Consider the following 288,358-nt stretch of genomic DNA (forward strand, 5'->3'; position numbering starts at 1 on the left):
GCGATCAGGATTCGATCCCGTCGTACCTGAACATTTTTCCTTGGAGTTAAGGCTACTAGACAAAGCGAAAATATAGTTTTCTTGAACATTTAACGTCTCGCAAACCTTTTCTATTAAGTGTATGTTGAGTAACTCATTAGGCACAGTAATAAATCAAACAGGAGGGAGTTTTATGATCTATTCACAACTGAAAGCTTACTCCAGCATATCAAAATGCTACTACATTATATGTGTTGTTTCTCATGTTTAATCCTTTTTATAACTGTTAACGAGTATAATCTTGAGATTTTGAAATGACTATACTTGTCATCAAATCAGTCTCACAGAGAACTACTGTACTCGTTTTAGCACTTGCATTTCTTGACACTAGATGGCCACACTTTTCCGAATTGGGCCACTTGTGGGTCACCATTCATTTTATTGCCATTTCTCATTGTAATGTGATGCAGTGGAGCCACCTTCAAGTTACAAATAGCACACACTTTTCAATGTGCTCTACCTTAAAGTTCATTCACTAAAGAAGTTACCCGTACTTGTTGGATATTCCCTTCAAGTTGAGTGTGGGTGTGCACACACGTATGCATGCACGCATGCGATTAGTGAAATAAAGGAGCCCTATTGAATTCAACAATGATGCCGTTTCATTCAGAAAAAAAAAAAAGCTCTACAAAATGAGGAAAAAAAATTTTTCCAGGTAATTTGGGCATGCTTTTCTTCTTTCCTTTCAGTCACAAGTGGGTTAAATCAGAACTTTGAGATATCAGAACAGCATAGCATATATGTTTGGTATTACATAATGGGCACACATACCACAAAGTTTGATTTGGTACCATGAACTACAGCTAGTTCTGTCGTTAAAAGCTAACTCAAATCCTAAATTGCAATACCCTTGCTCAATGTTAACCTGTCAGGTCGTAGTCTGTGTAACTAATTCTAGGCTCCTGATTCCCACACTTTCTTCTTCCTAATTGCAATGAATGCTTACTACAGAGAAAAGCAAATAACTTTTAGCCAAGCCAGCAGCATTCACATTTAGTTCATGTCAAGAGAAGAACATTGAAAAGCATTGATGCTCACAGACAAGTGTAACTGTTCAAAGCAATGCTGACAGGTGATGTCACTGCTTTCTACACTGTTCGAAAAGCAGCACAGCTAAATCTTCGCATAGTGGACCAAAATGACCAAATTCAGTTTTATCCAAGTTTGCATTGAACAAAATTTCAATTATGGCACACTGCAAATTGTATCAGATGCAGTTTCTGGTGCGAGTGAGTAGGGCAGAACTGTGTAGTTTAGGCTTGGGGGATGATGGATTTAAGGTTCGAAGCGAATAGTAATTTTGGCTGGATAATTTTGAATTAAATTTGAATAGTAATATAACATATAAAAAAAAATCATCATATTTATCATTGCCTAATTAACCTGCACAATATTTTTTCCAAAATTTTAAATAAGGCCTCTATGCAAATGCTTTTTTTTTGTTCAAAGAAAGTCTAAATAACTTTTTGAGTAGTAGTAGTATTTCACTTTCAGTAGGATGTAAGTGATAACCTGTAAAATAGATAACATTTTAAAATTTATGATACTTAGAGCATATAAGCCATCATAACAAGCTTTTTAGCTCAAAAATGATAAATCTATTTGAGGGTAATACATTCATTTAAAGGGGCCCTACAACGCTTTTTCAAATAGCTGTGGAATGGGTATGCTAAAGAAGCTTATTGCCTTACGAATTCGCCACAAAAATTATTTAAATCTGTTTAGTTCGAGTGGAGACGAAAAGATTTGTAGTACGCAACAATTGCATTCTCTCTTCTCGTCCCAATGAAAGTGCTGGAGGCTAAGCAGGGAGGGATGGCAGGGGCAAAGAAAATACATCACGCGCGCCTCGTGACCTTGAGCACTCTCCTTTGTTTTTCTTCGAATACAAGGCTTTTCAGTGCAATCGCGCACGTATGTGGGGACAAGTGGCGGTCACTTGCGACGGTCCCAGTAAGGACTGAGGGCGTCATGCTCAAAAAGCTATTGGCTGATACATTGGCTGCGACGAGTGCTTTTTGAGATCGGCGTCATTTGCCAAGAGAAGAGAGCGATTTTTAGCTGACTTCGAGAATGTGTTGAAAGTTGCAGGCCGAGTGCTGCGCTATACTATTTGGCTCGCGTGTTGTCGGGAGCCTCGACTATCGATCGCAGTGTTTTCTGACAACACTCAAAAAGCATTGCAGAGCCCCTTTAAATTTGAAGTGGGGCTTCGCAGCAGAGCAGACTTCCTCTGGATAAGTGCTTTCATGGCTTAACACTTCTACACTGCAGTGAAACCATTTTTGCAGGCAGTTACATGCGGATTAATATACACCTATTCGTTCATTGCGAATACTTCGAAATTCTCAATAATTTAAATATGAATTGAAGCTAATTTGAATAGTCCACTATTCGTTCAAATATTCAAAGCACTCGAATATTCGCACAAGCCTAGTGTAGTTGTCGTGTTTGTGGATGCTAAGTGACATTTTTCACACTGTGCAGCAGTCTGCTTGGTAATGCCCTTGCTGGCCACTTGTGGTGCATGAGCTGCCTGTTGCCACCCCTTGTTTGTAGCTCATTCACACACACACTCATAAAATGTAACAAAACAATTTATTCAGCTGAAATGTCCAGCATGGCTGTACCATAATTTCTTGTGCCCTTTGACATACTAAATAAAACCAAGAAGTACAAAGCAGGTGCAAATACTAGAAACAAGCTAATGCACAAAGTTGTACTAGCACAGCACTAAATCTATTTTATGTCTAAGCTTAGGAAAACAAAACCAAAGATAAATAAATGCAAAATATGTCAATGCAGCAAAATAGCAAAAACACTTGAATATCAAGTACAGTACTATTCTTTTGCCGCAGCATGACTCTGCATCAATTTCTCACCGGGAACACAAAAAGTGTGCCACATAATGTTGAACAAAGAAATCAAAAGTACTTACACTTTGCATAGACTAGCTTACAAAACATTCCACCAAATGCAGGCATAGTAAGTAGTAAGCAATATAGTATATCCTTCAGTGAACTTAGGTGACCACATCAAATTCAAACTTGCAGTGTGATTTATTTTAAATGTTCAACAAAATTTTTATATATATAACAATGGAACAAACAGATGACCAATGTTGTGAGCACAGCATATAATAATGTTCATTTTTATTACAAAATGTATCTGGTAAGTGTGCACAGAAAATTCTAAAACTATCATTGAGCGACCTCCATGGCACAAAGAAAATTTGTATATATGCAAAAATGACTGGAGTAGTAATGCAGTCATGAGAGTAAATGCTGAAGTCTAAGCTGTAAAATAATTTGAACCTTTAACATTTAAAAGCTAAAAACTTCTTGTTACTAAAGGGCTGTCCCACAATCTTATTGCTTTGGTCTTCATAACCATCACATTAAGAACTTACAACCTACCCTGGCTAACCTCCCTGTCATTCTTCCTTCCTTACTTCCTACAACCTACCAACTGTTGATCACACCTGAAGGAGTCCCAAGTGCCCTAAAGGATGGTTGCACCTCTGGCAGCATCTAAAAAAAACTGTGCAAGATACCTTCTTACCTAAACATTACTTTACTCACTGTACATGCTGCCTAAATGATAGACAGTGACCAGTTAAATAGTTCCAGCAGCAGCTCATCATCACATCTATAAGCGCTTTCTGGCATATTGCCACAAGCAGAACTAGGAAATCCAACAAAAAAAGGATGCAGCCTACATAGAAGCCGCAACGAAAGGGACTAAGTGAGACAAGGGAGATGCTGGCTGTATCTATGTTAATGCTAAGTTGGCGTTACATGTCTGTAATATTATCGAAAATTTTGCCTGCCATTAAACAGTCTCGAAGTGCCGCCATAAGCATAGATCGGCAAAACAAACGGAACTCACGCAAACTCACTCTCAAATCATAATTTTTGCTTAGGTCTTACTCCCACTCAAACTTGCTAAAATTATACTCAATGTGGCTCACATGAACTTACCCTCACCAAATTTATACTTGTGATTCAAACTCACCAAAATTCTACTCAGCTGTGCTCATTTGGACTCAACAACACCAATGTTCTAACCAACCAGTCTCACTCAGACTCAAGCTCGCCAATATCCGACTCAGTCAGGCTCACGCAGACTCATACTACAGGTCTGTCCAAGTCTGAGTAAGTCTACTTTTGAGCGAGTTTGCCGATCTATGGTCATGAATAAGACATACATGATTCTCAGCTCGTCTAGGAATGCAAGTGGAGATGAAGAGTTTGAAGGCAAATACTGATACCCCTTAAAGACATCTTTGTGGCTTCATTACTGGTTTCACTGTAGCAGTAGATTACTGATTGAATGGCACAGTCAACCAGATTCTGGACTGACTTGATTGTATCCATGTTCACAGTAAATTTTCATCACCAGCCTGACTACACACCCACTGCCGAGCAAAAGCCTCTCCCATGTTCCACCAATCAACCAAGTCTTGTGCTTTCTGCTGCCCCATTATACCTGCAAACTTTTTAATCTCATCAGCCCGCCTAACTTTCTGTCTCCCGCTTGTGCATTTGCCTTCTCTGGAAACCAATCAGTTACCCTTAATGACCAATGATTATCCTGTCTACCTGCTACATACCCAGTCCATGTCCATTTCTTCTTGATTTCAACTATGATATCCTTAACACCCCATTTATTCCCTGACCCACTCTGCTCTCTTCCAGTCTAAAGGTCCTCAATTAGTTAAACCCTTTTTGTAAGCCTCCAGGTTTCCGCTCTGTAGGTAGATACTAGCAAGATGCAGCTATTAAACTGTATACCTTCCTCTTGAACGATAGCGGAGGGATGATTTGAGAATGCTTGCCAAATGTGTTCCACCCCATTCATATTTTTCTGGTTATTTCGCTCTATTGGTGTTCTATTCTACTCTACATTTTAGTTCCATGGTAAATGGTATGCCTGTATCACCTCTCTATTTTTATAGCCATTAGTGGAAGAAGCAGCCAGCACTTGCACAGCAAGTTGCAATGCTCAGACAAATATATAACAAAGTATTGCTAGTTAATTCATCACTGCTATACATTAGGGCAACAGTTGCCATTGACGACAGGTAATAGTGATGCATCCATTCATAAAAAATACTGGTACAAGCCAGTTTTGAGATATACATCTCTGGAATGTGCTGATGAATGCAATGGCACTCCGATTAGTTTACTCCTGCAGACCACAAGTGGCTTTTAAGGAAATTATCAACAGGAATTAAAGTGCACCTCACAGTATATCTTTTAGACTGGCACTTTAAAATGGGAGGTAGTTAAAGAATCTCTGTTCATAATTTCATTACTGGCCATATACAAACTAATGGTAGCAACATGGGTTGGGAAAGGAACAAGCTAAAATTTGATTAGTGGTAGTACCTCTAAAAATAAGTGCTGCCTTTTCACCCTTATTGTTGTCGTCTCAAAGTATTCCACATAAAGAAGCTGAACAATACTATTTGTCACAAGTAATTCAAAGAAAAGAAGGAAATAGCATACAATTGTGTACATGTCTAATGATAGCTCTACCTGAAAACACTAGTGCATTACCTATAAGCACAATGGTTCTCAAGCAACATAAAAATGCAACCAGTAGCCACAATTTATTCAGAGTAAAAATCACTGGGAAAATAGCTAATGTCTCATAAAAATAAATAATTAATATACTAGGCAGCCACCCATGTGACCAAGACATTGAATGAAATGAAATATTTCTCGGGTTTTACACATCAAATCATCATCATAGACTGTAGGGCAAAGGCCTCTCCCACATTCTGCCAATCAACCCGGTCACGTGCTTGCCGCTGCCACGTTATACCAGCAAACTTCTTAATCTCATCTGCCCATCTAACTTTCTGTCTCACCCTCATGTATTTAGCTTCTATTGTAATCCAGTCAGTTTCCCTTAATGACCAGCAGTTATCCTGTGCTTTCTGCTGTGCTGCCACGTTATACCTGCAAATTTCTCAATATCTGCCCGCCTAATTTTCTGTCTTCCTATCACATGCTTGCCTTCTCTTGGAATCAACCCAGTTACCCTTAATGACCACCAGTTATCCTGTCTGCGTGCTAGGCGCCCGACCCATGTCTATTTATTCTCCCAGATTTCAACTAAGATGTCTTTATTCCTCGTTTGTTCCCTGACCTACTCTGCCCTCTTCTTATCTCTTAAGGTTACACCTATCATTTTTCTTTCTATCCCTCGCTGTGTCGTCATCAACTTAAGTTGAACCCTCTTTGTAAGCCTCCAGGTTTCTGCTTTGTAGGTAAGTATCGGTATTATGTAGCTGCAATATATTTTCCTCTTGAGGGATAGAGATGCCACTTAACCTTCGGCTTTCAGTCCCCAGCGGCTGCACATTAATACCACAATTCAGTTATGGGGCATATCATAGTCAGAGATTTTGGATTAATTTTGGCCACCTGGGGCTTTTAAAGTATATTGTCACGTGTGTCCCGCGAAAAACCCGAAGCCGACAGCGCATACGCGCATCTGCACGCTTTTATGCAGAACGAAAACACGAGAAAGACGAGGAACTCTCTGGCGTGCGCGGTTAATAAAAAGACCGACCCGCTGCTGTTTTCTCCGCGTCTTCAAATACGACCTCTGTCTTCACGTCGCGACACTGGTGGAGGTGCTGGAGCCTGCAACCTGATGCAAGAAAGCGTTGTTCGGGACAGTACACCCAGTCTGGAACCTCAACATCTTGTTACGACTCCAGTACACCGATTCAGCCGGCGCCTATAGGCCTAAGTCCAGAACTCTTGACGGCATCTCCTGTTACCAACATGGCAGCCCCTTCAACGTCTGCGAATCTCCCTCCGGCCCAGACGGCTCATCCTTACCAGGTAACTTTTGAGACTCCTCGTGTTCCCGAAGTCTTCCGTGGAGAACCCTATGAAGATGTCGAGGACTGGCTCAACCAGTTCGAGCAGACCGCTGTGGTGAATCGTTGGAGCGTGCAAGAAAAACTTGGCCGTGCCTACTTCGCAATGGAAAATAGCGCTCGCACATGGTACGAGAACAGGGAGCCTACTTTCCAAACCTGGGACAATTGCCGCCAAAAGCTTCTCGAGACGTTCCTGAGTGCGGACCGACGGGATGTCGCACAACAGATGATTGAAGCCTGCATGCAAAAGCCGAACGAAAGCGTCGCCATGTTCGCTGAGGATATGGCCCGTCTATTTCGCCGCGCTGACCCTGACATGCCCGAGGCAAGGAAAGTTCGTCACCTGATGCGGGGAGTTAAGGAACCGCTTTTCGCCGGCCTTGTACGAAATCCGCCAACAACAGTGAATGAATTCATCAAAGAGGCGACTGTCATCGAGCGGGCGCTCCGGCAACGATGCCGCCACTTTGACCGCCTGCCGGACCAAACGCCTGTTGGTGCCGCCGCTCAAAACGCTGCTGTTTCCGAAAACTCTTTGCGCCAAATGATTAGGCAAATCCTGCGGGAAGAGCTGCGGGCCCTCGGCTCTCCGTCTACCGAGCCCCCAGTTGCTTCTGTTGCGGAAATCGTGTGCCAAAAACTACGGCAAGCCTTTCCATCACCGGCGCCACCACTCGAACCACGTCCACTGACCTATGCTGATGCCGTCCGCCGTCATCCGCCTGCCCCAGAAGAAGCACCCTTTCAGCCACGGCCCGTTACCTTGCCGTGGTGGCAGCGGGAACCTGTGCGGCGACCACCAGTACGTCGCACTGACTTGTGGCGCACTGCCGACCGTCGACCCCTTTGTTTCCACTGCGGAGAACCAGGCCACATCTCGCGCTACTGCCGTCATCGAGAAGCCCGGTTTGGAAACTTTTCTCGGCCTGCTTCATCTTATTTTGAAGACCCTCATGACCATGGTGCTGATCACCTGCCGGCGAACCAAGCGTCTTCACCAAGTCGTCGCTGGCGGTTTCCCTCACCTGCACGAGGTCACACTTCCCCGAATCGCCAAAGCTACGCTGACGCCGTCGGAAACCGCTCCGCAAGCCCGTCTCAGAGAAACTAACTGCCGCGACCTCCGGGGGCAAGGTTGCCAATCGCCGAGACGCCAAAAAGACACCCTTGCCTCTACACAAAGACGACGTGACAACGGTGGTGACGAAGACGACGACAACCACGAGTACTAATGCCAATGAATTTGTACGTGCCGACCTCAGCGTTATTATAGACGGACACCACGTAACAGCATTGGTTGACACTGGTGCTGACTTCTCTATTATGATACAAGAGCTCGCCGACCGCCTTAAGAAGGTCAAGACGCCGTGCAGTGGGCCGAGCATAAGGAGTGCTGGTGGACAGCTAATGACGCCAACCGGTAAATGCACCGCTCGGCAATCGGTGATTCGAGCTTTGTCGCCACCTTTGTCATTTTACCGGACTGTTGTAAAGAGTTGATTTTGGGTATGGATTTTCTGCGAGAGTACGATGCCGTCATCAATATTCCAGAACGTATCGTCACCTTTTCCGCCCATCCTTATGTCGACGCCACCACTGAAGAACAACTGCAATGTTTACGTGTAGCCAATGATATGATGCTCCTGCCGAGATCTTGCTGCCTTGTGTCGGTGTTATGTGAACGGCCGTGCCGTAATGATGTGGTAGCGGAGCGAATAGACACGCTATTGCTTATGCAAAGTGTTTCAATAGCGAGGGGCGTTCTGGCACTAATTGATGGGCGGGCAGAAGTGCTCATCACCAACTTCAGCAACGAGCGTCGTCACATCCAGAAGGGCACCGCGATTGCCTACTACGACGACGTGGACCAAGCCAGTGATTGCTTCTCTTTGCAACCGGACGACGCGACTATCCCAGCCTCGACACCTTTGTCTGTCAACATTTGCTCAACCCTGTCACCCTCGGATAAACAGCGCCTACTAGAGCTGATACACCAGTTCAAAAATTGTTTTTCGTGCACGTCAAAAGTCAAGCAAACACCACTGACCCGGCACCGAATCATCGTTGAGGAAAATACGAGACCGATCCGTCAAAATCCATACCGTGTGGCTCCGAAAGAACGTGAGGAGATCCAAAAGCAAGTTCAGAAGATGCTCCAAGATGACATAATACAACCTTCCAAAAGTCCCTGGGCATCTCCTGTGACATTGGTTAAAAAGAAAGACGGCAGCTTGCGTTTCTGTATAGATTACCGCAAGTTAAACCAAGTAACGAAGAAAGACGTTTACCCCCTGCCACGCATAGATGACTCTCTTAATCGGCTGCGGCATGCACGCTATTTCTTATCGATGGGCCTGCGAATTGGCTATTGGAAAATAGAGGTCGACGAGAGAGACCGTGAGAAAACTGCTTTCGTGACGCTGGACGGTCTTTATGAATTTAAAGTGCTTCCATTCGGGTTAAGCTCTGCGCCAGCCACTTTTCAGCGTTTAATGGACACTGTGCTATCAGGACTGAAGTGGCAGACATGCTTGGTCTATCTAGACGACGTTATCGTCTTCTCAGCTACATTCGAGGAACACCTAAGTCGATTATTCGCAGTTCTACAAGCTATACGTTCGGCTGGCCTGACTTTAAAACCAGAGAAGTGCCATTTCGGTTTCAGCGAACTTTGCTTCTTAGGCCATGTGGTCAGCCACGAAGGTGTTCGACCTGACCCGGCAAAATTGACGCTGTCGCAAAGTTTCCCGCACCGCATGACAAAAGAGCAGTGAGACGCTTCTTAGGCCTCTGCGCTTATTACCGACGATTCATCGCCAACTTTTCGTCTATTGCGGCGCCTTTGACGCGGCTCACACGAGAGAATGTCCCCTTCCTTTGGAGTGAAAAGGAACAAACAGCGTTCAACGAATTACGCCAACGCCTCCAAACACCTCCGGTTCTTGCGCACTTCAACCAGGAAGCGCCAACAGCACTTCACACCGACGCAAGCAATGTAGGCCTGGGCGCCGTACTGATACAATGGCAAGATAACTGCGAGAAACTGATAGCCTATGCCAGCAGAGCTCTCTCTCGCACGGAAGAGAACTACTCGACTACCGAGAAAGAGTGCCTCGCCGTGGTTTGGGCAGTTCTCAAATTTCGACCATATCTGTACCGCCGCTCATTCAAGGTTGTCAGTGATCACCATTCGCTTTGCTTGCTCGCTAACTTGAAAGACCCATCCGGCAGTTTAGCACGCTGGAGCCTTCGGCTTCAGAAGTTTGATATGACCATTATTTATAAATCAGGGAAGAAGCACACCGACGCAGACTGTCTCTCGTGGTCACCCGTCGAGCCTGCCGCTATTAATGACGAGTCTATGGACGCCGCATTCTTGGGAGTCATCAACGCGGCCACTATTTCACAAGAGCAGCGCAGTGACCCTGACCTGCTTCCACTTATCGACTTCTTAGAAGGACGACGTGAAGACGTGCCGCGAGTTTTTGCGAGAGGAGTGCCATCTTTTTGTTTAAGGAACGACGTCCCAAACAAGAAAAACTTTTTTCCCACCGGCAGCCCATACTTGCTCGTCGTCCCTGCATCGCTGCGAAAAGAAATTCTAGAAGCCTGCCATGACGAAGTCACCTCCGGACATCTCAGTTACACTAGAACATTGTCCCGTCTGCAAAACAGTTACTACTGGCCGAACCTACCTGCTGCTGCGAAACATCACGTCCAAACATGTGCCGACTGTCAAAGACGCAAAGCACTACCCGGTAGGCCGGCAGGCTTATTACATTCCGTCCAAGTACCAGCAAAGCCATTCGCCCAAATCGGAATGGATTTCCTGGGCCCATTCCCAACTTCTACCACAGGAAACAGATGGATCATTGTCGCCACCGATTACTTGTCTCGCTACGCAGAAACTAAAGCCATGCCGAGGGCCACAGCAGCAGAAGCAGCTCATTTCTTCATAGAAAATGTCGTCCTTCGGCACGATGCTCCAACAGTTCTCATCACGGATAGAGGAACTGCGTTCGTGGCAGAACTTTTGGAGTCAGTTCTCAGGCTCAGCGGTACAGCTCACCGGAGAACAACGGCATACCACCCACAATTGAACGGACTAACAGAGTGGCTTAATAAGACCCTCGCAGACATGCTCTGCATGTATGTCGACACAGAACACAAGAACTGGGACGAAATCTTGCCTTACGTGACCTTCGCCTATAATACCGCCCGGCAGGAAACTACCGGAATGACGCCGTTCAGTTTAATACACGGGCGCGAAGTCACTACAACGTTGGACGCTATGTGGCCGCACGAGTGTGACGACACTCACGCTGACGCCGAAGAATTTGGTCAGCGCGCCAAAGAAGCCTGACAGCTAGCCCGCGTGCGTATTTGTCACCAGCAACACAAAGATGCGAAACGATACGACCTACGACATAAATTGGTAACCTACAAACCAGGTGACAAGGTATGGGTCTGGATCCCAATACGTCGACGCGAATTTTCAGAGAAGCTATTACGACGATACTTCGACCCCTATCGAGTCACCCGACGATTGAATGACATCAATTACGAAGTTATTCCCGACGGCGATTGCAGTTCCAGTCGCCGACACCGCTCACCCGAAATTGTGCATGTCATCCGGATGAAACCCTACTTGTCCAGCTAACTCTCGTTTGTCCAGTGGGTGCCGGTGCATATGTGCGTTTTTATAAGTAGAGCGCCTTGGCTGCGCATTGGGACGATGCCATTTTTGGAGGAAGGCAAATGTCACGTGTGTCCCGCGAAAAGACGAAGACGACAGCGCATACGCGCATCTGCACGCTTTTATGCAGAACGCAAACACGAAAAAGACGAGGAACTCTCTGGCGCGCGCGGTTAATAAAAAGACCGGCCCGCTGCTGTTTTCTCAGCGTCTTTAAATACGACCTCTGTCTTCACGTCGCGACAATATCTAAACCTTAGGAATGGGCAATTTGCATTTCACTCTCACTGAAATGCAGCTGCTGTGACCAATGAACCCCCACTTTTGAGCTCAGCAGTGCAACACCTTAGCCGCTAAAATACCGCAGCAAGTCAAACCATTCACCTGTGGACACTGCTTTCATAAGAGTGCTGATGGGGTAAAAAGAAAGAAAAATTAAAAAAACATAGATGCATGAAAATATGTAGATGCACGAATTCGTTTAGTTAAACATATTGCAAATTCTTGCTTGAGGAAAAAAATAATCGGTTAGTATTTGTGTCCAGTTTAATAAAGAAAACCTAGGCACAGAACAAAATAGCAATCCTGTTTATCATTTTAGGTTTTAACGGCAGCTACTAGTGAACACCGCATCAATAATTTTCTATTCTCAATGTTCTTGGCTACACATGCAATATAGGTTCCATGGATAATATACGGAGCAGAACCAAAAAGGCAGCTCATAGATACCAACAAAATGCCCGCTATAATTTAAGATGACCACACTTTCATAATGACGGCACACTGCCACCTTATGATATTGAAATGCTAGACTAGAAAAATACAATGTGGCCTTTTATACAAAACTTATTGAAGGCCTGATCATCTTTGTTCCCCATGAACTATATGTATACGAAGAGCTTTCACTCACACTAGCTCTGAAAGTGAAACAGCAGGTCAAAGAAATGCACCGAACAAAACAATACTTCACCAGGATTTGTCAGTCTAGATAACAGTCTCAGAGCTTGAGAAGAGATGCTTCGCATCAGTCGCCTTACCAGCAATGACAACAGTGTCTGATGACGTTGCCACACATGACGCCTGGCCAGCTTGACTTTTCTGTTCTTGATCTGTCAACTGCCGCAAAAAGGTGCGGCTTGACAACTCTGGAAGCTTAAAAGGTGTACTCTGTGAAGGCACCACGCCACCTTCTGGGCTTTTTTGCTCATCAGGCTGCGCTGAAGGGACAGAGCTGCGATGCACTTTTGGATCTCCCTCGGGGGACCTCCCTGACGAAGATGATAGAGGAGTAAGTGCTGTGGCTGGGCTCGATGTCTCTGTCGCCCCATCCGCGTTATTCCTGAGCATTGTGAGCGACGCCGTTGACGTGGATTTTGCCCCATCTAACCTGTGCTCCTCTGGGTCAATGTCGGACCGCTCGTCCACAGAGAACTGGCGTTCAATGTTGAACCTTCTAGCTCCACGGGAAAGCTTAAAAGGTTGAATGAACTCCCTTTCTCTGCGCGTTGAGCTTTCCACATCCCTTGATGCCATCGTTGCAAGAAACATAGGCCTCGCAACTTCAATGAGTGGAGCATTCTCATCATCTGCTGTGTCATTGGGGTGTGATAAGGTCTCCAGCCGGTGACCCTCCTGGTGTGAGTCAGAACCACCCAAACCTTTCCAATGGTCAATCAAGCTGCTCTCAGCTGCATCTCGTGATAGGCTGCCCCGACGAGACATGCCTTCCTGTGCCACAACTGAGTCAAGATGCTTGTTGCGTGGCTTCTGGCTGGTTGCATCCAATTTTCCCATGAAAGAGGCAGTGTCAAATGACCCTGGTGGTGGAGCATTCGGACTGGAAGCAATTGAAGGTGGTGCTGACACACCATAGCTCTCAAGTGGAAGATCAGCGCTACAGTACACTGTGGGGCTTGGTCCTTGCACACCCCATTCATAGTCCGGAACAGAGGCCGACAGTGGTGAGTAGCTGGAATGGCAAAAGTTTTCTTTACAACTCAGTTAGCTTACGTCTTGAGAATCTTTCGTCAACAGCCTGGATGCTTATATGCAAATCAACATGGGCACATTCAACAGCCTGTAGCTGAAGCTCAGTTGCATCAGTAGGAGGGCTCTTTAGGCCGTACCAAATTCTGAGGTCAGCTACCAATTAAATACATAAAATATTCTAATGTGATAAACCTGCTCATTTGGTATTATTTAGTATGCAGGTTTCTAAAACTGTAACACAGCTTTCATTTGACAGTGACTACAGGTAGCCAAAGCAAGTCACATAGACTGGGAATCAGAAGGCAATACAGAAATGTCGAAGTTACCACATTTAATAGAGCCTAATGAAAGGAAAACGAAATTGAAAACAGCAAACACACTGGGTCAGTTGGTACTGGTTCATTTAGGAAAAGGCACTTGACACAAATTAGCATGTTATCGCAGACTCCTCAAAATGTGGCCAAGGCTTGGCACCAAAACTCCAGTTTATTCAAGGTCCTGCTTTTCAAAAGTAAACACAGGACATTTTAACTGAGCCCTTTACTTTCAATCGAATAACGCCCAGCTCTTGTCCCTTTACATAAATTATTTTAGATTACTTTACAATTCCCAGTTAAAATTACCATAACTCTTCCAGCGTCAGAACCAAGTTTTCAGTATGATGCACAAACCCTTCAGCAATAAAAAATAACCAGGGTATATATGAAATTAGAATTAAGAACTGGCTTGATTCATTCAGCATGTTTTCAAGCAAAAAAAGCAAAGGCAACAAAGCACATAAGCGAAGTACACCAACAAATTCATTCTAAGAAACCGACACTATTTATCCACAGGGTGCTTTCCCAGTTCATCAGCACGCAGTTTCCCTCAAGTAAAGTAGCTCTGTGGGTCATAATGACACAGATGCCATACTCACACAACATTCCCCTGCTTTAATTATTCCTTTTGCCTAAATTACAAATCGTACTCACTCGTCATAACTTCTGGCAACAAAAGAGTGTGTGTCAAAATTTAGTAAGCACTTAAAAATGAGACACTGAATTGTAATGTCCCTCTCTGCCGTTTCTGACCGTGTTATGATGTTGATGCAGCACATTGTCTAGATATTGCTCTATTTAGCCTATACATTTTTTATCAAGTGAAAAAGGTATTTCATAGACCACTACTCCCTTGCACCAAATGTATTATCGTGAGCAATATGAGCAGGAACATGCAAGCACTTGGCAAGTAGCCTCACACCTGAATTTAAGTTATAATCTAATGGGGCTATTAAAAATATAAATAGGAAAGGGCAACACTTTTCTGTGAGCCGTTGTAACTCCCCCACGCAACTGTTTTTACGACATGCAGTACATATGATAGACAACAGCTGGGTACTGCAGTACCTGTTCTGGCAATAGTGCTCAGCAAACAGCCGTACTGTTTTTTTTATTTTTAAGTTTTAATTTTGCTGTATCTTAATTTTCTGCATGATACCTACAAACACAAAAAAAGAAGAAAGAGGAATCTCTTTTACATACATATTCTTCATGGTCTTAATTAAAGGATTACTGACAAAAAGAAACATTGGACTCGCATTTTTTTGCTGCAAAGTGTTGCAGGGGGCCTGTTTGTCATGATACGGCAGGTTTGCTGCAGCTTAACATAGATAAATAATTACAGTTTCCTCAATAGTAACCAATTTCAGTTTCTGTTTGAGACTCCAAAAATGACAAGCTGCCAGGTGCAACTATCACCACCTAGCGTGTGGAGTGCTCCACCCCATCAGCACACAGAACTGTGACACACTTCCCCAAGGCATGCATCAAAGAGTTTTTTGGAACAGGAAAGGGGAAAGCAATGTCGCCAAACACAACTTTCATCATGCACACCGCAGCCACGGGCTCACGAGCAGCCACTGAGAAGTAGTCTGCTGAAGCTAATGTGGCAAAAGAAAAATAAAGGCTATGACATCATATAACTTGTTGCCTAACTTCTTGTTGTTGTACATGAAAGAAGTAAGGGGGTCACTGTGGGGTCACTTTTGAGGGTGTCAATACCATGAGGTGCGATGTATAGTGATCGATCGTGCACACAAACTCCAAATTTCAAGCAAAATACTATACAATTTATATTCATTCTTGATATTTTGCAGATGGTATACGCATGTTCACAATAATCAACCCCGCAAGCTATCTCGACTGCGAAATTTTGTGCCAGTAACCCTTTAACACCATATTGAAGAAAATGTCACTGTGATGTGCTTATTTAAGTTTGTGTCATGGGGTTGTAGAAACATTTATATTGTACAACTTGACAGAGTGAATTACAATTGATTCTTGCTTTTTGAGGTACTTCAACGGACATATTTTTTCAGGATTTCTCACAATGTGGACGAATCTACACATTGCATGGCAGACACTTCAAAATCACAAAAATGAACTGCACAAAAAAAAGAGAGAGAGAGAAAAAAAAAGAAAAACCAAGAGAAAAAAAGGCATAAAAGCAACCTCTATACCTTCTCCACCTTTTTACACACATGCACACTCAAACACCCACACAAATGCAGAAAAAAGAATAAATAAATCATGAGTCAGACTTCTACAAATACATGAAAAGTGCTACATGTTATGTTACACCTTGAGCAGTAACCTGATAGTGTACATATACAGGGTGCCCCAGCTATCTCTAGCCAGAGTTAAAAAATAGAAAATATGCTTACACACTCAATGACAACGTGACTAAATGCATGTTGCTGAAGGTTGCCTGGAGTGAGACTATATTCTGTGCTTTGGTTGATTGCTTAATTATACCACTTTAGTTAGCTAACTTTTAAAGCAATGAAGCTGGACCAAAAATTCCACTGAGAAAGTTCTAGATCGGTTTGCAAACATCCGATCTGGCAGTTTTGAACAATAAATCTGTTAATCATTAGTGTTTTGCTTCTTACAACAGATGCCCACGAAAAAAAAAAAAAAAAAAAGTCGCGCATTTGTGTGCTTCGCAGCAAATGTTGTCGAAAGACAATAGTCTTCTGTCGGCCATACTACAGGAGTCCTGGTCTCATCCGCAGCCACTTGTGATGCTGTTCTCGTATCATTTCTGTCCTGAGAGGTGGCAGCACTACCTATATTGTCGACAGAGGGCTTTTCATGCATAGCATCGCATTTTCAGTGCAGCATAAGAAACACTAGGACCCTTAAAACTATGTATCGGTGTATTTTCTAGTAAAGAAATACTCCACCTAATACTTGGGTATTGATGTTGCGCCTTGGATATGCGTAATATTTGATTTTTGACTGACAATGTGACAAGTATGAAAGCACCCACCAGTTCAAGATGGCTGGCCATTTAGGAAGTGCTTTAACTTTGGCCAGGCGGCTGAATTGTGTGACACAGACAGACAGACAGACGGACGGACGGACGGACGGACGGACGGACGGACAGACAGACAGACAGACAGACAGACAGACAGACAGACAGACAGACAGACAGACCAAAATTTCTACAGACAAGTACACCAACAAAGACTATTGTCTTTATACCCCGTGACAAGCCCACTTACATGGCTAAGCCCGCTGGTATTCCAATGCTTTCTAACGTTCCACATACAAATGACACGCTTCCCCCATGCCGGTTGATAGCAATAAGCGGATGATATGGTTATCACTTTTGTGGCCGCTTGCAAGACATGCTCATCACACAGTCATCACCATCGTTGCAGCCCTGTTGAGACAGCTTAACCGGGCAAACGCTGTGGTCATTCGAATGCAGCACATTAGGGAGCACTAGATTCATTGCGCACACTGGTGCACAAGCGGACATGCATGTAGTATTTTTTTTACTCCGCGGACATTTGTAGTAAGCAGAAAAACAATAATAACTAATTATTAATGTATATACACATAAAAACTGTATAATCAGATGTTTTGCAAACCAATCTACAACTTTCTCATTGAAATTTTTGGTCCAGCTTCATCACTTCAAAATTCAGTTAAAGAAAGCGGCATAATTAAACAATTAATCATAACACAAAAAATAGCCAGACTCACTCCAGGCGATAATCAGCATCATGTATTTGGTTGCATCATCATCGAGTGCATTGGCATATTTTTAAACTATGGCTAGAGATAGATAACTGCAACACCCTTTATAAGGCAGCTTCTACAAGTGTCATTATAATAATGATCTCTCTTCCCCCCTTGACTAAGGTTAAATAAACGCATAGATGTGGAATGAAGTTTTTCTCGTTCTTAAGCTGCAGTTATTAAAATTGCTTTGCAAAGACTGTGACTTAGCATATGCTTTATGGCTGCACACTGGTGTCTATAAAAAGATGTATAGAGGATAGAAAATACACAGTACATTTATTTTACAAGCATCCATATCTATAAAGGTACTAAAATGTATAATCTATTAAAACGGTAATTTTCTGTGTAAAAAATTCAGAAAAAAAAACTGAGGAATTTAACCGTTCCCCACATTTTGTGATTATAGCCTTAAACTGTATATATTTTCAAGCAACCAGTTTAAAAGTTCATATCAATGCCATAAAATTACAGTGCACATCTTACAGAGTCCTACATTAATAAGACTCCTAACATGACTCTCCCCTCCTCCACAGTCCGTCCGTGCTGGAAAAGTGGGAGTGACGTTAACTAAAGTAACTGAAACTTCGCAAAGTAGAGACGCATGTAGAGACACAAAGTAGAGACGTCTGTGGTTATTTGCACACCTCCCCTCTTTTCGCTCTCCTCCGACCTTTTCGAGGCCAGAGCCACGTCAGTATTGGCCAGATGCCGTAATGTGGGTCCGCTCGCAGTGTTCCGTTTGTTTAGTCACTCACGACTACCATCCTTGCTCTTGAGACGCAAACTCCCTGGGGTACAGCGCATCCATTTTGATGGGTATGAACTTGTCCTTTCTTGCGCGTTGTGCTGTGAAATACTTTTAACCCAAGATTGACGTTGCTGTTAGTTGCTGTGGGCGGTTTTTGCACCTTCTGATGCCAGAACAAGTCTAGTGATGGCCGAAAACTATTTATGACACCACCCGTGAAGCACGAGTTGCAACAAAGGACATGGTTGTATAGAATAGGAAGTGTGAACTTCAAATCGACATTTTAAAATCTACTTTCCCAAGTAAGCTGCGCATCTCTCACTATGAGTATGGTTAGATGTTTGCTCAATTCAATGCCTGCTCTAACCCCGTACACAAGTCGCAGTTAATTGTGCAGAACGTCACGATTTCTCACTTACATTTTAATAACCCTTCTGCGGAGGCTGTGTTCAGATAGCAATTATATGGACACTCTCGGCTGGATTTTGCTGCTGGCGTCGCCGTCCCTCACCATACATGCATACGTATCTATCTATCTATCTAATCTATATATATATATATATATATATATATATATATATATATATATATATATATATGTAAACGTAAGAAAGAAAAATAATTCAGAAAAAGACTCCGGTGCACGAAATCGAACGTGAGACCTTGAAATTGTGAGTGCGAGGTGTTAACCACTGAGCCACGAAGGAACACGTCCTTTACGTTCAAACGGCAAGCTATTTATACCTACCACTTACTGGTGACGAACATCTCGGAGGGAATTACTATCATCGTGTTTTCCACATTACCAGCGAGATGGTGCAATGAGCATGCATTGCCATATTGTCCCGATGCAGCGGCGCGCGCTTTCATCTCCCACGCGTACTTTGCTCCGCTAAGAGGGGACGCTCTCGCGAGCGCTCATTTATCTCGCGATGGGGACAATCGTACGCTTAGAGCTATCACTGGACCGATTTTGTTGTAGTTACCGGGTGCACAATGGTCACTGCACTTGAAGCAGTCTCCGTTTGTGAAAAGGGCGCGCTTTTCAGACACAGCGAAGTAACAACTGAGAAGCTTATTCGCGTTCATCTATACATGTGAGTATGTTTCGTGCATCATTTGCACATGAGAAACCCGCGGCATGTTTTGATCTGCTTGCCATTCTGCGTGTGAGCTTCTAATTTATTGCTATCGCATTCATTGCTTTGCCTTTTTGGCAAAGCTGTGACTTTTTTTGTCAACATTACATGCTTACGTGTTCTGCTTGTCGCTTTGTGCAGACTGGTTTGAGCTCATGGTATTGGTTTGTGCGCTTAGCATGCACGCAGAAAGGCGCTCAAAATTGTGATTGTGAAACTTTAAAAATTCCACACTATTGTTTTCAATAAACGAAACTGGAGTGCAGCAACTCACATTAATATTGGTACTCTCTGTTGGTATTTGTTGCGTGCTCGTGTATTTCAAAGCAAACTGCTTTCTGTGGCTCCTTCACATTGATTGATCAGCCGGGGCAATCACGATGAGAGGGCAGCTATGCAAAGCGTGCATGCTTTCGAGTCATTGGGTGCGTGCATCCTTCAGGAACCTCACACATACGTGCCATTTTGCGTGATACTTCATTTGGTATTTTATGTGAAGGTTTATATCCGCGACTGGAGCTCTTGCGAAGTAATCGCGTATGGTGGCATGCTAGTTCATTCATACGTTAGCTTGTTCTTTCAGCGATATAGTTCGTATGTGAGATACGTCCACAAGACACGCTTATGAAATATGTTTAGTGTGTCTAACCATTTCACGAAACAACCACAGCTGTCCGAATGTCCCCACTATAAATGATGTATGCCTTCTGACACATTATTAAGGTGAAAGCCTTAGATGGCTCACCAAAAGCTAAAATTGGCCATCGGCGACATCACCGTCCTACGTCGACAGCCTCAATGTGAGCTGTTGCTTCCACTACATGACGGTCACTATGAATTCCCTCTGCACATATCGTACACCCTATTCACCTTTTCAAAAACGCCTCCCTGGGCGCCGCCATAGCCCTCCTTGGGCTGTGAAAATTGGCGCGTCCCCTCGAATATGCACTGGCAACGCTGCGCCCTTAGCCTTTGTACTCCCGCACACAGCCCATCATGGCGGTGTTTTTTTCATTTCTGTGAAAAGATGTATACAAAGCGAAGCTTGCACTACCTGTGCGCTGAGTAAGGAAAGACAGTCGCAATGTCCTTTCGGGCGCTATTGCGCCAGCCAATCGAAAGGTAAGTTGTAGCAGCCGCACTTGAATGTTTGAGCAAAGTTATTTACAGTATAAAACTTATTCGGAGATGCACTAAAGAATGGGCCTAGAAAAGACGGCGTTTCGCTAGCAATCACATTTTTACAAATGATAACATCCATACTAAAGGAGTAGCGTGCACAAAGTTAACATCCAGTCAATGCGACACCGAGTGACTCCATCAAGGCCAGGTCAGACATGTGTTGCACGTGGCACTAAACATTGATTTCATGGGCCAACATTACGATAATTTTAGGATGAGTTAGACGGCTAGTGCGAATACTCTCAGCGTGCTGCCTGCCAAACAAGCGCTCTTTTTGCGACAGGGCGTCTGCTACACAAGAGCAAGGCAGGAGGCACCACGTTCGAAAGGTGAGTGCAAAGGCGAGGAGATTGAAGATAAACACGATCGGAGGTGTCGCTATATTGTGAAGTTTGAGGGGCTTTTACGTTAATTCTTCTCACCCGGTAGCAGATGTCGAAGGTAGCGCTGCACTTGAGTCTCCCAAGACATTTCCCATGCGCGCCAGGTAGGAGTGGTAGATCCTCTCTGGACATCGAAAAATGAGCACGCCTTCTCTTTCCATCCGTCGGCTCCCTTTGTTCTTGGAGCTCGCTCGGACTTGCCAATGGTGCCTTGCGCCCGCGGCGAACGCTTACCTTTCATTGCCCCTTCCGAACGCTAGGCCGAAGAGCAGTGCAACGTGTTCACACGTGGTCGTACTACTCCACCTGTACCTCTCAAAGTCAACGCGAGCAGAGCAAGTTTGCCTTCGCTCGAGCAATCGGGCCCTGTTGTCACTCACGTTGAGACCGCGCATAGTCGCGAGGGCCCATTTGCCTCAGCGGCGTGTCACCGTGAACCCTTTTGCCCACAGAGACGTGCTCACGGCACCCTTTGTGTTGCACTTTCGCCCATGGCATGAATAAGCCTCTTTTGCTTTCCCGCCGCCTTTTGCAACGGGCGCTGAACTGCGTTTTTGTGTTGCCGCAGACAATAAAGTGTTGTGACTTGTTTGAGAGCAGTACTGTTTACTTGCCACACTGCGCTTGGCGCCTTGGCTCTCCAAACGCGCGTGTGCAGCGACCTTAGTCATGGGAGGCAATGGTAAACGCGGCCCTGTTGCTCGTTTTGACCGAACCTACTCCTGTGGGATACGCGTACACTACAAGTATGCAGACATAATTTAGTTTGCCAACTTATCTTCAATAAGAAAAGTAATATTTGCTATAAAAATAAAAGGCCTAATGAATCTAAGTGATTAGAGATAAGCTTGAAGAAAGAACACCAATACTGCTTTGTTTTGTTTTTTTATATAGCATGCCACATAAGAAGCACATATGTTTATATGTACTTGCACATAAAGTTAAACCTGCTTATAACAAACCTCCATATAACAAATTTCTCGATGTAACAAAGTTTTTCTATTCCCGCCGAAGTTTTTGTATTCCCCGCCGTTGCTCCAGAGAAGCACATATATTTGTAACCTCTATGTAACAAAGTAGCAGAAGAAGACAACCTTGATATAACGAATTTTTCCAACGGACAATGTAGGAATTTCACCCCGGATTTTGGTACGAGCATGCATCTTCTGTGGATGCCCCGCCGCTGACCAAGCGGGAAGCGGCGACGGCGCGCACGGGGCAGCAGGGGAGAGCGAGCGCTCGTGATCGCGCAAGTGTGAGCGCCAGGCGGGCAGGCGGGCCTGTGTTCTATGAGCCAGCGTTGCTGCCGTTTTGCCGCCGTGTGCGCATGTGTGGATGTGCACTTTCTCCCTCCAAACCAAAAACAAAAAAAAAAGAAAAACTGCTTTTGCATTGGCAGTGCCACGCTTTTAGCTATAGCGTCACATATGGAGGGCTGCAAATGGAGGGCTGCACATGGAGGGCGCTTTAATGAATAGTTTTCCGCGGTATCCATGTCTGTGTCATTCGCTCTTCGTTTTCGATGCCGTGCGTGCATGCATAGTTTCACTGTACGGGCATGGTTTCACTGCGCGGGCATAGTGTGGCCCCCAACAACGTTCAGCTTTGCTTTTAAGTGCGAATGCATTTCTTAGTCAGGCTATGTCAGGCATCCGGCGTTGTCTGTGACGGCCACGACGCCGCTCTGACTACCTCTGCCATAGCAACTGCTGCGGGTGCGGGCGCTTATCCTCGTCCCTAGCAACCGGAGAATGTGGTGCGAGAGTGTAGGAGAGAGTAGTTGCAGTGCTTCACCACTCCTTCTCTCAAAGTTCACTCTCTTTCTTCACCATGCCCCACTTTCCCGTCCACTTTTGCCTCACTCTCGAATGTTCGCTGGCTGGGTGCCTCTCAAGAGCATCTGCAAATGTGTGCTCGAGATGCCTCTGTGGAACGCCAACGCTGAGCCGAGAACGCTGTTTGCTTCGTTCACTTCATAGTATTTCTTAAGCGTGCGCGCTAGCTAATGGAGCTGGAAACACATACCGAGTTTTTTGCGACAGAAAAATTCCATGTGCGGCGAAGGGCACTATTGGCTGCACGGTGTAAGAAAAAAAAACATTATTCTTCAAACACTAGGTTCTCACGTGCAAATAGCCGTTATGAATGCCACCCAATGCATTCGCATTTCCTCATAATTCCTTTCGGGCAGATGAGGGTATATTCGTTTGCTTTTTTTTTAATGCGCACAATCCATACCGTCACCACCGAGGGGATGCCAGATTAGGCGCTGATAGACACTCTCTGAGACCACGGTGACGACGGATCTTCGGAGGTCGACTCATCCCGCGCATCCGTTTTGTGAAGCGCCATGAATTCGCAGGCTCGTACGTAGCTTTCGCAATTAGCCAATTGGTTCTGGCAACAACACGACAACGCATTGAATTCAATGCAGTGAACGTGATAGCAACAAATTGTAATATTATACGAAGTAAGGCAGGCAGCCAACTCTTTTTGATCTGATATCGCAAAGCTCCTACTAGACACTGGTGATATGGTCGCTCCAGTGGGAAGTGCTCTATTCACACAGTCTCTTCACGTTGAAAGCACACTAATACTTGCTGAGATAGCAAGCGCACCAGCGATTGCAACCGCCCTCATAATCGAAATTCATTGCTGATACTCAAGCAATTCCCCCCCCCCCCCCTATCCGTGTTTTTTCATGCCTGTTCAAGGGCGATTTTCGTTCTGTTTGAGCTTTCGGCGGCAGTTTTAACATGCGGGGACTTTATCTTATGCGCCTTCCAGGCGAAAGAGATAGGCCGATTCATTTGATCTTTGCTTCAGCAGTGATCGCGCGCTTTTAGCCGCTCGTGAAAGGTACGGTTTGCGGGGGCATGTTATCAATTTAGACTTATTACAGAACATGGTGTTGAAAGCAAAAACCCGCCAAGAGTGTCCATATAATTGCTGTGACAATAATAACACGTTTTTTTTACCGCTAGATAAGTGTTCTGGGTGACCTTTGCCTTCAGTTCCCATTTTGCTTAATTTGTGCACTTATTTTTTCAGTTCTTGTACCCAACCTGCATATAACAAAATGCTCTTTATAACCAATTTTTCCAAGAATTTCTCAATTTCGTTATATCCAGGTTTACCTATACATTATTTGCAAATACATTGTAGAAAACAACCATACTCACTTGTACTTTGGGGACCCATGAGGCATTTTGAGGTAAACAACATCAATCTCATTATCCCCCGTTGTACGCACTGTTGTCCCACTTGTTTCCTCTCCCTCGCCGGGATCAGACAAGATTGGGCTCAACACCTGTCAAAACCAAAAAGCTAGTATTATTTTCCCTTTTTTGATAATAAAGGTTCTACATTACAGTATGTTTTTCTGCAACCACTCAAATTTTGTTCTTTTTAAAGCATTCAAACAACATTAGAATTGGAACGGGTAACCTAAAACAGAAGCCCACCTGGTCATTAAATACAGTTCCATGCAGCTAAACCATTCAGTACTATCTGTTAAGATATTCATTTTGATTACATAAATAAACAGAAGCTACAATTCACTGACAAAAGACCAGACTGCTGATAAAGTTCTTGTTTTAATGATAGAGTTATCTTAAAGAAAGACCATCATTCACGAAAAAACGCATAGATATCAATGCAAGGAATACCTGCGAATGATGAAATCCAGCATGTGGGGCTACACTTTCATCAAGCGTATCCTCCATGGCTTCTTCACTAAGGGTCTCCAAGGCACCAACAATCAAGCTCTCCTCCATTGTCACCTACAGGTGTGCAAGTCACAGCAACACACACAACTGTGAAGGCATCTGACCACATCATTTGCAATAATCTGTGCTATGATTATTCTATTGTGTGTCAGTATGATTGCAGATAAAAAGAAGAGTAAGTACTTCTTACCAATACAAAAGCTTTACACCAATATAAAGCATGAAATAGAACTTTCACATTTTTACACTCTGCATCGCAGATATGAAAGGCCACCAAATTGTGAAATGTGCTCGCAATAGCAGGTGACCTGCACAGATACGATGGGACTAACAGTGTACAAAAACATTGACAGTACAAGGTCTCAAAATAAAACTACTGTTGTGCACAAGCTGTACTTATGCTTGGGTCCCTACAAGTGAACATAAAAATGAACCACCTAAATCATGACAGTCTGCACTAGGGCTACCATTTGTGAGTGCGATCACAATTACGGACTGCACCATTGTTGTTGGCCTTGTAAAACTTTAAAGCAACATGTTGAAGAAAATAAAAGAGAGAGAAATCTTTTACTGCATTGACAAGACAATTCAAGATAAGTTTTATGAAAGGCTGTCAGACTGGTATTCTTGCACAACTTGCACATATGCACACACATGAACACGTACACCTCATGTTATAGTACTCATGAAAACTTGGCTGCTGTTTTATATCTGACAAGTAAAGCATAGCTGAAAAATCTGATATAGAGCCGTCTGTTCACAGAAAAAAAACACGCATAAACAAGGACAGGAAGTTAACAAAAATTTAAAGCAACAAAGACTTGCCTGTTTTTCGAGTGATGAGTTCGGTCGTCTTGAAGTTGACTGAGAGTGTGAAGAGGACATCTTTTCCGACTTATCTGAACATTCACTTGTTTTATCTTTTGTTTTGGAATCAGCATGGTCACCTACGAGAAAACTTTTCTGTGAGCAGCTAAAACAATAGCTTGCCTTCTGTACTATCTGCTCGCAGAGTATATAATAATTATTCATGAATTTCCTTCATTATTATTCTATAAATATTACAACAAAATTGCAACGCTATTTTTTCTTCTCTTCAATGCAAGCAACGCTATTGCAGCATACCAAGAAGAACATCAATATTTCTGTGGACTTAGTTTTCAAGCATGAAAGGAATGAGCATTTAGCACAATGGGCATGGTACTGAAGTATCAGCAGACACACAACATTTAAGATGGTTTAGGATTCAATAATTTAAATGGAGCTCTTCACACAATTGCTTGAGACAGCTATTGAATAATATTGTTACATCCGTAACTGCGTAAAAGGAATCACAAGCATTTTGAATACTTAAAGTAGGCATGGTAACATAAATGAGTCATCTTTGTTTAGGCTTAATATCTTTAAAATTGCTTCATTTTTTGTTGTACAATTTTGTGTTCTGATCAAGAACGCTTTTTGCCTCTATATCGTACCACCTTTCCTGCAGTCCTTTTTATTTATTTTTTAGAAGGACTTGTGTAAAATTTAATGTATCTTATCTCGTAAACAAATAACAGCATGACCATGAAAACTTGTGCACTAGTGCTCCATGATAGTCATTTCAATCCCTAACAAAAAGAATGGGTTTATATATTTATCTTATGAGAAAAAAATATTGCCCTTACTTATCACGTACCATATGAGTGACTTTCCTATTAATCTTTCTGTTTTTATGAATTACAGCTGAAACATATTTTTTCAAAACGTTCGATTCAGGCTATTTGGAAGGGATTTCGGTATAATCTCAGAAAGCTTCAGCCTAAGTGGTTGAATAGTCTTTGAAAAAAGTGTGTATAGTTTCAACATTAAATAAAAATAGTGACGCTGAGAAAGAGATCATTTTGCGTTTGAAAGATTAAAAAAGTGCTCACAACAAAAGCCATAGACTACACTACCAAAGCACCCTTGGTGGGAGAATTTGCAATCACGACTCTGCAATCACAGTTCTGAGAAAAAGACAAAGTATGAATATCTCACCATACTTATTATGAAGAAAACACACGTAATGAAATTATGATGAAAAACTACATGACAATAACCCCTTTTTATTATCAGAAAATTCAGTTTTCAGTGCCATTTCAGAATGACATTGATAGCTTCTATGCGCTAGTCATTGCATGGTTGTACTCCTCACAAGGTTTATTATTTTTTAGTAACAAGATAAGTAAAATTGAGCTTTTGCTCGATTTACCCCACCATACCCCCTTGAAGAGAGAGCAAGATTTTATTCATCATTAGAAAATAAAGAGCTTTAAGCAAATTATTTGCTTTTCTTTGTAAGAAAGGTTCCAGACAATGGATGCCCAGTACTTTCCTGTCAAGAGCAGTATGACAGTATGCATGTGTTAATATGCTGTAATGTTCTTAGGATGAAAGTACTAGCAAGCGCAGTGTTTTAAATAAGAGGAATGTACACTTGGCTAAGATTATTGCTGTGGGACAAAACTGTGAAGGCCATGAAGTTAATTTTGAGTGCCACCCAGAGTACTTTGAAATCACTCCCTGCTTTCATGTATTAACATACCAAACATAACTTAAACATAGTTAATGTAGAGGCCATGTACAAATTAAAAGGAATTTACAGATGTTTTGATCCCCATCTGTAAGTTTGAGTATGGAGTGCCATACAGCATATGGGACGTGACAGACTCATGAAGTCTTTTTTTTTTTTCATATTAGATGGAAGTAAATTTATTATTATTACTGTTGTTGATTGAAAGCCACCTTGCAATTATCATCATGCTCAATCACCATCTTAACTCTTTCGTTACCATGTGAAAATGGTTCTTTTTTATAAGTCTCGGGAAGATGGTTTTTGCCAGTTGGAAAAGTACTCCATCCAGCACGCATTGCAGCATTCCAAAGTTTGCACAAAGAAATACTCTTTCCAAAAAAATGTATGTTGTAGAGCAACAAAAATATTTTAGAATGAATAAAAAAGTGAAAAGTGTAAAATTTTCGGTCACAAGCTGGTAAACAGTGCAATAAAAAACACTATATAGGCAAAAATATTCAGAACAAAAAAAAATTCTGTATATAAATTTTGAAGATAAATGTCAAAGGAACAGTATAAAAAATAATGAATGTTGTACAAAAATGTTTCTGTTCACATAGACAAAGAAAATCCGAACCGAGGTGCTGCTTCGTTGCTCGTGCTTTGCGATGAAGCATTGCATGTTTTTTTTTTGTATGTATGTATGTGTGTGTGTGTGTGTGTGTGTGTGTGTGTGTGGGAGACACAAGTGTACTTGTACACTTTTTCTGAGTAAATTTTTGTTGTGTTGCGATAAGAGCCTCCTGGTGTTCCAATTGAGGTACATAGATGCCCGTGATGTGAATAATCCCTCTATAAATGAGATGCCAAATGAACTTCGCTATTTCATCTAGCCTCATCTCTTTCCATGAGCCACCTTACAACGCATAGGTTGGCATTCCAATCTATGCATCCAAGCATACTTTTTTGGATTTTCGCGCATATCGTATTAAAAGAAGGACAATATTGCCGCAGTTGTAAAACGTTTTGCACTGCTTCGCAGTCAAGGCCAAGATGTGTTCTGGGGGCTTTCTAGTGGTTGGGAGAAGCTTTGCAGCCAGCGCCAGCACACTGCGCCCCAGCAAAGTGTAGAACACGCACATAACCAGAATAGCTATAAGATTGTGCACAAAGGTCAGAAACTATACGCACTTGCTACAGAGGAAACTACTTAAGGATGTAAACAAAATAAACCCATGAACGGTTGTGGATGTATCAGGATGTAGATGCAAAACATCGTCGTCATAAAACTTGAAGCTGAGGTGTTGTCATCCTCGAATGCTAAGCTCGTCGTCACTCAATTCAGGTGAGGTTGCAAGACAGTATCGAGTAGCGCATGTGTTTTTCAGCGCTGATACGCAACCATGCGTGTGTGACGACGACATCATAGGAGTGACTAGTGACACTAGATGCGAATCTGTGTCTGATACAGTCGAATCTCATTTATTCGAACACGCTTAATTCGAACTTCCGGTTCATTCAAACTCGCAATGAGGTTCCGTCAAAGCTATGTGTATTCCAATAAGCGAAAACGCCCGGTAATTCGAACGCCCAAGCACTTCCGACAGTTAATTCGAAAATACCGCACTCCGAAAATGCTCTCAGCACCCCGCCAAATCCCGCGGCGGCACCTGCGACACCTTAACGCTGCCCACGAAGGAAAGAAAAGGCTGCGGTGGAATGTTTGCTCTCTCTCAAATGGCGATCTGCGACGCACCCATGTCACACTTTTCCCTTTTGCATCCCTGCCACGTAAAGACCCTTTTCCTTTCAAAGCCGCGTGCGAACAGAGAGAGGAAAAAAAAAAAAGTTGTCGCTAGGTTAAATAAATGTGTGGTTGAAGGAAAGGAAAAAGGCACTATCTTCTGCAGCCCTTGCCCCTTGTGGGAGCACGGCTCTGCGCCTTGAGGGTGGAGTCTCTCACTCGCCCGTGTCACACTTCTCTCTTTCCCGTCCCTGCCACGTAACCCTTTTCCTTTCAACGATGCGTGCGAAGAGAGAGAGAGAAAAAAAAAAAGCTGTCGTGGAGTGTTGGTTTTCTCTCAAATGCCGATCTGCTTCTCTGCGCGTGGAGATGCTCCTCTTTTCTCGTCACATGCTGGCCATGCTGAGGCTGCGTAGCGGAGAGCGGGAGGCTCCGCTACGCAGTCGTTGTTGTCATTGTCTTTAGAAAGTGTCGGCACTGGACATTTCCGCGCGCAACTTCTCTTGCCAGGAGAATGCTGAAGCGGAAGCATTTCTACTTCCGCTTCAGCATTTTCCTGGCTGCATACAAAATTGATTAAATCGCTGCAAGGCAAGCGTGTGCAGACGCACATCACCGATTACTTCAATTAATAAAGGATGCCCTGGGATTTGTGAGCAAATGTAAGTGTTCTGAAACTTCTCCCTTGTGTGTTAGCTCAATGCACATGCGCCACCGCATGGAGAGCCCTCCGTTTATTTAGCGTTCATTAATTCGAACTTCTTTTAATTTGAACAAATTTTTGGGCCCCATCGAGTTCGAATTATCGAGATTCGATTGTATAACGATACAAGTAAAACCGAAGCTGCTGGAAACTGTCAAAGAAGGCCATCTCAACACTTTAAACACGTGGCGGACCTTTGCAAATATTTTTTGCAGAACAAATTTTTCTTTACTCCTAGGAACAGCTTTCTATTGAATATATGGCATAAATTTCTGGCTATCACTACTACTCAACATAGTCGAATTGCGAAGCTGACACTTTAATTCGATATTTGGCTTACAAAAGTTCTTTTCATTACAGGACTTCGACGTTACTGTACCATAATCACGAGGTGCACACACTTTTGTCAAGCTTGCCAGCCTAATGCACTTTTCCAACAATACACACACATTGGTTCGCGCAAATGTCTGTCAAAAAACACTATGCTGCCGAAACGGGCAAATTCAAATTGATTCTGAAAGTTCAGCGCCTGGGCTAACTACTAGAAAGTGCTGGGTGCACGAGAAACTAATTTAGCATGCCAAAATCGATGATCCAAAAGCGTCGATCACTGGTGATCGATTTGGATAGACATGGTAACGAAAGAGTTAAAAGTCAGACCCCCCCCCCCCCCCTCACACACAAACAGTGACTAAAAACACTTAGATCAATGAGTGGCATATTTCATTACACAAATGAAATAAAAATGTGACGCAGTACTAGTCATAACACATTACTCATAGCAGGGAGGCTCACCTGGAGCTGCTGAAGATACTGAGTGTGTACGGTCTCGTGTAAACGGTATAGGAGGCAAGTCTTCAGCTGAAGCACTAGGCTGTGCACGTTGAAACTCTTGCTCACGTAACGACAAGATAGCCATCTTGAAGATTTCCCAGTCACCAAAAGTCATACTGAGCACATCTCGCAGTTCAGGTATATTGCATGTCAACAGAACTTGGCCGTGAATGTTGTGCCGCGTCAGTGTGCTTTGATAGTCTGGTACTCGTGACTTGTCAATACCTTCAAGGCCCTCAAGAAAGTTTGACACGCCCTCTACAGTAAGAGAGCTTAGCTTGCTCGTAAAAGGTTCCTAGAAGGAAAACGAAAGAGAACGCTTATCCTCACAATGCAATAGTGAGAGATCAACTTCCATAAACTTTTACACCAACCTTTATCAAATTTTACATGGTTATATATGATACACTGTGTATTAAGAGATTACTTGTATTATTAAGTACAAAAATGATTAAAGTAGGTTACCTGCTGCACATTAAAATTACAGTAAAGCCTCGTTAATTCAAAGTCACCAGAACCATGAGAAATCTTCAAATTAAGTGGATTTTTGAATTATAGGAAAATACAAAAAGTGGGATGCAAGGAATGAAATTGTTCAAAGTAACCAGGGCTGGTCATTTGCTGTGCCGGCTACTTTGCGGCTCCAAGGGTTATGTTTTCTAGAAATACCAGGTCACGATTTCCCCACAAAAAAAGGGGGAATGCTGAACCTCGCTGCTGCCACTGAAAAAAAAAAAATAACGTCATCCTGATCAATTGAAATTCGCGCCTGCGAAAAACAACACATATTCTCTGCAACACAATAGTGACATGTTGGCAGCAGGCTGCCTGCCCCTCGCTGCGTCAGCACGTCATGATGCGACTAATCCCCCATTCTTTCTATTAAAATAAAGAATTTAATAATCGACAGTGTGAAAAAATTCGCGATGTGTTTTGGCTGGAAAACATGATCATTGAAACTTTCCAACCGAGTTTTCGAAGTAGGCGTTGCAGGCAAGAACTCCACCAGCAGTGCAGGTGCGAAAATTGATGGAGCAACCGGCATTGGGAGATTTGCATACATCGCGAATTACACCAGACTTTGCTTTATTATTATTTTTTATATTCCCAGAAAGACTGGGTGAATCATGACGCGCTGACGCTGCGAGAAGCATGCGACATGTTGCCCGCACGTCCCCGCTGTGACACAATGAAGCACGTCTTGTTTTTCGCAGGTGCATATTTCAGTTGATGATGCTCCTGTTTTTTTTTATAACTTTATTTTTCGAGCTGGAAGTATCAAGGTTGGCCTAGTTCAAGTGCTACTCATTATTATCACTGCAGTACATTGCCTAGCGGCTCTTAAGGGCTGTTGTTCTCGCGGTTTTTCAGCGAAATTGGGATCCGGAATTGGCACACTGCACCCAAAGTGGACTGGTGCTGACTGCCGCTTGAAATTATCCAATCAAACTTGCATTGCACAATACGGGACTGCGGAAATGCTACAAATTAAGCAGGGTTTCGAAATAACCAAGTTCGAATTAATAAGGTTTTACTGTAATGCATACAAAAAACGTCAGTGCTCATGTGTTGACACTGTTGCACTATGGCGAATGACACTCACCACAATGGCAACAGGTGGTAATGACTGACGCTCCCACGTTTAAATGCACATATATAATGCACATAAAGTGGATGGAGGGACGACCGCCACTGTAGCTTAGTGGTTGAGCATTGGACATGTTATTCGAAAGTCACAGGTTTGTATCCTGCCAGTGGCAAGTTATCTTTTCACCCACTGCTCTTTCTTTGCATTTGCATTACAGTTACTTCTAATAACATCCCCTGTACTTTTCTTGGCATCATTGATTGTTGGTTCTCATTAATACAATCAAAACATCTATTTATACAGATGTTTCCTGAAAGAAAATGATGCTCTTCAATTTGACACTGCCTAATGGCTTGATTAATGAATGAGAAGATGAGCATGTTGAGAATGGTTTATTAGTAATAGTAAAAGAATTGTTGGGGCTTTGCGTGCCAAAACCATCACCTGATTATAAGGGTCACTGTAGTGGAAGGCATTGAGAAATTTTGGCCACATGGTGTTCTTTAATGTGCACCTATATCCAAGCACACGGCCCCTAGCATTTACATCTTCATCAAAATGCGGCTGTGGCAGCTGGGATTAGGGTCAACAGTTAAGCACCACAACCACTAGCCCAGCATGGCGTGTCAAGAATGGTTTTATTTCTGGAAGATAAAGCCGCACTTTGGAAAACAATTGCACCTCGCCACCAAGTTTCACAACCAAATACTGATATACTGCGAGCTTTGGAACAAGGAAAAGGAGAAAGAGTAAGGGTAGACAACATACATTCCAAACACGGACTAAAGGTGCCACTGGTGCTACAGGCATTGTGCTTGAAGTTCCTGGAGAGCCAACTGACCACCATAAGTGGTATGGTTGCTGCTGGTAAGGTTCTGTAGACATGACAGGTGTCGATGGAGCTTGGGGGTACAACAGCTCAGCCTTCAATGGGGTCCACGGTGTCCCGGCTGGGCCCATCATGCCTACTGAACCCAGTGGTGGGGCTGGCGGCACAAATGGCCCAGATCCACACTTCTGAATGAGCCGATCACTTTCAGGCTGGGACTGATACCGCTCTGTATGGATACGAATGTATATAAAAAACAAACAAACAAAGGCATGAAACAGTACAATAAGATTCATAACACATAACTAAATTCTAGAGGAGCAGTGTTCTTGATCGACACTATATCTTCACGCACAGCTAATATGCCGAATTAAAGTGTTCTTCAACAAATGGCGCTGATAAGGGTTGGAAAATTATTGTATGGTGCTGTACTCTAATAGATAACTAAGTGTCTCACATCAGAATTTATAAGGTACCTAAAAAACAAACTGTTCTCCAGCAAATGATGCTGACACAGGCTGGGGGATTTGCGAGTGGGGCTTTAAGTGCACTCTAAAGTTTAATTGACAATTTACTGGAGTTTAAGCATCTGACATTAGCCCACAAAGGGCAATTACAAAAGCCATAAGTACACACTGTTAAGCCTCACATACTGTATAACGGACTTGAACAAGATACTTTGAAAAAGTATTGTTCATTTCAGCAACAATTGAAATACAAGCAAAAGTGTTCCTTTTTTTCCCCACTCTTATTGCAATTATAGTTATTTGATAAGTAACAGCCAATCACTAGAAGCTAATCTTTGCCTTCCAAGTTCAAAAATTACTTCTTATCAATAAAACAGCTGTTCTGACATCAAATTTGCTTTGGCCCATTGTGTGAACCTTTTAGAAGAACCAAGTAGCTCTGAAAAGTTAAATTTGATATTGCCAGTTGCCAAAACCCATAACAAACTGTCTCATTGCAATGTCAAAATTTGTCGTTACTTCTTTTCTAAATGACTTACTTAAAATTTGCTTGCTGATTTGAAATCTACATTCTGCCAATTTTCGCTATGATAGAATAAACCTTTTTTCAAGACTCTCATTTCCCCTTTAAGGTAAGTCAACGATTGCTGCACGAAATAGGTGCTTCAGTGGAATACAATATGTATAAGAGTAGTGAACAAATGACTTTGGGAAACTATTTTGTTACATTGTAGGTACTCTTAAATTAAATTTTCTTGTGAAACAAAAAAAAAAGGCAAGTGCATTTAGTAGAGGGCCATGAGAGAAAGATGGAGGTTGACGAATGTGGGTGGGAGGCTGCTGGGCCCGTTTCCTCACGTTTCGTCTGAAATTTTCAGAGGGGCAGTGAACTTTTACAGTTCAGCGCTTTGTCAGAAAGCCATGTCGTTTACACTGACTGGAGCCCATAAAGTGAATTTCATCTGGCAAGATATGACTGACCGAAGCACTTACGAGTGATAGGCTCCCTACAAAGGATAAAAGCAGAGTGTTCTTAAAACAATCAGATGATATATTTTGTGAGGAGAAAACACAATCACGAACTCAGACAGAAACACAGCAAAAGGCCCGTCCTCTCTCTGTGTTTGTGTCTTATTTTGCACTCTGGTCGACTCCTCAGTACGTACCAACATGCCAAGCTAAAAATATTGCTAGGATATATGTTGCCTTGCTGCAACAAATTAAAATGCATGTGTCTTTTTTTTTGCAAGCACATGAGTTGCTTTAAATGTTGTACCACTGTGTCTATCATTTGGCAAGGCCTCTTTAGGTTGCGTGTATGAAAACCCAGGTAAGCCTGTGTGTCCTTAAAGACACCCTATGTAGAACAAATGAAATGTGCCTCTGCGGCCAAGTGGGTTTTTTTTTTTTCAGTAATTGGATTTTTCTTTCAAACATTTGAAATACTGACTACAACATACTCCGATATTCATGCATTTTAGTTACCGTAAAAATACTCTTCTCTCAGAGTATTTCCAATATGTCAAACACTTTGATATTTTGGTGTGAATTTGAGTAGTGTATTTAAGATGTGTATAAATCTGTCATAGAACCAAGCAGCTGCTAAAATGCTCACACATCTCACCATGTAATCTCTCAACCTATAGAGTAAATATACATGCACATGCTGAAAGACAGAACTGTGTTAATAATATACAAATTTTCTGACAGCTCATGCTGGTATACTGCAGAAGTGTTGCTGATTACGTCTCAAGTCTGTCCAGACCTGAGATTCGTAAAAAATATTAAACATATCTTAACGGTGTCCAGCATGCACAAGTAGACCGATAAATGGGCTGCTATATTCAGATTCAAGAGCACTTCAAAGCATAAGCTTCTTGGATAGTTTAAAGTAATGTGAAAGTTTACTGTAAAACATTTCATGTGCGATGCTGCAGGAGTGCAAAATTTATCAATAGCTACTACAATAAATAAATCATGGCAGTAACTTCACACAGCACAGTTATGGCCTGATTGCTTACTTTGTATTAAAAAAAGTGATTAGTAATGTTTGTTCAATCAAAGAACTAAAGTTAGCCTAGAAGCTTAGCTACTGCTTACCTTTTAAACAATTTACATGTTCATCCCTTAAGTTAACCAACAATAATTTATACCACCACATCTGTTACGGCAAAAAAAGATTAATACTATGCTGAAATTCTCGAAGTTTCTTACATTTCTCTTGCTTCTCCCCAACTGCTTTCATGAAAATTTTTTTAGGCGTACGAGAATGAAGGTTCAGGCACAAGGAAAAAAAATGTTTCATAACCTGTCAAAGTACGATTCCAGTCTATCTTATTTCGCAGCTACAACCACAAAGCTGTGAGTCATGCGGGATGCCTCATCACATTTTATTAAATCATATCTTTCATGTTCCAACCACCTAGGCATGGCTTACACTGCGAAGCCCAGCAAGGGCATCATTATTTACAAATAGTACAGGTTTAGCGTATCACCTCGTTTTGGCATCTCCCTAGCTTTCCCATGGACATTACGAGTACCTACCTATTTCCACGATTTAAGGAAATCAAAGTAGCCATTCCACGCTATATCTACTACCAACTGATTACTTGATCATTTAAGATATGACATCTCCCCAGAAAATTATGGCTCTTTCATGTCTTTCTTGATGGAAGATGTAATGAGAAGCAACAAAATTACTCTGGAAAAATCATTGCATAGTAGCTTTACAATTTCAGCTCTTCACATTTAGCTAAAGCTATTCAACACCCACGGGTCAGTGACCATACTAACGCAGACAAATCATACCAACAAACTCCGTTCATTCACACTTGATAAAGTCACATGTGAATGAGTCATGTGACACAGTCAACATTGGTTGATTCGCTAAGAGCTTTAAATTATGGACTGAAATAGGAAAAAATTAAGATTAGGTCTTAAGAAATCACCATATTTCTGCTAGTGAAGCAGCATACATTGGTGACCTTTTGCTAAAACCTTCAGATTGCCCTTTTCTTACAGTTGACAATGCAGTAATCTGACATGGAGTTCACCACAGTAGTGCTCTGCATAGTGTGCATACGGTGTTCAGCAAGTTTTCAGGGCAAAATTACAAACTGAATGAAGGCTAAAGCTGTGCACAGTGAAAAGTATACTGCCATATAGGCCAAGTGGTGGCTGTTAGAGCGCTGGAAGTGAGTTGCAATACTTTGCATACCCATCCTTATAAAAGATGTGGTAACATGCCTCCATGCATAGATATTCTGACAGTTACACAATTATTTGCAATTACCGTATAATGCGGAATATAGGTCGAGGCGGAATATAGGTCGACCCCCTTACCTTGACCAGCAAAAAAAAAAAAGAAAAACGCGGAATCGTTCACTGCTTCACTTTAGTCAGTCCTCACAGTCCTCCGAGCTGTCGGAGCTCTCCGACGACGACGACTGCTTGTCACTAGCCGCCTCCCACAGCATGTCGTCCTCGGTGCCGTCGAGAGCGTTGCTGATGCAGCACTTCTTGAATGCGCGCACCACCATCTCTTCAGGCAGAGACCTCCATGCCTCGGAGACCCAACCACAAACTGTCGCGAGAGGTGGCCTGCGCAGCCGGCCTGTCGGGGTCCGCGGGTTGTCGCCAGCCATCCATTCGGTGTACAGCGCACGCACACGGTCTTTAAAAGGTTTATTGAGGACGACGTCCAACGGTTGAAGTGTTGATGTCATTCCTCCCGGAATGACGACAAGATCCGTCCTTCCGTCGCGAAGGCTCTCCTTCACCGATGCTGTCAAATGCCCGCGAAATGCATCCAACACGAGCATGTTCCGGCGCTGCAGGAGGGCTCCGGGCCGCCGGTTCCACACTGTGCGGATCCATTCGCGCATTAGGGCCTCGTCCATATACCCCTTCTCGTTGACGCGGACGACGACATCCCGCGGGAAGGCCTCCTTCGGCATCGTCTTCCGCTTGAAGATTATGAAGGGGGGCAACTTTCTGCCGTCGGCCGTGCAGCAAAGCATAACGGTGAAGCGCGAATGCTCGCTACCGGTCGACAAAAGCCTCACCTCTTTTGCCCCGCGTTCACAAACAGTCGTGGACGACGGCATGTCAAACCACACCGGCGTTTCGTCGGCGTTGCCGATCTGGCCTAGCATGTAGCCATGCTGCCGCCGGAGGTTGTTCACATAGAGTTGAAACTCTATCAATTTGTCCTCGTACATCTCCGGCAGCTTCTGGCATATCGACGTGCGCCGTCGAAGCGCAAATCCTTTGCGTCGCATAAAGCGACGGACCCAATAAATGGATCCCTTGAAGTCTTTCTTTGACAGGCCGGCTTCACGGGCGAGCTCGACGGCTTTTGAGCGAATGAGCTCCGCATTCACGGGAAGGGATTTGGCACGGTACTCGCGGACGAAATCCGCCACTTTGTCCTCGAGTTCCGGGTGCACAGCTCGGCGACCGCGAAACGACGTCTTCCTCGCGTTACACACTGACAGTTTGGATTTTTGGTTGCGCCAGTATCTGACGCTTTTCTCGGACACTCCAAACTGCCGCTGTGCCGCCATGTTGCCATTCACTTCCGCGAATTCTATAACTTTTCTTTTAAACGCGGCGGTGAACTGGCGCCGCGTCCCGGTATTCATAGCTGGTCGCAGAGTAAAAGTCGCCACTCTCTACGAACACGAAATGAACAAGAAAAGAAAAATGGCGTCGGCAGAGGCGTCGGCCCATGGAGGCGATGTCGATGCTGATGCCCAAAAAACATGCGACACTCCCTGTTGCCAGACGATCACTTTGTTTATGCCAAGGGCCGGTATATAGGTCGAGGGGTGACTTTTTAGCGAAATTTTTTGGAAAAAATCTCGACCTATATTCCGCACTATACGGTACTAAGGACTGTTTGCACCAATATGAGCGAGCTTAACACTAATAGCTCTACTATATCTGATAGCAAAAAAAAAATAATTATGTCAGTCAATGCAAACCAAAGTTTTATCATGTAGCGTACCTTGAATCACTCTTCGTATGTATGGGTCAAGATTTATAGTGAAGGGCACAAAGATCTTGAGGTCACTAATTAACAACGATGCCGAGTGGAAGCTTAGAAATATTTCAAACTTCCTGACATCATGGTCAACATCAAAAAGTGGCTGCAGATCTTTTCCTGTGGGCACCTTTCCTTTGATCCTGAAATGAGAGACTTGTTAACTCACTTTTATTTTTTACCACAACTGCTGAGACTCTTTTGCCATCGAAAAGTAAAATAAAGATAACAAGTTTCTTTGTTTAAAATATACAATTATTTGCTTTGCAGAAACGTGGGATATACCTCATGGGACTTACTTAAAATTGGCACTTACTTTTCAAAGATTGACCTCAGTGATGTGGAATCATCAATTTCATTTTCATGCAATTCATAATACAAAATGATCCATGAAGTGTGGTAAGGCCACTGTTCTGTAATGTTCACCCATGAAGCCAAATGGTACCAGTTGAAATCTATGTTAAATGCTTTCAACAAACGACCTGGAAATAAGAAAGAATGCAACAGTTCGTTCAAATTAACGGGTGCCATTTACAGTGGTAACCAAGAATGACACAAAAATTTTAAATACTATTCGTACCTGTTACGTAAACAATGTTCATGAGCCGGCGCATGGAACGTGGATTGATGTCGCTAAAGTAATCATCGGTCAAAAGTACTTTAGTCAGATCTTGGGCTCCCGTCACTCCTCGATGAAGGTTACTCATGCTTGAAGCCACACTTTCACTTGCCTTCAGTTTCTGATTGCCTTTACGCTGCTGCGAGGGCTTTCGGAATGACTCCGGGATTGACATGCTCGAGTTTGACACACGACGATTCCCTGGCTGTGAGGTTTCAAAAAATTAGACAAATAATTTAAGGTTAGACACAAACCAACAAGTCACAACAGACACGTTAACCATTAGAGAGAAGTGAAAAAGCGAAAATCTACTGAAATATATATGAGAGCTATGGCGAGAAGCACTTAAGGAATAAATTTTCTTCGGTGACAGTGCTGGCCCAAGCAAAAAAAAAACGAAAAAGTTACAACCATCACAACTAAATCACAGTAACATAAACAGCAGAAGCATCACTGCAGAGGACAATTTCTTGTCAGCAGCTGATGAAGCAGCAAAAAGAGGAGTAAAAAAAATAACCAGGCCTGGCCAGAACATTGCAGCAAGGTCACAGCGAAAGCTGAAAGAGCGGCCTTGCAGAGCTTTTTTTAAACACTCTTTGGGTAACTCCTACAAGCACAGATGCAGGGTACCCACTGCATCATAAATCATCATAATTTCTGCGCAATAGGCAGGCATTCACTATGCCATCCTCTGCCATTATTCGGAGAAGCATGCTACCCGCTACACACTTGCAAGAAATTTTGTGCAATTTTTTTCTGATGTGACGGACGACGAAGAAAAAAATGAGTTGGAGCATTTAAAGACCCACTTGAAACTCAATTTGAATTGTGTGATGCCTGGTTGCTCCTTTGCTGTTCTAAAACGCTTTATACCTCAAATTAACTCAATTGCTTTCACAACAATAAGCCTGCCCAAGAACAGTTTGCAACTGAGTTTCAAGGCACCAGCGTGGCTCTGCGGTAGAATACTGGGCTGGCATGCGGGGGACCCAGGTTCGAATCCCAGTGTGTCCTTGGTATTTTTTATTTACTTGGTTTTTTTATTATTTCATGCAATAGTGGTTACGAACACCGGCGGGCGGCGGCGGCAGACAGCTACATCACACGCGACCGTTGTTGTGATCTTATAACAACTTTGCTGTAAAAAAAGCAATTAGGAAGTCCCATGCAGTCTTTGACTTTGGGACCCTTGCCTGTACATTATTTGATCAATTTATGTATGGGGGTTAACATCCCAGAACCACCATATGGCTTCTACATTATTTGGATCTCATTCATTAACTTCCAAAGATGCAATCATGTAAAATCATTGGAAAGGTATTCACAAAATCAGAAACATGCAACAGTAACCTAGTGACTGCAGCGTTACACTTTCAAGCTCAAGGTGGCAAGTCCAATCTCGGTTGCAGCAAGATGTATTTTGATTGGGATGAAATGTAAGCACGCTTGTATGCTTTGATTTAGACACAAATCAAAACACCCCCAGTGATCAAGATGAATCCATGGCCCCTCACTACAAAGGTGTCATGATTATGGTTATGACATATAAAACCCTGGGATTCAATTTTTAATTTTAAAAACCAGGTGTGAAAAATCAATTTTTCTGAAAGACCACGTGAAAAAAAATCTGAACCACCTTTGGGCATCAGGTAAACACTAATAACTAAACTTTGTGTGACATCAGGTTTATTTTTAGTTTGTTTTCTTCTTTAATTCCTAATGCACAATGTTTGTGACATATAAAATGTACTATGAGAGCTGTGTGTACGCATTAAAGCACATACAAGTGTTTTCTAAATACTTCAGTCATGACAACCATGGAAATTTTTGCAAAAGCTCCTGCTGTGACTGTCAATGTGGTAACACAGACTGCCTACTCACAACATATAATCTCAAAACCTACACCTATAAATGCTATGGCTGTGAGCCTGCCCACAGGACTGTGTGGGCAAAGTTGCATTCCACACAGTTTTTATAGAGCACAGATACTTTATTACAGATGGATATGAACAGACGAATCACTCATGTGTGTGCCTTCCTTATTCAAGGGTTTTTGAACTAAACAACCTTAAAAAATTTGTTGCATCAACAAAACTCAAAAGTCAACTATGCATTCTACCTTGTCAAAAGGCAAAGGCCAGCAAAAGACACTTAAATATGGCAAGACACAATGATGTCATCATATAACAGGACCAGAGCTCAGAAAAATCAGAATGTGTTCTGAATAGTCGCCTAAGTCAAAGAGCTATTGCAAATGTTTTTGTGTAGTATGGTGCCGGCTGATAGCCATAACACTGCTTTCCTCAAATGTTCCACAACCAATTGTGACCCACAGCTAGATCCATTCACAGCTCAATCAAGAAGATCTTAAGACAGTGAAGTCATTCTATGAATATCTTGCACAAATTTACACAAGGTGGGTGAATAGCACTTGCAAAATCAAACGCTACCTGACACTGCCGTAAGCGTCTTTATATGCATTTGCCATGAAAGTTACTAATGAACTAACAGTGAGAGAATAGAGTGAAGCTGCAAAGGTGCAAATAATGTCAATAATCATTCCTTCTCGCAGAAGAAACACATCACACCGTGAAATATGAGAGAAAACCCTTACTCGGTCAGGACCTGTGCTAACAATGGTCTGAGCAGCTTTCTCCACTTCCTCTTTCTCGCACCAGTGGCTGCCACTTCTTTTCAGCCCTACAGCCGTCTGTTGTGCTGCCCTGACTTTTCGGAGTCCACTATTTTGCAAGTAGAAGGGCAGGTGCACAATGTTGCGTAGGTAGTCATATCCACGAACAGTTGTGTTCTGGAAAGCCCTGTGTAGATTGGCCTCAATCGCCTGTGTTTTAAGAAAAAAGAAAAGTAATAAAGAAAAAGTACAATATGGCAAAAAAAAATTATGATGCAAAAGCCAACATTTGTGTTTAAAAAAACATGCTCACATTCGTCTGCTTTTCTCACAATAACACATTTTATGAAATAAGCCATAAAGTAGGACGTTGATCATTTGATAATTAAAGAAATACATTAAAATATAGGAAAATTTAATGCAAGTGAAATACAGATGGCAAGTGAAAATAATTCACTATTATCTTGCCAAAGTTTGAAGTAACCTTTAGTAACTATAGGCTCCTACTAACAATAACCTGGGAAAACAGTTACTAGCGGCTGGTTGGAACTTTTCTAGAAAATATACTGCACACAACCTGCACACAACCTAGCTTAATGCGAGAAGATGCACCACTTTTACATGATGACGAAATTCAAACATAATTCCTGAACACACACCTTAATAATTATATGAGGATCCAAAGCCAAAATTGTGACAAAGGGATGTCCAGCGTCAGAGAAAAGCATATAAACAGCATCCAGAACACGTAAAACCTTGTCCTGTTCACAGCTATCCAGACCATCCACAATTAAAACCAGACGGGTTTGCTTACGAACAAAGGCATCCAGACAGTGAACCTAGGAAAAAAACAAAAAGTTACCAAGGCAGTGAAAAAAGTAGCACCAAAATATAGGCACACAATTAATAAAAGGAGGTAGAAAATCTCCAAAATGTTAGCAGAGCTTCACTTGACAAGCTAAGCGAATGTATCAAAAGTGTCAGGATAAAAATGCATGTACACCGATGGACAATGATCTCCTTCAAACTAATCCAAAGAAAAGGTGCACAAAATTTTTGATAACCTATAGCGCTACAGACAACAAGTTTCAATAAGCACAAAGAATACTGATGCCAGAACCAAAGGATGCAGTAAAGAAATATTACTCAATGGGCAAAATCTAGAGTTTTTAAAAGCTAATAGTAAAGTGAACATAAATCAGTTCATCTCTTCCAGCATATACACATATGCAAGTCAGTCTACGTCTTCCAGCATATAAGTCACCTGATAAATTTCTTGCAACAGCTGCGCTTTCCCGTCTGAATAGCTACATATACAGTCGACTCTCAATGATTCAAACTTGAAGGGACCTCTGAACTTTGTTTGAATTACCAAGAAGTTTGAATTATCAGAAGTTCCCATATAGATGACTCTGGGTGAAGTAACACCGCACATTATGATTAGGCATTGATTTTATCACATTTAAAATTTTTGCAAGTATTTTTAAACCCTAACTGCACACTCAAGTATTTTTAAACCCTAACTGCACACAATTAACAGAAAGTATAGATGTAAGGTCCACAAGTTTATTGGCCATTTACTGCTTATCACACCTTTTAAAAAAATTATGAATTGCCAACTGCTTCTTTGCTATAGGTACGTGCCTCCAACACAAAGCTCTTTGTACCAGTTGAGATGCATCACGGTTTACCGTGCGTGTGCTTTGTTTCAAACATTTGTTTACTAGCAAATCCTTTTTTTGAAGGCCTGAGGTGCTTACTTTTTATTTTTAGATTGTTAGGATTATATAGGCAAGCAAACTTTTAAACAGTCGTGGGAAAGCAGCAGATATTTTCTGGTATGAAACTGCAAAAAGTATGAATTAATCGAATGATGGAGCTTGAATGAAGAGGCTTTTAAATACATTGAAAGAATAGAGGGCCAATAAAGAAATTGAATTTTGTTTGAATAAACCGAAAGTATGAATTATCATAGTCTACTGTACAAATACGGAGAGTCTACTGTACATATACTGGTTTCCTTATGGTTGCCTGCCAATGCTTTATTTTCAGTTATAAGTGGAGTATATCTAGCATTACACAAAACTAGTTTTGGCTCCTATGGAAATATTCACACTAGCTACGCTTACAAGTACATATTATATGGTGGCAACTTTGCATTTGACATCTTTTCTCCCCAATTTTGCCTCTAGACTCTATGTAGCCATGCATCATCATGCTATACCAGTGATATTCCATGCAGGGAATTTTCCCTTTTTGGGGGAATTTTCACTTGTCATCTTGAGCCAAAAGGAAAAAGGGAATCTTGGTGATATTGCAGGGAATTTCAGGAATAGTTAAATTCTCGTATGACGACCAATAATTAGCAGTAACAGTGCACCTTCACGTGCTGTAGACGGTTCTAGCACATGCACCACGCAAGCATAGGCTTTAAGATTTGTTTCTGATATTTACGCCAAGCGATGTCTAGTTCACTATTGGTGTTAGACTTGAAGCCCACAATGTGCAGTGTACTAACAGTATATTGAATTTAAATGAGTTTATCATTTCATCACAATACAGTGTGATAGGAGAAGAAGAAAAAGGTCAATTGAATGGCTTGAGGGAGTCTTTCGCCCCGTAAAAAGACAGCACCTCAGTTTCAGGCATGTTCTTGATATTGTGACAATTTCACACTGACATTAACACTTATATAAATTAATAAAGTCATGCTTTTGTTGTGCAGCAGTGGAGGGGCTATAGCCATGATTTCAAAAGTCGCTAGTACATGAGAGAAGTGTAATTATAGTACATGTGTGAATGAATGGGGGCAGAAATTATTACTTTTGTGTCGGGAAACATTCTGGAAATTCTGTCAACCTCTGCAGGCAATAATCCCCAAAATAAGGAATTTTTATGTCTCTGAATGGGAATTCTTTGGCGTAGTACGGAACATCACTGTGTTATACTTGGCAGCGGGGATGATGCTGGCTGAACTACTTGTTATCGTAAGCAATTTTTAAGTAATTTCCTAGCAAAAAAGGCATACATTAGCAGCAGGTAAATGCCATAAAAAATCACCATGGGCTACTTTTCTTGCTCCAAGACCTCCCTGGGGCAGTCCAAAAATAAGCATTTCAGATGGGATATTATGTGTGTTCGACCCAGTCAATGTATCTTAAGACTTAGCCCTGGCATATTAGAATAATTCAGAAAAGACGAATTTTTCAGCTAATTAAGCAAGTTCACTCTCACATATCAAATTCACAGCTTGAGAACACTGGTCATGAATTAAATTTTAAAAAGTCTAATTAACAAAGGTTTGTTTTTCTGGGTAAAAAGTCTTCAATTATTAGAAATAGAAGAAGAATTATGGCACAAATTATATTCATCAATTATTCACTCTCTCTCTCTCTCACACACATGCACATGTGCTCACACACACACACACACACACACACAGTCGCCCATTAGGTTTATGGTGGGTGTAGGCATACATGTAAGTAGGAACAAGGCAGGAACATGTAAAAAAACTATACATCAGCAATAGCAATTAAAAAGTGAGAAATGGGTAGCAAACTAACTTAAGCAGGTAACCAATTCCAATGTTTAATCATGCAGGGGAAAAAATTGCATTTGAAGGTATTAGTGTGCAGATGGAATGGTCTAATATTTGAAGCATGATAAGCTCTAGTTAATGTTAGGCAAGCAGGCATTAAAAAGAAGGAATCAGAGTGGTAACAAAGAGAGTTTTTACTCGAGTACAAAAGCGTTATAGATCCTGTGAGCCACCATCTTCAAAGAAGATGAAGGTTTGAAGGAAGATAGAATGTGCAAAATAGAACAGTATAGAAGTACAGTAGTAAGTATCTATCTGCTTGCACTAATAAACTTGAAATTCTATTAGCACTGAAATTGAAAAGTGACACGTAGAAAACAACAGAATGGCTGCAATAGCAGCCATTTTATTTTTAAATGTATTCATACAAATTAACCTGTTACTGCACATCACTGGCACATCAATGCAGAGATGTGTTGAGGTTAGGTTATGAGACATGTTGCTCCTAAAGACTATTCATGACACCTTTCTAATGAGGCTACCTGGACTGACATAATGCAACAATTTCATTCTAATGACCTTGCTCATTGTGCTTTCTCAGTGGTAGAAGTAGTGCTCTACTCGCATCATCAACTGAAGGAGTAGGGAAATGAATAACAGACAAGTAGCAGTTTAGAATAAAGCAGCAGGAATTGCTACAACAATCTTTGTGTCGCTTGTTCCCAGCTTTAAAATAGTCCTTCAGCACAACATATGTACCATTTCTGTACAAAGTCCCAATCGAGCCGGACTTCGCAAATCCTTCAAAATAGCACGGCTTGGCACTAAAGTGCAGCCTTTCCATCCACCACTGCCTTCCAACTTTTGTTTCCTCAACAGGTATGGATAAAATATGATGCGCAATATGCTACATTTGGCCTGTGATGCCGAATTCTTACATACAGAGATACACATACACACGAGCAAAAAAGAAAGGTGTTCCTGTCCAAAAAACTGACAACAGCACGAACAGTAATAACAAGAGGGTGGCGAAAAATGCAAATGAAAGAGAACCAAAAAGATACACACCATGGAACTCATAAGCTCGATTTCTCCCTTAAGTGCTTCCATGTAGCCACCCGAAGTGGCATCCACGTGGGCCAAGTAGCTGTGGATACGGCGATGATGGGAGCGAAAGAGTGATAGTAAGATGCGCACCCAGGTGTAAAGGTTGGTCAGCATAACAACAGCTACCACACTGGCCAGTGAAATAAGAATTGGCTGTGTGTGGCTGCCACCATCTTGCTCATCCTCGGACAGCATCTCCACCAGCATACCAACAGCACCCAGGAGGCACACAAGGGTCCCCAGGAAGATGACGAAGTTTGGTATACAACACAGCCGTCGCCACGTCCAGCTGGAAGAGGCCACTGGCCATTTCCCAGCCATTTAGGAAGAAATGCACACTGTTAATGCTGTTGACTACACTAAAGGCTTATATATGAATACCAATAAACCAGGCCTGCATGACAGGACTTTTTCAGGTGCAGCTGGCAACTAGAATAAATACAACAAAATATGAAATGAAGCTGTTTGAAATCTCAGTACTTTTAAATATAACAATGTATCCTGAGACTGGCTGTCTTCAGCATGGTTTAATAGTTTTCTACATCATTCTGGCTAAACGTGCTGCCAAATAGTACAATATGAGGTGTTTTACTTGAGCTCCAATTTCAGCAAAATGAAAAGTTGTTTTATCATTATTTATATACCAGACCAGAGGCAAAACCCCAATTAGTCACAGTTTCTAATGATAATCACATTTATCTGTCCATAATGTAAGACTTCTTAAAGGGGCCCTGCAACACTTCTTGAACATAGCCAGAAAACACTGCCAAACTGCACTCAATGTTCCTGTGAACGCCTGTACCAAATGTAATCGCACTAAATAAAGCAAGCAATATACTATTTCATTTCCAAGACAATAAAAAAAATGCTCGCTCTCCCTTCAGCAAACTATGCAGCAGATGAGATAGACATGGTCATTGGCTAATATTATGATTGAGACAACATAATACTTGTAAAGTCTGTTTTGAATTTAATAAATAAAATAATATGCATGATTCTTGTCACTCTCCTCAAAAATACCGAAGATGTAACTCATATTAGTACTTCTAGTTTCAATTGACAGTCATCGGCTCAATGCTTTGTTTTCTCCCATGCATACATGAAGCAGCACCCGGCACACCACACTCGTGTAGTTTCAAACACTATTCGCCTGATTTGGTGACTTGCCTTGTGCTGTGGCCACTATGACAGCCTTTACCATTGCATCCCGTTATTTTCATAACAACCAGTATACTTTCCAGTGTACGCTAGCTCTATTTATGCATCCTGCGAGCTATATGTCGTGGCGAACATCATTTGGTGTTTAGCTGATGGAAACCCTTTCGAAATACACTATCGGAATTTGACTACCATCCATTGGTCATGTTGACACACGACAAAGCTGGTGCACACCAGGTGCTCATGGAGCTTGGCCAGACTTTAGCAGAACAGTTTGACGTCATTTATTTTGTTGTGTCGTGTATATTGTGTCATAGTAGGTACCGCAGTTGCCTCAGGGTATTACCACATGCCAGGTCCATGCTAATCTGAATCAAAAGTAGTAACCAATAAGGTCAAAAAAAAAAAATGCTCCAGGTCATCACGTGCGTTGATGCAACTTCTTGCCCACTTGTCATGCCCTCGTGTACAACTTATAGTGCTTTTGACAGAATGCAGGGAAGGAAAAAGCATTCAAAGTGCGTGATAAATCATTATACTCCACTTACATTTGACAGATACAAAAAATTTTTGCAACAAGACATTTGTTAGCGCATAAACTTCTAGGGTGTGTTCGTTCAATGATTACTTGGAAAGGTGTTGCAGGGGCCCTTTAACAGCACATTATTACCATGTATGATTAATTAATTGAAAGTACCTACATCAGACATCCACACTTATTTTTACAAAGAAATACATTTCGTACACCTCCCTTTTTCACAAAATGATATGTCAGATATGTGCACGAAAATTCCTCTACAGAGCCAAATTAAATATGCATGGTTCTGTTTGTGCGATGTATCGATCTGTTTGAAGTTAGCCAAACCAGAAGATGTGCCTCTCCCTACAAAGGATGCACACTGATGTGAGTGAAACTGTAGAGTTAGCTGCACAATGAATTGTATTACATTACATAGTTAAATTGTTTATTTATTGACTCATTCAAATATTCAAGTATTCTAAGCTGCTATACAGAGAAGTGCGTTAAACAACAAAAATAAATTCTGGTGTTTTTCACGTTCCAAAAGTGCAATATTATTATGAGGCATGTCATAGCGCAGAACTCCTGGCCCAGGAAAATGCTGTACACAAGAGGTGCTTTAACATGCACCTAAATGAAAGTACATGAGTGTTTCCACAATTAGCCAGAATCGAAATGCAACCGCAGTGTCCAGGAATTCGTACCCTCGTGCTCAGCAGCACAGCACCATAGCTCCTAAGCAACCAAGGTAAGTGAGGTGTAGCTTAGCCCTTACACAATGCAACAATGGCTGCCTTAAATGAGATATGTTGTCTCATTTAATAAAATATTAAACATAAATATGGCTTAGAACATATAAAAATTAATCTTAAAATGAATACCGCACAAATAAGTGCAAGACAAAGCACTTCATGACATCAACATAAACTTGGACATAAACTTGAATTAAGTGTAAACCACCTACAATCCCCTAAGCCACAAGTTTGTGGCCGCTGCTACGCTCCTTGTGTGTTCCCTCTGTTGCAATTGTTAAAGTGGTGCTCATTCATATGCACACAAGCTACTTTGTGCATATCATTGTTTTGTACGGTGGCTAGCTGTATTTACAATAACCTCACTAGTGCCAACCTGCTCTCTGAAACTAGTGGGAATCGAAAGCCCCCTCCCCTTTAGTGCCTTGCTCCTCAGATAACACGTGTGCTGGCCCAGTGCGGCTCCAGTGCATGGCATGCTAGAGAATGCCACTGTGCACACCCCTCCTCATGGGCTGCCAATGACAGGCTTCTCTCCTTTTTGAGCTTTCTGCTGTGTAGTGTTTGGTTGCTGTAAGTGATATGCTCCAAGCCTGCATCGAGGAAGGCATGCGCTGCAATTGCAGGTAACTTGTTAGCCTGCTTTGGTGGTTCCCCTTTGTGTGGTAGTCGTAGCGCTGCAGGCAAGTGTACTTGACAGGTCTTGCGGAATTACAGTAATGATCCATTATCTCATGCCTGTCGCACTGTGCTGCATCTTGGGTTAATAACCTGTATTCGTTGACAACCTGTATCAAGTGCCTTTTCTGCACTATGTCAGAGAGTCGGCTGCAGAGTCTTTGTGCGCTATGACGGATAAGAATGTCGTGTCCTTCATGGTCACACTCATTAAGTAAGCTTCTCGCAAACCTGTATATTCACAAACTGAAACGGTGACTTTGTGCTATAAAACATGTCCAAATAATTGAGCAATGCACGCTTAAGTAAATTAGGTTTGGAGTTGTGATAAGCGAGTCACTAGCCATATTATGAATCATAAAAAAACTATGATGCCAACAAACACTTAAGCCAAGGAAAGCGTGGGGGACATTTTTTGTTGTTTCTTTTTTCGTAGTGTAATGATTTTGGCCTAAATTGAAAGGAATTAAGGTGGACCAAAAATCTCCCTTTCCATCGGTGAGATTCAAGAACCTTCAACCTTCAAATACATAAAACATTAAAAACAAGATAAAAACATTTTTACTATCATACTCGATTGAGAAACTAGTGGGTACATTTAACATACCTCCTATAAATTTCAGAGGACATTTATATGTACCTTTACCTACACCCAAAATTATCAGAATTCAACATGGTGCATAACAGGTAGCACCATTCAAGTATAAAGACATGCCATAAATTTAGTATTCATACGTGACACCAGAATGCAAACACTTTTTCAGTGCAGAAAAGTCCTGTTCACGATAAAAGCACTATAGTTGCAAATATTATAAATTAAATGAGGTATATCTTAGTAGACGTGATAACATAAAACTTCAGGAAAAACATGTCAAACAAAAATCGGCAAAACTTAAGCTAAGTGCCAGCACCAGGAGAGAGTATATGCTTCTCTACATTTTTTTTTTTCACAAACCTGGTTTGGGTTGAAAAACCCTGTAGAATCTCGTTGTAAAGAAGCCAAACTCGTCTTCAATGGCACAAAACAATGAAATGATAATATATGCAATTGAAGCATCCCCAACACCAGAGCTGCTCACTTTGTTTTGCTCTGTAAATATGAATCTGAAAAAAGAAGAGTACATGTATGTAACAGGTACTTAGACATTTTTTGAACTAGTACTTTAATAACATTTATTGAATATACAGTTTGCTTTATTGCTCGTATATAATTGTTTGCTCATCATTCAGACAAGCAACATTTTTAAATGGGGTATCAGTTTATCATGAAAAAATGAACAGGCCCATTCCTCTCTCACCATCAACATTTTCATCATATCATAAAAAAGCAAGAGACAGAATAAAGCAAAAAAATTACAATGATTCCTAAAATAAATGTGTATAGCCAAACTTTTGTTGTTGGAGACTGCATACCGCCTGTCGAGCTATCATGTAACTAATAGAAGAATAAAAAGTGGGCCTGCTGAGCCCATGAAAGTGAGGCAACATGCTAAAGTCAATGCGAAATAAGATCTGAGGGAGCAGACATGAATATGAAGTAATAATTTTTAGCATGACAGAGCGCTAAGCTAGATGGTGGGTATTCATGTTAAAGAGACAAGCCATGCAAACATGGTAGCGCACGTGTGAGCCAACTGTCGATTAACCTGCGTAAGGAAGGCACCAGGTGTCTAAATAATTATCTCTCACGTAGACCACAGTGCGTGCTGGGTCGATAGGTTTGTCTATTGCATGGGTATGCACAGATAAGTTCTCGTGCCTTCTTCCTTTCAACAGCTGTGCGCATTCGCAGTTGTTAGTTGGTATATGTGGTGTCTTTATCATTCTCTTGTGTCCATGTGTGCACACCTGTTTTTTTACCATAAATTTACCTTGCTGTGAATGCACATGACTGAGCTTTTGCTCTACCATCAAAATAACTGAGAGGACACGTAGCCCAGTCAATGCATTAAATCCATTACTTTTCAAGTCATTAACTTGCAAATTCACAGTATAGCAGTTGCTTGTTTCAAATCTTGCATCTGCTCCTTTACTATTCACAGTTCTTTTGGAACAAATAGTTTTGGATGCTTTTAAAGCAGACGAAACTTGTGGCATGTTATGCCATCCATGAAGTCATTGAAACCGTATATTGTCACAGAGTCGTGATGGGGATGAAGGGAGCAGGCCGTAGGCCCAAGATTAAAACTGTTTATTAGGCTGAACTTGTGGCTATCGAACGGAAGATCAGATTACAGCGATACACACTGGCACTGACATCGGCGAACAGAACGTCGGCCGTCGACCAACTGGCAAGTGGTGGAGCACGTCGGCATTTATACATGCGCCGCTGAATATTCCAGTGCTATCACAAGCGGCCCCGTAACTTCCAGAATAATCTGCAATGTTCATGTTGTGCACGTAATCTTAACAAACTACAGCCCTGTAGCTTCTCTTCTCAAACACTGCAGACGCAGTTCGCGCTGAGAATTACATTGTAACTGGGCAATAACAAAACTTGAGGAAGGAATGTGGCAATATATACTAGTAAAATAAAATAGCAACAGAAGCAGCCCACCTCGTTTCAATCTTGTAACCATGATAGGCTATTCAGCATAAACCATTTATTACTATGGTACTCTGCTTTTTAGCATAACTGCATATATTTGGAGAAATTGAAAACTTGGTACATACTGTAAATACAGAGACTAAATCAACGTCAGGAGATGCCAGCCAACAGTTTTCAAGCTATTACAGTTAAACCTGCTTATAACGAACCTCCATATAACGGAGTTTTTCAATTCCCCGCCGTCGCTCCATAGAAGCAGATGTATTTGCGACCTCTATGTAACAAAGTAACAGCAGGAGACAACCTCTCTCTCTCTCTCTCTCTCTCTCTCTATATATATATATATATATATATATGAAAACTCGTGAAAGAAAAAAAAAACGCCCGCGCTTGGCGCCCTGCAGCTCGTCACGATGCGCTGAAGCGTGCTTATCTTCAACGCGTACCCCACGAGTTTAGATACTCGTGAGCGGGCGCGCTTATCCTTTGGTGGGGAAAATCGCGCGCCTTCGACTTTGACCAGAACGATTGCGTTTACTTGCTGGGCGCACAAAGATCCCTTCGCTCGCTGGGCAGGCGCTGTTTGCGAAAAGAGTGCACTTTTCAAACACAGCACAGTAACAAAATTAACTGGGGCACTTAATTCGCATTCATATCTGCACCTGTGATTAAGTTTCGTGCCTCATTTTCGTTTAATAGTGCATTAAGTGTAGAGCGATAAACGTTGTTAGTTTTGTAGTTCGTTTTCGTCCTGTGTATGTTGTTTTCGTGCGTCATTCGTGCGTGAGCCGCACGTTTCGATCTGCTTGCTGTTCTCAGCGTTACATTCCAAGTTGTTGCTATCGCATTCATTCCTTCGCGTTTGCGGTGAAACTGGCTTTTCTTAATTTCGGACAACCGTGTCCTCACCACTGCGGGGAGGTCTGATTAGGCGCTGATGGAAACTCTTCGTGACCACGGTGACGACAGATCTTCGGAGGTCGGCTTGTAACGTGCTTCCGTCTTGCGCCGCGCCGCGATTTCGCAGTTTGGTAGCTTTCGAGATTAGCCGATTAGTTCTGGTAACATGACGGCACCTTGAATGCAATGCTATGAATGTGATAGCAAAACATAGTAATGTTATAAGAAGTAAGGCTGGCAGCCAACTCTTTTGAATCCGATATCGCGGAACTCATACAAAACGCTGGTGTGAACAAATACGACCACTCCAGGGAAAAGTGCTTGTTCAAGACAGATGGTTTACTTTCTGTTTGAGCATTCGACGGCAGTTCTAACACGCGCGAGATGTTATCTTCTGCAGTTTTCAGGCGATATGGGATGTGCTGACTCTTTTGATCTCTGCTTCAGCAACGCTCGCGCGCTTTTACCCGCTCGTGAAAGTTGCGATGCGTGAGGGCATGTTACGGAACATGGCGGCGACGGCAAAAACCCGCCGAGAGTGTCCATACAATCGCTATCGCAATAATAACGCAGTTCTTTACTGTAAAATAAGTGTTTTTGGTTAGCTCTGCCTTCAGTCCCCCTTTTGTTTATTAGCACGTTTACTTCTCGAATTTTCGGGCCGAACCTGCATATAACGAAATCTTTTTTATAACGAATTTTCCCGGAAATTTAGCAATTTCGTTATATCCAGGTTTAACTGTAGTGCACTAAGTGATATGCTTCAAGGCATGTGCCACCATTCCCTTCATATATACACAACAGGGGCAGCTCACGTACAAGAATAATCCTTGCTAAGTCTAGATGTACAAAAAGCTATTTCCTAGCATAAAAAAAAACAAGAGAAAAGCAGTAAAGATGTGACTTTCCTTACTGGCCATCACTTTAGTGCAAACTTCCATGATGCAAAGGAAAATGTGGTCGCTAAACGGTCTCTCCATATTCCAATCAGTATTATTTCAGACACTGGCTGCAACGCCAAGTTAGTATTAAGCCAAGTTGAAACATTACATAGAAAACAAATATAGTAGAAAATAAGCTTTCTATTCTAGAATAGAAATCTCACTATAAATAAGTTTCTTACTGCATTAAATTTGTGCTTATGCATGCTACAATGAGGAATGTGAGTAACATGGCTCGCAATTCCGTGCACAATATAATGATGTGTAGCTAAATGAAATCATGAAAGGCACAAAGGTACACAACATATAGAAAACAGTAAACAAGCATGTTGTACTGCATTGTATTTGTGCACATGTTTTGCACCTTACAAGACATTAAATTTAACAAGCACGAACGAATCCAGTAACATATCCTAATGCAGGATGTAATGCTCCGACAGTTCAAACATTTATGTCTTTAATATATTATACAAATATTTCAATACACAGTACAAGGATACTAGTATCTCTGAATTCTTAGTCTGAAAATGAACAAAAAAAAAAGAATACTCTTTATCAGCACAGAGTTACCTCACAGGACTTGAACCAAAGTCCTTGTTTGTTGCTGGAGGGTGGCAAAAGATAACTTGAAGAACAGTCTTGAAAGAACTGAGCATGTGCTCCATTTTGATGCAGAATTTATAAGCCCAATTCCAATCATGATGACTGTTGCCATACCTTATGAAATCTGTAAATAGATTGCACTAAATTATTTTTTTTTTCACTTGAAACTTGAGAGTCATTTATTTATATACCATCAAAATTTAAGGTACTACAGCTTTTTGATATCAGGCTGAAGACACATAAACGGTACCAAGTTACACAATATGTGACACCCTAGTGCGTGTAACATGTTAGAAAGTCAAGTGCTCATCGAGCCCTAGCACAGCGAACCACACCAGAATATATACCAATAAATTATATCAGCAGTTGAATTGAAATCCTCTGAAATCATACTCTTGGAAGCTTTTCCTCTTCTTTCAGTATATGCCACTGATGCTTCTCAAGGATTTTTGTCATAATATGCAATTATACTTTTTTTTTATCATAAGACCAAGGCAAAGTTCAGGCAACCTAATTAAGCCACATTGCTGTTAGGTGCATGGTGGGCTCACAAAGAATGCAGTAGGTAAACAGGAAGGCTCCAGTTCCCAAGCTGAGCCCCAGCAGCCATTGTCCTGTTGCCAGAAGGACGCAGTAGCCTAGCATGCTTGAACAGAACGATACCAGGCAAAACAGGATCCAGGTGAAGGAAAATGTTGGTTCCAGCCATTGCACTGCAAAGCTTCGCATGTCCTCTGCCAAAGACAGTCAGAACACCACCGTGTTAACGTGCTCTGATACACGTGTTCCATTTCAGGTGGACAAAGAACAACATAAATAAAATCATATATTCAAAAATTTCTTTCCATTAAATAGTGGTAACAAACTCATTTTTAACATAAAAACTTCCAGTGAAGGCTACTGGGAGACACCCAGTAATTAACCATCCGTGTCCTGTCTCAGGTGAACTACTCAACATGAAAAAAAGCTTGTCAAATGGTCAGAAAACTATCTGCACTTTGAATTTTTTGTTATAACTTGACGTTTTCTTTGTTCTTCTTCAGATTAACCTTCTCATGTCGCTGTAGGTCTGTGATATGTATGTGGATGCAATCATGTAGAATTACATTGTTAATACAAATGCTTGATCATCAACATTGTCCTATGCCTCATCTTTTCTTTTATCCCAATATTTACGACATTTAATACCATGTGACATCCTAGTAACATACTGGAAATTGTTTTCTCAGCCAAGGTCTTTTCCCGTACATTTTCAATAATCATCTGAGGTCCTTCCTTCAAATAAAGAAAGCTTCTTTCTTGGTGAACTGGTACCCTATTGCACCCGTGCCTCATTATCAATCTTGTACTGCAAGAAAGATTGTAGAGTGCTGATAATGACTGTAATTGTACATAGCTGTCTTTGACGAAGAAATGAAGCTCTCTAGCTGGCCTCTTTTCAGATAATTCAGCCATTCTCCATTAATCCAGCATTCATCCTGTCTGTTGTTTTATGGAGTACTTTTCATTTATTTTCACCTATTAATTTATTTACAATGATAATGTTGCGGAAGACGTGGAGGGTGTCCAGGCCACCCTACACGTATGTAAGCATAAGCGGTGACTACAAACAAAAATACACACATAATATATTGCACACGACCCATCCCCATCCAAAAAACAAGCATGCTTATATAGACAACAAAAAAAAAAATTTTTAAATGTTTCCTTTGAGAAAGAACGAAAACGAAAACAAATTGATGATAATGTTATGAAGGCAAGTGCATAGTAAGTATATTGTGATAAACAGTCTTCGTAGTTATGATGAAATTAATATGCAGTATGAGGGTCCCGTCGCAGTCGTGTACTTTGGGACCCTCGTCTGTATATTTTACTCCCTGTAACATCCTTTTATGATATGATAATAAACTGATTGGTTGATAAACTGATTGATTGAAATTTCAGTAATGTTAGAAAGCTGTTTTTTATGAATTCTATTTAGCAATGCTAGCAGCATGAATCAAAGCATTTATTGACTGTAATTAGTGTGACATTTTTTAATTCACCATGATTATGGTTTGCATATATTGTATTTTATTAAGGTGGCCTGTAATCTTGCTATACCTTATAGACAATTTTTTTCATCAAACTAGATTTATACTGGTGACATAGGTTATAGTTATTATGCTGAACAGAGGCCCTATGCTGTCCCAAGGTTGAGGAAAGCTTTCAGCTCTTACGACAACCACCACACCTTTGTGTACAATCACACATATGAACATGCACAGGGCCATGTCAACTACAAAGCAGTAAGGTACTGACTCTGGTCATCCGACCTAATACTTTTATTGAACGGCCAGTCAAGAATGGAGGATTCAGTTTGTTCCCTTATTGAAGGTCATTGGTAAAAGGTAATAGAGCAGATGCTTAATGTCCACACATAATCTGTGGCCATCACAGTGAAATGCTATTCGCTCACTGCAGCAGGATTTATGAAGTTAAGGGGGAAGAAAATTTAGACATTTTTATGAACCTGGACAGAATGCTCTGACTGATCCTGTATCAATGATTGATTTGTTGGGTTTAACATCCCAAAACCACCATATGATTATGAGAGACGGCGTAGTGGATGGCTCCAGAAATTTCAACCACTTGGGGTTCTTTAACGTGCACCCAAATCTGAGCACACGGGCCTACAGCATTTTCGCCTCCATCGAAAATGCAGCCGCCGCAGCCAGTATTCGATCCTGTGACCTGCGGGTCAGCAGCCGCAGGTCACCTTAGCCACTAGACCACCGCGGCGGGGCAGATGCTGTATCATCGTCTAAAGCGTTCTAGCAGTGTGCTGTGAAGATAACCCAGTCCGGTAGAGCCACTATACTACATCACTTTGGAATATGATACATACTCAAGCACATATTTCTTTGTCATGCAGTAGCTTAATCATGAGCCTTGCAGAAAAATGTGTTTTGGTTGACATGAACAAGAATTATGGAAACATATTTTATCAGATTTTGTTTTTCATAACTTCAAAAATGTAAATACTGTGCATAAATAAAAGTTACTGAGATTGCCACAAGAAGCAACAGGTAAGATATTAGTTTCCAAACAATGCAAATTCCTTTAGAAAATTAACAATGGCTTTCCGCCTGCACTTAACTCAGCTTGAGCTAGGAAGGCATTTCCAAACCAAATTGTATAAGCACCTTTCCTTCACATTTCAAGCGAAAAACAACGCAAGTACAACTAAACAACTTGAGAAAACACCATGGAAACCGCGACTTGAGCACTCACATTCGATATATTTTTTTTTTTTTCCCACGACTTACCTTCAAGCTTGCCAAGAAGAAAAGATTTGCCGCTTCCCCATCTGGCATAGAGGCCCACTGAAATGGGCATGGACAAAGATGGTTCACTCAAGATGTCTGCCAATGCGCTACTGTACAAGTCGTAACCCAGCATATTTTCGTTGTCCTCATTGGTGTTCAAACGACCTGCAAGAAGAAGTCAGATGCTGTGGGTGGCATGAAATAAAAGCGTAAAGAAATATCTTAGCTAGAAAAAGGCCGTACATTTTGCGTGCATAAAAACTGTAGAATTCATAGCAGTAAAGGAAAGCTTCTTCTATTTGGAAAATTACAACTAGCACTCCATCAACAAATACATCTTTTATACAAATGTCATCCTTCAGGCCTATTTCAAGGTGGGTAGGAGAAGTCCAGATGTAACTAAAGCTTTGTAAATGCTACGAGCAGGTTGGCTATGAGTGGGCAAGTGAACAAAATATATAGTACTTTAAAGCTCGGTGCACTATCACTAACTTCAAACTAAAACAACATAGAAACACTTATGCAGAAAACTAGCTAATCAATTAGTCACTAAAAAAAATACGGAGTACTGTAAGCTAAAACTACAAGTATCCTGACAGGTGTCATAACATGATAAGAGTAAAATGATTATTTGAGCTAGTTGGGCTTGCATATTAGGAAAATAAAATGGCCGTTAAACAAGTACTGACTACAGAAATTTATGCCCCGTGCATCAATGCGGTCATCTCTGGCCTACTCTGCTGTGACTTCCCCACTGGGAAACACAACGTATTGAAAATAAGTTCAAACACTTACGAGCACCAAAAATTTGGGCAAGAATGCTTTTTTGATGGCTTGTGTCAATGTTGTAGGGTGTCTCATTGCTCCGGTTTGGCCTGTACAAGAGCTGACTGTTCTTTGGATTGCGCAAGAGTATCTCCACAATACCCTTGCTACGAGCTCTCATTGCTATATGAAGTGCTGTGTCTCCTCTCTGTTGAACAAAAAATAATCATGTCAACACAGTACACTGATAATAAAAAAAGAGCAAGCCTTGCACTGTTTATTGAGGTCAAACAAGTGACGCTCACAGTAAAGGTACAATACTTTTTGTTATTGCTAGCATACACATATGTAGTATTACTTTAATTAATTAAGAAATATGTAAGAAATGAAAAAGCACTAAAGAAAAACAATGCTGCAATATCAGTTCTGAAATGAGACATGCTCCAAAACAATGTTACATTCTGTTTTTAACAAATAAATATACTACTGGTGATTGCGACCAACAATGCTACTGTTTAATGAAACCAATTGCATCACTCCTCAAGTATCGTACTTTTCAGTGCCACACCATCACAAAAAATATTCATGCATATATATGGTCACATGACAATCAAGTGTAGAGTATGTATCAAGACAAGCACTTTCAATACCTACAAGCCGAGAGAATAAAGCAAATGAGCAGCAATAGATAATAAGTAATTTTCAGTACACCCACAAGGATAACAAAAAAATAAAGGAATAAAGTGCACACTACAGCACAATTTTAACACAGCTGTAACATACAACAATATGGAAAGTTCAAGTTGCCTGCAGCCAGCTTAGTGGTGCTCTAACATGCAAGATAATGACACACTAAGCTCAGGCAAGTCTATAGAGCCTAATCTCTTCCAGTGGTATAAATTCAGGAAAATCACATAGTGGGACACACATCTTTTCACAGTGGCTATTCTGTTTTTCCCAATACGTTTTTTTATATATATATAAAATTAAAATCATGATTTGAAATAAAATTTAAAGAATGTACACGGGCCTCAGTGCCAGGTCAGGGTGTCCCTAGTGATTATTTTTAAATTAAAACAACCACAGCTATCACAATCGCACTTTATCTGCAATGGGTTTCACCAAACCATTTACATAAATTATGTCAGATGATCGGGCATTATTTATTTCATTTCTTATTTAAGTCAAGGCATTATAAATATTTGCAGCATATCGTTCGTTACCTGTAACATTTCAGAAAGCTCATACTTTTTGAAACAGAAAGCAGCTTTGACTTTTGTACTTCATTTCTGCTCTGTGAAACAGCTTTAGATTTTAGAGTTGGTTTTACGATGAGCGCATTATATTTAACTGCCAAGCAATTCAAATACAGTGTTCGGAAGCCAAATCTCAATGGGAAGGGAGACGCTTGCAAGGGGTGTTACCCCCTGAATGCAAGAGGGGGTCAGGACTCCTCTGACCCCCCTCCCCCTGATCTAAGCTATTTTACTCTTCATTTCTCTGAATTAAGCATACCATAAGATTAATTCACATGTCACTCTTTAAAGAACTTTTCATTAGGCATAATTAGAAATTTGGCAATACATTGGAAATTGTGAAGTACGTTGCAGGGTGTATTCTACAACAAGGATATTTTCTTCAAAACAAGTGAGCAATAGTAGAGACAGAAGTAAATTAATGCAATGATATGAGGACTGCTAATCTCCTTGCAGCAGACGTCTTCTTTCTTCCTCTACTAGCATCCACAGGCAGCTGATGGTCCACATGAAATTTATAATGGTCACATCATGTCCATTATCAACTGTTTCTTTTTTCTCTCCATTCTGAAATAAATTCTAAAGCTTTAAACTCTAAAACCACAGTATGATTATGATAAAACAGACCAAAGTGAAACAGTCTGGGTTAATTTTGATCATCCGGGGTTCTTTATTGTGAATCCAAATCTAAGTACATTGGTGTTTTTGCATTTTAATACTCTCAAAATGTGGCTGCCTGGTGCTTCTTTTCATTGTTGTTTGCAACATAGTGAATTCGTGGAGGTGACTTCATACACTCTGCATTTCAATGGAATCACAACAAGGAAAAAACGGCATTTATACAAGGAGGACAGGAAAGCAATGACAAATAGTCTGCTGTTCTTTCACGATCCTTGTTGTATAAATGCCGTTTTTACCTTTCACTATGCAACACCAACTGCCCAACATCGTTCACTCCTGCAGTTCATTGGAATCACTAAGTTGTTAACACAGGTGCTCACTATTTCTGCCTTGCAAGTAGTAAATGTGTGATTCAGAGGAGACAACTATGACAGCTCTGCTGGCGGGAAATAGCAGCCCATGAAGAAGGGCACGTAAAATTCATATAAATTTTCAGTTATTTATGCGGCATGCATTATTTCTACACTTTACAGACACAGTCATGGCGGAATGTGTATACTACGCAAGTCTTACTCTACTTCCAAAAAAAATAAAAAAACAGCAACCCTTGAAACACTAAATCACTGCCTTGAGGAGAACATTCTCACCTTGTCTGTGGCAGACACTTTCGCTTTCTTATCAATCAACATCTGTACTATATCTGTGTTACGAATCCTTGTTGCTTTCATCAATGGAGTGTCCCCATCCTAGAGAGAAAAAAAAAAGTGAAAGGGGGGGGGGCAACTGAGGACTAAAGATTCATAGTAGAACATCTAGTAATAAACTAGGCAAACAAAAAAAAGTCTTACTTTTGTTGCTAGTTCAAGATTTGGATTGGCGTGCAGAATCACGCGTACAATGTCTGTGTACCCTTTCTCCACAGCCCAATAAAGAGCAGTTTTTCTGTCCTAAAAAAGAACATGTGGAAGACATATGATAACGGCAGAAAGTATAAGTACACATAAACAGCAAGTAGCAATCATACAAAAAGAAACTGACATGTGACCAAAATGTCTTGGAGAAAAATATCAATATGAATTAAAATATTCCATTTAAGAGGTATCCATCATGATATTGGTAACCTATTTGTGCGACTGGTAGAAAACTCCAAATGCTTAGCAACTGTATTTTCATTTCTCTCTAGAATACAGGGTGCTTAAATTTTGTATGCGTGTGCACATAAAGAAAGAAGTGCTTACCATGCCCTGTACATCGATATCGGCATACTTTTTTAGCAGGACATCCACAATAGAAAAATTTCCAGCTTTCGCCGCATGGATCAGATTAGTGTCTCCACTGCGATCGTGCATGTTGACATAAGCACCAGCATTCAACAATGAGACAGCAATATCCGTGAACCCTTCCTTGCAGGCAATGGCCAACGCTGTGTAACCGTCCTGAAAGAAATGAGCAAATTTATACAAAAATTTAGCCCAATTTCTTGGTTGTTGCTCTGGTCAGTTATAAAAAATAAAATCAAGAAAACTTCTCAGTTTTACCTATTAAACCCTTTCAAGCTCTCGAAGGAATCAGGTTTTTCTGTGTACCCATTACTGCCTGAAGTACATACATCTTTAGAGGCTGCATGGCATGTCGTACTATATAGCATGCACTTCTTTATATAAAGGTAAACTTGTCATGCAACCTTGAGCTATATACGTATACAGCAAAAGATTGTTCATTCAATTATGGGTAAACCAATTGCTCGCTCTGAATGCTCTAGAGAAAGGGTCAGCAACCTTCTGAGGAAGAGGGCCGAGTTGCACGAACCCGACACAGCGGGGGCTGCACAGCAAAGAGAGGGGCAAAGGAAAAACTTCAGCGAATCGACAAAACTTTAAAAAACTAAAATAGAAATATAGAAATATTGTTTAGTTTCCCCACACATGGCTCAATGTTACAATTTACAAGCATTATTTACAAGATAACGCCTCATTTGAAGTCAAAACTGCCATGTCGGCCTTCAGATAAGAAACGACAAGGGAAGGGAGGGGGCTCATGCCAGGGGCTACATACTATTACTGTATTTGGACCGCGGGTAGCCGACCCTGCTCTAGAGAGTCCCAACAACACACCATACATCGCTATGAAAAGAAAACTTACTTAGTTTGAATGTGAGAGCACGTAACCTTTGTGCCAAGGTAGTAGAATAGGAGATGTGTTGAAAAAAGATGGCCAGGCGAGTGCCACAAGCATGTCGCTGAACCTCTCAAGCTTCTACAGCAGCCACCAAGTAATGTGAGGGATTTACAGGTTCAAGAATGTGCTTTCACTGTACTGTAAACGTCTGAGTATTATTGCACTGTTTCTAGCTTTAAAATGTTTTTTTTTATACTTGCAATAGCTTGTAGAGGCTGTCTGCCAGCCTTGCTGACAAAAATAAATGAACAAGGCTCTACACCGTGAACTGAAAAATTTCTCATCAGCACAGTAATCTTGACAAGACTGACAGAGCGCCGACTGCAAGGGACGTGCATGTATTTTTCTGGAAGTGTGAAAATTCTTAACGGCAAGTGTACAGCATAAAAAAAATATTTGGTTTTCACATAACTGTAAGCAGCATTTGGTTTACGGACATAGTTAACATATGATCTCCTCGTGGCTGCAACTTAATTTCATTGTTGTGCGGTCATCAATTGCTTAATTATTTTTCAGCTCTTAGAAGAAAAGTCCGCAACATAGAAGAAATAAAACAATTTTATTGGCCATTAACTTGGGAATAAATTATGCTATACAGAAAGCAAATGCTTATTCAATGTTCTAGTGTACAATTAAATAATTACACACTGCAATCCCACTCAACCATACATTTACTTGCACTCAATTGTACTCGGCTGTCCACGTAGGACAACATTACACTCAACTGAAGCAAATTAATATGAAATCTTCTAAGAATTTTACTGCAAAGCACTATAGATCAAACCAGGAACATCAAGGTGTTGCAGAAAGCATCAATGAATTTTGCTTTCTAGATCAGCCTGTCCTTCCAGTGATTTAGTCTTTTCGTAACGTGTTTGGAGAATAAAATGACAATTTCTCAACTCAATATTTCACATTAATAATATTATTATTAATATGTGTATATGTAAACATATGCAACAGCAGCTTTTGAAAAAAAAACTGATGTTTTCATATAGTAGTACATGTTAAAAGATTTTTTTAAATATTTTAATGAGAAAGTAACAGATGTACATGAATATGAACATACCAAAATGATATTCATTACAAACGTGATTCATCTGATAACGATGCATTAGTTATCGTACAGTTCTCAGAACGAATCTGTATCAAGCAATATAAATAAATAAAACGATGTATAAAATAAGAAGTGAACCACATGTCTGAAATCACATTGTAGGGGTAAATACATGCAGAAGTCTGTTTTAACTAAACAGTAACTATTCAATATTACTGAAGACCTCTCTGTTACGTATTACAATGCGAAGCTCTTCAGCAAAATTCAGAGACAAAAATAAAGTTTGAATGCTTGCAACAACTACCGGCTACATACTTACAAGCACGGCAAAGTGAGCAAATGAGCCCCAAGTACCCCTGCTGCCTCGTGAAAAGTCACGGTAACTCAAGATAGGTAATGCACGGTGCATCGGCGAAGCAGCACTATTTAACCACATCTCCTAATCTACCACAATGGTTAGTGCGACCCTAACCGGTGCTTTTAAATGTATAGCAATCACGAAAACCTGGAAAACAAGAAATATGCAAGATGGCACTACTGCTTCCCTAGGCAACTACAGTGGCTGCAACAACCTGCCTACTTTCTTGGTGCACTAAACAATGTCTTTCTTGAGAATTGGCCTACAGCAACGACAGTGTTGAGGACTGAGGGCCACTGATAGACAATGGTCTACATAGTTATTGCAAGATTATATGTAAGTGTTCTGTCAATGACAATAGATTATTTCAAGCAATAAAAAGGACTTTAATTAATTCGATTTGTCGCTATGGCTTGATTGAAAGAAATCTTGCAATACACAAAAGTTGAGTAAGTAGCAGTTTAGCGTGTAATGTTCAAACACAACGAAGAAAAGTGCAGGGCGCTAATGTCACTTATGGCAGTCAATATGAGTGTGAAGACTCATTGAGGAAAACAAGCAGTAAAATAAGACTATGGGCAAGGGCTTAAGAAATTTCTTCCTACAAGAGATTGATTCATGAGCTCTTATGTCCCAAGAAAACACTTGGACATGTGGTAGTAGAGGGCAATGAATTCATATTTCATAATGAACAATATTTATCAGCCTGGCAATCCATAGTGCTCTAAACAGTTTTTTCCCATTCTACTCCCATTAGAAGTTTGCAGCCCCAGCTGGCAATGAAACGAACAGCCTTGTTATCAGTGGAAGTATACAAACGCCTGCCGAGTCACTGCCAAGGTGACACCAGAGGTAGAACAAAATTGACAGGAAACAGTCAAATAGCAAAAAAGAAAGAGCCATATGGCTACTTACAGCATCAACAGCATTAACATTTGGCTTGTACTCCAGTAGCATGCTGACGATGTCAGAGTAGTTTCCTTTTGCCGCGATTATTAAAGCCGTCCATGAGTACTGCAAATAATAAATGTAATGCAGTTATTGTTGCACAAAAAAAAATGACTGCCTGCACTTGCCTTTTGGTAATACATAATAAATCTCAAAGAGCACGGTGCTTTTAAGGTTTATGCATATAAATGAAGAATCATCAAGAGATATAAAATAGACTCTCATCAAACGGAACCTGAAGGGACCGAGAAAATGTGTTCCATTTAACAGTTCTGTATACAGCGGGACGAGCAAAGGTTGAGAATCCAAATATGAAGCCAATTGTGCTGGAGGCAGTTGTTTCATTTAAGCAGCAGTTTCGTTTAACAGATTGACATTTACTGAGAGTCTACTATATATAGAGTTGAACTCCAAAAAATGCTGCTAACACTTTCATGAAGAAGAAGTTACCTGCTTTTATAAATAACAAAACAATAGTAACACCATATCAGCACTTTACAGTAGAGTATATGCAAGAGAAAGTAAAAAAAGAGAGGCTTTTATGCAGCTCCTGCAGCTTGAAAATGTTAAAAGTGAAACTCAGCTACTGTTCTGTAATCAAGTTGACACAAATATAGATTTAATGCTTTACTGTGGAATACAGCAGAATTACTATGCAACAACCAACACACGAAAATTATAAGGCCTTCTCCTATTGCGAAAATAGAGCCAAGCGAACCAAGCGAAGCTTAACACGAGTTTTCCTGACCAACCTACTATTTCTTTCTTTTATTTTATTAATTATTTTTTATGGGATTGCCCAATGCTTCCTACCAAATTTTTCCTTCTTCCGTGCTGGGAACTGAACCTTAATATATGCGCTTAGCACCACAAAACTTCAGTTTCTACAGGCAATGGCGACAGTTATGCACGAAACAATAAAATGCAAAAAAGAACAACAAGTGGCCTCAACAAAGGTCAGACGAATCAGACATGGTTGATTGCTGTAAAGTCTACGCTCGAGAGAGCGTCACTTACTGAGTGAAAAATAGCGCATATAAATAGTCTCTGACCGATGCACAGTGTTGTACGAAACAGCGTTCCAAAGAACGACATTCAAGGAACAAGTTCTTTTCGGGAGGAAGGGAGGGAGGTCACCGTTCCTCCAATCGGTGAAATTGTAACGGTAACGCATTACGTTTACGGTGGAACGGTAGGGGGACTACGCTCCTTCTGTAAACGTTCCACGACAGTCAACAGGCGCATGCTTGAATGCAGTATGTCATGCGAATAGGCTGGACGGCCGACTTCGTCAGGCACGTGACTATGCTGCATCCTGATTTTCAGTTCAACATGCCTACCAGAGGCCATAGGAAGTGTGTGACGCTGAGACCGACCACATGTGAAAGAGAAAGTTAATTCTTTACAGCAGAGCTGCTATGCTCAGGTTTGCCATCTGTTGTAGAAAGAAAATTATCATCACAAACCAGCATATGCTCTGTTCACTCTGTTCTGCTTCGCTCAAAGAACATTCACTGATTTGTCCTCCGTGGGATGCAATAACTCCAATGGGTGAGAGAATGAGTGAAGAGAGAGCAAAACAGATACGGAGAAAGAGAAAGGACAAAATTCTTGACAAAAAAAATCTTGTCAAGGCGACATTTGAAACCGTCTATTCATGATAAAAAAGCTAGTGCCAAAACCACTCAGTTATTCAGTTTCATTTTTAGATGCAAAGCAGCTTTTGTTTGTGGCTGTCTTCATCCTTCCCTCATGCATCTGCTCCCCCACTGCACATGTGCGTCCCCTCCTCTTCTCTCATTTCTTACGATCCCCAAAGGCGAAGCCGACGTTTCCGTGAGACATGGCGCGTCAGCTTTGGTTAGCATGGGATCACGTTCGACGTCTCTGGCATGTGCGTTGAGGGACCGGCTGCTAAACAGTAATATAGTCACGGTCACCGGCAGCGTTCATGGCAGCGGTCACCAGCATCAAGCGATGGTCACCAGCAGCATTAGTCAGATACAGGTTCTGAATGTTGGTGCGCCTGCTCAAGGCAATGTAGACGAGTTTCTGTGGGTGCCGTTCACCTTCTCCTCGCTGCTTTGCCTTCACACATGGTCCCCTTTAGTGGGAGATGGTGTCATTTTTCTTTCATGGTATTAATTTACCATAGGCATACACTTTGAACTGATTTGTTTATTCGGCTGGAATCGCGGCCCAATGACGAACACATAGCACTGAAAAATCGCCACATATCTGTCGCGTGAGTATATCAAGTAATGGCATTTTCCATGATACATTACAATGGTAGTATAAATGTATAAGCACCTAACCAATGCAAATACCACTCTAACTGACTTTCTATCTGCTCATATTTATCTCTTAGCTAAGTGACCATCCCAATGAAGTGGGATGTTGAGGAAATTTTCGCTACGCGTTTCTCTGCAACAGAGCGCATAATAGCAGAGCGTAACATAGCTTCGTATAGTGTAGTAGAGAGAAGTAGGGAATAGGTAGTGAGGGTGAGGAGGAGGGAAAAAAGGAAAGAACGAGTATAGAAAGAGAGTGAGAAAGAAGGACAGAAAGGTAGAAAGTGAGAAAACAACTGCAGAGAGAGAGAGATATAAGCAAAAATGTATAAAAAAGAGAAAAAAATTTGTATTTTGTATTGGACTATATCTTGTATTCACACAGGAATATGATTTGATTCTGCGCTGATTAAATGCTGAAGTACTGTCCCTTTTTATGTGGTTTCTTGTGCAAGACATTTAATTATATTGGAGCATGGGTGGAGATTTTTGTTTGGTTATCCGAAGCACAGAATATATCATCACTACACCTTTGAAGAACTACTTGGAACGTGTGACATGTGTGGGACTTATAACTCACGAGCACGGGAGCTACAATTAGACATGCTTGTGGTATGGCCGGTGGTTTCTAAAAAAATGGCTCATAGTGTTTATATAGATCCTTTCACCAACGTGTAATCTACCATGGGTGATGATAATTCTTATAATATATGTAGCTTTGTGTTAGCTTTAGGTTGCTTACTTTATTTTGTTTCAGGATTATCTGACTATATATTTTTAACTAAAAAAGTAAAATGCAATGCTAATGTATTGACACGTTCCAAATTTTAAAAAAATTTAACTGCAATGAGTTTTTTTTATAATTAGAGGAACTTATAATGGGAACTCGTTTGAAAATTGAGAAAAAACGAGGAACGAGCTTTCGTTCCTGTGATATAGGAACATGTACAAAACTGCTGATGCACCTTCGAGGACTTATTCATGTACACCCGTATTTCTGTACACTCACCAGCACTAGGTTTTTTGCACAATAAGCTACCGCTCCAACCGAAATCTGCAGCTCATAGAAGCTGTATGTAACAAAGAAGTCACTCATCTGGTATGGTTTAGTTACATTCATCAAGCCATTCATGTGACCACCAATATTTACTGGTCATTAAAAGTAACATAATTATCCTCCTGCTATATAACATACAGAATACTGAAATACTATCAATAATGACATTTACTTCATTTAGAAATACACTCAAACCTCGATATAAAAACATATTGGTTATAAATAAATAAATAAATAAATAATAGTCTACCAATAGTTATAGTGTTAGGAGTATACCTTTATAATAAATTTTTGAATATAACGAAGTTATACTCGTGTAAGATGGAACTTCATTACAATGAGGTTTGAGTGCAGGTTTAAATAACTCTTAGGCATATTTATGCACAAAGAACCTGAGTTATTCCATCTTAATCAATTCACAGAGAAGGCATGTCACCATAGCTCACGTATACTTCTTGAATAATGCACAATTACACACAATCGCACAATCAAGCTTGTCTCCCTGTTATTCTAAATTAGATTTTTTTCAGCCTCTTTCTGTGCTGTTTTTTTATCTGCCCCTCTTGCCCCCCCCCCCCCCCCCGTTCACTTAGTGATACAAACACAGCTGAATAAAGAAAACTCACCATCCCAGCGGTGTCAACGTTTGCCCCTGCTTCCAGCAGCATCTCAACAATGCCTGTAAACCCTCGACGACATGCCCAGACCAATGGAGTAGTTCCATACTGTATCAAAGAAGAAAGAAACATCATGTTAACATGTTATCAGAATTGATAATGACAAGTAACAAATGCTAGTGCAAGATGCTTATAACATTGAGCGCAGTGTCTGCAGCTTTGCCACAATCAATTTTACAATAAAGCAAATGATTCTATTCTAATGAGATCAGCAGTAAAGATTGACAAGTTTACGAAACAGTACCGGCGAACAATACTATTTATCTAATGCTTCATGAATTAAAGCTTGCCAGAAACTCTAACCTTATCAATAGAATAAAAGGCACTAGCCCTTGTTGTAGAGGTACCATAAAAAGCAAATATTCACAAATATTCAATTCAGAGTGAGCCTACAGCTAGCAGCCACCAATCAGATGGCACCACACATGCATGCATATTGCCATTACAGCCTCTGGTACTAGGCTGCCTTATTTGTTTTTCTCAAAGAGTACTGTGAGTTATAAAAAAAATGTATAACTGTAACAGTGTGTGGGCGTACATGTATGTATGTAAGTGCACGCACATATATATCTGCATGCTTTATCTGGTCCCCTGTGTTTGGGCATTTGTAATTAAAGTTAAACAATGGAAGCACTTTTGTTACAATTCACACTTGGTTAAATAAAGTTTTTGTCGCATCTCACAAACGTTGAGCATTCTCGATCACGCGCCCCTTCGACGAAGGGAGGGCGCGCCTTAGAATCGGGAAGACTTACGGAAACTAACGACTCTGCAATGACGCCGCCGCGTCTTCCCTACACCTGCAGCGAAGGAGGCATGTATGTGTTCGGGAAAAATGACCTCAAGAGGGATGCGTACGCCCCAAAGAGAATTTGACTGCTTTGGCAGTTGACGTTCAACAAGCTAGACGCGCAGTCGTCGGTATCACGAGTCTCACATAGGTGGCGAGCATGGAGTGTCCAACGCAACGTATTGAAACGGCTGCCACACCGGGCACCCTCGTCGTTTACCTAAGCGTTTACCTTCAGCGGCATCTTGTCAACTCCCTTGCACGAAACACAAGCTAGACTGGTCTGTATACAACTTTTTATTGTGATTATTTTTTCGACAGCTATTTTATTATACCAAGTTTAAATTATTGTAGTAGTGTGTGCTGCGTTGCAAGTACAAGCTCAGATTCGAGAGTCTGACTTTTCTTGTAATTTTTCTTTGTATCTCTTTTAGTTCTATCATGTTGTTATTTTATTAACATACCTATTGTCTGTTTGTACCCGTTGTAGTGTTTTTTTAAAACATAGTTTGTTTTGTAGCTGTTTTTTTTATCGCATTTTTGTTGTCCTCTTTCAGTTCATTTTTGTTAGCTCTTGCATTAAGCTTGTTTTAATTAAATGCTTCTCTGTTTTTAATCAAATGTCCGTGTCTGCTCGATGAGTCCATCAGTCTGACCCAAACATCACCACACGTGCAAAACTGCACGGGTCACACGCCACACGCCGCTGTTGGATCGGTGGGGCCTCACAAGAAGTGTGTTACATCACATCATATCTTTTGAGGGATATAGAGAAAATCTGTCCAGTAGTAAACTATATTTATGCCATCTAGACCATGATTACTGATTACAGTAAAAGCTTGTTAATTCAAAATCGTGGGGGACTATGAAATTGTTCAAACTAAACAGAGTTCGAATTAGTGGGCAGGCGCTAAAATGTACAAACATTCCACCACACTGTACAGGCAGAACCCAAAGAAGCCACTTTTGAACTAGTAATCACGAATTAGGTGCTACTACAGGTTTGTGGCAGATGATTTCGTAAATTAACCCTTTCAGTCAATGTATGTACAAATGGAGACGCCAACTTCAATGGCAGGTCAGCACTGCGTGTTTCATCAAATGGCTTGAAACTAGTGTGCAAATTCATGCAGGCCTCTTGAGTGAACAACTAGTGATCATTTAACTTGATTATGCTGCGTGTTTCTGCAGAGGATCACTTTGCTGGATACACACCACAGTGAACAATTGTTCGACATGACGCGTTCCAGGACCAATGTTTATTTTTTGTTCGCTCGAAACAAGTACAACTAAAAAACAAACTTTTCATGCATTTTAGGCCTAATAGTGGATTCTTTTTATGCAAGTACTGAAGCTGACTGGTGGCCGAATGATTAGATATTTAGTTACACACTCATTACTGTTAATTACTAAATCTTGCACAAAACAACTCTTTCCTTTGTTTTATTACTAGGAATGTAATACTGAATGCCTTTAATTATGCCACGTGAATTTGACATGTTTCTTCCAACACATTATTCGTGACTGAAGGGGCTAAGTTCATGGAGCCTTTAATCAAACATAATTCATCAGTCAATGATACCCCAGAAACAAACACTGTAATGCATTCATGTGAGCAGTATGTAGTACGTATATATTCATGTGAACAAATACATGACACTATTTATGCTCTAAAACATGTTTATTGCCATGGTAGAGTTAACACAATCAAAATTATTGTTTTGGGGCCCCAAAGAAATAGCGTCGAGACCACTGCGCATGCGCCATACTCAAACCACGTTTAGCTTTTCTGTTGGGGACACTATTTTTCGAATTTAGCGGGCGCCCCAAAACCTGCCCCAAATGCTTTAGGACAAACAAACGTGACGTACCCCCTGAAGTGATGGCTGACTTAGAATAGGGCGTTGATGTGCAAAGCGTTGCAGACCCTACTCGAAAACTCTTCCCTCCTACTTGACCCAAAGCGTGCATATGCAAAGGGCTTTGGGGCCCCAATTCAAAAACTCCCTAATAGGCGCACTCGCATAATCGGCGCACGCCCAGTTTGGTCGCGAAAAATGAAATTTCTTTATTTCCACGCGTAATAGGCGCACCCTGAACTTGGCCGTGATCAGTACTTCTGTACCATATTTGCATGGTTGCCATTCGATGCCCTCTTACATTAACTAGAGCGAGAAAAGAGAAAAAAAAAAACTGCAGCAGGGTTAAGCCAGCTCCGCAAGCTCGCCTAAAGCCCCTTCATCGCGTCTACTGCCCTAACCAGCGGAAAGCCCATAAAGGGGCTTTAGGCTTGCCGAGTGAGGAGAAAAGGCAGTTGCCTGGGCACTGGAGTGACCTTTGCACCAACATGCAGACGTAGCGTAGCTCCGGCCACTAGCCAGCTGCGTGCGCTCCGTATGGAATGCGCGATTGCCTTCTTGTTGAGTGTGTATTAAGTTTCCTTTCGGAAAAAATGTCATGCTTATCGCGTTTGCTACGTCGTCCACAAATATAAAACCTTTTCGGCTTTCCGATGCAAGCTTTCGCCTTTGCTACCACTACGCGAACTTTTACAAGCTTAACAGTCACCATTGATTTCCTGGTCGCAAACCAAAACATCGTTACACGCACTGCTCTTGGATCAGTGCTTGAGCGGAATCTTTTCGACACACAATATTCATGTTGTCTTGTACAAATTTCAGGCGACAGCATGCCGAACCGAAGGCTAGGCCTAATCACTGTTCGTGTTTTCGGTGGCGGTCGCAAGCGATGATGTTGCGGTTTTATACGGAATCAACCTAACTCTTTCGGGTGGCTCTACTTGAGGAATAGGGGGCTTGGGTGGTGCTTGTAACACTCGAATGGTGGTTCGCAATTCGATTGCAATGTCTTCGAATATCGGGTGCGAGCCCGTGAAATCAAACGATCGGTACAGTTGAGCGTATTATCTATGTGGTGGTTTAGACTGTAGCACGGATGTTTGTGAGTTTCAGGACGTATACCTAATTAGAGGTCTATGGTGTTATTGAAAATAAAATTTTTGGAAACTTTACCTCGAATAATACATGCATAGCCAAATGGCACGTCGTCTGCTACCGTACTTCCGGTTCAAGGCCTATCATTTCGTTGCTTCAAGGTGCCTACAGTGCAGTGTAATCGGGGAGGAAACACGTGAAATTCTGTGATGCGTTTGTTGCTACTTGTTCAAAGATTATGTTCTTCCTTTTTTTTTAGAAGGGATAGACAATTTTCGTGCATTTCAGAGAACGAAGCGAGAAGTGAAAAGGGACAAACGTGAAGAACGGTAAGAGGGGGGTTTTGAAGGCAGCATGCGATTATGCTTTGATACATGCAGCTATTTTTTCCAGAACCCCCTCGATTTAGTATTTTCGAGCACAAACGGTGACCACTTGAAAATCACTCACACTTATCGGCACATACTGTCAAATGTCAACATACGTTCGATGACAACAGAAGTACGCATACTCTGTCAGATTTATGAAAAACACTGAGCACATAAAAGGCCCACGGAACAAAACGGCCGCTCTATTAATGGCATTGTGGGACGTAAAATCACCGAAGTAGATTTTGATACAACGAGTTGCATGGTATGGCATTTCTATTGCGTCAGACTTGCAAGCGTGAAGTGCCGATAGGCTGCGTTATGTGTGTTGTGTGTAGAGAATTGCGCATATATTGAAACATAATGCTCAAGTACGTGAGGGAATGATATCTCACGTTAGGAAGATGGAAAGGTGTAAAAAAGCCAGAAAACTATGAGCGCATTTCATTTTCAGAGTAAGAAACAGTTGACTATTGCCATTCACTATATCAAACCTGAGATGGTGTCATTGTAACACAAAAGCAAATAAATAATAAATTTACAGGTAAGCAGTATAAAAACAAATGAATGGATATTTCGTGATGCTATGATGTCCAGAAAATCATTGTATGTGACAAAAAATTAGTGATAACACCCTTTGCAGCAAAACAACAAGCATGCATGCGAAGGTGCATGCCGCTTGAATTAAGAAATGACTGCTCGCACGATTAAAACTATCTCATACTGACTGCATTTGTTATTCAACTACACTGCATAGCTCTCCAAAGCATTATGCAGCAATTTGTCAGAGAAGGGCACCGCAAGTGCTGGGTGGAACAAGTAGAAAGCCATGGCACTGGCAAGAATGCCTGTATGGTGGTACGGCATCTCTAACCGGAAGTCGGTGCAGACGGGCGCCATAGCCCACAATCCTTTGCGTCAGCCACGCTTTTGCTATCCACCTATAGGCTTACCCCGAACTTAGAGCCGGAACAACAATCAGTAATTTTCATTTGCTTGCATTTCTTACGTTGCGAACGCATGAGCACCATTTGTAGCTTGCCCAAGAATTCAGCGCAGCATCTGAAATCTCAAATGCTGAGAAATACTTCTGTTTCGTTGTTTTGCATCCCTAGTAAATTTAGTTTGGTTTGGTTATGCAACACATTGTGATCACTCTAGACTAACATCTGCATGGCGCTATGAGAAACGGGGCTCCCATTTCGAACTAACCGTCGTGGATACCGACCTGTTCGAACTATCGGGAATTTTCTCCCATAGAAGTACACAGAGCTGTGCCGGGACCAGGTCGTCAATTCGAATGAACTGAGTTGGAATTAACAAGCTTTTACTGCAATGAGTTAAGGAAACATGATGCATAGTTAATTAGAATCCAGCCAAAGCTAAAAGCATGACAACATAACAGGAATATTGAAATAACCAACAATTTAAAATTTATCTTTCACCCGAAAGGTGACACTTTGATAGCAATAGCATTGCATTAGACAATACACAGCAAGGTTGATATCTTCATTGGCCCTATATATTGCAGTGAACATCAGAATACTAATTTATATAATAAACATAATGTTACACAAACTCACAAAAATATGAACACACAACACTTCAAGACTGCGACACTGCCTTTAAACAATGGAATGATGAACAACACAAACAGATTTAACTAAGTACATTGCATTGTCTCCCACTTTCCTAGAATAATGTGACCTCAAATATAGGGGGCATGGAGACCGATCACACAAAATGGCCAGCCTCTCAGCTCGCTCAATCAACCTTTGCAACAATCGTCGCCTTTTATGATCCAAGCTGCATAAAGTAACGGCACGGATGCTCATGCTGCCTGGACTAGAAGAGGAGATGCGTGCACACTTCTCCTGCACCCAACTTCCCTTGCCCCTTTCCACTGCAAAATCCCCCATTATAGTTATTTCTCCCCTCCCCATGCTAATCATGTCCTTTTTAGCACTGCACAGCACTCACATTAATCCTACCCCTGCTCTAGCTAGGTGCATTGTAGACCACGATGTTGGAAGTATAGGTGGAACGACAGAGCGCCACAGCCGTGAGCTCGCAGCACTCAACTTTGATTCCTCTGCTCCACCGCGCCGCGAGATGGCAGGAGTAGTCATGTGGCTTACAGCCTTGCGAGTGGCGAGCGGGCACCGTTCAGACGGTGTTGTCCAGACAAAGGAGCTGTCGTCCGTTGCACTCTTGTTTTCATTGTTGTTTTTTTGTGCATGCGCAATGAGAGTCCATGCTGTTCGTGTGAGCAAGTCGTGAAATGGGAAAGAAGTGTTTTGTGCCACAGTGCAAATCTGGCCACAACACATGCATGGAAAAAGACGATTTCACAGTGCGAATTAACAACATTTTTGATGCCATGAATTGCAGACAGCCCAAGAAAGGTCTAAGATTAGCGGAAAGGATTTTGAAGTGCTAGAGTCCTTTCTACAATGGCTCAATAATTGGGAAGAAGTAGTGAAGACAGGACGAATTGATCTGTTTTTTTTTTTTCACAAACCACTGCTGAGGACTTGCGAGTGACTATTCTGTCAACAATTCAGATGTAAAATTACTTGTTAGAGAAATGCGACTTCAAATATGTGTTAACTGCAAAGTTTAATGAAGATGTTTTGGAAAAGTTTTTAGAAATGAACATCTCTGCTTGCCAACGTTTTTGCAATTATACAGCATGCTATTCATTTACAGTCTCGTAAAGTCACCCAAGTACGGGAATTGCCAGTTACTTTCTAGTGAAGAGCGACGACTCCTTAGCTTGCGTGATTTAACATCAGCTTTCAAAGAGGATCTGGCCAGCCAGTCACACTTGAATGAGCTTAAGAACAGGCTTGACGAATTGGCGCAGGATAAGATAGAGTGCGACGATGTATTTAACTCAATGCCTGCATCAGACAGCGTTACCGACTGCATAATTTATTATGTATGTGGGTTTCTTTGCCAAAAACTCCTAAAAAATACAAATTGTTCCAAGTGCAAGCTTGGACTGACTGGGACATCTGATATGTCAAGAGCTGCATCAGCTCTTGTAGTTTTGAAGACAAAAGGAGGACTTATGCACCCTAATGCCATGCTATTTGATCTTTTGAAAGGAGCAGAGCGAAAATTTCAGAAGCAACTTCAGAAGCAATTTCAGAAGCAAAATTTCAGAAAGAAGTGTATGATTTGACTATTGACTTTGTGTTAGATAACTACAACCTCTCATTTCCATGTATGAAACATAGAATAGACATGATGGCACAAGTGCTCCACTATTATGTAGGAGTGCTTATGTGCCAATATTGCAAACGAATTAAAAAGAATGAGGCAAACAAGTCTCAAAGGTTGTGCAAGCTTTCGAAACTAGTCCAGTAAGTTGCTAACTCGAAGTCACAATGCATAGCTTTCGTTTTTCACATGTGTCTTCAACACTGCTTTCCTTTTCAGTTGAAGTGCTGTACTATTCTGTTTGTGGCCATTTAGGTATGAATGCATCTCTATATCACTGTAATAAATTTGCCGTTTTTGAGTTAAGAGCTGCTCCTTTGCTTTGAAAAATCTCTATAGACCTACATGTGCTATTCTCCTCTCCCCAAGCGAGAACTACGCTTGTTAACTATGAAAATATCTGCGCTTTTATGTGCTGAAACCACGACATGAATATGAGGCATGCCGTAGCGAAAGGCTTAGGAATTTTCAACAATGTGGTGTTCTGTAACGTGCACTGGCATCGCAGAATGGTGTTTCGTCTGTGACTTCTTTCGTTTTTTCGCGTTTTTGTTTTCTTTAAATATGTACCAAGAAGCTCAACTTCACACACTTCTCATTACACAGCACTCAGGCCTGCTTCATCAAAATGCGACCGCACCGGCGAAAATTCAAATTACTGCAAGACTTCGACTAACAAGTTATTTTTGTCTAACTACTATGTAAACATTACTTCAATCAAGAACTAGCTTTTGTCATAATTACATGAGATTTTACCGTCACATGTCTGGATTCACGATCTGATGTTTGTGAATGCAAAAACATGTGCTCCTTCGCGAACCTTCGATGTGCTAAATCAAACATTTTCCACAGCTATCTACACTGTATCGTCAAAATGTAGTAATTCTTTGCTGCTTTTAATAATTTATTTACTTTTGCACTCATTATTAAACAGGGGCAGAAGTTTTTTTCTTTTTTTTTGGAGTTGCTTCCACGACACCGAAGCGACCTACGCTTAAGCCACGGTCATCGTGGCACCATCTCGGGCCCTCTTCACAAAATGGAACAGAAGTTATTCGCTTCCGGAGGCGCCGTCGGTCCACCTAAAATACTTCTAACATCGTGTTGTAGACTGCACGCTACCTTGGAGTGTCCCTATAATTACTATTGTAGTAAATATATTCACCACTGACATCTGTTACGAGTCACTGTTGTTGCCCATAATTAATTCTATTGCATAGAACATAAGGAACATGTGGAAAAGTATAATTATAGTAATTGCAACACATTTTGCCGTAACTCTTCGTGGATGCTGTTATCGCCAGACAACCTGAGCAGAGGGAACCGAGTCAGCAATATTTAGGGACTTGAAAAACCACATTATTTATCTTTGCCGAGATGTGCTTCTAATGAAGACTATGTATCTGTATCTATTTAAAAAGCTCTACAGCTGATCGAATAATATTGTTAACTTTATTATAGACCAGAAAAAAATTAACAGAATATGCATACTATACTCAAATACAACTCAAGAAAAAAGCGGCTTTTTGCCATCGAAGCACTCCCCTCCAGTATATGGTGTTGCGGCCACTTTATAACCCGCTCTGACACGCTACTTTGAGATTTCTGTTGTGAGTGCAGTGCAAAGGCAGTCCGCCGCATGGTCACAATAACATGAGGACGCCAATGGCTGGAGGGAGCTCAATTGACAGCGAATAGCCACTTTTTTTTTTTTTTTACCTGTATAGCATGAACACTGTGCTCAGTCTGCAGCCCTGCGATAGTGGTAACTTCTGGTTCTGCCACCCTTCCCCCATTTGACAGAGGAACTGTTTAGGGAAGTTTTGCAATAACTTTTGTGCAGCAAAAAAAGGCCAGCGTACGACAGTGTGGTCAGCACCAAATCTAAATGCGCTAGTATTTGTGCTGGAGTCCGAAATTTGATTTAAAATATTATGATCAATGACTATAAAATATCTATAAGTTACCTAGCACATATCTCATTCATACAGACCCCCAACTAATATACATGTAACATGATACTGGCAAACAAGACATGGTCGAGCAGAAAGACACCAACAGCTTTTCTTAACCAGTAATCAGTCATTCTCCCCTCCACCCAGTCTTTTTCTACCAGTTTCCTGTTGTCAGTCAGCAAGGTGTTTTTATGGCTGCATTGATGAAAGCTGATTATGTGGTGCTGGGTCTTCACAGGAGTGATCATGATCAGTTGTGACTGTGCTCATATACAGCAGCAACTGTTGATATCTTCAAACAAGGACATGAGCTGGCAAACAGAATCATAGTGCTTTAGAAGAAGTACTTCCAAGAGTGTGAGAACTCACTAACACAACTTCGATATCTTTGACGCATCAGTTGTCAGGCCAAGAATACACCTGTTGAGGGTTTTTTTTTTAAGTATATTTCTGGCCTAAGAATTTCTGCTCAGAGATGAAATAACATAGAAAGTAAGCAGATTCACACCTCTGGCAGAATACAATGAACTTAATTACTAGTATTGCAGTTGAAAAAAAAGTGCACCGAAAAGAATAATGGTTTGTTTATTTAGGTGACTGATAGATTAAACAAAATGGTCCACAGAAACCTCTATTTCCATGAAACCCAGTTAGAAAACTCCTACAGTTGTATATCATAATATATGCTCCACCTTGTCACCAGAGTTGACTTTCGCACCGTAGCTGAGTAGGTCACCCACAATACTCTGGTGCCCCCGGCCTGCTGCCCAGATGAGGCAGGACATGTGGTTCAGGTCATGCACATTTGGAAAGGCCCCCTGCTCCAGCAAATACCGAGCAGTCTCCGTGTGACCCTTGTAGCATGCCCACATAAGGGCAGTCCATCCACCCTAGAATGAGCAAAATTGCAAGCAGTAAATTATTCCTGCACAGGTAATGATAATATATATGCACTTTCTCCAGGACAGAATATTAGAACTGAGGTAAAGTACACAGAAAATGAAGGAATTGCAACTACAAAACAGCAGTGTTGTCCCATAGCACTTAAATGGTAACATATGAATTATAATGAATGATAAACATTCCCAATTTTGTCATGCCAAATTGAGTACACATATTACATACAGTGCTGACTTAGGATTCATTGTAACTTTTGATAATTTGGAGAGCTTTCACTGCCACCAGAAGAAATAGAAATGTACAAGCTTTGTCTTATCTGTGACCCCAAATCATGTCTACCACACTTTCTCCTTGGTGCATATTTATTTCTAAGCAACATACCAATAAGCAGTTCCATTTCAAAGTGAGACTATGATGTGAGGTCTCACACCATTAAGTTAAAAAGATTCAAATAAGTAATGTTAATTAAATATTAGTCAATAACGAAATTAAAGGAGATGTAAACTGTCCACCTTTATTATTTTTTAACTTTTTTTTTCATGAATAAATAACAATTTTCATACAATGAAACTACCGATATTTTGGCATCACTCTGCATGACTTTTTATAGTCATGAGGCACCATCTGTATCCAGCCATTAACTCACAGAGAGGCAACACATGACTTCAGTAATGAGCAATGAGATGCAGGACTTCCACAGAACATTGAGGCCACCAGACCCCATGAGGGTGACATGCAATAACACACTCTTTCTTATTTATGAATAATTTATAATTTATTATGAAGGAAAAGGTGCACATTGATAAACTGATATAACTAGGTGAATGAGTTATTCTAATTCACAAAAACATTCAGAGTAAGCTTGTGCAAATATTTGAACGAATATTACAGTATTCAAATTGGTTTCCATTCTATTCAAATTTAAACTATTGGAAATTTCCAAATATTCGAAATGAACAAATAAACATACATTAGTACGCATGCAACTTTGTGAAGGTGGTTTCATTGCAGTAAAGAGGTGCTAAGTAGTGAAAACACCTATAAAAAAAAATCCACACTGTCGTGAAGCCTTACTTCAAGGTTAAATGATCATATTGCCCTAGCATCAATTCATCATTTCTTAAGTTGAAATAAAAGCTTGCTATACTGGCTTATATGCTCTAAGTATAGTAAACTTTGAAATGTAACATATTTTACAGGTTTTCGCTTGCATTCTACAAAAAGTCAAATGCTGCTACTACTAATGACAGAGTTTCTTCCACTTCCTTTGAACTAAATATAATGGCATTTGCACAGGCCTTATTTCATTATATATATATATATATATATATATATATATATATATTGTGCAGGTTAGTTGGGTAATGACAAATGTGCCCATTTTTTGATAATATGCAATACAGACTATTTGAATGCAATTCAAAATTATTTGACCAAATAATTTTTTCACTTCAAATTTATACATCTGGTAAAGTCCCCGTAGTACTGCAATACTGAGCCAACACGTAGTTCTGCAATGCGCAATACATTCATTATAATTGTTGTTATAAATAGAAAATTCCAAGCTTGATGATAAAAGTGAAAGGCAAGACTCATGGTGCTAGTGCTATCAAAAACACTTTTATTCCAGAACACTTTTTGAGTACATAAAGTGAGATCTGGGTAATCTACAGAGAATATATTCATGAGCACCTGAGACAATAAACACTCTTATGTATACAGCAGAAGGCCACCAATATTACAATAAACCCTAACCCTACTCCCACTTTTTTTTATTGTCTAAAATTCCTACCAATTATAACATTGATGTATACGTATTGAGAGACATGGCAACTATTGGCCCCATGGCATATGTTACGACTTCCACAAATTTCTGCATGGTAACTTTAACATGAAGTTTACTTCACTCTACTTCGAAAAGAAAACAAACCATGAAACTCAAGTCTCAATATGTTGCTCATACTGACCAAGGCATGCCTTCCCAAATAATTTTTTTTTTAAATTAAACACTGACAGCTCAAAAGCATATATCAATGACAAAAGTAATGTTACAATAGTGATGTGCACACATTAAAAAATTTTCAAGAAGTACACATCAAAAAAAGACAAGACACAAAAACTATTTTTATATATTTGAGTGTACAGAAACAATATCTGCAGTACAAAGTTAAATTGTTATACTGTTAGGGGACAATAAATAGAATGCTCATAATGTGCAAGCAGATGCCATTAGATGTGCAATCAAATAGTCTGTGATACATGTTAAAAAAAAGATGTGTATTCAATGAGCGAAAAAAGGACAGATGTCATTACTATTGGAGCAGAGGATTCACTTGGCAGTGAACAACAACACTAATGGCTTTCAACACTTGAGCAAGACAATGAAGCCATTTAGGAGGCCATGCCAGTATCAAAGCTCCACACAAGTGCGGATGGTGAGTAGTATTGTTTCATGTTGGCATAGATACGGGTAGTAGGTAGGAAAAATAAAAAAAAATGCCATGCCTGCATGGAAGGCACAGCACAAACGCAGCGAAAGCTAGAAGAGCGGGCTTTCAGAGCCTTTTCTAAACACTCATTGGGTAACTGCTGCAAGAACACTTACTGAGTACCTACTATGGCATTAATAATAATAATTTATGGGTAGTAGGCCACCATTTTCTATGCTATTCTTTGTCATTTTTCTGAGAAGCACGGTATCCGTTGAACACTAGCAAGGAATTTTGTGCCAATTGTTGATGCAGTGGCCGAAGACAATGAGGAATTATGCCTGAAGTGGGTATGTGCCACAGTTAATAGGTGATCAAGAACAAGCTTTTGTAATAGATTGGAGCATTGGACGACCAACTCGTTACGTTATTCGCATTGTGCGACACTTGGTTTTTTTCTTGCTGTTCTAAAACGCTTTATTATGCATAATAACGCGATTCCTTTCCCGACATCAAGCCTGCCTAAAGCAAGTTTGGGAACAAGTCCCAAGCACCAGCGTAGCTCAGTGGTAAAATACTAGGCTGGCACACAGCGGACCCGAATTCGAGTCCCACTGTGTCCTTGGTACCAGGATTTTTTTTTCTTATTTCGTGCGAAGTGGTTACGGACACCGGTGGCGGACAACTGCAGTGTCGCGCGTGACCGGAGCTGTGATCTCATAACAGCTTTTGCTGTAAAAATGCCATGCCTGTACGGAAAGCGCAGCACAATTACAGCTAAAGCTGGAAGAGCAGCATTTCTAGAGCCCGTGATAAACCATCTTGGGGCTACCAATACGACTACACTTGCAACGTACCCACTACAACATAAATCATTTCTGTCAAGTTGGAAAGCACCCATTTTAACGTTATTCCTCATTTTGTGGAGATGTGAGGCACTTTCTACACATCTGTGAGGCACCTGCTACACACTTGCAAGGCATTATGTGCACTTTTGCTGATGCAGTGGCTGATGACGAAGTATTATGGCTGAGATTTTTGTAATGTGTTGGAAGCATTCAACAACCCCCTTGTTATTCTATTTTCACTATGTGAAGCCTGGTTGTTATTTTACTCTTCTACCATGCAATGATACATATGTTAAGTGCTTCCTACTCGACTTGAAGCTTGTATAGCGTCTTTGTGCGAAGGAGTTTCAAGCACCGGCATGGCTCAGTGATAGAATACTGGACTGCTATGGAGAGGGCCCATATTTCAACTTTGTTTCATGCAGCATATTTTTCTCATTAAGTTTTTTTTGTTGTTGTTGCTGTTGTTGTTTCTGCAAAATAGTGGCTAAGGACACTGGCGGCAGACAACTGCAGTGCCAAAAACGACCGTGTTGTGATCTCATAACACCTTTCATTGTAAAAAAACAAGGAAAGGGAAATACAGGAAGTAATTGTGCTGTGAGCATTTTGATTACCAACAACATTTCTGATACAAGGTAAAATTTAAAAGATTTTTGTCAGACAGGGTTTCCAAGAAAATATACCCTTTAAGCACAAACATATTAAGCATGTTCTGTACAGGAAGCACTGCAGGACCCCTCCAACTAATAAAAGCAATAAAACTGTGGAGAAGCAGCTCACCACGTCTCGATGCTCAATATCTGCATTGTGCATAACAAGTTCTGAAACAATGTCTGTATATCCTTCTTTTGCAGCATTTAGTAGTGCTGTCCAATTGTCCTGCAGAAGTGGGTAAAAAAAGTGATTGAGCATACTGCCATGATAAAATTACATAAAAGGCAAGGAATCACCCAGCATGAAAAACAAGCGAAAGCTGGGAACGTAAATGTTCGGGCCACCCAGTACTGCACTAAAAAAAATCGCCAGGCCTGCGCGGAACGTGCAGCACAGTCGCAGTGAAAGCACCATGAGCGGCCTTTCAGAGCCTTTTCAAAACACTCTTTGGGTGAATGCTAGAACCACACTAGCTGTGTACCCACTACACCATAAATAATCATAATTTCTGAGTAGTAGGCCGGCAATCACTAAACTATCCTTCGTCATTCTTCGGAGAAGCGTGGTATCAACTAAACACTAGCAACGAATTTTGTGCGAATTTTGTGTTGTATTCAGCAGCTGACGACGATGAAGAATTAAGCCTGAAGTGGGCATGTGCCACAGTTCCTAGCTGACGAAGAACAAGCTTTTGTAATGTGTTGGACTCGTTATGCGATTTGCATTGTGCAACACCTGGTTTGCTAGAACGCTTTATTACTAATATTAACGCGATTCCTTTGCTGAAATCAAGCCTGCCTAAGGCAAGTTTCCGAACGAGACCCGAGCACCGGCGTGGCTCAGCGGTGCAATACTGGGCTGTATTGAAAACTGGGCAAGTTGGTAACAATTCATTGTAAGAGGTTTCACGCTGTTTACCTCTTACAATAATACTGGGCTAGTACGTACTGGACCTGGGTTTTAATCCCACTATGCCACCACACGTCTTTGGTGTTTTTTGTTTGAGTTTCTTTTTTCTTATTTCGTGCGACAGCGGTTACAGAAACCGGCAGCGGCACCGGGCGTGACCCGTGCTGTGATTTTATAATAGCTTTTGCTGTAAAAGCTAGACCCTAGAACAGCAGTGATACACAGAATTGAAAGAGCAGAATGTGACAGCCATGAGTACTGTTTTCAAAGCATGTTTCAATTGACGTGACAAGTTGTTTACATTCTATAATACACCAGATCATTTAATGGTCACTAAAAACTGCAGCCAATTAAGCCTTCTTAAAAAGCTAAAAAAGCAACGAAACACAGAACTCAAAGAACAGAATGGGACGGTTGCATGTGCTGGTCTTAAGTAATGTTGGAATTGGTGTGACAAGTCATTTTATATTATACAAGGCCCTTCAATGGCAAAAAAGTATTGCTTACAAGGTCCTCTAGATGAATGTCAGCTCCTTGTCGTATCAGTTCTTCAACAATTGGAAGTTGTCCGTACTGTGCAGCTATCATCAGCAATGTTTGACCATTCTACGAACATGCAAACCAAATGAATTTATTACAGTGCCAATACACCAAAAGAAGCAAAAAACAGCACACTTCATTCGACAAAGAAAAAAATAAAGGCCAGGAGTTACATACCTCGTCTCGTTCATCAGGGCTCACATGCTTGTTATTAAGAGACCTTTCAAGAGAATGAAGGTCTCCAGCAGTTATTAGAGCTACAGCACTCGAAAATGTAGATGCCATTTCACCTATCCTGGAGAGCAAAAGATAATGAATGTCAGAATAAATTTCTTTTTCTATTTAAGTAGTGTAACAAACTCTTCCATTCTGGCAGAAGCTTTCTATCTGGTAAGTTGGAGCAAGATGAACAACACAATTGATATAAATATCTTTCAGGCAGGAATGGTGAAAACTGATGACTAAATTGTTTGTCCTGTTTCTGTTCTCTCTTTCTTAAAAGAGAAGCAATTAAAGACATTTTTGAGGTCAATGACAGCTCACAAATGTTAATCTAATTTCAGGAAGACAACAACAAAAAATACACTAAAGATTCTGTTCTACAGCTCGGTGTGTTTCCTTTGGTTATTAAGAAAACTTAGTTTCATTAAATATTGGTTTGAACATATAACAATAATTGTAGGCCAGTGCATAATACAGCCCTTAATCAAAACACAATGTCTCGGTACTTAGTTTTACATCCATTATCTGATTAAGGAAAGTAATCGCTGACTACCCAGAAAGCGTCATTCATGATACGGGTGTCGCACACTGTATTCTCGATCGCGATTGAGCCAGATCAGGATCCAATTTCTCAGTTGAGATTGCCTTATTTGCACAAGCTGCGGAAAAGATTCAATCACCGTCGAGAAATTCAATGCGTGTCGGGCTCGATCTTAAGATTCACGCTCGCGCGTAAGTGTACTACAGCGCAACACAGGAGACAAGGGTGGTTTCTTGCGTTTGGATTAATAGGCATGAACATCTGAAGCTTACCGCAGCGCATATGAAGAGTATGTTGAACCAACAGAACTGTAAGTGAAGGAGTTGCATTCCGCGTACTAAAATCAAGATAAAGAAAGGAAGAAAAAAAAAAGACACAGAAGAGCCCGCAAAGTGGTACGGTAGTCACATCATACAATACGCGCAGCTCCAGCACCTACAACCGTCACAATAAGCAGCAGCCGTGTTTTGACTGAGCACAAAGTCAGTCAGTTTCGGTTTCGAGCTGCAGTATCAAAACAGTCATCGAAGTTACCTTTGTGATTTTTTTTTTAATTTTGCACATGTGTCGGTTAACTTGGTTCAAGCAGTAAGGCATAGCGATTGATTGCAACATACCTTTCGTTCATGAATCCACTTGCCGTCGTCAGCCCCGGATCAGGAGTCGTGTTACCTGTACCCTCCTCAGCCCATCGAATTTTTATGCCTCAACCTAAGCCCACAAGTGTCCACGCTACCCTCGTTCTGTGCATTGTATTTTTCTCCAAACTTCAGTGGCTAGAATTCTATTCAAACTGTGAATTTGTGCTTAGATCATCACTGGCGCACTGCGCGATGATTTGCCAGTATTGAGCGATGACTTATTTTGTGCAGTGAGAAGAAAGTGATGTTACCTACTGTGTTTGCACCTGTTGCTTTTCTGACCTGTTTGCTTAGATGCGTCAATTGAACGTTAAACGACTCACAAGAGAAACCATTGAATGTAGCGTGACTCGAGGCTGTGGCGGCATTGCTCCTGGTCGGAGAAGTGCACTGCGCGATGCTTCAAATGCGACACCGAAACATTGGATCATTGTGGAATAGGATACCCAGAGCTTTGCGTACTACGAACAACCATGCTATATTTGGAAAGTAGTGTGCGTGATCAAACGTTCCTCGAGGCTCATTTGCGTTGATCTCGCAAACCAAACGAACTCGAGGCCTGGGTACCTCTAAATCTCGCTATTTGCGTTACCGCCATGCAAGGTGCCATGAAATGGTTCCTAAATCTAGAGTTCCTGTATACTCGTTCACATTTTATCAGCTTGCTTCGGCAGGCATGGAAGCGATAAAAGTGCTTCACTTGCTCGCTAGTCTGCCGCGTATTGTCGTTGCTGATCAACGGTGTTTGCGAAAGGTCGAGGTATTATCTCCGCTCCCCTCTTGTCGAACCAAGCTTGATTTACCGCCAGGACTAGTGCACTGACCAGCATGTTGCTGCTTTCTTGTGTTGCAGTATTGCTACTAGCGCAATCGTCAATGTGTATGCTCAATTTTACTAGTTCTGAGACGAAGATTCAGCTTTACGAACCCGTCAATCTAACTTTTCATTTTACTCGGAAGTTGAGCAGGGCAACCATTGTACTGCACTCTAGTGATCCATCTGTGGTCCATCTGAATGAAGACGGAATCGCATTAACACTGGAAAGCATCTCACCGAGTGACAACTTTTCAACGCTTCTAGATCCACTGAAGATTGGTTATGCCAACCTGTTATGGCAAATTGAAGACAGCATTACAAATGAGACCTCAAAAGGCAGTCACAAAATGCTTGTTGTGCGACAGTTGACCGTATTTTCGATGGGATTCGGAGCCGTTATAGGAGTTTTGGTCGCCTTGAACAATGTCAATGTTGGATGCCAGCTGGATATGCATGTGGTACTCTCACAAATCAAGAGGCCGGTTGCTCCAGCTATTGGCATGTTTTGCCAATTCATCTTTATGCCACTGGTGAGTTATGTTGCCATACTAGGATTAAATCAGTACACTGGAAGATCATCAACGGCTAATAACTCCCTTCTGAAAATAACAAGCTGTATATTTGTGTGTTGATGGTTTCCAGACCAAAAAAATGAAATAAAAGAGTTTTAGTTTTGCAGATGTAAGGGGCTTGCGTATCTAAAAAACCACTATGTGCTTGGCTTTTGCTGGGATCCAAGCACCTTGTGCTCACAAGCATGACGTAAACCTCTTGTGTCCCCTAACCTAAAATGCTGAATTGAAATTTCTGCTTGCCTCACTCGATCCAACAAGTTTGTCAAAATATTCAATAAAAGAAAAATGCCTATGCTGATATACACACACTTAATGCAGTACCCTTAATGCCCATTGTATCCATTTGTGCAATTCTTATCTCACATGCTTTGCATATGCAAATAAATTTTGGTCACAGTAGGCGGGAGTAGTACCAGTGGTTAAATGCAAATAGTTCCTATGGTGCATTTTTATCAACAAAAATTTGTGTATGTTACTCCTCAATGATAATACAAATAGCGTGGAGGCCTTATATCTAAAGCCAGAAGTCAGTATTATCATCATAAGTTGTGTACTTTACATATGTAGTCTCTTCTAAATGGGACCAATTATCTATATTTTGCTCCTCTATAATAATATTGATAGCATGGGGCCTTATATCTAAAGCCTGAAGTCAGTATTAATATCATTAAGTTGTGGACTCTACTTATCAAGTCTCTTTTTAATAGGACCAATTAAAAATTCAAGCCCCATTCTAGATCATTACCATTTACTTTCTGTTCAAATTCTAAAGTGCATGTATGACAATGTTATACTTACAAGGCCATAAAGCTTTATAATCGATAGTGGGCCCAATATAAATCAATTGACTGACATGCACTCAAAGCAAATTCCTGTTGGTATAAGCTCTTCTGTTTAATAAATATCTTGTACGTAAAGTACAACAATATATTAAAACTTTTGCAAGCCATTCGCATGCATTCTGGTATGTAACAGTTGTGTCCATTTATGCTTACCCATATTTGTGCACAGGTATTCTTACACCTGAAAAGTGTACATAAGATAGTATTCATGGCTGTAGTAAATTGAGTCAGAAATAAATCAGTTATATTGTGCCTTGCTGGAGAAAAATAAATATGGCTATAGTCCTTCTTGCATACGAGAGAAAAACTTTAAACCACCTGTTTTATTGCATCTTTCTAGCCAGCAGAAATACGGTAAGGCATTATGTCTGGAATGAGAAATAAGCTTGAGATGCCTCTTGCCACACATGGGAGATGATGCAGAAATCTGTCTAGTCTGTGCCTGCTTTCCTGTGCCACTGAAGTGGGGTAGTTTCAAACATTGAATATTTGAAAAGAAAAAAAAACGACACATATATCAAATTGGATATTTGATATTTTAACATATTTGAAGTAATATTACACCTGAAGCTTGTGTACAATCCATTCGATACAACAAGAAATCAGGCTTAGATATATTGATGCATCTATGAGTATTACAGCTGACAGTTGGACATCTGAATAACTGAATTTGTAAATGATAAGGAACTGTTTTAAATAATTTGGGGCAACATAGCAGTGACCTTGTCTGAACATATTGCCAGATGTTGCCTGTCAAACATGTTGTCAGAGATTCAATGAAAGAAAAAAGTGTGATACAATGTCCATTATTATTAAGGAATGCAAACATGGTGAGACTGGTCAAATAGTGAGTTGGAATACATTTGCATATTGGACATGTACCACAAAGCAAGACATTTTTAATTAGCATAAATTTTTTAGGAGAATATAATGTGAACTATGACATCTTTATAATAACTGCAGCTACCCTGCTTGAAAATTCATTTGAAACAGCCCTTGCATCAACATAGAGGTTTTGTACAGCCTATAGGACCAGCACATGAAACTATATGCTGCATAGGAAATGGGAACTTTAAGTTAACATTGTAATGCACATTTCCTATTTATACTTTGATGCTCTTTCAGATTTCCTATGGAAGTTCAACACTGCTTCTGCAGAATCCAGTAACAAGGCTTGGGCTCTTTACTATTGGCTCATGTCCTGGTGGAATTTACAGCAACTTCTACACTCTGCTCTTTGAGGGAGACTTGGACCTCAGTGTTACCATGACCTTTATGAGCAGTGTAGGAGCACTTGGTATGTACAGTTGTTCAGTACCTAGTATCATTGGTACTGTATAAACTCATTGATACATTTGTGTCATGCTTTTCCAGTTCTTATACTCTGAAGCACTGGTCCAATTTAGTTTCACAGAGTCATGTGTATTATCTGCCTTTTTGTTACCTTTGTTTTGCTGGCTGTTGCATCGGAAAACTGCAAGGTGATCAACGTGCTAGTCACGGCACCTGTGTTGATCGCTACGTTTTGCCTCTGAAAATGGTAATTCTGCAAAACTCGCTAAGTTATGCAACTGAGTTTATTGGACAGACACATGATGCTTTTATGCTATCGTGTTTGATGGTTACAAAAAAAATTTTTGTGATTCATTTTTATAAAGAGATTGTGATTTGTCTATTAAGATCATTGGTAATTTCAAGTTAACTGCCACGCAGTGATAACAAGCCTACCTTAAACAGGTTTTCTATATTTTGTCGGCCTCCTATTCAAGTTCGTGAAAGAATTCACCTAAAAGTAGCTTTTTGACTTAGCAATAATGCTACCACAAGCATTGAAGGATGTTACATTTTTTTTTCTCCAGATCATGGTCCCCAGAAAAGTGTATCAGCAAGGTTATAGTGTAGTTGAAGCTGATATAGTTAACATTCAAACGAAACATGACAAAAATGATCAGCCACATAGGTACAAGAACTAGCTGGCAATGGATTGTTAAAGGGGCCCTGAAAGACTTTTTCAAGTAACCATAATGTGAATTCACTGAAAGAGCTTATTGCGTCGCGAATTCAACGCCGCAAAAATTTTAAGAATCCGTCCAGTGCGAGTGGAGTTACAAAGGTTTGTCGCATGCTGCAATTGCGTTCTCTCTTCTCTTGTCCCGACGAAAGCGCTGGAAGCTTAGCAGGAAGGGATGGCACAGAAAAACGTCACATGCGCTTCATGACCTTGAGCACTTTCTTTTTCTTCAAATGCGCGGCTTTTTCAGTGTGATCACGCACGCACGCGTGGACAAGTAGCGGCCTTCCGCGGCGATCTCTGTAATGAGTAAGCGCGCCTTGTTCAAATCAGCCAATGGTTAATAGATGGGTCGTTGATGTGTGAGTTTTGGGCATATAATGTGATTTTTAGAGAGAAGAGAAAGCAATTTTCAGCTGACCTTTATAATTTATTGTGAATTCCAGGCCGTGTGCTGTGCTATATTTGGCTCGCATGTTGTCGGGAGCCTCTACTACCGGTCAGCAGCGTTTTCTGGTCATGCTCAAAAAGTGTTGTAGGGCCCCTTTAATGATGAGAAAGAAATGGAATTGAGCTAAAGGAATCTAGTGTTACACATACCGGCCCTTGACAAAAATTTATAGTGAGGAATCAAGCCAAACAAAGTTGATTATGAAATGAGCCACTGAAGAATGCTAGTAGATAGCAGCATGGAAGCAACTTTTTCAACATTTTGAAGTATTGGAAAGCTGGAAAAACATTACTAAAAGATATGTGAAAATCCACATGGCAAAAAAAAATATTTTTCATGATAAAAATGAGTGTTGCCCAATCCTAGCAGCTTGCCACAAAAACAGCTAGCATAAACCTTTAAAAGTAAACTTATTGAAAAGTTAGCTCCAGCTGAGAGAGTGAATTGAAGACCATCATATGACTAGCATAGTTGTCTTCTTGAGTGATGATCAACAGATTGTAGCACGAAGTTCAATTTGTGAAGTATATATTCCACGTTTTTTCTAAAGGCTGATCAAGCCTCTCAATTTTGGGGGCTGAAATTGCGAACACTCTCACCACGAACATACACTTGCACATTTTTTTGCACACTTTTGAACAATATGCTTAACGGGCAGTAGCTTGCCTTTGTAAGTTAGATTTCGATTTATATATGCTGTGATGATTCTACAACTACATCTGAAAATTATTGCAATGAGACAAGCTATGGATAGGAGACGTTAATCGTGCGCGGTACGACTATGTGCGCCTGGAACATTAGATAGGTTTCTGCATCAGCCGTGCATAGGACGGACCCCCTACAGTTTATAAAGTCTTGGCAAACACAACCAACAAAAGTATGAAATGCTAATGGCAGAAATGACTTTTTTTTATAATCAGGCTCTAATTAAGTGCTTTGATTTGCAGTTAAACTTTATAGGTCCCATGGGTTTCAGTTTTTCTGTACTATAATAGTGCTGTTTGTTTAGTTTATTACCACAGTTAATACACTGGGCTTTTCTGGCACGGACAAGTCACCTACTTGTGTGGAGAGGAGAAAGGTGGTTTGTCAGATTTGCAGCTGACGACATATATGGAAGCTAAATTTTGTGATGTGTTTTCCAATTTTGTCACTAGTTCTTTGTTCCATGAGTAAAAATTAGGTGCATCGCTGGGGAAGGGTCCAATTAGTTTTGGAGGGTGTGAGGATCGCTCCTGTCCTGATGTGCCAATGGTTTTGCTTTGCAATGTCGTCTTCATGTCAATCATCTGTTGGCTACAAAGTCATATAAAATGATGCACTGGATTACTAAGATGCACCAACAGAAGGAAGATAGTTCAGCAATTTAACATTTCACTTAAACAACTAATACGTTCCATAGTAGCTTATTTGGTGTTTCCTTTTGTAGTGTTTTAAGCAAAAGCTTTAGCTTTCGTGCAACTCCAGTTGTCATATATTCAAATAGCACTAATCTAACTAAAATATTGTGTCGTTAGAGAACTATTCAGCCACTAGATAATTATTAGAAAGCATAGGAGACATTAAGTATTTTTTTATCTTCAGTGTCATAACTATGACATAAATGGGAATGAATTAATGTGGACAACAAAACCGCTTTTCCGGTGGTTGGTTGGGGCCCTACCGACAAAAAATGTTTTTTCATCCACTTTAATTCCTGTCCAGTTATATTGTAATTATGACACCACTGATAAAAAATAATTAATGTCTCTAATAATTTTCTTGGTGTCTGGTGCTTGTACCTTATAAAAAAAAAACTAGCCCCTCGGAACAATTGCCCTTCTTTTGTAAGTTCAATTCATCAATTTGGATATTTTAATCATGATTATTGGATATTAAATCGCATCAATTATTATATTATTATTATTATTATTATTATTATTATTATTATTATTATTATTGTTATTATTATTATTATTATTATTATTATTATTATTATTATTATTATTATTATTATTATTATTATTATTATTATTATTGATTTTAATATTTAGCACAAATTGTTCAAAATGGGCAAGCGTGAACAACAAATCAAGGATGAAGTTCGCCCTTCTGTAAACATTGTTTACAGATAACTTGAAGTGGATGAATATTATGTCCTAACTTCCCAGGGGGCTAACATAAAATCATTACAATGCTGATGCAAAGCTTGAAAAGTTTATATTCACAGTTTATTGGTACGATTTTTAGCTCCTCACTTCAAATGTATCAATAAACTCAGTATGCTAGTGCTATTGAGGGTTTTTATTAATTTCTTTATTTTAGTTGTAGAGCTGCTTTATTTGTTAGAATCGTAGAGGTGTGTGAATATTTGAAGATCTCGAATAGCAAATCAAATACAATTCTATTCGATTTGGTACTTGAATGAAATAGGGCTCATTCAAAATACTGAATATTATTCTAACAAAAGCAGTGACTAAAAATGCTCAGAGGAATGAGACATTAGAAGAACGATGGCTAACTTTTCATGTTTTTATCATAGAATTACCCAGATGCACGCAAGTTGCCCTCAAAGCCTTTGTAACTTGTATGGAGTCAAGGTCACAATGGCCTTTCTCTTCTCATGGGTTTTCTTAGCGCGGACTCGTCCATTGACACCCTTGTTCACACTTGGCAGAGAGGTAATCAACCCGTTTTAACTGCACACCCTTGCTTGGAATGCGTCGAGAGCGCTTCGTCAGATTCACAGCCACCGGATGAATTCCAGTGCTGATGACGATGATAATAACATCTATCAGTTCAAAAACCTTTTTGTTTAACAGCTTATGTAACCGAAGTAGTGCTGAAGAAAATAGTTTCTGCCCGATGTAATTTTCCTTTTAAAAGGACACTAAAAAGCTGTACAAACTTATCTATTATAGGACATGAAAAAAAAAAACATTAGTCTTATTAATATTACCATATTACGTTTATTATTAGAAAACAAAATGATGGTAACAGTTCTGTGTCTGAATTTTGTGCCACCACCACAATACACTAATATGTTGATTAACATCGCAAATTGCAAAGGTTTTTTTTTTCCGCATTAGGGGCATGCTGGCTTAGCTAAAGTACCAAAAACTTACGAAATTCTTTGTTTGGTTCCTTAAGAACACAATGTAGTCTGTTTCTACTTATACACAACAAATCACTTTGTTATGTGTGCATATTTTTGTGCTTTATAGATTAGTTGCACTAGACAATCTATTGTGATGCTGATAAAATCTATAGTGATGTAATCTTCAGTGATGCAATCTACAGTGACCAACATGCCTAGTGTAGAACTTCAGCAAGTGTGCCAGTCTTTTTTTTTTTAATTCACTCTAGATCTAGGATACTCAAATTGCTACTGCTGCTGGTTATTTGTGTACAGAAGGCTCAACTGTGACATAAATGTGCCATATCTATGATATCATATGAGCTCATCTTAAAGAAGACACATGGGCTTTTGTTTTATCTTCCAGCTCTTCTCGTGCCATTAGACACTGGCATAGTAATTAGCTGACAGTAGAAGCGTGCTTTTCTTTTAGCAGTACTCAAACCTAGTAACAGGCTTTTGGGGTAGCTCTATCTCAAGTGAAATGAATTGTGGGGCCATTGATAGGTAATTACACAGAGTTGTCAAATTGAGTCTAAGTCCCTTGAATTAACCATGGCAGCTTTATGCCACCCTTTTGTTTTGTTTTTGTAAATTTCGAAAGGGGGGCAAAAATAATGGTGTTTCTGACCCCCTTCTGCTCAGGCTGAGGGGGGGGGGGAAGCCATTGCAAGCATCTCTCTTTGAAGTTTTCTCTTTCAGATGCAATATATTTGAATCGCTTGACTGTTAAGTGTGCATCAAACTTTTTTCTAGTTAATGCATGTTCATTTTGTTGTGTGTAAGCTTGCTGTTTAGTAAATCTCAGCTATATGAAACTTGAAACAGCAACCGCCGCTCGACCGCTTTCAAAGATTACTCAATAGAGCAATGCAATTATGTGCTGGGAAGCAAGCCATGCAGTTTTTTTTTTTTTTTTTCAGAGCATGATTTTAATTTTTACATAAATGAAAATAAAAACAAGTTCGGTGCCATGGCCAGATGTGTGTGTCCCCTTGCAATTTTACCAGATTTAAGCCACTGGTCTTCATTACCAGATAAATAGCTGTTTCAGTCCTGATGTGTCGTGAACTCACTCCATGTAGGCTTTCTTCTTTTTTTTTTATTATGCGCTTGAAAATTTTCATTTAATATTCCACCACTGCAATGTTAAATGAGGTTTAATTTCATGTTACTTGACTTGGCAATGACCCTTTTCATGTAGTGAATTGGGCTAGTTAGAACTTAGAACACGTGTTTTGCGTCTTGTTTGCCCTGGCAGTCATGACTATCATTATGTCCTGTTCTTAGAATAATGAGAAGTTATTTACCATGAAGTTTTATTTTACCCTGATTAAATTTAAAGTGTGCATTGGGAATTACACATATGTGATACTCACCTATATAAGGACTTTTATGCGTCTTTTTGTGTAGTAACGTCTGTCAGCAGTCATCTGTGCCAGGAAGTCTGTCAGAAAAAGGGGCACACAAGAAGCAGATATGCTGCCCAACATTACATGAACATTAGTTAGATGTCACCCTTTGAGGCTCATTCCAAGTGTCTATAAAAACTTGCAGGGTAAGGATTTTATATCACAATGCAGTGATTTCTGACTGTTCAGGTTTTCTCGCTGCATTGGTGTCGGTCTTCACTAGTAATTTTACTTGTATGGTTAAAAACCCACTACTAAATGGTGAAGTATGGTGTTTTGGGATCATTAGCATCTTGTATTGCCTGTAAAAGCAACATTATCATATACTGATGTCCCCAACGCACAGTGAATCTAGGTGGTTCCATGCATACAATACCTGTTTGCCTTCGCTATTCTTCCAAGTCACTTAGCTTTGAGGAAATTTGAGTAAAGTTCTAAGCCTAACCTTACTTGATGAATTGGCAATGACGTAACCCACAAATCTCAAAGCTGTGTTAAAGTGCTTTAGCCATTATTTGCCTTCATTTGGGCAAAAGAACCACTCCTCTTAACCACAAGTCTGCTTTTTAAAAAGACTTCAGTCTGCTTTAATCAAGAATTCCATTACTTAGAAACAATTTGTCCAGAAATTTTATCATAGCTAATATACCATAGTTAATATTGCATGAATCTTCTTCTGTTTTGCTCACATTTGGCACAGAAAACATGAAGCTGCTTAGATCGCATTAATAGGATGTGAAGACTGCAAATCAAATGAGGGGGCACACATTCAGTGTGCTACAAAATCTTTGGAACATGAACTTGCTATTTCAATGCAGTTCTCTTGCTTTAATTCTGCACGTAGCCTCTGTGAACGTAATGCTGCCCCTTTAAAGGGTGGCCATTGGCACTGCCGATTGTCAACACCAAGCCAGTGGCAGTGATGGAAGTGCTGCTCCAATTGCTCCAAAAGGGAAATGCTGCTCCACGCTGCTCCAAACAACATATTTTGTTACTAATTGCTCCAAACCTGCTCCGAAATGGCACTGAGAGAACATTAATGACAAAATTTTACTGTTCACATGTCATAAACTGAAAAGAATTTGAATATTAATACCTCAGTATGCTACTAGTGTGCTGCATTATCGGCTCTGGTCTCATTATATAATGCAACAAGAACTGGCATGTTAGGCATATGGCACATTCATCAGGGTTTTTTTTTTTTTTTTTTTTTCAGCTAGACTTGCACGCTAGTATGGTGAACTGTTAAAATGATCAAGATGAATTTTATTTCATACTGATTATCTACTGCAATGATGGAAGTGCTACTCCAATTGCTCCAAACTGCTCCAAAGGGAAATGCTGCTCCATGCTGCTCCAAAGTGCTATATTTGTTAGCAACTGCTCCAAACCTGTTCCAAAAGGATGTTGGCAAACTAACACGAATGAAGTTGAACCATTAGACCTTCCCATCAGCCTAAGCTAAAACGAAAGCAAGCTGTATACACTATCATCCTAATATGCTACTAAGTGGCATAAATCCAGAAAAATCTCAAGGGGTCACACATATTAGGCCATGGTGTCCAATTCATATTTTTAATATGGGTTGTATTCATATTTATATAGAAATTAAATCATGTTTTCAAATAAAATGCAAAAAACGAGCATAGGGTTTGAGCTCGAGCAATTGAATTGTTCTATTCAGTCTCTTTTTTATCACCTTTTTTTGATTTCCATAGTTCACAGCTGAGGGGCATTTAACACAGGTATGCAGTAAAATATAAAAAGCCTTTTTAAAAGTTGATCGTGCTATACTTAATTATTAACTCAATTATAAGCTGAATCTTAAGTGAGATATTCGCAAAAAGTTGTCCTCCCCAGCCTGAACACCAGAAAAGTCCGAACTCCCTTGACCCCCCCTCCCTCTCCCCGCTTATGATTTTTCGCAAACTACACTGCTTTTATACTAGCTGCATACTAGCGTATGACGTGTTTAATAATAAATATAAGTATTTATTAAATGCTAAAGTGATGTTTTAGACTTCAGGAGTCATTAGAAACATGCATCTGCTCCGAAAACACCAATAGCAACCCTAAGCTATAGCATTATTTTCTGCTCCAAAGACACTTAAGGTTGCTTGAAAGCACCATTTTTTCTGCTCCAAAAAGCAAAATGTTACTGCTACTGCTTATTTAGCAACAGTTATGTGGGAGTCTGGTTACTTCTAAAATGTGGCATTCAGCTTTTGCTGTTTGATTTCTGTCACAAATACCAGTATTTTAAATTGTAGCCCATTTCACAGCACATTTTTCACAGCCTGCCATTGTTTGCTTCATCAAACTCACATTGATCGTTGTGTATAAGTATATTAGTATTTACAAGATGCTTTGACAATGGTCTAAACTCTCATTATTGTGAGGCAAATTTAATATCTGCTCCTAAAACACCAGTAGCTGCTCTAAACTAGCATTTTTTTGTGCTCCAAAAACACCAATGGCTGCTCCAAAGCAGTACTTTTTCTTGCTCCAAAGTATACTCCAAAAAGTAAAAAGTCACTTCCATCACTGCAGTGGCCATGGAGACCTTTTTTTTAATTGGCATGCTTGGACAGTCGTTCAAATAAACCTGGCTGTAGCCAAGTATATCCCAAGTTAACAATATGTTGATGTCTGTAAATAATGCAAATGCTTGCCAGAACCATAGATGAGCTCTTACTGTATTGTTGAAAGCTTGTCATCTTATCTTGAATAGTTGATGTTGAGCAAGTTGGTTGCATGCTCAGATAAGGTCTTGTCTGTTCCTTTTTTTCCCTCTTTTTTTTACAGCCTTTCAAATTGTCAAATAGCATTTATTATGTGTTTTGCGGGTGTACTTACCTGTGTTGCCTGGTCCCTGCAGCCCTGATGCCACTGTGGATGCACACGCTAGGCCGGCGAATAGCTGGTACTGCCACACCAGCAGTGCCATTCAGCAACCTGATTGTGTCTTTGGTGGCGTTAACTCTGCCACTGGGGCTGGGCCTCCTCATCCAATACAAGCGGCCAAAATGGGCTCAAGTGGCCGAGAAAATCGTGAAACCCTTCTCTGTGGCCATATTACTTGTTGCATTAGTCATTGGAACATACAGCTATTGGTATATAGTTACACTGATCACTCTAATGGATGTAGTTGCTGCGTCTGTAGTTGTAGTTGCAGGGTTTTTATTTGGTGCAACCATGGCGTGGTTGTTTCGACTCACAAGTAAACAGATTATAGCAGTTTCCTTAGAAACGGCAATTCAAAATGGCCCACTAGCCATTATTATCCTTACTTTTTCACTGCCAGAACCTAGCGGAGACCTTGCTGTGGTGCCAGTGGTAGTGCTGGTCACATTAGCAAGTGCCATACTGTTAACTGTTTTTGCAGTATTGACGCTGCACCGTAGGTGTTCTTCATATGCATATACCAGCCAGGACGGCACTAAGTCAGAAATGCCCGTCAACTGAGGCTCAATAGTGCAGCAGTGTAGCGCAAACTTGTGCCATACATACAGTCGCATTTAGTGCGAGCTGCAACACAGTGCTCATGCTCGGGCAGCAACCTACGAAAAATTAAATTAAACACTACTCTCCATTATTCATTTTGTCCAACATATTTTAAATTTGTTGAGACCACTGTGCGGTTTAGGGGCCTTTTCAACCACAGGCACTGAGTTGCATTTCACACTGAATATGATTGTACCAATGCTCATGACCTAGGTGCTCATTGATCTATGAAGTTACCGGGCACATTGTAGGCCAAACATATTCCTAGAGCCAAAGCATAATTTAGCCAAATTTATTATGCATACATATATAAACTCCAGGTGCCAAACCTTTTTTACCAGAGCATAATGGAATGCTTTTTTCTTTTGATTGATTGACATGTGTGGTTTAAGGTCCGAAAACCACCATATCATTACGAGACGTCGTAGTGGAGGGCTCTTTAACGTGCACCAAATCCGAGCACACAGGCATACAACATTTCCACCTCCATCGTAAAATGCAGCCGGGATTTGATCCCGTGACCTGCGGGTCAGCAGAATACCTTAGCCACTAGACCACCACGGTGGGGCAATGTTTTTTCTTTTGAGTACTACGGAAATGCATGGGCGTCGGCAAGATTTTGTCTCGGGCTGGGGGTGGCCATGCAAAGTCTTATTGCATGGTAGCCGAGAGGGGTGAGCACTGGTGTGGCTTGGGTGGGGGGCCAAGTGCCCCTACTGCACCTCTCTACAGACACCCATGACTGTGTGGTATAGTTCCTGTACTCCCAAAATGTTTTAAATGGGGCATACAGAATAAAGAAAGGAGACCAAAGCTCTATGTGTATGATTTTGCTTTATTTGTACCATGTGCATGTACCTGCATAGATGTAAAACAAATGCATTCATTGTACATGCAGTTGTAAGGAACAAACTATAATAAAAATACATTTCTTCGGCTGAATCTTTAAGAGCAGCACACACAACATACAATGCAACATATGCCCATAGTCAAAGTAAAAGTACGTCGCTTATACATCTTGTATAGTAGGCTTCACTCATGTATACACAGTGTACAGTACACCTTCTCAACCACCATCTACAATGTAAGCCCTTCAAAACAAGGCCTCACTAGAAAAAAAAATACATGCCCAAACCTCTCCATTTTGCAATGTTTACAGCACGTAGCGCACTTTCAGTTTGCCAGAATCCACAACAGACATAGGTGGGCGAGTCAGAGCAAAACAAGCAATTTCAACAAAGCCCAACATCCCTGCCTTCTCTTTTCAGCAAGCAATGACAGAAGACTGGACAGTTAAAGCAACAACCATTCTTAGTGGGAGAAAGTTTTATATGCACAACACTGTTCTTGCATAACGTGACCATGAGCCCTGGTGCATGCAGCGAGCCTACACACACAAACTCGGGACGTCTTAAAAATGCTCCAGCCTGCGAGGAACACAGCTGCACCCTTGTCAACTTAATGCACCATTACAAAAAGCATCAACAAGCAATGCATTGGTCCTCCTCTGCAGTCTCCATAACTAACCGTTCAAAGCTGGCTGGAGCAGCCTCAGTGGCAAGCACCGTCGCTGAAGGCCTTTCGTTGTACTATTCGTAGCCAAACAAACTTTATATTCTACAGCTTCTGCGGCAGCTGCTGCAAGTCGGATGTAGCCTGGTCACACGCACAAAAGTAGGTGCACACGTGCAGCTTTTGCCCCCCCCCCCCCCCCCCGTTTTTTTTTTTTGCTTTCTTAAGGTGCTCTCTGAAAGAATCCAGGATTGCCTGATCAATGCATACTTGAGAATAGGGCAAGTTGACAAAAAACATGCATGCAGGTCTGACGGCAGGGTCATAGCCTTTTGAGCTTAGAAGACTGAACGAAGCTTTGTACTACCACCAGGCACGAGTGTGCAAGCTTCAATGTACGTGTGGGTACACCAACAAGCATCTGTAACGTGATAACATGCAATTCTAGCAGCAGCTTTGTCATTTAAGCCTAGCTGACTTTTTTTTTTTTTGCTCATGTCCCTTTGCTTTTGCATCTGTGACGACCCCTTCTCCCCTCCTCCAACGAACAAAACAGTCTTTGCACACCAACGCTACAGCTGGAGTGCTGCCACAAAAAAGCTCTCTCGTGTGGGCCCCCCATGTTGCTGGAGTTTTTCCACATCTGCTTAGCAGTTCACCTGATGCTGGTTTATGGGGTTTTCAACAATGTGTACTTCCTGCTTGGCGTTGGCCTCCTCTTCGAGCGAAGTCTGACGCACTGAGCTCAACTTTTGACCAGCAAGACTAGGGACTACAAAGAGGAGGGTGGGGGAAAAAGAAAGAACGGGAGAGGGAGAGGGGAAAAAGAAATGGAATCAAAAACAATTTAGATCTACAAAATCAACTTAAAACATAAGAGAAAAATGAAAAGAATTGTCATCTCACACACACACAATCATACACACACGCCACACATACACTAGTCTGGGACAACGCTGTCAGAGGCGCCTACTAAGGTGCTGCAACTACAAAACAAAGTAAAACAAATGGGTCAAAACAGGAGGTATATGAACGAAACAAAGATAAGGTTCCAGTCACACAAATTTTCAAACAAAAAAAGAAAAAAGAAAGGAAGCAAAGGCTGCAACACAACACACAGAAGAGGGGCTCAGTAAAACTATGATGCACCCCCCCCCCCCCACTCCTCTCCTTGCTAACACGCAATCCAGTTGGGTTTATCAGACTACAAATGCAGAATGGGCATGACAAAAAAAAAAAAAGATGCATGTACATGGTACAAATACTTTGGAGCTTGGGAGACACTGCATTAGAACTACCTTCTACTTATACATGTGTGCACAAGAAGGCTATGCTACTTGACTTTTATGGCATTTTATTATTACTCTTCAGAACGCAGTTTCCCGATTGCAAAGTTTAGTCTGCTATGCTACCAGCAGCCTAATTTTTTTTGTTGTTTCAAGGTAAATGGAAGACCACCTCTGTGTGCTTTCACTAAAAATATCATTAAAAGTTCCAATAAGTAACATAATGAAGACCACCCCATGTTGTCTTGACACAACTTAAAGTTGAGACAAATATAAATACTTCGCACATTTACAGTGCCCTAAGCTAAATGCCACACAGCCCGCTGCAATGTGACTGAACTGGTTATAAAAGGATCACCAGTGCTATTGCTGTTGCTAGCACAGCTGTAGTGCCGTTGAAAATTCTAGTTCCTTGCTCCTACTTTTGGTTGGTATTCTTGTACTGATAAAGCAGTCATAAACCAGCTATAGCATACATTACTATGACTTCAGAAAAAAATGCATTCTTTCAAAATCATTGTCTGACATAGAAACAAAGATGAGGCATGCAAAATTTTTGCCACAAGACTTTGCTTAAGTGTGCCATGGTATGAGATGCAGAAAGAGACTAGCCTACATGCAAATATCTCGCACAGGTGCCTACCCAAGTATAAAGAAACTTTATGACAAGTTCCATCCTTGATGCTGACAGTTAATATTATGCCACTTGGAAAGCTTGTGGGACATAAAATTGCACAAAATATAGATCAAACCTAAGACAAACACTTAAAATGAAAGTTACAGCATTAAGTTTGTTGATCAGCATGCATGGGATGCTGTATTTCATTCATCAAGCAGTATCATGGCACTGAAGGAAACAGATTGGCAATACCAGTACTGGAGGCCAAAGTTATGGACATTCCTGGAAAGCATCAAGATGAGCTTAGAACAGGATGAACCGATGGAGAACATTGGGACGAGAACACACGAGTGCATACTTTCTACACTCATGTCGTCCTTCATCTGTTCATGCTGTTTGATGTTCATTATGATCCAGAATAAACTAGCCCACCAAAAGCCATAACGCTTAAAAGGTACATGCTGTAGATCTGGCCTCCTCCTTTATCCACACAATTCATTGTTCATGCGAATGCTGCTGCTTGTATAATCCATACAGCACAAACGTATGGTGGCATCAGAATTATATCAAGTACACGTAGCAGCCATTAGCATGGAGTAGGCATATAGAACAGAATATGAAAAAAAAGTCGCAAAGATTACCTGAAGTATGTAATACAAAAGAACAAAAATCAGGATTACTCAAAGGTAATACATTTCTTGTGTATCTAATGGCTTTTACTCCAGTGCCAGCATTAGGATGTATGAAGTGATTCTAAATATCAGTCTTCCCTAATGCAAAATGCTTAATTTTGCACTCAGTAAAAGGCAGCAAGTGATCTACGTGGGTAGAGGTGTGCGTGTCAACAAGCTGGTGAACCTTCTTACAAACACTTCACAGAGGCACACTTGTTTATATTGTTCACGCAAGTATGCACACCGAAATAAAATAAAAACATCTATTGAAGTTTAGTCTCGAATGCAATTTATTTTAACCTACAGCCTACGTTGGTACCATAAGGGTCCTATCTGAAAGCATTGCGGGCCAACCAATAGCACATTAGAAACTTAGAAACAACAAAGAGGCAGCTAATGCTTTGAAGAAACGTCTTCAACATAACCAAGCTGTACAAAAGTAAGCATCACAACATATATTAGATAAAGCTCACATGCACAAGCAAAGTATCATTCTCAATGAAATACTAAGCACAAAGGTATAGAAAGAAGGAAAAGAAGGTAAGACCATACATTTACACACAGAACCAGCCTGCCAGCCAATGTCAATACAAGTCAAAATGAAAAAAAATTAAAAAAGCATTGGTGCATAGCACGTGTGTTGACGGACGTTATTACATGAAAGCCATGGCCACAACTAGCCCCAGGGTTGACCTTTCTCTACCGTATTACTCCACCACTAGCACACCCACACAGAAGGCAACAGGCAACCGTCAAACATGTTACTTCTCACACTCGCCATAAACTAAGTAAACAGACACCTGTCGAGTCATTATGATAGTATTACAAATACTTCCCAAGTTCCCCCTGTGCATAACCCAGCTTTAGCACCACAAGATTTCATGATCATAAATGCTGCTTGCTATAGCTGGAAAAAAACTTTTCCATACCAACACTAAAGCCAGCAGGACACGAAATATCCACATCAAATCTGTTTAGACAGCTGGTGCAAATACTACCACCTGCATACGTGTGCCTGCCAAACTGCAACTAAAGCTACCAACATGCATACATACATAAGGGGCACAAGACAGCAGACTAGAAAAATGGGGGGAGAAATGCCTAGGAAAAACTGTGCTTTAAGTATAGCTCACACAGAGCCACTCAGAGCTGTGACACAGAAGTACAGGCATCCTAGTATGCAGGGCTGCTAGGTGCCAGTGCTAAATGGTGAAAATAGAGCAATGCTGCTAAGTCTAGTGATGTTCTAAACTTTGAGTGCAAAACTGCCAGCTGATCACTGTAGAGCAACACCAAAAAGCAAGTGTGCCTTATGCCACACTATTCATAAATGCTTGACTAATGCCTACTAAACAAATGATGCTTCACGTGCACACACACGCACACACGCTCACAAACATACAAGAAGTGTCAAAGAGACTACCAAAGCCAACGTACGAAAGTAGCAACGCTGAATATGCCAGTGTTTGTTTAGTTCTTTTTTTCTCTCTTTCCAAATGAAAAGTATGACCTGTCCACAGTGGCAAGAAAGCAAAGGTATCCATCACAGTGACCATCCAAGGCTGATGCACAAGCTTTTGCAATGTGCGAACTGGTAGTGACCAGTCAGCAAAAGAAATGTAGCACATGTGCTGTCATGTGCCACCAGGCCTTGGCTTTCCTACTGGACCAGATGCATATATCTGTGGGTGTCGCTGCCACGCATCCAGCAGCTTGTGCTGACGGGTTCTCCTCGTACTCCTCAGGCCTCGTCTGTTTTGGGCAAGGGCGCAAAAGCTCTTTCTGGCTCAAACAAAAAGGAACACTAGCGCAAGGCTCTAACCTGCATTGTGAGCTGAAGCAGTGAGGGAGGATCGACGACGCATCTCCAGGGCTGGCGAATGCAAGCAAAAGAAGAAAAAGAAAAAGAACCAAATGAACAAAGCGGCCATGATGCAAATGCTGTGTGCTCAAAGCAGTACTGCTAAACCGATTATAGTGATAAATGTACATAAACCGAGACAACCTTGTTTTAAGGAGGGAAATTGCCAGTGCCTTGATAATTTTAACAGTATTTAATACTGCGCTAAGATTGCAAGTCAGCCGAGCCCCCCATTTGACTAGAAAGAAGTCATGCGAACAGCTGTGACCAAAAAAACAATGCGTGAAGCAGAAAGCATTCTTACGTGTGTGTGCTAAATGTAACTGAAGCATTTAAGACAAGTGAAATCATCAAATATATGTACTACCAATTACAGAGCAGTCATTACGGTGCATTGGTTAGAAATAAGCCCAAGGAATGCCTAACCATGGCCTCCCAGATGGTAAAAACGCGGCGTGTCTCTCTCCGGCCGTCCAGATGGCCGCGCTCCCCAGCAAAACCAACGAGTATCGCCTCGCGCGCCCGGCTACCATGAGAGGGCGCATTGAGCGAGGGTTCCGGAGGTGGCTGAGAACATGGCATATAGAAGGCACACGGGATTCCAGCGTGCGCAAGGGTTTTTATTTATTTATTTTTTTTCTCCTACGAGCAAGAATCATCGCCAGGACCCTCTAGCTGAACAGAAGGAAAGTAATTTTTTTTTGTTACTGCATTTATTCTGGTCCAATTCGCGAAGAAAAGCATGGTAAATGCTGCATTTTCCCGATAGGGAATTTGTAAGGAGGTACCAATTTGTCTGTGGCAGTATTACTTTTTTTTCATTACTGTCCGTTTTGTCTTTGTGCTAAATACCTCGAGTTGAGAAATATAGAGGCATTCTAGTATTCCTCCTTTCTACTTGAGACTTGTATAGGCAAAAACTGGACTACTTATCGTCGAATCGTATTGCTCTCCTATCCCGACTCAATAATTTTACTATTATATCACGTACCGATGTTTATGAGGTGGTCAACCGAAGCGCAGTTACGCTCTTGATAGCTGGGTGCCCTAGTCGTGACATTGAAATAAGGTACGTGTTAAGTAATTCTACTGGAATAATGTATAAGGCTTCGATTAGCCGACCTACATTTAGTCCCCTCATCTTTCACAGTGAAAGTGCCAGAATTTTCATTGTCTCTTTTTACATGATCTGAATTTTGATTATGTTTTGGTAGCACAATAGCAATATTATTGTCATGTTCTCTTACTGTACTCTCGACTCGATCCAAACCAAAGGGTCGCACATGTATCATAACATAGTCTTTCTAATGAAAACCAAGTATTTGCCAAGGTAGGCTACTAAAGAAAGAAAAAGTGCAAATTGTCACTGCTATGTAATACCACGGTGTTTCATACCAGGTACATCACACTCAGAACGCGTGTTGCGTACTTGTTGAACAAGTGAAACATTTCGATGTTCGTTCTTAGATTGTCCAACGTATCCACTGAATACCGTAAAATTCGCAGTGCGAATGGGCGACCATAAGCGACAAAAACATGCCTGTGACCAGCTCCTGGTCGTCACAGAACCGGCGACGTTCGGTCTAGACATAGTCTAGATGCACGGCCACCACCTGCACCCTCCTCCCTGTATCCAGCTTTTGCGGCTCGATGGGAGGATTCTTAAACGGCGTTACAATGAAAAGCAGCGCTAGTTCCATGAAAGAAAAAAAAAAAAGCAACCCTTTTATTCGAATGAAACCTGTGAGCGTAGAACGCGGCATTCTTTTGACTTCGCTTGTTGATCGGGGGCTGTCATTTTTTTTTTTTTTCTTCGCCAGTGCTTTTCATACTATACAGCCTGCAAACTTCGAAGTGCAGCAAGTTTCCAGCGCATGCGGATCTCTTGCTGAGGCACCGCAATTATAAGTTCTCTAATATGGGTGACACATATCTACAGCAAAAAAAAAAAACATTTCAGAATATATACGCACAAACGTTGATTTTGCCTATCGTACACCTAGGCCCGACATTCCTAAATGAGTGCGAAGTTGTATAAAAGTGCAAAACCATTTTTTTTTCGCCATGTGCAAGTTTTGCCAACAGCGCGGCAGCCTTTTCGACCATACGAAGCAGCACCGCGGTGGGGAGAAAAAAGCGGGCCACGCCCACCTCTGGAAACACGCTCTCTCTGTGCGACTGGGACGACCAGAAAGAAACGCGCCATCTCTGAGGCCATGGCCTAAGATTTAGGCCTACAGGGTGGCTAAATTTATGACTAGGCAAAGATTAGACCGATTTAATGCCACATCAGTTAACCAAAGTTTCAGGGACAAGAACCAACATGATCTACATGTGTATCTACACCAAACACAATCAGCACATATCAATGCCTATAGTATAGGCCACCATGGTCAACCCACTATGATAAACTGAAACGAGAAATAAAAATGACTAAATTACCTTCATTGAGTGAAGCTGCAGAAGACCGCCTTTGGGAGGAGTTCAGTGCTTTATGGAAAAAAAAAAATTCAGTTTAAGAGACCTTCAATGTATCAAGTTTACTTTGAAAGATTATGCACTAGATCATACTTCAATGACAAAATAACATACAAGTCAGTGCTGCTTAGATCATGTCACCATAAAAGTAATACAGATATGCACAAGATGCGCCTGTTGCTTGCAACAGCTTGAAAACTGAGTCAGAGTTCACCAGAGCTCACATTCAAAACATTTTTGCACTAAAAAAAGGTACACAGTTAAAACCTACAAGAACGAAATTGTGTTACAAAGAAATTCTCACAATAACGTAGTACTTTTCTATCCCAAGCCAACACCCACACGATTCAATGCATCTAGCATTTTTCAACCTTGAAACTGCAAAACTGCAGTCCCAAAATGATGAAAATTAACAGGACCTTTCCTCAAACATTATCTGCTTGAACAAGGTCAGCCTATTCAAAATGCGTTCTGACGTCCTTACTTCTGCATTACCACCGCATTGTGGTTGGCTAGGAGGCACCATCGTTCTTTACTAAATCGGCCCAGCTCCAGAAGCAGTTGCACACACTGTATTTCACCATTTCCACACTGTTGCTTATTTTCACTTTTTGTGCGTGTGTGTGCAGCGACACCACCGCTCACGCTAACTGCATGGTGGCTCTCTCTTCTCAGGCCGATATGTGCAAGAGGTTTGGCTTTTGCATGTCGTTTTACTTGCGTTACGAAAATTGGTACAGCACCAATTTCAGACACACTGTGGTAGCTGCACAAGAGCAGATTCTATTCAGTAAGGGAGCGATGTGAGCAGGGGCGGCGCCAGGGGGGGGCAAGGGTGGGCTGGAGCCCCCCCAAAATTCTCGCCTGCCCCCCCTATGCCCACCCAAGTGCCCGGAAGCATATATTGAAAACCTAGTAGGAGCAGCAGAGCTAGCTTGCCCCCCCCCCGGAGGAACTCACTTTGCGTGGTTGCCCCCCCAGTAAAAACATCCTGGCGCCGCCCCTGGATGTGAGCTTGCGGTCATGCCATCTTTGTAATATTTAGGCAATGAACAACAACACACTGAGGTGATATCTGATGACACACAGTGCTAACGAGCATTGTTTGTCATTAGATGTCTCCTTTTCTGTGTGTCCTCGTTCATTACTGTGCTATTACAAAGTGGTTGCCATACCTGCATCAGCATCTCGGGATACAAGAAAGCGTCCCGTGGGTTTACCAACCCACCAGACACCTTCGACACCATTACAGAATTCCTCAGAATGCACAATGGCAAAATTTCAAAGGACAACTTCCTACACTGCACAGAAAGATTTCTTCATTTTGCACGTGGAGAATATCGGCAAGGCATGCCAAGTGAATTTGTGCAAGAAGCTTTTCCTTCGCAGACAGTTTCCCTATTTGTACTATATTGTATTTCCAATTATGAAATTCTCTCGCTAGTGAAATTTTCCGGCTTCCCCACCAATTTTGCTATGGCAGGGTACAGCTGTATGTCGTACATTTAATATGTGAAAGATCATACAGCAGAACTCAGATTATGTCGTTCAGTTTGACAGTTCTTAGTAGAAGCAGTAAAACTGACAGAGTGAAGTGCAAGATATTACAAATAGAATACAGAGGGTCATCAATGCATCTACAAAGCTGCCACCACATTTTTCCTGGAAACACTTGTAGGTATTATCACTGCTCTGTTAGTCCTGTCATTTTGCAAGTTCTAAATTTTTTTTATTAGCACTGCAAGATAAGATATCTGTCTTTGATACTTATTTGGTTCTCTTGAAAAAAAAAAAGAATAATGTCACAGCTAACTATAACACATAGCCACTAAACAACAGCATACACGTGTTGCTATGAGCCATCACATATACTGTGCGATATGAGTGCACTTCAAAGCACCCCAGGTGGACATAATTATCCAGACACCTCTTTTACAGTCTCTCCAATAGCCTGGGTCACATTGGAACATTAAACACCACAAACCAACCAACCACATACAAAACAAGTGACATGGATAGCAGTTAATGTGTCTGGAAACTATCCAATGTCCGGTGAAGCTTACTTTTCAAATGGTGAAGCGCACGCGTGGTGGGCTTCGATTTCTTCTGCGCAAACCTGTCAAAGTATCACTAATGTACTTTGTCTTACAATTCAAACAAAAATAAATAAGCATTGTATGCAACAATCTTGAGGTAAAAAAATAGCAGTAATAAGATTTTATTATTATTATTATTATTATTATTATTATTATTATTATTGTTATTATTGTTATTATTATTATTATTATTACACTCTACAACACACTAATTTGTGGATTTGCTGTCGGAGGACCCTCCATAACCTTTTGACGACACTGCAAAGAGAGACAAACTGGAGCAGAAGACCCGGGTCATGGTATATTCAGCGATCATTCAATCCTTCCCTTGGAAACCTTCCCCCAGTGTATGCGCACAGACTACGCTCCGTGGCAAAACATGAGGTCATTGACCACCGTGAAAGTGTTTATAAGATGCCATTTCTATGGTTCGAGACAAAATACTCTCAAGACTGTTTGCACAACTTTTTTCATGAGCTTGCCATTTCGCTTCTTGGTCTATGCCTCAAACGTGCCGTGAGAGGAGCAACATGAGTGCACATGACATTGGCTGTTGTGAACTCTCGTAGTGTACAGTTGTGAAGTACCCACTTGCTGCAATTTACCATTTTGCGAAGTAATGAAATAGCCACTACGCGTCTAAGCCAAAATGCATACCTACATAGCTGTACGTTTTAATGTGACTTATGATAAAGGTAATGCCTTATGGCCGACCCCTTAGCGATGGGTGGGCAGCTTTAAACTATCCACTCAATGCGATATTAATGGTTGCGATGCTCGGGGTGATTCGACATTTCTGCCATACGATACGACATCGTTCGTGTGACTCATCGCCTGACGTGACACCTGTATAGGGTCTTTTTCCGTAGCAGTTTCAAGCACAGGCGTAGCTATGAGGCAGAATGATTAACTTCCAAGTAGAATGCCTGGCTTCAATTCCAGCTGAAACTCAGATTTTTAAAGATCCATTGGGATTTTTTCAATCACGGACAATGCAAACATCATGTTTTGCGCAACCCAGGCTATTTAACGTTATCAAGTTCAAACTGTCTCCTTACCATATCCCAGTCCCTGGAGGAACAGTCTCAATGCCTCGCTGACCTTCCCTGGCTGCTCTTCCAGCACCATTCCACAGTCAGACACCTGGACACCAATAACATTGTCAATCATTAACACAGCCAAGTAGACCCGACAATAAGTTTCTAATGACAGTGCAAAAAAATTGCGGAAGGGACAGAAAGGCAGACAGAGTTCTGAACTTCTCCATCCACTCTGTTTTCTGGGCTGTCAGTAGTAACTTATTCGATTATGCTTCATCAAGAAGCCTAACCATTCACTGCGTAAGATAGAGGGCCGACTAGAAATACCTTCATCCAAGATGATGTGGTTGGGTCCATGCGGCTGTTCATATTCACCGTGTCATCAAGATGTGGGGAAAAAGCTCCTGCAACCAGCATCACGGAGCACCTAGGAATAATATTTGGCCAACTGTGAGACTATAAAAAAACACCGTGTCTAATGCAGAGCATGGTTTTATATACAGGTAAGTGGCACAACACAATGGCACTATTTCAATGCATAATAGGCAGCTGTTTGCTGAACCGTCAATACTCACTTGAAGTTCTTCACCATCTTTTTCTTTGCAGGATCTATTTCACGAGTGATGTTGAGGTCAGACCTCCTGCAAAAAGTTCACAAGTTCGTCAATCGCACAAATGTACTCTGGCAGAAGAAGGTGAAAACTCTCTAGACTGAAAATTCAACGACCAGTCTTTATCAGTCTCAACATAATACAATGCTTCTACGGCCTCATTTAGCCTAAAAATGCAGATTAAGGCAAGACCTTTCCAGAACTATAGATTAAAACAGCTGATTTATAAGTGTAAAAATAACAGCCAGTTTATAAATGTAAAGATAATAAAAGGCTGCAGAATAACTATTTTTACTTTAATTCTTTCAGCTGTCATAATAAGCCTTCTGAATGAAAATGAGGTTCACAACAAGAATGCCCGAAATGATCAACAGTAGTTGAAGATAAGTTGCTAGAGCTGAAGTTCTGGTGAAGGTATAGCTGCCAGTGTGAAAACCCAAAAGGGGCCCTGAACCACCTTTCCAAGAAGCCTCAAAATTGTCTTGGAATCAGAACAATGCTTTCACGGGAACATATTACCAAAATAATTTTTCAAGCTGTCATAGCTTGTTTTTAAATATACTTGTTTTTCACAAGTAAATTATAGAGTATGCATGAGCATTTACTGCTGTATCCAGCTTTGTCCTTGCCTGTTTTAGCGCAGATCTGTCAAGAACGATCTCTTGTTCAGGCAGTGCCGATATGAAGCTATCTCTTCCATAGACAAAACTTCATAGTGACAAACATAATTCCCAAAGCAAGAAAGAGACATCTGTAATCGCTTCATTTCACACCTCTGAACAATTTTCCCCCTAGTTCTAGTTTGTGTTAAGATGTAAAAAAGCCACTTCGGTGCTCTCAATTTTCAGTCATATGTTTCAATCATAAGCTGCCAATCATCTCTAAAACACAAGAAATGCTGCATAGTTCACCAAATATAATAATTCCAATATAAAAGCAAGTTAAAATGTTATACATTCTTTTTTTTTCTAACTGCATCCAGTGTCCTAGCCCGGACATTTTTGACAGAAACTTATCTTTTAATTTGTAGCCCACGAACTTGAAGGCATGTTTAGGGTACTTCAAGAAGTTTGCGAGAACCCCATTATAGATGGTGCACCATAAAGTGCATTGTCTACCGAAAGAGCAAGCTGCGGGTCTCAAATAGAACGAAATGACTCACTTGCATGAAGTTGCTAACTAGATTAAAAAAAAGGGGGTTGGGAGGAGGGTGGGTCAATGAACTCATAATTTCAAGAAAGTAGAAGCTTAGGAACATTGGTAATTTATAGCAAATTAAGCTCAGCTAATACTGCAATACAGAAATAAAGACAAACATAATTGTCCTTCTCCTTGAGTCGAGGTTAGTTTTGCCAATTGTTTGAGGTTTAAAGTGAAAACATGGAATTTGAACTGAATATGAAATTTGCAAAAGTCAACAGAGTTTCCTCATTGAAAGTAATTTTTGAGCAACATACAAAGCATTCAAAACTTAATACTGGCAGTAGCATATTAGTGATCCAATGTAGCTTTTTTTTTTATAAAGAAAATTCCTCACAAAGAATAAAAAAAAATTCAGGGGAGGGCTTGAGATTCCAGATGGCACATCATAGTCCACAAAAGTGCAATCAAGGAGTGTCATACAGGCTCTCATTATCAAATAATACACGTTTCAAATAATTGATTTTATGCAGTCTGAATGAATTTTTTTTATTTTAAACAGAAGCCACTGGCTACTTATTGCCCCATTACTTAGCACGCTTGGTTTGCATTGATCAGCATTTCACATAAGTAACTGCCTGCTCAGAGTGTCTTGCCAACATAATTTAACCCTGAACAAGTGTATACGCTCCCCACGCACCTACGGCCTATGTCTATACGAGGAAGAACCAGGAACACTCTACAGTGTCAAACTAGCACCTGGCAGCCACATCGTGGCATTTTCTGGGGTGTAATGCCATTACTTTTCGAGCAGTTTTAAAATGGCAGTTTTAAATCTGGGGTGTAATGTCAAACATAAATCTGGGGTGTAATGTCATTGGCATTACACCCCAGATTTGAAATGGCCATTTTAAAACTGCTCGAAAAGCAACACTATATTACGTAAACAAAGTTGCACTACATCTCTCTAATACACACAAAACAATACAAATTAACCCTTGAAGTTTAAATTCATGAAATTTCAACATAGAGGCCTTCCACAAATTTGCAACAAAGTGACTTGCTAAATGTTATTGTTCCTTTTTTTTTTTTCTTGCCACAGCCATGTGTGCCATAGGAATAATAATTTAACACAAGAAGTGTCAGGAAAACAGGCTGACAATTCTACTTTTAGTTAGGCTTCCTGCATAGGAGCTTCTTTGAATATCTCACTTTCACTTACTTTATGAAGGAGTCAATGAAAAATCCAAGGTTTTGGGCATTAATTGTCTTGTTAAAATACTGGCGAAACACTTGCACCAAGTCATGGTTCCGTTCTTCATTCAGCTGCGAAAACCATGAAAAATAATTAAATGTTACAGGCCCCAAAGTAACAAGTTTCAATGCTCACCAAATTGGTAAATGCCTCACACCAGTCAATTATGCTTACTGAAGTTTAATGAACAGTAAATTTATTCAGACACTGATTATAAGTTGTTTGCAAAATTGTTTGACAGCTGATTTGATCAAACACAGCAGGCAGTGGCTAACTTTTACTACATGCATAGGATATTCTAAGCAAGGAGATTATTTAGTTTAAAACAATTATAATAACACATAGAAAAGTCAAACAGTTTAACATAAGTGCAACAGAGCATGCAGGAAAAAGCAACGATACATTGAGTTCACTAGTGATAAATAGAGATGTGAACAGTGAGGCACTTGCATACCTCACTTTCCAAATGTATCTTCAAGAGCCTGTAACCTGGCTGATAACAAAAAAGATGCTAGTCATCTTTGGTTGCAAGTGCTTGCAAAAAAAATTGGAACACTGGAGCTTGTAGGTGCCCCTCTGTTCACATTTCGCCCTATCATTATGGTACATTATGGAAAATCAAAAGGGCTCGTGAAATCTGGACCAAATGATATAAAACAGCATGAAAAATCAATTTGTACTATTCCAAAAAATCACAATGCAGCTATTACAAATCAATTACAAAAGGGATAATAACATGGCAAGACCTGTAATTAATATAAATTTTAACACGACTCTCAAATACATTGGCGTTTTCCAATTTCTTTCACAAGATTATGGTATTGTAGCTTGTTATACAAGCAAATATACAACAGGAGAAGATAAAATCAAGAAGAGAACTTGCAAACCAAGAAAAAAGTTCTAACAGCAAGCCTCATTTTTTTTACAAATTTATAATAAAGCATCAAAAAACATGACACCAATTAATGAGTTGTGTGCTGAGCAGTGAAAATTGCATACAATCAAGAATCTTTTGAATGGAAGAAGGGTGCTCTAAGACTCCAGACACTTAATGTGCTTGTTTTTTCTAAATACCAATACTTTCTAAATATATTTGCACGTGTTAAAAGTGACCTTTACACAAATGTAAAAGTTTTATTTAACAAATAATATTAGGAGTCAAATTATAGGTCATAGCTGGTCACAATAAGTCATTTTCAATATGCAACAAAAGTCATTTGAATTATGCTGCACAGCAAGAATGCACAAAAATGTTTTGCAACTGCTCAATGCTAAAAGGATGGATTTTGAAGATAACTGCATACATTCAATGAACTTCTACCTAAAGAAAGGTATGCAAGTACATTCTGGACCTCTACTGCGTCCTTTTTTTTCCCCTCCAGAATGTAAATAACTTCAGAAAGAGAAATTATGCTAATACAATGAAACAATTTATATCTGAGTTGATGGCTCCCAACCTTGCCAAAGTGGTGCCACATCAGGTAATCCAGAGTTGAAGCAGTCATGCCAGAGCTTCGAAGGTGCATGGCATTCAGCTTCTGGTAGCCCCACTCTGTCCAACTTGACTTGGTCGCAGTACAGTTGATCAAGAATAAGGCATCCACGAGTTCCGGGCGGTCAAGCTGCAGAATGTATGCATATTACAAGAGCGCGTTTGGTTCAACACGAACCTACTGCACTTGCTGTACTATTCAAAATTCCGATTAGTCACCAAGGCATCAAAAGTACAGCATGTTAAAAGAAGACTAATAAATAGTCACATTACAAAAATGACTTGTTACATTTGAAAGCCTATTCTAGAAAAAATGAACTATGCAGCAAAATCGGGTCATACTTCATTAAACAACAAACCCGAATCGAAAAACAAATGTAATATACTCAACCTACTCTCATTTTTATCTTCTTCATCATCATCATCATCAGCCTGACTACGTCCACTGCAGGACAAAGGCCTCTCCCATGTTCCGCCAGTTAACCCGGTCCTGTGCTTGCTGCTGCCAATTTATACCCGCAAACTTCTTAATCTCATCTGCCCACCTAACCTTCTGTCTCCCCCTAACCCGCTTGCCTTCTCTGGGAATCCAGTTTGTTACATTTAATGACCATTGGTTATCCTGTCTACGCGCTATATGCCCGGCCCATGTCCATTTCCTCTTCTTTATTTCAACTATGATATCCTTAACCCCCGTTTGTCCCCTAATCCACTCCGCTCTCTTCTTGTCTCTTAAGGTTGCACCTACCATTTTTCTTCCCCTTGCTCGCTGTGTCGTCCTCAATTTAAGCTGAACCCTCTTTGTAAGCCTCCAGGTTTCTGCTCCGTAGCTAAGTGCCGGCAAGATACAGCTGTTGTATACCTTCCTCTTGAGGGATAGTGGCAATCTACCTGTCATAATTTGAGAGTGCTTGCCGAATGTGCTCCACCCCATTCTTATTCTTCTAGTTACTTCAATCTCCTGGTTCGGCTCTGCGGTTATTACCTGCCCTAAGTAGACAGTCTTTTACAACTTGAAGTGCACTATTACCTATCTCGAAGCGCTGCTCTTTTCCGAGGTCGTTGTACATTACTTTCGTTTTCTGCAGATTAACTTTAAGACCCACCTTTCTGCTCTCCTAGTCTAACTCCGTAATCATGAGTTGCAATTCGTCCCCTGAGTTACTCAGTAATGCAATGTCATCGGCGAAGCGCAGGTTACTAAAGTACTCTTCATTAACTCTTATCCCTAACTGTTCCCCTTCTAGGCTTCTGAAAACCTCCTGTAAGCACGCGGTAAATAGCATTGGGGAGATTGTGCCCCCCTGCCTTACACCCTTCTTGATTGGTATTCTGTTGCTTTCTTTATGAAGCACTATGGTAGCAGTTAATCCCCTGTAGATTTTTTCCAGAATGTTTATATATACTTCATCTACGCCCTGATTTTGCAGTGTCTGCATGACGGCTGATATTTCTACTGAATCAAACGCCTTCTCGTAATCTATAAAGGCTATGTATAGTGGTTGGTTATATTCTGAGCATTTCTCTATTACCTGATTGATAGTATGAATGTGGTCAATTGTTGAGTAGGCTGTTCGAAATCCTGCTTGTTCCTTTGGTTGTTGAATTCTAATGTTTTCTTTACTCTGTTAGCAATTACCTTTGTAAATAGCTTGTCTACTACAGAGAGCAAGCTGATCGGCCTGTAATTCTTAAAGTCCTTGTTATCTCCTTTCTTATGTATTAAGATGATGTTAGCGTTCTTCCAAGACTCTCGTACTCTTCCCGTCAGGAGACACCTCGTAAACAGGGTGGCTAGTTTTTCTAACACAATCTGTCCTCCATCTTTCAGCAGATATGATGTTACCTGGTCCTCACCCGCAGCTTTGCCTCTTTGCATGTTCTCCAAAGCTTTTCTGACTTCTTCTATCATTACTGGTGGGGTGTCATCTGGGTTACTGCTAGTTCTTATAGTATTAGGGTCGTGGTTGTCTCGGCTACTGCACAGATCTCTGTAAAACTCTTCCGCTATTTTAACTATCCTATCCATATCGGTAGTTATTTTGCCTTGTTTGTCCCTTAGTGCATACATCCGATTTTGCCTATCCCAAGTTTCCTCTTCACTGCTTTGACGCTTCCTCCGTTTTTCAGAGCGTGTTCAATTCTCTCCATGTTATACCTTCTTACATCGCATACCTTACGCCTATTAATCAACTTCGAAAGTTCTGCCGGTTCTATGTTGCCTGTTGTACTTGAGAATTTTATTTTTATCTTAGCTCCACTCGAAACCAAGCGCCCTTCTTAACAAAGGTAATTTTATTCCAATACTTTTAATTTAACAACACCTGCATGTGCTGGTTGCATGCATGTAGATTTAAAGGCCCTCTAAAACTTTTCAAACCCCTTACATTTAATTTGTGGATTATATCACTGAAGGATTGACAAATTATTACTGTGACAACAGCACCGACAGGGGTATGCAGTCCGAAGTTATATGCTGAAAATTCAATATACATGAAAAAAAAATTTGGCTGCCCTCAGCTCTATTTTTGCTGGGCCATGTGTTCTAGCTTCTCTTGCTCACTACATAACACGGCACTGCCAATGACAGAGCTTGAACCGCCTGCATAGTGGAAGTTAGGGCCGCATGGTTGCCAGTTCAATACGGTGCACTGCCTGTGCCGTTGCCAAATAAACAAAAAATGTGGCCCCACACTTCAAATAAAGGCGAGACGAAAGCAATACACTAAAGTACAAAACATTGATTTCTTAAATAACACTCCCCAGTGTACAGCACATATGAAAAAAGTTGTTTACAAGAGCATAAAAGCGAGAAGATAAGCTTTTGCATAGAGACAAACCTCACATGCACATGATTGATATGTGGGGTTTAACGTCCCAAAACGACCATATGATTATGAGAGACGCCGTAGTGGAGGGATCCGGAAATTTCGACCACCTGGGGTTTTTTAACGTGCACCCAAATCCGAGCACACAAGTCTACACCATTTCCGCCTCCATCGGAAATGTAGCCGCTGCAGCCAGGATTCGATCCCGTGACCTGCAGGTCAGCAGCCGAGTACCTTAGCCACTAGACCACCGCGGCGGGGCACCTCACATGCACATGTCTCCATGCTCGGAGTGTGTGGCGATCATAACACAAAGACATACCAATGTGAATACTGTGAAAGTGGGACAGACAGGTATTAGTATGTCAGACCGACAGGCATCAGCAAATTAGGCATTGTATGTCTTTGTGCCAAAAAGCTTAGTTACCTAGCATTTTTTACTTAACAAAAGGTTTCTGATGGTTTTGAACTAAGTATACTGCCTGCCTTAATTGGACACTAAGGTGCAAAACGGTTTTTTTCGTACTAGTAAATTGCTCTTTCACAGCACCAAAAACACCATGCTTGTAGCAGGAAGACACTTGGTAAGCGAGAAAATGCCCAAAAATTAAATGCGGGGGGGGGGGGGGGGGGCATACAAGTTACCGCACTATTTCTTCCGATGTCGCTTATTTTGACGGCACCCCCTACAAGGGCCTACGTAATTCATAATTGGTAAAAATGAAGTGAAGCGTCCTCTGAGGGGGCCATAGACTTACGATACCAAGATTGAGAAAATTTTAGTGAGCCAATAGTGCCAAAATACGATAAATACATTGTGTAATCAGTGACGCCACATATGGAGATTTCAGTGCGACATTGAAAACTTGAACTTTATTTTTTACTCTATTACTAAACCTATAATGGTGAAATTAACATTATATTTCTCAGGCAGTATTTTATCAATTTAAACCAATTCACTATTTCGCTTTGAAGTCCCTTTAAGGGCGTTAAAGGGACACTAAAGAGCAATACAATTTTTCGCATAGTAGTAAAGTACAACTTCACCATCCCGAAAACACCACTCTTACCATGACACGACGCTTGGTAAGCGAGAAAACGGGCGAAAATAAAATGGCGGTGGAGACGCCACCACTAGATTCCCGCACCAAATTCCATGACTTAGTCAATTTCAAAGGAGTCTACTAGGTTCCACATAGCTTCTACTCAATAAAAATGAAGTAAATTGTCATCTGTGGGTGCCATAGACCTAGCAAATGAAGTTAATCAAGCCAATGTAGCAAAAATCCTAAAAATACATTTTGAAATTTGTTACGTCATGCGTGGAGATTTTGGCGGGATATTTAAAATGAAACTTCACCCTTGATTTTCTCCACTAATAATGAACTCATGACAGTGAAACTTATGGCATTGGAGTTCTCAGAGTGCAGTTTATCAATTTTAAACAAAGTCACCATTTCTCTTTAATGTCCCTTTAATGCATGCAAGAGATGCTTAAGTGAGAAGCAGTACCTAGTGAACTCAACCAATGAAGTAGCTTGTTGGACAAGCTGACGCATAATGAAGGTATGACGACTCCAGTACAATGAAATTATGTGAATATGATAGAAAGTGTACTCCAGTGTTCAACCATTGCACTACTTTAGCTGCACGCGAAGTTTTTGCCCCGATGGAATCGTCACACCCTCACTACCGAGCTTGTCTCGTATACCAAGGCCTGCATACTTATATGTAAAGCCTAAGTAATGCAACTACGTAATAAGTCCAATGTACCTTCGATAGAATAAAATGCAACAAAGGCATAAGGCCGGTTGAAATTACAGGGCCCCCCCCCCCCCCCTTCCCACCCCTTATGGCCAAATCATGAAATCCTGGAATAAAGTGAGGAAAGAAGGTGACAAGAAATGAAACCTTACAGCAAACTTGGCCAAGACGTAAGCACCAGCTCCTACACCGAATCCAATGAAGTGTTTGATTCTGAAAGCAGACATCAAGTAACAATTTTAATGGGACAGAGCAACAACAAAATAACAAAAAGAAGGAATATCGTATTAAAAAGAAACATACTTGTAGAACTTCATCACCAGCAGCAACATGTCAGCAAGAGTCTCCATTGAAGGGTAGGCATACCTGATTAAATAAATGATAAATTATAAAACATCCATCACATAGTTTTGTGTATGTAGCATTCACTTTATTTACAATGATGGTAGAAGGAGCACAATTGGCTACTGCTTTAAAAAGAAAAAAAAAAAATTACATTTCTTTAAAGCAATCTTTGTGAGTAGTGTACCAGCCAGGCTACAAATAATGTACTGAATTCTAATTCATTCACAGGGATCCATATTATATAAAAAGTTGTTGCCACCCCCCCCCACATGCCCCCCAATTTTTTCCTTTGCTGCGTTTGCCTTGATGTGGCCAATTCTAAGAAACCAAAGCCTACAAGCTTATTTGGCACTAGTGCCTTCAAAGAGCATGAATTGATGCAGAGCTTTTATTGACCTCCCTATGCTCTCTCTATTGAACCTCCCTACAAATCTCCCATCTAAAAGCAGATGTTTCCTGAGCAATACACAGTGTAGAAGCAAAAAACAGGACAAGAAAAATTACGAAACAAGCATGGTTAGTTTCAATCAGGCAGCCTATAAAAGCTTAATCAAAAAATCATATCAATCAAAACAAGATAAAAATTATTATACCCTTCAGGAAGAGGTGCTGCTCCTTCTTCCTGGCCAGGAGCGTTAACATGGTAGATGCAGAAGTTTTGCATCATGTCTCGAACGTCAGTGTAGTTGAAGAAGGCTTGGAAGTTGGAGACATCTTTTAAAAAATGAAGTCGCAAATTAGTCTTGTGCAAACAAATAGCCATTGCACAAGTATTTTGACAATGAGGGCTTTTTTACATGGCCTTTGCAAGAGGAAAGCACATAACTAAGAAAATAGTGCGACATGCCTTTATTTTTTTTCTTTCATGACCAAATAGAGGTGCGTAACATCATCCTGCCAGTCTTAAACTTATTAAAACACACTTTTCATTCTGTATACAATTATTGCCACATTGTAAAATGCAACATATTCAAAGGGACACTAAAAGCAACTATTAAGTGGATGTTGTTGAAATGACGGTTCAGAAACTTCGTAGTGTTACTTTTGTGCCAAGGAAAGACCCATTTTGAAATAAAACCACATTTTAGTGGTCTGCATTGGCTTATCACCCTTCAAATTACCCGACTCAAAAAGCGGACCGACTCGCGTTACTGTTGCCGTGCACAATGTTGCCCGGCTTTACTGCGCTAGTAGCAGCAGACCGAAAGTAGCGGGAGCCACAGCAGCAACGGCCATTGATCAATTCCCGCCTTTGGCTTCGATTGATTGATTGATTTGTGGGGTTTAATGTCCCAAAACCACCATATGATTATAAGAGTCGCCGTAGTGGAGGACTCTGGAAATTTTGACCACCTGGGGTTCTTTAACGTGCACCCAAATCTGAGCACACGGGCCTACGACATTTCCGCCTCCATCGGAAATGCACCCGCCGCAGCCAGGATTTGAACCCGCGACCTGCGTGTCAGCAGCTGAGTACCTTAGCCACTAGATCACCGCGGCGGGGCGCCATTGGCTTCGAGATTGCAGACGTTTTTGTTTCAATTGCACCCCGCTAGATTGCACCACCTGTCCCGTGTAACCACGCGAAAATTGAATTTTAGAGCCACTCGCGCCATTCCCCATAGTGACGACAGGCAGTTATTTTTTCTATGAATCGAACATGAACGAACAGGCAGCATTTTATTGCACCTCTGAATGCACGGAATGATGATGATATATGGTGTTTTTTGGCGCAAGGGCCATGTGATGGCCAAAGAGCGCCAGTTCATGGGACAAAGAATGTGGACAATGATTGTGATTAGCGGCTGTATAAGGGCCATAAAACTGGATGCACGGAAGGTTCTTTATTTAGTGCAGTTAGGTCGATTACTAGTGATTAATAGTAGGTGGTTCGTCTGATGTCATCAGGATCATTTTGAAAATCTCCTACTGCGGGGCTTGTGTTTTTGTGCATTTACCTTAATTTCTCGGCAAGTAGGGCACTGTTGTTGATAATATTGTCATTTTAGATGTTGTCATACATTGAGCTTTCACTCTGACGTAAATCGTTATTTGACTTTAGTGTCCCTTTAACTCTACCTATTGGCATGCCTCATATGCACAGCCATTCATTTTTATAATAAATCTCTGCATACTAATATAGGAAATTTTAATACATACTTTCATTTTCAAGCCTGCAAGCAAGTCTGATCACATCAAATATTCCCAACTTATTTCATGAAAATTTTACTCGCACTTACAAAACTGAAAAGGTAAACAGGAATATTTCTGCCCTATAGCACTCAGTTTAGCCTTAATCAGTTACATAGAAGCAGTGCTCGCTGCCTGCATGACATCTGGGGCCTGTTCATTTCCTTCGGAACTACTTTGTGCTTGGGATGTACCTTGGAAGCAACATATATAAGGTCCACAGACAGATTCAGTCAGTATCACTAGAAGGAGCTTTCCATGGTCCAGAGTGCTTTTTTTTTTTTTTTCATCCAATTGATCAGCACTGACAAGTTCACATTACTTGTCTAGCGAATGGTAGAAACTGGCACACTGTTTGATGTTATCGCACAACAAAAGTTACACTCTCAACAAAGAATAGCCACACAATCTACAAGCTGCCCAATATGTTTGCATATTTAATAAGCAATTTTTTAGCTGGTAGCCATTGACAATAGAATAATTGAGTGATTGATTGATTTGTGGGGTTTAGTGTCTCAAAACCACCATATGATTATGAGAGACGCCGTAGTGGAGGGCTCCGGAAATTTTGACCACCTGGGGTTCTTTAACGTGCACCCAAATCTGAGCACACGGGCCTACGACATTTCCGCCTCCATCGGAAATGCAGCCGCCACAGCCGGGATTTGAGCCCGCGACCTGCGGGTCAGCAGCCGAGTACCTTAGCCACTAGAGACAATAGAATAAGAAACTTTGAATTGCCTAAATGAAGAAATTTTCATTAAGCTGAAGCTTATTTGAATAGATTGAGCAATTTAGCTGACAAGCTGGACATATTATATGCAAAAAAGAAAAAAAAGTCAGCTTTAGTCAGCAACACAAAATTAAACTTTATTGCACAAATAGGACTGTTTGAACATGCTGCCATTTTTATCTTGTGCCACTTTATAGCCCTAACCACTTAATTTGGATGATGAATATTTTGAAGTTTTCTTCCTACATGAATATGCATACATCAGCTTTGGTCAAGGACAAGGTAGACTAAACCAGATTGTGCACATTTTTCTTGTAAACCTAAAAAATATCTAAATCTTAAAAAAAAAAGAGAAATCGAAAGCGAAAGATGCTCACGATTCAACCCAATGTCATGGTAGGTGAAAATAGCTGGCTTGTTGCGGTCACCCTGAACTGCAACAACCATGGTCCCAAAGTCTGTTTCAATGCGGTCCTCCTAAAGCAAAAAAAAAAATATAAAAATCAGTCACTGAAGCGTGTGCAAAAGTTAACAGCAAAAGTACAATTGATGTCTACCTGAGTGTAGGAATCACTCCTCGAGAGAGACCTCATCAGAGGATACTGCAACTCAACATTCTTAAGCTCGATGTCGTCCATCGTGTCCGTAGGCATTCCCCTGCACATACAGTAGATTCAGCTCTTAGAAGTACATCCAGAAAAGCCCCACCAAGAATGGTTTTATGTGACAATCATGACAATCATTAGAGGAAAACAATCAGCTGGGAACGCACAAGTTTCTGCAACTATTTTATTGAGGAAAAAACAATTTAGACTTCCTTGCAATACATGTCTCTGGACAATTTCTAACCATTTTTAATAAGTTGGCCATGTCTGTTAATGTCACAACTTACTATATGTACTTTTCAAGACAAGACACCAGAATGCACCGTCAAAAAAAATTTCTGCTGTATTAAAGCATGATACATTAATTTATAGGATAAATGTGTAGAGAGCAAAAAATAGCATGAGATTAAAGCTTCAATTAGCTTAATTCTAAGGCTAAGTAAGATTTCAACCTTTTCACAAATCTCCCTTTTTGTACCTCACGTTTACGATAATACACGATACAGATGTCGATAGATATCAATGAGAGTTGAGTGCACACTACATACCAAACGGTTGAGGAGAAGAAAAAAAAATTCGCAATTCCTTAACAAATTTCAATTTTTCTTAATGTTTATTCTGAAACGATTACTTGAAAATATTAACCCCAAATGCAAGATCAGGAATACAAAGTCATGCAGAAATGTATAAAAGTGACTTAGCTAAATATACGCAACACATGATGTTAGCGTTTGAAAAACATTTAGGTGCACTTAAGGAACCTTAGGTGGGGAAAAATAATACAAAGTCTCCAGCTTCGACGCACCTCCCGGTTATATCAGGGTTTAGCACTTACAACTCCATACAGCTTTTGACTAATTTGAAGGTATTTGCTTAACCACAGGCATGAAAATACAACCATAAATTATGCTCAAATTAACAAGACCCATAAATTATGCTCTGAATACCATGAGATCACGTGAATTCAGGGTGCAGTGTTAACACAACATGCTGGATCACATGGAAGCTTAATTTGAGTGTTTATGAAAAAAAAAAGTTAGTTTTGCTATATCAAACATGAGGAGGTAGTCGCCTCGTCCTTGTACATGCAGGTCCTGCTCCCGGCATTTAACAGTGATGGTTAAACGAAAGATCAGTCTTAAACTGTCATAACATTAGAAAGAGACTATGCTCTTGAGCTTCCTTAGGTCTCGAGAAAATATCGCAAAAGGTGCATGCCTTAAAGGCCCCTTGGACTTGGATAAAATCTGAATCGCAAAAAAAGCAAGAACCCCTGTCCCTTTACCTATAACCCATTTCTTTGCACAGAATTCCTGCAACACTGAGCACACTGCCCTTGTTCTCAATACAGACACAATGCATAGCATGCATTTTGTAATGACCAACAGAATGGCTTAGCCTGCAATATATGCACACTGAGGGAAACTAGTGTTCAATATTACTTTGACTAGCGCATTTATAGGATTGCAGAGCAAGACTTTCAAATGTCAAAAAAGCCCAGATCAATTATTTGCAGTCAACATTACATGAACAGTACCATATGAACCTCATGAAGCCCTATCAACCGGATTGCAAATCTAGTCACTTTTTGTCACACTCCTGCACTTTCCACATAGAAGAATTTGCCAATTAGGAGATGACAAAATTACATACCGAGGTCTAGAAAAGATGCAGGTCATGTTCTTAGAAAGAATGTGTCATTGATGAGGTTAAAGAAAGATAAGTTTTGCTTCATATAAAGTAACAATGGTCGTTGAAAGCATAGAGTTTCCTAAATATCCACTGGAACTCTGGTGCTAGTGTCTATGGGAGCTGCAACGCATGGCGCTTCAGCGAGCATAGGAATGATAGTACACGGCTTTGTCTAATCTTCGTACTTCAGGCTCCGTGTGTGTTCATATAGCTTGGAGCTGTTCTCTCACGAAACAAAAAATCAGCGAATGTTCAGCTGTTGCACTTCACATCTTTTACGCTTACCATTTCAAATCGGGTCACAAAGTTCAAAATTGTTTGTTCTTTTCTTCAAAACAAAACCGAAACGCAGCAATAAACGAAGCCACAAGTCTGATTCGTCGTCCGCAAGTACAAAGACTAGGAAAATCCGTGTATTACCCATCAATACCATGGTCCCTGAACGATTGCATAGCCAGAATCCCCTCTAGTTAATTTTAGGAAACTCTATGGTTGAAAGTGTCTGTGGCAAGATTCTCCCCTTTGTACAGTTTATAAAGACGAGCGTAAATGGCATACTTGGAATTTCATGTCTATGAAGAGACAAAGTATAGGTTTCAACTAAAATTTCGACAGTGGCACGTTCACTGCATGCATACCAACATAAAATGCGCCATACCAACACGAACGCATACCAACACTAACGCAGTGCACGAATGTTTCAAGTTAACTGCAATTACTAGAGTTCTAGCATATCGACAACCCTTTTTTTTTTTTTCCTTTCTCATTCTGCATATTCCCCTCATCCAGAACGTTTCCACTCTTAGTTGCAACAAAAGCAGAAGCAAGCATCAAACTGTCCATTGACAGTGCACATATGGTAACAGCTGTGTCCCCAACCCTCATGTCGGTGCACATGCTGCATAGATGATGCCAGACCACCCAGATTATCAAAGCTCAGTAGCACTGTGTTTGGAAAGCGCATGGGAAGAGAACACCTGGGAAAAACAAAGCATTCCCAGCAGCCTTCCGACCATGAAATTAACTCTCCCAAGGATCTAGAGTAAATTGTTATGGTATTCAAGGCAGGATACACCTCCCTCTTTGCAAAATATTTCTTTTTCATTAATGATGCCCTTACAAAAGAAGTTATGAAATCTCTCAATCAACACTGAAAAAATTTTACAATTTAAAATTATATTCAATTTAATGGCACGAGAAATATAGCTCCCATGGCATGTTTATTGCTAATATTAATATATCACTAGGCAAAAAATATGCATAATCATTGTTAACCAAGTTTCACACAACAGAAAACTTCCTTCTAGGAATTTATACTCCAGAAAAAACGCTAGGCCTGGGCGGAAGGCGCAGCACAGTCACAGCGAAAGCTAGAAGAGCAGCCTTTCAGAGCTTTTCAAAACACTCCTTGAGTAACTACTGCAAGTATGCTTGCTTGATATCTACTAAGGCATTAATAATGAAAATTTTTTGGGTGGTACGGCATTCGCTATGCTATCTTTCGTCATTCTTCCGAGAAGTGTAGTATCAGCTAAACATTTGCGAGAAATTTTGAGCCAATTATTCATGCAATGGCTGATGACTATAAGGAATTATGCCCAAAGTGGGTATGCACCAGTTAATAGGGGACCAAGAACAAGCTTTTTGTAATGAGTTGGAGCATTGAACGACCCAGTCATTACATCTATTCGCATTGTGCAACGACTGGTTCTTCTTTCGCTGTTTTAAAATGCTTTATTTGTTTATTTAGATACCCTAAGGGCCCGGAGGGCATTACATAGGGGGGGGAGGGATTTATAAGGAATGAAATACAATCACATTTATAAGTCGTATTAACATGATTGCTTTCCTGACATCCAGCCCGCCTAAGGCAAGTTGATAAGTCCCAAGCACCGGTGTGGATTGGTTATAGAATACTGGGCTCACACCCAGCGGACCCGGGTTCGAGCCCCCCTGTGTCATTGGTGCTAGGTTTCTTTTTCTACTTTCGTGCAATGTGGTTACAGACACCGATGGCAGACAACTGCGCGTGACCAGAGTTGTGATCTCATAATAGCTTTCACTGTAGCAATTTGTTGAGACGTTACGATACTGTTACGTCATTACATGCAGAACAGCTATTGCATGAAGGCAAAAGAAAGAGGTTATACTCTAATGTAGCAAATACTGTCGAACCCCTTTATAAGAGGCCTACAGTAAAATGCAGGTTAAATAAGAAAATGCATACAAGGTACCTTGCTTATAAAAGACAAGAATTGCTGCCCGGAGATTGGCTCTTATAAATGGGTTTAACTGTACATAATGTTGCCCAGAAAGCCAAGTAAAATGTCTGAAGTACTAGAAGAGATTTTACCAAATCCGGATGAAAAGTGCAAAGAGCTCCAAAGTACTATCAACGTTACTTAAATCGAAACACGGCATTATGCGAGAAAAATTGGTAGAGAATAAATGAGCTGCCTATTACCACAATGCTTATACAGTACTTACGAGCTGCCCTACTGTCTCAGACGCCAGAGGTAGGGTAGCTCTTGTACTGTAAAACTACATGCCTAACACAACAGCAGTGTCTTCCTAGCGGCTAACCTCCCAGTCCTTCCATTTTTCTCAGCCTCCACCTAGCGGCTCAAATACTGCACTTCCCAATGACTGTCTCCTTGAATGTTCAAATGCAAGCGAGCAGACACTAATGTATTTTATAATTAAGGTATTTCCTGCAAATTAATCTACCATGTCATGAGTCCTAATTTAGAAAACAGTTCCTGGAACCAGTTTGCACAAGGTGATATCTCTACAAATAAACACGCTTAACATTCTTCTCGCAGCCAAATACATGCTCTTAACACTTTTATTTGCCATGATATCAGTGTTTTACTACTCATCGAAGAATTTTATCATTGCAAGACATTGTTTCTAACCTGGCCGTATGTTCAAAGCAAATCTGCGTTGCAGCTGCTTCTCGTCTGCCTATCCTGCTAAGTTTAATCAAAACTTTCTAACATGATGCAAATTTATTTTGCCCTTATGTGCACTTTTTTTAGTACAGCCACCGAAGTAGTCCGCCGCAACAAATGCGAGTTGTTGCATGCTTCTTTCAAACATTTTAAAATTAGGAATCATGTTATTTTCCCTCACAGTCCTTTTCTGTATAGTAAACTGCCCCCCCCCCCTCCTCTGTATAAAGTCTGTTAAAAAAGAGGGCAAAAGAGTGCAACCGGCTTATCTTTGCAGAATAGATTACAAAAATAAATCTTGTAGTAGACAACGCAGCTCTATCTATTAAGGTTAAAAAGTGAGTCTGCCATTTCTTGCTCAATTGCCCATTTAATTACTTACCAATTAACTTATACCACTGCTCACTTTAGGACACCGGCTGAAACTGCAGCAATGAAAAATATGGCAGTGCTGCCATATTTTCTTGACAACTACCTTGAGACCTCTCCTCGGTGACATTTTCACGATAGAAAACAAACTGGTCTCATTCTTGAAACAGCAATGACTTCCCCAACCAATGTAGTAAAAATTAGTTTTTTTTATCACCTTGCTAAGCATTGAATCTGTTGCACCAAGCAATGAATCTTCATTTATACACCAAAATAAAAAAAAAGCTTCAATTGTATTACATGCTTTGGGCAACTAAAACCAAAAACGTGGAACAGTTTTACTAAATGAGTATGTATGACAACAGAGGTCGACCACCAGGCTGTTTTGCCAGATTATATGCCAGTAATGTAAAATATAAACAAAGAAGCATCATACTAACGAAATAAACTGCAGACTATTTGTACTGCACAGCAATAACATTATTACGCATGCAAGAGCAGACTCCCAAAGGCAGTTACCTCATCCACTAGATATGCACTGATTTGCGAGAACGGGGGTGCCACAAGGCACGTAGGTTGGGACAAGGCCACAGCCAGGGTTTAGTGCTTGAACTTGCTAAACAACTTTACAGACGCGCAGGTTTTTCCAAGGCCGACAGCTAAATGGGAAAGGGACGAAAATACACTTGTACGGAAAAACGGCTGACCCACATATCTGCAGGTGATCCGCACCTGCGGATGCAAAATCGGCCAGTATTGGCAATTCGGCAAGTATTGGCGTAGCGCTCACAGTACTACATTTCAGCAAGAAGCATGCCTTTGTCAGTGGAGGCATGCGTCGAGCAAAAACATAGTAGATCTAACGTAGGTTTCGCAGCAATTTTAACATTCTGCTCTCGACTAATCGGTCGCTACGTCCCGCGATTCATCATTTGGATTGCGTCACATGCCTATCCCTGAGTGGAACCCTATCACGTCCTACCCTATCGCTGACCTCAATATTCGGTAAATTCAAGGTGGTGGCGGTAGCTAGCACGTACGCCACTTGAAATGGTCAAAAGGTCACGCCTGATAGAGAATAGCACGTCTGGCAGTACGAATGTGGTCCTAACGAACAATCCCCGACGAAAACACTTTCAATCTGCTGCATGTGGGCCACGTTACTGCCGGCGATCAATACGGCATCGCGCTGCAGAGCTACCCAGCTGCTTCAAGCGCATCGTTTAACATCACAGGAACGGTTACATCAAAACGACCGCAATTCTTCTGCGTAACGACCGAAAGCTATTCGAAAAAGGAACAAACGAAAGCTCCCGACAGATCTGAGCAACTACACACGCCAGCCTCTGCACGAGCTCGGCAGAAACGGCGCGGCCGTTTTCGAGTGAGGTCACCCACCTCTCGTCTTGCGCTTCCACAAACTCGCTCTTGTCGCTATCCTTTTGAACAGGAATCATTTTTGCGTAGGGAACATCCTTTTTGGCCAGTTTCGACAAGGCAGCATCCATCGCAGTCTCCAAACGCACAACCGTCAAGGCACAAGATAGCAGGCGCGATCAAGCACGTGCAATGTAACTTTGTCGTCTTCGGATGCGATCGCAGCTTGAGCGAGAAACGGTGCGCCAGAGTTGGGCTCTTGGGATTGAACGGAGACAATGCCGTCGACCAACAGACTTCGGCGCGGCGCACGCTGAGAAAAGGACGGCCTCCGTTTCACTCGACGCCAGTGGCTAGTCACACTTCCTGAAAATCCGGTTTTCAAAGAGTCACCTCCCACCGCGATGACAGCTCACCTAGGCCTGGAACTACGTGGCTAGGCAGCCAGCGGCTGCGTCCTAAAGCGCGTTAACGTAGAGAGTAACGGCCCCAGTCGAGTCCGCAATCGTGGGCGCTCGTCGCACCGCGCAGGCCGACTCGGCGACGCATCAGAGAAGGGACTTACCTGGAGGGCACGGCAGATGGGAAATCACAACGTGCAGATTACTCTTAGCGCAGGCACCTTGCTCGCTAGCTTCTCGCTCACCTTCTGTCGTGCAGCTCCGTGCGCCTTTGTGCGTTCTTTAAAGGGCGGGGTTCCTCCTCGCACGCGATTGGCCAGAGTACGTCACGTGGCACAACAAACGGAGACACCACGTGCGCGTTTCTCCCGCACACGTACATCGGCGCTCGCTAAAAATAAAAGCTAACCGCCGCCGCTGCCTCCTCCTCGACCGTCTCTTCGTGCTCCTCATGCATGACCGCCTCTCTCTCCGTGTACGAGTCCAAGTAGACTCATCGATTTATGTCGCCGAGGGTACGTGACACGGAAAGCAGGCCTCTGAGCGGACTCGGGCTGAAGAGTTAATGCGCAATGCCTATTATTGCGTACTGCAGGTCGCTTTTGTTTGAAATTAGTCGCGGAGCTCAGTGACGCAATAAAAGGCGACCTAGCTAGCGCGAGATAACGCGGTCGCTCAGTGAAAGTCACAAAGAGCGAGCTGTCGTGCGCCTAGCCAAGCAAGGTCCTGGCAGTGCGTATTGATCTGTCTGGTGTTCGTTACAGCGCAGTCTCGGTCATTAGCAAGCCCAGAAAGTTTGGAAAAGCCGAATAGACACCTCTTGTTCGGAACTGTCGATTGTTGCATGCCGTGGTGTAGAAAGCTGGAAAGAGAACATAACGAAGACGGTGATTTTTATTTTATACCTATTTAATCCACGACAAGCTGCAGAAACCCGGGAGTTGAGCAGAGAGCGTGTTATGACAATGCACACTACATCACATACAGTGCATGCATACACAAAAGAATCGCAGGAAAAAGAGGAACCTTATGAGGAGGAGGCTAACGTCGAATTCGTTACGGAGATGTGGAATGGTAGCCAAAGGGGGCGGGGGTTAAACCCACCCGAAGGTCTTCAATTTTGCTCGCGCATATGTACAAATGCACGTACGGACATACATAAAGTATGGTTGAGCTTCTCCCGAATTTTTTTTTTTTTTTTGCTTCGCCCCTGTTCCACACTTGCAGCTTGGCTGCTAGAAATATTCCACGCAAAAACAATATTCTGGCAGGAGATGAAGCACTTCATTTCTCGTTCTTTCTTTCCTTTTTCTTGGTATTTTAATTCATATTTTGCAGCATTTTCTCGTTCTACGTTTATCGTAAATCAGAAGGCCGACGAGCAAAGTTAATAAATATTTTTTAAAAAATGAGCCCTTCAGTATAACGTACGACATGCTCATCTGGGCCAGTTAGTGTCAACCGTGAATGCAAAGCATGTAACCTTGGACTCCACTTATACAGTAAGCGGAGATCAAGACATGTGACATGCTTATCTGAATAAGTGACACGCAAGTGAATAGAACATGCGTATCACGACGTACCAGTTCTTCTTCAGCAACGATATCTGAAGTTTAGAAGCAAAGTGTTTAATAAAGAATAATCATTACTGTACACAAGCGTATGCAGGGTTCCGCTTCGGGGGTGGGGCGAAGTTCGTCGAAGCCCCCCCTCCCCCCTCTTCCCAATCATGTCCATGTATGGGGCTATAGCTTTGCGCCCCCCTCTCGCCCCTTGCGCACGCCTATGTTACTACAGACAAAGAATAACCAGCAGCGGTGGATGACATCTAAATCTGCGCGATAATTGACGATATATAAATAAGCAACATTTAAAGAGTAATTCATTACTTAAGCGCACTGTCTTCGTATGTGCAGCTTTTATGAAGCTCGATACTTTTTGCACCATGCAGTTTCGAGATGGCAGTCTAAAACATCACAGTGTACCATTTTGACAAAACTGCACGTGAAACACCGATGTATTTGATCATCGAGTTTTGGGACGGATAACGTTCACCTGCGCTACCACATGGCCTCCATGAAGTAATACCTCGCGCACTCATCGTATTCATCTCTCTACTTGTGCTAAAGTTACTAACGCGAAAGCTAAATTACTCGCACGTGTAGTAATCGTGGCCCGCGTGTTTGCATTGGACTAATTATACACCCAATTTCCCATGCCCACCGCTGCTTTGACCTAAATTCACAAATAATATTATTGCAGCTTGAAATGATAATAAAATCTTTCATCATCAACCATATTTGGAAGAGCCCGCGCAGTTCTCGTAGCTGGAGTTTCGCCAAACCGCAGCGGTTCACGACGGGCCTGGTTGAACTCTGTAACACAGCTGTCAATCCTACCCTTTCAGGTCGCGGGATCGAATCCCGGCTGCCGCGGCTGCATTTCCGATGGAGGCGGAAATGTTGTAGGCCCGTGTGCTCAGATTTGGGAGCACGTTAATAGATCCCCAGGTGGTCGAATTTCCCGGAGCCCTCCACCATGGCGTCTCTGATAATCGTATGGTGGTTTTGGGACGTTAAACCCCACATATCAATCAATCAATCCTTCCCATTATCTTCTAACTGATTGTGGATGTGTTAACGATAACTAAGGTTGCTATAATTCATGATGCCACTCCCAGCAACTAGAGGATGCGCAAGTGGCTGTTCCCCTCTTTTTCCGAAACCCCCCTCTGACCCGGGCTCTTGACGCTCCTTCTCGCAGCATTACTGCTACACGCGCTCGAAATCGTTTTTGGGCTTGTTTAACCTTGTACTGTAAAGGTCATGTTTTGTGCTTTCATAATGACTTCGGAGGAGCGAAGTCGCCAACCACGCCGCCGAGTTTAAATTTGCATGGAATGCCGCTGTGCTGACCTGCGGGCAAAGTCATTACTAGAAAGAATAATTTAAAAACGACTGATTTAAGCCCTCGTTAGCAACAGCTTCGTTAAAAACTAGGCTGTGAATCTGTGCAAGGTCGCCGAGCTAAAAGTTTGTATTTAAACTTTCCTCTTGCCCCCCCCCCCCCACACTCTTGAAAGACGCGGTCGCAATCTTGAATAAACGTGCAACCTATAAAAACTGTCACTACTCCTCCCCCCTCCTCCTCCCGGGTTCTCTCAGAAATAAAAAAAAAAGAAGCGAACGAAAGCATTTTGCTTTGGGCTTGTTTAACCTTGTATATACTGTAAAGGTCATGTCTTGGGTGTATTTACACATTCACGAGCATCTGTTGTGGAAAAATAATTATGCGCTACATCTGTTTAGGTAAATGTTATAAGAAGTAATGTTTACTTGAATTTCTTCAAATAGATCTTTAGAAATAATATGCATGATTGGGAACAGCTCTTCGAAATCGCTGTTTATTCGCGTAACTCTATGTATACCAACCAACCCATGTTTGCACGCGGTTTACACGAAAGGGCCAACGATTCGGAGTCCTTTCAAGTCATCGTAATTGTTTCTTTTTAAAAAACAGATAAAAAACATGTTGTTCTTTAGAATATAACAAAGGATGCCTGGCTGTAACAGTGTACAATGAGGAGACCTGTCACAAAGTCAAGCTTGGAACGTTGCTTCTTGAAAGCTCGTAATTACGGTCCGCAGATGCAAGCCTATTGTCTGCCTGGTATATACACGCTCATTAGGGGGTCAACCTTCCTCCCTCGAAAGTTGCCTTCCATGTTGAAAGCATCGTAACAGAAGTGAAACTTGTCGCGTTTAACGCCTTCACTTACTCGTCGACCTGTTCGATCCTGGTTTGCATGCGATCGAGGTCTCGTGATGCGTTCCACACCGTTCAGAGCGGGCGCGCGCTCTCCGTGCAGATTGGCATCGCGGTAGATGACGTTGGTTAGCTTCCCCAAGGGTCCCTAAAAAGCGGCATTCATTCATTCATTCATTCATTCATTCATTCATTCATTCATTCATTCATTGACTGCCTTCACCTTCCAACAGCCACGCGAGGCCTATGAGAGATTCCAAGGACCAGAATGCAGGACTCCGAATTAATTTTGATCATGAAGTGCTGAGGTTCCGCAGAGCTGACCTGACCATATATAAATAAAAAGCCTTCTTGCATTCTATCGTCGCTGCAGGAATGCGGCCGCCGGGAATGCAGGTATAATAGATGCGATGGAACGCGTAAACGGGGGTTCTGCAGAGTCGCTTTTTTGCTGCACGTTTTCGATGCCCTGTTTCGATCGCTACGGGAATCGAAATGTTGGCGGAGCAGACTGGGCGTTTCGTGATTCGTCAGAACGGCATGCAGCTCAAGAAACTTGTTGACAGATCCGGCACCGAGCTTTATCCACGGAGACGCACCTCACCCAACGGACGCAAAGGTGGAATAGTATGACAGAAGGACGACGCCAATAAAAGGCCGTCGGGTACGTGTGCTACCGGCCACAGCTTCCTTTCGTGTTCGTCATGGCCATATAGCATACACGAGAACAGCAGCTGAATATACTAATTGATGTGAAAAGGCCGCAACAAGATAAAGCGGAATCAGAGCAGCTGGCACTCCATCATGCTACGCGAGTTTCTTATGTCGGCGAGTGATTTTTTATATTGTCGGGAGGCGACGTCCATATGATAGCGAACATCGGAGGGGTAAGACCGCTTTTTTGTTATGAGTCATGACATCTTATTAAGTGGCCTAAGTGACTGCGTTCACCAAAGGAATTGTACATTGATTGATTGATTGATTGATTGATTGATTGATTATTGATTGCAAGTAGCTTCGTCAGATAAAAGAAGAACTATAGACAGCGGTTCTTACATATAGCATTTTTTTTTTGTTTCGTGAGGTCACCAAGAGAGATTTTCACCTGAATGACAATTCCATGCGTACTTCTCGATGTGTGCGTTACATAATAAGAGCACTCTGTCCATCTAAAACGTCATATCGAAAAAAAAAGTAAGTTAGTTAGTCATAGACTTTTCAGAAATACGAAAGGCGATAGATAGCAGATCTTACTAAGCTATATATGATGCTGGCAGATGGTTTCTAGAATGCCATAGACTCTCGAACTATCACTAATCTCTGTCATAAGACAGTTGAATCTTGAATACTATTCCGAAGCAAAGTTACTGACTAAGCTAAATCTTCCTTATTTTAGTCCTGTTATGCTACACATAATGCAGTTCGATGGTCGTTGCCCAAAGTGAAAATCATGCAGACAGTGAGGCCACGCCGATGCATGAGATTGTTAGATGGTATATTCTCGAGGGCCCATGGAAACACCTGGATAAGATTAAATTGCTTGTGTAGAACAGGTGTAACCGGCGATTTCATGGTGTCGAACTTACGGGGTCACCGTGGTGTATAACCATGACGATGAAAACATTTTATTGCGCAAATTCAAAGAAAAACGGGGAGGCCCTATTCCATGGCACTTATGGCAACCTCTGCGACAGCGCAGGCCCGCAGAACGAGCGCCCGGCAAACCTCGGTGGCACCGTCACGAAGTGTACCTTCCCACTGCTCCGGGGTTTGGAGGGAGGGGAGGGAAGTAGGCGGCGGTGCACTCTACGGTAACGTGAAAAGTTGAGGGGATAGCGCCACAGCTTGGACAGGCATCAGTATAACGAGTCAGGTATATTTTTTTGGAAGTTAGGGTCTGCAGTCGGCGAAGTGCGACAGCCTCCTCGCGTGTGGAAGGAGTCTGGCGGCAGTTGGTATTGCTGTCGTTCGCGTATGTAATGTTGTGTGACTTCGTGATATGTGAGAAGGGGGAAACCTGGCTCGGTGTTGGCCACCTCGCTGCGGGGCTGCTTGGCATCGCCACCTTCTCGACGGTTTGCTTGACAACTACGGGATAATGTTTTGGATGAGACAGGGATGGTCTTCAGTCATCAGACGCGTATATAGCGCGCAGCTTACGACGACGCTATATCGATGTGCTCTTTAGGAGTGAATGAATGAGGTCCAACGTGATACGTCTTTCGTCCTCTCACCGATACGCAGCAGTGTTATCGGCGGCTCTGTCGGGGCACTATGCTACTGGCCACTCGTATATAGAGTGCGTTTGTAGTGTATCTCACTGCGACACGCGGCGCTCCACTGTAGCAATCATAACCGGTGGGCACGCAAGTCGATGCAGCTCGCACGGAAGAAGGAAGGCGGGGACTGTTCTCGTGACGCCGAAGAGCATCGGTCGTCCTAGCAGACGCCGAGGTCATATCGTGTGCACGAGGGGGGGGGGGGGGGGGGGCAGGGGGGGGGCCTAGGAGGGGGGGGGGGGGCGTAAAAATATGCTGCCCCGTACACATTGACTTAGTAGGGAGGAGGGAATTATGATAAACCTTCGCTTCCCCCCCCCCCCTCCACCCCGAAGGACAACCCCTGCGCACAATCTCTTCTTATCTGTGCTTTTCCCAGCAGAAATGAACAACGTGAAGGCGATCTGCATGCTTGCAGCGTGGTCTCAGAAACATTTTTTTTTCATCGTACCATGCAGGTCGATGACTTCTTACGGCCACGAACCGAAGACGAATGCTTTCAACGATATCTCCTGTTGACACCCTGAGAGCTCTGGCGTCTTGCGGCACCCAGACTCGATCATGTCCACGAGCGTATTCCCAGAAGCAAAGTGTGTCTTAATTGCGGCCGAGAATCGTCACGATCAGCGTATACATACACATAACTCAGTAGGCCATCTCTGATTACCCTACAACTCCAACCCATGTCTATAAATACCCGATTCACATCCCGTTTCAAACATCTGCCGTCATCGTGCGTGTTTTCCCTTCACTATTATGGCGCTTCCAATTATCCCGTTATAAGAAATGTGTAGCTCTCAACACATCTATACATGTTAGTTAATGCGCATTCCCAAATGCCTACTCTCTTGAACACATTCCCTTCAAAAATTATCAGAGAGAATACGGAAGATGTGTCGATAGTGTGTCGAGTTGACTGCGAGCGTATATCCCTGAGGCCTCCCATTGAGGTCTCTATATTGATGCTGTACTGGCGTCACGGACACGCTTTCGATCGCGATTTACACTGCACTGTGTGCTATGCGCAATATCTATGGTAATAATATTAATTGTAGGCGGGGTTTAACGTCCCAAAACCACGATATGATTACGAGAGACACTGTGGTAGAGGGCTCCGAAGATTTCGATCACCTGTGGTTCTTTAACGAGCACCTAAATCGGACATTTTCACCTTCATCAAATTCTATATCCACCGCGGCGGCCGCATATCGACGGTAATATCGATGGCTGCGATGGCCCGTGCACACGGTAACTTGTAGCTGGTACATTCAGAAACCTCCAGAATTTGTTTCCCAGTACTCTGAACATGTTCGCGCCTCAAAACTTCACATATTCTACAATTACAACAATGCGTGTTTAAACGGCTTCACAAGTAATGGTCGAACACAATCTATTTAGGCGCTCTTGATGCAGTGACCTGTTCGGATTAAATTCGTTCAGCGGATTCTGGTATAATCTGCAAATACTCTCGACGTTCGCGCTTGCTTCTCTACTTGCTGACACTGCGCCGACGCTTGTGCTCACGCATATTGTTCCGATATCGTGGGCACTCGATTTCGCAGGCTCTTCCTCAGCAATTTCATAATGGAATAATTGGAAGCGCAAACCGACGGGACACAAGAGGAGAGACAAACAAGCGCAGACTGAAACTCAGTTTATTCAGAGAAGAAGTTATATAGCAGAAAGATGAGAAAGGTATAAACAACTGGGGAGAAGGTTCCACCTTGATCAGGTGTCGTCCAGAAACGATATTTCACAATCTAACAGTGATATAGATGGTGAACTAACGCAACTATCAATATTATTATTATTATTATTTATTTTTATTATTTATTATTTATATAATATAATAATATTTATCAATATTATTATTATTTATTTATTTATTCATATTTTTAATAAAAAGAATAGATTATAAAAAAACTAATAAACATCCGTATTTCTCACTGTGAGCCACATTCGCCGAGCAGTTCTTAACAGCTTGCTCAGATTTGACAAAAATCAGACGCTGTAATAAAAAGGTTCATATCATTCAATAAAGCTGAAAGCATACACAACACGACGAGAAACTCTTCATGCGGTTGAAGTATAAATTATGGTAAAATTTAGCTCAAATAAGGCCCTAGTCAATGTTATGTTATATTCAGCCAACTAATGCCGGAGAGCACTTGGGAACAGAAGGCTTCCCGAATCCGACCGCAATCACTGTTTTTTTTTTTTCGTTTTTGTAAATAGGTGTCCAATTTGCAAAGCTTCTGCAGTGTTACACAAAAAAAAAAAGAAGAGGGAAAAAACGCGGGCGAAAGAGAAGAGAAAGAGAGAAGATTTTTGCGCAATCGCATCGAGTAATAGATAACCAACCTGCATAGAATGAGGCTCCCAGTTCACAGAGCTTTTCTTTCGTTAGTGATATCTGACATTGTATTCTGTCCTTCGTTAAGTAGGCGTACAGAGTGAGCAGTGAATAAATTTGCACAATCACAATTCTTTCGTAAGAAGGTATGAACACCGGCTCGTGACATGCGTATAGATAACGCTGTACAATATCTTGAAGTCATCAGCGCAGCAAAGCACACTCATATATACGTATACTGTGTAGTATGTTGAGCACGTTCGCTCACTATACCTTCCGCGCTGGTTATAGCAGCTACAGTTATAGCAGCTACAGTGCTCGACGCTGGCGAGATGCTATAGAGGCCCTTGCACTGTGCGGTGTCAGCGCGCGTTCGAACACCAGATAATCCAAACTTCTGGAGCCCCCTCTATACGGCGGGCCTAATAATGGTTTTGGCACTTGAAACTCCAGATATCAACATACGCTTCTTGCCGCCGTGAGGTGGTCGATCAACTTTGGCGCGACATTACTAAGAATGCGGGAGGCTGTACATCTTTGCATATACGGCGAAAGCTTTGCGATTCCTTCCTCCTGCAGGGGAGAATCTAACATTCCAGCGGGCTTGCCCTTGCAGGTAGCCCATTTGGGCTGCTCAAACTAAGCATCCGAACACCCTTTCATGCTCACCGTAAGTCACCCAACGAGAGAGTGCCCGGGCGAAGAGCGGGAAATTTTTCCGACAAGCGGCCTCCGCCGCACTCGCACAAGTGCCAGTTAGCCGGAACCTCAGTTTTTCGAGGAGGATTGCTCTGGACGTGTATATATAGCGCACCTGGGGCTTGGCCGTCATCACCTGCGCTCCTGGTAACATGCGCGGCGATCGATGCGTCCCCCGAAGGCCCCGCTGCTGAGAGGTGAACGGGGGCTAAAAAGACTTACACGTCTGCCGCTTCAACGGGCTCTTCGCCTTATCTCGCTCGCTGGTCAATTAGCCAGAAAAACACAGCCAGCGCACGCGCGCGGAAAAAGTGTCCTCGCGCCTGTTGCGCGGGAGGGACGTCAAGGCGGTGATAGCGAGCCCGACGGAAAGAACGACGGGAAGGCGTGACAAGCTAAAGATGACGAATACGCGAAGCGAAGCCGGCACCGAGGACCTTGGCCTGCAACGCTGTCTGGTCCACTTTACGAGAAAGAAAAAAAAGCCCCCTTTTCCGTTTCATTTTTGATCTCCTTCGTTACAGCCTCGCTGAACTTTGCGAGAAGGTGTCCAGTTTTCTGAAGACGTATACTCGCTTGTTGAAGTGAATTACAGCGTCAACCTGACGAGCGTTAACGCATATGTGGCTGCGACCGTACGCATGCCCCGGATGAGGAAGGAAGTTGCACTTTCCGGTTATATTACACGGCTTCGTCGAGACGACGTTCCGGACTGCGATCACCGAGCTCATCGCTGGAAAGAACCTTTGCGGAAGGCACAACAACCTTATAACTCTGCCGTCCAGAAACCTTGATTTTGAGTTATGCCAATAGGAACGTCGTGGCCAAGGGCTAGGACGATGGCGTTGCTTAGCGAGCTCACGCAACAGCAAAACAAAATGCACGCGAACTTGTCCGCTTGATACCCGCACAGTTCGTGAAGATTCTCTCAGCGTGCAATATTTTGTGCTTATTTTACATCGAAAATGGTTTCGTTCCTTCGACGGTTGGTTCACGGAGCTGAAAGTCCCGAAGCGACTCAGTCTACGACGCTGTAGTTGCAAGGCTCCAGATAATTTCGACCACAGTCTTGAACGTGCACTGGAATCGTGAAGTACACGCGCCTCTAGTATTTCACCTACATTGAAAAGCGACCACCCGGATGTGACATTACAGGGTCAGCAGCCCGCTGGGCTACCGCGATGGCTGTTTCTGTTCTTTAAGAAAATGTGTTGATTTTTTTTTCATGCTCTCTTAAGTTATTTGTTTTTCTTTTCCGGGAACATTCCGCACTGGAGACAGGTCAAGTACTTTCCATTGTGCGTGCATTGTATATTTTAAGTGCTTACGAAGGCGTTCGACAAGGCTTCTGATTCTCTTATTTTACTTAACATTTATACATTAGGTTTAAATAGCGATATATTGAAACGGCTCGAGCATTTTCTTACAACCGGTCGACAACTCGTTTCAGTGAGCAAGTCAAACTCTGCCCTACATGCAGCTGCAGTATACCCGATACTGAGAATTCATCCGAGCTTAAGCTGAATTCAATGTGTTATCGTTACCTTGTTATCCGTAGTCACAAAACAACCGCTCTTTTATGTTGAGTAAACTGAAACTGAGGTCAGGCTGGTTGGGAAGAATTGAAATTAAACTAAAGTAAGCGAGTGCAGATTAGGTGAAGTTATTAGAATGAACTTTGGAGCATTTCCCGACTACTTTGTCGCAACCGACTGATTCTGCGGGATCGGGAAAAAGCTGTATAGTATACTGCTGTTTCCGGTGTTTTAAACAGGGTTGAAATTGGGTTTAAATTCGGGCTAGTTGATGACTGATTGTTATACAGTATAGTGAAGGAGTGCACTTTTGACGAGGCAAAGGAGGCACTGAGAGGACACCGAAAAGTTCAAGTTTAATAAACCTTCATGGTAGATGCTAATTTAATTTACAGTGTTGGCATTCGCACGATGCCGAAATATTCCGACCAACAGTTCTGCGTTATGCACCCAATGCAATGCCCTAGCGCAGTTCAGGTTCAATAAATAATAGCAGTATTTGATCACTCTAGTCTCAAGTTATGGAAATCATGCTTGCAGAATTAACAATGAAATGACATCTGAGTTAAAAACATAATGAGTATACAATGATATTTAATTGGCCACGGGTTTGTTGAACTGTAGACAGCTTTGATTGATTGATTGATATGTGGGGTTTAACGTCCCAAAACCACCATTTGATTATGAGAGACGCCGCAGTGGAGGGCTCCGGAAATTTCGACCACCTGGGGTTCTTTAACGTGCACCCAAATCCGAGCACACGGGCCTACGACATTTCCGCCTCCATCGGAAATGCAGCCGCCGCAGCCGGGATTCGATCCCGCGACCTGTGGGTCAGCAGCCGAGTACCTTAGCCACTAGACCACCGCGGTGGGGCAACTGTACACAGCTAAACGGTCATTCCAGTATATTAAGATCAAATCAAAACTATAAGATTTTTAAGTTTTTTTGTGCTTAAGTCCCTACATTGAGTCTGCAAACTGAGCACGCTGGACATTTAAGGGACATGCATATGTGCTGCTGGACAGTTTTTCAACTCAGTCATATACCAACCTATTATGGTTACTCTACGCGAAACCAGCTTTCCTGGAGAGTATAGAAAAAAAAAAGAGAGATGACATAACACGCACCCGAATAATTGAAGGGGTTTTACATCCCAAGACGACCGAATGATTATGAGGGGCGCCGCAGTGCAGGACTAGCAATTTCGATTACCCGGGGCTGGGGTGCTTTAACGTGCGCCTAAATCTAAGTACACGGGCTCCAGGCATTTTAACCTCCATCTAAATGCGACTGCCGCGACCGCCATTCGGTCCCGCGATCGTCAGGTCGGTAGTCAAGCAATGTAGCCACTATATACTACCGCGGCGGAAACGTGCCTATTGTTGCATCTATTAAAAACAGAAACATGTGCCTCATATACTCTAGCTTCCTACTCGCGCCGCTACATACGCTCATGCGATGCCGTTGTGTTTACGTACCTACAAGATAACAACAGTTTTGCGCATACTGTCCGTTACTGTGTCACGAACAGTAATTTGGGCGAGTTGGTAAGCCGTGAAGTCGTGTGAGATCGGGTTAAGTATAGCGTTCACAGCTCCCTCAGTCGCGATTTCCAAGAACCGCTACTTCATCGATCGTCATCGGGCATGCAAAGCCAGCTCGTTCACGCCTTCCACGAAAGCGACGATATTGGAAGTCGACTCTCCGTCACGGCCTGTCTCCCTCCGGAGGGTGATCGCCAGAGACGCGCCAGTTGCACCGCGCGGATGTCCGGGAACCGAGGGGCCGGAGGGAGCGGTCAGTCGGTCTGAGAGATGCGGGGAGGAGTTGACTCGAGGCCGAGTCTCGTCTCGCCCGATGGAGCGTTCATCGGGGCTGACCACAGGGTCGAAGACGGCGAGCTCGGCGCTTTCAGTCGAGAAGTTCAGCGGAACGGACGGAAGGCACGAAGGACCTTCTAATCAACGCGACCACTGGTCCGTAAACGGTGGCAGCACGTGAGGCTCTCCGCGACATACACATATACGTAACTCGATACTTGTATATGCGAATGCAAGCGCCTCTCGACGCCGTCCAACGAGCGGTATACTGCGACAGAGAGCGCTGAGGTCACAGTGGCCATGAGCAGTTCCTGATAACGGAAACACAATAGTCCCAGGGGGACATGTAATCCCTCTGCCAGTATATCTCCCCATACGGACGATGATAGTCATCGTCTCAGTAGGCGGGAGTGACTGTGAGGGCTGCGCGAATTAATTTCGTTCGTCGATAAAGAACTCCGCCATCAACATGTCGCAGCTTCGGCTTGGACGTGCGTCTCTAAGAACAATATTCGAGCTATGCTGGTAAGATGTTGAAATGGTATTCCGAGGCGCCTATGCGGCGTGGCACTACATGTATACGCGTTGCCAATAAAAACAATTTCGATCGGTGAGGCTGTAGCTGTAGCCAGCTAACAAAGATACGCGATTGCGACTGCACGACAAGAGAGAACAAGCTAGGGGAGTGCTTATCGACAGGCCAGCACCTGTTCTTTTTCCACGAGTAATCTCTTTGCTTACCTTACCACCACCCCCCACCCGCTTTAAATGCCTCCCTGCCTTCTCTCTAGCTGTGCTCGTATACCATGCGTCCGTAAATATTTAAAAACTTCGGACTTTAGAGGAGAAGGAGAAGGGAGGGGAGAGTTGAAACGTCCCAGTCACCCTTCCAATGACTGCTCAGGTACACCTGGCCTCTCTATCCATGCCGCTGTGTGTGCTGATTGACTGACTCTCTTAACGGAAAAAGATAAAGGGCGAACACTTCTTCCGCCCTGACAATGCAGACGCTGGGCACCCATACACTTCCTACACTGTGGTGTAGAATCGATACATGGGTATATACGTGCTTGAACTGCGCAATGGCACACTTTGACACAAGCATATCCCAAATTGCAACTCGCATATAGGCCTCCACACTTGTTGGCAGTCTATATGCAAGCAGTCGGAGCGAGAGATGCAAGCGCCTTTATGCATGATCTGTGCAGTGCGTGGCCTTCTCTAATAAGTGCCAGCCTTTTTACTTTGGGACCGATTCCTGTAATTGAACTGCGGTGCACCTTCGTTTTACGTTGTCACCGCAAATAAAAAAAAAAGGGGGGGGGGACAGAGAGCACTTTTGTTCTCCCGTAACGGACGCCTCTGATTCAGTGCTGTATACCAGTATTCATTGCTTGCGGCTGCACCTTCTATATTTATCATGCATTATCCTTCCATATAGAATGCTTCTTTCTTTTGCTCTTTTTCCAAATTCATGATCACATATCTCTTCTATTATGACAACGTGTGTTTTCAAGCGTGAATATTTTTGTTATAGTTCTCTGTGTGTGCGGAGTGGTCTAGAAGCTCTCAGAGCAGTCGGAGCAGCACATGCGGCTTTGAAGCGTAATGTAATCTGTTCTCCTTTTCTCCTCCTTTCTTCACATGTCTTTAGAACTGAACTTAATGTTGTGATACAGAAAATACAATTGAGGTTTAGAAGAAAGAAAGCAACAAAAAGTGAGATTCCCTTTACTCGTTGTATATCCTTTAAATTTACCTATTTTTCAATATTATTTTTTATTTTTACCTGTCATCGTGGCCGCGGACGCACATTCCAAAGTTCACATTCCTCCTCGTGATGTCTTGTCACGACAAGCGATGAAACGAAGGAAGGATCGATATTAATTATGATGGGACGTTGACGGCATGACTGTTATATGACACTATTTTTTTACCCTGCCAGCAACTCATCATTCTGTGCCGCCTCACCTATGCACATGTAGTAACGCGCGAATTCCCTCGAGCTTACGCGTGTCGAAATCTCCGTATAGTGCGAGGTTCCCACATATATATGCTATATCACTGATGAATAACAAAAACAAAAACAAACGGCTTCAGTGACTGTTGAGACGTCCATATCACTAATACAAGAATTTGCTGTTCTTGACTAGACTACTTACTGCGATCACACCAAAGAGATACCGCGCAGGGCTGGTGGCTCAAAACGTTGCGGAAGCGTTGCTTGCAAGCCACGGTTACTGTTTATGGTGTTCGCCTATATTTGGCAACTGATTTGCAAGGCTATTTCTCTATATATCTGAGCGCCTAAGTCTCCAGTAGTGTGTCATCACACACCTTAAAGCAAATCTCCCTTGCTGTATAGGGAAAGACAGCGTGTTCACGGCTACGGCAGGGCCTTCTGGAAAAACAAGGCGCTGCGCAGGTGAGAATACATGTATCGAACGCCACTCTCCCACACGCTTCATAGCTTGGGCATGACTGCATAAACGGCTCTATGCTTCGTGATCCACTTGATGAGAAACAAGCTGCAGATCAAGCCCCCCCCCCCCCCTCCCCCCGAGTTAAGTAATCATGGTCCCGTAGTTTCAGATCAAACTTCTGCATCATGCACAGGTTATTCAGGGTTATTCAATGATGAGATTTTCATTCCTTGCATATGATTTCAATTTTTCCTATTCATTATTACTTACCAAATAAACAAACGCAATTATAATTTTTCGATGATCGGCCTTAACGCCATGGTCTATTGGTTCCTTACGGTTCTTACTAACAACAAGACTATTCTTTAGATTCTTTTCTTTCACACTGGAGTATAAGATAATAACTGTATTGTGTCAGGTGTTACATCAAAAAGCAACGATATCAGGAGGCACGCGTTAGTGAAGGATTCCGGAAATTTCGACAGGGTTCTTTAACGTGCACTCGCACCGCACATTACATCTGCCGTTTCACCTCCACCAAAAATGCGAACCTCGGGGTCGGGGTTCGAAAGAGCGACCCTTGGGTCAGCAGCCGAGCACCGAAACCACTGATCCACCGTGTTTGACTCTGGATTGTAAAAAAAAAAAAAAAAACAGAGCCCAGCGATCGAAAGAAGGAGCTCTCGGGAGCACATGCTGCGATTTCATGCCAGCGAATAGACCGCCTCACACATATATCTATTTGACCTTTACCTCCTGATCTTCTGTACTTCCACATCAACGGTAATGTTCGCACAAGTGCCCTTCCTTTCGAATGCCGGTCTCGTGTACTCGCTCCTTTAGCCTCCATTGCTCTCTGCGATGGGCCCGGCAATGGTGGCCCACTTAACCGCGTCACCGTAACGGAAATCGAGCGGAACCCGCGGCCCTGCCTATACAGTGAGGCGAGGGCTAGGATCCAACCTGTCCACCTCTTTTTCTTTCTCTCTCTTCACTGTCTAAAGCTGGGGCACTGGGACAGAGTCCGCTTACGAAATGATTGACCTGCGTGTGGCCCAAGGTTGAGAGATTGGATAAACTATCACTGACCCAGTGCAAATTTCACTTTACCCTTGATACGATCCTCTCGATTCTTTCTGTCTGCTTTGGCAACCAGTACACGATCGACTACGCTTTTTATTCGGCATTTTCGTAATCTTTCACGGTTTTCGTATACCTAAATTGCACTTTTACATAATCAATCACGTGTAACCATTACTTTATTAGCGAGACGAGAACTAACATGGTCAAAACAAGACACATAAATGCCCTTCCTCTTTGCCACTGTAAGGGACCTCACTTACCTTGAGTGCATGACTCCCACCCCATTCCCCAGCACAAAAACCCTGTCGCCGCCCCTGCTCTATTCGACATCTCCCCATGGTTTCGCTTTTCCACTTTCATTCGATAACTGCCGAACTTTGCTGAGGTAATAGTAATCATATTTGGTGGGGTTTAATGTCTCGAAACCACGATTACGATTATGAAAGACGCCATAGTGGAGGGCTCCGGAAATTTAGACCACCTGGAGTTCTTTAGCTTGCTCCTGAATCTGAGACCTTTGTTGACAGGCTGTGCTCTTGGGCGCCACTACTCTGGTACTAAACGCGGCACTGCTCGCATAGCGGGATTCTTCCCAATTGCAGCAGTTTCCTTTGGGCAAGATCGTGTCCTAAACAGCTTTTCTGGTGAAAAGCCATTTACGACAGAGAACAAAATGTATGGTAAATAAAGCTTGGAGTCATGAGGCAATAATTAATAATTGTAATCAATTACATATTTGGCTGTTGTAATTGTAATTGGTTACCCTTTTCTTCTGTGACGTGTACGATTCTGTAAGACAATAAAGTGCGTATTCCAAGATTGCGGACGTTGCCGTCCAATCGACTGTTTCTGACAGACAAACGTCGTTGTGTAACATGCATGGGCAACTACGAGCAAAATATGACACCCTTTCGCTACAGCAAAACATTTCTGTCCAAAGCCATCAGCGATACATGATGACTAGCAATTAAAATGCCTCAACGCCGTAATTTTTTCTCGTTCCATCCGGCGTTCCGCATTCCGTGAACTGTACCAGTCTTTCCCTCCATTGTCCCTATAAAGTTCAAGCTGGGCAAGACAAGTCTTAAAGCGTCGGCGTGCGAGGAAAAATTGTCGATGAAGTGCCAGTCCGTCAAGTGTATCGCGTGTACCGAGACGACCGTCTCGTCACTTCTCGCGAGTCCCCCCCCCCCCCCCCCCTATATTTTTTTTAAGTATGCAAAACGTGTGGCACTTTTGCCTCGGGCGACGACAGGCTGGACACGTTGCAGCCGTCGTATACATTCGCAGCAGCTGTAACATCGGCATTCTGATTCCAACCACCGTACCAGGCCGCTATTGCACGCACGCATTGAAGCCAACAGATGGACGTCGTATATCGAGGCACCTCATGGCATTCATGCTCTGTAACAGTTTATGTTTTTTTTTTTTTCGAGAGTGGCACCCGTCCAGCTCCTTCTAGAGTGGAAAACACTACGGAAGTTTACCTAGAAATTACTTTATTTCGTTCTGCTTCAGTGCTATAGGGATATGTGATAGGCTCCGACAGGTCGGCGCGGGAGATTGCTACGAGAGATGATGCGAGGAGCGCCGAATTTTGTCACATGGCCGAGACACTCGGTCATGACGATGTTGCCCGGAACGGGAGTTCATCAGCGCCTGTCTTTCCCAGGCATATAGTCACAGGCATGGCCGGTGCCCGTGTCTGAAAAAAAGAAAAGAAAGAAAAAGTCCATCCCTGTTACGTGCCCAGAGGCAGGTCGAACCGCAATGCTGTCTACAGCTCTACAGCGAAGAAAGGCGCTCTGCTGCACGCAGCTGGCGACGGCGGCCCGACGGTTGTTTGCGCCTCTCCGACGGCAGCGCAGGCGAAGGCGGGGAACGCGGCTGCCAAGCACACAGGTGCGTCAGAGCTCGCCGCCACACGCTCCACAGCGGCAGCATCAGCCATTCTGCCGCTCCAGGAATGTGTCGAGAGGAGAAAAAAAAAAGCTGTTTTCTTCCGACCAGTCGACTCAAGTCACGCGCCAGCCTTCTGCGCGCCAAAGCCGCCGCAATGAGCTCCCGAGGGTGTTCGCAATATGTCGATTCACCAGTTTTTTTTGTTTTTTTTAATCGTGTGACTACACCGTGGAAGGAAAGAAATATCTTTTTTCGCAGAGAGTAGATGGCTCTTCGGAGTGGTGTTACAGAAGGGGGTCACCTGCTACGGTGGACGTGCAAACTCCGACAGGGGACGGATCAGACGTCGTTACTTGAGGTGACCCAGTATCGGACAAGTGCGCACGCTACCCGTAAGGCACTTGACAGATACTCGCGTGTGGTGCTGCCACGAGAGCCACACGGGAATCTCCAAGTGCTAGGAAATGTTATGGGGTGCACATTGACAATAAGGACTGGCCCCTATGCTCTAAAATGTTCTTCAAGCTAGAACTGTTGCCAGCCAATGTGATGGAATGGCTATTAGAGAAACCTTAGCGACTGCGTGTCAGCGGCTGCAAATGGTACATTCTTCCGTGAATTCGGGCCGTATTTCGCATGTACCGGCCTACTGCGTTTGTTCATCACCCAGGCGCATAGGTCGGTATGAAAAGTGCACCTCACTCAGACTCGCTCAATATATTTCTCTCTCAGGATTCACTCAGACTCACTAAACTTTTTCCTCAACCAGACTCACTCGCGCTCACACTCGATAAACTTTTTCTCAAGCAGACTCACTCGGACTCAAACTCACCAACATATTACTCAGACGGACTTAATCAGACTCACGGCTTGACCTTAGTCCGAGTGAGCCTGAGTAAGTCAACTCATGAGCCCGCTAGGGTAAAATTAGCTCTTTCAATCCTGCTGTCAGCGCCCTTCAACACCAATATCTCACATAACTGGTGCTCTACAATATGCCTTTAGATCTTTTTGCCTGCAAATACGAGTTATCAGTGGTTTTGCTCCAGTGAGAATTTTTTAATCAAAATTGGCACACAAAACTACACTAAATATTTTATCAATAAATTCCAATGAAAGAGCTTGTGGGGGTGGGTGGGTGAGGGGGAACATCTAACTCGCAGCTTCGTCGATGAATATTAAAGTGGTCATGAAAGTTAGTGCATTGAAGTATGTTTGAATAGACGTAAGTTTAAACGTAAGCCGATAAAAGGCTGATATTAATGTTGAAGATGGACCAGGCAGTCCCGTAAACACCGATAACTGAGCTGATTAAGTCATTGGCGCAGATGCAACAGTAGCCTGCCACAAATTTCTGCGCGAGTATTATCGGACACAGATGTTGCTCATCCATGCTGTGATATAACTGTGTTAGCATAGAAACAGTGGAGCCCATACCACTTGAATACCCCGCGTACCGCGACAAGAGAGAGAGAGAGAGAGAGAAACGAGAAAAAAGGAAGGCAGGGAGGTTAACCAGATGCTAGTATCCGGTATGCTACCCTACACTGGGGTTGGGGAATAGGGGGTTGAAAGAGAAAGAGAGAGTTCAAAAATAAATAAGTTGTTTGAACGACAAATGGGCATGGTTTACCACGACCAGTTAATGTTGCGCAACGCCTTAGGCCCAGTGCCAGGACCTTCAAAACAGCGTTGCGTTGTACAGTCATTAGTAAATTACCTGTCCGAAATTGGCCTTGTTGAAAGGCTGATACAGAACAATCCACACCGGAAAATCTTAACTTACCTGACGCCCTAATTGTAAATACTTTTGTCAGGTTCACTTGCACATTTAGTATTTGTTTATATCTTTGTCGTTCTTTTTTTTCTCTCTTCTGCAACCTTTTAGTCCACTTCTCCACCCCTATATCTGTTTTTCTAATAGTCTCTCTCTCTACACCCAGCGCAGGACAAATAAGACAACAAAAAAATCCTGTCGAGAGGGAACATCGCCTCATGAAACGGTTCGTACTATATGCTCATCAGTGCTAGAACATTGCAGGCACCTGGCCTCCTTGATGGGGACTTAAAATAGCCCTAGCAGATTATCCTTTCTACTACACTGTATCACGACCAATGTGGACGCAGCAGCGTATTTTCCCAGACTATTTTTATTGATTGATTGATTTGTGGGATTTAACGTCCCAAAATCACTATTTGATTATGAGAGACGTTGTAGTGGAGGGTTCCGGAAATTTTGATCACCTGGGGTTTTTTAACGTGCACACAAATCTGAGTACACGGGCCTACATTTCCGCCTCCATCGGAAATGCAGCCGCCACAGCCGGGATTCGATCCCGCGACCTGCGGGTCAGCAGCCGAGTACCTTAGCCACTAGACCACCGCGGCTGGGCAGACTACTTTTATTGCACATAATACGAGAGTTTATGTGGGCACGACGAGCTTGTCGGGTCACGTGCGATGCTTTTAACAAACGGGCATGCGCAGTATATGGAGTATTGAATCAATTAATTATGTTATCACATATACTAGCTTTGCCCCCAAGGGAATTGATGAAGCGTCCTCTCAAAGCTTTGTGACCATGGCTTGCATAAGGCGAAATGTTTCTTATCAAATAAGCACAAGACCACCGACTTCTCACACCTGCTCGCGTTCATCTAAGAATAAAAATAATAATTGTTGGGGTTTAACGATCCAAAACCACCATATGATTATGAGAGACGCCGTAGTGGAGGGCTCCGGAAATTTCGACCACCTGGGGTTCTTCAACGTGCACCTAAATCTAAGCACACGGACCTCAAGAATTTTCGCCTCCATATAAAATGCGGCCAGGATTCGATCCCGCATTCTGTGGGTCTGCAGCCGAATGCCTTATCCACTATTTTGAGCAACTGTTTTATTCGGCATCAGCGACGCAGCGAGCGTGATTCAAGGCGAGTCGGTTGACTATATACCTGCTTACCGGGAGAATAAATATATTCCGAAAAGGCTCGTGTCACTGACGCACGCCCGGCTGGCGACCGGAGACCACTGCCGTTCTTGACCTTGCGCGTAATGCGTCCAACGCGTACGCGCGGGAATCCGTCGACCTCGACGAGCGCAACGAAAGAGCAGCGCGAGGCTTGTGGTAGCCTGAAGTTGAGAGGGGCGGGGGGGTCGTGCTTTAATAGCCAGCATAATGGTCGTCGTATACTGGGGTATTCAGTCGCTCGCGGCCAATGGATCTCTGCTCTCCTGTCGGTTCTCGGAACGCGGCAGCGAGAGTTCGTCGACGGGTCAAATCCGTCACTCCCTTCTCTCCGTTTCGCGCCGGGGCGTTCATCTCGTTCCGACCGTTGGTTTCAACGGCGGCGTGCACATGCCACACGCGAAGGGGGTGGGGGTGGGGGAGGAGGTATTCCGGCTGCATTTTACGAAGCGCACATGGAAAATACTCGCCGCGGGGACAAAGAAAGGCCGCCAGCTCAAGGGTGGTGGCACGAAAACGCGAGCGATGGTTCCGTTTTACCCGCAGGCGGAAAGGGCGAGAGAATGGACGCGATGAAAAACTCTCCGCGCTCCCGAGAACGGCATCCGGTGAAAGTGCGAGGAGGCCACCGAGGACGAATACCGAGCGCGGGCAGTCGACAGAGGGAGAGGGCACAGAGAGAGGGTGCAATCTGGGCAGAACGCCCCTCACCCGCCAACTCTGGTACTCCGGAGGCGGCGGCGATTTGACATTTGCTCGTAGTTGTGTGACTCGGACGTCCGGCGTTACTTTTCTAAAAAAAAAAAAAAAGTGCTAAGGAGGACGAGAAACATCACAAACTTCAACAAGGAGAGAGAAAGAGACGAAGCAGGTCGATATGAAAACAACGGTGAATTCCAGAAAAAGGGTCACCGAGGCTGCATTCTTCGCAGTACTCCACGAACACGGAGAATCCGTGAGCGAGGCGATGGGAGATTGTTTAGGACGAATCTGCAATGCAAATCTGCATCTTGGCCGCGCAGCAGATCTTTCATTAGAGACGGGTACCCCCAACGATCGCCGCTCACCTCTTTCCTGATCGCGACGACCACAACAATAAGAGAGAGAGAGAGAGAAAATGATTTCTCGGCCGGATGACGCTGGAGACGGGTGAAGCGGCTAATAACGCGCCGGGTGCTTCCTGCAGAAAAAAAAAAAAAAGAAACGTATACGTGACAGGCAGCGCGCAGCTGTTATCGCGTATCAGCAGTGTGAGCTGCAACTGCTTGTGCCTTTCGAAAAACCGTTTCGATGAAATCCTCGCGAAACGGTGGTCTCTTCTAGGATACACAGCACCGTGTAGCCGCAAAGCTTGTGATGAGCATGACGTATAATTTCGTCAGCCAACTCCGCCTCCTCCTTTTACGATTGGACATTGCATCATGCATTCCGTTATAGGCATTGAACAAAAGCCAATTTTGACAACTATGTCCTTTTCTAGCTATTTAATGTTATTTCTCTATTGCTTTTTTTTCCTGCATAAAGAGGCAGTGAACTAAGAATTTGGTTGGGAACAACTAAGGAAACCTGGGGAATATATAAGTAGAAAACTTTTTCATAGCATATTGAACCTGATTCCGTTTCCCTATAGCTGGACCATCAAAAGAAGACAAAGCAAACAACCACAGTAAAACTGAAACGTCTCAAATGCCATTATTTTTCAGAACTATAACTCTATGGAAAAGGCTACCATCAGATGTTTCAATAATTGCTTCTAATTTGATATTTTCAAGCTCGTCGAACGAAATAAATTGGTGATTTTATGGGTTTGTGTGAGAGCGGCAGGGTTCCGGTAATTCGTTGTTCATGTCCGCTTGATGCTTTTTCCGCACAAACACCCATGCATGGACGCTGGTGGTATTGCGATGAATAAATAAAATAATAAACTAAAGGTTACAGTTTTCAATTAAACATTGCCATCGGTCTCTGCGGAATTAAATTCTTCTCGTTTATTTATTGGGTGTGATTTTGTCGTTTTTTTTTCTCGAGTAAATGAGCGGTGTAAGGGTTCTTGGTCACTCGTCCCGCGCACTTGTTTGCGTCATTGCATCATACGTCTTATACTTGTCGCATAGACGAAAACGCGTTCAGCAGTCTTCCTTCTGTACGTGTGCGAACACACGGAGGCATACGCGGAAGAGGAGGAGAAAGAAAACAGGCGCAGCACAAAAAGAAGATGACCTTCTAAATGTCGCCCTACAAAAACTTCCGCAACAATATCTGATAAGCCGCTCATCGTGTAGTTGTTCCTCTTTGTATTTTCTCTTTCGCTTCCAATGTCAACTTCGCCGTTCCTGCCGACTAAGTCGATGGCAATCGTCGCGGTTATTGTGGGGTGACAGGGCACGTCCAAATCGCTTGCCACATTGGTGAAGCGCCGCTTCGGTCGCAGTGTTTTTATTACCCCGCCGCAGCGGCTCGAAGTGCGATGGAAGCGACAGCACTATCTTCCTGCATCGCAGCGTGCGCCGACTATTTACTTTTCTCTATCGCGTTCTACCTTCCCGCGAAACAATTCAAGCGGGATTTAAAGAAAGCCCATCCATGCGGCGATAATCTTTCACATAACAGGTTGCCACTACAAAACAACAGGAGAATCGAAGCTATCATTGGATTTTTTTAACACCCCACAGAAGCAGGCAATCAGCTGGCCGTTCAACGTTAAAGAACGGGCCCGTTTATACTTCGCATTTCTCATTGCCAACTGCGCTTTTGGACACCGTTTCTCTTCGGCACGGGTGAATGCAGCAGCTACACCCCAACTATCAAGTGGCTTCTAACCGCGAAGTTCATCGTAAATCGCGAAGCTATATACCATCGAAGCAGAGTCCTCACTCCGTCCGTGCCTATCGTGATTCTAGCCCTGCTGGCATCCACATCATCGCATTAAAATCGGGCCTCCTCTGTAAACCGACTATTACGGCGAATGTCAAGGTAATGCTTACACCTTGCGGAAGGTGTCTCACATCACGCTCGTTTGCGAGATATACGGTGTTCTATACTGCCATTAGCTCAAAGGGGGCGAGGTGGGGATGGGGTACTTGGCTACTTATACGTATGCATATGTTATGTGGGCATCTCTGTTACGTCGTTCCTCACAAGGAGCCTCATATACCGTGCATCAGGTGAGTGGGCGACCCGGAGTTTTGAGAGCCTACTTGATCCCGCGTGATCGAATTTATTACGCGTCAGTACGTCACATTACAGTAATCTTGAAAACGAAACTAAAACTGGTTATATAAAAGCTATTGCGGTAAATTATCTGGAACATTCTTAGTCTCGCCAGTATTTTCGGCGGCCTACAGGTATACAGCACCTTAGTTTACACCATCATCGTCGGCATTAACAACTAAAACGTAAATAAAAAAATCACAGCATATCTCCGAGGTGAATATTGACGAGTGGGCGAGGCTCCGAGGGTCATTAACCACCGTACATTGCCCCCTCGATCATGCGAAGACGTGACAACATGTTTGTGCAATATATACAAAGTTGTTTATTAATTACAATGCGCATATGGCGTTGAGATGTCCACATGGATATTCATACGGGTATTCATAGTCATATAGATATCCATATCAGTATCAATATGGGTATTCATAGCATGTCACGCCGACGGACGCCGATGGCTCGACTGTAAGGAGCTTCGCCGCTAAAATTTCCAACGCATATTCTCCCTCGGGTGGATAGCATTAATTGTATGCAAAGCTAGGAATAATTGCTGTAACCCTTTCTTACGCTGTTGTTTTCACCCGAATATCTTTCCGTAGGGCAAGCCGAATATACGCGTTTATGGTGGACATGGCGCATGTTATCAACGCAACCACTGTCTTCTAGCGTCGCCAAGACAAAGCCGCAACGGTCATTGAGCTCATTATTGGGGTCGGACGCGTTCGTGTCAATCGGTCACTCACCTTGGTGACCAGCAAAACAAAAAGGACTACATTTAAGATGACTGCCAGTTGGGCGTGTTGGTAAAGGTTCATGATGAAACAAGCGCAAAATACACACACTCAGTGAGGACTTGTCTCTCAGACAAGTCCTCTCTCAGAAACAGTTCTCCCTCAGAGTTCTCAGAGAGGACTGTTGAGTAGCGCTTGTCTGTGTCCTCTCTGAGTGTGTGTATTTTTGCGCTTGTTTCACCATGAAAAAGGACTATTTGATGCAGGCCAATTTCAGGGTCAAAATAACGAGAATTCGAGCCCCTATATATGTATGCGCTCCGTGGAATTGTGACCTTCGGTTGGGATCGAATTAACAGTAAAGTCGAATTACATGGAACCAAATTAACGAAACTCGATGTACACGTGTGTTTTCATCGAGCACGTTTCACGCGCGGTTTTCTCGGGACAACGACACCCCTGACTTCGCAGTTACGTTCCCACCATTAAACAGTGACTGAGCGGGTTGCCGAGCAAGCCTATTATCCCCGGCGGTGCGATTGGATTCAATCCACCTCTGCTTCTATATCCGCATGTACTATGGGTATGCGCTTAGAGCATGCGCTGAACCCCGTGTCGTGGTTCACAGCAACGTTGTAGATAACGGCAGGGTAAATATGTGAAAGAGTCCGCGTTGGTGGAACAGTGGCTAGGGTGTTCACCTGAAGGTCGCGGGTTCGATTCCAGCAGTGGCGGTCGTAATTTGAAGGAGGCCAAATGGTGGAGGCACGTGTCCTGTGTGATGCTAGTGCACATTAAAAAAACATAAGGTGGTCAAAATTTCCGGAGCTCTCCACTACGACGTATCTCATAGTCATATCTTAGTTTTGGGACGTAAAACCCCAAATATTATTACTAAAATTTCGGCAGATCCCACGTACCTTGGAAATCGACGTTATGCAAAGCATGCGGGGGAAAGGTGACCGTGTTGTAAACTTTTGTAATTGAGCGACACGTTACGAAATGACACTAAATATATGAAAAAAAAAAACGTTGTGCGCACAAACATACGTTGAACAGTCGCACATGTTTTATATAACTGGTTGTTTACACTTGCGCAACGATGCCAAAAGCAACACGAGTACTGGTAACACGAGAAGCGGAAAGCTGATATGTAACGCTTGTGATCGCGAGAATGGTAGCTCTCGACACCGCTGCACACAACAGACGTTATTGGCACGATCAGGGTGATGGGGACGGTAGAAAAAAACAAACTGTGGCGGAGTCGATCCCACACAGTAACTCTTAAACAAACGTGGTCGCTTGCGGGTAATTGTTGGCGCTGGCAAAGAAAGGCGAGCGCTTGACGAGAGACACGCGGGGCCCCGCGTTCGGCCTTTGCGCGAGTGCAGCTGGGAGGCGCCGCCCGCTGCGATGCCTTTCGCGGCTCACTGCAGGGCTCGCCGAAGTTGTTTACTTGTCCAGACGGCCGCCGGCGCCGCCTGTGTCGCGACAAGTGCGAACGCTTAGATATACAAGTGGCCCGCCGAAGAGAGACGGAGAGCCATTTACGCCCATCGATTGCGCGAAAAAAGAAAGAGGCCTACCTATAAAGATTGAATAAGCGGAAGCGAGATAACGAGGCGTGGCCAAAGAGAGGCGCGTAACCAGAATTTCGTTGTGAATTGACTCCGTATTCAATGCACACGCTGTCTGGCGCTGCGAAGAGGTCGTGCCGAACGACCAGCCGGAAGTAAAAAAAAAAAACATGTCCGCTAAATGTTCACCCCGTCTTCTTCGGTGAGGCAGACGATATGGCGAAAATTAAACGAAACGCTCGTAAATGGTTTTGCCTCGTGGTGGAGTGGTGTGAGCGATATATTTTCCTATCTGTCCGACGCTATAGATCTTTCCGGCAATGACAGAGCTGCGGAGCAGTGCTCTTGCGGAAACGCGAAAAATAGCATGTTAATTAAAACACCACTCAGGTGGCCAGCTTCTAAAGCCTATACTGTGAGCGATCTCGAATTGACGGGGGCGACGAACCGAACCAGCACGGAAGAGTTTTTCCGAGGAAGGTTGAGCACGATGAACTACTAAGTTGAGACACATCATAGAACAATATGAGAGAAGGAAATATAAAATGCAAATGAAATGAAACATAAATGGGAACGAAATGAAACATAAATGAGAGAACGAAACATAAACATAAACCAACATGCATATTGTAGGCTTTAAAACCATTGTGGCGACTTTTAAGACACAACCAGATTATCTAATGCCTCTCCCAATCTTTCTTGCTTGCTTTTAATGCACTCTTTGTGTTAATATTTTTGTTTCGTTCATCACTTAATCTTGTATGTATAAATGAAAGCGCCGCAAACGATCACTATACAGTAGCCGTGCCATTTTTGTTGTACTGTATCTCTGAGAGTCTGGCCAAGCTCTTATTAGTGGCCTGCAGAAGTTATCTTAATCTTAAAAAGACAAAAAAACGAGACTGCATGCCTGAGAGTAGAAGAATCGGTTAATGAAGCTTGTCGCACATTTATCAACCCTGGAATCCACTCACCACGCCCCTTACTATGAACGAGTCGCTCAAAAGCTGCAGTCGATAATTATGTGTACGGGTTCGTTTGTGCGCGCGTGCGTGTATATATACAGTCAACATATTATATAGTATAATGTAACCGCTATACTGCTATTGCGAGAGTGCTCTAAATTGTACATACGGAGTCATGCTACTCGGTCTTGTAGCAACTAATAAACTAATTGACATATAAATCGCGTCACTGCGGCCGGGCTCTTTTTTATGCTGTTTGTTATATAGTGGCAGCATTTTCGTCCCATGCAGCTGCAGAAAAGCGGCGTAAGCAGGAGGTAACAAGCCGTCGCTTCCGTTCTTTAGTGACACATTCTCGATACAGAGCTTCCAAACGTGTGTCAACAAAAAAACACGTTGGAGCCAGTGAACTCGTCACATGTTTACCGAGTGCCTCGAGTGCATGTCCAAGCACGAGACCCACGTGGTGACACGTGTCCAGGAATCGAACTCGCGACATCGACAGCCGCCGAACGACCGCCGGGATGTGGCGTGTATCAGGCAAGCGGCATGTCCTCAAGAGTGATCGATCGCGCAAACGGCCCCGTCGTGAAATTGTTTGTCAACATGGCTGCACGTCTCCGTGGCCTTCTGACGAATTTGTATATGCCTATACACGATTGGCTGCTCACCGACGTGTTTTGCAAACAACGCCGCACAAACTATTAAAAAAAACTGTTTATATAGAAGCCCCGGAAGAGGCATATTGCATAGAGTTTGTTTGTATGTATGTATGTATGTATGTATGTATGTATGTATGTATGTATGTATGTATGTATGTATGTATGTATGTATGTATGTATGTATGTATGTATGTATGTGTGTGTGTGTGTGTGTATGTATGTATGTATGTATGTGTGTGTATGTATGTATGTATGTGTGTGTGTGTGTATGTATGTGTGTGTGTGTGTGTGTGTGTGTGTGTGTGTATGTATGTATGTATGTGCCGTAGACATTACACCCGTATGATAAAAAGGTGTAAATAAGTTCAAATTACTCAAAAAACGAGTACTTTTAAAGAGATGGATAGGTTACCCTGAATCCTGTGCATACAAGGAAAACGAACTGTCTCACTACGCAGTTGCGTTTCGGAGAGCGCAGAGAGTCAATGATGCAGCAGCCGTTCACAAGCCTTGTGACACATAAAACAGACCAGGGACGACTGATATGCAGTTAGTGCATGCTAGGTATATATAGATGCATACGCATTCATAAACACGTAGTGTGAGCACATATATGTAGTGTGCACGTGGATGTCCACTTCGTTCCATCCAATGCGACTAGCGAACTTCTTGGCGTTATGACGTTTCGGTATTACACGTCCAGTGCAGTGGCGCCCGATGGAAATTTCGCGTGGCTCGATCTGTTGGTGATGCAGATTTGGTTAACCGGCGAATCGTTATGCCTCCGAGGGGCGGCTGGGCAGAGTGCAGTTCGATGACATGTATATGGGCAGCTGTCGAGAGCGGCTCACGTCAATGCCATTGTCACTGTGGCATCGGCCGAGTGGTTCAGACAAATGGAGTGATGCCATCGCGAGCTCTCCAAGGCCGAGCTTCGTTCCGTCAGCGCATATGTAATGCACGTTCACTAAAGCCTTGTTTGCTCATTACAATCACCGGAAGTGGAGATCGTAGTCGCAGAAATAAGTTTCGACGTCTTGAATGGTTAGACGGGGGAGAGATTGGTACTGGCCTCGCGTATGGTGTTCTGGCGCCGATCTCAGACAGCGGGCCACTGTGACGCCATTTCATCCCGCAAGGGCCCGGGCAGCGAGCTAAGTAAGAGCGGAGGGGGTGTTGCTACAAACTACCAGCAAACGTGAAAGAAAGCCATTTTTTATGTCATATACGGGTGCTTCCTTTCTGAAGGTTTGGCTCCAAGATTCCAACACCATGTCAACGCCAATCTCCAAAGTGTTCAAAATCTAAAGAATGATTTTGGAATACGGTTTTCGTTTCATGGTTCTGTATCAATATGTGGTGACCCAATGGTGTCGATCCTCCCGAAAACAATACTTTAAACCACTGTTCTTCATAAAACAGCTCGCAAAAAGAAATATAAGTGAGGGGTTTTCTCCTAACCGCTTTAGATCACTCATGCCTGTGTAGCTCACAAACATTATTGAGAGAATAAACAAAATGACTGGCTAAGACAGTCACACGTGGGCCGCAGGCCACGTGTTTGAGACCCCTGCTATGACGCACGCTCACAATGATAGGTTTCAGTCCAAGAGAACATGTTCAACCCGCAACGGAACTTCTTCAAAATGCAGCTAAACGATGAGGTGAGCCGTTTCTCAAAGGAGTTTTCCTAACTCTTGTGCTTTAAGAGCGGCGTCAGTTTCCGGTCTGAGTGCGCAAGTCAAGGATTTCAGTACGACGACGACGACGACGACGACGACGACGACGACGACGATGATGATGATGATGATGATGATGATGATGATGGTGGTGGTGGTGGTGGTGGTGGTGGTGATTATGATAATAAAATATGGATGTGCCTTTTGCACCGGGTAGGGAAATATAACGGTATATTCAAGTGGTCGTTTTCGAGCACTGGGCAGGGAATGAAAAAATTTTGTTAAATAGCAACTACAACCATTACTACTAACATTGTCAGTCCAAGTACGACCGGGAAGGATAAACATGCCTTGCGTACCTGCTTGTCCTCGTGGAAGAGATTTAAGACTGTTATACTCGACACTTTCAAACACACTCATAGTCGGAGCGTTCTCGAAGCAACCAGTCGATTGTACCATTATATGCACAGAAACTAAACATGCCGGGGAAAATTCGGTGCTACATCGCTCGCCACCAGTTTTACGTGTGGATACGAATTATAAACTCGCACATTGATAATCAATGTTCTGAAAGTGCCTATAGCTGCGTGTTTATTTTAATGCCCCACTCCACCCTCACCCCTTAACAGAGTGCAGGAACGCTACAAGTAAATTTTACATGCGCTTCGCGGGACCCAGCTGAAATGGAAGTTGCATAACCATCCGTGCGCGTTTATATACTTCATAGCAGTACATCGTACGAGAAAAAAATTTCCTCATCACAAACACATATTAATTAACATGCCGGTGCACTTCTCCATCGTGGTCATCACTCTGATTCGCCCCTTCCTTTAACGTCACGAACCAAAACTAAAGTGAGATGCATGTAAAGCTGCACGATAAAAGAGAAGTAATACCAATAAACAACACTGTGAGCCTGCGTGTCGCCACTTGAGCCTTACGCTGTTCCAAGCTGTTCCAAGGACGTCGCGCCATACGATCGATGCGTGGGACACCAGCAGGCTCAGACGACTTCACTTGTTTTTAACTCGCCTGGTGTGAGAGTCAAAGGAAACGAGAGCGCCAGCAACAACAGATATGGAAATCACTTTCCCTTCCTCTTCGAGGTCTCCCCTGGTGAAACGAACACATGCTGAGCAAAGCCATTGATTTACCCGGGCCGTACTTTGCGATTTCTTTAAAGGCTAGATAGACATCAAGTCGAGGCCCCGTTGCGCATATAGCCCGTGTGGCACGCTCTCAAACTGCCGAACACAGGGGCAGTCCTTTGTTCGAACCCTTTTCTAAACACACCAGTCGACTTTGTTTCCCCGATTGTTGGCTCGTGGTCCACCGATGCGGCAAAGCGCGTCGCACTGATCGCGTCATCGACGAAAGTGCGCGATGCAATGTCGGCACGGTGCAAGATACACGAGCTCTGTTCCGCGTATGCCACATGCGAAGGCCGTTCCGCCTCTGGCACACGCGAAAGGAGTCACGGCAGCGACACAACGCCACGCGACTTGCCTCGAGCCTTGCGCATCTCATATACCTGCTGCCGCTTGTTTGGACTTCGTAACCAGACAGCGTCTGCGACAACGCCGTAGCCTTGGGCCGCGGTTTCCGCTGCCGGTTTTTCAGATTATCGCGTCGCACAGGCGGAAAAGAAGATGAAGGCGGCAGGAAAGGAAGCCAAACGCGCACGGAGAGTGAGGAGGAGGCACCAGAGGTGCCGTTTCGTAAACACGGCCACGCTCTTTCCCCTTTTCTGTTATTATCCCCACTATTCGCATCTCGACGCGCAAGCTGGTCCTTCGGCACGCCGGCTGTGCTTATGCAAATGAGCCTCGTATTATGTCAACAACTGCACAGCTCCTCGGTCGAGGTGGAGTACAACTCCGTGCGTGGGTTGTCTCAACGCCGTCGCGTTTGCTGACGGGGCCCGTTACAACGAGGATATAGAAGAATTATTCGAGGACGTAGATAGCGTTTCAGCTATCTGCGTATGCACGCGTATTTAGGCCCGTGAAAACCACGTCAGCGCTACCGGAGTAGCAAAAGCGGACGGCGTTTTCATATACATATACCTTAACCGTCATGTGCACGCATAATGAATGTGCTTCCATGACATGGTTTAGCACACTGTATACAGTTTGAAATAGGAATCAGGCTGGCTGAATGGCGTGTGATCGTTACTATAGTTACCACTGCGCAGGCGTTCTTCTACATCCGCATGAAGCCGTGGGTTCGATTCCAGGCTGCAGTCGCAATCCGGTGGCGGCGGAAAGCAAAAATCGCTCGCGCTGTCGACTCCTGAATGTGGGATCACTATTGAAGAAAAGTATTTGCGCCTTCTCTCTCCCTACATCTCTCGAATGGCCCCTCCACGGTGGTCTATAGTGGCTAAAGTACTCGGCTGCTGTCCCGCAGGTCGCGGGATCGAATCCCGGCTGTGGCGGCTGCATTTTCGGTGGAGGCGAAAATGTTGTAGCCCCGTGTGCTCATATTAGGGAGCACGTTAGAGAACCCCAGGTGCTAGAAATCACCGGAGCCCTTTCCAACGGCGTCACTCCTAATCATATGCTGGTTTTGGGACGTTAAACCCCGGATATCATTATTTATATCTCTCGAATGCAGTTCAATTTGCGATTCCCGCACGCCAGCACTTTCTTGGCTCCTATATACAGTGCCCTCCAAAACAAGTCTTTGTAAGCGCTGTCGATGCGCGAAAACAACACTGTTTCCCTCTCTCACTGCGGAAGCAGAGCTGGCGGAAGATTGCGGTGCCGCCGGCGCATGGCGGCAGCTTGGCAACGACGAACGTGCCCCACCGACGGGGCTCCGACAGGGGCGGATGTGCACGCTGCGCAGCAGGCTCGGGAAACGTCAGCAGCGCGCTCACGCTTTAGCGATGCGCTGCTGACGCGTGCAGCGTACATGTAGCTGGCGAACATTACGCGGTCCCTCATTTGCGTCAGCACTCATAACAACGAGGAAGGGAGGGCCTCTCGCCGCTAATGTGCCGCTTTCCACCGTGACCTGGATGTTGCGTGTCACTCAGCATACCAACGGTGTCGCCGGAGGAAAACAGGACCTAATGACTTAATGACCACGTCACACCTCTTATCTCAACATCTTGCTTTACTCAATTGTGCTGTTTCAAAACTAGCGCACCCGACGTCTCCAGTGGGATGGAGAAGTCATTTACGTGTGTCTCGAGACGTTTCGAGAAGATGACGAAGGGGACCAATTTGAACAGTGTGGAATAATCGGCAACTATGATGTAAGCTTTCGCCAACTTGCCTTCTCATGCGGGGCTAATCATTCGGGTTCGGCTTAAAGAAGCACACGCGACAGTTCGCAGTGCACGCACGCGAGGACGCTTAGTGACGTAACACCAGCGAGGTGACCTTCCTCACACCCGCCACGCTCCTTTCCACCCTGAGAAAAACGAAGGGGTGACCGACGGTATACTTTCTCAGACGTTCTCTCGCGAAAGACATCGAGTGGTCGACGTGGTAGAAAACAAAGTCCGCGCATCAAAGGCGCGAGCGAACTTGGGCGATGGCCAAGGAGTTTTCGGTGTGCGTGCAGCAGATAAGCATGCGAGCGGCCCAACGAGAAGAGTTGCCGCCGATTGCCAGCTTGCTCCACATTCCGAACGCCAGGTCAAGATACCTGCTATCGCAACTTGAGTCAGCGCTCAAGGTTGATCCGCACTTCACTGCAGCTCATTTCCGCAAGCGGCGATAGCCTCGAACACTGCGCTCTCGTATAGTGGATAGCAGACAGCGCGAACGGTAACACTCTTCGCGCGCGATGCCGCATAAAATGTGGGAGCAGTTTTGGCTCGCTGGTGGCAGTGATCTATTTACTTATAACCTGTATCCAGGCGCTTCACACTTACACTGAAATATAAAGCCCTTCTTGTATGGGTCTCCGAGTCCTGAAGTTGTCCTACGCTGCACAACGCACACTTGGAGAAATGGAGAAAGATGTATACTGTGTCTTTTGAAGGACTATTCTATGTTGTGCATTCTTTTCAATGGTATTACAGATGCACGCACGCACGCGCACACATACACACAGCACCGATCACTATACTCGTATGTGGGGAGGGGGAAGGAACCAAGGAACCAAGGCGGGGAGGGGGAAGGAACCAAGCCACAATAGACCACCGCGGCGGGGCAGAAGAAAAATTGAAATGCAAGAGACACCTCTGAGCGGTCTTGTCGCGCGCCTCCGGACTGTGTGTTTCGCGGTGGTTTAACCAAGTCCCGAACCTCCAACTGTCTCACACCTATGTTCGCCTTAATAATGATCACAGGGGTTTGAGGTTGTAGGAAATATTCTGCAAACAAATAAGAAAACACGCAACGCGTGCCCCTCCATCAAGGGTTATCGGGATGGGGAAACGGACAAGTTCACGGAACGTGCATCGGGGCAACCTTCACCTTGGTCACAGTCGGTTCACACGGCTACAGTAGCTCATTCACGTACTGATCGGTTGAAGAAGAAACGAGTTCTATACTGTGCAGAATGTTCAAAACGCCTTTTTTGCTTTTTTTTTTGTTAAACGTATGCACGGTCAACAACGCCTATGTTGATTGCCGCGGCAAGCTTCGAGTGTATCCTATCATAACAATAACAATGAAAAGTGAGACAAACTCGGTGTTCATTAAGGAGCGCCAGCATTGGTACTGAACTTGCCCTTTGGTAACAATGACGCCGGCCGTGCTGTCGCAGAGAAAATGCGAAAAGTGCAACTGGTTGGTTCGTTGGCTCATGGGTTTAAAGCCACAAAGGGACTCAGGCTGTGAGAGTGTCCGTGTATATTAGTGAGCTCCGGCTGATTTCTACAACCTTCGATTCCTTAACGTGCGCTGACATCGCGCAGTGAACAGGCCTCTGGCTTTTATGGGCCAAGCTCCTTAAGGTGAGGTCTGTCTATCCTTGTATGTATGTATGTAGCATTACGTAGCCACCGGGGGCACATACCCGCTCTAGAGTGGGTATGTGCCGCAGTGGATGCGAGATGGAAGATGGCGGTACTTGGAGTGTTCACTAGATAGACGCACGGACGGACGGACAGAAAGACTAGCAGACGGACGGACGGGTGGATAGACGCGCGGACGTAAGGACGGATGGACGCGTGAACAGACAGACAGACAGACAGACAGACAGACAGACAGACAGACAGACAGACAGACAGACAGACAGACAGATGGATGGACGGACTCACGGACGGATGCATGGACAGACGGACGGACGCATGGATGGACGCACGGATGGTCGCGCGGACGGATGGAAGCAAGAACGAACGGACGGACAGAAGCACGGACGGGCTGACGGACGCTTCGCCCCACTCATCATCATTCACTCCGTAGATAAGCTGTGATTATCTGCCTCCATTGAAATGTGAATGGCACGTCCGCGATCGAAACCACGTCGTTAGGGTAAGCACCGTATAACAAGCACGGCCACCGTTCGCGTTGTGAAATATACAGCTGTACTCTGTTCTATGGTCTGCGATTCTTCCCTTTTGTACGGTGATTGTTTTCACCGACTTACAATGAAAGAAACTGAACTGCGTAAATGCTACTCCAAGGAAGCGATCACGAGAAACAGACATGGTTGGCCCTGCACAAAAAGCGACAAAATGGTAACTCCGACAGGAGGACAGCGATGACGACCCGCAGTTGATACGATGGCTCACACCTCGACGGGTCCTGGGATCGACACCCAAGAGTTTTCTTCTTCTTTTTTTTTTGCCGACCTTCTTGGGCCAGAGAAAGGTCATCGTCGAACAAGGCGATAACTGTATACGGCAGGCATCGCGAACACTGAATAAACTGCACACATCTGTGGGGGCTGTAAAATGGCCCACACCACACCACACTGCCTTTGCTTTCCTGTGAGCCAACGAATCGTTCGGTCATATCAATCACTCGTCGAATTCGCTCGATACGAGACGCAGCCGCGGAAGCCCAGCCCGCGCGACAAGTGGGCTCTTCAAGCAGCTTGTTTACTACGGCCCGGAGCGACAAGCGCAGACGGAAAGGGACCATTGTCTGAGTGCGCGGCTGTAATTATTGGCTTCGCGGCGGTGTCGCTCACCGAGCACAAGGCTACATGCGCGGCCATGTCCCATTTGAACCCTCCGCCGGCCTATACGCGTGTGCGGAGCTTCTGTTTGTAGACGAACTCACGTCGCAGGAGCGTTGCCTCCGTCATTAGCGCCAACAGTTCGAGGTCACGCGTGCGTGCCTCTCAAGGAACACGCCGAATTTTCGTATTGAGGACGCGTTGCGCAATCCCGATGCTTTAACACCGGTACAGCTGCTCCGGCTGCCATGAGGGCGCAGTTTGCCGTATTGACGAGCACTTTACAGCGCGCGATCAGTGAGAACGTCCGGTACATAGACTTGCACTCACGCGGAGGACGATATCTACACGTATCATACTCCTGCGAAGCGCGGGTGTTAGCGTGCGCGGGTGGGGCACACTGCCGACAAGAACGCGAAACTATATGGTGGCGGCGTATAGCTTAGAAGCTCACAAGACAAGGCGGTGTCCCTTTGCCATGACGTAACATAATGTACAAGTTGCACGCAAGAGCGTTTTTATATAGTTAAGAATCAGTTTATATGGTTTCCCAACGCACAGGTCCCTCTATGCGTAAGCGGATTCCAGAGCAGCTCGGCGCAGCCCCCCCCCCCCCCCCCCCCGCGCAAGTTTGTCCTTGTCTCTGTGCAACTTGCATCGCACGATGATGAAACGCGCGCTCTTCCTTGAGCAGCTGCATGATGCAATTGACGGTTAATTCAGCAGGCGAGTAAAAATGCTCCGGTGCTTTTCATTCGACGGACGCATTATGCAGAACTTCCCCAAATCAGTAAAAGCGGCGCAAGCGAGTTATTCCACGCAGATAACTATCCCGCGCACGCGCGGTCTAACTATAGTATGCGGGATTACCGCCGCGTGACGACAGATCGTACGGAGTCATATATGTCCTTCAATGCTTTTTGGAAGTTGTCGAGACGTCAAACACAAAATTTAGTATGGCCGACGTCTCTGTGGACATAATGGCAGTCGACGCCCCGCGTCATTTATTCCTTTCTATGATAGCTCGGCTACCATCACTCTTCTGTCAAACGAGAGCGTTGTTCCACGAGCTTCCTCATCACCCAAGCACTTCCTGGCCTGTTTATACAGGAACTATATTGGCAGCCGTCTCTGCATATGGTCGCCTCTATAGCTTATCTGCCCGCTTTCTGGCGCCTCCGCTATATGCAGCAGTGTGAATGTCACTTCCTGGTATCTCACAGCGCGCGTGATCGAGGGCGCAGCTCCGCGTGCTTCGAGAGGAAAATGGAGTGCATAGACGAATGGCGCAAGTATTATATCCATATCGATGTTTCATGCTTTGCCCTTTTTCTCGAATTCGGTGATTTATACAGTTTGCAAGGATTCATCTGGAATTCATATACTCTCCATTGGTATACTTAATTTTTTTTCGGTGGCTCACATGTGTATGTATGCCCCTTTCCCTTTTCAGACGTCGATTAACCTAAATTTGACTGCTATTGTTATATCACAGTTGTTCTTGTGAGTCATTGTTTTATGTCGAGTATATATATCCTACGAAATTCTTTAGACAAGAAGAAGAAGCGATGTCAGCGCAACGAATGCGTGCGTGTAGTCGTGTGACGTGGTTTACGACAGACTGGTAGGGGTGTTAATGACCGCTTGCACGAGTACTGGTACAACGTAAAAAACAAGATTTCTTCTTGTGGTTTCCTGGCTATGCATCGTAAGACGTGTGCATGCGCTGCATTTTTTTACCACTGTGTCATTTCGGGCCGCAGTCATAACCAGTTGACGCGAGAAGTAATTGAAGCGAACGCTATCGCAAAATGTGCGAAGCTGTGTGTGAGTACGCCATCTGTGGCCCTATCTGAAAAAGAGCTTCATTTTCTGGAGCGTCTGCTCTGAAGTGTTGTTATCGGATTGTTAGTTTGAAATCAGATTACAACTAGTTTTTTTTGTAATGTTTGTTGCGCCACGTTTACGGGTTTGTCATGTGTGCGGCACCACATGGGGTGAATTGAGCTTATAATATGCTGTAAGGTCACACAATAAACAAAATTTGGAAGTTAGCGCTCACACTGTCGTCTGTTTTTTTTTTCTTTCTTGACCTTATAGCATCTTTTCTTCACGCTCGAACTGAGCTACGCTAAAGCAATATCATTTTATCATGCACCCACTCGCCCAGTCAGCAGTACTTGTTGAATACGTGAGCTCCACTGTCGATGTGGACTAAGTCATGACGCTCAGTCACTACAGTCAATCGATTATGCTTAAGTGATAAGGGCGTTGCATTCAGTAATTGTTCAGTAATGCAGGTTAATAATAATTACTGGGGTTTAACCACCCGAAACTACCATATGAATATGAACGACGCCGTATAGTGAAGGGCTCCGGTAATTTCGACGACTAGTGCTTCTTTAACGTGCGCCAAAATTTGAGCACACGGGCCTACAGCATTTTCGCCTCCATCGAAAATGCGGCCGCCTTGGCCGACACTTGATCCCGCGACCTGCAAGTCAGCAGTCCAGTGCCTTAGCCACCAGACCACCGTGGCAGGTAGGAATGCAGGTTACAGCTTAACAAAAAAGCAAGGGAAGTAAAGATAAGCAGTTTAGAACACCGTTGAACAGAAATTGTCGAAGATCCGAGATAGGTTTACGCAGAGTCTCCCAGTCCTTCGTACTGATACTGCAGCATCAGACTGAACTTTAAACACGACTGAGCTGCGAAGTACACTTGAACGCAACGTAGTTGCATAGAAGCTCATAAAAGCCCCGCCGCGGTGGTCTAGTGGCTAAGGTATTCGGCTGATGACCTGCAGGTCGCAGGATCGAATCCCGGCTGCGGCGGCTGCATTTCCGATGGAGACGGAAATCTTGTAGGCCCGTGTGCTCAGATTTGGGTGCACGTTAAAGAACCCCAGGTGGTCGAAATTTGCGGAGCCCTCCACTACGGCATCTCTCATAATCATATGGTGGTTTTGGGACGTTAAACCCCACATATCAATCAATTAAGAAGCTTATAAAAGTACTTGCAACAGCCTTGCGAAGTTTACGAGATCACGTAATACATGCGCCGAAACTTTGTCGCGAAATGTTGCGCTTCCTATAGCGAAAAAAGCTTGCCCACGGTATTCAAACTTGAATGCGTTTTCGTTGCGACTTCGATGAAAACGCACCTCATGCGCCCATATATCGATGGAAATCTCAATTGACGCCGGCCTCCAGCCGCCATTTGGAGCGCGCGCCAACATTTGTTGCGTCGGCACAACTTTGTACGCATATATATGCGCAGCGCCAGCGCGGCAGAACAGCACTCCACGTTTTACGATGCGTATATAGGCTCGACATAACGGCAAAACAACAACAAAAAACACGTGACAGGACTACGCAAAGCAAAACAGAGTGTCCCTAAAATTGTTTAGACTAACCTCTTAAATAACAGCCCTCTGTCGTCTGCCATCCGTCATATGAATGATCTATGCCACACGACGTTGGGACAATAATAAACCACGGCGCATTTGTACAAACGTTACACAAATGTTACATTGTTCGATTAATAGCGCTTAATAATTTTGTTTTAATCTGTATGTCTAAACGTTCTCATATCTTTTGTATTCATTAGCGTTGTTTATTGTTCATTTCATTTAGTAAAACAGGAAGAGCAAGGAATAAATGTCAAGGTCCGAAACGCAGCCAGCGGAATGAAGCTTCTTTACTGCTGTTGAACACCTGACCAACATGTTCTTCCTCAGCTGAGCGCAAGTGTGCTGATGACAAACCCGATAGTGGGGGTATTTCATTCTTTTTTTTTTTTTGCTCTTTCTGTGACGTTACGTATGTTTTCGTTTCCATTGTTTCTCAAGCGATATGGCGCAGTTGCCAGTTAGCTATAGAGCTTTGTTTGTATGCTTGTTCTTGTCCAACGCGCTGTTTTTCATGCTCAGTATATGCACCAACTGGCCCTCTAACCAACGGTGTTGCCCTTTCAAAAGTTCTACAAAATGAAAGAAAGAATGCTTCGCATTTGAAAACGCTCTTGTTTTTTTTTCTTTCTTCGCGACTTTCACCGGAAGCCGAAGTCGTTCACCGTATAATAACGCCATGCATAACCACTTGAGCATTATAGTTTATTCCCGGTAAACTGCCTCATATCATTCTTTTTGGAGCATTTCCTCTCATTAGCCTTTAATGTATACACGGTTATTGAAAGTACGAACTTTCAGCCTAAGGATGTCGAGCTCGCTTCTACCACTATTTTTTTATTGATTCATGAAGTTTAAACTATACAAGTCTTTCAGTGATGCCGCAGCGGATTGTTTTGGACTGCAATTCTGACCTTCTCAGTATCTTTACCATGTACCCATACGCAAGGAAGTTAATTCGCGTATTTCTCTTCCATCACCCGCCGACATATAGCCGCGGCCGGGAATCAAACCTGCAGTGACAAACGGCACAGAGCGATTCGCTTACGCACGCAGTCGCTCATAAGCGTCAAGCATGTTTAATTTCTAACAATCATGCCAAGGTAAATAAGGGGATATAGAAGTAATGGTAATGTAAATGTCAAGAAAGAAAAACGGAGGAAAAGATAACTTGCCGTGGGCAGGGACTGAACTTTCGACCTTCGAATAACGCGCGTACGATGCTACTACCACCCCCGTCCTACATGTACCTTAAAAGTGGGATATAGTTTGTCTTAGAAATACTGAACGAGAAAAAATTAAACGTGGAAATATTGTGTCTAACAAAGAAAAAAAAACGAGCCCTTAAATGTGCACTTCTTTCTTTCATTCGAGGCCGTGTTACGACCGCCATCGGTAGGCGCCATGCTGTCGCTGAGAAGCGTAGCCGGGCCGCGTTCCCACGCCTGGAACCCAGGTTTTCTTGGAACCAGCGTCGAGATCTGACGGGGGAGCGGCGCTCTTTTGACCCTCAAACAAGTAGCCGACTCGCCGAATGCTTATGCCCGCCAGGTATTGTCACTGTTAGCCGGCGGATGAGACGTCACGTCGCCACGAAGCGGTAAGCCGTTCCAGAGGGGACAACAAAGACAGCGTCTTCCTTTGTAGAAACGGCGACCGCCGCCACAAAATGCCCTGCTAATTGAGCAGAGAGGTTGGCGGACCGTTTGATCTCTGCTGTCCGAAGCTTGGGATCCCTCGACCAGTGACACACACGACGAGCAAGAGCCCCTCTGGCGCCACCTTTAAGTGCAGTGATCTTGACTCGAAATTGGCTGTTCACGTGCGCCGTGCCTGCTCGTACCCCTCACCTGTTGTGTGTATGTGATTGGTGTTCGACTGAAGAAGGAGGAGCCCGACAGGGCTTATAACGGCGCCGCAGAGTGCAGGACGTCGCTCTGGACCAAGAAAAGGTTCAACCACCACGTTCGTAGTTTGTGAAGGCTCTGAACCCAGTAAAGGTTCAACCACCACGTTCGTAGTTTGTGATGGCTCTGGACCAAGTAAAGGTTCAACCACCACGTTCGTAGTTTGTGATGGCTCTGAACCAACTAAAGGTTTAACCACCACGCTCGTGGTTTGTGAACTCTTAACCTCATGCTGTAAATATTTGTAAATAGTGCCATAAACCTTGTTTGTTTTTCGTATCCCCATCTTGTAAGCGGTCGTTTCCTCAACCCGAAGCTACACCACGCTACCACAGCACCCCGGGATCACAACAACTGGTTGGCATCGGTGGGATCCGAAGCGACTACAAGGAACAGCACCCCGAGCCGCGACAACTGGTGGCAGCGGTGGGATTCCCGACAACTGGTGAACAGCGGTCGGATTCGAAGCTACAAGTGACAACAACAGTCGGCCCAGGAGAAGCAGCTGGCTCGAGACATGGATCACGTATGGGTGAGTGCTTGGCTTTTCCTTTGAGTGAACCAGGTTCTAAAAGAGGATTAAATTTTAGAACTGGTAGTTAACTTTGCCGAAAGACTCAGTTTCGCCGTTTCGGAAAGTTATTTTGGAAGTAGCGAGCACTCAGTACGATCATGGACTTACGGGAGCTGCAGATGTCAGACTTGTTGCTGTTGTGTGAGGAATTGGGGATCGATACAAAGGGTTTGGCACGAAAACCCATAATCATTCAAGCGATTAATGATTTGGGGGCTGATGATGAGGAACTAAGTGAAGAATGGGACCTCATCATCGAAAGAAAACTAAGAGCAGCTAAGATGGAGGGAAAGAGTGAACACGAAAAACTAGGCCTCAAGAGAAAGTTTTTCAATCAAGATTATGAGTTGAGTATGAGGTTGGGACCCCAGCGAGGAGTACTTCTTCTCGACAATGAGGCAGAGTTCGAGATGTCTAGGTACATGCAGCCATATGAGGTATCATGGGATATGGGCCTGTATCTTAGACTCTTTGAACGAAAGTGTAGTCAACTTAAGTGTGAGCGAGACACCTGGTCTCAGAGGCTACGCACGGTTCTGCCCTGCGAGGCAGCGGATGTTGTTGCGCGACTCAGTGAGCAGCACGCGAACAACTACGAAGTTGTGAAAGCAGAGCTAATCAGAAGATTTGGAACTTCTATTAGCAAAAAGAAAGAAAGACTCGCACCGGAGTCTGAAAGCGAGGCGCGTCGCAAAGCGCCGGAAGTTGAGGCGCCTGGTAAAGCGCTTGAAACAGATATCGCGCCAGAGAAAGGCCCGCGTATTCTCGAATGCATCGATGTAGAGCATGCAGAGAACGAGGCCTTGGCCGGTCTCGAGGTAGGGACGATGTCGAAAGACGCTCCTTGCGTGGATGAGGAGGGTGCCAGCAGCCCTGATGGGCCCAGTAAGAGGCTGGAAACCTTCTTCATGCCTCAAGAGGACCTTTGGACATTGTCAAAAGTAGGCATGGTTAGCGCAGTGGCTGATGAGAGCAAGAACGCCATGCTTCAGCAGTGCAGCCCTATTATCGAGGTGATTTGCGAACATCGCAGAAAAAGGAAGAAGCGGAGGCGTTCGTCACTGCGCAAGCCTAGGTCGGGCCCCACTCCGTCCCAACAAAGAAAGGGTAGGCCACTAATCCGTTTAAGGAAACGTCAATGGTGGCGTTCAGGAAGACCGAAGCGGCGAGCCAGATTTGGAGGGGGAAAAGAAGGTGCGTCACCCCAAGGAAAGGCGCGGTTCAGTTCGACAACTTCGGGAAAGCGGCCTTGCCCGAATGATCAAAGACGAAAGCGCAGAGTGGCTAAAAACCGCGTCGGGGCGAGCACAAAGAGACAATGTCCCCTGCCTCAACCCTGTTTCTGGCGTCCCTTTCAAATTCCTGAGGGGAACAGGCCGAAATGGAAAATGAGGTGTGACGGCCGTGCACGGCTTAGTGTTTGTGCATTTTGTAGTCTCTGTCGTGCTCGAAAACCGCCGGGACCGCGACCCCATCGTGTACGATTAAAGGAACCAAGAGAAAAGGGGGTGGTCAGATTGAGTAACACATGCTTATTTCGTATGGTTACTTAGTTTTACTTTGTAGGTGTAATTTCAGTACTTTTAATTTTGTAAGTAACGTAATGCGGTGTAAATTTTTCAGAAGGGAAACCGCCGAACCGAAGGCTGAAAGTTAACATCGATTTGCTTTAATCATTTGTACGAATATACCAAGAAGGTAAAAACATAAAAGTGTTATTTTCGAGTGTTTTTAAGGTTTAGTGTTATATCGTATGCCTTCACTGTCAAGTGGATTTGGAGTGAACGAGCATTTGAAGGAAGATGTTAACACAGACCAAGTGATTCGTAAGATGATTAAGTTTGGCGCGACACGGTAGAGTTTCCGTTGCGCGCATTGAGAATATTATTGCACGGTTTTGGCATAAAACCTATGCAATTGCTTTTTAGGTGTTTTTACCTAGAATTACTTTTGTGTTGTACACGTTGTGTTACAACGTAACGTTTGAAAGAATTTAAACAAACTGTGATGGATTAAGCGTTTAGGTACCATGTAATTTGCAACGCCGTAAAAATGAGAGTAATTGAAAACGCTCAAGAGAACTCAGTGTTTTGTTTTTTAATCAAGGGTGTTAGCAAAGGCAGGTAACTAACCGAACTAACCTGCTAGAAGGCAGTGTTTGTTACTTTTGTTGAAGAAGGATTGATCTAGTGATCATGAGCAGATCCTCAAGCTTTCCCTAACCGTGAGGTAGACCATTTGGTCACAGCTTAGGTTAAGGTTGCGGGAGGCTGGTGAGTTTAATGTCTCAGTGGTAGACAATTATGGGCGGCCGTAAACAAAGACGGACGTTCGGACAATATTAGCGCTCACTGAATCCGAGTTCCTGACTGATGCTCTCAGCGGGACAGAACCGATGAAAGTAGTCAGCAATGAAAAAGAGCCTGCTGTTTTATATCAGGACGACAATGGTATCAAGCAAAGCTGCGCTTTGCTTGCGCCAGAATTTGGGCTCTCGTGAGATAACGTACTGCGCTTCAGGAAATGAATGCGCTTGCCTTGTGTAGGCCATTCATCAGTTGCAGTGTTATCTCAGAGGAGCTAAATTTAAAGTAGGGACAGACCATTTTCCCCTTACTTGGCTGCAAACCATGACCTCGAAGAACGGTCGCCTTGTGAGGCGGAGCTTGATTCTTAAGGGGAAAAAATATCATTTTGACATTAGGTAAAAAAAGGGCGATTGGAATGGAAACGCTGACGCGCTCAGCCGCTCTTTCTAAACCATTCTGGGGTGCTCTTGGTGTAACAAAATTGATATTTTAGTTTTTTCGTGCATCGTATGCAAATTTTTAAGGTAGCACGTTTGATTTCTCAGCACAAGTGAATCCTGAGAGTTCTGAGTGTGAGCTTTTGTTAAAGCTAGTAATTAAAATTGGTTTGCTATCCCTCTTTTGGCTTGGTTTGTTCGAAGGGGGCCGAGTGCTTACTTGTACATGTGGTCGAGTATCAGAGATGCTGTCGAAGATTCGGCGATCACACAGACCATGCCACAAGCGAAGGCCAGTTCTTGGCATTCAACTACTGACCCTTTCGTCGTCCCTGCGAGCAGCAGTGTTGACCGCTGCCCTCCGTGACTCATCTGGCGAGGGGGAAGCTGTTACGACCGCCATCGGTAGGCGCCATGCTGTCGCTGAGAAGCGTAGCCGGGCCGCGTTCCCACGCCTGGAACCCAGGTTTTCTTGGAACCAGCGTCGAGATCTGACGGGGGAGCGGCGCTCTTTTGACCCTCAAACAAGTAGCCGACTCGCCGAATGCTTATGCCCGCCAGGTATTGTCACTGTTAGCCGGCGGATGAGACGTCACGTCGCCACGAAGCGGTAAGCCGTTCCAGAGGGGACAACAAAGACAGCGTCTTCCTTTGTAGAAACGGCGACCGCCGCCACAAAATGCCCTGCTAATTGAGCAGAGAGGTTGGCGGACCGTTTGATCTCTGCTGTCCGAAGCTTGGGATCCCTCGACCAGTGACACACACGACGAGCAAGAGCCCCTCTGGCGCCACCTTTAAGTGCAGTGATCTTGACTCGAAATTGGCTGTTCACGTGCGCCGTGCCTGCTCGTACCCCTCACCTGTTGTGTGTATGTGATTGGTGTTCGACTGAAGAAGGAGGAGCCCGACAGGGCTTATAACGGCGCCGCAGAGTGCAGGACGTCGCTCTGGACCAAGAAAAGGTTCAACCACCACGTTCGTAGTTTGTGAAGGCTCTGAACCCAGTAAAGGTTCAACCACCACGTTCGTAGTTTGTGATGGCTCTGGACCAAGTAAAGGTTCAACCACCACGTTCGTAGTTTGTGATGGCTCTGAACCAACTAAAGGTTTAACCACCACGCTCGTGGTTTGTGAACTCTTAACCTCATGCTGTAAATATTTGTAAATAGTGCCATAAACCTTGTTTGTTTTTCGTATCCCCATCTTGTAAGCGGTCGTTTCCTCAACCCGAAGCTACACCACGCTACCACAGCACCCCGAGTTACAACAGCCGCATAAGATGATTCAGGCTGCCCCGCCGCGGTGGTCTAGTGGCTGAGGTACACGGCTGCTGATCTGCAGGTTGCGGGATCGAATCCCGGCTGCAGCGGCTGCATTTCCGATGGAGGCGGAAATGCTGTAGGCCCGTGTGCTCAGATTTGGGTGCACGTTAAAGAACCCCAGGTGGTCGAAATTTCCGGAGCCCTCCACTACGGCGTCTCTCATATAATCATATGGTAGTTTTGGGAAATTCAACACCACATATCAATCAATCAATCAATCAATCAATCAATAAATGTGATTCAGGCAACTTTTACATTGATCTCAACAAAAGCCGAGAGAGTTTATAGCTTCTAGCGGGCGCTCCTTTCCATATAGCGCTGACAGCGTTAGCGCGCATTTTCGCGAGCTGACCGCAGCCGAGGTTCGTGTCCCTCCGTCCCGTCTCGGCAACTGTCTTTTTTTTTTCTTATCTCCTCGAAAACCGCTAGCACACGCTCTTGGGGAGGGAGCGCGCAGCCCGGACGAATGGGTGCCCCGTTGGCGGCGCTGGCACGCGCGATGCGGCTTTCGCTAGCAGGGAAATATTTGCGCGACGTCTTGATATGGCACGCGACACGAGGCCGCCGCTGCCCATCTGGCCAGCGCAGAGAATAATCTCCGCGGCACGCCTTCGACAGCACTCGGTCACGCGAGCGCGCGTCACGTGCCGCGTGCGCCGTATATCTCCGCAGCCATTGTCACGGGACTCCTGATTTGGCCCATTTCTGTTTCTGCGTGCCTTTTATGTTTGTGCCTCTGCTTCCACTCAAAATAGCGACAGTGCTTGAAGGACGGGGCGAAGGACAATACACAATGGAGGGCTGTTGGGAGTCATCTTTACCGCATCTCTAGGAATCGCGCTCCGCAAAATTATTGGAATGCACCCACAAGAAAAAAAACGTGCGATTGTAATCCTTTCACAGTGGAGTCAGTCGACGAGCGGCGCTCATCCCGTTGTCTCCATGCGTGTCGTGTCCGGACCATTTTACAATATGCGCCTCACTTGCAGAGCAAAACAAACAAGACTGGGCCAACAGCTTGCAGCAATTACTGCAGCCTCCTGTGGCACAGTCCGGGCCGCCTTCCAGAGTTCAGAGCTCGCGTGCCGGACAGGAGGAGGGCAGTTATGCTCCGTTTTTCCGCGGAGGCCATGATACCTCTCGCGATTAGATAGCGCTCGCGGAGAGCTGAGAGAACGCACCCCCCTCTCCGGGCCGGCAACCCTCTTGGGAGAAAGCCGCAGGTGAGCAAGGGCTGCACGTGACAAGATGCGTCGGGGAAACGTGCACACGCCAAAATAGCGCCCGCGGCATCCGATAGCCGCCGACCTCGGCGCCGATAGCGCCGGCCAGGCGCCCTCCCCACTCAAGCCCCGCGAACCGAGGGCCCGGTCGCCACCCAGTGCAGCGAACTGCGCGCGCCCTTGGACGCATGCGGCAAACGCAAGGGCGACTCAGTCGGGACACCAATGCAGTGACCGACTGCAGTGGGCGATGCCATGTGTGCCGACGTCCATGTGACTCGTGTGGAGTACTGTAATCAAAATAATCCGGAAGCTACTCCCTAGCGGCCACACAAAAGATAAATTCTTATTCGAGTAATGCTGCGCAACGCAGTGGGGGCAATGTCGCTGGTGCCGAGGTTACGGCTTAAACTAAAATTTGCCCGTCACCCTATCAATTGTGTGGGAGGGGGGGGGGGGTCTCTTTTTCTCCGAAAAATTTTGATCGATATGCGGGTTTAACGTCCCCAAACCACCATATGATTATGAAAGACACCGTAGTGGAGGGCTCCGGAAATTTCGACCACCTGGGGTTCTTTAACGTGCACCAAAATCTGAGCACACGGACCTACAACATTCCCGCCTCCATCGGAAATGCAGCGCCGCAGCCGGGATTCGAGCCTGCGACCTCCGGGTCAGCAGCCGAGTACCTCAGCCACTAGACCACCGCGGCGGGGCTTCCCGGAAAATTTTCAATTTTGCATGTGTGTGCACGTACGTACAAGCACACGCATAGACTTCTATGAAAAGTGGTTGAACACCCACGTACATAGGATGCATAGCCATCTGTAGCATATTGACGGCGCGCTCGCGCCAAGAAGTCTTCTTCCCCTTGTTCATCAGGCACATCAATAATGATGCACCTGCCTAAACTGCCCCAGCACCTAAGGTCACGTGTCAATCTGCGTGTAGAAGCCGCGCTGAAGTCCCCTGTAAGGGTGAAAGCTGACTTATTGAAGTCGGTGTACGGGTATCACCTATGTCATACATAGACGCGACATAGACGCGTGTGGGTGACCACCCCCATGCACCTCAGTATAGGCCAGCTAACTTGCGAGCGCATCGTTGATGCAGGTGTCTTTGCTCAGCGTTGGAACACTACAGTGCTAACAAAATACACACGTAAACAGCTGCATTCCCCGGGGTGTCTCTCACAAAGACGTCTGCCACGATTTTATATATACTTTAAGGAAACCAAGCTCGCACCCAGATGGCCATTCGCGCCTTGGCCGTATCTGCGTGCACAAGAAAATGCAGACGGCGCGCTTGGCTAAACATCACACGAAAGCGTACACGCATAATCTGCGGGCTGCTGTACCGTACAGAAATCTTGTTCAGCACCGGCGATAAACGGGCCGCTACTTACTCCTGCGGTCAGCGCCTCGACAGAGTGCGCAAACAGAAACGGCGTTGAGCAAAATTATTTTTATTTTGCGTGCCGTCGCAAAGATGGTTCACATAAAAAAAAAAGCAATGCAGCGGCGCGTCCCTGACTGTCTACCGCAGCGAAATTTTGCAGTTGCGCACTCGGTTTCACTCGCAGCTTTGCGCCAAAAGAGAGAGAGAGAGAGAAGGCTCACGGGCGATGGAGGATGGCAGAAATATGCTGCGATCGCTCAATTACGAAGCATGGCATCCTGTTGCTCCTGGAGATTTTCGCTGATCGCTCGAATTTTCTCTCTCTCTCTCTCTCTCTCTCTCCTTTTTTTTGTTGCCTCAGATATCCGAGGTTTGCGAGGACGAGAATTAAGAAACAGGACGTGGCGAACGAAGCGCATATAAATAAAGCGGGCTGAAAATAACTGTGGGAAGATTATGATTGTTTTTTTTTTAAACCACATTCCCACTCGTGTTTACGGATGAGTGCCCCCCCCCCCCACCCTCCTTGTAAAGAAACTCGGCTCTCGAGAAGTGGTCGCATTATCGTATATAAGCTGGATCACACACACGCACGACTCTCGTGGATGTCACGAGCAAATCGTAGAGTGGAACCATTTGCTCTGTCTTCACCTCGCAACCGGTGCCACGGCTCTCGTCGTATTCATCTAAGCGGGTCCTCGCACTGAACCGTTCGCTTGCTGAACCACCACCAGAGGGATCCTGACTACTCAGAAATGCGACAAGTGCATTCTTCTCTCGGGTGTTGCACGTAACTGTTTCTCTCCTCTATGCAGGGATGCACGTGTGTGAGTAAACATGGCGTTCAACGTGTATATTTATAACGACAGCGAAGGCCTCGTAACGAGTGAACGGTCAATCCCTTCCTAATAGGTTTAACCTCTTCTCGCTATCTGTGACAATTGTGCAAGGAAAAAATTAATAATAGTTTTAGCCTTAGCTACACTGATACTCAAAAGCTAGTGCTGCTTTTTAACTGACTTTTTTTTTCCTGTGCGTCAAAATGACTCCCCTAAACTTATAACCCTAAATATGATAGCAGCAAGATGGGAAGTTTGATTTTTCTTGTGGCTTACGTAAACATTTTCTGCGAAGTTCGACGTTTCCGTAAGAAGTTAGTTGGTTTTGGTTGGTTTTAACTTTGTTGTACTGTCCTGCAAGGTTTTACGCGAATATCTTACTTTTGACACTTGAAGCTCGGCCTGTGAAGCGGCAAGCCTACCGGGACGAAAAGTGAAAATGAGAACAAAATGTACAGGGAGAAAGAGTGGCGACATGTCTTCCTTATATAGCCACCTCTTGCTCAGAAAAGTGCACAGACTCACGTCTATCTTTGGCTTGGTTACATTAAACCTACTCCGCTTACTTAATGTCTTACCCGGTACTGAGCACATTAAGTTATGTACATTGCGCGTTCAACATGTATACGCGTACGACGTCTCTACCCCATTATGTCTGCGGTGCGGACCTGCGAAGCTAGATGGCCCGGCGTGCTGCACGCAACTAAGCGCACATACATGCCCAACCACTGGACCGATGGTCGTTGCCTCCCACTGTCTTATCACTGCACCAGGCTTTCGCCCATGGTATCGAGTGCGCACTCGGATTCGTCTTGTTTATATTTATGTGCGTGCGCGCGTTCTATATTTACCCTTCCGGGCCTGGGACGAAGAGGCCTTTCGCCCTTTGACGCGGAAAGTAACAAGCCACCTACACGTTGTCGACACTTTCTTTCTTTCTTTCTTTCTTTCTTTCTTTCTTTCTTTCTTTCTTTCTTTCTTTCTTTCTTTCTTTCTTTCTTTCTTTCTTTCTTTCTTTCTTTCTTTCTTTCTTTCTTTTATTTTGTTACAAGGTCTTTCTTAGCCCCCTGTTTCAAAAAATTGCTGCGGACGACTCACCTGTGCCAGCGAATGCGTGCACAATGCGGCTTTGTATGAACTATGTAAAGGTTGCGATATATACGGAGTGTACGAACTACTGAGCAACGGTGGTTTGTGCTGCTTTGTGCTTTTGGCCGGTCACTATGTAAGCAAACACGAAGGTCCCCTTGTTCCGAGAAGTCGAGGTACGCCCGTGATGTGTATTTTCGTCTCTGTTGTAGCTGGCCGCCAGGGTGCACCGGTAAAATAAATGCGACCTCAGCTCGTTTTCGCCCACGCCCCACAAGGCAGCCCTCTTAGTAACCTCCACCGCTTATATGAGTACCGCGTATGGCAAACAATAAACAGTCCAACATGACCCGAAGACATGCTATATTATACGAACAGTTTAACAGCTGTAATATATTCCTTTACCTAAGGTGAGTCCCACCAAATGTAGTAGTCTGCTATGGTTAACGTTCCTTTTCCTTCTACCTTTCCCCCCTCCCTTTCTTCGTTTATTTATTCCCGCGATGAAGGCTTATTTTATTTGCATAAAGGGTAGTTAGTTATGTACTAATTCATATTATATGGTACTGTCTCGAACTGCAACGCTCGTCAGACGACCCCAAACCTGTCTTAGGGTGGTGTTGCATTCATGACTATATACCGATGGTTTACGATTGGTGACATTATGGTGGGCGCTATAGGCGCCCCTGGTGTGAAGGACCACTTATATAAATTACAGTAAAGCCAGAACCCTGCTTCACACCACAAGGGAAAGTTATGGCACTAACTAACTAACTAACTAACTAACTAACTAACTAACTAACTAACTAACTAACTAACTAACTAACTAACTAACTAACTAACTAACTAACTAACTAACTAACTAACTAACTAACTAACTAACGAAAGAAAGAAAGAAAAAAGAAAGAAAAAAATGGAAACCGTACCTGCATGTACAGAAGCGGCCAACGGCTTGGACAATAAAAGCGCATTCTGTCGTTTCTCAATTGGTATTGCACCATCAGACACGTATTCCAAAGGTTGTGTATTCGGATCACATCGACAGAAAGGGTACTTTTCGGAAACTTTGATTCGTTTCAATTTACACCATGATTACTACGCTGGAGTTAAAGGACAACCATCAATGGCTTCTATGCCTTCCCTGGCCTGTCTGTTAGATTCATTTGGTTGCGTCCAACGAAGAAACGGGCCTCTGAAATAAAATTCGCATTCTTTTGGTCATGCAACCTGCCGTGTCACGTTTGAGTAAGATTAGTTGCGTCATAGGAAAACTACATGCTCGCTAGTTCAGTGTAAACGATCGCATGTCAAGGCGTCCATAAATGAAGTAAAACAAGAATAATATTAATGTGGTTGCTCTAAGAAGTTGAAAAGTAAGGAAAATGGTGCATGCATAAACGCGTCCGTATTACCACCGATGAATAGAGATAGATAGATAGATAGATAGATAGATAGATAGATAGATAGATAGATAGATAGATAGATAGATAGATAGATAGATAGATAGATAGATAGATAGATAGATAGATAGAAACATGTGACACTGGGCGATCCAGTGACGTCCATCATTGCCAGGTGATCACTCACATTTCATTCAGTACTATAGGTCATGAAAAATATAAAACTCTGCCAAGGTAGTGGACAGTTGACAGTTTATTGATCTTAAATGGTCGCCACCTTATTCTTCATCTCATTCTCTTGTGTCCGTGAATTCACGTTTTTACAGTACATTGTCTTCATCTTTTTCGTCATTTGGAATTGGCTTGGCTTGGCCAGATGTTGGCGAAGTCGTTTGCAAAAAGTCAGTGCATACAAGCTAGTCGCAATGTCTCAGACCCTCGGAGTATATATTATATGCGTGCGCTATAGTTGCCTCCCTGCATAGTATATGAAAACATTTCATGCCACTGGTGAGCTTTACAAAACGAACCAAAGTAAGAGTCGGTCGAGGTTGGTCCCCGGCACTGTGCGAAGCCACTGCCATCGAGTAGATATCCAGTATATGAATGGTAGATCACATCTTAAACATTCGCGTATACCACCTGGGCGTTATTATGCTCCAGACTGTATACAGTATGAGCTTTTTTTTCTTTTTTTTTTCCTTGGGCGGCATCCGTCATGCGCGGGGGGCCTTCAATATCACGCCATTACAATGGCATGTGAGCGATATATATATATATATATATATATATATATATATATATATATATATAGGACATGAATCACGATTCCGTGAATGTTTTCAACCCCGCCGTTGGTCAACAAAAACGAGGCTACCATTAGGTTGGCATCAAGGCTTTGTCTCTGTCTCCTTTTTTGTCTCCGTGGGCCGCCTCGCTGTGCGCGCCCACGGATCGAAGATGCCAGGTCTGTGGTGCGTATACACTTTGCGTGCAATGACAAACAAAGACCTTGTCCGCAGCACGGCTTCGCAGAGGACACCACGACGTAATTTCGCGTGCACGCAAAGTATACGGTGACGGTGCGACCTTGTCCATAAACCCTGGACTGCGCAGCATCATTTTGGCTTTTCTTGTTATGCCTTTAGAAACTGGCCGTATACATCCGGTGGCATTGCCAGTACGCGAAGTCGTGATAGATTGACAGTTTGTTCTGAACAAGCGGACGCTCGAATTGAGGTATGAGTCGAGTCACGTACTTACAAATAAATACACTTGCGTTGCTCCTACAGCGCCTCAACATTAATATACACTAAAGAAGGAAGGACGTGTAGGTCGGCAAGTTCCTTCATGAGTGAACTCCTTCAGACTAATATCTACCCCGGAGTCTGAGCCCGAGTGTGAAATGAAGCAGATGTGAGCACGTATACACTTTCGCCGTTTGTGAAGGTTGCTGACGTAAATATGGTACAGCGAAATGGTAGAGGCCCGTGTGCTGTGCGATGTCATTGCTCGTTAAAGAACACCAGCTGGTCGAAAAGTTCCGGAGCCCTCCACCACGGCATCCCCCTCATAATCATATCCGGCTTTCGGAACGCAAAACCAGAGTTATTATTATTATTATTATTATTATTATTATTATTATTATTATTATTATTATTATTATTATTATTATTATTATTATTATTATTATTATTATTATTAAACATGGTACACAACGTAAACAAGAAAAAGAAAGAAAGGCTTCCGTGGGCGCATGACGACGGGCATGGACGCGCTGCACTGCACGGAGTGTTTTCGGTGCTGGGTTGCCTAAATACAAAATGCCTGCTCGTGATTCCGTGAGCATATAACAAATATGCTGTGGCATGCGCATAATGGGAAGCATTGAGCTTAGATAGCTGAGTCATCTTTCTCTCTCTCTTTTCTTCACAGGTTGGTGTAGCGGCGCCTGCTGGATTGATTGATATGTGGGGTTTAACGTCCCAAAACCACTATATGATTATGAGAGACGCCGTAGTGGAGGGCTCCGGAAATTTCGACCACCTGGGGTTCTTTAACGTGCACCCAAATCTGAGCACACGGGCCTACAACATTTCCGCCTCCATCGGAAATGCAGCCGCCGCAGCCGGGATTCGAACCCGCGCCCTGCGGGTCAGCAGCCGAGTATCTTAGCCACTAGACCACCGCGGCGGGGCGCGCCTGCTGGAAGCCGACGGTCGATTGACGCTGTCCAGGCACGCTGGATGCCTCGTGTCGCCCGCGCTGGGTTGCGCGCAGAAAAAAAAAAAAAAAAAGTCCTGAATGCGTGCATGCCTTTTTATAGGCTTTTGTACGCTCACCTCTTGCGGATAAGTTGCAGAGATGACATGACTGAATGCAGCGCCCCACTGGCATAATGGCAAAGACCGACTCGTCTGCATGCAAGCACGAACCCGTAAGACGCGAAGGGTCATGGGATCATAACGCAATTCGAGTAATAAGTGATTTCGTATATCGATTGCATATGCGGTGGCGTAAAAATTCAGATGTTTGGCGTGCATACTCAGCGCCTTGTGGTCACAACATAACGGACTCGGCCAAGCTCTCCTACTATATACCGAATGCGTGCAGTCAGGGGGCAAATGGACACAGGAAGTAAGTCCACCAGACTCGCCGGTGGGTGGACCAGTAAGAGCATAGTGGTGATGAGACCATAGCGGCCATTCAAATTAGTCAGGCTATCGCCGCTGATGGCCATTGGTGACAGCCTCTCTTGAAACCATCACAATCTTGTGAAGAAAGAAAAAAAAACAAATCGAAATGACAACAATGGCCCATGCTTGTGTATTATCGTTCTACGCACAGCTCACTTGTTCGCACAAGGTCGAACACTGAATATCAGGAACACAAGCGATGCGCTACAAATGAAATATTTATTTCTGCACAAGAAGCATTTATGTTCAACGTAAATCCATGGCATGGATGAACATGGCACACGTGGATTAACTGCTGTGGTTTTACGCTTTAAAGCCACGATGTGATTGTGAGTAACGCCGTAGTGGAGGGCTCCGGAAGTTTTGACCATCCTTAACGTGCACCTAAATCTAAGCACACAGGCCTCTATAGCATTTCGCCTTCATCAGAATGCGGCGCAGCCGGGAGTCGATCATTCGGGTTAGAGGTCGAGCACCTTAAAACCACTTGAACACCGCGATCAGCCCCACCCGTGGTTTGGGATTATAAATAGAGAGGGAGTGTCCAACAGGCACACCGTATGGGGAAAGCCACGTGGGTGGCATCTTTCGTCAAGCTGTGGTATGTACACACACACCTGTGCTCTGGCAGTCTCGTGTTGAAGAATCTGCCGACTCTTGTAAACATATCCTCCTGGGGAAGTTGCATCGACTCCGTATACTTCCTTGTGCTTAATTTTACACTCATTATACTTCGAACCACGCTCGTGTTTGCGCACACCAAGCATAACACACTTGAGCCTTAAAACAGAGCTCAGCTGATTGAAATGTCAAACGAGACATATACGCTATACAGTTGACGAAACACTGACGCAGTCTAGAAATTCAGCAATTGGACACTGCAAACTGTTGGCCCGAAGTTACAGCAAAATAAATTGACAGTACAAAAAATGACACAAAATAAACAGCGCATTTCATGATATGCGTCTAGTAAAATATAATAACTAATCCTCCAAAAGAGAAACACTCACTTTTGATAAATTAGCACGCGAGAACGAATGTATTGACTGAACGTTTTGAGTGTACTTTGCAATAAAGAATAAAATTAATCCTGCATGATTACACATTAAAAACATATAGACACCTTAGCTTGTATACGTTTGAGTGAAAAAACAATCTAACGCATACGCACTTTATAAAGCTACCTGTCTTCCAGAGTGTTAGTGGGCAATACAACCTTCGAAGTCTCACACCTTCGAGGTATCTTTGCACAGAAAAACACATCATCGAGCATGTGTGTGCAATCTTTTGAGAAAGCACTTCCCAAACGGCGAGACGATTTGCATTTCTTGGTCGTTTCTTTTGCTTTCTTTCCTTTTTTCTTTTCTTTACGCAAGTGCGGAGACTTGCAGTCTCCATTTACCAAACCAATACTTTTATTTATCGGCGGCAGCCCATAGAGAAGGGTTTCCGAAGCTGTCACATAAAAGCTGTACGTGGCGCGCTTTCCGATAAAGACAGCGATCGTGTACTTTCGGGTAAAGTGCCGAGTCGACAGCTGCACGTATTAGGGAGCGTGTGCCAGCGCGCAAGACGAAAACTGAAGTCGCGCGTTGTCGTTGCAGCGTTGTACGAGCCCTAATGGTACCGTGAATTTTCTTGAAAATGCTCGTCAGGCGTACTTCGTCAGTAATCACCGAAAAGCACGCAAGTTGGTCACTGTAACTGCGCAAGCCTACAAAAACCTCGCCAACGAGAAACGATACTCTACTGGGCGTGAAGATTCCTATGGAGGCCGGATGGTTGCCAGATCGCAGCGCCGGCATGAGGAGTTACTAACAAAAAGACTCACGACAGACAGCCCAATAGACAAGTTGCGCCAAAAATGCCGCTGATTGTTTCCCGCGCTTCCGGTTTCATAGCATTGAGAGAACAGTAGACAGACATCTGCAGCGATCGCCATAAGGGCGGTTCACGCTCGGCGATCGAGCTTTGCAAGAGCTTCAAGTGCCCATTCTCCGCACTTCAGCAGCTGCTTCTTCGGCATACTTTAGCTATGAAATCAAACGAACCTGTTTGCGTGTTTTAGTGCCCCAAGGAGGTCGCCATGAAAACGTGTAAACAGTCGCACACGCAAGCAAGCGTGACGGCTCGCCTCTCCGCAGTTTTCGGCCACCTTGGCGTTGCGATAAGCGGCGCCACGGAGATGCTCCCCCTCTTTGGAAACGTTTTCGCGCTTTTCTGCCCTCCTTATCCGCGGCTGTTGAGCTTTGAAACGGGCTTTCGGCGAAAAAGGGAGGAGGCTAAATTTTCCACGCGCAGATTAGGAAGCGTGCCCACTGCCACCGAACGATAAGTGGCGCGAGCTGCGCGCCGCCCGCGTAGCACATAAAGCGTGCGAGCACTCCGCCGCAGAGATGCGGCAACCGCGCGGGCCTCTTCAGGAGGGGCCTACTGGGCATAATCGTTCCCGTCCGAGCAGCGCTCTTCGAAAAACAAGAGAAGGAAAAAGAAGACCGCGAAATACGGCGAACAGATGCAGAAAACAGGACCTGTACGGCTCTACGCGCGAGCGATACTGCTGTCTGAGGAGGGCGATAACGCTTTTTGCAACAACACGCTCAGTGACGCGTGGCAGCGCACGCTTCCCAAGCGGGTGCTGTCGCTGAAGAAGCGTGGAATTGCTCTTGACCGGATCGCGCGTATATGGAGGTTGATACTTTCTCGCGTTGCAGTATAGCTTGAGAAAATAGCAGTCCTGGAGTTTGAGGCTGTTATCCCCCACGCACACGAGATAACCCAAGGTTATAGTAAAGAATGGGAGGAGAGGCCCTGAGCTTTACTTGGAGAGCGGAACTTAAGTCTGTGCTCACGTGCAGCGCATGATTCTGCAGTTTCTTGAGTAGGCTATGCTGCCATTGAGTTTTACCGTTCACTTCCGACGGTGTAATCCTCCCCTCATTAGCGCAATGGAAATGCGCACTAGGGCTATCAAGGCCGCCACGTGTAGTCAATAAAACCTTACTTGCCTTTCCTGGTGGCATAAGCGAAAACAAGGGTGTCTAGCTTATAATTATTTCAGATGGTATGCCGGTGACCGCCATCACAAACACGGCCATGTGCAGGCATGAAGGCGTACACTGCATACATGTAGAATAAATTTGATGAGCCGGAAACAAAGTATGACGTGCCTCATTGTGTTACAGCGCGACAAAAAAACGAGAGAAAAAACCTAAGGCACACCTGTCATATCGTACGTGTGCCTTACAACAAGTGTACGTTAGTTTATTTTTCTCTTGTTATTGTCGTGCTGTAATATAATAATGAAACAGTACGAACTAGCCCAGTTCAGTGCACTCCTAAAAGCATGACACGCACTCACGCCTCCATGCTCGAGAATACTGAAGTGCGGCAATGGCTTTATTGTCTTTCTGTCGTACTTTCAGGAATTAAAGAAAGCTTAGGGAGATGTGTGGCACAAGGTTTATTTCGATCGTTAGGCAGACGGGTCTGAGAATTATTCTCGCAGGCGTAATCACGAAACTTGCAGCCACAAGAGCCGTGCACGTCCTCAATCTTCGCAGGCCGATTGTGACCACTCCACGTACAATTGCAGAATGATGATCTTCGTGTTACTCCTTTCGTAATCTTCAGCATAGGCGTGCGTCAGTGGCGGCGGGGGGCACTGGGGAAGGAAACGCCCTTTTTAACCATCTCTGGAGAACGCCAAGTCCGCCCATATCTTTAATAAGTCGGTTCTGTCCTGCAATTGTTTAAAGGGCCAGGGTTTGCAGGATTTGACGACAGCGGCGGCAAAGAGCCCCTAATGTTGCGTTCCGCGAGGCTTTCCCATCCGGAACTTACATTTCGCACCCATTAGGAAGCTTATTGTCTTTTATTTCTGCTCGGTTATCTCTCGATTCAGGAAGGCGGAAAGGAAGGGCTGCGATGATTCTTTGAATGTAATTGTACAATGAATGAATCAAAACATACATGAAAGAAAAAATGAATTATTATTAATTAATTAATAATTAATAATAAGTCATTTGTGGTTTCATAGGGCAGAAACATCAAGACATCATTCAAGTCCTTTGCTCGAAACGTAAGGGGGAAGACTCCCGTGTTCCGATTTGGGAGATAATCAACGCGATGATGAATTCAAAGCGCTCAATCCAACTTCAATTACCCCATGAACGCGAGATCCTCATAAAAAAAAAGAACATTGATAGCATTGTATTGTAAATCCAGCCAATAAAACTTCACGCTAATTCACAGATTATGTAGTCCTAAAAATCTTGGTTGACCCCGATTGGTCGATCCCCTTGGCCGCACAGACTAAAGAATTGTGCTCCGTTCTGGTCCAACAGATAAGTCACCCGAAAACGCATGTTTCCTGGACTTGAAAGTTGGGAAGCCAATTGGTGACCCTAGACCCAGCAAGCCGCAATAGCCAGTGGTATCCTGAACGAAGGGTTCCACCCGCGGTAAGAAGGGATCCGTATATTTACTGCAGTTGTTTCTCTCTCTCTCTCTCTTTCACGTGCACGTGATCTCACAGATTGTAAGGATGTCCAATTCTCTACACTGAGGGGGAGGGGGGGAGCAGGGGAAGAGCAAGGCGTGCGCCCGGGTGGGGCACAGAGGGATGCTCCCACCTCCTCTACTTATCTAAAGCCGGCTGCCAAATATTTCCTCCTACCTATACGCACTCGGACCTTTCACGGCATGTTTAATGCACATGGTTGAAATAGTTAATAATGTACATAGTTACTAATGTACATGGTGAATAATGGCAGTCAAGGACCCTAATGTTGCACGCAGAGATCTGTGCCCTTCAGGGGCGCAGTCAGGGGTGAGCAAGGGGTTCAAACCACAGCAACGCCCTCCTCCGACAATTCCTGCATTTGTATACGCGCACATATGCAAACGTACACACAAACACAGATTAAGTATGGTTTAACTCCCTGCCCCCACGAAAAAAAATTCTGGTTATGCTGGTTCATAACGCGCATTTATCCCTGGAAGCGGGGTGCTCATGGCACGTCTTTATGAGAAGTCCGAAGTCGCTTCATTTTTACACTCATTGCGGAGCTCGGTTTAACTTATGGGGTGGGCGGGGGGGGGGGGGGCTGTGAAATTTGGCCACCCATAATGGATAGAGACCTGCTTGTCTGAGAGACCTGCTGATTGTTATCATCATTCACTATTATTATTATATGGATCCACGCATTTCTCCCGCGTATAGAATGTACGTAAACGAGCGCACCGACTGACGTTAACCGACGCGTGTTGTTGACCTGACGACAGCCATTGTTGGTGACGTCTTCCTGTTCCTGACAGCACGCGCCATGACTTTTCGAAAATTTTCTTCTTGTTTGCTCGTGTTTGTGTTGTCGCCTCTCATCTGCAGTGTTACGGTGGTCACAGCACTCGGCTACAGACCCCAAAGTGGCGGGTTTGATCGCAGCCATGGTGGCCGGCATTCCGATGAAGGCGAAATGCCGGAGGGCCGTGAACTTAAATTTAGGTGTACATTCAAAAATACCAGTTGGTTGAAGTTTCCGGAGCCATCACGAGATCACAACAGCTGCCGATTTCGGTGTATCGTTAGTTGCCCGCTGCCGCCACCGGAGTCCGCAACCATTGCGAAAACACACACACACACACACTGGAGGACGACGACTACTGGATAGCCCCGCTGGTGCTTGAAAATACTTTGCAAAAAATTTCCTATAAATAAAATCATCATACAAGGCAAGAAATTGCGTTAAAATATGTAATGTACAGCGTCGTAAAAGAGTAAAATGACAGCTAGACAACATTGATTGCTAATTGCGCAACGAGTGCTTGACTTAAAGCTTCTCGTCCTCTACAAAGTGTTCGGCCATAATTTCTCATTGTAATCAGCACGAGGAACAACATTGTGCACTATAACGCCTTGCAAACGTGTAGCGCGCATTTCGCTCCTCCGTAGAATGAATGAATATTGGCACAGTGGGTGTACTTCACAAAAATTACGATTTACCTTGCAGGTGTACTCGTATTAGTTGCTCCAAGAGAGTTTAGAAAGGCCGCTCTTACAGCTTTCTCTGCGGCTGTACTGAGGGTGTACTGTGCAGGCCTGGCGTTATTTATTATTATTATTATTATTATTATTATTATTATTATTATTATTATTATTATTATTATTATTATTATTATTATTATTATTGTTGTTGTTGTTGTTGTTGTTGTTGTTGTTGTTGTTGTTGTTGTTGTTGTTGTTGTTGTTGTTGTTGTTGTTGTTGTTGTTGCAAATTATTCTATCAGCGCATCGGTGACACCTATAGACGCTCAACACAAACAAACGTCGGCTGAGTTTATTCTTGCCCCGCATAAGGCACATTGAGTTGCTCCTTATAGGAAAACGAATAGCACTGATAAATTTTGCCATATGGAACCAATGGGTTCGATTCCTGTTAATAAAAATCATAATGACGCCAAGAGACCACGAAAAACCCAGAAAATCATTGAAGCATTTATTTTTACTAATAAAGAAATTATAGACAAGGGAAATGGAAGTGGGTGAAGAAGCAATGAAATTCCCAGGAATAATTAGTTCCGGCATGAGTTAATACCGAGCAAGGTGGTCGGGAAGAGAGCGCCGTGGTGTAGCTCAAAGGTGACAGCATCGCACGTGGTATGCGGAGACGCTGGTTGGTCTCCTACGAGCGGTCAGTTATATTTTCGGCCGCCCCACCCAACCATTAAACTCAGTCAAAACTAAGCAATTTCTTCAGTGCATTTAGTATATGCATGCGTGGGTGTGTCAACGCCCCTCTTATGCGAAGCGCTCGGGGCCACGGAATAAGCAACAATAAATTTTACAAGTGACGTGAAGCGACAGGGGACGGCGACGTACAAGGACATTTTCTTGTGATGAGTGTGGCCAATGTATCATTCGTCGATGATTCCAAAAACGCGTGCAAGACACGGCGCCACTGCACCTAACTATCTTAGTTGCGTGTATAGGCACCCATCGTAGTCGTCGCATTCTCGCATGCCTCGCATAGCTAGATTGCAACGCGACCCCCATGCCATACGACCCGGTGATCTACATGCGCAATCCGTGCCTATAAGGTACAATGTAGCGACCATGGAGGATCTTGTTGGTGGGCTGTGTAGCCGAGGCCGCCTGGGAGGCTCGGGTTGCCTCGCGATCGTCCTCCTCTGAGAGATATCATGCTCCGCGTGCGGTAGCGGCCCTTCGAAACAAAGGAGCCCTGGCGCAAGGTAGGTATACACTATATACCTCGCGCCGTATTATATGCGCAATGGAGTGGAGGCATTCGGCACGGCCGCCGGTTGACACGTTTCTTTTTTTTTTCTTTGCATTTTTACACTTCTTCTTGACCTTTCTTTTTTTGTGCTAGTTTTATGAGCGAATGGCAGTTCTGTCACAATCTCATCAGAATGCGGCTATTAAATGCGAAGCATTTCTTAGAGAACTTCGGCGACTTTGAGCGTATCTATCTATCTATCTATCTATCTATCTATCTATCTATCTATCTATCTATCTATCTATCTATCTATCTATCTATCTATCTATCTATCTATCTATCTATCTATCTATCTATCTATCTATCTATCTATCTATCTATCTATCTATCTATCTATCTATCTATCTATCTATCTATCTATCTATCTATCTATCTATCTATCTATCTATCTATCTATCTATCTATCTATCTATCTATCTATCCGCCTACGACTTTTAGCTGTTCTGACCATTTCGTTAATCGTATCGATACCAAAATTGGTATGACATAACATGACTGTATCACGAGCATAAGTGAGTCGTCATAACATGAAAATCATGGCATGTATGTCATGAGTGTCATGATTTACATTTCATGGTCTTGCTGTTTTTGTGGTGGTTTCGTTCACATGGCATATTGCAAAACTGGTATGGTAAGACGTGACTGCATGGCGAACATAACTGACAGACCTTATAATGTGTAAATCATGAAATGCATGTCATGTAAGTCATGACTACACGCCACACTCATGGTGCGCTCGCGGTCGTTTCGCTAGCTTCACACATACCAAAATTTGTATTACGGGACGTGAATAGATGACGAAGGTATATGAATGGTGCAAATATGATAACCATGAGATGCGTGTCATCTATGAACATGACTACATGCCACACTCATGATGCGCTCGCGGCCATTTCGCTAGCTTCACATACACCAAATTTGGTATTACGAGACGTGAATGGACGACGAAGGCAAATGACAGGTCTAAACAGGATAACCATGACATGAATGTCATGTATGGCATAATTTACGTCCGCCTCGTAACGTTGTGGTGATAATAAAGTGGCATATGAACCTTCCTTATTCGTGCTTCCCATATCATCGATTCCTATACTGTACGTGTGATCTGCCAATTTTCAACATTAGATTATAAAAATTTCTAGCGAATTACAATGTCATAACTGACGCCCAATTTGGCTTTCAAAATGTAAATCTACCGAGATTGCATCACTTATAATATAAAAAACTAGATCCTAAGCAATTATGAGAAAGAGCTATATACACTCGGTCGGACGTTTTGTTGATTTTCGCAAAGCATTAGACACCGTGCACAGTAGTGTTGCCTATATATATATATATATATATATATATATATATATATATATATATATATATATATATATATATATATATATATATATATATATATATATATATATATATATATATATATATATATATATATATATATAGGCAGGAAAGAGACGCCGCAACTTTCGTGGAAGCGTCTTTACTAAACGTTTTCAGCTGGTGGACCAGCCTTCGTCAGAGTAATGTGACAAAGTTCATACAAGGCTTTAAAAGCTCCTTTCAATAACAGGTCAGCGCCATCTGCTCTGGTTACCATTACAATGCGCATCATAAAATGTCAAGTGCTTCAGAAAAAAAAAGAAAGAAAGACAAAAAATACGAAAACCAGAAGGGTACATACATACTAAAGACATAGTTAAAGATTCCCTTACATGTACTGTGACGTGATACCATGCTTATACATAGTTAAGAGATGTAGAAATGCAGTGTGTAATGACATTGCTTGGCAGCATACGAACAATCTTAGTGATATGTGAACGTATAATGGAAGCCACTGTGAAATGATTGAAGATAAATAAAAAAATAAGGGAAAAGAAAGAGGAAAAAGACAGAATATATATATATATATATATATATATATATATATATATATATATATATATATATATATATATATATATACTTGAAAGCACTGTAAACACATATCTAAGTAAGCTGTCTTGCTGGCTTAAACTAAACAAGTTGCGGCTAAATGCGAGTAATACTAAGTTTGTGTTGTTTGCGCCAATCATTAAGCTACAAAACATAAGTCCAAGTGTCCCCATTTGAGGGTCAGCTTTTAGAACAAGTAAAGGTACAAAAATTCTTGGGCGTGTGGTTCCAGGAAGAACTGTAATGAACAGACAAATAGACTATCAGCAGATCTAAGTAGAAGCTTTGGATGTATGTGAAAACTATGTCCTTTATTACCTCTTTGGCTCAAGAAAGCGTTGCACTGTTTTACTCCAGGCTAAGTTATTGGGTCTTGGGTTGGGGAACAACGACAGCACAAAACTGTATAAAACATTACTTACGTCACAAAAAAAAGTTGAACTATGGCTATTCGAAGGATAGTGTGGTCACCCATAAAATACTTGCACACATCCGTTATCTTCCAAACATTTTATATTGATATATGAAATTCTTATAATATTACTATATTATTACTATTATTATAAGTTACTTTTGCACATTCGAAGTAACAAACTATATCCCGCGTATGATTCTTCTGGATGTGTTAAGTGCTGTCTCCGTACACCTGACATAAGAACGCCGAGAACTATAGGACCACTTATGGTCAGCAACATACTATCAAATACCCAGTCTCCTCAACCGTGCACGTAGTTGACCTAAACAAAAGAAAACTTCGAAAATAGGTTTAACGAAACTATCCTTCATATTTGCATTGAATACGTTTAATACAGATATTTGTATTAGTTATTACTTTGTGTACAAAGTGTTTCCAGTACAGCTTCAATCATGTCCGTTTTTTTTCTGTTTTCTTGCTTTAGAAATGTATATGTCTGCAGATTCGTTCTTGACCTCATCTATTCTACATATTGGGATAATGATGTTTCTCTTTAATGGTATTTTTTTTTTGGCTGCATACTGTCCTGTTCGTTTTTCATATTTTAGCGTTTGTTTACCCGATTATAATTTGCTGATTGTTAGTCATTGTAAAAACGTTGTTTTTTTATTGCGTTTAAGTTGTGTAGATATCTTTTTCTCTCTGTATTTCGGAGCGAATTCCCTCCGTCAGGCTACATATAGCCCTTTGCTTTCGCTTCGCTTTTTCTATCTACAAAAATAAAATAAATAAATTAAAATAAGAAATAGCGTTATTGTTTTTTTTTTGCTGCGGTAACAGTTTTAATCGTACACCGGAGGCCGACTTCCTTCGGGGCGCCGAGCCGCGCCTAACGCGATGGGATGAGAAACAGCGAACCTCTACCGACACTCCTTTCTTTCTGCGAGCCGCAGCACGTCTCTGCGGCGGACCTCGTGGAAGCAAACGAGCGATGGGAAAAACAATTCCGAAACAAAAACGCGCCGAGCAGAACAAACACTGCGGAACGCGGCTCTGGCGAGGTAGCAGCTAATTAAGTAACAGGTAGTACGTCGCACTAGGGCTTTGCTTTTTTTTTTTCTACTTGTGCTGACGCCACTCGAGCGGTGAACGGCGAAAGGATCGGAGCAAGGCGCCACTGCACGGCCGCCAGCGTTGCGCACACCGAAGGAGTGCGTATATAATCCAATCACCGGGCCAATCGCGAGACATCACGTCTTATAGCGCAAGAGCGACTTGACGTACGCAGCGTTTGATGATGAACAGGACGCGCGAAGGAGCCTGGACCGGCGAAAGAAAAACAAAAACAAAAAAAGGGATAAAGTTCGGAAAATAAGCGCTAGAGCTTCGCTCCCTATGCTCCTCCTATTTCTGTTTGTTCTACCGAAGCGCTACGAAACTTTGATCGCCCGCTCCGCGTTTCGACTGTGCACCTCGCGTATATGCCACACACCATAAGACTTGATTAGGCCGTGCGTTGTTATTGTCGATGCTTATGTGGTCGTTATATGGGGGAATGGTCAGCCATACCACAAGGGCTATCGCAATATAACAAAAGAAGAAAGCCTAGGAAACGTCGAAGCGACTTACGTGAAAGGAACGAAACGATTACAGAGGGTTCGCGTGTAAAAGGACGCGATTCGCTGTTGATAGCTCGAGGGAAACGGCGTCTGCACATTCGACTGACTCTGCCAGAATCGTGCTAAAACGGGATCCCGTATCGCCGGCGTCACAACACGAGCTTTGCTCAGGTGCATACTGGACTCGCTGACAAAACGCGAAATCCGTGACAAACGATTCAAAAATCATTATTCACACCCTCCGAGCTTGTATATACATATGTGGCATGTGATTGGGAGATCCCTGCCTATGTTTTCGACCGCTTGTTTAGGCTCAGCGTGCAAGACGCATTGAGTGGAGATACTGCCACGAGCAAATTATTTGTTTCTCTTTTTTTTCTGTTATTCAATGAAACAGCAAACTCCAGGAGGTGCATTTTTATAGAGTGTCGCTATTGTGTTCAGAATAAAGTCCAAATCGACCATTCCGGCCCACGCGTAGTGTGCTTAATTCGCGAGTGCAAGGGCACGCGGCTGAGATGAAACGAGCCAGCCGTTTTCTCCGCCATCGCGCGAAAGTCGCATGAAGCCGGAAACAGGCGGGGGGGGGGTGGAAGGGGGCTGCGCGCGTTAGGCACGATATGCGTACTTGGACAGACCAGGTGTGATCGTCCCTAGTCTCGCGCACAGTATCTTTAGAGGGTATCGCTAGACGGCTCATACATTTGCACATATCGCGCTGGCATGGATGGCTAAGTTTGCGTTGAAGCCACAGACAGCACGAGGGTCGCGTAGCTTGCTGCAGCGGCCGCGTTTCCTTAGGCCACCGCTTTGTTTGAATTATTTGTTTTATGAAATTATGCCGATTCCTAAGCGCATCAATGAGGCGAAGTGGAGTGAAAATAAGTATGATGAACACGACCAGCGCATTGTAAAGTGCCATTGTTCTTTAGCACTCGCAGCCAGTGCTGGACCCCCGCGGTCACCGGCCCCGGACACTGTGGAAGTATTGGTACACGAGAATGCGTTTCTAACACGATTAGCGGTGGGGAGCACATGCACCCTTTTCGGGGAGAACTGGGTCGGCCCGGGGTTATCGTGCGCGCGGCCATCGATCGCGCCAAATGACCCCGATCTCGACGGGTGCGCGATGATTCCGGCCGACCAGTGGGCGCTGCCGAGGAGGGGCTCCCTTTGTTTGCGACCACCCTCTCGGACAGCGCTCTCGGCGCCGCACAAAACGCTGCCATGAAGCCTGACGATGACGTGAATGGAGGACGAGAGTGCGCCTAAGCATCGCTCGAATATGATGGTGGTGAAATGAAAAACGAAAGAGGCGTGGCTCAACCAAGCGCAAGGACAAAGACATGAAAAAAGAAACGTGAGCGCCTGCAGCGCTGATCGCGAAGACCTTGATGAGACTTTGGCATTGATTGGTGGTCTCAGAGTTGGAGGTTTATGGAAGAATCGTGGTATAGCACACATCGTGGAAGCTGTTATGACATTCTGCTGCTACGATGGCTGTCGCGGGTTGGGTTCTAGGGTGTGGCCATCGCATTTCAGATCGGAGCCCAATACAAAAACGCTCGTGCACCGTGCTTTAAGATGCGCCTTTCAAGAAACGCCGTCAGTGTTAACATTCAGGCCCTCTGTAGCCTGATGTCCCCATGTGTTATAATCTACTACACTGTTGAGAGTCGTTAAGCTTTTGTTTTTTAAGTAAATTATGGGCATAGAAACAGTAAAAAAAATATAAGCAATTGTCCGCATTTGTAGGTTCAGTTCGAGGTTTTCCCTGCATTTTTTCACGAGCAGTCTTATAGATCATACAAGCAATCGCGACGTATTGTGTGTGCTGGGTATGGGTGCCTCAATATGCATGCGGCTAATTTTGGCGCACCATGTGTCTGCGCAATGATTGATCCTGCTTATTCGCACCTTCATTTCTTTCCCGAATAAACAAATGAAGATAAATTGTTAGCCCCCCCCCCCCCCCCCGTCTCCATTTTACGTGTGATCATGTGAAGGTATTTGCAGGAGCATGAACCACATTCTGGATATCGTCAGATGTTCTCCAACTGCGGCACTATAGATGTCATCAGAAAAGCCGCAGCAGTCCCGTGAGTCAATTAAAGCAGACAAAATACGACGGATTCGACAATCTCCGGCACAGCGCCTAACGTTTGGGCTAGTCGTGATTTCAGAACGTGTGAATAGGAAAGATAGTATAATATAGCGTCTAGAGGTTTACGTCTCAAAACCATCATATGATTATGAGAGGCGCGTAGTGGAGGGCTCCGGAAATTTCGACCACCTGGAGTTCTGTAACGTGCCCTGACATGGCAGAGAATATGGAACCGTTCCATTTCGCATCCATCGAAGTGCGACCGCCGCGGCCGGGGTCAAGTCCGTGACCTTTGGGTCAGCAGCATAGCACATAACCATGCACAGCTGCACGGCGGATTTAATAGTGAAGAATGTCGGGCAATGTGGAACAACTCTCCCGATATTGGGTGTGTGTGTGTGCGTGTGTGTGCGCGTGTGCGTGTGTGTGCGCGTGTGTGTGTGTGTGCGCGCGTGTGTGTGCGCGTGTGTGTTTGTGTGTGTGTGTGCATGCGTGTGTGTGTGTTTGTGTATGTGCGTGTGGGTGCGTGCTTGCGTTCGTGTGTGTGTGCGTGTGTGTCTGTGTGTGCGTGCGTGCGTGTGTGTGTGTGTGTGTGTGTGTGTGTGTGTGCGTGCGTGTGTGTGTGTGTTCAGCATCAAGGGCTTGAAACAGGCCCGTAGCCAGGGAGGGGGGTGCCCTAGCCTCCCAGCAAATTCAGATAGAGGAGGTGATTTAACAAGAATAAATAATAAGAAGAGTTTTTCAGGGCCTTCAATAAATACCCCCCCCCCCCCTGAAAAAAATATTAAATCCTGTTTCTAGCAACGGGCCTGGTTTGAGCTCAAAACACGGCGTGCTTAGACTGATTTAACGAAGACCTTCGTTCGCAACAGCCTTTGGTCGACCACCCAGCCTTTCCTCATAATGCATTCGCGTTACTAGTCAGTATTCAAACGTTTTCACGAAGTGATAATGGGATACCCGAACCATATCGTACCTTCCATCTATTTGGCGTCCGTATTCCCAAAGAAGTTCCTATACCCATAAACACACTGCAAGAACGAGCAACGGCTACCGTTGCGAATGTTTTCTCAGTCGTCCATCAGTCGATGGCAAACGGTACATCCGATGAAAAACTATGTATGCACTGGTTCATGTCTGGCCGTGGTGTGCCGCTGAAACAACAGTACGTCTCCGCTGAGTGCAGCCAGGCATGCGAGCACAGCGAAGGGCTCTCTGCATGCTTCCAATGTTAGAATATAAAAGCTGGGCTGTCCGGATCAATATAGTTTTTTTTTTCGTACTTATACACTTTTATGGGGTCGGGTGGTCGTGTTGCTCGTGTCATGCGTACCCATGTTCACGCTAGGGTGTTTCCGGGTCACAATCCCGGGTCACCGGCAGCAATCGCAAACAGTGTCGCCGGGTGAGAGGTCTGAACACACGAATGAACCTGCTCCGTTGTGAAGGGTAGAACCAGCCATGAATTTCTCTACCATACGCATATCGAATCACTGCAATAAATTTCAAGCTACTATATAGCGATTGGCGTAGAGGGGACCCGATCAGTAGAAAAACTCAATTTTCGCTCCAGAAAACTCACCAGCGCAAACATGCGCACACAATAACCAAAAAGAAAAGAATAAGAAACCGCATGGCAGTGTTGACTGGACCATCGAAACACTTCTCAGCTCGTCATGATGCTTGGAAATACGGTTTTGCAAAAGATATTTCTGATAGGGCAGATTAGTAAAAGGGAATGAGAAGAAACTTAAGCACCGTATACACAACAGCTCGTACGCTGGGTTTGTTCAGGGAAACTTATTCCATCCGTTCCTGATGCTGGACAGGTATAAAGGCGACCTGTCAACAACGAAGAATGCTCATTAACGAGATCCTACGCCAAAACGGGACCCTAATTTTGGGATGACAGCGCAAAAGTTGCCGCATCTTGTTTAATGCACGACGTCATCATTATTAACCTTACGTATTAATCATAATTATGGCATGGCAGTGCTATAGACAACGAATGAATCCAAAGAACGAGAAGAAGACAGAACGAGCAATATGAATTGTGTCAATGTCTAGAGAACTGTGTAACCGTAAACAGTAATACTTCAGTTGACGTCTGGTAAATTTTTTGGATGATCCCCACTGATCTTCTTGGCATACCGGTTTTTGAAACCGCGCTTATTGCACTGTCACCCTTTAGTATACGTCAAAGCTATAATCAATATACCCGCCATACAAAACAACGAGCGAGGCATGCAACTATTAGATATGCGGCATTGAGTTACTCCAGTTCTTGAAATGTCACCTATCGGATTATGGGGCCAATTGATGACTTGCACGTGACATCATGGACGCAAAACATTGCTTCAACATGGCGGCTTAGATGACTTCAAGGCAGCATATTCACGTATTATACCCTGCCTCAGTGCGATAACGACGTCGCTAAAACTTCATTGGGCCGCTGTGCATGAATGATGAAGGAACCAGCATTCTATATGCTTTGATAACACTAACGCAAAGTCACAATGTTCGCGTCCCACCATTTCGGTGCTACAGAGAGGGTGTCTGAGTGACGTAAGTGAAAGTCGTCGATAGCCAAAACGCCGACCCTGCACTTTCCAGATGAAGCAGGGCCGGCGAGACAAGCTGAAGCAGCAGCGCTGCGAGAGAGCGCCGCCGCCATTGTGTTAAACGCCCTCCTGTGGCGGCTCCGACAGGCAGCTGTCAGTCAGGGAGACCCTTCCTGGGGACAAACAGGAGGCATTTGGCGCCGAAGACAATGGCGACGCCACGGAGGGCCCTCACTCGGCCCCGTAGAAACAAGCCGTGACCTGCGAAACGAAGTCGGCGCCCATTGTTTGCCGCTGCGCGCGAAGGGCGACCGCGCCTTCTGAGGGCGACTGTACGGGACACACTCACCGAGGCCGCGCGAATCCCCTGGGTGCCCTAACAACGCTGCCTGGCCTGACCCCTGTACACCGTGCTCAACCGCAGTCTGCACCACGGCGCTCGACAACACTGGCGCAAACTAGAGCACGTGCGTGACGTACCCGATGTTTTTGGAAACACATTCTGTCGGTCCGCGTGGGTCACTTGCTTAAATTGAGTTCACTGGCACCCACGCTGTTATGGGCTGTGATAACGGCTTGCCAGACACGCTTCGCTTGACCCTTAATCGTCATCGCCTAATGGCCACGAATATATATTTCGAGTGCAGCACATATCACTGCTGCCCTGTGCTTTGGGATTCAGAAACAAAAGTCAGGTACGACACCTGATCCACGCCGACTGCGTCTGCATATATCTCGCTCTTGCTTGTTTTCCTCTGTTTCTTTTTGCGGGCATAGCGTTTAGCCTCGTTTGCCCCCTGAAACCGTTTTCGCTGCTAATTTGTTGAACATTTTGTCTGTAGGTGCCCTTATATTCAATATTATTTTTCGTTAGATGCATATGTTGATGACAACCTTTTAACCGCTTCAATTATGGATAGAGTCATGCATTAGGCTCCAGCACCTTGAAACCCTTAATAAGATCCCAATTTGGCCTTTTTTGTTTTCTTTTTCTTGCAATAAAGCGCTGTCAAACGTCTCGCGGCATCGAAAGAACGCGTGCTCGTCATTCGTCCTGTTTTTTTTTTTATCGCCTAGCTTCCATTCTCGACTCAAGTCATAAACGGCGGCTATGACGTCGGGATTCGGGGAAGAGCATGCATAAAACACACGTAGAGTATTTCGGGCGTTGCGTGCCACAGTTCCGTTCCGCGCGCAGCAACTGCGCAAGCAATTCAAACCATTCAAGGTTGCGAAAGAAGTGACCGAACAAAGGCTGCGTGGCCACGTCTCGCGAGCGCCACCTGGCGGTGACCTTCACCACGGCGGCCATGACGACACACGCTCGCGTTGTGAATGACCGCGCACGCCGAATGCTGCTGCGCCGTCGTCGTCAATGTTGGCGGCCTCAGCGTCGGTGAAGAAAAAAAAAATCCATGGCAACGCTAGCAGGCGCGTCGGAAAGAAGCACGAACCGTCGCAGTCGTTCACTAAATCTCTGCTTTAAATCGTGAAACAAGAGCTGGATGCGAGCGAATAAAACCAAGAGCAAGGTTGCCAGCCGGCAGGAATTATTTTGGCAAAGAGCATTTACGAGCCAGCAGTTATTACAGCAAACGCTGTTACGAGAGCACAACTACATCCCATTTTGGTGGCGTTTATACATGGGTGATTCCACGTAAGATCGAACAAAGTATGGCTGATCAACCTCTTAAACGTCTTTCAAAATTTTATATACTGTTGCCTGATGAGTGGAAAGAAGAGATCCATGATTGGTTTTGCTGTATTTGTTTTTCGAAGTGCAGTAAATCGATAATGAGAAAGAGGTGGGGTGCCACGCTTACCTGTCCTGCTGTTGTTGTTTTTTTCAATTTGGAGATGGTTTACACAAAATATATAAAAGATACACACCTCAAATTTATTTAGCTAAATATAGACGTACTTGCGCTTACGTTCAATTACATTTAGAATCTATGTGTAATGTAGATTTTTCTGTAAAAAATCTCAGATCTGGCCTACAAAACGTTTTCTGCCTAGTTTGCGCACGTTTATTTCATAAAGAGCATATGACAGAGCGGTAGAAATTCCGAATTACTGTCTCAGCATGCTTACATATAAAAGTGCCAAAGCTTATATTATTAACACTTTTCAATGAAAAGACATCATCACGCTAACTTCAAGAAAAGGGCATTCAAGGAAAACTTCTGAGTGCGATTTAAAAAAAACAAGTTTTGATATTTTTATACTTTATTCACTTATTCTCCTCCACATCAGCTTTCACAATCAATAAAAACATTAAATAACATGGTTTCGCTTGCAGTTACGGCCTGTCAAAAAGTCCCCTGCACAAGGATAGGCAATTGCAGATCGGACTTCCTGCCCGCTAAGTTTGTAGTGCAGGCCTATACTTCAGCTTCTTAAAAGGCAAGCAGCACTGAAATAGCTGTCGACTGCTCTGAGAACGCTAATTTTGTAATGACTTGGTAACGAGAGCGTCCATGAGTGCGGGATTACCGAACAAGCAACTAGCGAACTATAGCGAGAGAAAATGGTCTCTGTCTTGCGTTCAAGCAAATTGATCGTCACGACAGCAGACGACGGACAATGCGCGCCGCCACGCTGAGACGCCCCTAAAGCAACACAATCCGCAATGTGGCTTTCAATGTATCCAACTCAACGCGACACATTACGTCCATAATGTAAGTAAAGCATACCTCGTTGCATGCGTGTGATGCGCGAACTCATGCTCCCCTTTGCACGTGCGTCTCGTGCATGCGGGCATAAACCGGTTGGCCTCCAAGGCGTGACGTTGTTTACGTCATATCACGTGTCGTGCAGGTCTGGAGAACATCATCTAAGATGTGTTGGCTAACCGAACATGGAAATTTGGTGGTGGTCAAATATGTATGGGGGGGGGGGGGGAAGGGGGAGTGATTTTTAAATGAAAAGAAGAGAAAAGTGAGCCCCGTACCTGTCTTTCAGGAGGAGGACACCTCAACAGTAGCTCACGAGGGATGGGGGTAGAGAAGGGATTAAAATGATAGGTTTAAAAGGTAGAGAGATAGAGAGAGAGGAAGGAGAGAGTGAGGCGCAGGGACAGCGAACGACGGAAGTGAGGAGAAGACAGGAAAGATGGACACGGTTGCAGGAGTCTGAGGACGGGGCACCACTTGCGAGAGCTCTTGTCGGCGACAGGAGATGGCGTAGGGCTAATCCAGTCGGCCAGAGCTGTTGTCGTCGTCATGGACCGGCGTCAGGAGGTGGCGTAGGACCAACCCTGTCGGCCAGAGCTGCACTGTCGTCGGAGATCGCGAGGGCACAACCGGTCGGCACGGAATCCAGCGAACGAGTCCTTGTATGGTTGATCCAGACACTGGTGCGGGGGTGAAACAGTGTCCATCAGCAGAGGTAATAAACGTTGCAGAGGATCCCAAAACATGTTCTCAGGTGATGAGAACACGAAAGCGCCTGTTTCAGTTAGGTTGTTGTTGCGAACGGGAGCTGCAAAGTCTGCTACGGGAATTCCTCTCCATTGTATACACGTCGGTGGCAGGCGGTTGTTGGGCGTGGAGCACGCTCCGAATGTCGCTAAGGCGGCGTCAGCTGGGGACGCGTTTTCGCCAACCGAGCTAAGAAATGTTTCGCGTTTAAAAAAAAATGTTCCAGCTCACTTAACAACGAACACTGCGAGCGGTTTTGCCCTCTGTCAGTGCCACAACAATCACTGCGACGATTTCACGTGGAGTCCTCTCCGGTGCAGGTAACAGCTCACGCACAATATATAGCTTGCATGCAGATATATACAAGCGGAAACGGGTAGTGCAGTAATGTCTTCAATTCGCTAGACATCATGGGGTGTCGGCTTATGCGTAACGTGGTGTTGACGTTTACCGAGCTGTGTTTGTTAACTTCAGAAAGCCCAGTGTCGAAAAAGAAGTTGGGATTATTGCTATAATTGAGTGTGTCACGATGCACGAACGCCGCTTTCCTCAATGCCACTAAACGACTACTTGCGCACGGCGCAATTAAAAAAAAAAACTATATAACTGTGAGAACTGAGTTTTTCAGAATGAACTAACATGTGGCAACAGTAAAAGGAAAAATGGGCACACAGATATGCGCCGTGTATAGTTCGTGGTCCCTTGAAACTGCAATGGCGCTGAAAACGTAATCTATGTACGTGATGAAAGGCATCGAATGGCGATCCGCAGCTTCAGTTCTCTTGCGGAATGCGCACAGTTCACTGAAAGCCTCGGTTTTCGTCGCGGCAACAATGTGTCGACTGTTCTCTTAATTGAGAATGTAATCCAAGGTATCTCTTGTACTGCACCGAGTCCGCTTGCGTGTGCCAGATCATGCCAACAGATATTCGACCGAACACGATCTTGAAACTTTCTCGTTCGCCCAGTTGGACTGAAACGTATACGATGACAAGTACATATACGGCTAGACGATATCGAACGTTCGAGGTGCGAAGACCATGCAGTCGTGGCGTGAAGAATTTCATCACCCTATATGATATACTATGCCGGCATTGTCCCACGAAAAAAAGAACACGTCTCATTTCGTGGTACGTAAGGCGAAGCTTCCGACAGCGATTCGATATATAGTGTCGTCATCATAGAGTCACGGCTATTGTGTTCATTTCTATTCTAGCGCGTCCTCTTACAAGCAGTGAAAATGTCCGATTCTAAACACGATACTGTCATACTTCTGTGAGTCACGATTGATCTCCTTCTCTCACATTTCGAAACAAGAACCCTCTGCTGCTTAATTAGCTCCATCCTAAGTCACCAAGACCGGTTATAACCGGAGCCCATCTCTGTGCCCAACTCCGCTCTTTAATTACTGCACTCAAAACTGACAAGTTGGGGCAATAGTCACGCTGTAATTGAGTCGGTTGTGACATATAAGCACGACAAAGCTGTCCGGGTGTTAAAAATCATGATGAATGTTCATGTAAACGCTCAGAATGCACAGTCAGGCAAACTTGGAGCAGTCGTGACAGTGGCAGGGAACTTCTGATGGTTTGTCAAGCAAAAAAAAAAATAACTATGGAAGTACACCAACACTCCGCATTGCGACTTTTAATGTTTCAAACTCACTGCGCCACATTACGGCCATAATATAAGTAAGCCATACATCCTCGCATGCATGCGCCGGAGGCGCGCTCTCCCCTTTGCAGAATGCGCGTCTAATGCATGCGGGCATTCAGTGGTTGATCACGAAGGCGTGAGGTTGTTGACGCCATGTAACGTGGTATGCAGGTCTGGGCAACATTATGATGCGTTGGCTAACCGCGCCTACAGGTGACAACTTTGTTATGTTTGAATGTGCATGATTGATCCAAACACTGGTGGGAGGGTAAAATAATGTCGATCGACGAGGTAATAAACGTTGCGGAGGATCTCAAAGCATATTATTAAGTGATAAGAACTAAAAAAGCGTTCGTTTTGATTAGGCCGTTGTTACAAAAGGGTTCTGCACAATCTGCTACCCCTACGCCGCGCCTCCAGGTGGTAGTTGCTGCGGCGTGCGTGCGGTGTATTAGAGATACTGTACATGCTACCTTTATGTACATGCTACCTTACTCCAGCTGGCGGCGCGCTTTCAAAGATTGTGCTTGATCACTTCACAACAAACGCTTCCAGTGGTTGCGCTCTCCATGTGTTCCACAATAATCAATGCAATGGATTCACCTATAATTGAACTGTTAAAGAATAGCTAGGTTAGAGAAAGCTATAGGTTAGAGAAAAATTTTCTTGCTTATAATGTACGTCAACCTGAAGTGCAGTACATATCAAAATGTAGAACGAAATACGGAAATGAAATGTTAAAGTTTCAACTGCCTACACAACTAAACCGCATAATTAGAGAACATAACATTGACATATCTATCATATCACTTAAACAAGTGCGATTAGTGCTTATATAATGATGTGCCTGGCGACTAACGTTTTTATGCTTGCATTGTAATCTTTCATCTTGTTTCTTTTTTTTAATGAACATTGGGAAACTCTCTTCTATTTTGGTTGTCCTTAGCCGCACGTCTTCTGTGCTATCCTGTGTACCAGGGGGTCAGGGCTACTCAAACTGTTCGCACAGCTTTTACCTGCCCTCCTCGCAACATGTTTCACAGCGAAAGCTGTTATGGGATCAAAACTCGGGTCACGCGTGGTGCCGTAGTTGTCCGCCGCCACCACCGGCCGTCGGTGTGTGTAACCACTATATCGCGAAATACGCAAAAAGAAAACAACCTCACACCAAGGCCACAGTAGGGCTCAAACTCGGGTCGGCTGTCTGCCAGCCCAGTATTCTACCACTGAGCCACGCCGGAGCTTGGGAATGGTTCACAAACTTGCCTTAGACAGGCTTGATGTCTGGAAGGAAATCGCTTTGATATGAGTAACAAAGCGTTTTAGAACAGCAAAAGAACAACAAGGCGTCACGCAACGCGAATCGCGTAACGAATGGGTCGCCCAATTCTATATACAACCCATTACAGAAGCTTGTTCTTGTTCACCTATTGAGTGTGGCGCATAACCACTTCAGTCATGATTCCTCATCATCGTAAGCCACTGCATGAACAATTGGCACGTAATTCCTTGCAAGCGTTTAGCGTATACAACGCTTCTCAGGAGAATGACGAAAAATAGTTATAGCGAATGCTGGTCTACTACCCAGAAATTATTATTATTATTATCATTAATGCCGTAGAGGGTACCCAGCAAGTGTGCTTGCAGCAGTTACCCGACGAGTGTTTAGAATCCCCCAGCGTTGGTGGGTGCCACAGTTTCTAGGCACTTACTTACTTACTTACTTACTTTACTTACTTACTTTACTCACTCACTCACTCACTCACTCACTCACTCACTCACTTACTTACTTACTTACTTACTTACTTACTTACTTACTTACTTACTCACTCTCTCACTCACTCACTCACTCACTCACTCACTCACTCACTCACTCACTCCCTTCCTTCCTTCCTTCCTTCCTTCCTTCCTTCCTTCCTTCCTTCCTTCCTTCCTTCCTTCCTTCCTTCCTTCCTTCCTTCCTTCCTTCCTTCCTTCCTTCCTTCCTTCCTTCCTTCCTTCCTTCCTTCCTTCGGAAATGCTCTGAAAAGCCACTCTTTAAGCTTTCGCTGTGACTGTGCTGCGTCTTCCACGCAGGTCTGGCGTTTTTTTTTTGTTACGGAATAAAATTTCAGTTTTAGTTTACCATTACCTTCCCAGAGCAGGCAACCACTCACGTTTGACAGTTATACTGCACGCGCCATGCATGCAGGAAAAATGGTTACGGGAGAATAGCAACGTCCCTATTGTGCGAGACATCATGAGGTGTCTAATTTATGCAGCAACGTGCCGTTGACGTTTACTGAGCGACGTTTGTTAGTTTACTAGCAGAAACACGCCGAGAAATTAACGCTCATTACATTACTGAAATAACTGAGTGTGTCGCAATGTACGACCAGCGCCTTCATGAATGCCTCTAAACAATTACTCGTACATGCCCACGGTGCATTAAAGAGTCTATATAACCGTGAAAACTGAGTCTTTTATAATAACTATATTCTACACGTGGCAACAGTAAAATGAAGTATGGGGACACACGTATGCGCCGTATAAAGTTCGTCATTTGAAACTGCAATATTGCTGAAACCGTAACCTATGTACGTGATGACAGGCGTCGAACGGTGATTGGCATGCAGCTTCAGTTATATTTTTCTTGCAGGAGGTGCACAGTTCACTGAAAGCTTCAGTCGGCTGTTCTTACAATAGAGAATGTAATCCAAGCTCTCTCTTGCACTGCACCGAGTACGCTTGCAGTGCCAGATCATGCCAACAGATATTCGACCGAACACGATATTGAAAATTTCTCGTTCGCCCAGTTGGACTGAAGCATATACAATGGCAAGTACATGTGCGGTTAGATGATATCAGACGTTCGTGGTACAAGGAACAAGCAGTCGCACCGTGACGAATTTGACAAATTTCATCACCTTATATGATGTATTATGCGGGCATTGTCACACGAAATACGAAGGCATCCCATTTCGTGGTACGTACAGGACTAGGCCTCCGACTGCGATTCGATAGTGCCGTCCTCATAGAGTTACGGCTATTGTGTCCAATTCCAATCTTGCGCGTTCTCTTTCGTGTACTGAAGCTGTCCGGTTCTAAGCACGATACCGTCAGAGTTCAGCACTTTTTGATTGCTCTCCTTTTTTCGTATATCTACTGTTTCATTGACTCCTTCCTCTGTCGCCAAAACTGGTTATAACCGGAGCCCTTCTTTGTCCCAAGCTCCGCTCTTCAATTACTGCGCCCGAAACTGTCTCTACTTGGGGCAATATCCACGCAGCAATTTAGTTGGTTGAAGCCGACATATAAGGACGTACGACAAAGCTATCCGGGCGTTAAAAATCGTCTTGATAGTATACATATAAACTTCCAGAATGCACAGTCTCGATATAGGACCGAAGTGGACTTCAGGTGACATCATAAATATTGCAGGGTCACGATTCAAGTATCTCCGGTAAACTGATTTCCTGGTAACAGGTGCCTGAGCTTCAGTGTTCACTGGCTTCAATTATTGAACCATTAAATTCGTTGGAGCCTGCCGGCATTGGTGCACGTTGCATTCGAAGAAAGTCGCAGGTAAAGGGACAGCAGTCTGTCAGCCAGCCATGCACTAGAACCTTCTTCCGAAGGACAATCAACGAGGTCATTCTAAAAACGACTAGAAAACACTTCCGCCCGATGCACGCGGAGTGGCTCCGATAACGGCGAACGTCGATGACGATCGGGCGTTCCGAGGGCAAATAATGATCACTCAGAAAGCGGAGAGGAAAGGCTATTCCCTTTAATGGGGACTCGCTCGAGTCGGAGAAGCACGACGTTATCGCCGCAGCGTAAGCAAGACGCACACAACCCCCACAGGTCGTGCTTTCTCTTTCGCTTTAAGTGAGGAAATGGAAGTCCTTCTGGGCAGCCTGCTGGCTTAATTCGATGACGTGGCCCCTCGAATGAAAGACGCGATAAAGATGGCGAAACGTACAGCTTTAGACACATTGAGAGCAGACAAAACCTGGTGACGTATAGCCTCATATAGGTCAGAAAGCATAACGCATAGGAAAAAGATGCGTGTATTGTCGTTGTTGTTTTGTTGTTTTTTTGCTGTTGTTGCTGCTGTTGTTGTTCTTGTTTCCCTTGTACAGACCAGGGAGAAAACGTTCATTCGTGGCGTTTGCCAGAGCCGCAACGGTATACCGCAACGGCGATGCCGCACGGCAGATGACGCTCTGTAAAAAAAGTCTTATTCACAAATAAACCAGCTCATCATGACAACCCTGTGTAGACACTTTCGCCTGCGCGAACAGTATAGGTAGCCGAAATATCTGTCAAGTTACAGGCAGTTGTTCACATTGTGTGGAGCTCTTCTTTCTGCAGCAAAATAAAAAAAAATGTATGTAACTTGCAGTATGAGGCCAGAGCCATATCACCTTCAAGAGAATTTGGCGCCGCACTCCGCACCCCATCACAGCAGCGCCCACTTTTCATGACGCACAACCGATTTCCCTGCCGGCCGCGGCAGCGCCGCGCAGAGCGGCGAAGGCCAGCCACTATCACCTATAGAGCAGCGAGTGTGTGGGGCTTGCATATTCATCCATGGTATACAGGCTTCAACTGGCTGCGTGAATTGGATGTTGTTGCACTTGTTTGCTGAAATCAGAAGTGAAATCGTGTAAGCCCCCCCCCCCCAAAAAAAAAAACAAACAAACAAAAAGAAGTGGAGGCTCTTTATTTCAAGGTATTCGTGTGCGTGTGTGCGTGTTTGTGTGTGCGTGTGTGCGTGTGTGTGTGCGTGTGCGTGTGTGTGCGTGTGCGTGTGTGTGTGCGTGCGTGTGTGTGTACGTGTGTGTGTGTGTACGTGTGTGTGTACGTGTGTGTGTATGCGTGTGTGTGTGTGCGCGCGCGTGTGTGTGTGTGTGTGTGCGTGCGTGCGTGTGTCCTAGCCCAAACACTAGCCCAAATAGCCGTTCTTCAATCCCAAATAGCCGTTCTTCTAGCCCAAATAGCCGTTCTTAAATACTTCGCATTTAATAGCCGCATTCTGATGAGATTGCGACAGAACTGCCACTCACTCATAAAACTAGCACAAAAATAGAAAGGTCAAGAAGAAGTGTAAAAATGCAAAGAAAAAAAAAAGAAACGTGTCAACCGGCGGCCGTGCTGAATGCCTCCGCTCCACTGCGCATATAATACGGCGCGAGGTATAGTGTGTATACCTATAGCTTGTGCCAGGGCTCCTTTGTTTCGAAGGGCCGCTACCACACGCGGAACATGATACATCTCAGAGGAGGACGATCGCGAGGCAATCCGAGCCTCCCAGGCGGCCTCGGCTACACAGCCCACCAACATGATCCTCCATGGTCGCTACATTGTACCTTGTAGGCACGGATTGCGCATGTAGATCATCGGGTCGTATGGCATGAGGGTCGCGTTGCAATATAGCTATGCGAGGCATGCGAGAATAAGACGATTACGATGGGTGCCTATACACGCAACTAAGATAGTTCGGTGCAGTGGCGCCGTGTCTTGCACGCGATTTCGAACTCCAGTGTTGAGAATGGTAATATTGGAACCATATCAATTTGTTGCACAGGCGTAGAGCCGTGAGGGCGGGGGGGGGGGGGAGAAGTTCACACCACCTTGCACCCTTCCAAAAATTTTTTTATGTTGTACTTGTATATATTGACATACAAACGAAAACACACACACGAAGGTACTTTAAGCAAGGTTAATCACTCTCTCCCGCTCCGCCATAAAAAAAACAAACAAACATTCTGGCTACGCTACTCATGTGTTGTACTAGGAGAATTGCAGCAAGAGACTGACAAACGCAAGCAAAAACATGACCGTGCTGATTCCTCCCAACAACGACGTTCCAAGTCCGCAACGTAAAACAAGAGCGGACTAGCAAGTTGTACTAGATGTTATCGGGGACAAAGACGCCTCTTACTTGAACGGGCATCGGCAGGGATTACAAAAGGGGCACTTGACCCCCTAAAGCCACATTTATCCTCACCCAAGTTACACGGGCGCCCATCAAAAATGATTTCTGTTGTCATTTTTAGGTTTTACACATATTATGTGCGCAGATCTCGCTTATATGGCATAATCGAAACTTACCGTCAATCTCCTTCCGCCCCCCCCCCCGCCCTTCCTCAGTACAAGTTAACAAACCGGATGCTACAATTCCTGTTGACCTCCCCGCCTTTCTCTCGATTCATTCTCTTGCTCTCTCTCTCTGCAGTCAACCCCTTTCCCGAGCAGAGGGTAGCCAGCAGGTCTGAAGACTGGCTAACCTTCCTTTCCTACTCCTCCTCCTCCTACAATGAGAATAAAGTCCTCAATTTTCCATAGAAAACCTTAAAAAATCATTGTGTTGACAATGGCAACAGAGAATACGTACATACGTACATCTGGCCAGCTGCCCTTATTGTGGCCGTTGCCCCGCCGCGGTGGTCTAGTGGCTAAGGTACTCGGTTGCAGACACGCAGGTCGCGGAATCGAATCTCGGCTGCGGCGGCTGCATTTCCGATGGAGGCGGAAATGTTGTAGGCCTGTGTGCTCAGATTGGGGTGAACGTTAAGGAACCCAAGGTGGCCGAAATTTCTGAAGCCGTCAACTACGGCGTCACTCATAATCTAATGGTGGTTTTGGGACGCTAAACCCCACATATTAATCAATCAATTCATGCCACCCTCGTTAGGTTTCACCATTGCTGTTTTTTTTTTGAACAAATTGGCTTTTTTTTTTCAAAAATTACTTCGGGACATTTCACCTCTTCATTTATGTTAGATTGGTTTCAGAGCGTTATATGTCCTGGTGGTACCAGCCACCCCCATTTGCTTTTTAGATATTTTTATATATAGGGGGCCAAAAAAAAAAAGCACACAGGCTTGCGCGCACACTATATACTATCGCCTTCCAAACGCTATCTTCCTTTCGCTTCTCGGTGGAAACCTACCAGAGGTGTAGACAAAACTGTTTTCAAGGGGGGGGGGGGGATTACAATACTTTATGTATGTTCGTGTGTGTGTATGTTCTTCAACGCATCTCTCCCTCTCTCTCTCTCTCTCTCTCTCTCTCTCTCTCTATATATATATATATATATATATATATATATATATATATATATATATATATATATATATATATATTTATATATATATATATATATCATCGATTATATATATATATCAGCGATTCGGGCCCCCACCCCCTCTGGAAACATGAAAAACAAAAACACTCCCCCTTTGAACAGACGGCCACCCTGCTTATATAATCTTAGCTCCCTGCTCAAATACAGTGGCACAACAGTTTCGTTCCCCACTACGTCATTTTAACATCTCTCCATCTCGTGCACTCGTGTGAATGGAAAGCAGCCAGGCACCGGTGACTGCGCATACGATTCAGCGACCCATTCTTTTTGCTGAGCATCTGTAGGCGAAGCTAATGATGCCACTGTTTGTCCACACGGAAAACGGACAGGGCTACTGGGACGTTGCACAACATGGAGCTTGGCAGCGCCATTCACGCACGATAGTATACCATACTGCGGGACGCTGGCCGAAGCCAATCTTATCCGCGAATGGAAGCCACGAGTTTCACGTTTCCGATAAAAGGGTCTCCCTCTGCTCCAAGTTACGCGTTCCGTGGGCGCAAACAACAAGGAAGGCGACGAAGCATATCCCGGGAGATGTTACTCGCTCAGATATCTTACCGTTTCTTTTCTTTTTTTTTTATTTGAACGACATCTGCTGGAACGTAAAAGCGAGTTTCATGTTGCGCACCGTCGTTGGCTACAGTTCGCCGACGCCGACGTGAGGAAGTCAAGGTCAGGAAGTTCCGAAGAGCCGGTCATTTCGGAAACACAATAATCAAGTTGTGAGGCAACTGTCCTCGTGTTCGCGGCGCACTTTCAGCCTGTTCTATGGTGCACGATGTTCGCAGTATGTCATAGAAAGCGGCAACCTGTGATCCCTCCTGAGTGTCCTTGAACTTCCCTCGAAGCAACATTTGCCACACAGCCGTTGAGCGTTTGTTGCTCACGTCGCAATATAAATGCCTCCGCCGCTGCTGCCACAGGGAAACGGTCGGCGGGGCGCGTCCACTCCAGAATTCAGATAGTAATTGCGGGGGATTCGCGTGCCCAGACCACGATATGATTGTGAGGCTAACCACGCAGTAGAAAACCCCGGGTTAATTTTGACCTCGTGGGTTCCTTTAACGCGCACCTTAATTAAGTACCGTTCCTTTTTCTCTATCTTTTTTTTGCGTTTCGCCAGTGTAAAAATCCGAATTACTATCGCTTATTTTGGTGCCATGAGATGTTAGGCTACATGCGAGTACGGAAGCGGCAGGATGTTTAATGACCAAGTACTCGTTGTCAGAAAATGAACTCTTTGAGCACTCACGATAAGACTCCGTGAAATATGAGCGGCTACACCATTAGAGGCCGGTGTAATTGACGGAATCATTCTAGGTCCAAATGCTGCTTGGCAGGACTATAATTCAGAAAAAAAGTGATGGCTCAAGATAACTATGCCTTATATTATACTTTATAGTTTTCTTTCTTCACATTCACATTACAAATACTTTTAATAACATGTCCGATACTTCTCTTGTCATCACTGTCTGTTAGTTTTCATTAATATTGCACCTAACAAAAAAAGAAGAAAAAAAAACAAATCCTTAAACTTACACTTCCTTCCTTCATCCAAGGGAACACGGTTTATACGACTCTGTGACGCGTCACTCTCGGGAAATGAAGCGAATCTTTTGATACAGCATATTTTTACCATGTTATACAGCGACTAATTTTGCATTGCCAAAAAGTTCTTACCACAAAACAGCGTAAAGTTAAGCACTTCCTTCGAAATAAAAGCATCACACTTTTTTTTCCTTTCTAAATTGCATGCATATACGAGTCGTTATTTTTTAGCAATGCAGTCTGCTCGATTACACTTCATCATTGGCGTAGTAGTTAACAACAAAACTTATCAATGATGTCAAGGCAAGCCTTATTTACCTCGTCAAGCGGGAAAACTAACCTCTGGTGTAGTCGTCGTCGTGAACACGAATCATACCGAAAATGAACATCACCACCATCATCACAGAAGAAGAATGTGATGAGGATAATTAAAATGATTTTCATAATGATTGAATTATGACGATGGCCAGACAGCTACACCAGATGGCTTCCGTCTTTGAGTCATTTTGAAGGAATGCTTAAAAACAAATAAGGTTATTAATATTATTTTTGATGGACAGCAGTACATATAGATGCATACAATCTGTATATGTGATGACATGAACGCGATAAAATCCCCTACAGAAAGCGGCACGGTGAATGAACTGATCAGGTCAAATCAAATAATATGTCGCAAGTGATTAGCAAGATATTAAAAAACGGACGTCAATTATTACCAATCTTGAAATTTTTAAGAAGCGGTAAAGAATGCGTGAAACCATGAAATTAGACAAAAGTGCATTAGAGATCGGAATAAGCGGTAACATGATGGACGTGGAAAAATACGAACAGCAAAATGACCTGAGCGATTTCGATGGCATCATAAAAATGAATATTGATCTTTACAATGAACTGTGCAGTACCGACAACAGCCATACAGACTCACGATTAGACTTAGCTCTAGAAAAAAAGCGAATATCACTCAAGTGGGGACGAAATCAAAATGGTGTTTGCAAAATGCGTCCTGGGAAACGCTGGCGCAGAATAACACTCGAACACAAGGTCTTGTTCGGACTCGCACTTCATGTTAACATCGGAAATCAACGTCGATCAGAATGTCACCATCGCGTTGATCCGCAAGCAAGACGACCTTCTTGTGTCGCCCGCAAGATATGCACATCAGTTAGGATTCAGAGCTCCTCGAGGTATTCAGTAGGGTAACTTCGACCAGAGCCAGGGCAACGCTTCGGTCGGCGAACGGAACTTGATGGTTTTCAATACGAATGCTCAACAGTAGATCACATCATTCAACTTCGCGTGGTTGAGAACAACACAAAATATAGCACACCCATTACCACAGACTTTATGGTTCGCAAAAAAGCATTAGATACAGTAAATATGCATTAGTAGTCATGGAGACATTGACTGCTCAAGGAAGAAAGGGGATGATAATTTAATATTGTCGGTGATGAATGCAGATGTTTCACAGCATACCATATATATATTCCCGAGAAACATACACACACGCGCACACACACACACACACACACTCACGCACGCACGCACGCATGCACACACACATTCACACACTAAACAGGTGCAAAATTGATTTGGTATTATAACTGTAACCCGTGATTTGTAGATGGAATCGTCTATTTGTTGAGGCAGGAGATCTTACAGTGAAGAAGTGACAACTTTAACAGAGAGAAATCACAGAGGTAAGTTGGAGGACTAATGCGTATAAAGCCTATACTAGGTACATACTTAAGAGGAAAATCTTCAGATTAGAAATGGATGCAGCTTCGCACCAGTGGGGCTAAGCCTGAAGAAAGTGCAGAGCCTTCTTTGTTTCGCTTTGGTCTTACCTTCTGTCTTCCTTTCTTTTTGTATAATTTCCAGTTCTTGCTGTCTTTTTCTCTTTAGTTTTACACAGTTCTATTTTTCTTCCCATTGTTTTTTTGCTCTCTCTATCTCTATTTCTCATTCTATACGCAGTATCAGTTGAAGTGCTCCGCACTTAATATGATCATCAATGCAAGAACAGGAGCAGGAACACCTCCTTGACGCGAGCGCGCACTCAGTGTGCTACAGATGGCTGTGCTTGAAATGTGGTTTTGCCTGTGTCATCAAGGCGCTCGAAGAACAAGAAGAAGCAGACTTCGGTGCGAGCGCATGCGAAGACGGATATAAGATGATACCCATATGTGCTGTTGCATGCGTAACGTCAAGTGACGACGACAGGATACGACAAGCTGGTCCTTCTAAATTATCCTGCACCTAAGAAAGGGCCTTTATCGTGTTATTTCGTTGGTTGCCATGTAACTCATAGAGACAGTAATATATTTGTTGGCTGTTGGCGGTTAACACACACACACACACACACACAGATATATATATATATATATATATATATATATATATATATTGTCACGGACGGCTATTTTTGGCGACACCGCGTCACGGCAATTAACGGGCGCCGTACTCCCCGACTGACCGTGAGAAACGGCGGCGCATGAAAGGGATCCGAGAAGTGCAAAATGGGGTGCTCTTCTTAGAACGTCGCCGCCGACGGTTAATCCTTTTGTAACTGTGGCGGCGTCTGCAAGGTCGTAGAAGGCCGCGGTATACCCCGAACAAGAATTAGACTACGAGACACACCAGCTGAGAGCCAAACGTTTGACCGTTCCCACGGGGAAAAGCGTGGGAAACGCTCTGGTGGCCAAGCCGTATGACAACAACCCGACAGGTTGTCACTCTCGCTAGTTGAGGGCCCTCTCCCAATTAAAAAGGGGTGGGGTCAAAATATTTTTGGGGCGGAGTTTCCCATCAATTAAACGCGCATGATTGGACCCAGGTAGAGGTCTCTTGTCCCCAAGGAAGAGAGCGAGGAGACACGAGGGGGATTTAAGCGCAGGATTTTGCCCTGCTAGGCAGACTAGTCGCTGACCAACATGGTGTAGAAACAGATCAACAAGCATCTCTTCTAGAAGTTTTTAGTGTGGCTCTGTATCGGCTGGCCACCTAAACTTAGCCGTTCGTCTAGTTGTGACGCGATATTAACGTCTGCAGCGTAGACATCGGGACTTCGCCTCGAGTTAGCTCAACCTGCCCGAGGTCACCTGCAAGCACTAGCCTCCCGGAGCCACCAGCGTTGCAACACCGCCGACATCGCAGTCGTGCCAGAACTCTCTTCGACTTCTCGCATCCGATCGTCGGGGACACAACGCTGCCGGTCATCACACGTATGCCTTCACCTGTTTATATCTTCGAACTTTCTCCTCCGTCGTTCTATTCTTGTTAGTTTGTGTAGTTTGTAATAGTTCTCTCTCGTAAGCTGATCTATTGTTTCTGTTATATATTTCTTTAGTTGTATCAAGTGTCGATGTATTTTGTTAGTTGTATTGAAGTGTTGTATTAGATCCCGTGTGCTGCAATATCACTAGAGTAAAGTTTTGTTTTCTCACGTCTCTGATCTCTTCACTGTCTCTGCTTGCGTGCGGAACGAACCGACCTGCTGTCATTCCCGTCGCCGACTTCGCGCTGGCGACGCTAGAGTGGCAGCTTGTAACATATATATATATATATATATATATATATATATATATATATATATATATATATATATATATATATATATATATATATATATATATAAAAGCACGCCAAGATTCGGAACTACTTTTTAAATAGACCCTATAATGTTCGTGACACATCAATTGTGATCGCAGTACCGGCCATCAGATTTTATGAACATTGCATATATACTATTACAATACAGCCGTCATGTCTGATTAACGTCAACTGTAGTTGAACAGAATCCGCTGAAGTTTATTTGTGTAGCGGTGTCCACGGCTAGCATCCTATAGCGAGCACCAGCGCTACATGTCGTCTTACCGCTTCTGGTGTTGCTAATATCCATGATATTATTGGAATTGTTATGCAACTTCAAACGACTAATAATACAAAACATAAGTGGCTGTTTAGCGTATGTCTCTGCGTGCATCTCTGCGTACATATCTCTAGCGCCTCTTTGTAACGTTTCGATCAATAAAAAAATTACAACGCAGGCACCTTCCATCCGCATGCTTCGAATAACATCAGTTCCCAAGGTATACCTGTGATCTGCTGAGTCATTATTATTATTATTATTATTATTATTATTATTATTATTATTATTATTATTATTATTATTATTATTATTATTATTATTATTATTATTATTATTATTATTATTATTATTATTATTATTATTTCACGCCATGAAAATAGGCCAGCTGTGACAGGGAATCAAGCCAGTGCCGTCGTGTTTAGCAGCACTACAGCGCCTCGAATATACTTTCACAAAGTCGCTCTTCTCATTTACCATCGTCTTACGGCGTTCGCGCTTTGGCGCTGCCGGGAAACGACCTTGACAGCAAGTGGCATCGCTCCGGGCCGTCTCGGAAATTGCAGTCGTGAACTCGGCGCTGCTGCAGACACGTGCAGGCCAAGTCGCCGCACACGCGAACGTGTCATTTCAGACTATCGAGTGCCTGCCCGCAAACGCTGTCGGGCACGGGACGGTCTGCACGCGTGAGCCAGCTCCGTCCGTCGCGATCCTGAAATGTTTACCGGGAGCGCCGCCCACTCGCACAGACAGCAAGCGCCATTAACCTTTCGCTCGCGAGAGGGAGCTAAGTATGTATACATGCCGCCGACCATCGCTGTCTGGCCAAGGCTGCGCCAAACGAGCGACGTCTCTTCGGACGAAAGCGAACCCTTCATTGCGAAACTCCGCTGCAGCCTTATGTCCTCTTCCTTTGTGTCACGTGCATGCCAGTGATGTTTCAGACCGAGTCGAATATACAGCACCGATAGCCAATGAAATGGTTTTCATGTGTGATGAATGCCTGTTTTGCAATTATTACTTCAATCAATCAATCAATCAATCAATTAATCAATCAATCAATCTATCTATCTATCTACCGATCGATTGATCAATCAAACAATTATTTATTTAACGTGCCCTGGAACAACCATTAAGTCTTAGTGCAGGCGAACGCGGAAATGATACAAAAAAATAAACAATGCAATACAATCTACAGAAAAAATGAAAACAAATCAAATAAAAAGATCAAAATTGCACAGACGAAAAAAAAAAAATCTGCCCGAATCAGGCAGAATAAAAGACAAGACGAGCATCATGGAATGACAGTAAAAAAAAAGGGGGGGGGGATATAAGCAACTATGTAGAAGGCTTCCTGAAAAGCGAGAAGGGAAGAATCTGTATAAATTGTGAAAAACTATCTTAAGACAGTGGAAAGCTGACATACAAACAATGGCAGTGGACGGTGAAAAATCATGAAGATCATGACATTTGACAATATATAGATTTTGTATTTTCCCTCCGCGTAGAAGTATCTGCTCACGCGACCAAGTTATTTCTTTGTTGCTTATGCTTCATTCAGAACAATAATAATAATAATCAACCAACCAATCATTTATTTAACGTGTCCTGGAACAACCATGAGGTCAGGCGCACGCAAAAATAAAACAATACAAATAAACAATAAAACTAATAAATAACAATAAAATAATACAAACAATACAATACAGACACCCTTCACAAAAATCAAATAAACAGTGAAAATACACAGAGAAAAAATCAGCGCAGAATGGGAAGAATAAAAAGACAAGATGAGAATCACAGAAAGGAAATAAAAAATATAAGCAGGAAACTTCCTGAAAACGTAAAGGGAAGAATCTGCACATTGATTGTGAAAAACTATCTTAAAGTAGCGCAGAGCCGAGGTAAAAACAATGACAGTGGGCTCTGGAAAACATCAAGATCATGAAAGTTAACATTATATAGACTTTGTATTCTGTGAACAGTAGAGTGTTGAAAGAAGTTGGCAGGAACATGAAATGGTCGATTCTCTCTGGTTAACTTACACAGAATACGAAATTTTACACAACTAAGAAGTAAAGGGCAGGATAAAATACCATGAACAAGTTTGTAAAGAAATAATAGGTCAGCGTGATTTCGTCAGCAGTGAAGTGATGACAATGATAATAATCTGGCAGTGTTAGAACGAAATCTAGAGGAGGAGGAAGAAGGGAGGAAGGACAGGGAGGTTAGTCAGTTCAACAAGATCCAGAGTTATTTCTAGCGAAACGATTATTGTAAATGCTTATGAGTTTTTTTATGAACTTGCTCAATGACGTAACCACCGTACTTAGCAATGTCATTCCAGATCGCAGATGCATATTCGAGTTGAGGAATATATATGGTGGTGTACAATTCGTGGAAAGCTGTAGGAGAACTGAATTCTCGAGAAATTCTACAAATGCAGCCGAGAGAACGAAAACCACACTTGGCAGCACTTTAATGTGAGCAGAAATATTTAGCATGATATCAAAAAGAACACCAAGATCACCGAATTTATATACCTTACATAAGAACGTGGTATTTACAGAGTATGGAAGTGACACGATGGATGTTTTGCGAGATACACTCTGGAATTTGGTCTTTAAGGTATTCCGAGAAAGGTTATTGTTATCACACCATTCGGAGAAAGAACACAAATCTGACTGCAGCAAGCAACAGTCGTTGACTGAATGAATTTCCTTAAATGTTTTAATGTCGTCAGCATACAAGAAAAAAGAAGAATAACGAATTGTTAAAGAAAACATTGTTAATGTAAATTAAAAATAAAAGTGGGCCTAATACCGACCTTTGAGTGAGGGACTCCACCTGTCACTTTTTACAAGGAAGACGTTTGGCCATTAACGGTAACATAGCATGATCTATTAAGCAGATAGCAGTGCAGGAGATTCACAACAGACGAGTCAATTAACATCAAAGTTTGCAAGTTTAAACAAAAACAGTGAGTGGCTCACTACGTCAAAAGCCTTGTTCAGGTCACAGTAGACTACATCAACTGGTGCTCTGTGAAAAATAGGAGAAGAGATCAGGGTAGTCGTAATAATAATAATAATAATAATAATAATAATAATAATAATAATAATAACGCGATGTTGGAGACTTTTGATAGTTTACTTTTACACTATTTATGTCATTATCGGTCATGTTACGAAGACTTGTGTTCCGAATGGAGCATCAGCAACAAAGTAATAGCTTGGTCGCACGAACAGATACTCCTACGTGGAGTGAAAATATTCTCTGTACTGAAGGTGATACTCGACTGCATGAAACGGTGACCTGCATATTTCATTAGGTATCTTCACATATCATGTCGGACTTTAATAAGTTCGCAAAAAATAAAACCTATCGTACTCACTTTTTTTTTTAAATTTCGTGTTTAATTGTACACAGTTTGCGTTCGGAAACATTCCATAAATAAATGTTCGTGTTTAAAGAGGCTTCGATTACAAGATCCAATCGCGTAGGGCCCTGTTGAATTTTGTATTTGTCGAATGTGCGCATGGTGACGTGTAACTATACTGTGTATACTGTCTCTATGTGCTCGGATTTTCCCCAGTGCCGTGACTCACACTGCGGTTGTATTGCCACTTATTGTCACTTAGTGCACTGCCACTTATTGCCGCTCGATTAATTTGTTTCTCTCTCTCTATCTCTTTCTTTCTCTCATATGCGTTTTTCTTGTCCCGTCGCACATACAAACATCTGGGAATCATAAATGGGCTCAAATAGGGGGGGGGGGGAGAATCTCTTTTTTTCTGTGGTGGACCCCCGGGTATCGTTAACGGTGGCGCTAATGGCGTCACGAGAGCCCCGTATCGCTACAAGTCCAAAATTATTTTGTTTGTAAAACCATAAGCCTTTTACTTAAAGATCCTGCCGCCCGATTCTTGGCCGATCCCCTTTTGTGGGTGTGCGCCAGAATAACAAGGATCATCATCATCATCATCATCACCAACTTACACGCGTCTCTTCCGCTTGCCCATCTACATTTCCGGCAATTCCGAAATCATTCACGCCACCGCTTCGCGCAATCTGACGACACGTTGATCACGACATGGCCTGGCAGCCTTGCTTCGATTAAAAGAGGGAGGCAGAGTACCGCTCGTATAGAAGATGCCACCCCAATGTAGGTACGTACTACATGCCCGCTTGGAAATTCTGCGCCCGGCATCGTTTTATCGCGTCGGATCCTTGGCCGCAGCCACTTTCGTTTGGAGGTGCCCCAGGCAAGCACACGTGCACCATCCGCCGCCTGCGGCCACAGAAGAACGTGTGCCTTCGATGGTTCCGACTGGCCGTGTGGGTGCTGCACGGACGTGTATCGAGGTATACGTAATACATGTGCCAGACAGTCGGCACAATTCAAAGAATGCAGTGCGACTTCCTTAGGCGGAAAAAAAAAAGGAAGAGAGAAAACGACGAGGGCGAGCGCTGACTTTCAACTCGATAACTTTACTTCAAGCGGGAAGTATGCATACATGTTTCGGAATGAAGCGAATGAAGCTTGTCGCAGAGAGAGAAAAAAAGAACATTGAAGCAGCGTGCCTTCCTGTCGTCATTAAACGTGCTCCTTTAATATTTATTTGTATCTTTCGGCAACATGCACTTCTTTTTCGGGAGGGAGTATGATGACTATGATTATGTCTCCTACAATTGATGGCCTGGCTCTAGGCAACGCATGGGGCCCTGTCTCTCAGAAGCTTCGTGCGCGATAAACTTTTCCACGTGAAATTAGCATCGTACTTTTCGTTGGTGTTTGTCCCCGTCCGCAGAAATCGCAGTTTTCTTTCAATTCTGCCGAACCAAATATATAGATTGTATATAGTCGGGTCTTGTTGAGTGTCGAAATGAACTGAATAGCTTAAACGTTAATTCTGTTCAGTATATATAACCTCACCCGTCACGTGGAATAACGCTCTGGTCTTTCCCAAAAAGTTAACTGGTTCATGCCTTCTCCAGTGTGAAGACGAAAAAAAACGAACAAAAGTTTGTATATTGTTGTGCGTGTTGTGTACAACCTGGCCAAACAGGCCGCTTATCGGCGGTTTATTGATGATTGCCTGACTGGCTGAACGATAGCGACAGTAGCCAATACATCGGTAGGCCTGAAATATTGATGCAGTGATGTCACACTTGGGGGCAGAAGGACTGATTGATTGATTGATTGATTTGTGGGGTTTAACGTCCCAAAACCACCATATGATTATGAGAGACGCCGTAGTGGAGGGCTCCGGAAATTTTGACCGCCTGGGGTTCTTTAGCGTGCACCCAAATCTGAGCACACGGGCCTACGACATTTCGGCCTCCATCGGAAATGCAGCCGCCGCAGCCGGGATTTGAACTCGCGACCTGCGGGTCAGCAGCCGAGTACCTTAGCCACTAGACCACCGCGGCGGGGCGGGGCAGAAGGACGCAGACAAGATAGCGTTTATGTTGCGCTTGCTAAAAGAACTTTGAACCACTATAGGAATGCTACGGTTGAACTTTCAAAACATTCAAGGCAGTATAATGACATGATTTTAAGGCATCACAATAGGGACACTTATCGTTTCCTTGGCATGCGGTATTAACGTTCTCGACACATTGGAGCCAGGAAATATGCATATAATATTTTTGTTTAATTTTAAAGTTTTCGCCGGCCAACACGTGCAAGCCAGCCCCACTGCAATTGACATTACCATGACGAATCAATGCAGTTCGCTAGATTTGCGAACTCTGCGTCCTGCATGCAACCGAAGTTGCCCGCCGAAGCCGCTGGGCGACCATTCACTCATCATTGCCGGAAAATGATTGCGCGAAACTCTTAAGGGACACCACAAAGAGGACACACGAACAGATCAGTCTGTTCGTGCATCTTCTTTGTGGTGTCCCTCTCAAGTTTCGCGCCATTATTTTCCGGCATAGCATGAACCAACATAGCTCTTCAAGACGGCCTGAGCACTTATCTTTGTTTACGTGATCACTTATCGCTGTTTATGTGCACTGCGTGAAGTTGACCGCAGATGACAGAGCTGTTACTTATATGACTAGAATTACTGTGTCCATGTGTCTGAGACCTATGTCAGACTGTGTTGGCGCGTCAAAGAGAAACCACACCCCTCGATATTGAAAACGTAATTGTGTATGTGTTTTGAGGTAGTGGTAGTTCAAATATATCCACAGTGTTCTACGAAATTTTCTCACATTTGTGCCAGTACTCCACTAAGGCGCGGTCTCTAGTTAACCTCCCGGTTTCACCTATTCAACGTCTTGCTGCCACGAGGCTGACGGGGTGGTCGGTTGGTTCGCAGCTCAACTAAACTAAACCCGCGACCACGGTGCCCGTCACACTTCACGGCGTTTTCAGCCACTGATAGCATGCCTGCCACAGATGTACAGCGAGACTTGCTCCTCGCTTGGGACGCGTCCGTAAGCGCGCTATAATCTCTTAAAAAGCTATGATAGAACGCTTATTTTTATGCACTATACGTACAAGACGCTGCCGTGCATATAGTCAGAGTCTGCATGGGCCAGTGTCGATGCGCAAATCTGACAGATCAGAAGATCGATTGCAGAATGGTCTCGGATTCCCGCGAACGAACAAGCGGTAAACATCGTCTTGTTCCCACTCATGCCATTTCCATTCGCATCTCGCGTCCCGTGTTCACGTCGGCTGCCGTTTAAGCTGTCATATGCCGCCACTTCTTATGTACGAGAGAAGGCACAAGAAGCAAAAAAAAAAAAAGCGCGAAGCGAACCGTGGTTTCAAATAAGTGATATATATATATATATATATATATATATATATATATATATATATATATATATATATATATATATATATATATATATATATATATATATATATATATATATATATATATATAGTGGGAGTAATAATTCAATGGGCCAGTTAGTCTTCGTGAAGGTATGGGATATGGCACAACGGGAGCGTTGTCAACAAGGATAAATATATTTATTTCCCAACAGTTTCGGGAAGGGACCTCCCTTCATCAGGGGATGAGTTATATATATATATATATATATATATATATATATATATATATATATATATATATATATATATATATATATATATATATATATATACATATATATATATATGTATATATATATATATATATATATATATATATATATATATATATATATATATATATATATATTATGTTGCGCTTGCTAAAAGAACTTTGAACCACTATAGGAATGCTACGGTTGAACTTTAAAAACATTCAAGGCAGTATAATGACATGATTTTAAGGCATCACAATAGGGACACTTCTCGTTTCCTTGGCATGCGGTACTAACGTTCTCGACACATTGGAGCCAGGAAATATGCATATAATATTTTTGTTTAATTTTAAAGTTTTCACCGGCCAACACGTGCAAGCCAGCCCCACTGCAATTGAAATTACCATGACGAATCAATACAGTTCGCTAGATTTGCGAACTCTGCGCCCTGCATGCAACCGAAATTGCCCGCCGAAGTCGCTGGGCGACCATTCACTCATCGTTGCCGGAAAATAATTGCGCGAAACTCTTAAGGGACACCACAAAGAGGACACACGAACAGATCAGTCTGTTCACGGTATTATATGCATATATATATAACTATATATATATATATATATATATATATATATATATATATATATATATATATATATATATATATATATATATATATATATATATATATATATATATATATATATATATATATATATATATATATATATCGTCGTTACATGACCATCGTCTCGTGATGCATCGATCAATATCCGCTGGTGCGAATCGTCATCCACCGGCATACGAAGCTGAGACCACCCCAATGGTAAAGGTTCTTGAAAGGCATCACTGACGATGCTTTTAAGATTATAATGTGTAAAAACTGCCCCACCATTGACTCTAAAGTCGACAATATGAGCTATGCGAGACCAAAAAAAGAGAAAAAGAGGAGCGCGCATGTGTGCCAACGACGAACCACAATTAACCATCCAACGTTTAAAAAGGTTAGCATGTCAAGCAAAAAAGTAAAATAAGCGAACTACATATTTCAAGCTTCTAACTTGAACATATATATATACTTACTAAATGCGAAGTCTTACGGTGATTCCCGTAACACCCTGTTTGCGATGATTAACTTATGAGTGAGTGTGCTTATAGACGAACAAAAAGCATCTTTCGACGTCAATTCGTTATGCTCCTAGAAAATTGTACGTTATATGTCCACAAAAGATTATTTTCAAGATGCGATGCGATGCGATGCCCATAGAGTATTACGTTCAATTAGGCAAGTCTGCGGCGCTTCCAGGGCTGCTTGGATAGCTGTTGATTACGGGCTTCATGATTTTTTTCAGACTCATGCACAACCGAAGAGCAATGAAGTTCGGTGCTCAGGAGCTCAGATTTTTTACATCAACTCAGTGGTGTCCACAGGGCCCACGACGCGGCGATGAGGATCAGCCCGCTTGCTCTACCGCCTTGAGATGCAGTGTCCCTCGGAGCCATAATAAAGTTTTGCATCTGTCTGTCTGACATAGTTATATTCAGAAGGAGACTATACAGCAAAACAATCCCTTATTGTAAACTGATATGCACTATTCTTTAACATCTACATTGTTAATTTTGCGACGTTACGTTTAAGAAATGAATAGAAAATGAAAACCGCTGTTTCATTCTTTTATCTGTCAATTTTACCGCGTAACCCTAGGCTGAACACGGAGCCACCCCTGTGTTCACTGTCTCTGCTTCTTCCTTTCAGTTTTTCCTTTTCGACATTTTAGCAGCTTTCTTCGAGTCTAAGTATACGTACCAGCTTGTCCAACAAGCATCACTCTCAAGCACTTTTGTTTTTTCGATACAGGGTACCCGCACTAATACTTGCCAGACATATATTCGCACTCTACACACTGTACAGGTTCAGGCTCTCAGAGTATGCCATGACTTGCCAAAATGGGCGCCGACTGATCCGACTATTTCTATTGTACGGGACCAACCTCTACAAACGTACATTGCGGTGGAAGCCTTGAGAGCTCATTACACGTATTTTTTATTTTTTTTGGGGGGGGGGGGGCTCATTGCCACCATTTGCAACGCTGCCTTCAGAAAGATCACGGACGCCGTATGGTGCCACGATTTCAAAATATGCCGCCCACTTTCCGTCAGGCTTCTAAGCCAGCGATCCATCCGGAGTGTTTCATTTGACCTGAAGTGCACTTCAGCGTTCCGGGAATAAAAAAAAAAAACTCAGCTCTCATCACCAGTGCTGAAGCAGCTACCTCCGATTTTTTTGCACGAGTACTCTTATCAAGTGCGTAATATCTATGCTGATGGATCAACTACTCTCCAGTGCTCGTTTAGAGCACTGGTCGTTCCAGTGAAGGCTATTACCACAGACCACCTGACGACACAGACGGTTGCAAAACTTGCTGCTCTTCGCGCAGCATTTCAGGTGGTCAAGAGCAAACAGCTGCAACGACGGTCAGTCCAGTAATCGAAGGCAGCTCTTCAATGCTTGCTGTCAGCCCTGCAGTCACGGACCATACGAACAGTTAGTCTTCAAGGTTAGGTCTATTCTGCACCCTTCATTCGAGAAAGGACACCATGTGACATTTAAGTGACTGTCAAGTCACTGCCTCGGGACAAGCAATGAACACGCCGACATCGTTGCTCGATCATCTCTTCAAGGTTACATTGTCAAGACAATACCCCTATAGGGGGCCAATGTTGCTAGCCAACTTCGACTGGTCGCACAAGAAACCACTACATTTACTTGGAATACAGCAAGTAGACTGGGCAACCAGCACCACGACTGTCCGAACACTTTAGGTATTCAGACGCCTACTAAACTAAGGCGGAATGCCACTCTGCTGTGTCATTTATGACGGAGAGCGACTTTCATGAAGTCCTTTTTTGAATCGAAATGGCTAACGACCCTTTTCCCGACAACTGTGGTACCCTGTCTTCAATGTCTCTGCTTCTGCCTATCAGTGTTTCGTTTTGCAACGTTTTATTCACTTTCTTCGAGTTTGAGAAACAGTGATCTGCTCAGTTCCAGCATGGCGTCTACTAACACGCCCCAGGTTTTTGCACAAAGGAACTTTAACTGAGAGATGGCTGACAGGCGCTGTTTCACCTGAGGCACATGTGCGCTCCAACGGAGGTTTCTGTTTATGATTATATAAAAAAATTGTGAGTTCGGGCATAAGAAATGGTCCACCCTTCAATAGCAACAGCATATATAACGAGAAAATTTACCACCCATTCGTCCATCCCTATGTCCTGTAGAACGAATCTTTATGAAGAAAAAAAAAAACCGTGGTTGATCCCCCAACATAGGAATCGGTAAAACACGAAAGTGACCCATGTTTTTAGAGAGGTAGTTGAGCATTCATTGTGCATTGTTTCAGCAAAAGCAACAAATTTCAAAGTCACATTAGCGACGGTAAGCAGCTCGAAACTTGCAGCGCTCACCTCAAGCGGAAAACACGCACGAAATTAGCATACAATATATAAGACAAGCGCGGTCTAACTGTCACAGCTCGACATTGAAAGCGCGCTGTTCAAACAGAAAGAAAGACGCACGGAACGAGTGCACAAGTATACACAGGACAAGCTCGAACAAATGTCACATTTCTTCCTGGGTCGGGTGTCAGCGGCGGGCTCCTTCCGTAAACGCGGCCGTGGAAGCGTGCGAAGTGACCTTCGTTCTCTCTGGAATTCAAGTCTGATAACCGCGCGCAGGAGACACCACGCACCATGGACACTCTACCATGCAGGCGGAGCTTCGTGGAGCCGACGACCTTTAGAGTGCGCCCAACGTGAGTCTGTCGCGTCATCTCGCCAATGATAATGAAAAAGCTCTAAAGTTTCGAAGCTCTGAGAATTGCCAAACAGTGTAGGGTGTATACAAGTAACTTGCAGTTAGCTCTCCTAACTATGCACGCTCTGTGGCGTAGTGGTTAGAGCCGCGCGCTGAGAATCTAGAGGATACTGGTTCGATTCAGCCTACAGACAGTCGCTTAACGCGGGACGCTGCACGGACCGAGGATCAAATTTCTGGTCCCGCGTGTTTAAGCAAATATTTTTCAATGCTACAGGGTAGCCAGCCGGTCTGAGAACTGGCTAACCTCCCTGTCCTTCCTCATTTATTCCTCCTCCTTTTCAATGCCACTACCGTGACGGAAATACGTCAGCGGAGCCGCGGTGGACCCCGGCATAAATCACTTTCGTGTTAAAAAATACTCACACCGTCCCTTGTACATTCGCTCAAGTCAACCCGAAAGTGAAATTCGTCCACTGTAGCTATTTTACGGTGAACTTCATCATGTTTACGCATAAGCCACTAGGTACATTTTTTTTTAGTTACGCGAACACAGAAAATACGAAGTAACACGCTTTACCAACTGCACAAAACAAACGTAGGAGAAGGACACTTTCTGTACGGCTTTTTTGAAATATTTCCTGGTGGTGGAATAAAAAGTGGTCTCTATGACAACGTGTAGAAATGACGACGTGAAACATTGAACCCGACAAATTTCCGCCTCTGCAAACATTTAATGCCTAATGTGTGCTTCCGCTGTCGCGGTATGCAACTTCCGTGGGGCCGTTCCGACAGTTTGATGAACGCTATAGAAAGATGAAAGGCTCTTGTTCAGCTGAGTCTGATAGAAAATTCCTCTGGATAAGAGCTGGGGGGGGGGGGGGATAGGGGATTGGTCAGCCTATAGGTGATCCTGAAAGGTCGTTTTCTTAGTGGTGAACGTTAGACATTGCAACAGAAGGCGACAAAAGCAGTGTTGAAATTCCTGCGCGACACGGACTTGAACAAGCGGCTGTAATAGCAATGTCAGACACCATGAAAGACAAGACTTGACTACGACTGAGTGTGCTGCTCAATGTGCTCTGTTTATTTCTTTTCCCTCTCTCCGCTCTAACTTTCATCTCCCCCATTCCCCTCTCATGTGTAGGGTAGCAAACCGGCTGCCTATAGGCTGGTCAACCTCCCTGCCGTTCTTTTCCTCCTATTTTCCTTCCTTAAAGAATACGAGGGGGGTCAGGATATTCGGAACCTTACTCCCCCTCGATACGACTCGCGAAAACAGCGTTTCAAGTAAGCCCACAACCGCCAAGTTTTCAGCAAATAAAATCCAGGCTGAATGTCCTTCGGGAGTTCTCTAAGTCATGCGAAAGCGTAGAGTTTAATAATTTCAGGTCACAGCGGTAACACATAAGATGCATGGCGCGAACATAGAAACGCGAGTATGCCATTAAATTTTCGTGGTCAAAATTTTCCGGATAGCTGAGGTCCTCCAGGTTGGCTTCACAATCTGAAGAAACCCTAGGCCCATGTATTGTGCCGTATCAGTGCATGTTAAAGAACACTAGATGGTCGAAATTGTCGAAGCTATTCACTGCGGCGTCTCTCATAACCATATCGTGGTTTTCAGGCGCAAAACTCCAGACATTACTATTAACCCTGCGCCTGAGATTAACCCGCAAACCTCCACTGTGATCTTCCTCAAGTCGCAGTGTTGCTTTCGAATGTCAGACTTCATATATCGCTTAAAACTAAAATGAAACACATCAGCAAGTGGTCTCTCGTTAGCAGGACTGCAGGGTACATCTTAATCGTTTATAGTGCAAAGCAATGGTTCTGGGACGACTATATGTTTATCAGACACCCGTCACGGTGGTCTATAGTGCTCACTGTCCTCGACCCGCATATCGCAGGTCTGAATCCCGGCCGAAGCGGCCGCATTTCAATAGAAGAGAAGCGCTAAATGCCCGTGCACTCTGAAACAGCAGAGCCCGTTAAAGAACACCAGGCGATCGAAATTTCCGGAGCCCTCCACTATGGTGTGCATATCTCGGGGTTTTGCGAAGGAAAACCCCAGATGGTATTACTAGAGTCTTAGTTCAGATTATAACGCATACCTAAGCTTCTTGAACTCGTTCATACCTCACATTCTGTGTTTTGTAATAGCATTGGCATTAAAAATTTTATCGGTTAAATCTACGCCAGGCGCAAGGTTTTGCAGGTGACAACTCGCCCACGCCACTGCCTACCGGCCACTCGCGCGAATAAGCGCACGCGCCTGTTCTCTCTCCTTCTGCACGCATGCATGCACCTTGCGTGTTACGAATATAATCGATGTGGTGCTAGGCACGTTCGTCGTGTTCAGGGCACTGCACTGCACAAGTCTTCTGCAGCGGGCGCCCCGCCGCGGTGGTCTAGTGGCTAAGGTACTCGGCTGCTAACCCGCACGTCGCGGGTTCGAATCCCGGCTGCGGCGGCTGCATTTCCGATGTAGGCGGAAATGTCGAGGCCCGTGTGCTCAGATTTGGGTGCACGTTAAAGAACCCCAGGTGGTCGGAATTTCCGGAGCCCTCCACTACGGCGTCTCTCATAATCATATGGTGGTTTTGGGACGTTAAACCCCACAAATCAATCAATCAATCAATCAATCAATTCTGCAGCGGGCGTTGAGCTGTATAATAGTGAAAATGTGGTATTTTACGGGTCGAAACCACCACGTGATTGTGAGGCAAGCCATATCACGTGTCTCCGGATTGAATTTCGCCTACCTGGGTTTCTTTATCGTGCACTTTAATATCTGTCGTACATAGACCTGTAGCCATTCGCCTCCAGTGAAATGCGACCGCCCCGGCCGGGGCCGAACCCGTGCCTTTCAGGTCAGCAGCCGAGTACCGTGAGTCACTGCACGCAGGGCGTTGCGTTCTACTGCGAGCTGTGATTTGGTTTTTGACCGCGTACTCAGCGCACACTCTCGATGTCAAGTGCCGCACTGTGAAAACGCCTCGAGTGCGCACAGCTAATACTCGTCCACAGTGCGTACACACAGACAAGGCGGCAGATATGCAGCTCGAACGCAGTAACGCTAGCCCCCCCCCGCCCCCCTTCCCCTTTTCTGAGCATTCGCTTATCTAATCGGCCGAGTTCCAACGCGATGCGCCTAGGAGAGCGAGGAATGCGGAGGGTGTTCCGGGATTTCACGGCTTTGGCGGCAGAACAGCCATGCTGCACGGGCGCGACCGTCGAGACGGCGGTGAGGCAATCGTCACGGCCGCCGCCACGACGGAGTCGCACGCGAACACGTCACCTTCTCCCGGATGCGCGGACCGCTGAGCTGAATCTAGAAGAGATGACGAAAGCCCGGCCCACGACCGCACAGCGTCGATGCTAACTGAATAAGAATGACCATATATAGTAGGAAAAGGTGTATGTAGGCTTCTAAAAAGCTGCTCATTTGTCGAGGTTGCGATTGTAGAAACAGTTATTTAGAAGCGTATATAACCTTTTCCTATTTGTTCACGGCAACCGAAGACAAACTTTTTATAATCTACGTGATACACACACACACACACACACACACACACACACACACACACACACACACATATATATATATATATATATATATATATATATATATATATATATATATATATATATATATATATATATATTCGGATGGTTCGATGAAAGCCGAATGTTGCCGTTATATTATTCTAGCTGGAAAGCTGGGGTTCTCAACAAAAAGAAAAAACTCCACCGCGGGGGAAAAAAAACATGATGCACTCATCGAAACACCATCCTCACCTCCAGCTGGCGAGCAACAAAGGAGTATTAACCAACAACGAAATCTCGCCGTGGCTTGCGTTTGTACTCTGGTCCCCCCGAGTCTTAAAGCAGGGTGACTTGACCATAAGCCACGCCTTATTGCATGCCTAGTGTCAGCTGAATTGAAGCATATGAATGTGATCTACCGACAATAATAAAAAAAGTCGCAGTTTTGCCAACAAATTGGAAGGTCACGCACAGAATGGAAAGCAGATCGTACGTAACGTGCCCCTCGTTTCTCACGCGCAAATAGCACACGAGACGTACTCACAAGTACAGATGAACGCGAATAAGCGTCTCAGTTGTTACTTCGCTGTGTCTGAAAAGCACGCTTTTTTTCGTGAATGGAGACTGTGCAACGATTGCAGTGACCTTTGTGCGCCCGGTAATTACAACAGAATCGGCCCGGGGAAAGCCAAGGGCCAGGCGCACGATCCTTTCTACCATGAAGTAAGAGCGCCAGACTAAGCATCCAACCCCTCCTACGCGGGGCAAAGCACGCGTGGGAGATGAGAGCGCGCGCCACCGCGTCGTGACGATGTGTCGACGCGCGCTCATTGCCCCATCTTGCTGGTAATGCTGAAAACATGATAGTCCCCCACCCCCGAGATGCCCGTCACCAGCGACAAGCGATAGATAGAAACAGCTTGCCATTTACACCTTGATGGACGTACTCCTCCGTGGCTCATGGGTTATATTGTCTCGTACGCACGTTTCTGAGGTTCCAAGTTCGATTCCGTGTGCAAAGACGTTTTTTTGTTTTTTTTGTTCTTGCGTTTTCAGATATATATAGATACACATACATATACGGAGACTGACGGCGACGCCCACGTCAACGCCGAGGCCGGCGGCATAATCCAGCTGAGAGTGTTCATATAATTGCTATCACTATAAAATGAAAGTAATTTGGATACAGCACACTTGCTGGGGGCGCTTCGTTGCAATATTTCGAGTTAGTGGACTGTCTTCCGCAACACGTGTAAGGTCGATGTTTAAAAAATTCCACATATCGGAAAATATCCGACTTCGAGAATATCGAATTGCTATGCCGTGTTGCCATGATCGCGGGACGGTCCCACCTTCATGTTCTTTCCAGCGCCGTTTGACGAACGCTGGAAAGAACATGAAGGACGCCATGATGATTCAGCGCGGAAGCAGCGTTCCGGTATGGCGTTCTGGAAGTTCCGGGGGCCGCCGCTACCTGTAATAAAGTTAACACTTGCTTTGAAAGGGACATTTGCGCAATTAGAAAGGAAGGAAGGAAGAGAAGTATATAGTGCGTCATACACGAACGCGACAAACTTCGCGGGCCCCCATTTCCACCATTTTGGAAGGGCTCCTGTATTTAGTCTTCCATCCGCTTTTTGTACGTAAGTTTACAATAAAATAAAATATAAAATCCACACTGACTGATCATAGAACGATCCACACTTTCCTACGTGTTCCCGCTTTGGCAGTGATCCCGATCATTAAGCTTAAATGCATGCACTTCAAATGTTCTAAGTGCGCAAGTGCTTCTCCTACCCAACGAGGAAACCTGCCTGTCCGTACGATACGTAAGACGAATCGGTATAAGCAAGTTAACGTATCAAATTAAGTTAACTCGAAAGAAAATAGATTGACAGATCCCAGCACAGCGGGAATTGATATAGCCAGCCTTTTGTCACGAGGCGGATCGACGTTTTTGTGTAAATTGAGATGCATGCATACCACGGGGTACGTCGACCACACTGTGACGTTTAAAGGCCATGCCACGTGCGCACTGACTTCCTTCAACCGTGCGCCTTTACCCCCGGCTACTTCAATCCATGCTACTTCTAGCTACTTCTCGCTAGAAGTAGTAGGACTTTGGCTACTTATATGGGCAGTGCCTTCTTCTCCCTTTTTCAGCCTTGCTTCTCATTCTTAGAAGCCGCAGTTTGTGTAACTTCCTGTATACGATGAAACACTCACATAGTAGTTACTTTACCACATTCAAGTCCTCGTTTTTCGCTCTACAATGCAACGTCGAGGAAAGCAAAAAGAATACGCGAAGGAAAAAGAAAACGACGTAGAAAGCGAATGCACATGATCACTCTAAATGAGCATGCAGATGCACTAGCTGTATCTTCCCTTGATTGTCCTGTTTTACCTATTTTGCCTACTTCTGAATATATAACAGCAGCACGCTTTGAAAAACGCACAACGGCCAATAACTTTGAAAAATCCCCTTTGTTTGTATCAGACTTCACACAGCTAAAGTTCCCTTGGAAGAACAAGTGGTGTTCATCAAGGAAGGAAGAAATAGTAATTACCAGGCTGCGTTGTCGAGTCCCCTCATTGAACTTTTACCTTCACAGGTCGGGTCTGGCACACTCACCTTTGTGCCTTTATTGTAATGAGAGGGAATCTTTGGAGCACTTCTTTTTGTCATGCCGAAAATTGAAAACTGAAAGGGAAAATCTACTAGAAGAACCCCTACGAAAGTTGGGCTTAAACTTGACACTTCCGGTGATTCTTTCATTTGGCGCAGTCGCATTTGGATTCAGCCACAGGAGCGTTTTTACCGCTGTTACAAATTTCTTACGAGAATCTAAAAGAATGGAATTCTAAAAAAAAACTAGGTAACTTCAGTTGATTTATCTATATATTTTTTCTCTTTTTTGTATGTTTATATGTTTTCTTTTCAAGGTTCTTTTTTTTGAAATGTGACACTTTTTTATTATTACCTATATTACCTAATTAATCCAACCCTCTCTTTCAAGAAGTGAATTAATTTAAAAAGCAAGGCACCGTCCCATTCATGGCCTATCCCCCTAGGTGGGTTGCGCCAAGGTGTTGAGGAACCGACCGACCGACCGACCGACCGACCGACCGACCGACCGACCGACCGACCGACCGACCGACCGACCGACCGACCGACCGACCGACCGACCGACCGACCGACCGACCAACCAACCAACCAACCAACCATCACACTTTACAACGCGAATGGTCGGGCTGCATCGCGAAAAAAAAAAGATGCTAGTATGAAATCGTGGTGAAAATGCAAAGTTGCACAGGAGCATTCAGTTCATCGTTGGATACATGGAGCCGTTCATTGTTTACTTATAAACTTTCTGCACGAAACACGTTTGTTCGTTTATCTTTGTCATCCTCTAATATAAGCTATGAAAATTAATAAAACAAGCTTAAAGAAACTGAAGCGAGCTTGCGAGTGACACTTTATTCAAGGAACTGACGATGTTGTGAGTCGTCATAAGTGAGATCACGCAACGGCGCGTGATAGAGCCCCGTTCTCTATCAATATGCATGGCGACTTACACACCAATGCACCTTTTGTTTGAGAAAAATGCTCAAATGTGACAGCAGGCCGCTCTGAGGACGCCCTTTATAAGAAACCAATGCACGCTTTTTGCTCCATCGACCATACGCCTCGTACACTGAAGAAGTTACAACCAAGCTGGACTATTTAAAGTTCTCCCACAGTAGACCTACGATCAAGCTTTCAGTCGTCGAACATTTATCCTAAACACAACGAGGAGTTTTCGCACATCGACCACCAGATTTGCTGCAATATGGGTTCTTTAAACAGTGTCGCGTTAACCTTTACTGTGTTCTCTTCGTCCCTGGGATGATACTGATACCCGTATACCACGGGCTGTGTTATACGGACAGCTGTCACACGTGATTGGTGGAAATTGCATAATGATGTACACGATGCGCGAGTGACGTAATTGGCGTCATGACCTGTGAACCGTGTTTGTTCAAGCAACACAGCTTGCTTGTATACCAAGCAAGCTGTCGAGAGAACTACAAGGGCGTAGCCACAAGATAGATAGATAGATAGATAGATAGATAGATAGATAGATAGATAGATAGATAGATAGATAGATAGATAGATAGATAGATAGATAGATAGATAGATAGATAGATAGATAGATAGATAGATAGATAGATAGATAGATAGATAGATAGACAGACAGACAGACAGACAGACAGACAGACAGACGGACGGACGGACGGACGGACAGACAGACAGACAGACAGACAGACAGACAGACAGACACGCTCAAAGTCGCCAAAGTTTGCTAACAAATGCTTCGCATTTAATAGCCGCATTCTGGTGAGATTGTGACACACCTGCCATTCGCTCATAAAACTAGCACAAAAAAAGAAAGGTCAAGAAGAAATGTAAAAATGCAAAGAAAAAAAGAAACGTGTCAACCGGCGGCCGTGCTGAATGCCTCCGCTCCACTGCGCATATAATACGGCGCGAGGTATAGTTTATACTTAGCTTGCGCCAGGGCTCCTTTGCTTCGAAGGGCCGCTACCGCACGCGGAACATGATACATCTCAGAGGAGGACGATCGCGAGGCAATCCGAGCCTCCCAGGCGGCCTCGGCCACACAGCCCACCAACATGATCCTCCATGGTCGCTACATTGTACCTTATAGGCACGGATTGCGCATGTAGATAATCGGGTCGTATGGCATGAGGGTCGCGTTGCAATATAGCTATGCGAGGCATGCGAGAATACGACGACTACGATGGGTGCCTATACACGCAACCAAGATAGTTCGGTGCAGTAGCGCCGTGTCTTGCACGCGATTTCGAACTCGAGTGTTCAGAATGGTAATATTGGAACCATATCAATGTGTTGCACAGGCGTAGAGCCGCGAGGTGGGGAGAAGTTCACACCACCTTGCTCCCTCCTAAATAATTTTTATGATGTACTTGTATATATAGACATGTACATACAAACGAAAACACACACACGAAGATACATTAAGCAAGGTTAATCACCCTCTCCCGCTCCGCCATAAAAAAAAAAAAACATTCTGGCTACGCTACTCATGTGTTGTACTAGGAGAATTGCAGCAAGACACTGTTTAACACAAGAAAAAACATGACCGTCCTGATTCCTCCCGACAACGACGTTCCAAGTCCGCAACGTAAAACAAGAGCGGACTGGCGTGTTGTACTAGATGTTATCGGGGACAAAGACGCCTCTTACTCGAACGGGCATCGGCAGGGATTACAAAAGGGGCACTTGACCCCCTAAAGCCACATTTATCCTCACCCAAGTCACACGGGCACACGTCAAAAATGATTTCTGTTGTCATTTTTAGGTTTTACACATATTATGTGCGCAGATCTCGCTTATATGACATAATCGAAACTTACCGTCAATCTCCCTCCGCCCCCCCCCCCCCACCCTTCCTTAGTACAAGTTAGCAAACCGGATGCTACAATTTTGGTTGACCTCCCCACCTTTCTCTCGATTCATTCTCTTGCTCTCTCTCTCTGCAGTACACCCCTTTCCCGAGCAGAGGGTAGCCAGCAGGTCTGAAGACTGGCTAACCTTCCTTTCCTCCTCCTCCTCCCCCTGCAGTGAGAAGTAAAGTCCTCGTTTTTCCATGAAAAACCTTAAAAAATCATTGAGTTGACAATGGCAACAGAGAATACGTATAGATATACATCTGCTCATCTGCCATTATTCTGGTTGTTAGCATTTATGACACCGTATATAGCATGATACATCTATCGAATGCCGGTTATGAGACCTCTCCGTTTGCAGCTCTATATAGCACCCAATCTTAGTATGTTTTCTTTAGTTTCTTTTACGCCACATTAAAATGTACCAGCCCTTCAAGATGAGGCCACCCATTCTCGAAAACGTGACCATGGGCGCAATACGACGCGCATATTATGTATGGGTAGCAATCATATATATATTTTTTTTGTTTCGCCATTGAACTTGCCACCCGCTACAATTGAGCGAATCTAAACCCTTAGTACCGGACGGCATTCTAGTTTGCCCGTTGACTGTCTCATCACCATTGCTGTATATATACGTTTGACATTTTTGTCCCCGGGCAGCCCCAACTATTCTGACGCCGGAGCAAGTCTTCACCTGAGCCGATGATAAATCCACTACAGCTGAATATGTCTCATTTGAAATTCGAGAAACCATATTCGTTCATTCATCAAAACCATTATTAGGCGTCACAAAATGCGCGTTTTCCTCGTGAGGATAGAAAAAATAAATTATAATGTTAGGCTGGCTTGAAAAGTAGTGAGGCCTTTTAATACGGTTCATCCTGCGTTTCCTACAATCAATAAAAGGCAGGATTCACTTGTGAGCGAGCACGAAAGGTTGGGTTGCGTCACCCAACGACGCAATTTATTCCCAGAGCCACGCAGTGTTCTGCTAACTCTTTGCTCGCGCAGTGCATATGAGTGCGCCGTAAAACTTTCGCTGATCACTGTGATAAGCAAAGCTCCTCCGCGGCCAATCAGGCAGCTGGTAAAAGCAGCCGTCATGCACGGCGTCCAGTAGCACTGGCAATTATTCGATTAGGCAGATGCGTACTTATTAATGATTGATATGTAGGGTTTAACGTCCCAAAACCACCGTATGATTATGAGAGACGCCGTAGTGGAGGGCTCCGAAAATTTCGACCACCTGGGGTTCTTTAACGTGCAACCAAATCTGAGCACACGGGCCTAGAACATTTCCTCTTCCATCGGAAATGCAGCCGCCGCAGCCGGGATTCGAACCCGCGACCTGCGGGTCAGCAGCCCAGTACCTTAGCCACTAGACCACCGCGGCGGGGCATGCATGCTTATTAGTCCTTCAGAGATGGCTTATAACTGTCACCCACACCCTACATATAAATCTGGTCTATTAAACAAACTTTTACAAATACAATCACTATTCTTATAAAAATATAACTGCTGGAAAGAAACAGCTGCAAGCAGGCGTGGTTGCAGGACATATCTGACACCAATACCGATCTTTCGCTTTTGCGCATGCCGTACAGCCACAACCCGTTAGAAAAGGCCATTCCTGTTCGATTCCAGCAACTGGAACGACCAGTTGGTTGGCCTGCTTTTCGCTGCGTGTATATACCGTCGGCTCAGTGATGCGTGAGAAACGCGTATCACAAGGAGCGCGCAAAAGTTGATCTGCCACGCGTCCGCTCGCGATGACATCCTCGCTACTGTTCTCACGTGTCTATACACTGCAGGGCCTTTCCGGCAAAAGCCACGTTCAACAGTAGAATACGCCACGTCATGCAAATACGCTCTTTGCCAACAGCCTCACGTGCACGAATACACTTGACTCTAACGGGTGCCAAGTGTGTTGATAGCTCATGATAATCGCCGTGGTAACCTATAGGCACTCTAGAATTTTTAACGATCTTTTTTTTATTGCCATAGCAATATATGGACAGTCTTGGCTGTTTTTTTTTTTTTTTTTTGCCGTCGCCGCCGCCGTTACTTACGTATATATATATATGTATGTACATATACACGGAGAAGGACGCGCTATACTTCTCTCTCTGCGGACCGAACATCGCCTTTCTGGCCGCGGTTGTCTGCGCGCACGCTTATTAGAGAACGCAGCCGGGACGCCCTGGAATCGAACCAGCGACCTGCAGTGTTCATCGCAGGAGAGCAGCCATTCGAGAGAGGGGGAATACCCTTTTGTTTAAGTTTTTTGTTGCGTGTGCTTATATGTGTGCATGCTCATTCATAATTACAAAATGAAAACATTACGAAGGGAGGGATAGGTTGATACCCTCCCCTCTGGCTAAGTGACTGGTTCGTCGGTAGAATGGCATAGTATGTGATTCTACCGCTGAACGCCAAGTCATGAGGAATATCAGTACGAGAGTGACACGGACAGCACAGGCGTTCGGGCGATTATGCGGATTTTGGTGCATGCCTTTCACTGCGGTGTCCCCCACTTCTCCTCGCGCAGAACTCCCGTCGGTTATCCTTCGGATCCGGTGCGTCGCGTATGGTCATGCGTGCGTACGGCAGAATGTACCTGTCCTTCGGAGGACAAACTGCGCGGAAGGTGCCACGTCGAGATAACCCACTTTTCTCTCAAGTAGCTGCCAACGCGGTGCCAGTATAGTGCATCGCGACCCGCATTCCAAACTGACGCCCCTTGCCTCGCTCCAAGTTTCGGTCGGTCGGGTGACGTAAGCTATATGCTTGACACAGAGATATGTCTGTATGCGAGGTGGCCAGATAGAGCCATAGCGCTTTTAACGTCCCCGTTTGCTCACAGGTCGCGCGGGACGATATTTTCTTTTACTGCCCTGCCGTTCTTATACGGCGAACTCGCTCCCCCAGCCTATGACGCAACGACTAAGACAAACAATGCCCTGATAAGCTCAAGAGCCCCGCTATCTTTGCGGCCATATTTCCATACTGAGCAATTTTTACAATCTCCGATGACGTCCACAGCGAAGCTTGCGCGTTTTCGATTCGAACGTTTGAACCCGAAAAAAAAAAAGAAAAAAAGATATTGCGAAACGATGCTCTTCCACAAAGAGAGCCCAGTGCACGAACTCAAGTTTTAAGTGGTTTGCGTTTCAACAAAAGGCTGCAGAGCACGGACTTTACGAATGCGACTGGTTGATGCACAGCTAACTTTTTTTATTATGCCGGACTTAAAGATGCAAAGTTGACTATAATTCCCAATCATCTACTTATACATCATCTAGCCAGGGAGTACTCGCTCACCAGGCCCGTGCCTTCAACCCCCCCCCCCCCCACACGAAAAGAATTTTTGCCCACGCTCTTGTACACAATGTCGACTATTACATGAAAGCTATTGAAGATTAAGTGACAAACCCAATTGCTCGACTGAGATCATGTTATTTGAAAAAAATAGTGCTGATTTTTTTTATTTTATTTCAAAGAGCACCTTTAATTTTCACGTGAAAAAATAAAACATATATTTATAAAAGGGAAACGGCCACCATGACGAAATGTGCCCCCCCTTGTGATTTTTCGGGATTTACGCAACTTGTCTCTCACGCTCGCTCACACACCTACTCCGCCACCATCACTCTCACGTCTATTCACACTCACAGGCTCACGTTCACACTGACGCTCATTGTCATATCTTCTCTCACCTATGGCACTTCATGTTCAGCACACGCTTTCTAGCACTTGCTTCTCGCATTCACTCACGTCACTCGCACTGAACGTTGGTTGGAACTCGCTCGTCCATCCAACTATCTCTGCAGACCCCGCCGCGGTGGTCTAGTGGCTAAGGTATTCGGCTGCTGACCCGAAGGTTGCGGGTTCGAATCCCAGCTGCGGTGGCTTCATTCCCTATGGAGGCGGAAATGTTGTAGGCCCATGTGCTCAGAATTGGGTGCACGTTAAAGAACCCCAATTGGTCAAAATTTCCGGAGCCCTCCACTACGGCGTCTCTCATAATCATATGGTGGTTTTGTGACGTTAAACCCCACATATCAATCAAATCAACCATCCTACAGGTACTATCAGCGTCAAATGAAACGCCAACAGCGGCAAGCCTTTGCGATAGTGTAGTGCGTACCGTTCAATTATCACCATCGACAGACGCGCACATCCTGTTCGGCAGCTCTGCGCATATATGCGTGCCTGTCCATGCTGATAAGTGGACGGCGCGCGCTATGTCATCGCGAAGGCTTGCCGCTGTTCGTGTTTCGTTTGACGCTGATAGTACCTGTAGGGATGGTTGATTTGGTTGATATGTGGGGTTTGACGTCACAAAACCACAATATGATTATGAGAGACGCCGTAGTGGAGGGCTCCGGAAATTTCCACCACCTAGGGTTCTTTAACGTGCACCCAAATCTGAGCATGCACACGGGCCTACAACAATTCCGCCTCCATCGGAAATGCAGCCGCCGCAGCCGGGATTCGATCCCGCGACCTGCGGGTCAGTAGCCGAGTACCTTAGCCACTAGACCACCGCGGCGGGGCAGAAGTAAATAAATAAATTAATTATTATTACTTAAAAATGCGTCGGCATGCTCGTTGAATCAGAATGGATGGATTCACAATGAGTTGACCTGCCGAAAATCCATGATGTTAGTTAGCACTCGGCCAATAAGCATGCCCAATACATTTCATATGTGGGACATCCGACCAATTTTCTCAGCAGGATATAAATTATATTATAGAACAATCATCAGTCTCGGCAAGAGCGGAATCTTTCGCAGCATTTACTATGACTGCATAACATTTTCCTCAACGGCTTATTAGTATACTACCTGCGTCTTTACTGTTTCACGATATAAGTTGTCCTGCACATTCCAGCACAAAATAAGGCACAAAACACACCGAATTCTTTCTTTCCATTATTCGTGCCGCACATCTGCGTACCTACTGTAATGTTGGTTAGCGTATGGAGTTTAATTTCACGCAGCACCTTAGAAAAGCGCATAGTTAACTCTTTGTATCCCGGCGCCCACGTGTAGGGCTACATATATGTGGACAGAACATGTTAGCGAATCGTGCTCACTGGCCAACTCCTTAAAATCCATTTGAGAATACGGCGTTACCTCATGCAGCAGTTATTCCACCGCTTCAAATAAAAATTTGGGGATATTTTCTGCCCACTCATGGAGACGCTGGAATTGAAAAGGTTGAACACGTCATAACTTCGACCGTCTCAGGCCGAAGTTATCACAGTACACGAATCTCGAGCATTTCGCCTCGATAGAAATTAAATCGCAGAAGGGGGAATCGGACCCACGCCTTTTACGGCGAAAGCTGCAGCTTACGAGATCACAGTGAGGGTCACGTGCACCGTAGTTGCCAGCCGCCGCCGCCGGTGGTGACCGTAACCACTATCGCACGAAATAAGAAAAAAAACTTGGATAAAAACACCAAGGACAAAGTGGGATTCGAACCCGGGTCCTCGGCGTGCCAGCCCAGTATTCTATCGCAGAGTAACGCCAGTGCTTGAAACTGCATTGCAAACTTGCTTTAGGCGAGCTACATGTCGGGAAAGAATTCGTGATACGAGTAATAAAGCGCTTTAGAACAGCGAAGGAACAACAAGACGTCACACAATGCAAATTTCGTAACGAGTGGGTCGTCCAATGCTTCAACAACGTTTCTCCGAACAATGACGAGGGATAGCATAGTGAATGCCGGCTACTACACAAAAATTATGATTATCTATGGCCTAGTGGGTACCCTGCAATTGTGCTTGTAGCGGTTACCCAAAATGAGCTTAGAAAAGGCTCTGAAAGGCCGCTCTTCCAGCTTTCGCTGTGACTGGGCTGCGCGGATTTGGTGGTTTAGGCGTCTCCAGCCGGGCACACCGTAACCACCACGTTATTTCACCGGCATAAGTAAAACAATCATCCGGTATATTGATTTAGATTGATAAAATGCACTCTGACAAATCTAATTTAACAGGTTTCACTGTCGTAAGTCCATTATTAGTGGGGGAAATTAAACCCTTCTGTCCCTTCCCTTGTCCTATGTTTCAAAACACGCTACGTCGATTAAGTATGTCTTACCAACATGCCCAACTTTATACTCTAGGGAAATTAAAGATGACGTTTAATTTTAAAATTTCGCGTTCAAATCTCCGCGCGTGACGTATCAAATTACAAAATGTTTTTTGTGTGTTTTTTGAGACATTGGCTTGGTGACATTTTCCGAACCTTCATATGGTAGGTATATGGCACCACAGATGACAATGCACTTAATTTTTATCTGTTAAAAGCTACGCAGCTAGGACCCAGTAGACGCCTTCAAAATTTACTACTTCATGCATGTTTGGCGCGGAAGTCTCACGGTGGCGTCTCCACCCACATTTTCTTTTCGCACGTTTTCCTCGCTCACCAATCTTTATGTCATGGTAAGAGTTGTTTTTTTCTGGATTATGAAATTGTATATTTTTACTAATATGCGAAAAATTGTTTTGCTCCTTATGTAGTGCCCCTTTAAATTGCACTGGAATCGCACAGTACACAGACCTCTACCATTTCGCCTCCAGGGAAATGCGACCGCCGGGAATCGAACCCGCGACCTTCGGGTCAGCAGCCGAGCATTGTAAACACTGATCCACCACGGGGGGACTAGTATCACCTGTAGCGGGCCAATTCGTAACAATATGATGCCGTTATCTCGAGCAGCGGTGCGTATTTAGGGTTTATCGTCCTGCTAAAAGGCCTTCGTGAGTGAATATCTGAGCAACATTCTGAGTAGCTGCTTTTTTTTTTATTAAAGAGCGTCCCCTGTACTTTTCTTGCCATGACTGTGTGTTACATCTCATTATTATTGTGTATAACAAGCAAAGCGAGCCCTTAAATGTATGCTTCTTCCTTTCGTTCACAGCGAGGGCCTCGTTCTGGCATACTTGGTGCCTTCACGTACTATACGAGATATTACTGGTCCACTGCCAGCTCGAAATAAGTTCACGTACAACGCGACGCAAAACGGGCAAATAAAAAGTGTTCCACACTCGTCGCCATGGCTACTGGTAGCGCTGACTGACGCTCCCACGTTTGATGCCCCATACACACCCCATTAATGAAAGTGGACGGGGGGGGGGGGGGGGGGGGGGCGCTGTGGTAGCTCAGTTGGTATAGCATTGGATTTCGAAGGTCACTGGTTCGGTCCCTGCCCATGGCAAATTACATTTTCGTCCACTATACTTTCTTCGCATTCCTGTTAAAATTACTTCTAATAAAGTCCCCTATACTTCCCTTGGCATGATTGTCGGTTAGATCTCATTAATATTGCATCAAACACAAAAAAGGAGCCCTTAAATATATACACTTAATTTCTTCCCTTGCTGTGTTGCTTTGGACACATATAATCATAGTCATTAGGGCTGCAAATTGGGCTAGTTAGATATGGTTCATTGCAGAAAGGCAACCAGCGCGAACAGAAGAAACCAACAACACTAACCTTACATTACAACACTTTTGTTAAGTTGATGCAGTGTTATAGACAAGGTCTCAGTTACTGTGCTCCCTGTGTGTGATGTTGACTTGTTCGCGTGATGTCACGCTTCTTTTTTTTTTTCTTTTTTTTTGTATCTCAATTTACATTGTGCAAAGGTTCCAATAAAGTTTGAGTTTTAAAACAGAGCTCAAGTTGTTTCATTTCTTGTTCGGCTCCTGTGTTAGCACTGGATGTCCTTCTACTATGAATAACCATAATGGTAATAATTACAAATAAACAAATATTAGCGCATTCAAAGCAAGCGTGATATGTCTTTCGAAAGCTTACGATAGCTCATAACAATTTTCAAGTGCAGTGTCTACTCGCAATTAAAATGCGTAAATATTGTGACGGTAAACCCCAGATAATATTATTAAAATGCGGAAGCGATTGGTTGCACAAAAAAAAAACCACTTTTTTCTTTTATTTGCAGGCGAGGAATTTGTATCCGGAAAGCAGGTGGTACAGCATGTGTGCGCGTGTGAAACTAATGCAACGCATTCATAGAAGAAACTGGCACGCCATGGTATGGTAGGTATATGAAAAAACTTAGGTCGGTCGGGGCGTGAACTAGCACGCAGCCGGCCGCTGCCACGCCATGAGTAGAACAAACGGTTCTTTTATTGTTTTTTTATGGTCTGTTGGTCAGCATTTTTTTCCCACAGTGCCGGGGATTTGTAGCAACGCGAGAGCTTCGTGGCTTTATTGCGGTGGTGTGCTGTTCAAACAAATTTTAGCGTCCAACGAAACCATTCGTCCTGAAGTCAAAATAGCGATCCAAACAAGCTCGTTCAACGCTTACGTGGCAAAATGTTACCCTGTTACGAAAAGTTCATCATGCATAGCATTTTTTTCTGCGCGGTGCTTTGTCTGTCAGGATTTCTTTGCGCGTCGAGCAGCTCTTCCCCAACTGGTCACTTGTGTCCCAACTGCGACTCATGTAATCTTTTTTTCCCCACTCTCATGGTAATTTCATGTCACATTATGTGTTTGTTAAGACTATGTCGTCTTGAACTTTTCTGCGCAAGTTTTAAAGTATTGTAAAAAGGCTCCCCCCCCCCCCCCATACTGGCGTTAAAGGGTCCCTAAACAACCTCTGAAAATTTTCTCTCTGCGTTTCTCGTTTTTGCGGCGCGATTTGTGACGCCGGCGTTCTGTGCACAGGACGTCCGGATGAAGTAAGCTCTCGATTGATCGATATACGAGCGATAACTGTTGCGAACTGTCGCCCATCCTGCTTGGCCATGCACTCGAATGCCTTGCCTCACACGATTAATTATCGTGAGCGATAGACTTATTTGACTTGGTGTTCTGCGTTTGCGACATCGCCAGCAGAGATATAGCCGTTCGTAGCTGAAATTCACGAAATTCTGACACGCTCAGCGTTTACTGCTGACGTTCCATGTGTTTTATGAAGAAATAAATAGCGAGTTGGAGTTAGCGCTTGTATACATGAGGGAAGTGTAGGCGAGGAAAAAAAAAAGAAACTGCTGTCAACATTTTTGGTGGGGACCCTGTTAAGGATCTTGAAAAACGCCTATTTTTTATTAATTTCCTTGGTAAAACACACACCATCATTCGAATTTCTGGGAAACCCCATGCCCCTATAGCTCCCCTGCGAAGGGGCCTGCTGTCTCGCCTTTGATGTGTGGTTTCGGTGCCCTTTAAGTGTAAGCGGGAATATATATGGTGTTTCTTCTCTACAAACGGCGACGCCAGACGGCCAACGCTCTTGCACCGCTTTTTGCGTGTGTTTGTAGTAACTGCGGGAAATATGACCGTCTGATGTCTCAACATGACCCGGGCACGCGTATCCGTGGCTTTTGTTTGGCTGTTAAATTTTTCGCTCAATAACATAAAATCACTAGCGGGATCTGAGCGGCCGGAAAGAGCATTCGACGGCAGGTCATGTGCGCACCTGGCTAGCTTTTTGTGTGGTTTAATTTTTACCTCTGAAGCAGATTACCCATGAAATGGGAACCATGGCGGCAGTTAGTGTGTGCGTGCAAGGTTCTGGCATGCACCTAGACAGCCAGAAGGGAAGAGTGGCGCCCATGGAGGATGATATACCCTATATAGCCGATCCAAGCTTTGATTATGGGGACGATAAATGATCGCGCTAAGTGATAATGCAGCAAATAAATGATAACAATAAATGATAACGCAGCCAACATTGATTGATTGATATGTGGGGTTTAACGTCCCAAAACTACCATATGATTATTAGAGACGCCGCGTAGTGGAGTGCTCCGGAAATTTCGACCACCTGGGGTTCTTTAACGCGCACCCAAATCTGAACACACGGGCCTACAGCATTTCCGTCTCCATCGGAAATGCAGCCACCGCAGCCGGGACTCGATCCCGCGACCGGCGGGTCAGCAGCCGAGTACCCTATAGCCACTAGACCACCGCGGCGGGGTCAAACGCAGCGAACATTATCACGTCCGGAAATCGAACACCGTTATGTAAATTGCCTCCGTGGAGGCCCCATCAGACTATATGAGCGGCTTCGAGGAAACCTGAGGCGATGAGTGGCGCCCGTGTGTACTGTACAGTCTCGATCTATTCTTTTCAAATTAGGCGTTGCAGCATCTAGCCGGTACTAATGTGTATACTAATTGTTCCTACAAAAACACCTCTAAATTGTCATAAATGGTGGCAGTTTGTAACGACTAGAGAAAGTCATGCCTGTTCTACGTTATTTGAGGTTTATTGCTGTAACACAAGAATACTATTTGCTTTGTTTCCATACTGATAGCCACTTTTGCTATTCTTTTTTTGTTTGGATAAAACTCTGGTCGCGTTCACTCCAGCGAGTGGAGCAAGGCAGACACAAGTCCCTTAATCGTGCCACTTACAAGTAGATAACAGTGCGGCGCCGAGTCGCGACAATGTAAGACTGTATGAACTTAATTCCTACAGTTTGTGAATACTATATGGACGAAAATTTAGAAGGGGAGGTGAATGTTCTCAATATTCCAATTCTTTGAATCAGTCGCCTAATCATTGAGGCGAATTCGCCTCAATGATTAGGCGACTTTAGCAGAGTTTCGACTAGTTACCTTGCCAGAAGGGTGACATGTTCGACAGCACCACGGGCAATTTTTTTTGCTACGTCACTGCAAAAAAAAAAAATAAATAAAAAATACTTTTGCGCTCAGAAAAAGGGCAAGTGTGTCTTCAGCTAACACTTTGGCGGGCAACATCGACACCAAACTTTGCCCCTTCTGTAAGCTCATGAAAGCTTACGCTGTAAAAGGCACGCGCACACTCGACAACCCAGACCAAAGTGCACCCGCACCGTCATGCCAGCGCACTTAAAAAAATCGCAGCATATCCACGGAGTGAACGATGATGAATGGGGCGAAACGTCCGTCAGCCCGTCCGTGCTTCCGTACGTACGCGCGACCATCCGTGCGTCCATCCACGCGTCCGTCCGTCTATCCGTGCGTCCGTCCGCGAGTCCGTCCATCCATCTGTCTATCTGTCTGTTCGTGCGTCCATCCGTCCGTGCGTCTATTCATCCATCCGTCCGTCTGCTAGTATGGCTGTCCGTCCATGCGCCCGTCCATTCGTCTATCTAGTGAACACTCCAAGTACCGCCATTTCCCATCTCGCATCCCCTGTGGCACATACCTGCTCTAGAGCAGGTATGTACCACCGGTGGCTACGTACTACTACATACATGCGAGGAGCTTCGCCTCTAAAAAATACTCAATAAAGCAGTTGTGTCCTTGAAAAAAATATTTTCAGCAGCGACATTATACCATGCTCGCACTCGATGCCTTTAAAATGTTTGTGCGTGCGTACGTGCGTTGATTGATTGATATGTGGGGTTTAACGTCCCAAAACCACCATATGATTATGAGAGATGCCGTAGTGGAGGCTCCGGAAATTTCGACCACCTGGGGTTCTTTAACGTGCGTCCAAATCTGAGCTCACGGGCCTACAACATTTCCGCCTCCATCGGAAATGCAGCCGTCGCAGCCGGGATTCGATCCCGCGACCTGCGGGTCAGCAGCCGAGTACCTTAGCCACTATAGACCACCGCGGCGGGGCATATGTGTGTGTGCGTGCGTGTGTGTGTGTGTGTGTGTGTGTGTGTGTGTGTGTGTGTGTGTGTGTGTGTGTGTGTGTGCGTGCGTGCGTGCGTGCGCGTTTTGCAATTAACCCGTCCAGTTTCCCAGAGACCACTGTTGCCGTTCCATAGGAAAACGTCCAGCTGATGTGGTATTCAAAACTTCGTATATTCCCTTTTATTTAGTATACTACCTTTACTTGTTTCTAATTATTTATATCCTTTGTAGCATCACAAGCTCCGCCTTACGGTAAGAGTCGACAACTTTCCGTTTTTAAAACAAAAATTTGCAATTGCACCACAAGGGCGTATTTTTAATACGGACTAATAATGGTTGGGGTTTAACGTCTCAAAACCACACGATATGGTGATGAGAGACGCCGTAGTGGTACGGAAATTTCGACCACCCGGAGTTTTTCAACGTGCACCTAAGTCTTAGCACACGGGACCTCAGGCATTTTCACCTCCATCCAAAATGTGCTCCCCGCGGCCAGGATTCGAATCCACGCCCTGCGGGTCAGCAGTTGAGCATTAGCACCACTATACCACCATTGCAGGCAAGCGGATATTCCTGCCTAACCTTTTGATGCTTAGGTAGAAAAAAGAATTTTTTTTTAAAATCTCGTGGAGTCACCCTTGTGTATTCGCTCAAAATGACGTCTTACTCCATGACGATAGTTATAGCGCGAGAACGAAACGACGACACAGAGACAAGAAGGACACGAAAGACAAGAAGGACACGAAAGACTCTGTGTCGTCGTTTTGTTCTCGCGCTATAACTATCGTCATGCCATACCAACTAGCCCAAGCTGCCACACGTCTTACTCCAAGGCAGCCTACGCGTGTATTGAGAAAGTATAGAGTATTCGTGTGATGACACCACACAGCATTTATCGCTACCAACCACAGCTGACACAGTATTTTTGGACATAAGCAGATCTAGATAAAGTGCGGGGAGAGAGATTTATCATGACAGCATAGAGGTTGGCCTGAATCAATTATCTGACCTGCTATACTGAGTGTTAAGTAAGGGAAGGGGGTGGTAAAGAAAGTAGAGGTGTTGATGATAATGAAGAGGAAGGTGATGATGGATCGAAGCCTTAAATGTCCAAAAGTTATCTACAGTCTTTTTTTTTTTAGTTCTGTCTCACGCAAAAACGTGTTCAAACAGATTTCACCGTACTGACTGTGTGACAAAAGGTCATCATCGGTATCGCTATCACAGAATCTGTACAGCACGGGATATGCTGGAGAGCATGAGATGTTTTCAACTTTCCAATGAAAGTGGAAAAGGGGAACCAATTATATTCGAGTGCTGCAAGGCAAAAAAAAAAATTGTAGACCAGTTACATCTAATTACAAACACGAGAATCAAATTTTTTTTTGTGCGTGGAAGATTTGCTGTTCAATTTTCTATATGTCACGTGCTCCAGTTAACTGTTCAACGCATGGCTTAGCGTTTTGCACGCTGCCACCGCGGACCGTTACACGGGCCGTTTTACTCTGAAGGCATTCGATCGACACCCAGCTTGTGTCGCCAAATTTCGTTTGCAAAGGTGGCCTTGGTGAGTCATGCCATTCAAGTGACTCATGATCTCCTTAATGAGTTTTACTTGCAGGGCGCTGTTCTTACCATATTCCTGCAATCAGCCCTGGCCTGTGCTCGCTGCGACTACGCGTTAACCCGGCAAACTTCTTAATCTCACCTGACCGTGAACTTTCCACCCTTTCCCCTTCGCGCTCACCCAACTTAGTTGCGGCCAACCACGGTACAGTCAAATTTCCAGTAATCGTATAGACTGCGCGCATCGATTTGATTTCGAACCAGACGACTGTGTCAGTTCCCGAGTTAAACGGAATAGCTTTTATCGATTCGTGTATCGGAGAACGGACTCCCGTATCACCCGCGATCGCGGCGATTTTTGCGATGAAACAAGTCGCCGCAGCGCATCGCGACATTGGTCGGGTGCGGAGGCGCGCACGTGCCGCTGGTCGCGTGTCCTGGCGAAGGTGTTCTCCGGCTGGCCTCAAAAAGCAGCGTGGCGCGGCGCGGCACAGACATCTCGCGGCCGCAGCGGTGCAACCCGTTGTAGCGCCGCCTGACCTGGATCGAGCTGCAGAAGCTTTTGCAGCCGACAGCGACGGGGGCACATTGTCGGCGGCTTCCGCGTGCTCTTGTGTGGCGGCTCCACTTCGGAAGCCGCTGGTTCCGCAACTCGTTACACGCGGCGACGTGGGCGATGCCGCAGTGCGTACGTGATCGGCTGCACGCGCACACCGACGCTCTCGCCCCGCGAGGCGCTGAATGAGCGGCGGCAACCGCGACCGCGCGCATACGCGGGTGGCCGCCCTGTGCGCGAGGGCGGGCATGCCGCCGTCGAGAGGGGGCAAGGAGGAGGAGGATTTGAGAAGTGATAACCTCTGCCCGATTCCGCGAAGCTCGTCTCACCGTGTTCCCCGATGCGAAACAAGTTGCGGGGAGAAAGCCCTGACCTTACACGGACTGCGGGCTGACGCAAACTATTGGTGGCTTTGACACACGTCTTCGGTTTCGTGAAATCATACGTACATGCACGCTGCTTCAGTATGAAAGAGAATACGGGATTTCCGTTTGTGTTACCCCTTGGCTTCTGTAAGCGCTAAGGACACGTAACACGAACGAAGAACATGGATGTTTTACCCCTTTTCCCGCTGCAGGCCAAAGTTTCTTGAGGGGATATTTTAGAGATACGCATACAGCGATTAGTAGCTTTCACGCTGGCATAAGTGAGAACACAGCTCAGGTACTAAATTACGTCAGCGCTGAAGTGCCAACCAGATTTATTTCTTTAAATTGAGTCTTTTTTATACACTACTATGCTGACGGGCTTTTGTACGCAGTCACGGGGTCCAACTGAACTTTGCATCAAGTCGGCAACATTTTCTCCACGGCCCAGCAACCCAGACAGTCACCCACTCACTTTGATTAGCTACTGCTGCGATTGATTTACCCTTCGGACAACTGTCACTCGCCGTGGTTGCTTAGCAGGCTGAGGTATTGTGCTGCTAAGCTGGAGGTCGCGAGTTCGAATCCTGGTCAGGGCGGCCGCATTTCGGCGGAGACGAAATGCCGCACCGCCCTTATTATTAGACTTTTTGCTCATATGAAAGAAGCGCATATGTAGAAAATTAAAAGTTCGACCGTATCTTAGTCTTCGTAACACTTAAAGGCGAACACCTTCTGCATGCTTGCAATTGCATTTAGCTATACATTCGGGAACCAGACTTCCCACGAGAGATACGAGAAATTACCTTGATGGGGTTCCCAGTCGATCACATTGCTACCGCGGCGGCTGCCGTGCTATTATGTTAAAACAAACATTCATGTTCATTCAGTTATTGGCCCCGCCGCGGTGGGTAAGGTACTGGACTGCTGAGCCACAGGTCACGCGATTGAATCCCGGCTGCGGCGGCTGCATTTACGATGGAGGCGGAAATGCTGTAGGCCCGTGTGCTCAGATTTGGGTGCACGTTAAAGAAGCCCAGGTGGTCGAAATTTCCGGAGTCCTCCACTATGACATCTCTCATAATCATATGGTCGTTTTGGGACGTTAAACCACACATATCAATCAATGAATCAATCAATCAATCAATCAATCAATCAAATCATCATTCGGTTATTGACGTTTTAGATCTATAAGAGTAGTCTTGAGTAATCAGGTACGTCGAGTCAAATCTGTCACGAACTCCCAGTATCTTTTCTTTTTTTTTTGTCAGAATGTCGCTATGAACTTCAAGCTGAACAAAATCTAGTAATTTTTATTGGGGAAGTGATATTCCAATATTTGCTACAACGTTTTCTGTCACCTGGAATGCAGGCATAGATATTTATTGTCTAAGAGCAACCTTAATATGCTTATAGTTATGCGGAACAGATCAATGAGAAGCTATAGCTGTTGTCAGTTAATGGAGCTCGAACACATTTACTTGTTTCAATGAATAGAATGTTCGCCTTATTTGCTGCCTGACAACAGTCTTATTGTGTGGCCTCAATTCTTTACCGTCTTGCGTATCTCATCATATCAAGGCTCTTTAGAAAATGACACTCAAAGAGTGCATTTCGCAAACAAGTACGCATAGAGGAAGAAAAAAAAGGGGGGGGGGGGGGGGGGGCATTAGGTGACGCGCCGCCTGCCTTTGCGCCTAAACGCTTTCTAAAGCTGATACATTTAGAAAAAAAAAAGAAGAAAAAAACTACTCTGAGACTCATTGCATTGACCAGGTGCGTTTGTGCATCTGTGGAGACACAGCTAGTGGCCGAGTATGTGCGCCGCCGTACCTGCACTGAGCGCGTGCTCTAACAGGAGTGTCACGTGTTGACCTGACGCTAGTTCTTTTTTGCTTTCTCCCAATTTTGAAGCGCAGTGACCTCTCCATTTTCTTTTCGTTTCTCCATGGTTATGACCACAAATAAATTGTCGTTTTTACGAGCACCTCAATTGACTTGTTCGACGATGGGTACTAGGACGGGGACCCGCTACCAAACTGAGACCCGCGGGACCCGGAGTCACAACAGTGCGGACTGTATCTACGACAGGAAAGCAAAAAAAGAGCTTATTATTTATGATGACGCAAAGGCGCCTACAATTGAACACAGTCATGCCATTCTCCCTTTTCCTGCAAGTGTTGTCGACTATGGTCTCTCATTTTAATCTGTAGCATGGTGAGAAAAGGGTTCACTGTCGAATCAATCAGTCTAATTTCTTTTCAGCACGACCGGGAAGAACAGCACAGGAGCACTGTGCCACTAAAAGATCAGATGGGAGGGGTGCCACATACTCCGAACGTAATATATGGAATAGATATAATCGTTAAGGTTTAACGTTCCAACACCACGATATGACTGCGAGAAACGCCATAGTGGGAAGCTCCGGATATTTCGCCAACCTGGAGTTCTTTAACGTGTACTTGATTGATATGTGGGGTTTAACGTCCCGAAACTACCATATGAATATGAGAGACACCGTAGTGGAAGGCTCCGGAAATTTCGACCACCTGGGGTTCTATAGCGTGCGCCCAAATCTGAGCACATGGGCGTACAACATTTCCACCTCCATCGGAAATGCAGCCGCCGCAGCCGGGATTCCATCCCGCGACTTGCGGGTCAGCAGCCGAGTACGTTAGCCACTAGACCACCGCGGCGGGGCACTTTAACGTGCACTTATAGAGCTATGTAAGTACACAGGCATCTTTCAGATGCCTGTGTACTTACATAGCTCTATAAGTGCTATGTAAGTACACAGGCATCTGTGTACTTACATAGCACTTATAGAGCTATGTAAGTACACAGATGCCCCCCCCCCCCCCCCCCCGTCGAAACTTGGCCGACGTGGCCCTGAATCGAATCCGCGCCCACGATCTTATATAGCAGCTCGACACCCTTCGTGCTTGGCTACCAAAATAGCACGATAAGAATGCAATCGCCTAAAATCCACTCTCTATAGAGATCAAATGTACAAAAAATTTACGGCTTTTTTTTTTTTTTGAATGAGATGACAAAACCCTCACGAGCTGCAGATTCACCGACAGCATCACAAACAAACAAACAAACAAACAAACAAAAAAGCGAAATGAGAAAGAACACACCGAACTCTCTAAGAGCGCGATGACCCGCGTTTCCGTGCAGTGAGTAATTGCTTAGGCGGCCTCGCGAAGCAGCTACCTGCAACCGTTGGCCAACGGCACCAATGAGCGCGGCATGTGAAAGACGGCGCGAAAGACCGCGGGGTCACTTGTTTGGCGGGGCGAGCGCGTGCACCGTGCGCCGAGCATCGGGCTCAGCGCCAGCTGGCACTCGTCACATGCGACGGGCTTTCTCGAGCACGAAGAGCACTGCACCGCCGATTCGTGTGTGCGCGTGTACACGCTGGATGTCGCCGCGTCCACGAAGGCACCTCGCCGAAAAACTCCTCAAATGCCGACGCGAGCGACGTGAATCGGCTCGTCTCGCGTAAATGGAGGGGAAAGCTGCACGACGAGAAAAATGTCTGGGTGAGGAATCCGCACGCGGGCTCTTTTCCTCTAAGTACGTAGTTCGCCAAGGAGACGTCAATAGGAGTCGGCATTTTACGCGTTGTATGACGCCGCTGCCTATCATTCACGCGTGACCGCAAACCCCCGGGCCATTCGTGCACATTATCCTGAATTTAAGTTTGCCAGCAATAATAATAATTATTGGAGTTTAGCGGCCCAATACCACCATGCGATTATGAGAGACGCCGTAGTGGTAACCTATAAGTTAGAAACCAGCGAGGGCATGCCCCTTACCCCCCCCCCCCCCCCTAACAGTTGTTACGAACTCTAGCCATCTTTTTCTCGCCATAGCAAATACAGAGATCTGTATTAACGCACGCACACACACACACACACACACACACACACACACACACACACACACACACACACACACACACACACGTGTGTGTGTGTGTGTATTCCTGTCCACAAACGTCGCCCACACACTTCAGATATACTTCAGGAGCCCCTGAACCTAAATCTTAGCACGCGGGCCTCGATCATTTTCGCCTCCATCAAAAATCAATAAATTTCTTTGTCTGTCACAATAAAGTTCTTTGTCTGTCTGTCTGTCTGTCTGTCTGTCTGTCTGTCTGTCTGTCTGTCTGTCTGTCTGTCTGTCTGTCTGTCTGTCTGTCAAAAATGTGGCCACCGCGGCCGGCATTGGATGCCGCGACCAGCGGTTCAGCAGCCGAGTTTGTCAGCGAACGTCGGGATATATACGGCTATAGAACGAACACAACTAAAATGGCGTTTACTTTCCTTTTGACGACCGCGGAGCCACTGGGGCCCTAAACGAGGGCGAAACGAGTAGATATGTTTCTCTCGCTGCTCTCTGTAATCGAAAAAAAAAAAACACAAATAATCACTGAAAATTACATCAGCGATTCCTGCACGGACCCTGAGCACAAGTTTACAGCTTTGAATGTGCACACGCTCCGAACGGGAATTCGATATCTCCGGTGGCGTACGTGCCGGCCGGCCTGATGATTATTCAACCACGTGAAATCAGATGGCACATTGAAAAGAGAAGCCTGCCAAGCTCGCCCCTAATCCGAGCATCGGCTCGCGCGACGGCCTCGTGCAGCGGGGAAGGAATTTCCGGGGCGCGCGACCTTGCCCCGCGCGAGGGGGCCTCCGACCGCACCCCTCCGAAGGTGTCCCCGAGGACCGCTGCTGCTGGCGACGCAGCCTTCGTCGGTGCTCGCGCATTACACGCGTACGACCACCATCGTGCGTACTCTTGCTCGGGAAACGGGCGTAGTGTAGCGATCTTCAGCAGGAAGGAAGATATGTTATTTTAGTAATTTTTGACTGAAAAAAATATGTATATATAGGAGGAAAAGCCAAAAATCGAAAAAGGAGTATATCTGAACAGGGATCGATGCAGGCTATCAGATGTGATGTGAGGTAATGGTGGGTCTAAAACAAATTATATATATATATATATATATATATATATATATATATATATATATATATATATAATAGACGACGAAAGTAAATGACATGTGATACGATAAACATGACATTAGTGTCATGTAAAGCTTGACTACATGCTACGCTCATAGCGTGTTCGCGGCCGTTTCGCTAGCTCCACATTTACCAAATTTGGTATCACGTGACGTGAAGAGACGACGAAGGTAAATGAGACGTCCAGACATGATAATCATGACACGGAAGTCGTGTACGGCATAGTTTACGTCCCCCCCGTGAATGTTGTGGTGATTTTAAAGCGGCATATCAACATTCCTCATTCGTGCTTCGCATATCATCGATTCCCACTGTACGTGGGATTTGCCAGTTTTTTTTTTTTTTGAAGAAATGCCCGAATGTGAGAGCAGGCCATGCTGTTGGGCAGCTCTTATAAGGAACCACTACAGGTAAGTTCGAACCAGGTGCGTTCCCGGCCGCGGCAGTGGCATTTCTGTGGAGCCGGCATGCTAGCGGCGCGTGTTCTGTGCGATGCCAGTGCAAGTTGGAAAAAAAAAAAAAAGACAAGTATTTCAGAACTGAAGTCTTCTATGGCATATCTATTGCCTTTTGTTGCTGTAATGCACAAACACCCACAAAACTAACGAAATGATACAGACCAGGGGTCTCAAACACACCTCAGCTTGCGGGCCACGGTCCCGAAATTTAACCCGCCAAGGACCAGGCTTGGGAGCTTGAACGAAATTCCGCATGACGTTGCCATTGTAAAAGACGCCTTTTTCATGTCGTGTATATGTCATTCCTGAAGGGGATTAGACATCAGGAAGTTTCGAAAAAAACATGTCAGTACGAATTTCTTCAATGACTCAAATATAGACGCCGATTCTGAAATACAGAGTGAAGTTTAAACTCATGGCGACCACATCCAGGTGCCTCACAAGAAAAAAAAAAAGAATGCTTGAGACCAGTACCGCCATTATATATTATCAGAACAAAGTGTTATTAGTAGCGATTTGCGAGGAAATAATGCGAGTACTACTTAGCTAAGCCCCAAAATTTTGTTTCGTTAAATCCGCAGGCCACTAGCGAAAGGTCCGCGAGGCTCGTGATTGACAACCCCTGACATAGGCTGTTGATTGATATGTGGGGTTTAACGTCCCAAAATCACCATATGACTTGAGAGACGCCGTAGTGGAGGGCTCCAGAAATTTCGACCACCCGGGGTTCTTTAACGTGCACCCATATCTGAAAACACGGGCCTACAACATTTTCGCCTCCATCGGAAATGCAGCCGCCGCAGCCGGGATTCGATCCCGCGACCTGCGGGTCAGCAGCCGAGTACCTTAGCCACTAGACCACCGCGGCGGGGCCTGCTTTAGGCTGTAAATGTTAACATGCCATGTGACCCGTTCGGAATGTAGGCAGAAACTTATCTCAAGTCCCATAACGATTCCCCCTCTGCTGCTCGCCCAGATCTGCGCCGTCAGGAACTGTGCAAGCTTGACATTTTTCGGGCCAGTGTTTAGCTTTCTCGCCAGTGGCGCCAACGAGTTGATTAATCCATTGACACGTGCGCTCCGAAATACTCTCCGCATGCAGGATAGTGATACGCTCGTTGAGGACCTTTTCTTCAACATGGAAGCCAGCGCAGCACATTAGAAACTTGCAGAGGCATATCGATCACTACCGCTCACGTGAACTGAGCTCTGAAGTCGATTGTGCATGCGACACTGTTGTGCAGCATTCCGTCGCGATTGGGAACGTGTACGCGTGACGTCATTTAAAACAGCGTGACGGCAGGACGAAACGCCAACAAAGATGCTGCGTGCAAAGTCTTCTGCTCCCGAAGACAAACAAACGCTCACCTAAAACACTTATGAGCACGCGAACGTCTTTCGCTTCGTCATCCGGGGGTCGCGCGCTGAAACTCTGAAAGTCGGTGCCTCATCCACAAAACAGACACACGCGCGCGCATGCGGCTCCCGCGAGTCATCCCAGTAGAGTCATCCCTGCTCTTTTCTCGGTCTTAAATCCACGCGACACTACCGAGTGCATTGACCTCGCTGCGATTGGTATCAGGGCACAGCTCCAGAGTGTGTTCCTTCTCTCAACCGACCCGCCGTGCTATAGGCGTAACGCGCCATTTAGGATCTCCCGGCACGAAAGCGCGATCAATTAACCCTGCAACGACCGTGGCGCAATACGGGTCGCCAAGACGGATGCGGGAAGTGCATCGACGAGAGAAACTCAGCCGCGGAATTGGGCACGACGCGGTCTGCAGCGTCGCTGGCACACGAACTGGCCGGTCGCGGGCTTCCGTCGTAAACACGCCGAGAGCGGAGGAGCCACGTGAATCCCCTCGCCCCACGCAGCCTCTCCCGAGGATAGGTGTGCCAAGGCCCACACCAGACGGCACTCACGGAAGAACTCGTCGATAAATGAAATACCATCGAAGAAAACAAACAAGCAAGGGAACCGGGAAACGCTGCGCAATATGCGCCCCCGGTTTTTGAGTGATTGCTGCACCAGAAACGCTGCTGGCAGTGACAGCCAATGGGCGGCGAAGATGTGGGCGCAGTCCCGGCGAATGCCAGGCGAAGACGTGGAGTTTCCAGTAACCTTTTCCGAGATTGAGAGACAGGACATGTGCAAGACAACCCTGCTGCTGGCACGGGAATGGACCGGTGACCTTCGACTCAGCTGCGAACGAAGGAGGCAAGTGGATGCGAAGAGCGGCGCGCAAGCACGGAAAGGTCTTCGCTTTTCGCAGCCAGAAAGCAAAACCGACAGCGAGAAGAATGGAAACATTCATCATTCCTACAGCACCTGTGATCGGCTGAATGCTTTCGAGAAAAAAAAAAACAGGAGCTGTGTGCACGAGCTATACCTCAGGACGCGCGCATGGATGTGGGCCGCCGTCGCTCTGCATCGCTCCTTTGCTTGGAACAGTGTCCTGTGTGTATCTTCCACATCTGTCAGGTGGCGTAGAAAAGCCAGTCACGGAGTAAACACAAAGAAACACGAACTCACGAAGCTGAGACAACAGGAACAATTTTGCAACCGTGTTGAAAAAATATAGAGCGCACATGCGCACAAGCCCAATTTCTCGTTTAACAATTAATTAGGAGATACGGTTTGTGAAAAAGCTGCTCTCGACAGTCCAACCAAAATAGAATTCAATTAATGACCACGAAATACGCGTTCACGTCTAATTTATCATAACGGTATACGCCATCCAGTAAAATTACGCTCGCCGAAGCACAATGGGTCACCCACGGCGATACTGCTGTGGATTCCACGTAAACAAAAGTCGCTTAACGGAAATGGCCGGATAAACGCAACAAGCTCATAAACTTTGGCCAGCCGCCTATGGGTAGAAATGTGGGCTAAACAGAAGTAATTATTTTTTTTTACCTTAACACGCAAGACATGGGAATCATTCGGGATTAACCTTTGAAAAGCATGCAACTTAGAAGTGTGGCAGCTTGGGCTAGTTGGTATGGCATGACGATAGTTATAGAGTGCCCTTCTTGTCTTTGTGCCGTCGTTTTGTTCTCGCGCTATAACTATCGTCGTTTGAAAAGCAATCTATCACGACAATGTGGGGAAGGTTAATGTAAAGACAGGGCCGGATTAACCGTGCGGAGGGCCCGGTTCAAAAAAATACATAAATAATAATAAGGGGGACCCCCTCCCCATCGCCCGGCCCTCTTTCTTTCCCGATTTGTCATCTGGTCATGCTTGAGACTTGACACTTTTCAGATTTAGCAGCAGAGAACACGAGCCATATTTATTCTGAACATCACCGGAGTGTTTAATATTACCTGGGAGTTTTCTTTCTTGTGGAGTACGTGGAGAGATTGTCATCGGAATAATTAACTATATCAGGAGACGAAGACACATGGACAGCATTAGGACTTCTCTGGTTCGTTGGATCATACTGAACGAACATTAAACTGTGCGAGAAGTTGAGACGAAAAGAAGGAATGCATACTACACTTATTAATGCAGTCCTAACACCCTGTGTGTTTCTTCCATTCGTCTCAACCAATAATAATAATAATAATAATAATAATAATAATAATAATAATAATAATAATAATAATAATAATAATAATAATAATAATAATAATAATAATAATAATAATAATAATAATAATAATAACGTTTGTTTCCCATGAGTACAAAATATTGTGATGGAGGGGGTGGAAAAAAAAGTGACCACAGTCTTCTCGGCAAAGTTCCCACCACCAACACACATACGTACGCACACAGAAATACGGCTTTATATACGTATAAAATTGCAGTGATGTGTATTTCGGCTAACGTTAGAAAAGCGGAAAAAAAGCGCATTCACAGAGCATTATCAATCGCTCTTAAAAACGAATTCCAGGGAAGATATTTTTGAGATAAGGGTAACCAACACTATTGCGTTGGTTAGCCTTATTTCAAGAGAGGACATATTTCCTCGGAAATCAGGGAGCGGCTTTTGAGAGAAATACCTTTCTCCATCTGCTTCAGCTTCACTGATTTCGTAGCACACGCTTTGGTTGCCTCCGTGCGAGCAGTGCCGAAGTTGACAGGTGCTGTCACACGCACTTCAGTTGAATTTAAGTAAATTCAATTTTATTTTACAGTATATACATGCTGAATGGTTTCGTTGGGTTAAAAGATGCATAAGTAGCTTGACGGAACCCAACGACCACACTTTACTATACAGAGAAGTAACAAGCAGCAGTCCGATGAAGCGGCAAGCAAAAAATAAAAAAAAACAGATTGGTGATTGATGTCTAACGTTTAACGTCCCAAAACCACAATTTGATTATGAGAGACGCCGTAGTGGAGGGCTCCGGAAATGTCGACCACCTGGGGTTCTTTAACGTGCACCCAAATCTGAGCACAAGGGCCTACAGTATTTTCGCCTCCATCGAAAATGCAGCCGCCGCAGCCGAGATTCGATCTCGCAACCTGCGGGTCAGCAGCCGAGAACCACTAGACCACCACGGCGGGGCCAAAACAACAAGTAAAACAATTGAAATACCATATCGTAAGTACATATACGGAGGGTTGCATGTAAGGCGACTTACAGTAAATACACTACCAATCGTCTAGCAATACTTTTGACTTCATACGACACACATTTAAGCTCTTCTACGGCAGCATGGTCTTGGACGAGTAAAAGGTTTTTACTATAGAGACTACAGAACTGTGAGCTGACCTCATGATATGCTCGTTATGCAACGAACAACCTCTTTGGTGCATGTATATTGATTAGTTAAATACATAATTTGTTTCTATCACAGGAATGCAGAAGGTGGGTTAAAGCTTTTCGAACAAAACAACGAAGTCGGCTGTTTTTTTTTTCTGGCCCTTGGGGGGCCCCCTAAACTCAGAGGACCCGGTTCATTTGAATCCTTTGAGCCCTGGATAATCCGGCCTTGCATGTAAAAAGAGAACATGGAGCGACGTGCAATCAATTGTAAGCAACACTTGGACGTGGTCAGTACGCGGAATTATTGGGAATCTGTTTCCAAACAAGCACTGGCAGCATTGCGCGAAGTACGCCATTCATTTCCATAAGTAGAGCGCAGTAACGCTCCTTTCGTCATGATAATGATACAACACTTCAACGCTTTTTCAAATATAATTAATCTCAGTGTTTCTTGCGTGTCCTACGTGCTTAAGTCAATAAACATTCGGATAAAGGGAACACATTTCCGCCTGCGTTCCGGTTTCGTGCAAGTACTACCTACTAACCTTTAATGCGAAATATCAGTGAATGACTTGAAGATTACCACTCACATTTTCCCTTCAAGGTTTTTTACTTTCTTCCTCTCCCATTTCACTACAGTGACGTCACATGTGAGCCGAGTAATTCGATATGTTTGGGACGTTCTTTCGTTCCTTTCGATGTGCTCCGGAGTACCGCGCAAGGCGGCTATTATCTACCCGTTGCCATGGTGCATCGTAAATCCCGGCACTTGCCCTGTGCTCCCGACGCCCCCACATTGTAACGGCGGGAACAACCGGAACACTCACCTCTGGCTGTTCTTTCGACGGCGTCATGAAGCAGAAAGGGGGGGGGGGGGCGAAGCCGTCAGCCTAGCTCGGGCTGTGTTAAGACGAGGCAGCCATGGATGCCCGCTTTATGGCTTCCGCGCAACTCACGCCCTCGATGAGCAAGTGAGAGAGGAGTGCCGCGCTGCAGCAGTATAGCTTAACGACCGGGAACTTTTCCGCTGCCGTGTTCCGGTCATGGACTGCTCCAACGAACAATTGGGCTCCTTCGCGAATGAACTAGCTTCTTTCTTTCTTTTTTTTTCTTTCTGTCAAACACTACCATCTTAGATCCAAACGTGACGACTTCATAATATCAGTGGCACACTCTTGGGAATCACACGGAGCTCGAGAGAGTGTTTGTCGGGCAGTGGAGCTTCCGCACCACTAAAACTCTGTACGAGTGAGAAAAAACAGAACAGTCGGCCCGCGAATGTGGTCTCCGCCGCTCGACTTAGAACGGATCCAACGAGAACAGCGCCTGCCAGGATTGCGCTACCACTCAGAAAGCCGCAGACCGAACGTTTCGGCCAAATCGACAAAGCAATCGAAGAGGGCTTCAAAAATGTTATGAACATTTCTGACTGAAAAGGAAAAACTTGTTCTCATTTTTTGTGCCTTCAACCAAAAAGCAGGAAGGTGGTGTAGTGAATCACGTAAAAAGAGAGGAGGTGAAATAGGAAGTAGCTGGGGAGAAAAAGGGGCGTGTGCTGTGTAGTGTCACCTCTTATTTTTGCATGCTTTTGGCGGGAGGGTGAGTGTCAGCACTTGACCATCTATCACTTAATGGTCACGTGTGCACAGTACACTTCCCGAGAAGCTGCAATGGTCTGCTACACCGTGAACCCCTCCATTTCGCACAGAACGCGTGGTGCGAACTTAAGACGGTTCGTTGGTTAATTTGTGGGGTTTAACGTCCCAAAGCCGCCATATGATTACGAGAGACGCCGTAGTGGAGGGCTCCGGAAATTTCCACCACCTGGGGTTCTTTAACGTGCACCCGCATCTGAGCACAAGGGCCTACAACATTTCCAGACGGTTTGTTGACCAAACCACTTTTGGGTCGTGAAATGCGATTAATGTTACTGTGCTAACTCTTGGGCGGCGCGCAACTTATCGCCTTGTGAACCCTTTGTGTCCGGTTGGCCGGGACGACGGCTTTTGACAGAATTAAATTTCTTAGCCCTTTTTTGCTATAGGTAACTATGGTCAATTCGAAAAGTATGCCAGTCTTAGTATAGAGCTATTTTTTGGCAACAGCCACACGACGTGAAGCGCGTCGCGTACAATAAGCAGGAAGCAACACCTTGTGGACCTTTCCGAACTGCACTCATCGAAGAGTAAAAAAAAAATAGTATGTATATATTCTCACACTCATATAACTCAGTGTTATGTGCTCATGAAAAGAAAACTTGATCCCGGAAGCACGATAACTTGTTGGCACATGTCTACCATGCACGTGATTATACTCGAAGTGGGTAGAATGTTTCATGCCGTGTTTACGCAAGCAAGCGTTAAAAGCTTCAAGAACCTTAAACCCGCCTCACAGTTTTGCTACAAAGTCAAGATGGGCTGGCACGGTAAAAAAAAAAAAATAGGCAGATCCCACGTACCTGGAAATCCACGTTACGCGGAGCATGCGAAAAAAAGGTGACCATGTTACATTTTTTTATTGAGCGACACGTGATGAAATGACGCTAAATTAATGTACAAATGTCGCACACACAAACATATCTTGAAGAGTTGTAGATGTTTATATAACCAGTTGTTTGCACTTGCCCAACGATGCTAACTGGAACCTGCATATTAGCAACACCAGAAGCTGATATGAAGCGCTGATGCTCGCGAAGATGCTTGCCCTATAAACTGCTACATAAATCAACTTCAGCGCATGGCAACTAACCGCATCTCACGTTAATCTGACGTGACGGCTGTATCAAAGTAGTACATATGTAATGTTTATAAAATTGGATAGGCAGCACTGAAGCCACTTTTGCCGTTTCACGAAGATTAGCGTCTATATGAAAAGTAGTTCCGAGACCTGGCGTAGCTCTGTGGTAAAATGCTTCATTGCCACGCAGAATGCTTGGGTTCAATTCCAGCTCGCACTCATCGGGTTGACGCTACCGACGTCGGGTATTTCTTAACACTCGCGCGCTAAAATTGCCCATGTGTGTTCTCGTCATTCCTGAGCAGATCCCAAGTATCTATCACCTGTGGCACATACCCGCATACCAGCGGCACATACCCACCCGTGGGTATGTGCCACTGTCTGGGGGGAAGTGTTTGACGACGTACGCAACGGGATTGTGACATTATTCATGTCTTGACAAGCGCGTCGTATTCGTCAAACCATCTTACCCTGCCATTCTAATTTTGGTTCACGCGAAGTAAATGGGGTGACGACGATAGCACCCAAACATAAGCGGCTAGATAGATAGATAGATAGATAGATAGATAGATAGATAGATACGCTCAAAGTCGCCGAAGTTCACTGAGAAATGCTTCGCATTTAAAATGTGGAACATGGTTTCAAAAACAGCGCTATCAGCAGAGCAACTGCTGCTGTGCCAGTGCGCACAACACTGCCATGTGCCACAGTGCACGTATGTGCACTGGCAGATGCGCGTGGCAGTATGAACACATATCGCCGCGCTCGTGCGACATGGTAACAACAGCTGCAACGAATGATAGAGAGGACCCAGACTTATTCTGTAGATTGGCATGAACACAATATTTTCACTTGTGTCGCTACACAGAACTATTCTGAAAAATGAAATCGGTACACTATTTTCACCTAAAAGAAAGACGCAGCAGACGACCAGCCAGATGAGGTATGTCAGAAAACAGAAGTGCAATGACTTGAAGCAGCTATGAAGTTATTTGTACATACAGAAGTTTCTAAGCTAGCGGTCCAAGAGCAAATGGAACAAATGTATTGTCACTGTCAAGCTATACGATGGTGGACAGAGATGTGGAAATTTCAGAGGAGATTTAAGAAAAATAAAGAAGAAATTAAGTGCGTATACGTACCACGTGGTCCTCTGATCAGCTCAATGTTACGAGCCTACGACGATGGGTTGATATTCATTATAGAGGACTTCAGCGGGTTAGGCAGTATATACACACGACTCGACGGGTGGCGCGTTACATTTTCTAGGCATTATTATTGCAAAACGGAGCTAGTCGGCACACCTTCAGGCTGCAAGTCTTGCAATGATCTCATAAATAAGGCCTAATGATATAGAACAAACTGGATAACTGGATTAAGCCTGCGCTTTTGTCATTGTTTGTATTTGCGCTGCACAATTAATAAAACTAAATATTTCATTAAACTTCAGCCCCAGAAACACTGACCCAAGAGGTTTGAACTCAAAGAAACGAATTCAGCGACGGTTGCGTAGAGTATGAAGTCATGGACGCAAATCCATTAGCGAAGGCGGGAGGGGTTGCCTGCTTACTCCTGGTGCTCGTGAACACGGCAAAGGGTTGGGAAGTTGTATTCTCGTGAACGCATTAAGCAATCGAATGTAGCATTTCCTCATGCAAAAAAAAATATATCATGCAGTTGCATAAACCAGTCATGAGAGTACTTGTCTCGGCACTGTTATGTGCGGGGAACATAAGAGAACGTTAGAATGAATGACGGGAGAGAAGTTTCGAGAAATCGTTTCTTTATTTGATACAACCTTAATTAAAATCGGTGACTAAAAAAACGAAGTAAGGTAGGCTATCACAAGCATTGTTGTCATAACTCTAAAAAAACACCTCTACGGTGCAGAACAAAAAAAAAGTGTCATTAGAGACGCCGGGTATCGATAACAGTACCTCTCGCAAGCTAAGCGAGTGCTCTATCATATGAGCTACACCCCCGGACAATGTGGGTGTTGAATTCGAAAAGTATTTGAGTCGTTTAAACTAGGTCGAACGGGTGACAAAGAAGCTTTTGCAGACTCTACCTCTCACATTCGAGCTTCGAGATTATGAAACAGAGCAGTTGGTTGCGCTTCAAACCCTGCTCTCCAAAGGAAAAAAGAGAGGGAGAGAGAGACCCTACAAAAGACGAGAAGGTGGTTTGTGAGCATCAGCCCCAGTAATTCAGTTGCACTTTTATGGTGATCTGATGTGTGGGGTTTAACGTGCCAAAACCACGACATAATTGTGAGAGACGCCGCAGTGGGAAGCTCTGGAAATTTTGACCACCTGTGGTTCTTTAACGTGCACCAAAATCTAAGCACATGGGCCAACAACATTTCCGCCTCCATCGGAAAGGCAGCCGCCGAAGCCGGGATCCGATCCCACGACCTGCGGGCCAGCAGCCGAGTAACTTAGTTACTATAGACTATCGCGGCGGGGCACTTTTATGGTGTCGTGTGCTACGCTTGCTTCCACTGGTCTGACTCGTATCCACCACGGGGCTTGTCCAATAAGCTGGTGGGTAATGTAAATGAAAAAAAAAATTAAAGCCCTAGGTACGAGAAAAGTTATACTTTTTAAATAAAATAGGGTCATTTTTCAAAATACTAAAAAGCCTAATAAATAGAAACATGAATAGCAGTTTTTTATTGGCTTTAAAAAGTTATTGCTAATACACGATTTTCAGTTAGAGTAAATTAGTGCTGATCAATAATAAAATGACGAGTTCAGGTTCGGTTTAACAAGAAAGTTTATGAATTACTTAGCGAGGTAACCTCCTTGTGTGAACCAGGCATTCACAGAGGGTCCCGCAGGCGTTCGTTTTGCTGTATTTCAATGAATCAGCCCCAATGTAAGCAATAATGGGGGCAATGAGTGAATCTCCGCAACGAACTGGAACGCAGACGTAGCGTGTCTCTTCTTTTCATCATTTTCCTCCTTCATCTCCATCATCAGACAAAACCACACAATCCGCCAATCACCTCCATTGGGTACGAGCCATGTGCAGAGATAAACAACAACAACAACAGCAGCAACAACAACAACAACAAACAACAACTCGCACTCAACGAGCAACATATTGGGCTCGATTAATGAGAGTGTTCGAAAGCAATATATAGCCGAGGTGAAGCAAACACAGAAAGGTTCTCATACCAATACTGAGCCGAACAGCAAAAATCTTTTACATTTTTAAACAACTTGGATTATTGCAGACGCAAGCAGTTTGCTTGGTGTTAAAAAATGACTTATTTTATATTTGCTCATATGCGCAAGGGCTCCGTAAGTATATCTGAAGTGTGGGGGCGATATTTCTGGGCAGGCATTATATATATATATATATATATATATATATATATATATATATATATATATATATATATATATGTATATATATATGACCTAACAGACAGTAATGCCAAGGAATGTACAGGGGAAGTTATTAAAACCAATGGAATGTAAAATAAGAAGAAAGAAAAGTGGACGAAAAAATAACCAGCCGTGGGCAGGAATCGAACCTACGACCTTCGAATAACGCGTTCGATGCACTGTCGAAGAGCACTGTCGAACAGTGCTCTTCGTTTCCTTCGCTGGAGCAAGCAAAAAAGAGTAGAGAGAAAAACAGAAGGCTGCGAGGGGCCTCATTCGGAGTGTGGCACGTGTCGTGTGTATGGGCGAAAAACAAATAAATGGGACCGCACAATGCAGATCAAAATACTGAAAACTAAAAAATAAATAAGTAATAAGTAAATAAATGAATAAAATTTGAAAAATAATAACTAAAAAATGGGAGAGGAAGGTGAAAGAAAGAGGGGAATAAGGTGGCTTACGCGGCGCGCCTTTGAATGTCACGGAGGGACATTGTTCGTGAGCTTGGGTGGAAGGCAATGACTTGTAGGGAAACGGGGGACTTCGCCAGAGAGGGCCCCGGTCTGGCCCCTTCTGTGGTCTGTTAGGAAAAAGGAATGAAGAAACAGGTGTTTCGTTTTCGCTGAAACTATACTGACACGTTCCATATGTGGGTGGTCTGGGGGGGGGGGGGGCAGATGGCGGGACAAAGATGGTGAAAGCACACAAGGCCGCTTGAGAAGTGAAGGCTAAATCTAGAGCTAGAAGGCACACGTTGTCAATATGACTGCATGCATGTATCCAGCCCTTTTGTACCACTCCCCGAAGCGCCTGTGATTGAAACCGGCTGGCGCTGGTTGGGCTGTCCCCCGTACATATAAAGGCACATAAGTTAAACGGAATGACCAAAAATATAAGGAATGGTGAAACGGGAAAATGAAAAAAAAAATAATAACAAACATAAGGGAATAGGTGATATCGCAAGAAGCTATAGCAAATGCACACTTTGCAGAAAAGCAATTTTTGAAACCAGGAGTTTTGGAGTCATGATCCATTCTACTCAATGCATCAGTAACCTTATCGGTTGTTTGGTTGGGTGTATCAAGCCGTTGTCGTCGATTTTTCAATTCATGGTGACGATTCTCCTTCCAATTGTAGAACAAAACACCCAGGGGGATCTGCCAAAAGTCGGGTGGATCATACAAACTGAATTTATGATGAAATAATTTGTGGATTAGCTTGTGTGCTTGTTCCTTGACCCACTGTGGAGGATGGCACTAACTCGCGCAGAGAGATGATTCTTCTCTTTCTAATTCTCCTCCTAATTGGCACGGGCTCCTTTCAAAAGCACGAAGTCGATGCCGCCGACACCATTATGCTATCGGGCGCTTGCTAAGCGTCTCATCAAAAAGGTGACGTTTTAAAAAGCTACACACACTCGTCCCCACTACTTCCTTTCACATTGAGCGTGTCGGTTTAGAAGGTCACTTCTTCCTAAACGACGGCGCAATTAACAAGCGCTGTCCGCACGCGACGCACTCGGTTTCGCTATGTTGAACAAACGATCTCCAACACCGGCTCGGAGCATCACCAACTGCAAAGCGATCGCTGCGGACGGGAAAGTGTTGAGACGCCAAAAGAGCTGACGCGAATCACTGTAAGTGACCGACGTCGATATATCTTCACGCTTAACGCCAACGACTGTACTGAATTGTCGGCAAAAACGTCACATTGAGGACCAGGAAACGCGCGGCCAAGCCGCTTCCACGGGCTCCTGCATGACTCCAAAAGGCACACCGCTGTACTACGGGAAACGTCAACAGCGACCCAGCCGGACATTGCCGTTTCCTGAAGCCGGCAGTGGCTTATCGTTTCGCCTCTTGCCCACCCAGATGTTGTCCGAGCCCGGCGCGACAACACACGTCCTGCCGGCGGTCCCTGCAACCTTTCTCAAGTAGGACCGCGGCAAGGACGACCAGTGTCGGGGGGCGCAGCGTAACTATGGCATCAGCAGAACGGACGCGCTACCGTCAACGATGCCCGGGACGTACCCAGGTACGTCTGGAGCCGTCACGCAGCTATAGTGACCGCTAAGAGCGAACCTCCGATGTCCGTGGATTCGTCCTTCGTCGAGACGCCTGCATGCAATGGCCGAGTCACTTTGAGGTGCTGCGTCGTCCACCATGAAATTGACGCCCAAATGGAAGACTCTGTCTCTGGCTCAAGAAGACCGAAGAAGGACTCCAGACGACTATGAGAAAGACTACCTACTCTGTCCCAGGTGTCGCTGCCACCTCCAAGTCTAAGCTCGTCAACGGGATGCCACGCGAAATAACGTCGACGTCTCCCCAAGACTCCGTGGATTCGCAAGCGTCGCCTGCGCTGCTGACCACACCCCGGCAGCGTCAGCAGGAACCTACGTATCCACTGCAGAATATAGATAACTAGCCGGAAAAGTCGGCGGTGGATGAGGTGGCAGAGTACGTTTCTGGGATCCCAGGCTGCGGGCGCGTCGCTGAGAAGTTCCGCCACGACGAGAATAACGGCGGTGCGTTGTACCTCACCAAGGAGCACCACCTCAAGACAACGATGAAGATGAAACTGGGATCGGCATTGAAGATGTGTGCTACCATAGGTTCACTTCTCGAGGTGTCCTAAGATGAACTTGGGTGGGCGTTGGAACATAACTGAAAATAAAAAAGGGTTCTAGGTGTTTCAACTCTTGTTCACTGTGACATGATCGGAAGTAACGTTGTCACACACTTCGGGTGAGGCCCCGCCGATCCAATATCGACGTGCGGCAGACTCGCAGGCTTCCACTTTACGCTTCGGCCTGCGACGCCTGAAAGGCCTCGAAGTGGCACACTTCGAATTTATTTGCGGGTTGGTCGACCCGTGCGGGGTTGCACGTGTGGTGATGAGTGCGTCGATCCGGTCAGGGGCAGGGAAGACGAGCCGGCGCCACGCTGGGTCGTTATAGTCGCCGGATGTCGTCTCCTAACACAACAACGCCCTTCCTTGGAAGATGGGGCCCGCGGATGCTCCGAAAATTGGAGTCGTTTGTGACATAGCCCCCTTCTTAAGAATATTACTTCGTAATGTTCAAGAAAATCACAAACGCGCAATGTTCGAGAGCTTGCAGTGTTCTGGTTGTCCACCAATGCGTTTTCTTTTTCGCGCACCATTTCACTGACGTGGACGACATCGCAGAGAACACCTGACACATTACAATTCATGGTCATCATACGATGAATGTCATAACCCGCGCACCACGACACGGACACACACATGAAATACGAAATAACACACACTGCTAGAATCGAGGGAGCTGTATTCGAAGCACCCCTTCTGGCGATCATGACACGGATCACAAGATAATCACTACACATAATTCTTCCAAATCCACAAGAAGAAAAACAATTACCAAGCAATTCGAAGAGTAAGTGATAAAAAAAAGGTTTCAGACAAAATTAAGAAGGTACGAAGCATCCATGTATGCAAAAAAAAAAATTTTAGAAATGTGGCCTTATAACATGAATGAAACAGAAACCAAATAAAGCGAATGTTATAGGCCTCTATGCGCGACGCGATCATCCGCGTTTCATTGAACCCAAGTACACGCAGTCCTCTTCATCGCCGACTCGGCTCATGTAATCAGCCCCTACATTCTCTGAACTCTTTATGTGCTTCACAATCGAATGACAACGATGAATATTATTTCAGACAACATCTCATTAGCCTTGAAGGTTACGTTTACGTTTCTATGTACATATACATAACTTTTATCCGCGCTCGAGGTGGTCGCGCTCTTGGAGGAGCCGTTCGAAACAAACGGGGCAGACAAAAGCGTGTATGGCCGCTACACGGACGCCTGTTTCCCGTTGGTCTACACCTCGGAGGCATGCCTTCGTCGTCACCGCGTTCTATGGAAACGGGTCTCCGAACCACGTCGTGTCGCTCGGCCGAAAGGCGCTGCCTCGCAAGGCGCCCCGCGCTTCGAGCAGGACAATGGAGCGAAGGGGATCGGCTCTTCCGAGCTCCACGAACAAATGCCTGCCTCACCCCTCTATCTGTCGGGCGGTTTGAAGCATAGGGACCCACTCGATTGGCGAATGCCACAAAACGCAAACGAAGCTTTCGTTGCCTCGATTGCTGTTTGGCAATTAGCGATTTTCCGGGTTGCTTTGCACCCTTGGTTTTCCTTCTGCTTGTGCGGCGTCTTTTTCTTTTTGGACGTTGTCCAGTGCTCACTTTTGACAAGTCCGCTTGCAACATTTGCAGAGCAGAACTGGTCTCGCCTGTCTCATCAGCTGTAACGTCTATACAGTCGGGATTTTCCGTTAACTTGTGGACACCCTGACTTGCAGGAAGCTTGACTGACGGCTGAGCAATGCAAGCGTCTTCCTCGGGGCTGCGCCGCTCGCACCTGGAAGAACTACTTGCCCCAACATTGCCCAGCTCGCAGTGTGCGTCAGCACCCGACTGTGCCCCGCTCCCTGTACAGGGGTCCTCACCTACCGGGCCGGAGGTACTGCGAACTTCACATTTAGCTGCTATGGCGACGCACAAACAGGGTGGCTGTGCCAAGTCCATTACAGATGGCATTTCTGTATTGACAAGACTCTCCAGGCACAGCGCCTCGTCGCCATCACTGTGGCCTTCAGTGGCCTTTGTGGCCACAACGGGACTTTCAGCAGCTAACTTTTTAGGTTCACTCGTGAACCCGATGTCCGCCTCAACAGTACACAATTTTTGCCCGGCTCTCAGCGGTTTGGCACCTACGGTCTCTTTGCCCCCTTTGTGCCTTGCATCCCAGGTTTCAAGCATGCGTCGTCTACTTTCGATTTTCTGGCGCAGTAGCTGAACATGATCCTGGTAAGACTGCTTGTTCGGGACAAGGTCGGTCACGCTACTGGGCGTTCTAGCGGCTAAGCTGAGACCCGACTGTGCCACACACAGTCCCAAGCGCTCTTTTTCCTTCTGAATTCTAAGCCTTGAATTTTCTCGCTCCTGTTCCATCAAAAATTCAAGATGTTGCCTGTACCTAATGCGTTCGGCATCGCGCTCCTCTTTAAGTCTATTTCGTTCTTTTTCAACGAAATTATATAACTCGTTGCCTACAAAGCCAAAGGCTTTGCCCTGTTCAATTAGCTTATCAAACTCCGTGTCGTCCATTGCTAAAAATTGTTGTCCACCAACAAAGCAATAAAAGGACGTCTACCTACTGCACGCTCAGAGATACGTCAGTCTCTCAGACACCACCACGTGGTCGGCCAGTCCTGTCGCGCGGACGCCAGATAATGTCACACACTTCAGGTGAGGCCCCGCCGATCCAACATCGACGTGCGGCAGACTCGCAGGCTTCCACTTTACGCTTCGGCCTGCGACGCCTGAAAGGCCTCGAAGTGGCACATTTCAAATTTATTTGCGGGTTGGCCGACCCGTGCGGGGTTGCACGTGTGGTGATGAATGAGCCTGACCGACGCACTCATAGAGCAGACACGGAGTTTGATTATGCATAAACAAGCGTTTAATTAAAACAGGGGCAAAGGCAGGAGATCACAAAAATAACAGAGAGGAGTAACACTGATACGCAAAGGAAAGAACAGCTATATAACAAAATATGCTAAAAAACACTACAAAAGATACAGACTAAAGACAAATATGCGGAACATTAATAAAATAACAACAAGATGGAAATCAAAGGAGAGAGACACTAGAAATTAATTACAGAATGATCATGGTCGCGCTTTAGAATTTAAACGTGCGACGCAGCGCACACTACAAATATTTAAAAAAAAGGCTGGTTAAAACAAGTTTACGGTTTAACAAAAAAGTCACAATAAAAAGTTCCATACGGACCAAACCAGCCCTTGGTGCACGTAGGGGAGTTGACGGGTGCCGCTGAAGGTCTCGCCGGCTTGGTAGACGACGAGGGTGCCCGGAATTGCAGCCGTCTCAATACGTTGCGCGGGTCACTCCGTGCTCGCCGCCTACGCGAGACTCGCGACACCGATGACCGCACTTGTTGCTGTCTGTACGTCAACTGCCTATTCCGATGCAGTACAAACCTCTTCAGGGGCGTACACGTGTTCCCGTCTCATCTGGGAGTAATTCTCCTTGTTGAGACCGCCGGTTCCCCTTCAGGTCAGGGGCAGGGAAGACGAGCCGGCGCCACGCTGGGTCGTTATAGTCGCCGGATGTCGTCTCCTAACACAACAACGCCCTTCCTTGGAAGATGGGGCCCGCGGATGCTCCGAAAATTGGAGTCGTTTGTGACAAACGTAAACAAAAAAAGGAACGTGAAGTGACACGGAAATGATTTTTTTATTTACTCTGCTTTCTATCATGTCAACACCCCAAATTGAGATAACGTCTTGTTGACATCAACACCAGTTGTGTTTAAAAAAAAAAAGCGACTGCAGCAGTCATCTGGCTCACATGTTTCCACCCATAAATGACGTCGGGAACGCGAGTTAAGTCATGCAAGCGTCGTCAAGATCACTGACTTTTGTTTTCTATTAGTGATTCCGAGAAGTGAAACTTCTCAATTCTGCCTAATGAAAGAGTTTGTACATCTGTTGACTTGCAAGTGTTTGACACTTTGTCTGTTTTATTAACCTACTGCAGGCGAGGTTCTAAATTGGTACTCGGGTTTTTGTGAATTCCCATGCAGTTGTGATAGTGAAGTCGTGGTTAACGCGCAGTGATATCGCAACGTCAGCTTCGTTGCATCTGTAGTTAAGGTGCTCTGTTGCTGACCCGGAGGTCGCGGTTTCGATCGCGGCCCTCGCGGTCGCATCTATAAGAAGGCGACATGGTAGAGGGCCGGGTATTGTTCGATGCCAGTGCACGTTAAACAACACCAGATAGTCGAAATTTCCAGAGTTCTCCACTGCGACTTCTCTCGTAATCGTATCGTGGCTTTTAGACTTAAAGCCCTTGGTGTTATTATATTATTATTATTATTATTATTATTATTATTATTATTATTATTATTATTATTATTATTATTATTATTATTATTATTATTATTATTATTATTATTATTATTATTACAGTAACGACCACAGGACCGTAGAAAGATGTTACGAGAGGAGGGGGGGGGGGAGTGGACACCTGTTGAAGGCCTTAAACACGCGTATTTTCATTATTTATTCTCGGCAAAATACCATCCACTATACGAACATCGGGGAGGGGGAGGCTTGGGCGCTCCCCCCCCCCCTCCTTCCCTGACTACGGGCCTGAGAAGCCAAAATTGGTGCACGTGAGTTCGGTGTGTGGACGAGGAAGCTAGGAAGTTTAGTTATCAGAGCTGATAACAATATGCACGGTTACACATGCCAACACTATGAAGCACGCTGCAGGGTTCTGAAAATTTCCGCCGTGTGGTGTTCTTTAACTGCACTGATATTGCGCAATACGCAGGCATCTAGCTCTTAAACGCCATCTAAAGGCGAACGCCACGGCCGGAATCGATCTCGCGATCTTTGGGTCAGCAGACCGCCCACACTGTACCCCGAATTGAGACCATGTTTGCTGCAGCGCACTAATTGCAGTGCGGGTGAAAAGTTACTCTACCATGCCTCCATAGAAACACATGGGATATTGACCTGGAAACTTTTTTTGACAGCCCGCGTACAAGATGGTTAAGACAGCAACCGAAATTTCATTTCTCTCATTTTTGTTGGTGTAGCGTGAATTTCGCTATGGTTAGTGTAGTTGACTATGGTCGAACCACCTATATATTCTATCCTTCATGGCCTCGCTCCTTCTCATCAATCAATCAATTAATTAATCAACGATAACAGTAATGCAGCAAAAAAATGTCTGCGTTAAGACAGGTTCCTGTACATGACCGCCATCGATGCTTAATTTCTCTCATGAAAACAAAGTTATTCCGGTACAATAATTGGCTGATTCGAGGGTAATCTGCTGAAGCAATATTTCTTCAGACTAGACCATTCATACTTGAACACTCGACGTGCAGTGCAAGGCAAAGGAAAAACTTGTATTTTCATTTTTCCTTCAGGTTGTGCAACAAGGTGAGTTTTCAAAGGAGGTAAACATATTCATAAGGGCTTCAACATCAAGCCCTGTCGGCGCCGACACAGAAATATTGACATGCACATTACATTTAATTTGCGATGAAGCAATCAGCGTTCTATAACAATTGTGCAAGGATCGAACCACTTCGCTCGCGCCTTTTCATAAAACCCAACGGGAAAGATTGAAGCGGGAAGGTTTCTCCGGCCGCATCAATTCAACTTGCACACGCTGCACTCCTGCCCTCTTCCGACAGCCCCGTCTGAGCGTCTAAAACGTCGCGTTTGTATCGTGTCCTAGCATTTCGTACATGAGCAAAACTGAATAATTGGCGAAATCACCCTAGGAATGTGGGGTGCCACAGCCACCGTCATCAATAAATCAGTCAATCAAGCAATCAATCAATCACCTAAAAAAAGAAAACGGTATGCACGCGAACTGCCCCATCTCCGCCATGGAATCCCCAATCAGAAACCGAAACTTAGTTACAGCAGAAATAACAAGTGGCCAAATCAAGAACCGAAATTAAACAAAACTCCACCAGAGATAGCGTCATCGTGATCAGTGTGGTTCTTCTGGGTTTGTGCTACGGGTTACTTTTCGCTCCGCAAGATGCCGCGAGCGTGCTTTTGATCTCGAGCTGACCGTCAACAAAGGGTGTGCGCTTTAAGATCAATTCACAGTGTTTGAATTTAATTTCATTAGGCCCAGTTTTCTAGCAGGGACGACGACGATGAGCAAGTGTGGAAAACGTGGGAGTTCGAGGGGACGCCGAGGGAGCCGTAATATGAAAGGACAACGTCGTGCTTCTTGGACCCGCTCAAGCCTCGACCGCTTGCTAGCGACTGGTGGGTGTTCTTCGGCGACACTGCCAGCTGCAAGTTCGCCAGATCCACTGTTACAACGCCTGCTTGAAGAACTTTCCACAGAACCGGACCCCACATACGTTATCGGCGGGAACGTCAAGCAGGAATCGTACAAACCGGTCGAGTGTGGTTCGAGAGCACGAGAACCTAGTTCAGAGCCCGGATCATGCGCAGTCGACGCCAGTCCTCGACAGGAGCTGTCGACTGCTGCAGCGAAGCCTACTGCCATACTGAATCCGCCGCCGTCGCCGCCACTTCTGAGACCGCGCGTCGCTAGCGCGAGGCGAAACCCGGCTTCCACCGCGGTATGCCTCCGCGAAGGACACCAGCCGACCACCACTTCTCAGTGGAACTACGATCAGAGCCGCGGCATGCCAACAACGAAGCCGATCAAGCAGGAGCCCAACGCGTCTTGGCACACCGCAGTCGAAGCTACAGCCCCAGACGACGCGCTCATGAGGGATGAGGGCGATGCATTGGCGGCTTCTTCGCCGTGCCTGCCATACGTGAGTGAGCGTGCGATGGCGGGCGGCGCGCGTACGGGTAGTTGTTGGCGTGATGTCGCAACGCCGGTCTCGCCACCTGGGCCGATTAGGCTTGCACAGGCTCCTACGCAGCATCCTGTCAAGGAGTGGACGGTAGAAGACGTCGTGCGTTTTGTCGAGAATATCCCCGAATGCGCCTGCCACGCTGAGCAGTTTCGCAAAGGGGAAGTCAACGGAAACGCATTACTAATTCTTCGATTGAGACACCTGACCATCCATATGGGAGTCCCCATTGGTCCTGCACTGAACATATTGCAGGCAAGGCGCGAATTGCACCGGTGCCCGAATTAGGAAGTTCGGCATCAAGTGGTGATTTTCTCTTTCATCTTTCGACACTTTCCAAGGTGGACGACAGAAAGTGATGTTTCTTTTTCCAACGACACGCTCCAAGGTGTTAGCTAATTTTTGTGTTCAATAAAGTATTTTAGGCGTTCTTCGTCTCTCTGAATCTTGCATGATGCAAAGCCAACAGGAGCATTAGGTGAATTGGGTGTCTTAGCATGACAGGGATTACAAAACACGGGGAACGTGACGATATTGCAATGCATGGTTGTTGAAGTGTCAATCCTACTTGTTTGGAGACTCTGTGTTATTAGCACAAGGGTCATTCATTCGCCTGTGCCTGCCGCCACTTGTCAGTGCACTTCGTGAATGTGCACTCTTCGATATAGGGTCGGAGTGCACCCCCGCCTCTCTTTTAGGAGGCTGGGGAAGGGGGGCGCCTGCACCCATGCGCACGTTCATGAACTAAGACCAAACGGTCTCAAATGGTCCCAGGCTTTTTCAAACAGGTTTCACCTAGTTTCCAGCTGTGCCTTGTTAGATATGAAAAGGGACCAGATTCTTATCACGGTTTTGTCCTTGGAAACATAGCGTAAGCTCACGTTCTTCCGAAGTTCACCAATGAATCCGGTCCAACAACCGTTCGACAGTTAGAGCGTCCGCTGCCAATTCGGGAGGTGCCGGGTTCGACTCCCAGTGCTGTCCGAGACAAAACCCACCGGATTTCTCCTATGGGTAGAGGAGTACACCGACCTTGCGCTTGGTTGTTCCTCGGTACTCATCTCGAGAGGTAGCCCCACAAGTTTCTGCGGAGGCCCCTGGGCGTACCTTAACCAACCACAATCTTGGTGAAATAGATGAGCTTTTGCCGCTCCTGTGGGAGGCAGAGAATTGCTGACGCCAGACACTTACTGGTTTAAATAGGCAAGTGCACTTCCAGCCTGGTGCTCGGCAGAACGAAGTTGATAGCCGGTTGGGAGGGCAACCTGCCCTGTGGAAAATTGGCGGCATGCGCCAGTCCTGAAATTAGGTTCATCGCGAAAGAGAGACTTGTCGATATAATTAGGAGAAGTACGATAAATAAATGTCTGTTACATAAAAAAAATTCATTTTCTTGATAGTACGCGTTCATCCCGTACTCATTTTGTACAAATGCCGCAATTTGTGTCGTCCTATGACTTCGCTCTCAGTGCGACCACGGCACTAGACTCTCTTCTTGTACAGGTACTTGAATGCACTGTGCTCCAAGTCCCTTTACCAAGATCACAATTTTGAAAGCCTGAAAGGAAAAGGAAAGGGCATAAACAGTCCTCTGTGAAAGAGCTGCAATGCATGGCCAACACATTATTGGGGGTGGATTAGAGCCTAAGCCACTCTTTAAACAATATCCCGAGCCAGCGCAACGAAGGGGGGGGGGGGGGCTCTGCCTTTCATGATGCAATGCTGAGGCGCGCGAGACTTCCTACCTCATCCTCCCCCGACCCCCCGCCGCGTACTCATGCATTGATTCAATCTGTTGAAGAAGAAGACAGCACATCACTGAGGGGCTTGTCGTTTCGTATTTATGCATGTCCTACTAAATTTTTCCGAAGCGCTGTACGTGCAATCACTTATCATTAATTCAATTTGCTCAGCTTTCTTCCATTCATTTATTCACTCACTGAATTCCAAACCTCTCCACTGTGTCCCACAGTGGTTGCAAGAGTCCCGAAGCAAACGTGTTGTGGTGAATGCTTCCCTTGGAATAGAACTGTCCGTGGGGCACGTGCTGTTGGACACGTTACAACAATGAACAAGTGTCGTTGATGAAGTCGCTATCAAATACTAATTATCCTAGCTCACACAACAAATTACGGACTGCGGAATTGTAGTAAGTTGGTCCACTTGTTGCGAATCTAGTGTAATTACAGCTCAAAAAACCTAGACGCAGACCCAGGAAACGAGAGGACACAAACAAGTGCTGACTTGCAATCGAGATTTTAATCGGCACGAAACGGAACACACAGAGGTGGTCTAATCTGTGCACAGCGTGGTCAAAAGAAAGGACAACCTTTGCACTCAGCACCAACGCCATGCATCCCATTGTACAACACTCAAATGATTACTTCTGTATTCTTTCCGAACAGCCCTACCGCGGTGGTCTAGTGGCTAAGGTACTCGGCTGCTGACCCGCAGGTCGTGGGTTCAAATCCCGGCTGCGGCGGCTGCATTTCCGATGGAGGCGGCAATGTTGTAGGCCCGTGTGATCAGATTTGGGTGCACGTTAAAGAACCCCAGGTGGTCGAAATTTCCGGAGCCCTCCACTATACGGCGTCTCTCATAATCATATGGTGGTTTTGGGACGTTAAACCCCACATATCAATCAATCAATTCTTCCCGAACAACAATGCTTGTCACGCAGGAAGGCTCCTTTGAATGGCCAATTTCTCGCAGCAAGCCCCAGCGGAAGACTAATCATGTTTACGCTAAATGTCCACTGAAGCCACAAGTGGCTTCACACGTTGCGAAACGCGCTATATATTCAAAAAGCCTTGATTGCTGGGTAAGTTCGTGGAGCCTAACTGGTTGAGACATATTGGCGCAAAATAACAACTGACGACCGCTAGACGCAGCGCGTGTCCCAGCCTTCTATTTATTTATTTAGGTACCCTCAAGGCCAGAGGCATTAGAGAGGGGAGTGGGTTACAATAGTTACAAACATAATATAAAACAGAGCAAAAAAAGGTATAAACACAACAAAACTAGGAAAATGCAATGTACTTCAGTGTTACACGTTATACAATGTTAGCTAAAGCGGTTTCAAAAAGTTGGTGGTCAGAGATTGTTGCTGTCAGTGCGGGCAGGTGGTTCCATTCCTGTGATGTACGCGGTATGAATGACTGGGAAAAAGAGTTAGTTCTGCAGGACGGCAGGCCGACTTTATGGACATGATTTATGCGAGCTAAAATGTATCGAGGAGGCAGAATGAGTTCGTTTCGTAGCTGGCTGTGATAGAAAAGCTTATGGAAAAGACAAAGGCAAAGGATTTTCCTACGAGATGATAGGTAAGGTAATCCGAGGCTGTATTTCATAGTGCTTATGCTGGCAGTCCGGTTGTAGTTAGAGAGTATAAAACGAACAGAGTGATTTTGAACCATTTCAAGTGAGTGTATTAGATTTTCTTGGTTAGGATTTCAAACTGATGCAGCATACTCCAGTTTGGAGCGAATAAGCGTCTTGTAGAGAGTTAGTTTTAGTGTTGAAGGAGCCTGTGAGAAATTTCGACGTACGTAGCTGAGCATGCGATTAGCGTTATTATTTACGTACGTGGTATGCACGGACCAAGTGAGGTCGATAGTAATATGTATTCCGAGATATTTGTAAGTGCTGACAGATTCCAGTGGAGCATCGTTCAGATAGTAAGTGGGCAATATACGGTTAATTCTAGCTACGCGAAGGAACTTGCATTTGTTAGTGTTGAGTTCCATTACCCATGTTTTACACCACACAGAAATAACGTTAAGATCGGATTGAAGGGTTAATAGGTCATTGTCATTACATAATTCACGAAAGAGGACGCAGTCATCGGGAAACAAGTGAATGTGAGAAGTAACAGATAAAGGCAAGTCGTTAATGTAAATAAGAAAGAGCAGGGGAGCCAGGACAGGTCCTTGAGGGACTCCAGAAGAGACGTTCGTTCGGGGTGAGACGTTATCGTTAGCTAAAACAAACTGAGCGCGGTTAGAAAGGAAACATTCAAGACAAAATGAAAGTTTCGGATCAAGATTAAGATTTTGTAGTTTGTGAAGTAACAACTTGCGACATACCTTATCGAAAGCTTTGGAAAAGTCTAAAAAATGCAATTAGCGATGGATGAATGATCAAGAATGATGTTTAATCCATGGGTGAAAGATGCAAGTTGAGTCTCGCATGAATAGTTTTTTTCTAAAACCGTGTTGACACTTGGAAAAAAACGAGTTAGATTCGAGAAAACTTGCCAGTTTGGAATATAATATGTGTTCTAGTATTTTACCGCGCTTACGCGGTATTCTGACATCGACTCCAAGGCCATGGGTGATCACTGGCGACTTCAATGCCCACCATTTCCTATGGGGAAGCTCCAGGGACAACTCTAGAGGAAGAAAATTGGTGTCCTTAGCCTCGGAGTACGAACTCTGCGTTTGTAACGATGGAAGCCCTACATATTTACGCGGATCAGCCTATAGCAGCTGCCTGGACCTTACATTGGTTTCTAGCTCACTTATCAGGAAAGTGCACTGGTTTTCGGATCTGGAAACGCGGGGCAGCGACCATATACCAACTTACCTGTGTATAGAAGGTTTCACCAGCTCCAAGTCCTCAAGAGGCCTCAAGTACACCGATTGGCCGAAATTCAAAATGTTAATGAAAGACTGCTGTACCGACGGTCCATCATATAACCTAAAGAACTCGATAAAGGATGTCCTGCAGAATACCACGCATACACATTTGACTAGTCACAAGCGCACCGATTTCGACATCAAGCTTGAGAAACTTCGCGCAATACGCCGTCGTGCAGAACGAAGGTACCGACGGACAAAGTGCATGGATGATTTGAGGCTGGCTAGACGCATTCAAAAGAAAATGCAGCGGCACATGAATAAACTGGCTAGGCGACGTTGGACATCCTTTTGCGAGTCGTTGGATCCACGAAAGCCCCCTATCACTGATATGGCGAGCTGTCCGGGGTCTTAGCACAACCTTGGGTCAGCGACACCCGTTTACATCTCTGGCACTTCACCTTCGATGCAGAGAGATTGACGTCACAGAATCTTTCTGTAGAAGAATTGCCGGTGATTCCAATTTCACAGCATCAAGAATGGGAAGATTTGACAACCCCCCGCCCTCACGTGATTCCCGTATGGAATGCCAGTTTCCTATGGATGAGCTAGAGGCGGCACTGGCTCGGTGCAGACGTTCTTCAGCACCCGGTCCTGACGGCATTACCTATCGTGCTCTTTGTAATCTTGGAGACGAAGCTCGGAAGGCACTGTTACGCCTATACAACGACTCCTGGCAGACTGGTACTGTTCCCCAGGCATGGAAGTCAAGTCGCCTCATTCCACTTCTAAAGGCTGGTAAATCACCTTTGGATATTGCCTCATACCGTCCTATCGCACTTGCCAGTTGTGTGGGAAAAACGATGGAACGAATGATTCTAACACGAATGGAGTGGTATTTAGAGCACTACGAAATCTATCCAGTATCCATGACCGGATTCAGGCGCGGCCATTCGTCAATCGACAACGTTGTTGATCTGGTGACATATGTTCAACACCAGAAAGCCTGCAAGAGACTGTGCGCCGCCCTGTTTCTAGACGTTAAGGGGGCTTACGTTAATGTCACCCATGAAGCCATTCTTAGTGCTTTGAAAACAGTAGGTCTTGGTGGCAAGATATATATGTGGGTGTACAGCTACTTACAGCTGAGATCATTTTACGTGATGACAGCGAATGGCCCAACACCTGATTATTACAGCAGCCGAGGAGTTCCTCAGGGAATAGTGCTAAGCCCTACTCTTTTCAACCTAACTCTCATTGGTCTAGTCGAGCAGCTACTTAGCACTGTAGAACTTTCTGTCTATGCTGATGACATCTGCATTTGGACATCAGGTGTGACAAGGCCTCAGCTTCGCGCCCGCCTTCAGAAGGCTGCTACAACGACGTCATGCTATCTTCGTAAACAAGGCCTCGAGGTGTCCTGCGGAAAATGTGCAGTGGTAGCGTTCACGTGGAAACCAATGTCTGCTTACAGTATATCGATTAATGAAGAATACATATCGTTCAGCAGAAGCCACAGGTTCTTGGGAGTCATAATAGATAGAAACCTGTCGTGGACTCCACACGTGAACTATGTGAAGAAGCGGCTGATCGCAACATGCCACATGCTCAAATTCCTTGCAGGAAAAAATTGGGGAGTGCCCATACCATCCATGCTACAACTGTACAGAGTGCTGTTTATCGGATTCTTACGGTACAGTTTACCTGCAATGTCTAACACCGGCAAGACCAACCTGCGCGCAATTAAGAGCATTCAAGCCCAAGCACTTAAGATATGCCTTGGAATCCCCGCAGTGCTTCAACGGCTGAAACCATTGCCATCGCTCAAGATCACTCGATAAATACGCATATTATTACCGAGACAATGCGCATGCACCTCAGGCATTATGCCAGGACCCCTTCTCACCACCTGGCGAGCCTAGCTGCTGAAAGGCCCCGCATGACATACGGCACTATTGTCTCCAAGCATCGTTCATCGTTTGCTGAGACATACGCACCTGCATCAAAGCCACTGCTTCCTCCTTGGAGCTTGAGCCGGCCGCGAGTTCACTTAATGATTCCAGGAATGAGGAGAAAATCGGACTTACCGACACATGCCCTGAAACAACTGAGTCTATTCCTACTGGAAGAAAACTACAGTAACCACGTGCACATTTACACGGATGGCTCTACTACGCCGTCTAGTTCAGGTGGAGCAGTGGTTATACCATCACAAGGGATAACTCGGTGTTTTAAGACTTCACATGAGACAAGTTCAACGACGGCAGAACTCGAGGCTCTGCGCAATGCACTGGAACACATCAATTCAGAAGAAAGACCAGGTAAATGGGCTGTGTTTTCTGACTCAAAACCAGCGTTACAGTGCCTGATATCAGTTCCCCGACGCGGATGCCACGGCCAGTTGACCTACCAAACCGTGAAACTTCACCACCTGTTAATACAAAAAGGCCATGACATCGTCTTTCAGTGGTTACCTGGGCATAGTGGTATAGGCGGCAATGATTCTGCAGATCATGCTGCTCGCACGTCACATAAAGAAGCGAACAGCGTTCCGATACCGCTTTCAAGAGCGGATGCGGCGAGGCAGATTCGTCTACTGGCCCGCAGTCTCACACTGACTGAGTGGAACACACCAAGCATACGACGTACACGACTGTACGAGCTTGACCCTTCACTACAACTCCGGCCTCCACCCGGCCTACATCGTCGTGAAGCTTCGCTTCTCTATCGCCTTTGGCTGGGAGTTGCTTTCACGAAAGCTTATACCACGTTAATCAGAATTACTGACAGTGCGGCGTGCGATGTTTGCGGCACCGACGAAAATATCGAACACCTGCTGTGTCATTGTCCTCGATTTGCCTCAGAGAGACAAGTACTTGCCAACGCAATGCGGCGACTGGATGATCGGCCTCTTTCTGTGCAGGTGCTATTACAGCAACGTACACATGCCTCGACAGCCCACAAGGCAGTGAAAGCCCTGCTGCGTTTCCTGAGAAAGACAGGCTTGTGTGAACGCCTCTGACATGCGGTAGAGTTCTACACGCTGCAGTGAAATTACTGTCAGTCTCTGCCCCACCCCCTTTTTTCCCTCTTTCTCGTCTTTCTTGTCCCCTTCCTTTATCCCCCAGTGTAGGGTAGCCAACCGGATGTCTTTCTGGTTAACCTCCCTGCCTTCTCCCTTTTTGTTGCTTCCTCCTCCTTCTAGTATTTTACAAGGTATGCTGGTTAGCGAGATAGGCCGGTAGTTTGACGGTGAATGTTTGTTACCAGTTTGAAACAGTGCAGTTATCTTTACAATCTTAAAGTCGACGGGGAGACAGCCTTCATGAAGCGATTGTTCGAATATCTTCGTTAGTATGATTGAACAATAGGAGCTGGTGTTTTTCAAAAATTTAGGACTGATCGTATCACACCCAGGAGACGAGGAAGGCTTTAAGGACTTGATTACACTTTCAACACCAACGTAGTCAATAATAATATGAGGCATGGGGGTAGTCACAATGGGGGGTGGTCGGAACAGGGGCGTCTGTAGTTGCTCAGAAATTTCTGGAAAAGCCATCATTAATGGCTTCTGCACACAAATTGGGGAGAATGGTGTTTCCAGCACTGTCAATCAAGGTTAACATTTCGCTATCTTTGGGGTTAATAACGCGCCAAAACTTCTTAGGATCAGTTAGTAACATATTCGGAAGCGTGGTGTTAAAATAGCAATATTTCGCATTTTTTAGTGCGGTGGTGTACTTTTGGGAGGCTTTTTTGTAATCGTCCCATTGAAAGATGCAGGAGGATTTTTTCGCGGCCTTGTAAATACGATGCTTTTTGTTTAGGAGACGCTTAACCTGTATATTGAACCATGGTGCATTTTGGTTGGATGTGATAGTGCGAACAGGAATGTGTTTATTTGTTAGTTGTTACACCTTATCTACAAAAACGTCCCAGTTAGTTTGAACACTACGACTATCAAACGTGGAGAGTAAACTATCAAGAAGTGTGCAAAGTTCATTATTAATGGAGACAACATCGGCTTTACCGTAGCCATGAATTGTTTTAACCGTTTTTACACGCTTGGGACAGGATACGTTGATGTTGAACGATAGCAGAGTATGATCGCTTAAACCTGGCAGATGGGTAATGTTCGAAACAAAATCTGAGTGGGACGAAAGCACAAGGTCTAGTGTGTTAGCTACCAACGCAGTAGTTCTGGTAGGTTGCTTTACTAATTGTGACAAGGAAAAAACAGAGCACAAATTTAAGAAATCATTTGCGAATGTGGAAAAGGGGCTGATGGTAGGTGGTTCAGTTGCCCAGGAAATGTTTGGAATATTAAAATCGCCTATTAGAAGCAAAGGAACCGACGGGTGGCGAGACTTAACAATGTTGATAGCGTCGTGCAGTTCGTTGATAAAGGACGGGGATGATGCAGGAGGACGGTAGCATACACGGACAACAACTTTTCGATGGGAGAATTGGATAATGGCCCATACTATCTCCAGATCTGAAGGAACATGAACACACTGTGATGGTAGGGTTTTCGTAATAGCCAGCAATACGCCGCCCCCTTGGCGGGCTTTGATTGATTTGTGGGGTTTAACATCCCAAAACCACCATATGATTATGAGAGACGCTGTTGTGGAGGGCTCCGGAAATTTCTACCACCTGGGGTTCTTCAACGTGCACCCAAATCTGAGCACACGGGCCTACAACATTTCCGCCTCCATCCGAAATGCAGCCGCCGCAGCCGGGATTCGAACCCACGACCTGCGGGTCAGCAGCCGACTACCTTAGCCACTAGACCACCGCGGCGGGGCTGGTCGGCTCTACTAACCCTCGCAACGCCGGCGACAGTAGGGTTGGGCCATGTTTTTTTCGGCGCATCCTTCGGCGAGCGAAGGAGCTTCGCTTTCTGGCGTCCTCTCCATCGCAGATAAACGAGCCGAAAGAGTGTTCACTCGATGTGTGCTCGAACGTTGCGAGTGGTGAAGAGGGTGAAGTGAGAGAGAGGTGACACGCGATGAGCGCTGCATGCCAGGGAGAGAGTGACGTCACCGTGCACTGCGAGGGAAGGCGTGACCTACTTGGCACCGCCCCAACACCTGTGGCGACCGGAGCGTGGTGCGGCAAGTTGGTACGGAGACACGGACGGACAGCGTTACACAGGCTAATCAAAGAGCTGATTCATATCTAAAATGCCCTGTTTGTGCGGGAATTGCTGCACAGTGAGAGCGAAAGCTGGAAGAACGTCATTCCTAAAACCCGTTGGAAGCTCTCTTGGGGCCACTACACTGCGTTTGCACGGTACGCAATACTCCATCTATTGATTCGGTGGCTGATGAAGAATAGACCCTTTTCACAATTGTAAAGCTAGCTTGCCTGATATGCATTATGAACAACTAATGACGGCTAGTCTCTTACTGGGAACAGCCTGTTCAACCTCGCATTGCTTACGCTATGACGTGGAAAATGTAGACTCGGCTCTCTTGATATAAGCGCACATAATATAGAAGCTCCAGCATGTTCCACTACAACCACGCCTCCGCCTAAAGCACGACAGGTGCCGCCATTGCGTGGGCAAATATGCAGCGCGGAGAAGAGCATTTTCGAATAATGAAAAGGTTTCATTATGGCTGAGCCCTTAGCAATGGGTTGGAAGCATTCAACGACCCACTCCTAATTCAATTGACATTGTGTGACGCCTATTTACGCAATTCGCATTCTGTGACACCTGGTTTAGCTGGCGCAGAGTACAAAAACTGTGAAAGCCGCACCAGCGATGCGGAGGCCAAACACCACAGAGGAAGAAACCTTTGCCGTGTTATACCCATGCTAAACACCACCGCCGTCGCATTCTGGACTGCACAATAAACGCTGTAACGGCCAAAACAGCGATGTCATTAACTGCGTCACTTACGTTGACATGCCAAGCATGACGTCACACAGACAGTGT

The 288,358-nt window shown here is 44.1% G+C and overlaps 4 protein-coding genes and 1 long non-coding RNA gene across 10 annotated transcripts; 3 read left to right on the forward strand and 2 right to left on the reverse strand.

The window, feature by feature from the left end:
* Nucleotides 1–2,618: 2,618 nt before the first annotated feature.
* On the reverse strand, nt 2,619–86,186 carry Arms (Ankyrin repeat-rich membrane spanning). 2 transcript variants are annotated; one of them, XM_075877685.1, is made up of 27 exons: nt 86,088–86,186; nt 84,885–85,002; nt 84,675–84,773; nt 83,385–83,483; nt 79,117–79,314; nt 69,082–69,180; nt 65,075–65,173; nt 61,805–62,002; nt 61,415–61,513; nt 61,214–61,312; nt 58,720–58,897; nt 57,925–58,089; nt 55,168–55,350; nt 54,584–54,740; nt 50,580–50,728; nt 46,478–46,818; nt 42,531–42,710; nt 41,854–42,081; nt 39,201–39,444; nt 38,937–39,102; nt 38,585–38,763; nt 33,049–33,338; nt 30,654–30,987; nt 25,701–25,822; nt 24,816–24,929; nt 24,330–24,457; nt 2,619–13,605 (listed from the first exon to the last, which is right to left on the reverse strand). In XM_075877685.1, the coding sequence occupies exons 1-27, from the start codon at nt 86,096–86,098 to the stop codon at nt 12,621–12,623; spliced, it is 5,262 nt and encodes a 1,753-aa protein (XP_075733800.1). In that variant the 5' UTR covers nt 86,099–86,186; the 3' UTR covers nt 2,619–12,620. The 2 variants fall into 2 exon arrangements, with proteins under 2 accessions (XP_075733800.1, XP_037283601.1); XM_037427704.2 differs by lacking the exon at nt 86,088–86,186 and adding an exon at nt 85,743–85,902.
* Nucleotides 86,187–86,748: 562 nt separating this feature from the next.
* Nucleotides 86,749–99,651, forward strand: LOC119176439 (ileal sodium/bile acid cotransporter). The gene is made up of 3 exons (XM_037427708.2): nt 86,749–87,458; nt 89,471–89,642; nt 98,213–99,651. The coding sequence occupies exons 1-3, from the start codon at nt 86,940–86,942 to the stop codon at nt 98,797–98,799; spliced, it is 1,278 nt and encodes a 425-aa protein (XP_037283605.1). The 5' UTR covers nt 86,749–86,939; the 3' UTR covers nt 98,800–99,651.
* Nucleotides 99,652–99,653: 2 nt separating this feature from the next.
* Nucleotides 99,654–130,554, reverse strand: MESK2 (misexpression suppressor of KSR 2). 4 transcript variants are annotated; one of them, XM_037427705.2, is made up of 14 exons: nt 130,403–130,554; nt 123,320–123,419; nt 123,140–123,239; nt 120,433–120,553; nt 119,798–119,860; nt 119,647–119,707; nt 114,868–115,032; nt 113,378–113,481; nt 110,980–111,045; nt 110,732–110,831; nt 110,423–110,507; nt 107,233–107,280; nt 104,752–104,802; nt 99,654–101,122 (listed from the first exon to the last, which is right to left on the reverse strand). In XM_037427705.2, exons 1-14 carry the CDS (start codon nt 130,537–130,539, stop codon nt 100,998–101,000), a joined length of 1,326 nt encoding a protein of 441 aa, XP_037283602.1. In that variant the 5' UTR covers nt 130,540–130,554; the 3' UTR covers nt 99,654–100,997. The 4 variants fall into 4 exon arrangements, with proteins under 4 accessions (XP_037283602.1, XP_037283604.1, XP_037283603.1 ...); XM_037427707.2 differs by having other exon boundaries at nt 130,322–130,450; XM_037427706.2 differs by lacking the exon at nt 130,403–130,554 and adding an exon at nt 129,778–130,136.
* A 35,969-nt stretch (nt 130,555–166,523) lies between these two features.
* Nucleotides 166,524–179,887, forward strand: LOC142775747 (uncharacterized). 2 transcript variants are annotated; one of them, XM_075877688.1, is made up of 2 exons: nt 166,524–167,322; nt 169,531–179,887. In XM_075877688.1, exon 2 carries the CDS (start codon nt 171,884–171,886, stop codon nt 173,336–173,338), a length of 1,455 nt encoding a protein of 484 aa, XP_075733803.1. In that variant the 5' UTR covers nt 166,524–167,322; nt 169,531–171,883; the 3' UTR covers nt 173,339–179,887. The 2 variants fall into 2 exon arrangements, with proteins under 2 accessions (XP_075733803.1, XP_075733804.1); XM_075877689.1 differs by lacking the exon at nt 166,524–167,322 and having other exon boundaries at nt 168,744–169,673; nt 170,679–179,887.
* A 42,173-nt stretch (nt 179,888–222,060) lies between these two features.
* LOC142776978 (uncharacterized) lies at nt 222,061–226,972 on the forward strand. The gene is made up of 3 exons (XR_012887888.1): nt 222,061–222,231; nt 222,303–222,427; nt 226,462–226,972. It is a non-coding gene; the product is annotated as an uncharacterized LOC142776978 (long non-coding RNA).
* Nucleotides 226,973–288,358: the final 61,386 nt, after the last annotated feature.

The sequence above is a fragment of the Rhipicephalus microplus genome, chromosome X (genome assembly GCF_043290135.1).
Source record: "Rhipicephalus microplus isolate Deutch F79 chromosome X, USDA_Rmic, whole genome shotgun sequence".
Classification (NCBI taxonomy): Eukaryota; Metazoa; Arthropoda; class Arachnida; order Ixodida; family Ixodidae; genus Rhipicephalus; species Rhipicephalus microplus.

Bases quoted from the DNA above. Each gene is read 5' to 3' on its own strand.
- Arms (XM_075877685.1), bottom strand. The intron at 79,315-83,384 runs GTGAGCTGCTTC...TGCTCATTCTAG, and splicing joins ATATTGAGCATCGAGACGTG to GGTGGATGGACTGCCCTTAT. The intron at 55,351-57,924 runs GTAAGTCGTGGG...TGTCTTTGGCAG, and splicing joins TCTTCTTGGCAAGCTTGAAG to AGGACATGCGAAGCTTTGCA.
- LOC142775747 (XM_075877688.1), top strand. From the start codon at position 171,884: ATGGACTTACGGGAGCTGCAGATGTCAGACTTGTTGCTGTTGTGTGAG.
- LOC119176439 (XM_037427708.2), top strand. From the start codon at position 86,940: ATGTTGCTGCTTTCTTGTGTTGCAGTATTGCTACTAGCGCAATCGTCA. The intron at 87,459-89,470 runs GTGAGTTATGTT...ATGCTCTTTCAG, and splicing joins AATTCATCTTTATGCCACTG to ATTTCCTATGGAAGTTCAAC. The intron at 89,643-98,212 runs GTATGTACAGTT...TGGTCCCTGCAG, and splicing joins GAGCAGTGTAGGAGCACTTG to CCCTGATGCCACTGTGGATG.
- MESK2 (XM_037427705.2), bottom strand. From the start codon at position 130,539: ATGTACGTGTGCGGGAGAAACGCGCACGTGGTGTCTCCGTTTGTTGTG. The intron at 123,420-130,402 runs GTGAGCGAGAAG...CTGTATGTGCAG, and splicing joins ACGGAGCTGCACGACAGAAG to GGGAATGCCTACGGACACGA. The intron at 110,832-110,979 runs GTGAGTATTGAC...TATTATTCCTAG, and splicing joins AAGATGGTGAAGAACTTCAA to GTGCTCCGTGATGCTGGTTG.